A 288,358-nucleotide genomic window follows, 5' to 3' on the forward strand; every position below is an offset into this window, starting at 1 on the left:
CTCTATGTAGAAGTCCAGTCTGTTGTTTCAACCTTCAGGAGGAGTCTACTCAGAATCCTTCTTTTTGTAGTGTTGGTAGGAAGATCTCTGGGTTAGTGTGTTGTTCAGAGGTGTGTTGGAAATATTCCTTGAGGTGGAGATGTCGAAAATAGGATTCTGGGTCACCACAGAACTGTATCATGTTCGTGGGGGTAGAGGGGCAGAAGGAGAGGCCCCGAGATAGGACAGCTGCTTCTGCTGGGCTGAGAGTATAGTTGGATAGGTTAACAATATTGCTGGGTGGGTTAAGGGAACCACTGTTGTGGCCCCTTGTGGCAAAGTAGACAGTCTCTACGTAAAAGAATAAATGGACACAAATCGCACGTCAAGAATTATAACATTCAAAAACCAGTTGGAGATCACTTCAATCTCTTTGGTCACTCGACTACAGACCTAAAAGTGGCAATTCTTCAACAAAAAAAACTTCAAAAAGCAGACTCCAACAAGAGACTGCTGAATTGGAATTAATTTGCAAACTGGATACAATTAATTTAGGCTTGAATAAAGACTGGGAGTGGATGGGTCATTACACAAAGTAAAAACTATTTCTCCATGTTTATTGCCCCCCCACTACCACTGTTCCTCACACGTTCTTGTCAACTGCTGGAAATGGCCCATCTTGATTATCACTACAAAAGGTCCCCCCCCCCCCCGGCTCTCCTGCTGGTAATAGCTCACCGTAAGTGATCATCACTCTCGTTACAGTGTGTATGGTAACACCCATTGTTTCATGTTCTCCATCTATATAAATCTCCCCACTGTATTTTCCACTGAATGCATCTGATGAAGTGAGCTGTAGTTCACAAAAGCTTATGCTCAAATAAATTTGTTAGTCTCTAAGGTGCCACAAGTACTCCTTTTCTTTTTGCTATAGACAAGGTAAGTCAAACTCCTACACAAGCTTCCGAAAACATCTACCCAAACACAAACCCACAGGGCATAAGGCATCCACTAGCAAATTCTCCTATAGGAGCATGTTATTTCACAGTTGCCCGTTACGGTTGATTTTGCATGTCTCTCTGGCCACTGCCACACAGGCGAGTTGACTAGATGGATCACAGCTGTTATATGATAAACACATTCTTATGTTTCTATCATTATTTTTAAAATAAATTACTGCCTAAAATATGTAACATCGGTGAAACATTCCTTCTTCAGTTCCATCCATCCCAGCCTTAAAGGTGGCTTTAAGAACAAGGATTCCCAGCCAGTGCTTAGTTCCCATTTACACTAAATGGAAACGGTTAGCCCAAAATATTTTAAAACGATTTAGTTTTGTTCTAGTCTAGCCCAGGAAACTGTACAAGCACCTTTCTGGGAAGAGCCATATTATAAATAGTTGTGGCTAACACAGTTTTCCTCTAGCATAAATGGAACTCTAGAGAAACAAACTTGCATAATATTTCAACTATCATACACATGTTTGTATCAACAGAGGTTCAGGGAATCTGAGATGGTTTCCAATTGTCCTCATGTGGCTGAAACTCTGTGGGTCTTCAACACCATAAAGAAACCATTAGATATCTACACCTCTCCAATAAGACTACTACTCAAACTATTTGATGGCTATAATCCAACCTGTTCTACTTTATGGGAATGAAGTCGGGTTCAGTTTAAAACTAGACATAAACCCTGGTTGTCACCTAGCAAACTACCCCACCACAGTGAAATATCCAAGCCTGAGGTACACTCTCACTAGATATAGACTCAGTGACCACAGATTAGAGGTTGTAAAGAGGCAGAGATGAAGCACAATAAACCCAGAGAGGAGAGCCTATGCAGCCAATGCAAGAGAGGAATTCTGAGATAAAGAAATACTTTCTACCAGAATGAAAAAGAGAATATATTCAAAATGTCAGGCATCAGAAGACTTCTAACCAAAAAGTGACAAAGAAAAACGGTGCCTGATCTTCAAAGAAAGGAGCAAGAGATGGCAGAAATGGCATCATGCTGTTTAGCAACCTGCCACCGGATTAGGAATTAGTATTGTTCTAACTCTAAAGAGTTAAAGGTAACTCAGATCTACCAGAGACAAAAGGCTCAAAGTGACTTTCCCCAAATTGTGCTGAAAGCCTTTCAGAGAAATGTGCCAATAAATGTCTGAATAGTAATACTGGAACCCTCACCAGAGAGAACTCTCAGCAATGGACCTGGAAGGCAGGTTAAATCAGTTTTGGCAGAGGCTTATAGGTGGTGTTACTTTTTTGGGGCAAGCAGTTAGTCAATATTGGAGCCTTAAAGGTTGCTTCCACTGGGAGGAGAAATTGGCTACATCAGTAAGAACATAAGAACAGCCATATTGGGTCAGCCCAAAGGTCCATCCAGCCCAGTATCCTGTCTATGGATCGTGGCCAATGCCAGGTGCCCCAGAGGGAGTGAACCTAACAGGTAATGATCAAGTGACCTCTCTCCTGCCATCCATCTCCACCCTCCGACAAACAGAGGCTAGGCACACCATTCCTTACCGATCCTGGCTAATAGCCATTAATGGACTTAAACGAAAACTAGATAAATTCATGGAGGTTAAATCCTGTTATAGTCCTAGCCTTCACAACCTCCTCAGGCAAGGAGTTCCACAGGTTGACTGTGCGCTGATTGAAGAAGAACTTCCTTTTATTTGTTTTAAACCTGCTGCCCCTTAATTTCATTTGGTGGCCCCTAGTTCTTATATTATGGGAACAAGTAAATAACTTTTCCTTATTCACTTTCTCCACACCACTCATGATATATCTCTATCATATCCCCCCTTAGTCTCCTCTTTTCCAAGATGAAAAGTCCTAGCCTCTAATCTCTCCTCATATGGGACCCGTTTCAAACCCCTAATCATTTTAGTTGCCCTTCTCTGAACCTTTTCTAATCCCAGTATATCTTTTTTGAGATGAGGAGACCACATCTGTACGCATTATTCAAGATGTGGGCATACCAGGGGTTTATATAAGGGCAATAAGATATTCGCCATCTTATTCTCTATTCCTTTTTTAATTATTCCTAACATCCCATTTGCTTTTTTGACTGCCACTGCACACTGTGCGGACGTCTTCAGAGAACTATCCACGATGACTCCAAGATCTCTCTCCTGATTAGTTTTAGCTAAATTAGCCCCCATCATATTGTATGTATAGTTTGGGTTATTTTTTCCAATGTGCATTACTTTACATTTATCCACATGAAATTTCAGTTGCCATTTTGTTGCCCAATCACTTAGTTTTGTGAGATCTTTCTGAAGTTCTTCACAGTCTGCTTTGGTCTTAACTATCTTGAGCAGTTTAGTATCATCTGCAAACTTTGCCCCTTCACTGTTTACCCCTTTCTCCAGATCCTGTTTAACTTATTCATAAATGATTGGTGCTAGGACTGACTCTTGGGGAACACCACTACTTAACCCTCTCCATTTTGAAAATTTACAATTTATTCCTACGCTTTGTTCCCTGTCTTTTAACCAGTTCTCAATCCATAAAAGGATCTTCCCTCTTATCCCATGACAACTTAATTTATGTAAGAACCTTTGGTGAGGGACCTTGTCAAAGGCTTTCTGGAAATTTAAGTACACTATGTCCACTGGATCCCCCTTGTCCACATGTTTGTTGGTTATGGGGCAACTCTGACATCATAATGAAAAAGGCTGACAAAGGAGGTGCTGTCGTCATCATGAATAGGTCAGAATATGAACAAGAGGCTGCTAGGCAGCTCTCTAACACCACTTTCTACAAGCCATTACCCTCTGATCCCACTGAGGGTTACCAAAAGAAACTACACCATCTGCTCAAGAAACTCCCTGAAAAAGCATAAGAACAAATCTGTACAGACCCACCCCTAGAACCCCGACCAGGGGTATTCTATCTGCTACCCAAGATCCATAAACCTGGAAATCCTGGATGCCCCATCATCTCAGGCATTGGCACCCTGACAGCAGGATTGTCTGGTTATGTAGACTCCCTCCTCAGGCCCTAGGCTACCAGCACTCCCACTTCGAGACACCACTGACTTCCTGAGGAAACTACAATCCATCGGTGATCTTCCTGAAAACACCATCCTAGCCACTATGGATGTAGAAGCCCTCTACACCAACGTTCCTCAAAAAGATGGACTACAAGCCGTCAGGAACAGTATCCCCGATAATGTCACGGCAAACCTGGTGGTTAACCTTTGTGACTTTGTCCTCACCCATAACTATTTCACATTTGGGGACAATGTATACCTTCAAATCAGCGGCACTGCTATGGGTACCCACATGGCCCCACAGTATGCCAACATTTTTATGGCTGACTTAGAACAACGCTTCCTCAGCTCTCGTCCCCTAGTGCCCTTACTCTACTTGCGCTACATTGATGACATCTTCATCATCTGGCCCCACAGAAAAGAAGCCCTTGAGGAATTCCACCATGATTTCAACAATTTCCATCCCACCATCAACCTCAGCCTGCACCAGTCCACACAAGAGATCCACTTCCTGGACACTACAGTGCTAATAAGCAATGGTCACAAACACCACCCTATACCGGAAACCTACTGACCGCTATGCCTACCTACATGCCTCCAGCTTTCATCCAGACCACACCACACGATCCATTGTCTACAGCCAAGCTCTACGATACAACCACATTTGCTCCAACCCCTCAGACAGAGACAAACACCTACAAGATCTCTATCAAGCATTCTTACAACTACAGTACCCACCTGCTGAAGTGAAGAAACAGATTGGTAGAGCCAGAAGAGTACCCAGAAGTTACCTACTACAGGACAGGCCCAACAAAGAAAATAACAGAACGCCACTAGCCATCACCTTCAGCCCCCAACTAAAGCCTCCTCTCCAATGCATCATCAAGGATCTACAACCTATCCTGAAGGACGACCCATCACTCTCACAGATCTTGGCCCCCCGATGGCCACAAGGCCAGCGGCGGGCCGGCCCCCCGATGGCCGCAATTGGCCGCTATATATGTTCTAGACACCTCACTCCCTGGTATGGATTATTGCAGGAATGTATCTTACATGCATTGCTCTCTCATTCAGTTTGCTGCAAAAACAGAAATGATGTCTGAGATTGAGGGCCAGGTATTACCTTCTTCAGAACTCTTGAACATTGCATGAAATGAATTTGACTGAACTGAAAGTGATTGTGAGTTACAACTGCAAAGAGAGAAAAGCTCTTTTCAATGAGATGGTGCTCTGTATTTATTTGTATTTGCTTTGCTTTTTAAAACAAAAGGCATGGAAACTCAGCTGAGTATGATGAGACTATTAAACACTGCAGAGGAGAGGGCACTTGAACTGACTTTGTGAATTCACTATGAAAAGTAAGATGAGATAGCAATGTCTCAGACTTTTGGAGCAGGGGGAGCAGAAGGGGAAGTCAATCCCCTCTGGTTGGATTATATCATTTAATTTAGCACCAAAGAGAACTGGGCCTTATGTATGCCTATAACTTTGTTTTTAGTGGAATGTTCCATTTATTCTTTTTCCTTAACAAGCAACATATTGCTGTGTTTCTAAGAGCACCCCATATTTACCAACCATATCCTCCACAAACTATATCACAACCTGTAGAATTGTGACATGGATTAAATAAATAGGGTTACAGGCTATGGGGTGTTTTTTGTTTTTCTTTTTTGCTTGTGGAGCACGGGCAAGACAGTTTATAGTAGCTCCTTTGGACAGGAACCCGAAAATGGATATTTACAGGAGGGATGTCCATTTTATTAATTTAACTGAAGACTTTATTGAGAGAATAAATGAAACAAAATGGCAAATTTCACTCCAGTGCAAGAAATTTCATGGAAATAAGATATATTTTTTGCTTCAGGTTTTGTCAATCAAAATTCTTGCAAGCATTTAAATTTGTAAAATAAATTCTAAGTGAAGACCTAATATTTCATGTTCGTGTTAAATTATATAGTATGCACAACCAAACTTTTCCTCTTCAAGAATAATTGGACAACCTATTTGCTAACAAGGCACTAAAATTGGAATGCATTCATACAGTGCTATAGACTTTGAAGCAGTTGCGAAACTGTTTGTTTTCCTCATGTCCCATAAAAATCAGAAGGTAGTTCCCTCAGCCTTAACGTAAAACAAATGCATATTCATGTATTGTTATGCCTCTGTAAACTGCAAACTCTTCGCTCTCTCTAAAAATTCTGCCTCCTTTATTAGAAAATGGGTTTTTTATTAGGAATAGAAGAGGTATGCTATTTAATCCGTGTTGGAGAATTTAAAATCACTTGTTTGGGAGGGAAAAATAGTGGAGGTATGTTGCTTATCCCATTGGTGTATAGGCTTTTACACATAAGGAGACTGGTTTTTAAAAAAACAAATAGAAGTACAGGCTTATATTTTCAAAAGTGGCTAGTGTTTTTTGGATTCCCAATTTGAGACTCCTTTAAGGGCCTAATATTCAGAAAGCGCTGAGTACCTGTCCCCTGAAAATCAGGACCCTTTAAGTTGTCTCAAATTGAGCAACCAAAACTCATTAGTTATGTCTGAAAAATTAGGTCTCGGTGCATGAAATGTGGTTCAGATGAGATCGAAGTGTCAAACACAACAGAAGACCATATCGGGAGCATGCAATATCAGTAGGAAAATAGCAGATGAATCTGATGTTTGTATGCCCTCATGAGTTGGAACAGCAGTTTAGTAGTAAGAGAAATGTAGAAGATTTGAGATTATGGTTAGACAGCCTACCTTAATAAGGTACGCCAACACACATGAATGTTGTAACATGGGGTGCATCGACCCCTCTTTCTTAACCTAGTATGGATTTTAATTCTACACTTTTTTGCAGTTTTTTTTCATTAACTTGTTAAAAATCTGTAGTGTGTAAAATTGGACAGCCCGAACATCTCACTTTACAAAGGTACCACTCTTGCGATATCTAAATGTGCGATTTCAGTATATTACCAAAAAAAAGGGTATTTTGTTGGCTGACTTCATGTGGAAAAGCTGGTATAAATAGCATGCTTACTCCGATATGACAGGGAGGTGTCTTGACTGCTGTTAGGTACTCAAAGTGGGGTAAGGGAGGTATTACTGGAGAGAGGATTGATAAATTCAGAGACTTCAGAGGTTAGAATATATATGCCATCCTCCAGCCTTTTACATTAGCACTGCTATTGTGACTGTATAATAACGTTCAGTATCATTCAGCTGCAAAATAAAATAAGCACATTGCTTTGTGCACATTATTCTGTGCAGGAACCGTGCTTAATTTACTTTAGCTTGCCTTTGAACATTGCACGTATCTGTTGTAAAAGCTGGCCACTTACCTTTTTTAAACTCAGTTTGTTACAGAATTATGCAAACAAACCAGGAAATGAGCCAGGGAAAAATAGTACAGGTGACATGTTTAAATGCATTTCACACTTTCTACTTTGCGCTCACTTTAATTTCATAAATCAGATGGTTTTCAGAGTATGTCGATTCTTGCTAATATTTGTATATTATTTGCAAAAATAAACATAGCAGTTAGTCTGTTTTTGTGAGCTAATTGATATTTCATTGTCTAATTTTTCCGGGAGCTTTTATGATGCAAGTCCCAGTTCATCAAACCTAAATCTGTTCTCCAAATTACAGTTGCTCATCTCCCCATCATGCTGAAACAGGCAAAATTTCAGGTTGTGCTTCTATCTTCTTGCCCATTTCAGAATCAAGGACAAAGCCTTCCCTCATCATCTTCACAATATTTGTTTCTGTGGACTTGGTTGGGCCCCTCTTTGGCTCTGTTGCATCTCATTCTATATTTGTTCTTTCTGCCTCTCTGAGTCTTTCAAATATCGGACTCCTCTCTTGGTTCATCCATGTTTTGCTCCACGTGTAGTGTATACTCTCCCATGCTGTCTCCACCATTTAGAGCAGCTTCATTGTGCCTAACTGGCTTCTTACCTAGTTTCCAATTTTATCCTTCCTGGCCTATGACGCCTAACCCTCTTTCTGATAAAAAAACAATCAAATCCTTTTTCTTAGAGCGTTCTGTTTTCTCCATGCTTAATTCTGACATCTGGCTCTTGCATGCCACCGCTTTCCTGCCGTATCCTCAGAAGCCACGTGTATATGTAATTGAATTGTCTGATGATTAAGTCCATACAATGGACTCAGGTGTGATGCATTTGTATGAATGACATAAACTAAATATTTTAACTCATATTTCAAGCTTGTGATATAATATAAGACACCTTTTTATACATTTCCTATTTGCATATCCAGACAGTGGAATAATTTTGAAAATAAACTTGAGATTAAAAAAGTAAATTAGTTATGCTTTAGTGTGCAGTGTTTTTAGATTGGTTGAATTTGCATTTTATGACTGATACATTTTGAAAATAATGCTGTCTGCCCTCATGATGCAAGTTATTAATGAATTTGGACACTTGGGAGGCTTATCTGCACAAGCTGGGGACATTGCATGAAGTACTTTTCCAGGGAATAATGCTAAAAAGTAATAATAAAGCGTCTCCCTGGCTGGTACAGAGAGTGTGTACATGTGCTAGGCTATACATCAATACTGAAGTATTCCTTTAGACTAATCTAAACACTAACCTATTGGATTGTAAAGCCCCTATCTAGTCTGTACTACCGTTTGTAAACTATAGCACAGTTAGGCTTTGTCTACCAGCGGCCTACTTATCAGGGAAACTGTGTTAGCGCCTTAAGCAAGAATAATAATGAAACGCTGTTTCCCTAGGGGTATGTCTGAATGGGCATAAAAGGTGTTGACACAATCCAAAAAAACCCATTATGATTCAGGATGACTTATTTGAAGCGGTTTTAACTGGCAGTGTTGTAACCTACCCTAGAGCAATGGTTCAGATATGTTAGCTTGCACTTTAACAGAGCTTTTCAATCTTATTGAGCTAACACAATTGAAAAACGCTTTTTGCCTGACAAGGCAGGCCTAGAATAACATTGGTTCGTCAGCTACTGTAAAGAGGGTCTTAGAGTAACTATGATCAGAAACTGGTGGATTAGTTAATCAAATAATGTGTATCAGATGTGGTAGTAATGTCTTTAGCTACTGCAGTTCTCTAATGCTTTTGTGGATCAAAACATGAGGTTTTGCTTAGTTTCTCAGCACCAGTTGACACTTGTTTTAAAATTAGACTACGGGTTTGTTTCAGGGAAACTGAACTGCAAACTGCAGTATTTTTTTCTTGCTAATTCTTATGGGTATTTGCATTTTTCTTAAATGGTTAAGGAAACTTTTAATTAATTACAGTAGGACCTTTGTAATCCCACGTGAGATGACATGATAAACTCCAGCCATCGAATAGCGTGGCGGTTGCGCACTGTGCATCATGAAAGACTATTTGGCTTTACACTGTACCAGACAACTGCAAGCCACTATACTAGATGAACGCTTGTATGAGAGCAAAGAGGAAGTAACTGATGTGATGTGCGTTAAAATGAAATGTGTTCTTTGTCAAATGAAAATGACCTTTTAAAAGCACATCCATGTTTGGGACAGTGTGACCCGGGGACTGGAAGTCTAGGAGACTTGCATCTGATTTTCAGATTTATCATGGCTTGTTCTATGACTTTGGGGAGGTCCCTTCATTCTGTGCCTGAGCTTTCCTGTCCATCAAATACAGAAGATTCTTCTTCACCTTTTTGAAGTGCTTTAAGAGCTATAAATGAAAAGCTCTATATGAATGCTAAATATTAATTATTAGTGTAAGTAACTGAGTTCCCTGGTCATCCACCCCTTCCACCTCCTGCTTTCTTTGTTTTCTCTTTTAGGGTGTACTGTACTCCATTTATTACTCATTCCATTGAAAAGACTTATAAAGGATGTTGTATTTAGAGCAAACTGCTAATGCTAATATATCTTACTGATTGTTTTAAACTTACTTTTATAGAACAAATGCAAAGCAGCTCATTCAGAATGTAATTAAGAATCACTGCAATTATGAACATCAATGTAAAAATAGGTACTTAAAATATAATTTACGTTATGAGGTTTTTTATTGTTACCCTTACAATTTCTTGTCCTTTATTTAATCTGCCCTTATGTTGAATTTCCTTCTTGTGTTGAATTGCTTGCTTTACCAATAGAGTAAACTGCAGTAATGGCAGTTTTCATAACTATTGCTTTACTCCTGCCTTAATGCATTATTTAGTTGGCTTTCAAAGTGTTACTTGAAAAAATAAATACTAACTGGATTGGATACCATAGGACCATTTGACCCCAAGCTGAATACCTGTTAAAAGAGCACAAAGAAAGGTTAATGTATCAAATTGGGGGAATGTGTCCACTAGGGCTGTCAAGGTTCCTCCCCCTCTCTGAACTCTAGGGTACAGATGTGGGGACCTGCATGAAAAACCTCCTAAGCTTATCTTTACCAGCTTAGGTCAAAACTTCCCCAAGGTACAAAATATTCCACCCTTTGTCCTTGGATTGGCCGCTACCACCACCAAACAAATACTGGTTACTGGGGAAGAGCTGTTTGGACACGTCTTTCCCCCCAAAATACTTCCCAAAACCTTGCACCCCACTTCCTGGACAAGGTTTGGTAAAAAAGCCTCACCAATTTGCCTAGGTGACTACAGACCCAGACCCTTGGATCTTAAGAACAATGAACAATCCTCCCAACACTTGCACCCCCCCTTTCCAGGGAAATGTTGGATAAAAAGCCTCACCAATTTGCACAGGTGACCACAGACCCAAACCCTTGGATCTGAGAACAATGAAAAAGCATTCAGTTTTCTTACAAAAAGACTTTTAATAAAAATAGAAGTAAATAGAGATAAAGAAATCCCCCCTGTAAAATCAGGATGGTAGATACCTTACAGGGTAATTAGATTCAAAACATAGAGAACCCCTTTAGGCAAAACCTTAAGTTACAAAAAAGATACACAGACAGAAATAGTTATTCTATTCAGCACAATTCTTTTCTCAGCCATTTAAAGAAATCATAATCTAACACGTAGCTAGCTAGATTACTTACTAAAAGTTCTAAGACTCCATTCCTGGTCTATCCCCGGCAAAGACAGAATACAGACAGACACACAGACCCTTTGTTTCTCTCCCTCCTCCCAGCTTTTGAAAGTATCTTGTCTCCTCATTGGTCATTTTGGTCAGGTGCCAGCGAGGTTACCTTTAGCTTCTTAACCCTTTACAGGTGAGAGGAGATTTCCTCTGGCCAGGAGAGATTTTAAAGGGGTTTACCCTTCCCTTTATATTTATGACAAGGGCAGTGCTACTCAAAGTGGTGGTCCACGGACCGGTGCCGGTCCGTGAGCCATCGGCTGCCTGTCTGCGCGCACATTGGAAAAAAAATTGCCGGTACCCCACATCAGATAGTTGAGAAGCACTGCTCTAGGGTACCAAAGGAGCTTGTCTTAGTGTTGTCGTCATTAATTGTATGGAAGAGGGAATAAACAGCCCATTAGTGAAATCCACTATGTTGCAAACTCCATTGGGGACAGAGAAATAATATAAAGAAAAGAAGAGAAATTAAAAACATGGACAGAAAATAACATAAGGCAATTGAGCTTCAAAACATACAACTCATAAGCGTACAGGAAAGTAATTGAAAACGTACTCGATGGCAGGGACGTTTCTGGGAAACGGAAATGCTGAGTGAAACCTGTTGGTGATAGTGGAGAGCAAAGTAAACATGAGACTGCAAGACCTTATTGTAACAAAAATGTGAATGCAATTTTGGGCGGCACATATTGCGGCATCCCAGAGCCAGAGGTAATAGTTAGTCTTCATATGTCTCTCTCTCTCTCTCTCTGGCTTTGATGTAACTAAATCTGTAACAATGTGTTCGGTTTGGGGTACCTCATTACTAACAAGATATTGACAAGTTAGAGGGAGCTCAGACAAGAACACCAATAATTTAGGGGTTTGGTTGGGATTTGAGGAAAGATGAAAAGAGCTACATTTTTACTTAGCTAAGGCCTCGATCCAGCAAAGCATTTAAGAATGTATGTAGTCCCATTGACGTTGGGGCTACTCGTGTGCTTGAAATTTTACGTACTTGCTTAAGTGTTTTGCTGAATGAGGGCTTTCGCGATCGCAAATGGAGATATAAATCTACAACGGTTTGAAGGGTGGAAATGCCACCAATGGACAAAAATCAGAGTGGATGGTTATGGCTAGAACCTACAAGTGATGGCCTAAAATGAGGAAGGAGCTCTTTTGGCTTCACATCATCTGAGTGAGATATAGTAAATTGTGGAAAAATCTCCGAGAGTGGGGTAGTGGAAACCCTATCTCATAGGGCACTTAAATCTAGAGTAGGGAAGAACGCTAGAAAATATGCTGTGAAGTCATCTACCTGCCAATGCAGGATTGTTCCTTAATAGACATCTCTAACGCCAATAAATTTATGTAAAAAGTGTTGCTTTCGAAAATAGATTTGAAGTCATCCACACATTGTTCAAGGAAAGAGGTTTGAAAATGGTTTTACATTTATTTTCACCAAAGTGATTGTGCATGTTTAATCTTGAGCATCCTGGTTTACCATCTGAGAACATGGATGTGTACATGTGACTATGGTGTCACGTGTACATGCCACTAAGTTACTGGTTTACTTAAATGTTTCTCTTCACAGCGGGGTATCTTCTTGCTAATGTCACTAATGGAATTGGTAATTCTTGACATCTTAAACCAAGGGAAATTTTTTAAATTCAGATACCCAAAACACCAATTAAATATTTACCCAACCACTTTTAATTTTATTAATCATCAGCACTTGTTTCTGTATAATTAATTTTGCACTAACCTCTTTCAGCTGGATATGCCTTATGAGCAGATAGTTGCCAATCTGGATGCAATTGTTAAGGATGTCTGTACATTACAAGCCATTGAGCTATGGTAAGTAGTTTTTCCTTTAGGATCTTAATTGAAGTTAAAGCAAATTACATAAATTAAGTAATAAGGAAGCACTCTTCATCACTAACTATTGCCAAACACCCTACAAACACACATCACTTCATCTGCCTTTAGGATGGAGGCAGCTTTTCAGCCCTGATCCACCATGTTACTTAAACTTTACGCCTAGCTTTAAGCATATGAGTGGTCCCCTTGAGCACAGAAGCACTATTAATGTGTGCCTTGCCAAATCAGGAGTTTAGCATTGCTATGCACTAAAGGACAGCATAGGTCAGAAAATAAGCAACATTACCATACCCAACTGAGCTTGCAGGGAAGACTGTTACATAAGACTTAGTGGAATTTGGTCAGGTAGAGGGGGTTGCCAAGCTAGAAGTTTAGGAAAGAATAAGCAAGCAGAAAATTCTTTCCAGGCCTCTGCATCAATTCTACACCACTGGTGGATGCCTCTTGCACTGTTGTGAGCCTTTATGCGGGTTGGATGTATGGATTCCAGGGCCAGTGTTCATCGGTGGTTCTACCCGACGTGGCTGCACTTCACCAGAGGTTCTGGGGTCACACATCAGCCACCTGTGCAGAGAACTGTCACCGGCCATATTTTTGCTGTTGATATTACAAATTTGTCAGTTTATTTTCTGTTACCTTTCTAAGCAATAGGATAAGGTCACTTGTGAATAAAAATCTAGTCCACTTGTTTCCTACAGGCTTCCGAGAAGAATTGGCTGTGCTCAGTGTTTTTAATTTATAATCCCAACAATGGGTTTCAGAGTAGCAGCCGTGTTAGTCTGTATTTGCAAAAAGAAAAGGAGTACTTGTGGCACCTTAGAGACTAACCAATTTATTTGAGCATAAGCTTTCGTGAGCTACAGCTCACTTCCTGCAGCATGCTCTTTTCATTGTTGACTTCATCATAAAGTAAACTCGCAGTGAATAGTTTCTGCATGATTGGAGGAACAGGAGTGGTTAATCAGCACAATAGTTTTAGAAGAAACAGCCTGATGATTGGTTGTTTTAAATAGAACCTCCAGTACACCTCTGTCTAATGTTAAATATTGCCTTGTCTTTACTTTTAACCTTTATATTGCTTTACACAATCACAGTGATTCTTCCCACTCTACTTTTTGTAGAAAATGCTCCCCCTACCACGCAGCACTTGCGCTCACCTCTCACTGTTGTTACATGTTATCTGTGGTGCTTGAATTCCTGGCACGATTTTATTTCTTTCCTATAGAAAATAAACTTTTTTAAAGGGTTCAGTGTTTTAGAAAATATGTGGCTGATTGGATCACCCGAAGGATTAGTAATCAGCAGAAATGATAGAAGTCGGGCATCCTGACTTTCCAAGGTGTTTTGATAACTACATCAATCTAATAAAGTGGACATAAGCTGCTGGAGTGGCTCAGTGGTGAGGAAGAGTCAGTTTTGCTCTTCAGTGACTAATCCTTGCGACTTTAGTGTGTGGTGGTTACCACAAGGGGGTAAATTTATTTTAGCTTCCTAAAAGTCAAACTTTAACCTAGGTGTAACAACTGAAAGGTGATGTACAAAATCTACCATTCGAAGTAGTTGCTGCTAGTTTCCTGTTTTCCATTCCTCTCAAGCCCCCCCGTGCACAAGGTATAACAACCAAAAGTTATAGGATGTTTTCTTTACCGTATGTGCACATAACCATGTCATGGAACATGCATGCTTAGTATATAGCTCTCCTTATGAAAAATTAAAAATTTTCACCAAATTAAGATTGCAGATTCATATGTTGCAACATAAAATAATTTGGATTCATACTTCCCCCAAAGAAAACCTAATGGATTTGCTTTTCTTTGGTTCCTTTTGTAGAAAGGCTCATTCTCCATTCAATACCAGGAGTCCAGCTGGCATGGGGAAGTTGTTGGTGTTTTTCCATTAATGAATGTTTGGAATATAAATGACTAATTTATCAGTTTCTGTAGATCTGCAGATAAGTAAAATTAATTCTGCTATGTTCCATATCCCTGGAGACAAAAATATGAAATCTAAGATTATTTTTTCTTGCCTGACATACCTAATAAAAAATCAAAGAAATGCCAGCTTCCCTGCAGTCAGTGACATTGTATATTAACGTTGAGTTGCACTTAGCATGGGGGGAGAAAGATTAACTGTTCTAAATGAGAAATTTTAAATCATCCCAAACAGAGCTACACAGGAATAATGATAACAGAGATGAATATTTAATCAAAGTGGTGATTACTTTGGGACTAGAGCAATATTGTGTGTGTTTGCAGCACGCTTGAAGTTTGCATTATTACATTATTTGCCTTATTTATTATATTTCAATGAGGTATTCCATTTAAACTCCTTATTCAGTCAATTTGCAATGCTTTATTCTATTGCTTGCATTTTTTAGCACCAGCCATACATTTAGTGCTATCAAATTTTGTCATTTCCCCTTTTGATATTTCCCTCCCTGATTCCTGACCTTCCACATCAAATGGACCACTAAGCCCTTTCCTGAATCCATCTTGGCTTTTCCTTCTCCACAGCATGCACTTCCCCATGGGAGAGGATATGGGAGAGAGTGAACTGCATGTGACAAACGTTGGTCACATCACTTAATGTTCTGCTGGAGGACGCTCACATTATGGTGATGAGGGAAGCTTAAAAACCTGTATAACCCAAACAGAAGCCTGATCTCTCTCCTTTTCACAGGAGTGGGGCTTCCCAGCCCCTCAGCAAGCTCTCCATTACTATTGAACCCATTCCTTTTGTGCTTTTGAAGGGGCCTCCAGGTAGGGTCAGACTTCCCTGTCTACCCCTTTTCCCCTTTCAGGTGTGTGGCTGTGCTCACCAGGTGCTCTACCTTCCTCTCTCGCTGTCAGGTGACGTCTGTGGGGTAATGCTGACCTGGACCATATTTCTTCTGAGCGGAAATATGGACCATGCAACATCGAGGTTGATTGCAGGAGTGCTGTTCTTTATTTTCATTCTGCTCAAACGTGAAGAAGAGCTCTGTGAGATGCATATCTCTTTGGAGGTGTAACACGTTTCCTCGGTCTGATTGAGCTTTTACTCTAGAGCTCTGCCCTGTTACTCCACTCTGCCCACTTGAGTTAGTTCCCACCATCCTGGAAAATAGATGGAGCCTCTCTAACTGGTCAAAGTGGGTATTAATTAATAGGTATATAGCCTCAGTTTGAAATGAGCTTTTTTTATGATCAGGGAAAATTATGTACATTACTGTACAATTTTCAAAACTCCCTAAGTGACGTATTTAGGAACCTAAGTTACTTTTGAAAATGTTACCCTAGGATTACATGTTTGATTGCAAGAACAAGCAGTTTATAGGCTGCTAAGGCATCTGCATTATATACCGTAGTACTGTTCCAGTCAGAATAACTGAACCATAACTATATTGATTTTGAATGAATCTGTAAAATTTTTAAAACTGCAGTACTTCTCTCATAAATACACACACGTCTATAACATACTCAGATAATTAGTATGTAAGGTCCCCTGGGAAGAAAATGTAAGGGAAAAAGGAATTCAGGAGAGTTAGTAGTTTCTCAGAGTAAATATTTAAGGCAACAACAAACTATCCTAATGCAAAGAAATATAGGAAGAATCGTAAGATGGCTCGAGCAGGAGCTCTTTACGTTACCTGAAAATCAAAAAGGATTACTACAAAAAAGTGGAATCATGGGCATAGCTAGAGATCAGTATTAAAAATAGCCCAAGCAGGTCGGGACAAAATCAGGAAAACAAAGACACAGAATGAGTTGCACTGAGCAAGGGATGTAAAAGGCAATGAGAAGAGGTTCTATAAATGCTTTAGGAGCAAGAGAAAGATGAAGGAAAATGTAAGTCCACGATTTACAAGGGAAGGAGAGCTACCAGTGGACAACATGAAAGAGGCTGAAGTGTTTAATGCCTATCCTGCTTCAGTCTTCTCTTAAATAAATAATAATAAATAAAAAGTTAATGGTGACTACTAGATGCTTAACACAGTATTAACAAGGAGGGAGGCAAGAATAGGGAATGGACAGGTTAAAGAATATGTAGATAAATGAGATGTATCTAAGGCGGGGCCTGAGGAAATTCACCCTCGGAGCCATAAAGAACTAGCTAAAGCAATCTCGGAGCCATTAGTGATTATCTTTCAGAACTCCGAGGAAGGGTGAGGTCCCAGAGGACTGGAGAAGGGCAAATGGGGTACCTGTCTTTTAAAAAGATAACACAGAGGACCTAAAGAATTAGAGACCAGTCAGCCTAACTTCAGTACTTGGAAAGATACTGGAACAAATTATTAAACTACAAATTTGTAAGCACCTATTGGATAATAGGATGATAAAATAGCCTACAGGGATTTGTCACGAACAAATCATGCCAAACCAACCAAATTTTCCTTTTTGACTGGGTAATTTGGCCTAGTGGATGGAGGGGGAGAAGTAGACATGATTTATCTCCATTTTAATAAAGATTTTAGCTCAGTCCAACATGACATTCTCATAAGCAAACTAGGGAAATGTGGTCTAGATAAAATTACTATAAAGTGGGTTCACAACTGGTTGAAAGACCAGACTCAGAGTAGTTATCAATGGTTCGCGGTCCAACTGGGAGGACATACTTAGTGGGGTCTTGCACAGGTCTGTTCTGATCAGTATTTTAATTCATGACTTGGGTAATGGAGTGGAGACTGTGCTTCTAAAATTTATGGATGATACCAAGTTGGGAGGCGTTGCAAGCACTTTGGAGGACAGGATTAGAATTCAAAATGACCTTAATAAATTGGAGAATTGGTCTGAAATCAACAAGATGAAACTCAGTAAAGACAAGTGCAAAGTACTACACTTAGGAAGAAGAAATTAAATGCACAACAACAAAATGGGGAATAACTGGCTAGCCAGTAGTACCCCAGAAAAGGATGTGGGGGTTATACTAGATCACAAATCGAATAAGAGCCAGCAATGTGGTGCAGTGGCAAAAAAGGCTAATATCATTCTGGGGTAGACTAACAGGAGTGTCATATAAGACATGGGGGTGATTGTTCCACTGCTCTTGGCACTGGTGAAGCCTCAGCTGGAGTACTATGTCCAGTTTTGAGTGCAACACTTCAAGAATCTTGTGGACAAGTTGGACAGGGTCCAGAACAAACCTGATCTGTGGGGAAAGGTTAAGAAAACTGGACATGTTCAGTCTTGAGAAAAGAAGATTGGGGGGAGGGAGAAAAACCTGAGAACAGTCTTCAAATATGTTATGGGCTGTCAGAAAGAGGGCTGTGATCAGTTGGTCACCGTGTCCTCTGAAGGTCAGACAAGAAGCAATGGGCTTAATTTTCAGCAAGGGAGATTTAGGTTAGATATTGGGGAAAAATAACTTCCTAACTATAAGGGTAATTAAGCACTGGAATAGGCTTCCAAGGGAGATTGTGGGATCCCCGTTGTTGGAGGGTTTAAAGTCCAGGTTAGACAAACATCTGTCAGGGATGATCTTAGATATCCTTGGTCCTGGCTCAGCTCAGGGGGCTGGACTAGATGGCCTTTCAAGTTCCCTGCTAGCTCTGCAGATCTCTGATTCCATGTCTGTGTATAAGCATCATATCAGCACCAGTGTAAACTGACAACATTGTGGTTGAGAAATAAACAAAATGGAGATCAGGTTGTCCCCCAAGACATTCTTTAACCCCGTACGGCTTGGTGATACTGCTGGTCTTTAACAACTGATAGGAAGTAGAGGTGGATATGGCATACATCACAAGGTAAGTCAGCCTGCAGGTATCAAAAATTCTACTAGAATAATTCAGAAGTTATTTTCTGTGTTTTGTTTTTTAGGCCCATTTGTGCAGCGCTTGATTATTCGAAGTTCAACCAGTGAAGGGTTACAACTAAATCTAAAGCGTTTTCTTCCTCAAGTAGAGGAAGTGGACAAAGAAGATGTTAAAGAAGCAGAAGCTCCAAGATAGCCTGCCAGTGTATTATACTGCAAATTCTCCTAGCATTTTCTATTCAAGAATCCCCAGGAGTATTTAAAAATATGTTTTCCTATTAGTTTGTTTGTTTACTCTCAGAAATTGGTGGGGTAGCCCTGATCTCATCTTTTTTTAAAAAGTTAATAAATGTCATGTTTGAGATTTCATTTTTAATTCCTGCAGTATCAAAGGTACCTTTAGACTTTGAGCCACTTTGTTTCCTCCGTGTGCAGGTGAAAGCTTTCATCAAGTTCAGTTTGTTACACATTGTATTGTAATTTAACCAAAACTTACTTTATTATAAATTCCCATCATTATTGTATAACCTTCCAGGGCAATAGTCTCATAATTATGCATGCTTAATTCTTCATTAGTACTATTGGGAATGATGAGCCCAGTCCTTCAAGGTGCTGAGTATGTTCTATTCCAGTTGAAACCAATGGGAATAGAGTACTTGGCACTTTGCAGGATTGGGTCCTGTGTAAGCTTTAATGCACGATAGTTGAAATAGTTCATTTTGTGGGAGATGGATGTAGGTTTACTAGACAGAAATGGGTCACATTCTACTTTCTGTAACACCAGTATAAAAGTGGAATAACTCCACTGCAGCCAGTTGGTGTTACTCCTGAAATTTGCTGGAAATATCATTCTGCTCTGCACACGGGGGGAGGGGATTGCAAGGAGGTATAAGATTTTTTTTGTACTTCTGCGATACATGGGCCTTTGAATGAAGGATAGCCCCTGGGATAAGAGGTACTTATCTTTCGTTAAGATGAAGACATTCTGTTAAAGGAAGAGAGAGAGAAAGATCATGTGGATATGCATAAATATCCTGTTTGTTCAGTTCTAAAACGGTTAACGACTGGAGCTTGGGTTCTAGGACTCTGCGAGGTGGCAGGATACCAGATCTGTAGCCTGAGCTGAACATCTACACTGCAGTTAGACAGCCCCTTAGCCTGAGGCCTGTGAGCCTACGTTAACTGGCATGGGCCAGCTGCAGGTGTCTAATTGCAGTGACTAATGTCTAATAGACATACCCTGAGAAGGCTTCCCCCCCCTCCCTTGTCTTCCATCTGACACTATAGAAGACACCCCCCCACCCCCCACCTGCATGGGGGGCTGGGCACAGTGAAGCCTGTGGTGGAGTGCTGTTCCTGAGGTCATCTGTTTGCTTGCAGGGATTTCCTTGCATAAGAATGACAATAGGTAGCATTCTTACATAGATTTCCCATGCAGACTCTGTAACAGCCCTGGGGTTGTAGGACATGTGTGAGTAGGGAATGAGTAGTATCTGGGAGCTGTATTGCTATGGGCATAGTGATGGGCCAGACCTGCATATGTGCACTGCAGTTTGTAGAATTTACCTGACTACTTCAGGACATCTCTGCATCTGGCGGCCCAGAGCCCCCTGACAGAACAATGTAAAGGAAACTCAGTGACTTTCCTGTCTCTTCTGCATGCTTTACCTGCGTGACCCTTCAATTCTTGGCCAACAAAAATGATTATTAGAGTTGGCTGAAAGATGTTTAATTGAGAGATGGCTTTTTTATGTGAAAAATATGTAAAAAGAAATTGATCTGCTAAAAGTAAATGAAAAATTTATAGTTTTTGATTGATTACAAAAACTCAAAAATTGGGACTGGTTTCAAACCCCTTAAACTGCAAACAACTTTGGAATTTTTTGCAGAATTAGTGTTTAACTTTTTTGACCAGCTGTAGAGTTATGCAATCAGTTGAATCAATAACACTGAAAGCTTTTGGCACCAACTAGCAGTTACTATTAATCATTGTAATTCAAAAATTGACCATTATATTTACCTCAGAGTTGATGTGATTAATATGGTACATGTGGGCTGTAATTAAATGTCTTTTTTTCTCCCCAACATACTGCTTGAGTAAAAGCTTTGATTCTGTAGCATAAAAACATGAAATTTTAAGTAGTTGACGGAAAATAATTTTACTCCACTTTACTGTGTATAAAAACAAACAAAAACCGCTCTGCCAAAGCATTATCAACTCACTGATCATAACCAGCAGGTGGCATTCATCTTCTGTGCAGAACAGTTCAACTTAATTTGTCATTCTGTGTTTTCTCAAGTCGTCAAAGCACAGATCAAGAAAATTGAGACCAAGAACTTTACATGATTCAGAGTGGAAACTGGATATTTATATGAATATCCAGAAATCTAGAGTTTTCAATGACAAAAATATTAAACCTTGTGGTCCAGGGTCTAAAACAATCTCTCAATACTAGCGATCAGGATGAGGCCTAATGTAGGAGGCAGATAATCCCTCATCCTTCTTCTGAAGTATCTAACTACTGTCAGAGACAGGATGCTGGTCCATGTGGACCTTGTCACCTGATCCATTGGCCCCCTCAAATCAAAGGGAGTCCTTCTATTGACTCTCTTTCAGGCAGGAGGTGAATAAATACTGTCTTGGTTTGGAGCTAAAATCCAGTGCGACTTTATTGCACGATACTTTTTCCCTCAAGTAATCTTTTTTGCCACCAAAAATTTTACCAAGATATGAATATTAAGACCTGGGTTAATTTGATGTTCATGAAAGTGAGTGGCTGACATTACTAGCAAAAATAGTGTCCAATTATGTGATGTGTTTGAAGATGTAGACTCATCTGCTAGGCTGAAACATCCAACTTGCTTTAAATGTTGACTAAATTAGGAGTTGGACCAAATTCCAGAGAGTTGACAAGCTAATCCACTGTATCACCTGTCCTTATAGAAATGGCTGTATTCTAGTTTAAAGTAGTGGAAATATAGATATTAATTAAAACAATCTGTAAATATCATAGATAAAACTTTCTGCCTTTTTTTTTTTCATTTTTAGCAGAAGTTAGAATAAGTTGTAAGGTATTTCTTATAGCACTTGGGAAGCTCTGGCATATTAACCTATGAGCCACTGCTTTTGGCAACAACCAATGGATGGAAGGGGGAGAAAATTCATACATAGAATTGTTCGCCTTTTCCTGTGATTTGATTCAGTTATATCTCTGTCACCTACTGGATGCTCTCTGACCACGGGATGTGGTGTCTACTGAATTCTTCTGTATACTGTGACGGGGCAAGGCCAGATAGCTATAGAAAAGTAGTGGGAGACAGATATATTAGCTCCAGGCTAAACAAATCCCTGGTACCAGGATAAGTTAAATGGCAGCTGCTCTAGGTCAATTAAGACACCTGGGGCCAATTAAGAACTTTCCAGAAGGCAGGGAGAATGCTAGGTTGATTGGGACACCTGAAGCCAATCAGGGACTGGTTGAAACTAGTTAAAAGCCTCCCAGTTAGGTGGGGGTAGATGTCAGGAGCTGTGGGAGGAAGTTGCGCTGTTGGAGAGACTGAGCAGTATGCACCATATCAGGCACAAGGAAGGAGGCCCTGAGGTAAGGGTGAAGTGGAGCTTGAGGAAGTGGGGGGCTGCTGTGGGGAAGTAGCCCAGGGCATTGTACGTGTCATGTTTCTAAAAGATCAGCTACCATAGCTGATACTATTAGGGTCCCTGGGATGGAGCCCAGAGTAGAGGGCAGGCCCAGGCTCCCCCCTCCCCCCGATTAATCACTGAGACTGGGAGACAGAGACTGCACAAGGGAGGATAGCTTCTCACCTCCCTCGCTGGCTTATGATGAAAATCGCTCAGTAGACTTGTGACCCTTGTCTCTAGAGAGAAGGGTTACATGGAGGGTCGCAGTGAGCTTCTGAGGCGAGCAAAATTCACCAGGAAACGCGGGACCCACGAAGACAAGGACAGAGCTTTGTCACAATACTGATGCCAATATCCTAGCAACCTCAAGAGTGGGAGGCAACATTAAATATTAAGTAGAATGTATTCGGAGTGCAATATGGTTAGTCTCAAACTGAGGCACTGGAAAGGTGTAAGTATTGATGAGAATTTTATAGTAACTTTTTAGTAATACCAAAACTTGTTCCCAGAACTCCCAGGAGATTTTTATGTATAGCTTCACTAAATAATCTGTACTACAGTTAGCATCTAGAACCTCCCACTGAAATTGAAGCCCTAATGTACAAACACAGTATATGACAGTCCCTGCCCAGAAGAGGAACAGTCTGGATGGACAAGATTGAGGAAAGTTGGAAGGGGAAAGATAGGAATAGGGAAGTGAAGTGATGTGTCCAGGGTCACACAACAATCAATGACAGAGCTTGAATTGAATTTAGGTTTCTTGATTCACAGTACAGTGTCATATCCACTAGTCCATACTGACTCTAAAAGCAACAAACAACAAAGGCAATCTAACTAATTACCAGAAATATTTTGTACACTGAGCAGAAATTACTCCGTTCAGCTCTCATGTATTAGAAACTCCTGCCAGGAGCACTGGATGCCTCCAGTGACAATGGACTATGGAGCTGTTGCCTCTAATCTGCAAGTTCAAATTCAGGAAAAAAGTGACCCAAAATTACTGCTACTGGAAGGCTGCCTGGTGATCTGTGTTAAGGAATTGGTAATCTTAGGTGTGTGCATAACAAAACTCACCATCACAATTTGTCTCAATTGCTATCCTAAATTTAAGAAATGGGGTGTGTGTTTAATTCTGGAAGTGGTGATGTATGGTAGTTCTTATCTTTAGCAGGACTGAGTCAATAGTCTAGGGCAGGGATTCTCAAACTGGGAGTCATGAGGTTATTACAGGGGTGTCGTGAGCTGTCAGTCTCCATCTCAAACCCTACTTTGCCTCCAGCATTTCTAATGGTGTTAAATATATTAAAAGGTGTTTTTAATTTACAAGGAGGGGTCACACTCAGAGGCTTGCTATGTGAAAGGGGTCACCAGTACAAAAGTTTGAGAATCACTGTTCTGGTGATGAGAGAGTTCTGTCCCCTATACTCACCGATGTCTCCCTATTGGTCAGCAGTTCTATTGTTCTAATCTCATGGAAGATCATGGTCACAGAAGGAGAGGTAATTCCTTGGACAGCTAGGGTCAGTCCCTTGAAGGGATTTGAATATCTTGAACTGTCCTCTGTATTCAGTGGGAAGCCAGTGTGCAGATCAGAGCACTGAGTTAATGTGTTTGCAGCAACCTGTGGGCTGCTGTGTTTTGTACTTTTCAGGACATATGACTTCATTCCTAAGTTATATAAAACTGTATCACAACAATGAGCATGTCTGAAAGATATAACTGCAGTTTGGAAAATAGAATTTTAAGACTTTTTGTAGAAGCATCATCTGGTGAGTCCTAATTATTACAGCAAAGGAAGGTAGGCGGCACAAAATGTTTTGCCTGTGGCACCCGTACACCTGAGGCAAGTTCTGTTTATGCAGAGAAGGAGCAAGGTGGTAAAAGAGAAATGGGCAGTGGATCAGGGTGGTCTTTGGGGACAAAAAGGAATAGGAAAATGGGCCTTTCCAAGTTGTGTAGCTCAGCTGCACTTTGAATTTGGAAGCCCATCGATGAAGGCAGAGACATCTCTATTCACACGATAGAGCAGCAGTTTAATAGATAACCCTGGGAACATGCAATCTGTTATATGAGAATTAAATTTGTCCCTGTTATCTCTGTGTAGGGTTGTGCGTACATCTTCAAGGAGCTGTCCATGATTTTTCATTTTTTTACCAGTGCTGTAGAGTATGAAATGGTTTACTATTGAGAATAGTTCACTCAGACAAAGGCTATACTGTGTTCATTCCATTTCCACAAAAATGGCTTTTTTTTTTATGCCAAGTAATGTTATACAGAAGTAACTTATGAGATACTGTAATATGGAACACTTTAGGCTCGTTAATTGAAGGCAGCTAGATGTTTTTAGTGAAATTAGAAGATATTTACCATCATGAAGAATGTCTTCCAGCATCTATTGCATATGTTTTATTCCTTCCCCCTCCTCCAGCCTCTCATTCATTTAAAAGATTCCTACCCCTTTTGGAAGAGGGCAGTCAAATCTAAAATGAGTATTAAAAGATGGTCCAATTAATGAAGCACAAATATCCAGATAATTTTATACCACTACTTCTGAAACTGTAAGGCTGACCTTCACAGAGAAGTCCTTTTTTGAAACAAAACAAAACCCTGTAGAATTCAATAGTCCTGGTGCAAAAACCATGTAGTAATACTCTATCTGTTGTCAATTGTAATGTTGGGATCAAGGCCCTATTTAGTTGGGTCTGCGAATACTTAAATTGTTTGATGGTAAATGAAATTATTCTGATAAAATTGTAAAAATAACGTGTCTTTGGGTTGGAAGTTATTAGGACAAGATACAATTTTTTCCTGTATCAGCCACCTAATTTAGTACACTGAGGTAATTATTTTAAGAAGATGCGAGTTGACGGATGTGCTGATTAGATCATTAGCTATTTTCATAAAATATCAGTTTTTGCTAAGATTGGACCCCATTACTCAACACAGAAGGCGGATGCCATACATTCTGCCTTTTGCTTTTTTAGAAGGCCATCTGTTTGTGGTAAACCCAGCAAAATTTTGCAAGGCAATGATCATTCATGCTGGCACTCTCCACACAGAGATAAGGCCTAAAGACTTCCCACTGTGAGAGAATTGGGCCATGTTGTCTTGGATCCAGAATACTTGGATCACCTAATTAGCCCTGAAGCTACAAAATGGTCCATGAGGTGGAGAAAGCAGAAGATTACCCCTGTGAAAGTGAAGATCACATGGAAGAGGAGTATTCTCTCCAGAGCGGACACTGACAACATTGAAAGTGATGTTCCCCTCCCTTCCCTGAATAGGTCATCTGGAGGAAAAAGAAGTGAAAGACTCGAGTAATCAGCTATATGCCTGCCTAACCCAGTTTGTCACTGAGACTGCCCTGTGTTCTGAGCTCTGACCTTTTCCATCAACTGGTACCAGTTAACCACCACAAGAGTTAAAGATCCCAAGAAATGAAGGTTTGAACTCTTTCCTTTTATTTTAAAGGAGGGATACCTCGACACTTCAATGTCTTTCTAAGAGATCTGCTCTAGGAATTATTTTGGGAAAGTTCTCTCGCCTGTGGTATGCAGGAGGTCAAACTAGATGATCACAATTGTCCTTTCTGGCCTTGGAGAGAGAAACTGTCTGTCTGTGTGTAAATGGTGCCTTTCATGGTTTCCTAAAAGTAAAATCGACATTTCATCCAACTTGTCAGAACATTCTCTAAAGTTAAAAAGTCACTTTTGAAAGCTGCTGCTGTGTATGATTTCACCATCACCACTGTAATTAAGACTGTAGAAAGGCTTCTGTGTTATTGTGTGTGAACATAGCATGGAAGAGCAGAATTCTTGGAGGTGTAAAAGTGGAATTTCTGAGAAGCATTCTAATAGTTGTACTTTCTTAAAGCGAACCAAGATGGAATTACCACTTTAGGTCATCTCACCTGGCAAAGGTCTTAAGACCGGAATGGACATTTTATATTCTATGGCCACTCATGTCCTTCACCAGCTAGATAGAAGCACTAAGCTGGCTAGGGTCATAGATTGTGAGGAAACTGGCTCTTCCTGAAATTCTCCCAATTGCAGGATTAGCAAAAGCGATTCTTCTTGTGTCAACCTCATAATTTGATTTAATTACCCTCTGTATTGATTTATTTATTGGATAATTTGAACCTGTTGATTTATTGATTCAGTTTTAATAAGTTAATAATTTTGTTTTATTCTTACATAGCTCAGGGATATGTATGTTTAGTTTTATATTTACTTGCTTATTCTTAATAAAATCCATAAAAGTACACAAAGTTGGTTTATTCTATCAAAATTTTAACATGGGTCAAGTAACCTGAAGGGCAAAGGTCAGTAAAGTGTTTGGGAGCAACCTCTCTCTGTCCCTAAATTTCTACCTCTGTCCCACACATTACAGATTCGTCTCTAGATGAGGTTTAGGGAAGCCAAATAAAGATACTTTAATTTTTAACAGGGGTGTTGTTTTGTAAGCACATGCCAAGACCTAATTCCAGAATTTAATAAGTACCTATTTCCATTATTACTTGAGTTGCAATGGCAATAGACCCCAGCTGATATTTGCATGCCACTGTGCAAGGGGCTTTACATGCACATAGAATATCTCTGCCTTGCAGGGCTTACAGTCTAAATAGAGAGGACACATAAAGGGTGGAAGAAGGAAGCAAATTATCCCCATTTAGACATGGTGTTGAGCAAGATTAAGGGCTGATCGAGAGACAGTTTTTGTAGCACTAGAACTGTGTCTATTTAGAAACCAATAATAGCTAAAGTGATACAACTGCTAGTGTTGACACAGTTGTATTGGTGTAAAGGTGCTTATATCAGTCTAGCTTATCCCCAGACATTTATACCAGAATAACTGCATCCATACTGCTTTAACTATTATTGGTGGTATTATAGTGGTACAAAAACTGTGTGTAGACCCACTCTGAGTCACTGGCCCAAAGTCCCATGGGACATGTGGTGAGCTGGGAATTGAATCCAGATCCCCTGCGTCCCTGGCCAATGGCTTACCCAAAAGACTGTCAAATACTGATTTATGAACAAAGGGTATATCCCTTGCTCAGACCAAAGTGGAAATGATTCAGCAAGAAGGAAGAGATGGGGAACAAGAACAGGTTCCCCAAGAAGGCAAAGGCAGGGGTTGTGGGGCAGAGGAAATAACAGGCCCTCCATCTATGGTAAACCTAAAGAATACACTGCTCAAAATCCCCACAAAAGGCCTTTAGCCCATTCCACATATAACACTTGCTTTCTCTCTCCCTGCCACATTTTAACAGACTCATATTTTTAACTGTGCCTGCCCAGGCTAACCTGGATTTGGTCATTTTGATTTCATCTAAAAATATTTGTTTAAACAACCTTCCCTTCCCCCCCAAAAGTAGAATCAGGTTACAACATCTAAGGTCACAGATCCTCTTTGAAGCTAAAAATGTGTGCACTTGTTACCCATAAGATGATAAGGTTTGGGATTCTGACAAGGAATGACTTATTAATATTGGTGTCAAAAATAATGGCCCCCACTGTGCCTAATGGTAAGAATAGTGCACTTCAATAAATGTACTACTTTCAAAATGATCCATGACTCCATTTTAAGTTATCCTCTGTGAAGCTAACTATAGCTTTAAGCAAGGAGGAACAGCCCATGAAACCACAGATTTGCAATTAATAGACACGGGAAAGTGTGCCCAAATAAGAAGGAAATATAAAAAGAAGAGCACACACAAATTTAGGCAGAGTGAGTGACTTGACCTTCATGTCTAATCCAGTAACGTAAATTGGTATGTTTCTCTTTAGAAAACTCAAACTGCGTGGGTCAGACTAAGCTGACAAAGCTCTTATCAAAAACAGTGGCGTGGAAAGGAAAGCACTTAAAAAAGTGGAATATAAATGTCATGCATTCCATACCCAAAATTAAAGCTAGCGAGATTAGCCATTCCATACCAGAGAGCTGAATTTTCCAGTTTGCTAACCGTTATCACTCGTGCTGTTCAACAGCCGCCTGTTAACTACACTCAGAGCAAAATATGCAGTTCAAAATATTCACAGTAAGTGATCTGATTCTAAAGATAACTCTTATCTTCAGCCGACCGCTAAAATTATTTTATTTCCCTGGTGAAATAAAACCAGTCTTCTCTGTGTCACCAGAATTTAACCTGTTAGATATGGGCTGTGCCCAGGACTAAGTTGATCAGCTACAGGGTTAATGAGTTCTGGAACATAGCACATCAAGCTACAGTGAGCAGAGATGAACCAGATTGTTTAAAGTGACTGATGATCTCAGAATGCTGGATTTTGGGTGCCCAACTTGAGGCATCATAAAGGGTGTGAATTTCAGAAAGTGCTGCACACCTGACTGCCGAAATTGGGACCCCTTTAAGATAACGCGAGTTGAGCACCGAAAACAGAGGCATCCTAAATCACTAGTCAGTCTTGAAAATCTTGGCCAAGACTAATAGTATCTGAGTAATGGAGCCAATGCCAGAGTTCAACCTTTGAGCAGGTCCAATTCTGTTCCCATTGAAGCCAATCGTGAATTCTGCTCCCATCAAAATGAATGGGAGCTTATGCTAATGCTGAAGGAATTGAAGGTCCCACTCTGGAATATGAAAATACCATCCAAGTGTACAATTTGCCTAAGACCTCACTCCTGTCATCACCTACGCATACAAGTGATTTGGAGCCTGATTCTGCATTGGTAGTGAAGCTCCCACTGATTTCAGTGACACAGGAGCATGTGAGTTGTCCAAGTGAACTCAATGGGACAATTAACAGGCATAATGTTACTCACATGTGTAAGTGTTTTCTGGACCAGGGCTAGAACTATTTGGATGGAGTTGCCTGAAGGCGAGTGCTAACGGATTTTCTTAATTCCCTAACACAGTTCCTACAACCCCTTTTCCCCCCCCCCCCTTTACAGCCCCATTTTGGTATAACCGCTGGCAGCTTCAGTTATCTCAGTCAAGAACTGACTAGCTTTGAAGACTCCTAAACACAGATTATTGATTTAAATAAACCGCAAGCAATGGACATTTCCCAGATTAATTCCAACATCAATGACAAGAAATGATACAGGAGAAATAATCATGCCAAAGACCGAACGACCAGCTTTTTTGTTCTGTCAGCACCAAGCATAATGGAGCCCTGATCCATCACAGGGCTCCTAGTTGCCAGCACAATACAACTAATAAATCATGTAAAAGTTTGAATTCCATGTACTCCTCCAAAAAGGCTATACAGAGATGTCTGTGGTGAAAGAATTTTCACAGCTTCTGGGTCATTTTAAAGCTATAAATTACATGGCTGATATGGAAAATTGATTTGTTGGTGGTGTGTTTTTTAAGTCCCTGCTTGCACTAGAGAATGAAGGGCTCTTGTCAGTGGCAGAGGAAAGCCAGGAGTGCTGGCTAGAGAGACAAGTTGGGTGCGGTAACATCTTTTATTGGACCAACTTCCGTTGGTGAAAGAGACCAGCTTTTGAGCTTACACAGAGCTCTTCTTTGGGTCTGCCTGCGTGTTGAATATTCAGTGAACATATCCCTAAAAAAGTCAGCCAAAAATGTGACGGTTCATCCATTTATCATTATATGATTTTTTTTTTTTTTTTTTTTAGAATTTCTGGTAGGGTTGCCAATTAGGGTTGGATGTATTCCTGGAAGTTTCATCACATGACATAATATTTAATTGAATATTACTCTTTAATTCCTGGAGACTCCAGGACAATCCTGGAGGCTTGGCAACCCTAATCTCTGGTATAACCATCATACGAGTCAGTCCAGCAACTGTTTACAACTGAGGGTAGGGCATGCTACCGTGAGCGGTTCGATTGGCTTCATAGCTATTGTTAGGTGGGCATTGATTTCAAGGGGAATACTCATGGACGTTAGCTTGACCCCCTGTGGCCTGCAGTAACGAGCTTTTGAAGCCCTTCTTGCAGAATGAGGCTACACGCTGTGTGAGTTCAGGCACCAGCACCTGCCCCTTTGTGAGGAAAAATCTGTGTCAAATGCAAAAACTATAACAGGGAGTTAACAGATGCAGCTGCAAAAAGGTGCCCAGTGCTCTGCATTCCCTTCTTGCCCGAGAGACTTCAATTCTCCAATCTCACATGCTGGCAGGCTAGGAACTCTGGAGTTAAAGCTTCCCCTACGCATCGTTTCCAATAATATTAGAATGATGATAAAAAAAACAAACCAACCGCAACCAGGAGGAAACTGGGAAAAGCAAAGCTAAGATTATACTTCCCACACAAGCTGGTCAGACCAGTCTGACTATGTCCCAGGTGGTGGATAAGCTGTGTGCTGCAGACTGCTGTAGCACGTTCTGCCTCTGTTCGGTGACAATGCATCTGAAGAGGCCCAATTCTTTACGGTCCTGTAGGCACATGGCTGACAACTCAGGCGGGTGACTCTGTATCTCCAATTCGTTTGTAGCTGTCTTTGGGATAACTGTTCAATCTGCGGGGGCGTGATAATCTAGGTTAGAAATGGGGGGCCTTGTACACCCTTAGCAAACCCCACACAACTATTTTTTTAAAAGGAATTATGATGCAAAGCGTAAATGGTAGCAGTTCTTTCCTTGTCCTCTGAAGGGTAGATGTCTTTCCAGCAGGAGGAGTTGTCAAGGTTCCTTCCCCAGTCTGAACTCTAGGGTACAGATTTGGGAACCTGCATGAAAACTTCTTAAGCTTACTTTTACGAGCTTAGGTTAAAACTTCCCCAAGGTACAAACTATTTTACCCTTTGCCCTTGGACTTCCACTGCCACCACCAAATGTTTGTCTGTGTTTATTTTTATTAGGAAAGCATCATTTGGAAACGTCTTTCCCCCCCAAATCCTTCCAACCCTTGCACCCCACTTTCTGGGGAAGGTTTGGTAAAAATCCTCAACAATTTGCACGGGTGACCACAGACCCAAACCCTTGGATCTTAAGAACAATGAAAAAGCATTCAGTTTCTGAAAAGAAGGATTTTAATAGAAGTAAAAAGAATCACCTCTGTAAAATCAGGATGGTAAATACCTTACAGGGTAATTAAATTCAAAACTTAGAGAATCCCTCTAGGCAAAACCTTAAGTTACAAAAAGACACACAGACAGGAATATCCATTCTATTCAGCACAGCTTATTTTCTCAGCCATTTAAAGAAATCATAATCTAACGCATATCTAGCTAGGTTACTTACTAAGATCTAAGGCTCCATTCCTGTTCTGTCCCTGGCAAAAGTATCACACAGACAGACACAGACCCTTTGTTTTTCTCCCTGCTCCCAGCTTTTGAAAGTATCTTGTCTCGTCATTGGTCATTTTGGTCAGGTGCCAGCGAGGTTATCCTAGCTTCTTAACCCTTTACAGGTGAAAGGATTTTTCCTCTGGCCAGGAGGGATTTTAAAGGTGTTTACCCTTCCCTTTATATTTATGACAGGAGTCCTTTGACTAAGTAGTTATCAGCATGTCTTCCATGGCTCGCTCTGGCAGATCGCAAGAGAACCAGACCAGATTGAAAATGCTATGGAAGAGGCTGCATGTTATTTTAACATTGTTAATGCTAACAACAAAGGTATGAAATACAGAGAAAAGATCCCTAAAATGTCCCTTGTGTGAGGCTAGTTAAATCTTATTTCCCAGCTACTGTAAAATCCATAAACACTATGTAGCAAAATGAGCTTCAGAAATGACACGCAGACAGGTTGGCTCCCAGTAGAAGCTTTAGAAATAAGCCAAGACCTGAAATATTGGCAGTCACCTTAAATGAAATGCTGCAGTGTTAAAGAGAGGTATGTTTTCCGGGGAAGAGGGAGCGCTCAACCTAAACGAAGCTCAGGTGATTTTGTATTGGCAAAGCCAAGATTACAGGCTGGAAGAAACCGTGTGTTTAATTAAGGCCAAGATGATCTCCACTAGTTACATCAGCAAAGAAGACCTCTGCAGCTGTAGAAGGATTCAGCCAAAGGCAGCATGGCTCCTTCAAGAGCTGTACTCGGGGGCACAGGAGAGCCAGAACAAAGGCACAGAGGGTTAAACACCTAGGTAGGACAGTTTTAGCCTTTGTGTATCTGGTTCCTTTCATAGAATATAGAATCATAGAACATCAGGGTTGGAAGGGACCTCAGGAGGTCATCTAGTCCAACCCCCTGCTCAAAGCAGGACCAATCCCCAACTCAATCATCCCAGCCAGGGCTTTGTCAAGCCTGACCTTAAAAACCTCAAAAGGAAGGAGATTCCACCACCTCCCTAGGTAACTCATTCCAGTGCCTCACCACCCTCCTAGTGAAATAGTTTTTCCCAATATCCAACCTAAACCTCCCCCACTGCAACTTGAGACCATTACTCCTTGTTCTGTCATCTGCTACCACTGAGAACAGTCTAGATCCATCCTCTTTGGAACCCCCTTTCAGGTAGTTGAAAGCAGCTATCAAATCCCCCCTCATTCTTCTCTTCTGCAGACTAAACAATCCCAGTTCTCTCAGCCTCTCCTCATAAGTCATGTGTTCCAGTCCCTTAATCATTTTTGTTGTCCTCCGCTGGATGCTTTCCAATTTTTCCACATCCTTCTTGTAGTGTGGGGCCCAAAACTGGAAACGGTACTCCAGATGAGGCCTCACCAATGTCGAATAGAGGGGAATGATCATGTCCCTCGATCTGCTGGCAATGCCCCTACTTATACAGCCCAAAATGCTGTTAGCTTTCTTGGCAACAAGAGCACACTTAACTCATATCCAGCTTCTCATCCACTGTAACCCCTAGGTTCTTTTCTGCAGAACTGCTGCCTAGCCATTCGATCCCTAGTCTGTAGCGGTGCATGGGATTCTTCCGTCCTAAGTGCAGGACTCTGCACTTGTTCTTTTTGAACCTCATCAGATTTCTTTTGGCTCAATCTTCTAATTTGTCTAGGTCCCTCTGTATCCTATCCCTACCCTCCAGCGTATCTACCACTCCTCCCAGTTTAGTGTCATCTGCAAACTTGCTGAGGGTGCAATCCACACCATCCTCCAGATCATTAATGAAGACATTGAACAAAACCGGCCCCAGGACCGACCCTTGGGGCACTCCGCTTGATACCGGCTGCCAACTAGACATGGAGCCATTGATCACTACCCGTTGAGCTAGCGACGATCTAGCCAGCTTTCTATCCACCTTATCGTCCATTCATCCAGCCCATACTTCTTTAACTTGCTGGCAAGAATACTGTGGAACACTGTATCAAAATCTTTGCTAAAGTCAAGGAATAACACATCCACCGCTTTCCCCTCATCCACAGAGCCAGTTGTCTCATCATAGAAGGCAATTAGATTAGTCAGGCATGACTTGCCCTTGGTGAATCCATGCTGACTGTTCCTGATCACTTTCCTCTCCTCTAAGTGCTTCAGAATTGATTCCTTGAGGACCTGCTTCATGACTTTTCCAGGGACTGAGGTGAGGCTGACTAGCCTGTAGTTCCCAGGATCCTCCTCTTTCCCTTTTTTAAGAGATGGGCACTACATTAATCTTTTCCAGTCGTCCGGGACCTCCCCCAATCACCACGAGTTTTCAAAGATAATGGCCAATGGCTCTGCAATCACATCCGCCAACTCCTTTAGCACCCTTGGATGCAGCGCATCCGGCCCCATGGACTTGTGCTCGTCCAGCTTTTCTAAATAGTCCCAAACCACTTCTTTCTCCACAGAGGGCGGGTCACCTCCTCCCCATGCTGTGCTGCCCAGTGCAGTAGTCTGGGAGCTGACCTTGTTTGTGAAGACAGAGGCAAAAAAAGCATTGAGTACATTAGCTTTTTCCACATCCTCTGTCACTAGATTGCCTCCCTCATTCAGTAAGGGGCCCACACTTCCCTTGACTTTCTTCTTGTTGCTAACATACCTGAAGAAACCCTTCTTGTTACTCTTAACATCTCTTGCTAGCTGCAACTCCAGGTGTGTTTTGGCCTTCCTGATTTCACTCCTGCATGCCCGAGCAATATTTTTATACTCTTCCCTGGTCATATGTCCAATCTTCCACTTCTTGTAAGCTTCTTTTTTGTGCTTAAGATCAGCAAGGATTTTACTGTTAAGCCAAGCTGGTCGCCTGCCGTATTTAATATTCTTTCTACACATTGGGATGGTTTGTCCCTGTAACCTCAATAAGGATTCTTTAAAATACAGCCACCTCTCCTGGACTCCTTTCCCCCTCATGTTATTCTCCCAGGGGATCCTGCCCATCAGTTCCCTGAGGGTGTCAAAGTCTGCTTTTCTGAAGTCCAAGGTCCGTATTCTGCTGCTCTCCTTTCTTCCTTGTGTCAGGATCCTGAACTTGACCCTCTCATGGTCACTGTCTCCAAGGTTCCCATCCACTTTTGCTTCCCCTACTAATTCTTCCCGGTTTGTGAGCAGCAGGTCAAGAAGAGCTCTGCCCCTAGTTGTTTCCTCCAGCACTTGCACCAGGAAATTGTCCCCTATGCTTTCCAAAAACTTCTTGGATTGTCTGTGCACCACTGTATTGCTCTCCCAGCTGATATCAGAGTGATTGAAGTCTCCCATGAGAACCAGGGCCTGCAATCTAGTGACTTCTGTGAGTTGCCAGAAGAAAGCCTCATCCACCTCATCCCCCTGGTCCGGTGGTCTATAGCAGACTCCCACCACAACATCACCCTTGTTGCTCACACTTCTAAACTTAATCCAGAGACTCTCAGGTTTTTCTGCAGTTTCATACTGGAGCTCTGAGCAGTCATACTGCTCTCTGACATACAGTGCAACTCCCCCACCTTTTCTGCCCTGCCTGTCTTTCCTGAACAGTTTATATCCATCCATGGCAGCACTCCAGTCATGTGAGTTATCCCACCAAGTCTCTGTTGTTCCAATCACATCATAGTTCCTTGACTGTGCCAGGACTTCCAGTTCTCCCTGCTTGTTTCCCAGGCTTCTTGCATTTGTGTATAGGCACTTAAGATAACTCGCTGATTGTCCCGCTTTCTCAGTATGAGGCAGGAGCCCTCCCCTCTTGCGCTCCCCTGCTCTTCCTTCCTCCTGGTATCCCACTTCCCCGCTTACCTCAGGGCTTTGGTCTCCTTCCCCCGGTGAACCTAGTTTAAAGCCCTCCTCAGTAGGTTAGCCAGCCTGCTTGTGAAGATGCTCTTCCCTCTCTTCGTTAGGTGGAGCCCATCTCTGCCTAGCACTCCTCCTTCTTGGAACACCATCCCCTGGTCAAAGAATCCAAAGCCTTCTCTCCGACACCCCCTGCGTAGCCATTTGTTGACTTCCACGATTCGATGGTCTCTACCCAGGCCTTTTCCTTCCACAGGGAGGATGGACGAGAACACCACTTGCGCCTCAAACTCCTTTATCCTTCTTCCCAGCTCTTTCCCCCTAGATCCTAGGAATGTGCAGGCTTAGATGGTTTTGCCCAGTTCCCAGCTCCCTCCCCATTAAAGGTGAACCTCTGTGAGAGTGCTGGACTAGTGAATATAGGCGAGTTAGAGAAATGGCCCTCTTCCCCCCCCCCCCCCCCGCAAAAAAAAGTTTTTCTGTAGGGGGTTTCTATAGTGGGGCTGGAGAGAGAAGGGCTCGTCTCAAGGAGCTGCACAGTTCCAATGCCTTGAAGTGTTCTTCATTGTTTGTCAAGCCAATTTTAAATTCAGCTTCTGCCTAACAACCACTTGAGAGAGAAATCTGTTACTTACCACCTTTTCCATGGGGTGAGCTGAAAGCATTTGACAGCCATTTATTAAACCTCTTGCTACCTTTGTGAGCTGCCAATGGTTCATATGGGTATTCTATGTACAGAATGTCTATGTATAGAAAAACTGAAACAAAGCGAGATTGTTTTATTGCAAAGTGACTTGTGATCCGGGATGTTTGCTTGAGACACCTGAAAGGGGCCCCATATTCAGAAAGTGCTGAGCACTCACCCCTGGAAATCAGACCCCTTGAGGAGTCTCAGTTTGGGCACCCAAAATCACTAGCCTCTTTTAAAAACCTCGGCCTATATGTCTTCCCCAAGGCAGCACAGCCGACGTAGTGGCAGAAATAGGACACAAAGCCAGGGCAGGCTATGTTTTCTAAGCTACTGGCATGTGTTTTTAAATAATCAAGTAGTTGTAAGGAAATATGTAAAGGTACATGGAAAAAACCAGCTTTTCAAATAAGACTAAATGAAATACAATAAGAGATTTAAATGATGTAATAGGCTTTATGCTGTAGGGATGAATTTCATTCCATAGCTTTATCGCAAATCAGAATAGATGGGAGGAAGTTGTATGTTCTCTGGGAAAATAAAAACCCATGAAATGCCTTAATGCAGTGGTTCTCAAACTTTTTTACTGGTGATTCCTTTCACACAGCAAGCCTCTGAGTGCGACCCCTCCCCCCCCCTTATAAATTAAAAGCACGTTTTTATATATTTAACACCATTATACATGTTGGAGGCAAAGTGGGGTTTGGGGTGGAGGCTGACAGCTTGCAATCCCCCATGTAAAAGCCTTGTGACCCCTTGAGGGGTCCCGACCCCCAGTTTGAGAACCCCTGCCTTAATGTGTGCTGTTAATCCAAAAGGTTTCCTTTCTTTTTGTAATTACAGACATAACAAATCTCTCATCCTTCCAGGTAAAACAATACTATCTGTAAATTTAAGTATGAATGCACTAATGTTAAACCAATCATTATTAATTAAATGCCATTGTCTTAAGGATGAAGTTTAATCCATCCTCCAGAAAGAACATGCCCTTTTACACCATTGTTGTATTTACTTTTCTTATGCAAACTGTGAATTTGTTGAGGTATAGCTGCAGAGAATAGCAGCTCATCTTTAATTACTGGCCCATGCCAAGGAAAACACCCCAAGAAAAGGGTGTTTCAGAAGGAACTGCTGTTTGTTTTCCAGTTTTCCAGTTCAATAAAACGTTGTTATTAAAGCTGAATGTCTTTGCTATTGAATGTTTGTTAGGAAGTCTTAAGTGACATGTTTTGGGGTGGGGGATGGGTGAGAAGAAAAGCCCCTCCCCAAACATACTACACTATGCTTCCTCCATTGTTAGAAACAGGACTTTTGATTCTTGGTTATTTTACATATTTTTTTTTCTTTTGGGGAAGACCAACTGGTAAGTTCAGAAGATGTACAGAACTGATCCCTGTCATCACAGATCTGATCATCTGTCACTCACCGAAGGTTTGTGGTCTACTTTTCAACTCTGTTTCAGACATATTTTTATACCAGTCTCCAGGCTCTGCACTAGTCCATCAAATTAGCTTATCCCCAACAGAGTCTAGCAGAAATAGAGGTGAGTTCAGAAACAGGTTATTAATAATGAACAGTACAGAGACGGGTAGATGGGGGTGTTTCTAGCCACGCTTTCTCATAAATCAAACACAAGGAGACATTGGGATGAAATTGGAAAATGGCAAATTCAGAAGTGATCAAAAGAAACACACAATTATCGTGTGGAACAAGGGATTTGTTATGTCTGTAATTACAAAAAATGGTATTGTTGAGGCCAAGAGTGTAAGTTGGATTCAGAAAAGGATTGGACAGTTCTGTGGATAACAAGAATATCTAGAGTTATAATAGTAAGCATAAAAAAGCCGAGAGTTTGGCAGATCCTTATTCTCCCAGGCATGAGCCAACCTCTAACTACCAGGGGTTAGGAGAAAATATTCCTTGGGGACTGGTTATCCTATAATTGCCTACTGCAGGGTTTCTTGTAGCTTCCTCTGAAGCAGCTGGTGCTGGCCCCGAGCTGAGTCAGGATGCTAGAATTGATGGATCTTAAGTCTGATTCAGTTTGGCAATTCCTGTGTCAATATTGGAGTATTTTTGAACCAGGCCTGCAATATTTGTTCTAAATGCAAACCAAGACAGCTAAGAGCTTGATCTTGAAAGACACTGTAAACTCCATGGGGTATGAAGATACTCAACACTTCTCAGGATCAGGCTCCTTCTACTGTGTGTGCGTGTGTATGTAATCTTGACCCCAATTTTCAAATGTGGACATCTAAATTAGGCCACCAAATTTCTAATCTGGCCACTCAAATCAATATTTAGCTGCCTAAAATGGGTGTTTTGAGTGCCTAATTGCAAAATTGGGTGCCCTAATTTGGGCACATAAATTTGAAGATGGGGCCTCTAAGTATGTATACATGTCAAAACCATAGCTTCACATGCATAAGATTTCATAGTGGGGTGCGACAAAGCTTTTGTTCCTACAAATTTGGGATGACTCTGTTGGTCAGGAGTACTTAGACCTCTGAAACATGTGGATGTGAGGGATTTAACCTTTAGGAGATTAAGTGGTTTCCAGGTACAGAATTTGTCAATGTTTGTCAGTGTTTTGAAGATGTGCAGCATTGGAGACTGTGAACTTTCTGGGGCAGGGCCTCTCTGTTCTTTGTACAATGGGGCCCCGACCTTTACTTGGGGTCTTTGGGTACTACCCAAATAGAAATAATTAATAATAACTGTATAGGAGATATTACTTTCGTTACTTTGATCCCTCACAAGCCCATTGTAATAATGCAATCTCAAAGCTCATTTTAACCTTGGTACTCTGAGATTTACTTTGCGATTGTGTTCGAGTCCCACGTTGGGCACATGCTCCTTTTTGGGGGAAGGATAGCTCAGTGGTTTGAGCATTGGCCTGCTAAACCAAAGGTTGTGAGTTCAATCCTTGAGGGGGCCATTTAGGGATCTGGGGCAAAAATTGGGGCTTGGTCCTGCTTTGAGCAGGGGGTTGGACTAGATGACCTCCTGAGGTCCTTTCCAACCCTGATATTCTATGATTCTATGATTGAGAGAGATGTTTCCCTTTGAACATTTATTCAAAATAAAAATGAAACAATATTAAATTCCTCACCTTCCAATTCATATCATCATTAGGGATGGAAAAATGCATAGATATGTGAGCTTTATAAAGCCTATGAAAATTTCTGAAACCGTACAGAGGCCCTGGCCAAAGATTTCAGATTTATTTTTAAATCCACATTTTTTTTTCCGAAGGCAAAATATTCTTCATTTCAACCCCTGAGCTGATACGTTTCTAAAAGCTTTTAAATGATGGAATTTGAGCTTGTCTATTACTGACTTAGCAGGTTCTTTTGAACAGACTTAATTATTAACACAAGTTACTATAACAGCAGCTTCAGACTTTATAGAATTGTGACAGCCTTCGCACTGTCACTGCAAAATAACTCTCCTCCTGTTGACATTATATTTGGTGTATGGTTCTTTTGATGGGACTGGAATTGTTTTGATACTGAGAAGGGGTGTGTGTGTGTGTGTGTGAGAGAGAGAGAGAGAGAGTGTGAGATAATCAGCTTGAATCTATGCTCTAGTGCTGAATTGAGTCTGAACCTTTTATTAAGGTCTGGAATAGCTCAGTGAAGGAGGTTCCCTGTCCAAGGACTCAGATCCTCTGTATCACCCAACTAGACCTACAGCTTTTCCTGCCTGCTTACCTTTAGATTCCCATTAAGGAGTTTCCGTGGCCAACCACGACTTCTCTATTCTCCACCATAATCCTCCCTTCTTATCCCTTCTCACAAGCCCCCCTTAAAGGTAATTTGTAGGACCCAATTGTGCAAGGCCCCAATGCACAACATTTAAAGTCAAGGCACAAGGGCTATGTACAGTTAAATGTGATTCATACCAGGAGTGTACAAGTTTACATGGGATAGGCATGATCTAGGGAGGGGCTTTGGAGGATTCCTTTCATTGGAGAAAGGTTGCTTTGGCCTTGTTGGACGGGTAGGTGGGACTTCCACAGGTAGCCTAGATAAATGAGAGAGACAGTGCACAAGGAAGGGCTGGATGAACCAAAGCATGCAGGATTATTTGACCCTTCCCCCAGGCTGCTGTATTTTGTTATCACAACTTGAAAAAGAAGCCAATGCCCTTTCCAAAGGAGCTTGAATCCGGCAACAAATTTACCCTCTTCTCCCAAGTGGGCAACAGTTCAGAGTCTTGTCACTTTACAGCTGCTTAAGAGTCAGTGACCGCAAAATGTGTTGTGGACCCTGTTGGGAGAAAGATGTGAAGATGAGAGAGAGTGGTGCAGGGATGGATACACAGGGCAACACGACAGAAAAGGAGGAGAGGAAAGGAGAAATGGGATGGAAAGCAGAGAGAAAACAAAGTCTGGGATGGAAGAGAGAGAGGAAGCGAGGGAACAGAAGAGAAAAAGAAAGAAGACTGAAGCTAACAAGGAAAACAAAGCAACAGAAATAGGAAAGAACGATAAGAAAAGATAGGCAACAAAATGAAAGAGACAAAATACATACACGTATTAAAAAACCCAGGAAAACAAAAAGCAGAAGGAAAATGAGAAAAATATTAGAAATAAACGATAGAGGTAAAAGCACAAAGACAAACCCCTGGAATGCTACTGCTCTTATTGCTGTATTTTATTTTAATAGTCTTCAGACATTGTTTTCATTCCCATGTAATATAGTAATTAAGGGCCTAATCCTGCTTGTGTTGAAGTCAACAGAAGTCCATGGAATGCCACTGGGAGAAGGGGCACGTGCAGCCAAGAGGGGGGGTGGGGGGAAGAGGGGGCAGTTTTCCTTGGGTCCCCAAACCAAGCATTACAGGCAGTGACCTATTGCACGGGGTCACAGAGCCTCTCCCTGAAATTTGGCCTCTCTGTCATGATGGAGGGGAGCCACTGGGCTAAATCTGAATGGCACTGTGACCCTGCGCACCAGGTCGCAATGCCCAGAGAGCCAGGCCCGACCCACAGAACCGGAGCCGAGCTGCCGATGTGAGCTGAGTGCAGCTCAACTGTGTGGCCCATGTGAAAAATGTCTGGGAGCACCCTGAGTGGAGTCTCAAAAGTGAGCAGTGCTGGGTGGTCAGGGGGAGGGGAGTAGCACTGGGTGGTTACTGCATCCTCTTGCAGCTTCCACCACCAGGTGTCCTACAGCGGATCTGGGGATTGCAGTGGAAACTCAGGGAAGGTGGATGCAAGAGGCGCAGGGAGGACTAACCTGTGCCAGTTTCAGTGAACTGAGACTGGCGCGTTAAATGGCCACAGGAAGGGCTGGGATCACGGGAGTAATTTCCTTCTGGTTCAGCGAACCAGAGACTTCTAATAACAATGCCTTACATCTGTCCAGTGCCTTTCTTCAACAGACTATTCACTTTCTCCCCCACTGAACAGCAGTTGCCTCCCTGGTGGAACACTGCAACCAAACAGAAGGACAGATCAACACTGTGTAACAGTTTAGGGCAGGAAGCGAAGAATTCTGCATCCAGCTGAAATCACGGGGGGGGCGGGGGTGTCATTTATGTAGGTGGCAGGTAACAAACTGAGTAGAATGTGTGCGGGAGAGTTAATGCTCACAAAGTGGCAAGCACTGAGCTAGCTTCCGTAATGAGTGATTACTTTTCATCCCGCACTTGTCTCCTTCCAGGGAGAAGCGAAAGAAGCCAATGGCCCAGAAGGAGGCAACTTAACATTTCTGTTGTTATTATTGGCATTACAGTGACCTAGCTACCCCTCCTCCCCCAAGATTGGGGCCCCATTGTGCAAAGTGCTGTACACGCTCATCATGAGAGACAGTCCCTGTCCCAAAAAGTTTACAATCTAGACAGCTAAGGGGTTGGATGGGAAACAGAGAGTTGAAGCAACATGACCAAGTCATACAGCAGGGCAGTGGCAGAGCAAGGAATAGAATTCAGGTTTCCTGGCTCCCAGTCCAGTACGCCGTCCGCTAGCTCATGCTGAATCCTGAAGCTTTTCTTTTTCTTCCTTATCTGAAAGAGACTCAAAGAGGTTTCAAGAGTACTGTTCCTTCCCTCCTCCCACCTTTTGAAGAGCCTAAACGAAGAACTAGAATTTTCTGCAGCAATAATTCAAAAGAAGCCATCCATCCATTTCAGCAGGATGGTTACGTGGCAAGAAAATGCTCCTCCTTGGTCTCCTTTAAACCTTTAAAAGGATAAACCTTTGCTTATGGCCTTCGTTCCAACCAAGGCTAACGGACTATGAGGACAACAAGCAACCTGAAATTTTTCACATAGTCATTGCCCCCTTGCATGTGCGCTAGGTGTAAAAATGAAACTGTGCAGCAGAAAGTTGTGTGTCTGGGTGTTCTGAGTTTATTAAAGGGATGAATAGTGGGTTCGATCCTCTTCTGACTCACACCAGTGACTCATCACTGAGTTCAATGCAATTGTTCCTGATTTTCACTTGTGTAAGTGACAGGGAGACTTGGGGCCAACAGTTCTTTCCCTTAATTATTTCAACTAGATTTTAAATGAATGCAAAACATTTGTTTTACTGATGTTTAAATGTATGTACTGGTGGTATTCATTATTTCTCTCTCTGCTTCTATCTTTATAATTAACACCTCCCACTATTAACTAATGAGTAATAGCCTGATAAAGCAGCACAAAACTCATCATGCAAATTTGCATTGCTATTTGCAGTTTGGATCCATGCCATGCTTACATTTTTGTTTCTGCAGAAATTTTATGAATTGTAGTATGATGACTTATGGAATTCATATAGTATCAAAAGATGTTTGCTCTCCATCTCAGAGTTGGTTTCTCTCAGTAAATATCAATTTTTTAGACCAGACTGGATTATGACAATGGATGATCAGAGTTGTTGGCATGATCACATCTTATTAGTACAAAGATTTTATTTAAAGTGAGTCGGAGAAAAAGACTTCAGCAGCATGGTAGGTACAACTGAACCAATCACTATTCTCAATTCTGATACACTGGGGTGTATATGAAGTCATTCTATTGAACTGAATGCAATAGAATTACTTCACATTCACACCAGTGTACTTAAGATCGGATTCTCACTCTATTTATAATATATTGTTACACATAATATACGTGTATATGACCAAAACTGACTAGTGATTTTGGGTGCTCAACTTGAGACTCTGTAAAGGGGCCTGATTTGCAGAAAGTGCTGAGCGCCCATCCTCCGAAAAAAATTTGTCTCCTGTAGGTTGTCTCAGATTGTGTGTTCAAGGCACCCAAAATTACTAGTACCTCTTGGGGGCAGGTGGGAGGGGGAGGGAAGAGGCAGGGATCCTCTGGAAAAAACAGGATGTATGATTGTATAATTAAAGACTGTAGAATAGTGCACACACACAAAGGGGCTGAATTAAGGTTGTATCAGCAACCTTAATTCTGGCATTTCCTAACTTTTCAGTGCTTGGCTTTGCAACCTTAACATTCCTTTAATGTTACCTTTTGTATGTAATATATATATATAATACCAACAGCACAATATATTCCTTACAGTATTCTAATAACTTAAGCAGAGCCTCCCTTCACAGACAAAAACTGTAAACAATAAGCAAAGCAAGAACAAACCAAAATTATGAAGACACATAGAGTCTACCTCAGAGTGGTAAATATTTACCATTGACATTGGTTTATTAATTCCAGCCTATCATTCTTTGCTTGGCTGTCTGACTTGAATAAAACCACCAGGAAGTGAATGCCTAAATGCTCTTCATGAAGGTAGTTCCTAAACTTTCCCACACAAAAATGTGTTTACTGTAACCCTCTTAAAATAAATGATGCCAAATGGAATCTGTATTAACGAGTTAGATTGCTGGTTTGCTGGCCATTATGTGCTGACACCTTAACCAATCAGAAGCCAGTGTGGGTTATATATTGTGTATGGCAAAACTCACATTGACTTCAAGGGGAGGGGATTGAGTCCCACTGCATTTTTTACTCTGAGAAATTGTAATATGCTGCAATGTAATGGTCAGAATCGACATAGAATCATAGAATATCAGGGTTGGAAGGGACCTCAGGAGGTCATCTAGTCCAACCCCCCGCTCAAAGCAGGAACAATCCCCAACTCAATCATCCCAGCCAGGGCTTTGTCAAGCCTGACCTTAAAAACCTCAAAGGAAGGAGATTCCACCGCCTCCCTAGATAACCCATTCCAGTGCCTCACCACCCTCCTAGTGAAAAAGTTTTTCCTAATATCCAACCTAAACCTCCCCCACTGCAACTTGAGACCATTACTCCTTGTCCTGTCCTCTTCTACCACTGAGAATAGTCTAGAACCATCCTCTCTGGAACCACCTCTCAGGTAGTTGAAAGCAGCAATCAAATCCCCCCTCATTCTTCTCTTCTGCAGACTAAACAATCCCAGTTCTCTCAGCCTCTCCTCATAAGTCATGTGTTCCAGACTTCATAATTGTACATTAAAAATAACTTTTTCCCTTTCATATATATATATAGTCTCCTCGCAAAACCAACAGCATGGCTGCAAAAATACATTGTAATTAAACCAAATCCACAAAATCACATTCACTTTTAAGAGGCTATTTTCAAGGAATTAGGGAGCGGGAGAAATTCATTCCACAAAAAAATGAATGGGAAAAGCAGACAGCTTTCAGGGCTGTATTTAGGTAAGGTTCAATATTTATTAAAAATACATTTGTTATTAATGTAGTTTTGTTTTAAGCAAACTTGTTTTTGTTTCCTTTTGGGCTAGCTTTGCCCAGGAAAGGGAATAAGGGGGCGAGGGAATCAGAACACTCCTCATTTCAGTGGGACCAGTTGTGGAGCACAGTGCTACTCAACCTGAGTAAGGGGATCAGACTCTAGCCCCAAAAGATTAAATTTACATCAGTCATTTATTTGGGATAATTGAAATAAAGTCATTGGAATTCAACACTGGCACAGGATCAGCACCTCCTGCTTTGATGATAAATATCTAGAATTTGCCCTGACATTTATTTTCTGTAAGTACCAGCAGGAGACCATTATTCTGTGACAACATGCTGTTCCATTGACATTATCCCTTAAATATATTTAAAGATGAAGGTGCTGTGGATTTCTCAGGAGAGGGTGCAAAGCTAACGATTATTCTCTTCATATCAGAAGTGAAACCTCAGTTGAGGAAAAAGCTGCTTTACATTTAGGCCCTATTGCGCCAGTGAAAATGTATTACGGTTTTACTATTTACTGAGCATTGGAGAATGACCTTGGTGTTGTACAAACAGATATAAGGAGACACAGACCCTGTCCCCGGGAGTAAGTGAAAACTCCCATCTTGCAATCAGATCCATAGGGGCAGACCTTCGTGTGTGTGTGTATGAAGCCCTTCTGAATCCATGTCCTGAATGTTAAAACAAGGGGTAGTGGGTAATTAATACTACCACTAAAAGTATATGAATATATTAATATAAATATTAAGTATTTGTATTACAGCAGCACCTAGGGGCTCCAGGCAAGGCTGGGGTCTCATTGTGTCAAGCACTGTACAAACATATCCTAAGAGACAGTGTTTGTCCCAACAATTGAAATAGACAAAGGAGAGGAGGACAGAGTGAGGTAAAGAGATTGTTCAGGGTCACACAGCTAGTCAGTCTCTTGTCTCCCCTCCAGTGCCTTAGCTACTGGACTATGCTGCCCCACCATAAGAGCTCAGATTTTTTTTTTTTAATGCTAAAGTATGCTGCAGTATGTTACAAAGGACGGGGCGGCTGCTTGCTTTTAGGGCCAGATCCTGTTTTCTCGGCAGGCAGTGGCAAAACTCTCTTTGACTTCAGTGGGACCAGGATCCAGCCCATGTTACTAGTACTAAGTATTAACTTTCTCAGCGGGAGCTGCCGGATCGCAGGAGGGATCTTGCTACCTTCTCCCTTCCTGGCTGTGTGGCACTAGTTTGGACCCAGGCTCAGACAAAAGGCAAGCTTGCAAACTCCTGCGGAATGAATAAGGGGATCAGGTTGCTCGCTCTCTCACGTGACTCTCTGCCCGTTCCTTGAGTCCTGGGGTCCATTTTCACACTGAGACGGGAGGAGCGTCTCGGGCTCCTAGCTCCAGGTTCATTTGGTCATTTTCTGCAGGCACGTTGCTTTGGGCTCCCTGGAGCTCACTCGATTTCCTCCTTGCAGGTTCTTTTCCCCTTTGCAACGGCCCCTTTCCGATTCCCACCCCGCCTTTCCTTCCCGCTCCTCCAAGACCCCATTGCAGAAGGAGCTTTGCACGGATCTGCTGAGCTGGGGGGAAAAAATAAGACACTCTCAGGCAAATGTGGGGAAGGAGGGGCAACAGTGCCACCCTCACCACCAGCAGCGCTGTTTAATTCTTCTGCTTCTGTTTAGCCCCCGCCTGCACCGAGATCACCCGAAGAGCGAGCGAGGCTCACGTTTTGTGTCTTTGCAGGAGCCCGGGGCTGGGCACAGAACTGCAGCGCCGGAGAAAGTTTCCTGGGAAGGAGCCTCGCCGGGGGGATCTTATTTGCCCTCCGGGCTGCTGGTGAGTAAGGGGGCTGCGCAGCAGAGGTCCCCGCCCCCGCCCGCTTTGATTCCTGCCCCTCTGCGCAGAGCTGGGCGTAGGGCTGGTGTCAAGTGAACTTGAAAAGCTGATTTGCAGGCAAACCTGCCGCGGTGGGTTTCTTCCGCGGCGCTCGGAGATGGAAGGGGGGGGGGTCTCGGCCACGGGGAAGTTTTTGCAGCGGAATGAATCCGGATTCAACTTTGGGACCATGCTGCTGATTGGGCTCGTGTGAGCAGCTCCTGAGCTAAGGACACAGTCACTCCCTTTCCACGCGCTGGGCATGTTTGTGCTGCTGGACCCTCAAACCGCTTCGATCCTTTTAATCTAATTCAACCGAAGCAGCCAGGAGCACCGGGAACGTTTGACATTGGGCTGAGTTGTGGAGTCTGCCCCCCACCCCATCAGCACCCCCCAAAAAAGGGCGGAAGGAGGAGGTTTTGCAGGGGGCTGCGGGGGTGCCCGGCTCCAGACTCGGCTTCGCCTCTGGCAATGGATTACCTGGAAGTGTGGCTCCGGGTCGCGCTCCTCTTTGCGGGATTTGCCGTATTGCCCCAGCAGCAGGCGGAAGGTGAGTACAAAGCGCACCCCGGTTGGACGGCTATTGACTTCGTGTAGTTACAAGGCGGGTTGCACGCGTTAGGAATTCTCCCCGCTGAAGATGGCTCTGATCCGGGTTAATTCCCCCCCCCCCCCCCCCCGGTGTGCCTGTCCCCTCCGTTGGCCCAGTGGCATTAAATGGAGTCGGCTGCAGAATCCCCCGCTGCATAATTCAGCCGGCGCTCAGAGGGAAGGACGCACCGGAGCGGAGAGGTTTGCTGGAAGGGGCGCAGGGTGGTGAACTCCATAAAGGCAGGAGGGGTTGCAGCAAACCGCCCCCTCTGCAAGCAAACCCACCGCGCTGGGGCGGGAATCCGAGCTGACCTCGGAGATCAGGGGAGCTGAAAGGCGGCAAGTGGGTCTCAGGAGCGCACAGCGGGCGAGACCCCGGGGTGTGAGCGTGCCGGCGGCCCTTTGCTCCCCGCCCGGTGTTTCCTGCGGGCCGCCTGCTCTGCAGCGCGCGGAGCTTGGGGGGGCCGGGGTTGTGTGCGCGCGGCAGGGGTGGCTTTGAGCTCCGCTCCGCTCCCAGCCCTGGGGTTCGCTCCTTATTCGGCCGGCTGCGGGAGGGGAGCGCCCTCCTGGCTGCAAGCGGGGAGAACCAGACCCCGGGCCCCGCCTTCCTTGTCCTGTGCCCCCGGGCTCTTTGCGGGCCGGGGGGGGGGTCCCTGGAGCCGTCCCGGTTGCAGGCGGTGCCCGAGGCGGGACAAGGCGTGGGGCTTGGCAGCGCGCGAGCTGGGGTCCGAAGCAGCTAGGGAAACTTCTCCGCCTCGCGCCTCTTTCCCACTGGGGGGGGGGGGGAGCTTGCTGCTGTTTTCTGGCCTGTGGCACCCCCTGCCAGGCCTCTGCCGGTCTTACACACACACTGCAGGGTGTGATGCCCCCCCCAATACACGCATGTGGCCTGTCTCGCTCTCCCTCCAGCAGCAGACAGGCCAATCAAAGAATCAGTGGTTCTCAACCAGGGGGTACGTGTACCCCTGGGGGCACGCAGAGGTCTTCTGAGGGGTACACCAGCTCATCTAGATACTTGCCAAGTTTTGCAACAGGCACTAGCAGAGTCGGTACAAACTACAATTTCATAGGGACAGTGACTTGTTTATACTGCTCTGTGTACCATACACTGAAATGTAAGTACAAGACATATTCCAGTTGATTTATTTGATAATTACATGGTAAAAATGAGACAATAGGTGAATTTTCAGTGACAGGGTGCCGTGGCACTTCTGCATTTTCATGTCTGCTTTTGTCAGCAAGCACTTTTAAAGTGAGGTAAAACTTGGGGTACAAATCAGACTGAAAGGGGTACAGTAGTCTGGAAAAGTTGAGAGCCACTGCATTACTGCATCCACCCTGTGTCTCTCGCACAATAGGGGGCAGTCTTGCACTGGCAGGCAGGACTGGCGCAGCGGGGCGGGATTTTTTACAAAGCACCTCAATGGCTGGGGAGCGCATCTCCCCTGAGCGGGGTGCCTACGTAGCTGCGTCCAATCCTCCCTGACCAAACAGGGCCTTTCCATCTCTGTGACTGAGCTGGCACTTTTGTTCTCAAGCCCACTCTTCAGCCACTTCAAAACCCCAACGCTCAAATTACCCTCTGAGCTGCAATGTCTTATCCTTGCTCTTGGCCCAGGAATAAATCATAATAATTAATAAGAAGTTACAGTCCAACTTCGCAATCAGACGTGACTCTCAGCCAGCCAGTAAAACGGAGGTTTGGTTTGGGTTTTCCCCTGCTGCTGAGCACATAGTCAGTTGTTTTGCATCCCTTCAGACTTATTGGTGTCACTTTTTTATTTTGATTAAACTAGCCTTGTATATAATGTGCTACTTAATAGCCTTGCGCCTGCTCCCAGAGAAGCCCGAGTGGCTGTTTCCAATGGGGGCAGAACTGAGTCCTGAATGTGCAGTTTTCAAACCTATCATGATGCATGTTAAGGACAAGATGGAAACCCGCACAGTTTATACAAATTGCCTAAATGCCAGATGAGTTTTATTATAGGTAGATGCATATTAAAGTGTTCTGGCTTGATGACCAATTAATTAGAAGGAATACAATTTTGTGGAGGTGGCCAACTCAAGGGATTAAAAGAGGGATATGAAGAGTTCACCTCTAGGTCACTAATTCAGACTCAGGCCAGGAAGCTGTCACTTTCTGATCTTTGGCCTGTGTGAAAGGTACACAGTGCTGCGTGAGGTACAAGGAGCTAATTGTGTCTGTCCTGTGCCTAGTGCCTACCACTGGGGAGACACCAAACTGGGAGGTCAGTTTGCTGGCAGTGTCACTGGAGAAGCCAAGGAATGCGCTGGCATAGAAACTAAACTACCGTCCCCATAGGGGCAGGACCTTCCTGGTCAACTTTGAGGCCCATTGGCTCAGTGTGGGTGAAGCTTGTGGTGCTGTTGCTCATCATGTCTGTGCTCTCTGGTGCTGGGCTGTTTTGACCTCAGCTGGAAGAATGGACACAGCCAAACGAGGAGGCCTTCCTGAAGGAACAACATTGGCCCACTATTCAGTCAGAAGAAAGGCCATGAAAACCTGCTAAAATGGGGCGAGGTCAAATGTGAAAGAGTTTGAGAGAGACAAGGTGGTGTAGCCAGACAGCCAGCCCCCCCCTCTCAGACCAGCATTTCTGGGAACACACGGGAGCCAAAACAGGGCACTTAACATAAATTCCAGCACAGCCTTTGAAGCTGTGAAAAGCACAGGTGTGCTGCTACAATGTGCCTCTGGGAACATATACAACGATTAGGCTCACAGCAGGCAGAGGCGCTGTGACAGACATGGCTCTTAGCCTCTACTAAATAGCATGATGCACACACACCAACATCCTAGGTGGGAAAATATTTACCCTAATAAAAGGAATGTCCAGTAGTCAAAACTTATTGTTTCTCTCCCTTGCAAGTGTAAACTACTCTTGCGAGAGCTGGCGTCGCCCAGACAGACCATCCCCAATTTGGCATAAGAAAGGAGAAAGAGAATAAAGGAGTACAGAGGTATAAGTAGGGGACCTACAGCACCATGATTTTTGAGTGCTTTTCACTATCTATCTGCTGGTCAGATAAGTGACAGCCTCCCAAGGCTTCTGCAGCTAAGAGGGTCCCTAAGCCTTGTCCCTTATTCGTCTTTCCGCGGAATTGAGTGACCGATCCTGGCTTGGCACCGCTGGAATCGAGAGATGCAAGGAGGGTAAGAAGCACCCACACCTGATCTCCTATCTTTAGTGTACACATATTTTGAAATAGAGCTCTATACTTTGTTTTCTTTCTTTGGGATTGTGGCTTCAGTTTTGTAACTTGTTTGTGTGTGTAACATCTCTACATTTAAATAAGTAGGCACTAGCAATTTTGTAACCACATGATTAGAATCTAGTTTTAATAAATTTTGGTAACCATTTGTGCATAAGCCTGACTTGTTTCTCTGGTTTACTGTAGAGCAGCCAACACAATTAAAGAACCTCAGCCGTTTTGGCTATAAAGCCTGGCCATTAGGTGAGAGTACTAAGAGCCTAGCGTTGAGTTGTGCCGCCTCCATGGGGCAAACTCTCGGGGCGCCTGTCAGTCAATCCTGACTGCCCACTGCGAAGGAGCTCTGAGCTCTAGCAGTTAAAGTCACGGGTGTGGAGAGGCTCTTAGTGCTGCCATTGGGGCACCTGTCAGTCAGTGTTGACTGCCCGCTGCGAAGGAGCTCTGAGCTCTAGCAGTTAAAGTCACGGGTGTTTAGGACCTTGGGGCATCCGTCAGCCTAGCCCGGGCTGCCCGCCGCGAAGGGACAGTGCGTCCTAGCGGTTAAAGTCACGGATGGTATAAAACGGGCATAGCTGGCACCTCACCAAACATCCTTGGCCATCGGCTAACAGGTGGGTAAGGTAATTAACATCTTTTATTGGACTGCCTTCTGTTGGTGGAGGAGTCAAGCTTTACAGCAACAGAAGCTGGTCCAATAAAAGATATATCTTCACCTCTCCCCTCCCCTTCCGTATCTTGGGATCAACATGGCTTATAACAACACTGCAAATGATAAAAGCTTGCCAGTGGGCAGTGCCAAGCAGAGTACCTCAGACAGCACCCTATGAGAGATTGGGGGAGTCAATAGATGCCACCCAGTGGCACTCTGCTCGAATGGGTGAGATAATTGCCTCTCTCAGGCAGTACATCAGACATGACTATCCAAGGAACAGTGGCAATGGGTGGTGAGGGACTATATTTTGGATCAATGGCTCATTTATTGGCAGATAGACAACTTACTGCATCCCTGAGCCCAGTGGTTCTCCCTTGCGGTCCAAGCAGCATCCAGCTGCATCTCATGTGACAGCCTCAGGACCATACAGGTAGTATATATATTGAATAGATGTGGCCCACATAATACAGAGAGAGCTGCATATGCAGCCCTCAGGAGTAAATAGGTACCAAAAGAGCCTTCTTCATTATAACAGGTCTTATTGTGGTCACGGGCAGTTTAACTGCCATCCCTCCAGTTGTGGCTTCTTGAGTTCCCCCTCCTGCCTCCGTGGAGCTCAAGAACAAACAGCATGCCAGCTGGTTATGGCCTGCCCTCTCTATCCTCTTGATGGTGGATGGATGCGCATGATGTCTCTGGAAGCTGCTGCCATGATAAAGTGACTACATTACTTACCCGATTCTAGTTCGTTGTTTGTGCTGCCTTCTGGATTTGAAGGTGACCAATGCCAGGAGGAGGTGAACAAGGAGGTGCTAGGGCTGAATGGAGTTTTCAATGGAGTGATTGAGCAAGTGGTGGATTGATAGAGCTGCATTGTCTTAAAGCAAATAGAAAAAGGACAAACATTTGGATTCATAGTAACATTTCCTTTTCTGTATTTGGTTGCTTTTTGTCTTGGCATCCCTAAAATAAACCCTAGTGACCTTCAGGGGAATTGTGGATGCTCAAAGAATGCAAGGTCAAGTAGTTTTGAAGCACTGGTTTATGGGTGAGTCTATTGATATCAGCTTCCTTCTAATCGACTTTCTTTTTGGTCCTACAGGTGCTTGTGTCTACCAAGGCTCATTGTTTGAGGTAGGTGAACCTTAATATGTTTCATGGTTACATTGAGGTTGATAGGCTGCACTTATGACTCAACAAGTTTTGTCAGTGCCACATGACTTCCGTGGCACAAATTGTAGTGATGCTTTCATGAATATGCAATGGGGCGAAATCCTGGCCCTGCTGAAATCCATTGCAAAATTCCTGTTGACTTCAGTAGAGTCAGGATTCACCCATGGTCTTTGTCAACCCAACCAGGCTACTGTTGAGCAAGACTCCGTGCATATTGACAAATTTGGCTCCTTGTTTGTCCTGTGCATTTTTAAGCAATGGGATTCAGTAATGTGCAAAACAAGACTGGCCAGCAAGTGTTGTCTAAAATCTCCCTGTATATTCTGCATGTATTTGATGTTTTGCTATCAGTGATGATCGTTTAACACTTTTCTTCTGGAAAACTTCATATTCATTGTGTGCTGTGACTTCTCCTTTTTTAAACTAAAAGTATGACTCTTGCATTTTTTGCTGTGACAAAACCATGATTTCTTCATTTTTCACAATTGCAAATAATCCACCTTAATCATTGGGCAGATATGTGATGGAGGGAATCTCATGCAAATAGTACTTTTCCATACAATACTTGGCTGCCTCAATTTGATACTCAAACAGTAAAAAGAAATTGACAAGAACGTTGCTCCTGAAGTGCTTACACACAGGCATGCTATCACAATGAAACTACACAATGGTTTGTTGTTGTGGAATCTAAAGTAGTGTGCATCATGTTTATTTATTAGCTAGACTGGGTTTATATGTTTTATTTCCCTTAATACCCCCCTCCAGCAAAGTTACTGCAGTGTCTTTGGAATCTGTAACTATTGTATAATCTCAAGTTTTATAGGAGTTGGGTTCTTTTGCCTTCCAACCTTGACACTGACCCTTTTAAAGTTCTCCTGCACTTTAAAGGGGGAAATGAAGTGGAATTGATTTACATCACTGTGTCTTTGGTGGATGGCTTGGGGAAAAGCTGAAGCAGATTGTGTTCATTTGTTTCCATTAATAATACACTATGGAGCATCACAGTGTTTTAAAGGAGATTGAAAAGTCTGTCTACACTCCATCAACTCTAATAAATTGTGTGGCAGATCATTCTCTTCTACTCATTTTATCTCAATAAGGACTGTAATATAGTATAATAAGGGGATAGGAAATGAGATGTTCATCTGTCACTGCATGATGATGATGTGTGTGTGACATTTACAATTCTGTTTTTTTTGGCTTTGTACGCTTGTCTGGATGATGGAGTTGATGAAGATACAGAGTAAATTGAAGGTTGTTTTTTGTTTAAATTATAGAAATTAAGGGTCAGTTATGGAAACCCTTCCTCACTTTAAGTAATTCCTTACTCAGTAGGTTGATGTCAGTGGGATTACTCATGGCGTAGGATACACCACTCTGTGTGTGTAAAGGTATACGGATCTTAAAGCAGCTTTGATTAAAAAGAATGCTGCACTGGGGAAAAACATCCTATATTTTGTTTGGCTTGAGGACTGTACACATGTGTAGTTATCCTGTCGTGTGACTGTCATGGAAATGTCACTATGAAGAAGAAAAAAGTATATTAGCATTGTACCTGTGTTGGTATTTTTCAACATGTTACTACTCGAAGAAAAATACCAGGTCAAGTTATAGGGCTAGTTATAACCAGGTCAAGATGTGTGCTAACAAGACATACACTGCCTGGCAACACTGAAAGGGGAGAAAGACGAGCTGCATGCTGTTTTTTGGATTCTTTCAGAATCCCAGTTTGTTTAAAAGCAATACGATATTGTTTGTAGTAGCTCCCACAGCATGCAAGGTGCTTTCTGAACACAGCTGGAGAGAACAGCAACTTTCACATTCTGAGTGCTACTAAGGACAAAAAACTATAAGACAATAATAATAACAATTACTGAAATCCTTGCCCTGAGGAACATATAACTTAAAAAGACAAAGATACACTAAGGATGGGAGAGAAGGATGAAACGTACAAGCAACGTGATCAGGAGGAGGATGGGGACCCGACTTATTTCTTTGCTTTGTTGTTGGAGCTGGATGAACAGAAATGTGTGCCCATCCAGGCCCTCACTGATACCAGGAGCTCCTCGCAGGCACAGGGGCCCCGTTAACATCAGTGAGGCTCTGAATGGATGCAGAGCTCCACCCATTGCAGGATGGGGGTCCAAATTCCTCCTCCCTGCCTTCTTCCACACATTGCTCTCGCTTGTTTTTCTCCCACCTCAGTTTCCAAATACCATTCCAACGTCCTTATGCACTTCCCTCCCAGCACTGGTCCGTCTCCCTCCAAGCAGTTCACTCACGAAATACGTAGATGACTTAGTCAGCTAGTTTCTTGTAGGTATTGTGACTAATTGGTCTTGGAGAGACATTTAAGGAAGTGCATTAGAAAGAAATTGATTATTTTGCTGCTGCTGTACCTGTGTCCTAAGCACCGCTGGCTGTGTACAGGAGCCACTGCTGAAAAGAGAAATTCTATGCAGAGAAAGCATTTGGATAGGATTCTCCCCACCCCAGGAGGGAAATCAAGGACAAGTCTAATTACATTATTTCCTTCAGAGAGGGATTGCTCCAAACCTGCAAAATCTCATAGAAAACAGAATTTTTCAGCCATTTCCAAACGAAAAATTACGAAGTTTGAAAAAATAGCTCCGCATTAAGGATAGTGCCTAGAGAGAGGCTGCCATCTTTCATTGATTTGTACATCGACCATTCTTATTTTAAGACTTCTATCTAGAAGAGTCTCAAATGTTACAGTGTGCCTGAGACTAGCAAACACTGCTTTTTTTTTATATCCGTTGTTATACGCATTAATAAAGTGTGTCACTTGCAGCCTTCTAAAGCTACCCAGCTCTTTTCAAGCATTAACCATCTATATAACATTTCTAGGTGGGTGGGTGGGGGAAAAAAGGCATAAAGGTTAAATGGCTTTCTTGAGATGACAGTGGGAATTAGAACTCAGGAGTGCACAGTTTACAGTCCTGTGGTCAGAGACCTAGACCATACCTCTATGAAATATTCCAATTGATTTCAGTTACACCTATACAATATACTGGAACATATGAATATTTTGCACAAGTTCTGCAGCAGTAGAAAAATAGCACAAATCTTATTCTTTATTAGTTGTTATGAATTACTCAGGAGGTTTCATTTTTTTTAACTTGATGAAAACCGTTTGTATGTCAGTGAATTTACAATATTTTATTAGGCTTTCTGCATATTCAAAGCAGTACAGTTTGATAAGCAGTAACCAGAAGTAATATAGTAAAGGTACAAAGTCTGCCATTTTCTTGGCACCTTACATGTAATTACAAGCACAAATAAAAACAGATCTGGCAGCAGCAGATTATATGGGAGACCTACAACAATATATGGAATAAAAAGTATTTGCTATCTAAAAAGTGGCTCCTATTGAGAATCGTCCATCCAAGAACTTGTAGTCCGGGAAGGGGAAATTCCCAGCCAGGTGCGGTAATGAAACTTGTATTTATTTAACCCCCTCTTGCAACTGTAGAAAGCTCTATATCTGAATTGCATACAGTCAATAGACCCAGTCAGTGCTACATAAATCAACTGTCTGGTGTCCCAGTCCTGAAGATAAACATGCATATAACAAATCTGAAGGTGAAGACAAACCATTGCAATTCAGTCTGTTCATCTTTTATTAACACTCCCAAAGAATGATTGTCAGCTCTGGACAGGAATGTTTTGTGAGCCAGATTCTGAACTGTTATCCCGGTGTAAGTCCGGAGCGGCCTAACTGAAGTCAGTGGGGATGATCTTTCAGCTGAGGCATTGGATTGGATCCTCAGGAGATCTGGGTTCAGGTCTTGGCTCTGCCACAGTCTTCCTATGTGACCCTGAACCCTTTTTGCCTCAGTTTCTCTCCTTTCCCACAGATCTTCAGCCTTTACAGAAGGCCCAACTCTGCCTGTTCTCTGTACCTTGAAAATTGCTTTCCTTGGTGCTGCTGTCGGTCTCTATGATGACCACAGGCGGCATCAGTGGAACTGTGCTCACCGATGGCCCTCTCACGTGCTCTGTTGTGTGCTGGTTCTTACCCATACCACTTGGAGGTGGAGTGTGTGCAGAATCAAGAATTCATCGAACAGCAGTGCACATTTGTGCTAGCTATACAAATAACTGGCTCGGTTTAGTTAGCAGGCAGTCCACATCTGGACTGGAGCACCATTTAATGGGAATCCTGGAATTGCCTAATGGGCTTATGGGCATATGTCCTGGGTTTTTCATCCTTGTGAAACCAACATGCTTACTCTGGGACATGTGGAATATTTTCTGAGTAGGGGAAAAAATGCTGCTCCTAAGAAACCTTCCCACTCCCTTTAATTAAATTCCTGAAACTGTTTTGCAAGAGGGAGGAAGGATTATTGACAAAAGCAGGGAACAACATCAGACTAAGTCTATAACTTTTCCCATCCCCACCTTGTTGGTACTGGTTATCTTGGATTTCTACTGTGCGGTGAAAGCATCTTTGATGTTGCCTGGAATTTTACTGACTCTTTTCTTCTAATTCTGTAATCAAGATGAAGGGGCAGGTGGAACTCAAAGCACGTTTTAAGAAAAACAGAAACAGGCTGACAGTTATTTCTCTTGAAGTCAATGAGGCCTCTTGCAGATACAACAGCTGGAAAAGTGACCTTAATTACTTGAAGATGGCACAGACAGGAGGGAGACCGAGGGCTGAAGCTGATAGTAGCATAGAACAATCTGAGTGTTATGGAAGAATAGATTCAGGTTTAAAACAGGTTAGTAATTACTACATGACAACAGGAATCTAAAATATACACTTATTCTGCTTTTGTTCAGGGGAGATTAGAATGTAAATGCTAACCAGTTCATGAGGACAGACTATGATTGTATATAAGCAGTGCTTCTAGCATAAGTTATTGATTACTAATATTTCAGTAGCACCTAAAGTACTCAGCTGAGATGGGTGGCCCCTTTGGACCAGCAGTTATACAAACACATGGCAAGAGACAGTCTCTTACCTGAAGAGCTTACAGTCTAAACAGACAAAGGCTGGGGAAGAAGGAAGGATTGTTATCCCACATTTTACAGATTGGAAACTGAAGCACAGAGAAATTAAGTGACACCCCCATGGTCAGAGAGGAAGACTGAGCTGGGGATTGAACCCAGATCTCTTGAGTCCTAGCACAATTTTTTAACCACTAGATTCCTCTCTGGGGTGTATATTTGTCCCTTCAATATGTACTCTCAACTCTCAATATGTACCCCTGTTAGCATTATGGGAGTATTGTATGTGTGTTGAGGGGAAACTGTTCCTCAAACAATGAACTTTTAATTCAATTTTAATTTCTTTAGTCACTTGGATCATTTTCTGAACCAGAACTCTATAGTATTCTGAGATCAGCTAGTCATCAAATGCCAAAATCTGCATTGCTGTTTGGTGTTAATGAAACCAGGGACAGATCCGTACATCATATTGCAGCGTTTATTGAGCGTCTTCATGGTAGAACAGGGTTATCTACTGAAAACAATTACTCATCTGAAAGATCTGGTCGTTGTCATATTTCACTGCATAGCAAGCCTGTCTTTTGTATAACTTTATATGAGGCTGCGATATAGACATTAGTGTAAGTGAATATAGAATAGAGCCTGGAGGGTTAGTCAAGAGGTGGGGAAGAAAAGTATAATGAGTCTACAGCCAACAGAAATAACCAAATTCATTACTGTACAGCAACTCTGCAGTAACACAGTTTTGTACGTGATCCTTGCATAGTTGCATTCATTAAGGAAGTAAGATGTGTGACCTAGCTGTTGTGTTCCTATGTTTTATATATGATTTATTTTTACAGTGTGTGAAAAATAAAGCTAAAGCAATGAAGGATAATGGCTAAGGGGGATTGTGAACTCAGTGGGAAGAATATTAAGTGGGAAGAATAGGTGCTTCTCTGCATGCTATGAGAACAGCAGAACTTATACCAGGTACACTGTTGTGTTTGTGTTAGCAGGGGTGTCTGTGTGTGTGTGTTGACTGTCAGCAGGCTTTTCATATTTGTGTGGCATTCAAATATGGGCAGTGTTCAACCTGTATCTACAAATCTATATGTCTTTTCTTTACCATGTGCCTCATTCTGTCTACCCATTTCAGTACTGGATATAATCAGGCTGGATCCAAATAGTAAATGAGGTTGGCATTACAGGTATTTGAGAACTAAATTCTCCAGCTGGAACGGCAGAATCTGAACAGCAAGCAACTGTAGGTAGGGGCAGGAAATAAACTAGCCAACTGCCTCAGTTTCTGGATTCGAACATTCGGGGATGGTTCTCATCCTGAGAGATCTGTTGTGAGCATTGATAATTAATATAATATTGAACTTCTTATAGCACAATAAATGCCCATTGCGCTTCACAGAAATAAAGTCAACTCTGGTCCAGATTCTTGGCCACACTGTAGCTGCTTTGCAGCAGTCTGTCAGTGCAAAGCAGCCACAGGCGCCGAGCACAAGTCGGGGGGGGGGCGGGTTCTCAGCACCCACAGGGCCGGATTCATCTTTTGTGGCCCCAGCGCCCTGACCATGGCCCCTCCACTTGCGCTCCACCCTGAGCCCCCGCCCCTGGTTGGCCTCTTCCCCTTGAGACCCTGCCTGTGCTCCACCACGAGGCCCTGCCCCTGCTCGACCTCTTCCCCTGAGGTCCCGCGCATTGCTCGCACGGGGATGGGAGGGGGCGGAGAGGAGCACACACTGGCAAAACCAAAAATCAGCGCCTGTGAAAGCAGCTATGGACCTGCTCCTCTGGCCCGTGGAGGATTCCTCCAATGATATCCTGGATTCCTCCAATGACGAGGATAGAAATCCTCTGGTGTAGGGTAGTTTATAGTGGGTAGTGATCCTAGCTATTCCCCTCCCAGTTCCTGGTGTTATGTGCATGCCCTATGTCATAAATATAAAGGGAAGAGTAAACTTCAAAATCCCTCCTGGCCAGAGGAAAAACCCTTTCACCTGTAAAGGGTTAAGAAGCTAGGATAACCTTGCTGGCACCTGACCAAAATGACCAATGAGGAGACAAGATACTTTCAAAGCTGGAGTCGGGGGGGGGGGGGGGGGGAAACAAAGGGTCTGTCTGTCTGTGTGATGCTTTTGCCGGGAACAGATCAGGAACGCAGCTCAGAACCCCTGTAAAAAGTTCGTAAGCAATCTAGCTAGAAATGCGTTAGATTTTCTTTTGTTTAATGGCTGGTAAAATAGCTGTGCTGAATGGAACGTATATTCCTGTTTTCATGTCTTTTTATAACTTAAGGTTTTGCCTAGAGGGATTCTCTATGTTTTGAATCTGATTACCCTGTAAGATATTTACCATCCTGATTTTACAGAGGTGATTCTTTTTACTTTTATTAAAATTCTTCTTTTAAGAATCTGATTGCTTTTTCATTGTTCTTAAGCTCCAAGGGTTTGGGTCTGTGTTCACCTATGCAAATTGGTGAGGATTTTTATCAAGCCTTCCCCAGGAAAGGGGGTGTAAGGGTTGGGAGGATTTTGGGGGGAAAGACGTTTCCAAACGGGCTCTTTCCCAATTATATACCTGTTAGACGTTTGGTGATGGCAGCGATAAAGTCCACGGGCAAAGGGTAAAATAGTTTGTACCTTGGGGAAGTTTTAACCTAAGCTGGTAAAAGTAAGCTTAGGAGGTTTTCATGCAGGTCCCCACATCTGTACCCTAGAGTTCAGAGTGGGGAAGGAACCTTGACATCCTAGAACAGGGACAGCTCAGATGCATCCCAGAATCTGGCCCAGGGTATCTTTCTCAAAGAGCTTACAAGAAGGGAGGGAAGGGGGTTACATCAAATGTAGATGATGTGCAACAAAACCAAACAAATTGCGTGTGTCTGTGTGTCTTTTTGTTTTTTGAAAATAGGGCAGGAATTGATAGTGTTGGAGTGAAAGTCAGCTGGATGAAGATACCGTGACTGCAGAGCAGATAGTGAGCTCGAGGGGGCGGTGTAGGGTCCATGGGGGGATACCATGATTGCAGGCAGTGAGCTCTGAGTGAAGGAGCAGAGTGTGGCTGCTTGGTGAAGTGGCAGGGTAGGAGTGTGCGTCTGTGTGTAAGATGGGATATCATGAAAAAGGCACAAGGGTGCTGGTGGGGGACGAAGACAAGGAGCAGCACGGCAGAAAAGTGGGCAAAGAGTAAGGCATGAGAGGTGGGTCAGGGACACGTAGGACCTTGATAGTGGGGATGAGCAGTCTGAACTAGATGCTGAAAGACAAGAAGGCAGGGACAGGAAGGAGAAGAGATTGTGGATAAGGGGGAGGCTCAGGATTAGGACAGATGCCGCCAGCAGGTAGGAAGCAGCCGGGAAAGTGGTGAAGAGAAAATGTGTTTGAGCATGCGGGTGACAGAGGATGAAGTGAGCAGATGGAACAAGGGGAAGAGGTGCAGTTAGTGGGCGCAGATGAGATGAGCGGGGGGAGGGATGGGCAGTGATGATGAGGAGGAAGAGAGCAGGGAAATGGAAAGAAGGGAGAGGTAGCCAGAAGAACAGCAAAGATGAAACTAGCAATTAGGGCCAATGAGCTGGCAAAACAATTAAGCTGTGATGGCAATGAACCGGCAGTTGGTGTGCAGTTAAAAGCAATGAACTGGCAATTAACACTCAGCGGAAGTAGTGACCTGACAATTGATGATCAAATAATAGGCAGTACATAACCAAAGAACAGGCAGCTCATAAGCAAGCCTATAAAGTGGCCAGTAGCGAAGTAAAGAGCAAGGCAACAAAAATACTTGGTAGGGGCCCGGAGCAAGTAGGTGGCTGTTGATGTGTGTCTGGGCATCCCACAGGATAAAACTAGCTCTGAGGTAAATGTTAATGGCCCTCTTTCTGCCTTTGCAGGATTGGGGCCATAGATTGCAAAGTACTTTGAAGACAGAATGTGATATGTAAGTGTGAAGTGTAATTCAATACAGTATTATGATGTCACTCATATTTGCAGCTCTTATTTTTCAGTATTGTCTATGACTAGTGCAATAACAAATTGCATCTGGCCCAGCTAGGCTTGGCCAATACTTGGTGCATCCATTTTGCAGGTTAGGGTTACGCTGTTTCCTTCACAGCAGCACATCTCATTGAAACAGAAGACCTCGCACACATGGCTTTTAGGCTGTGACATGCTAGGTCAGCTAGGCTATGGCGTACCTCTGTCCACAGACCATTGTGTGACACACCTTTTCTACGCTGGGAGATGTGCCATGGATTAGGGAGTATGGCAGTCTCTTTGTGTCGTCTCAAATGATGTTCTGAAACAACTAAATACAATGAGGAGTAGTAATCCTGCCCAACTCTGTTTAATGGCCTGACAAGTTCACAGTATGGCTGCAGATTTTTCTAGCCTTCTTCCCCTTCCCATCATGCCACAGTGCATATGATTCTCTCTCCTTACCTGGCTAAATGGGATGGAAGGGGCCATATATGAATCCTGGACATCCTGAGTTTTAGTTGGTACTGTCTACAGGACCTTAGCTGTAGAGACTAATCAATTAAAGTGAGCTATTATTACACCGTCACCTCTCAAAGCAGAACCATGCTTTGAGAGGTGACGGTGTAATAATAGCTCACTTTAATTGATTAGTCTCGTTAGAGTTGGTATGGCAACACCCATTTTTTCATGTTCTCTCTCTCTCTCTCTCTCTCTATATCTTCCTACTATATTTTCCACTGCATGCATCCGATGAAGTGGGTTTTAGCCCACGAAAGCTTATGCCCAAATAAATGTGTTGGTCTCTAAGGTGCCACAAGTATTCTGCATTCTTTTTGCTGATACAGACTAACACGGCTACAACTCTGAAACCTGTGTAAGAATGGTGTCTGGTTCCTCACCAGACCTGCTCCCTGTTTGTATTCAGAGTCAGATGTACATACATTTTTTACTGCTTTTAACTCCTGTTAGCTCTGCTGGGTCTACAAGACTGAGGTTAAACAATAGAATCCGGCTTATCCATCAGCAGCAGAGTTGTGATCTAAATTCCAACTGCAGGTCTAGTTTCTGCCCTCGGATGCACCTCTGCCACCTCACTGAAGGTCAATGAGATGAAACAGGTATGATAAAAGGCACAGGTGTAACCAAGGACAGAATTTGGCTTGCAGACTCTCTGTTACTGGTGCTGATACATGACCAGGAAGGAGTATGGATTTCAGATTCAAGGGTGATTTTGCATGGCTCCCATTTACAAACAATGCAAACAAACAAAAAAAACCTTGTAAAATGAGCACAAATGATCTAGAAATCCCTGTGGCATGATAAACATGGAGTGCTTGCTGCCATGTGTATAGGAGTCATTCTCAGAGTGACCTACAAATTCAGCTCGGCTGTTTACTCCTGTAGCTGGATCGGATGTTGTGGACAATGCCAAGCTAAAGTTAATGGGAGTATTGCCTCTGACTTCAGTGCATGCAGGAATACTAGTTCTAGAATGCTAGGGCAGGCCTTCGGTGGGTGTCTGATGACATAGCTCCATTGACATCAATGGAACGATCCTGATGTATATCAGTTGAGAATAAGGCCATGATCTTAAAACCTGGTTCTCTCCTGGTTTGGAAGGGATGAAACATGTCCATAGAACTAAAGAAATCACTCGGATCAACCCAGACAGATTGTTAGAAATGTTTCTGTGTCTGAAATTGCAGCTAGCCATGGTTAGCTTTCTTATAGGGTTTTGTGTATATAAAAGGCTATTGCGAGCTGAACAAAAGAATATGACTTATGGCTGTTCGCTGGCTTGTCCACTGAAGCAAACCTGAGCTTTTAACTAATGTGTTTATGCTTTGACAACTTTTCAAAGCCTGAGCCTGTGATAAATTCAGTAAGGGCAAAGTCACTTGAATGTTTTGCAGCTGAACACAACAGTCCACATCTTACCTGATTTAGTTAGCAGCTCACTTAAATGTCAAGGGTCAACTTGCGTTTGTGCTTTTCTTCCGAGAAGAAAACTTCCGGGTTTGACCTTGCAGTATTTAAAAGAGGCTTGGAGTTCCCCTCTTTGTTCGCCTTTGAAAGAACTGGCAGCAGCAGACTAATGCAGCCACTTGCTTTGTTCTAAAAGTAGCAGAATTCTTCAGCTTGTTGCATTTGTTTAATAGGTGGGAGGTGGGATGTGCCAGTTGGACGGAGGGAGGACTTGAGTTGCAATGAAAATCAATAGTTTTGTGGGGAGATTCTGACAAAATCTGTTTCTAGATCTCTCTATCAGTGTCCCTGCTTATAAATAATAGTTTTCAGTCTCTTGGGGAGAGGGGGAGGCAGGAAGGAGGGGTGGTGGTGGTGAAAGACAGAAGTATGAGCTTCGGAGGCAGTCCGTTTAAGTGGAAGGTTGAGTGTGATAAATGACATTTACCTCTGATAGGCGTTCCAGATAGGGAGAGGTGAGAACAGTTGAGCTGCATGAAGTAAACCATTTGTTTCCTTTGTTCATTCAACTCGGGGTAAATTCTGCAGGAACAGCTCTTGGTAGTCTGCTATACTTCTGTGGGTGCCCTTATCAACATTCCTTTTACATTTTTTTTTTCTAGTGATGTTTGAACAATGGTGACATTTACTCCCTCCCCCTCCCCAAAAGAAGAAAACATATTTTTTGTGGGAAAAGATTTAGTTAAAATTTCAGATCTTCAGAAATACTCAAACAGCTTTTGGATATGGTTAAAAAAGTTAACAATAAATGATTTAAAAAAATTGTTGGAAAAATGTGTAAGAACTTAAACCAGCTCTGGTTTTTACCATTAACGATGTTGTACGCAAGCATCTTTCCCAACCTGGTGTGCAAACAATCCCCTTTACTATATGAAGTCCAAACTTAACTGCTTGTTGAGGTTTTAGCTATAGCAACAAACAAAACACTGAAATAACAAAGATTAGCCCACATCTCCACAGGCTTTTTTGCTCAAAGAGTTCCTCCCTCAGGATTACTCAGCCCACACTCTCGATCTTCTCTTCCAAAGACCCACTCCGCTTATACTGAAACAGGGTATGAAATCATCTGCTTCAGAGTCAGCAAAATCCACTTAACTCTTTCCCAGCTGGATCAACACCTCCTAATAGGATGGGGGTATTGCAAGCAAATATTGCCAGACTATTAAAGGCACCCACTGTATATCTCAAAAATTCAAGCTTAAAGAATTAGTTATACCTACCTAGAAACATTGTCATTTATTGCTTTGGATATTAGACCTCAGTGGTATTTGTATATAAATATTGTGTTAAACAAATACAACTAAATGCCTTGATGATGCTTTGAGGACTTTAGTTTATTATAATCTTGGTTCAAAAACATCCCTCAAAGTGAAGATGTAAAATAGGTCAGGAAATCCTATACGTAGAGGGCCTGATTCTCCATTGCCTTGTGCTTTGTGTAATCATTTGCACTTGTTCAAAGGGAATGTAAAAACCCAACCAAATCAGAATTTTCTTCTCGCACTGCTGGTAGTGCTTTACATGCCTCTTTTGCAGTGGAAAATCAGGCCCACGGTATTTATGTGAACTGCGTGCAGGTAGGGGTTATTACTAAAATAGTGATAACACTTTTCTCTTACAAAATGCCTTCCATTTGAGGGTTTCAAAGGGCTGAGATATGCTGACTGAAGCACAAAAATTTAAAGGCACAGAAATCAAAAATTTGAAGAGTTTTTTTTTGGGGAAGTATCCTTGTTTAAGGGGGGTACATGATAGCCGTCTTCAAATATTTGAAAGGCTGCCACAAAAAAAGATGGAGAAAAGTTGTTGCCCTCTGTGGCAAGAGGGAAGAATGGGTTCAAACTACACCATAGCAGATTCAGATTAAATCTCAGGAAAAACTTCCTAACTGTAAGGACAATAGGAGAATGGAACAGATGGCCTAGGGAGGTTATGGAAGCTCCTTCACTGGAGGCTTACAAAAGGCAGCTGGTTACCATCTGTCTTGGATGGTTTAGACGCAACAAATCCTGCATTTTGGCAGGGGCTTAGACTAGAAATCAGATGACCCTTGTGGTCCCTTCTAACCCTATGGTTCTATGAAAATGAATGAATGTAATTCAGAAGAGTGAGGTAGGATTTTTTTCGGTTTTGATGGTGCAAGGTAAAGGAAGCATAGGAATAAAATGAAGGTTGTTCTCAAGAGGATTTAGTATAATCTCGTCTATTAATCGGAAAAGAATTACTTATTTTTTTATGGATCAAAGCACACGTTTTAATGTCTCATAATAATTCTGTTTTCATCTTGCAAGATAGTGCATCCCAGAAGAAAGACTATTAAGTGTCACTTTTTTTTTTTTCTGTATGAACTAAGAATGTGATTGATATACAGTGTATATGTAGAAATAAACCCCTAAGATTTAGCAGGTTCAAGTGCCCTGCTGTTCCCTATCAGTGACAGGCCTAAAACCAATTCATTCATATACTACGAAGTGGAAGTAATTCCAAAAACATCAGAACTTTCGCATATTGCAATAGAATTTACATCTTAGAAACCAATGCATTATACAAGACACACTTCCTATGACCATCAGCATAGCTTGCACTGTTCAATCTATTAGTCAATTTAACTTCCACAGCTGAAGTAAATTGTGACTTTTATACTATGATTTATTGAATTTTAAACAATTGCATTGTAGAAATAGCCAGGTCGGCTAAGGTAGCATCCTTCATAAGTCAAGAGATCCCTGTGCAAAGCTTGTAATCCTACCTGCATCTATAGAAAAATGGTGACAGGGAAGAATCTTACTTTATATGATTAACTACTTGGGACCTGATGCAAGCCCCTGGAAGTTGATATGAGCCATTGATTTCTGTGAACTTTGAATCAGGACTGTTTTACTCGATTGCTTGTGAGTTACTGTTTTAATGGGTTGCTTGTCAGAAATAAACGGATGCCTGAATGAAAGGGAGAATACATGTTAACATATATAAACTACCCTGTGTTTTTACTCGCTCCCTGTAGAGCTTCAATGAAGAAACCAAAAGCAAACTCTTTGCTTGCATCTAAGGGGTCTATATTTATTTGATTAGTGAGGTTTATGCCTGTAGCTCCTCAAATACTGACATGAGGATACATTTGTGCATGGAAAAGGACAGTTAGAAACTGTGGTTGTGGTACCAGTACTTTTCCTATGCTCCCTTTCTGATTGTGATGTGAATGCATTGTTGACATATGGACGCTTATTGAAATACGCGACTTGTACAAAAAGCTATTAATGTATGAAGTGCCTTTTACACGGTGTTCTAAGTGAGGCCTATTGTGGCTCATAGAACATCAATATCACTTGCCTCTCTGTACTTTATTTTAAATTTGGGGTCTCCCTTGCAAGGCCCAGACTAGTTTCTCCCTCCTCCTTGCCTATAGACATACATCTCTCAGGTGGGTGCTACCACAATCAAGGCTGTGATGCTGGATATTAGTTACTGACTTGTCCTACACAACAAGTTAGATTCACAAAGAAACTTAAGTGTGGTTTCCAGGCCTCCTCCTGAACACCCAGTGGGTGGGCAGTAGAGGGGATTAAAGGTCACACTGAGCGTCCCCCTGCCCAGGCCTCCTTTCTGCCAAACTCTGCTGTATTGCACCCAGTGACAAGTGCCCCAAACTGACCCCAACCCACCAGCTGCTGACGCTCCCCAGTCCCTGGAGTGACCAGCTTCCCTGGCCTGAACCCCTAGTTGCCAAAATCCTCCTATTCCCCATAATCACCATTTTTGTCTGTCTTGGGTTGTGGCCTGTGGCAGGATTGCTCAGTGGTCTCTTGGACTTGGGACTGGTCATTGCTGGTCACTTGTCTCATCAACAGCAAAAAGGGGTTTGGACGTCTATGCCCCAGAGCAATGCATGAACTGGGAAAAGGCAGACATTCCTCTGCCTAACGCACCTGCGGCGGCAAATCCAGTAAGTGTGCTCAGATCTCACTTACCCCATCGGTCCCCTCCCGTATAACACTGAGCCCAATGGCTAGAGTACTCACCTGGGACGTGGGAGACCCCCAGCTTATGTCTCCCATCTGCTTGAGGGAGAAGGGATTTGAACAGTGATCTACCACTTCTTGGGTGAGTGCCTTAGCTACTGGCCTATAGGATATTCTGCTGTGGGGGTCTCAGTTTCTCCTGCCGAAGCTGTTTCACTGTGAATAAATAATGTCCCCTTAAATTCTATTGCTTTCTGTGTATGTCCAGCTGTCGCTGCTTCCATATCAGAATGCAACTGTGAGGTTTCAGCCATCAGAGGGACAGGATGCTGACGATGTTGACCTGCATATTTTAGTTGGCTCATCGTTGGGATAGAAAAAGGATCTGCATGTTTTTAAGCAGGAAAAGTGAACTAAGAGTTAATAGAGCTGCCATTTCCTTTTCTTCTGTCTCTAGGTCCCCACTGTCATTTTTATTGGACCAATTTTCCCTTTGCCCTTCCATCTACTCTGACTGCTTTTTCACAACGCTTTATAGCCAGCAGAAGTAGTCATTGCAATTCAACATTCATCATGCCTTCTTTCATATAACTTTTTAATAAGGTCACAGCATGAAGGGTTTCTTTTTTCTCCTCTAGGTCAGTTGACTTTGACTTATGGTTTTATTTCCCTTCCTTCCTAATCTTCATCAGACACCCAAAAGGTTTCAGATCTGTCTCTTTATATCTGTGGTCGCAGGTTATTAAATGTTGCAGCAACAATAACAGAAACTGGTCTTCCGGTTCAAGTGCATTCTACTAAAGCTATTTCCACTGCAAAAACCTGCCTTTGCAGATTGTGCATACCATATCGAGCAATGGGGGCAGATCCTCCGCTGGTGTAAATAGGGTCAGGTCTAGAGAGCTGCCAGTTTACACCATTTTTGGATCTGGCCCAAACTGTACAACTATTGCAGCTGAAATCCGGTTACCAAGTCAGTGTCCTTGGAGTATAGAACAAGCCTCTGGCTTGGTCACATATTAAAAAATCTGTTCTTGATTCCACAGGTACAACTGCCATTTGGCTATGCCATTAGAAACTGCCCATGGTCCTTGGTGAAATTCTAAGTTTTACAGCCATCCCACTGCCACCATCAATCAGATAATAGTATTATTTACAATGGAAAACAATAGCAGACAAGTATTCTTTTGCACTGTATAGCCAAATGCTTTTGAAAATATAAATCATGACTCAAATAATCAGTGTGGTCTAGATAGCATATACTGTATATCCCTGAGTTCGCCCAGAAATTTACATGTGACACAGTGGTGTTCAGTAGATTAAGTGTGGAACTGGGAATCAGGAGACTTGAGTCCGAACACAGAGGGGTTACATGTGTAGAACTGAATGCAGAATTTGGCCCTGTATCTTTGAACAGCTGTCAAGAGTTCAGTCAGATAGTATCAATATATTGCAGTGACATTAAGTGCTCTGCAGATGGAGTGTTGTGTCGTTAAAGTTGTGAATCATTTATATACCCAGAGCACAGCCACATTTTGCAGAAAGGATTTTTACTGCGTCCTTAAGTGAGTAAATGCTGTAGGATATGATTTTAGTTTTAAAAACCAAGCAACGTGGCCTGTTGGTTCTCATTTTTTCCCCAAAGGCAACTATGAAAAGAGGAATCTTAAAAAGATATTGTTGACCCTGGAAGGTGCTGCGAACTTGAAAATCGCAATGGTCTACTGTCTCACAGGGGAAAAAAAAACTTGTCTTTTTCCCTGTTGCACGTGATCTGATGGGCAACCAAAGTGACTGAAAAGGAAAAAAAACCTAGACACCTTTCCTTTGTGAGACATTGCAAAAAGCCCTGAGTTCTTCTTCAATGAAAACAATAGCACAATGTCTCTTCACAGCTCTGTTCTCTTTTGCCTCTTGCTTGTGCTCTCACATGGCTGAATACAAGTCAGTGCTGAGCAAGTGTGGGTTTTCTTTTCTTTTTTTTCATTTGTAACTGAAATTCCATTATAATTTCTGACCTGCCCTGCAGCAAGTGAAGTTGAAAAAGGATTTCTTTGCTTTTTAAAAATATTTTTTTTCCTAGCAGTGGTATAACTAGGATTCTGACAGTGTTTCTAATTTCCATAGTAATCTCCAATTCTCAGAGGTTTGTATCTCCGCCATAAAGTTTCTTTGGGATGGTGTTGGCACAATAACAGCTTTTGTGGGCCAGGGTTCTTCTTTAAAATAGCTGAAAAAATAATTGGCTCTTTATCCGACTGCCAAAAACGAATAGAAATTTGATGCATATTTTTGAGTTCTGATGACCCCAGGCTAGTTGAAGATACATTTTTTTAAAAGGAGTCTAAGGAAGTTAGGTGCCTGATTCCCATTGGATTTCAATGGAAACAGGGCAGCTAAGTCCCTTCGAGGATTTGAAAATCCCAGCCCAAATTTTGAAATCATTAGTATGTAACACAGAGTCATTGTGTAATGGGGAGAAGGGCAAAAGCAAAATATGCCTCTTTGTTTAGAAATCAAATGGAAAACTGATCATTAATACTGATCTAATTTATCCTCTCACCCCTGTTGTATTCACGACTTTGTCTGTCTTTGAAGAACAGATTCTGATAAATTGACACGATAATGGAGTGAGAGATGAAACAATCTGAGTTGGATGTGATTTTTACCAGATAATTCCTAGTCAGTAAGGGCCACTTGTGGTACTGTATGGTCAGACACTCTGAGCCCAATTTCAAAACGTTGGACAATTATGTTAATTTAATTGGCACATCGGTGCCAAAAATGAGTATTTTGGCAGCTAAGTGCTGAACTGGATACCCTATGTTGTGCACCAAAATATGAAATTCGGTCAGCTTTATTCGTAAAATACTAAATTTCATGATTTCAGCTATTTAAATCTAAAATTTCACAGTACTGTAGTTGTAGGGGTCCTGACCTAAAAAAGGAGTTGGGGGGGGGGCGGGATCACAAGGTTATTGTAGGGGGGGTTGCGGTACTGCTACCCTTACTTCGGAGCTGGGCAGCTGGAGAACGGCAGCTGCTGGCCGGGAGCCCAGGTCTGAAGGCAGGGCCGTCGCTCGCAGTAGCACAGAAGAGAGGATGGCATGTATGATATTGCCACCCTTATTCTGTACATCTGCCTGCAGAGCTAGGCCCTCAGTCAGCAGCCACCACTCTCCAGCTGCCCAGCTCTGACGGCAGCAGCGCAGAAGTAAGGGTGGCCTGGTATGGTGCTGCCACTCTTGCTTCTGCATTGCTGATGGCGGGGCACTGCCTTCAGAGCTGGGAGCCTGGTTAACAGCCACCGCTCTCCGGTGTCCCAGCTCTGCAGGCAGCACAGAAGTAAGGGTGGCAATACTAAGACCCCCTTAAAATAACCTTGTGACTCCCCAGCAACTCTCCTTTGGGTCAGGAGACTCAATTTGAGAAATGCTGGTCTCCCCCGTGAAATCTGTATAGTGTAGGGTAGAAGCACACACAAATTCAGATTTCACAGGGGGAGACAAGATTTCACAGTAAGTAACTCATTTGTCATGGCCGTGAATTTGGTAGGGTCCTATTCATGGGTGTATATGGCCTCCAGAAAGAGTAGCTCTCTTCCTCTATAGGGGAAATGTCTCTCTATGACCCCAATGCAGGGCGAGCCTTTAAAAGCATAACTGTGAATTGGAGTGACGACCCTTGATTGTAAGACAGAGGGATACAGTAGACTTGCTCCATTCTTCTGATGATTGAATATGATCCCTTTTGTCATGGAACAAGTTTTTGAGTACATCTTGGGCCAACAAATTGGGAATAAACTGGAGACTCCTAGACATGTAGGGTTGGAAGGGAAGTCGTGAAATCCAGTTCCCTGCACTGAGGCAGGATTAAATAAACCTCATCCTAGACCATCCCTGAGAGGTCCAACCTGTTCTTAAAAACCTCCAGTGATGGGAATCCCCCACCTCCCGTGGAAGCCTGTTCCAGAGCTTAACTCCCCTTTCGAGTTAGAAAGGTTTTCCTAATATCTAACCGAAATCTCCCTTGCTGAAGATTAAGCCCACTACCACTGGTCCTACTTTCAGTGGACACAGAACAGTTGATCCCCATCTTCATGACAGGTTTCAGAGTAGCAGGTTTCAGACGGCCCGGCCAGGCCAGCGGCGGGCCGGGCCGGGCCGGCCCCCCGACGGCCCGGCCAGGCCAGGCCAGGCCAGCGGCGGGCCGGGCCGGGCCGGCCAGGCCAGGCCAGCGGCGGGGCGGGCCGGGCCGGCCCCCCGACGGCCCGGCCAGGCCAGGCCTTGCTTACAGACAGCCCCCCAACCTGAAGCAAATACTCACCAGCAACCACATACCACACAACAAAACCACTAACCCAGGAACCTATCCTTGCAACAAAGCCCATTGCCAACGGTGTCCACATATCTATTCAGGGGACACCATCAGAGGGCCTAATCACATCAGCCACGCTATCAGAGGCTCGTTCACCTGCACATCTACCAGTGTAATATATGCCATCATGTGCCAGCAATGCCCCTCTTGCATGTACATTGGCCAAAATGGACACAGTCTCTATGTAAAAGAATAAATGGACACAAATCAGACGTTAAGAATTAGAACATTCAAAAACCAGTTGGAGAACACTTCAATCTCTTTGGTCACTCAATTACAGACCTAAAAGTGGCAATTCTTCAACAAAAAACTTCAAAAACAGACTCCATCGAGAGACTGCGAATTGGAATTAATTTGCAAACTGGACACCATTAACTTAAGCTTGAATAAAGACTGGGAGTGGATGGGTCATTACACAAAGTAAAACTATTTCTCCATGTTTGTTGTCCCCCTCACTGTTCCTCAGACGTTCTTGTCAACTGCTGGAAATGGCCCACCTTGATTGTCACTAAAAAATGTTCTCCCCCACCTGCATCCCCGCTGGTAATAGCTCACCTTACCTGATCACTCTTTTTACAGTCTGTAACAGTAACAGTGTTTCATGTTCTCTGTGTATATAAAATCTCCCCACTGTGTTTTCTACTGCATGCATCCGATGAAGTGAGCTGTAGCTCACGAAAGCTTATGCTCAGATAAATTTGTTAGTCTAAGGTGCCACAAGTCCTCCTTTTCTTCTTGTATCTCGATCGTCCAGGGGCTCCACTGGTTGTTTAGCAGGCTTCCTGCTTCTGATGTACTTAAAAAACATTTTATTACCTTTTGAGTTTTTGGCTAGCTGTTCTTCAAACTCCTTTTTGGCTTTTCTTATTACATTTTGACATTTAATGTAGTTTTATGCTCCTTTCTATTCACCTCACTAGGATTTGACTTCCACTTTTTAAAAGATACCTTTTTATCTCTTTCACTGCTTCTTTTACATGGTTGTTAAGCCACGGTGGCTCTTTTTTAGTTTTTTTACTGTGTTTTTTTAATTTAGGGTATACATTTAAGTTGGGTCTCTATTATGGTGTCTTTGAAAAGTGTCCATGCAGCTGGCAGGATTTCACTCTAGTCACTGTACCTTTTAATTTCTGTTTAATTTCAGTCAGGTATTTCTTAAGTGCAAATCCATCTATTTACAAGGAATGTACACAAAAGCCTGTTTCCCTGAACACACTAGAAACCACCACCACCACAACAAGCAGTTTCCTCACTCAGTTTGCAAGTCTGCCCCTCCAGTCATTTCTGTGCCCCATGGAGCTCTGTCTCTGTTCTTTCTCAGAGCTGTGCTCACAACTGTTTCTCACTGTCCACTGGCTTTCTCCTTTAACACACACGCAGCTTGCCAAAACAAAACCCTAGCCCCTGTGTTTGCAAGCAGGGAACTTTGGAACCCACAGGGCTGGCTTCTCTTCAGGCCTTTCCCTGTGACTTGTCACATTAGGTGGTGGCTTGTACAGTTCCCAGCTATCTTACTACCTAAAGCCACTTAATTAGTCGTTAAAACAGCCCTGAGTGACAAGTTTTGCTGGCATAAGTGCTCATGTGCACAGCACTATGTCACTTATTGAGCTGGTTTTATTATGTCAACGGGAGAGCTCTCTGCTGTCAGCGTAACACGGCTACATGAGCTCTCATACAGATGTCCCACTGTAAGCTTGTAAGTGTAGACATGGCCTTAATAAAATTCCAGTTAGGTATGTGGAATTAATTAAGTAGAATGTGTTCTAGACAAACAAACTGCAGTATCAACATAAGTAACTAAAAATTAATCTGTAGATCTACATACATAGTCTAGTTGTGGATAACACCTTTACTGAGGTAAATCATTTTCTGAATGGGTTCTGAAATTATGGCTCTCTGTTTTATTCTGCATAGCACTCCAGAACGAAACAAAGTTTCCTAGCACAACAGGTGATGTTACTTATTCTTTTGAAATTATTATTTCATGTATTGGCTTAAGTGTGTGATCAGGTTGTCCATGGCTTACAAAGGGCATAAACACCTTTCTGTGTGTAACCCTTCTGCCCATCAGAGTTGGCAGCAACAAGGGCCGGGTTCAATATCTAAGGGATCCATTCCAATAACACAATGCAAACCGGCTCGAGCCCCCACCCAGTGACCTGGGACAAATACATACCACCCCCGCTGGGCGCTTCCAAGAGGCAATACTTCCCCTCTTGCAAGCACATAGTCTGAGTGTAGCAAAAAGCCTTTTAATAACAGAGAGAAACAATGTGGCATTATGTTGGGGAAACACCACCACCAGGATTCATAACACAACCCATGAGCAAAAAACCCACCCCAAGCAAATTGGGGCATGCCCCTTTCCCATTGGTTCTTGAGTCCAGCAACCCCAAATCACCCAAAGTCCCAAAAGTCTCATGACCCAAAAGTCTCTGTCCCTGGTCAGGGCAGCCCCAGAGTTCGAAAGTTTATCTGCGGAGCTTTACCTCCCAACCTGGGTGGAGATGGGACGGGGGTAAGAGGCACCTTACATGATCTGAAGCTGACTGCCCCACAGCTCCATAGGCCTTCGCTCCGCTCTGCCAGCCGCCCCACGAACTCCTTCGCTCAGCTCCGCGGCCCACCAGCAGCTCCCGCCGTCCCACAAACTGCTCCACCAGCCGGTCCACAAACTGCTCCGCGTCCCACCAGCAGCTCCCGCCGTCCTACGAACTGCGCCACCAGCCTGTCCACAAGGCACTCCAGCCGTCCCGCAAACTGCTCCACAATATATCTTCAGGCTCCCCCACTACTTAACACAACGCTCAGTGATTTCAGCTCTTAGTCAGTTCAGCTCTTTAGTGAATTCAGCTTGTAGTAGGGGAGCCTCAGTGCTGGTGCACTATTAGCCCAAAGTGAGCTCAGCAGCCTGTAACTAGACGTCTAATGAAATCAAAATTAGCTCTGATATTCCACAGTGGAGAGAGGAGGAAGTGCAATTAACATGTAAGGCCCTCACCAAGGGGCCCATGCCACCAAGTATTAATACTTGTCCCCAGCCTCTCTCAATTCACAGAGTTTTGGAACCCATGACCCTTGCCTAGTGAGTGCTACTTAGTTGATGGTGAGTGCCTCCATCATAACAAAAGGCCAAGTACAGTTCCAAGCACAGTTCCCATAATCAGGGTAATAATTTATTCTTCCTGCCCCAATAACAGAGACACTGGGGATCCCACAGCATCCAAAGTGACCATTTGAGCAGCTATGGCCTCATTCTAGGTGGGGTGGGTGTGCCTATGCAAATGAGATCAGCCCCTGAAGTTTTTCCACAACTTGCCACACCTCACCACCAGATGTCAGGGTGGAGCTCATCCTGACACTGCTTACATGTGCTAATGGGCAGTCTGATTTAGAGACTGCTAGAGATTTGGGTTTTTGAAGCTGAAGGATGTGCCGTTTTTATTTGACACCACAAACATAGCTGATGAGCAGTCTGATGGACATGCTTTACTAGAGGTGTTATATAGTCTCCAGTGAGTATTTATGATAATACCTCATATTCTGTGTCACTTACCTGAGGATTTCATGTATAACATGTATAAATCCACTGATACACAGTCTCCTTTCTCTGGTATTCAGTAGCAATAAAGTAGTGTCCCTAGCAATCACACCTTCACATGACAACACTTGCAGAAACACATTCCAAACAAACAAGTCAAAACAGGTCCTGTAGCCTAGTGGTAATGTTTTGCACTGTCATGTGTCAGATACTTATGTTACAGTGCTGGGTGTGGTACAGATACCTAGGATCAGTAGGAGAGCTCTGTGTAGCTCAGAAGTTAGTCTTTCACAAACAGCAGTTGGTCCAATAAAAGATATTACCTCACCTCCCTTGGGTTTCTAGATCAGTAGACTATGTGGGTTGGAGTTCTATTGCCTTTCTCCCACTTCCTTAGCCAGAAAGATCTAGGGTTGCAGAGGCAGCATGCTTAATTCAAGGGGAAAGGAAAAGGCATATCATGAGACTCAATATTTCTCTCTTAGTCAATGAAGAGTGCGTTCATGGGCTCAAAAAACATTTAGTTTGAATCCTTGAACATTTGGAAGCCGCCTCATCAGTTTTGTCCTTTATAGTATAGTAGTAATATTGACAGCATGCCATGCATCACAGGTTCAGTTCCGCAACATGTTTTTTGTTACTAGGATTCCAATCCTGAAATTGGTAGGTAGGCCCCCATACCTGCATGGAGCCCCATTGAAGTTAATAGGGTTCATACAGGCACAGGGGTCAGTCTACTCACCTGAAGCTCATTGCAAGGTCAAGTCTTTAATTCTTTACCCGTTCTCTCATTTTTCTTTAAAGGCCATTATCTTTCCCCAATGAGCGTACAAAGTTCCATCACATTCAGTTTTGGTCTTGTAGTTGGATTTGAACCAGGGGTGAATGTTATTTACGTCTACTTACATTCAGTATCCAGCCTCACACATCTTTATTCATGTGATTAGTTCCATTTAAGTTAACATTGCCATCTTCATAATGTATGCTAGCTCCAAAAATATGTTATTGTCTGATGGGTCTGTCCACCAGCTTGGGGACAAAACAGTCAGCCAAGCCCAACTCTGTGTTAGCCTTCTACAGTGGCTCTTTTATTCCTCTGCCACACAAATGTAAGAAATATGAAAAAGTCCTTTACTCCCTAGTTGCTTAAGTTTTACAGTTTTTCTTTAGCCTCAGAGCAGACTAACCCTCTGTTACTACTTAAAAAAGTTCTTTCACACTCTCTGTTGGAGAGCTGGGATCTCATTTATATCTTCCAGCTGGGAATCAGAGCCAATTGCTGCTTAGCTGGATCAGCTGATTTCCAACACCTACCTGCTGGGGCTTTGTGATGGGTTGGATCACAGAAACCCCCCTGGGGCTGCCAACTGATGTGCCAAGACTACTTCTGCCCCTGCTTCCCTGCTAGCTTGGGACTCCAGAGCCATGCCTGGCTGTGCCAGACATGCTTGCTGGCCACAAACACAGACCCAGGTCTGAAGCACGTTCCACAAACTGCAAGCTAAACTGAAAGCAGTGTAAGAAGTGTTCCTCTCTCTAACACTCAGATGCCCAACTCCCAGTGGGGTCAAAACCCCAAATAAATCCATTTTACCCTGTATAAAGCTTATACAGGGTAAACTCAAATTGTTCACCCTTATAACACTGATAGAGAGATATGCACAGCTGTCTCCCCCCCCCGGTATTAATACATACTCTGGGTTTATTTAATAAAATCACTTTTTACTTATTATTTAAATATTTACTTATTTATTTAAAAATAATAGGATTTAATGGTTCCAAATAGTAACAGAACAAAGTGAATTACCAAGCAAAATAAAATAGAACACGCAAGTCTATGCCTAATACAGTAAGAAAACCGAATACAGATAAAACCTTACCCTCAGAAGAGTTCCAGTAAGCTTCCTTATACAGACTAATCTCCTTCTAGTCTGGGTCCAGGAATCATTCACACCCCCTGTGGTTACAGTCCTTTGTTCCAGTTTCTTTCGGGTATCCTTTGGGGTGGAGAGGCTATCTCCTGAGCCAGCTGAAGACAAAATAGAGTGGTCTCCCAGGGGTTTAAATAGAGTTTTGGAATCACATGGGCAAGTCACATGTCCATGCATGACTCAGTTTTTACAGGCAGCAGCCATTACCCACATGCTATCTTGAATGTGCCTGGGAAGACTTCTTATGTGGATTGGAGCCTTCCAAGAGCCATTGTTTGTTAAGTGTTTCTTGATTGGGCACTTAATTTGCACCTTCCTTTCTCAAGAAGCTGTCCAAATGCTTTACTAAGGCTACTTAAAAATCAAGCAAGTACACAGTCAATATTCATAACTTCAAATACAAAAATGATACATGCATACAAATAGGATGAATAGATTCAATAGATCATAACCTTTACAGAGATATATTACGTGACATATGTAGCATAAAACATATTTTAGTTATGTCATATATACATTCATAAGTATATTTCCATAAAGCCTTACGCGGTGCAACATCACAGGCTCTCCTTAGGCCAAGGCTTGCTGTTCACTGGTTCCACAGGCCCTTAAAGGGGCAGGCTGCCCTGCTACATATATATATATTTGTATGATAAAATAAATTGATATACATAAGTATATTAAAATAAATTATATATGTAATTTTTTGAAAACAAATTTAGTTAATCCTTAATGTAGGATTGGTGTCCTATTCTTTATGGCACATTCAACTGGAATATTAGTTGGTGAATCAGGCTATTACTGTTTTTAAAAGTTTCAGAGTAACAGCCGTGTTAGTCTGTATTCGCAAAAAGAAAAGGATGCATCCAATGAAGTGAGCTGTAGCTCACGAAAGCTTATGCTCAAATAAATTGGTTAGTCTCTAAGGTGCCACAAGTACTCCTTTTGTTTTTAAAAGTGTTTCATGATAGCATCTAACCAGTAGATGGAGCTCTTAGACTCTGTGGAAAATAATAGCTCTGGTCGGTGAAGTTACAGAAACTGCCAAAAAATTCACCTAATGAAAAATTTTTAAATGCCCAGAAGGAAGAAAGTCCAGGAAGATTAAGAAAGAAATAGCCAGAATAATTACTGTGTAATAGCTGCTCCAAAAGCCATTAATATCACCATAGGTTATTTAAATGTATCCTTTCTGGAAAAGATTCAAGAAGGAGCCTTGGGATTTGGAGGATCCTAGAGATTAGAAGCTGCAAGCAGTATAATACATGGCAGAGTGCTGGCTAGCCATCTGCTGCATGTACAATATCCAGGGATTAGATGCATCTAGAGTCCAAGGTGTTCACCAGAACCCTAAGGAAATGATGTGAACCAGGGGAAGTGGGGCAGGGTTGGAATGGCTAGGAGGCAAGCAACTCAAGGATGGGTAGCACACATGGGTGGCTACCATGGTAAGTGGTAAAGGTTTGTGGATCCAGGACCAGTTTAGTGTGAATTCACCTTTTAGCTCTTTTTAAAGAGATGGATGAATCAAATTCTATATTTTTATCAGTGATCTAGGAAAAAATTCATGAAATCATTATTGATAAAGTTTGCATGACACAAAGATTGGTGAGGCGGGAGGTAATGTTGAAGACAGGTCACTGACACAGAGAAATCTTGATCTTTAATAAACTGGGAACAAACCAGATAAGTGTGTTTTAATACAAAGGCAAGCTCATATGAATAGGAACAATGAGTGGTGAGTTATGAGATGGGTGACTTAATCCTGCAAAGAAGTGACTGTGAAAAGCGTTTAGGGATCCTTGTAGATGACCAGCTGAACATAAGAATGGCCCCACTGGGTCAGACCAAGGTCCATCTAGCCCAGTATCCTGTCTTCTGACAGTGGCCAGTGCCAGGTGCTCCAGAGAGAATGAACAAAACAGGTAATCATCAAGTGATCCATACCCTGTCACTCATTCCCAGCTTCTGGCAAACAGAGGCTAGGGACACCATCCCTGCCCAACCTGGCTAATAGCCATTGATGGACCTATCCTCCATGAATTTATCTAGTTGTTTTTTGAAACCTGTTATGGTCTTGGACTTCACAACATCCTCTGGCAAGGAGTTCCACACATTAACTGTGCATTATGTGAAGAAATACTTCCTTTTATTTGTTTTAAACCTGCTGCCTATTAATTTCATTTCATGACTCCTAGTTCTTGTGTTATGAGAAGTAGTAAACAACACTTCCTTATCTACTTTCTCTACACCAGTCATGATTTAATAGACCTCAATCATATCTCCCCTTAGGCATCTCTTTTCCAAGCTGAAAAGTCCCAGTCTTATTAATCTCTCCTCATACAGAAGCCGTTCCATACCCCTAATCATTTTTGTTGCCCTTTTCTGAACCTTTTCCAATTCCAGTGTATCTTTTTTGAGATGGGGCGACCACATCTGCACACAGTATTCAAGATGTGGGCATACCATGGATTTATACAGAGGCAACATGATATTTTCTTTACTATTATCTATCCCTTTCTTAACTATTCCCAGCATTCTGTCCCTTTTTTGACTGCTGCTGCACATTGAGTGGACGTTTTCAGAGAACTATCCACAATGACTCCAAGATCTCTTTCTTGAGTGGTAACGGCTAATTTAGACCCCATCATTTTGTATGTATAGTTGGGATTATGCTTTCCAATGTGCATTACTTTGCATTTATTAACATTAAATTTCATCTGCCATTTTGTTGCCCAGTCACCCAGTTTTGAGAGATCCTTTTGTAGCTATTCACAGTCTGTCTGGGTCTTAACTATATTCAGTAATTTTGTATGTAATTTTGAACTTGAACTCTTGATGTAATGTTGTGTTGAGAAAGACTAATGCAATCTTTAAATGTATAAACAGGGGAATATCAAACAGAATTAGGGAATTCTTTTACTTACATTTGCATTTTTATATTGCATTGATTAGACTGAAATACTGGAATACCAAGTCCAGTTTGGCTGTCAACACTTTAAGATGTAGAAAAATTAGAGAGGATTCAGAGAAGAGCTACAAGAATTATTTGAGATCGGAAAAACCTGCCTAAAAATGAGAGATTGCCTTCAATACATGTGTTGTTAAAGAGAAAAAGTTAAGAGGGGTCTTGATCATGATATATAAACACCTACACAGGGAAAAGATAGACATCTGCCACTAGGGGGCTTTTAATATACCAAACAGAGGCATAACAAGATCCAATGGATGGAAGCTGCAATTAGAAAAAATCAAATTGGAAGTTAGATGCAACTTTTTAACAATAGAGGACACCATTGGAACTGCTTATCAAAGGCTATGGTAAATTCATAACTACTTGGAACCTTTGTGTTGATTTTAGATGTCTTTCTGAAGGCAGTGCTCTATCTCAACCACAAGTTACTGTGCTTGATAGTGTTTACTTAAATAGTGGGGAAGAATAATTTCTCCACGGCAGGAATTACTAGGTTAAATGCTATGGCCTGTGCTATACCGGAGGCCAGACTGCATGATTATAGTGTTCTCTTCTGGCCCTAAAATCTAAGAATCTATAAACATCACAAATAGTTGCCCTATTTATCCATATTCATGTTCTTTGAGCATTTAACCAGCCATCCCACATCTGCGGCTGCCGGAAGTGCTGACAGACCTGAGCTAGAAGAGTTAAGCTGTACAGCTAGCTTTACAGCCTGGCCAGCAGAAACCTCAATCCCTTTCCTCCACGTCCTGCTGGAGGAGAGGACATATCCCAACTCTCCCCTCCACTGGCCTCAGGCAGAGGAAAACAAAGGTTGTCTTCAGTCAGATCTAATTCCTTATGGCTGTTGGAGGGTAAGGAAGATGTTTTCTGGTGCATCAGTTTTCTAGGGCTGTTTGGATATGTGATTCCTTAACAGCCCAAGAGAAGGAAAAGTTGACTTGTGCCAGGACACAACCTTTTCCTATAAACTTCTCTAGGATCAACCAGTGGACATGTTTCCCCTGTCCTGATTCTTTGGGGAGCCAGTCTGGTATGGCTGCTCTCCCCAGACATTAGGTTCCAGCGTTTCCTGAATGGGGACAGCCTCCCTTTCACTGAGTTCTTTTGCAGCAGGACATAGAGGTAACCTCTAGGTCTTGCAGAGGGGACCATTGTGTCTGACCTCCACCCCTTTTCTTCAGAAGTCTATATAAGGTAAAGAAATGGAGTCCAGTCCTGCAGTGGGGAGGTGGAAAGTCAGTTCAAATAATAATCATATTCAGGTGCAGGTGTTTCCAAATATCAGGACCACTAAATATGAATCTCTTTTGAAAAATGGGCTATTTGGCCACCTCCTCCATACTTGCTACTGCAGTATCTGGAATGCATGTAATAGAATCATAGAAGTGTAGGGTTGGAAGGGACCTTGAGAGGTCATCTAGTCCAGCCCCCTGTGCTGAGGCAGGACCAAGCAAATTTAGACCAGCCTGGCAGGTATTTGTCTAGCCCATTCTTAAAAACCTCCAATGATGGGAATTCCACAACCTCTCTTGGAAGTCTATTCCAATGCTTAACAAGCCTTATTGTTAGAAAGTTTTTCCAAATATCTAACCTAAATCTCTCTTGCTGCAGATTAAGCCTCATTACTTCTTATCCTAGCTTCGGTGGACACAGGGAATAATTGATCTCCATTCTCTTTATAACCACCTTTACCATATTTGAAAACCATCAGGTCCCCTCTCGGTCTTCTTTTCCTAAAACTAAATTAACATGTCCAGTTTTTTTAACCTTTCTTTGCAGGTCAGATTTTTAAAACCTTTTATCATTTTTGTTGCACCCCTCTGGCCTCTCTCTTTCTTTATCTGGATTCACTACTCCAGGTGAGGCCTCAATGCATTTATAGATTCGCTTCTTATTGCCTCTTATGTCCCAAGGTGTAGCTCATTTTGTGCCTTAACTTTTCTGATTTTGTCCCTACATTTGTATGCTACTCTTTTCTACGTATCCTTAGCAATTCATCCATGTTTCCATTTTTTGTAGCATTCTTTTTTGGTTTTTCAGGTCACTAACCAGCTCTCACAAGTCTTCCTATTTTTCTTTTGCAACAAGATAGTTTGCTGTTGTGGCTTTAATATTGTCTCTTTGAGAAACTGCCACCTCTCCTGAACTACTTTTTCCCTTATCTTTTCTTCCCATGGGTATCTTACGTACCTGTTCTCTGAGTTTGTTAATATCACTGAATATATCTCCATTTCCTGTGCTGTGTTGGAAAGAGACTTTGGTTGTACTCTCTTATCTTATTTAGCAAAGTTTCATGACAATCCCATTGGAAAAAATTATATGGAAAAGGCTAGTGAGCTAGAGAATATAGAAGGAAAAACACAGAAGGCCAAATTTCTTCCGAATTGGCCCATACACAGATTACATCAAATAATAGGTAGTTAGATTGGATTACAGCTCTGGTATCTACAACCTGCTCCAAAATGTTACAGTAAAAATATTAGAAAAGAAATTAGATAAGGGCATGGGCCACATATATCTCTATTAATTTAAAATTGATTATTGGATTTGCTGTCCTAGAGGTCCTTTGTTATTGCATGACTTCACTGAAAAAAACAAACAAGTAAATGTACAGTAAGGGCCTGATCCAACTCCCATTGACATCAGCAGGAGTTGGATTGATCTTTCTTGGAAATGAACTATATTATCAGAGTCACAATCTTTACAGCTACAGACACACAAACTTCCAGGAGTTATGTGGAAGGGCTGCAGGATCTTGGGGATTTGTTTTTTTGCAGGGGAGATTATTTGTTTTTTGTTTGTTTAAAATTATACAACCAATGTGATTCAATATACAATACATGAAGAAACATTACAACAACAAACACCTTTTATGGTGATAAAAGCAAATTGCCACTTGAAAAATCAGTGCAGAAACAATATTTATTTTCATTTACAAAATGTAAATAGTTTCTACAGCCCTTAACAATGCCATATATCAAAACAGTTATTGATATGTAATACAAATATGTAATATTGGCAGACTGGAAGTGCAAAATGTTGGCCTGTGTTTAAATCAAGACTAATCAATCAGTAACTTGGTGCTTGTTGGGCAAGGGAAACAGTTGCCACATACAACATGATTCTTCTCGCATCAGATTTCTTTCTGGGCTTGAGATTTAAACCCTTTTAAAGATTCTCTTGGCTTCAACTCCTTCATATATGTAAGTCTGAAAGAGATTAATGAAGAGGAAAAGACTTTCATCACTTACTGTTTCCATTGAGATTTATTTTACAGTTCCCATCAAGAGAGTGTTTATTGTCCATCACAGGTTTACAGCCTAAGGGCTCAGTCCAGTAACCACTACATCAGTAACCCTCACTCATGTGAGTAGTTCCATCAAAATCAAAGAGAAAGACTATAGGTCAGGACTGTGGATTTTTAAAATCTTCAGACCTAGACCCGCACTCCCTTAATTAGGCCTGGTCTACACTAAGAAATTAGCTTACCCCAGCTATGTTGCTCAGGGGTGTGAAAGATCCACAGCTTTGAGCAACATAGGTAAGCTAATTTAACTCTCAGCATAGACAGTGCTAGATTGACAGAAGAATTCTTCCATCAACGTAGCTACTGCCTCTCAGAGAGGTAAGTTACCTACACTGACAGGAGAACCCCTCCTCAGGGGCAGCAGGTTTGTATACTTTTTGGTGGTGCCCGAACGGGTCCAAGTCCCCCCGACGCACACCTGCCTTGTAAGCTGATACATATTTTTTAAAATAATGTTAAAATGTACTGGAAACAGTAAGAGTTTAACAGTTTCCCTATATTGCACAATGTGTGAGAGGGTGGGGGGATGAGAGCTGGGGGATGTGAGAGAGGGCTCAGGGCTAGGGCAGAGGGTTGGGATGTGGGGGGGATGAGGGCTCTGGGGTTTGGGGTGTGGGAGGGGCTTAGGGCTAGGGCAGAGGGTTGGGGTGCGGGGGGATTAGGGCTCTGGCTAGGGGTGAGGGCTCTGGGGTTTGGGGTGTGGGAGGAGGCTCAGGGCTAGGCCAGAGGGTTGGGATGTGGGGGGATGAGAGCTCTGGCTGGGGGTGAGGGCTCTGGGGTTTGGGGTGTGGGAGGGGCTCAGGCCTAGGGCAGAGGGTTGGGGTGCAGGGATGAGGGCTGCGGGGTGGGGCTGGGGATGAAAGGTTCACGGTGCAGGAGGGGGCTCAGGGCTGGAGTGCAGGGGCAGGTGAGGGCTCTCACTCAGGGTGCAGGTTCTGGGGTGGGGCAGGGCTGGGGATGAGGAGTTTGGGGCGCAGGCAGCCTGCCCCGGGGCTGGGGCCAGAGAGGTGGACTCCACAGGCCTCCCAGCCCTCTCCCCCCAGGCAGCACACTCACCCGACACCAGCACTGCACATGCTCCTAGGGGCTGGGCCCCTCTCAGGTCCAGGAAGCCCCCTTGCCTCCCCTGTGGTGGGTGCCAAGGGGGCGGGGAGGGCTCCCATCACATGTGCACCTCCTCCCTCTGCAGCTGCTGCCTCAGCCTGCTGCCGGTGCCACTCCCTTTTGTAGCCAGCAGTGGCTGGCAAGGGAGCACAGTGCGGAGCAGCAGGGCAGCTGCCCAGGGTGCAGGCAGGGATGCTCCAGGGGAGGTGCACAGGGGCAGCAGGTGGGGCCGGGAGATGCTCAAGGGGAGGTGCGCTGGGGCAGCAGGTGGAGCCGGGGGAGAGACCTGGCCTCAAACATTGGTGGAGCCAGGCCCCCAGGCTCTGAATTTGTTGGAGCAGGGGCACCACAGGCCCATATAACTCACTACCCATGCCCATCCTGCTGGGGTAGGTAGCGTCTACACTGACGCATTATAGTGGCACAGCTTCTGCACTGCAGGTGTGCCCCTGTAGCATTTCAAGTGTGGACAAGCCCTTAATCCAGGCGTGAAGATTAAGGCTGGATCATTAAGGGAGGATGGAAGTTTTGTGGTTATGACACAGGAGTGGATCTCAAGATACCAGATTTCAATGTGCAGCTCTGCCATAGACATCTTGTGTGATTTGGAATGTCATTTAATATGACTGTGCCTCAACTCCCCATCTCTAAAATATGTGGATAATATGCCTTTTCTACCTCACAAGGGCTTGAGAAGACATATTCATTACCAGCTGTGAGGAACTCAGATCCTATTGTGAGAATGGCCTTTGGTCAGAATAAGCATGGACTCAGCATTGGGCTCCTTTAGAGTTAGCTCAGGCTGCACTCAGATAATTGAAATGAATGCAAGTGGGTAGGAAAATAGAAAGATTAGAGTAAGTCAAAAAAGTTCAATATTTGAAATTCAATGATGTTTTGAATTTCAAAATTTCAAATTTTTAATAAAAAATAGGATTTTAAAAAAATAAATTAATGATACTTCCCAGTTTCATGCAGCTTTAAGAGAGGGCTCAGATCTTTACAGTTTGATGCTGTGCATAAAGGAAAAAAATTGACTTAACTCACCTGAATTAATTCATCTCCTAGCAGTTCTCTGAATGCTTTGAGCTCTTTCCCATTATCTTTCCGGTTGAATTTTCCCACAAGCTTATTTCCTTCCAGATTCCAAGTACCCTACAGTGTAAAAATAAAAAAATCCAAGGAATTCATGACAATGTTGATCTTGTATATGTATTCTTTGGCTGTTAAAAAAGCACCAAAGTGGTAAAGCAATGAATATCAGGTTTTCGCAAAATGGCCGGTACAGTAAAGGAGTTTTACCCCCTCCACAACAACCAAAGCACTTCTAGTTTTGATTATATATATAAAGTTTTTAAACACATACACACACACATATATATATAAGCATTCTTTTAGTTTGTCACTTTGACCATGTAACCCATCTTTGCATCCCTCCACTGACTCCCCCTTCTCCTTTATATCAAATATAGCTGCTTATCTTCACTTTCAAGGCCCTTCACAGTCAATGCCCACCCTATATATCATCTTGTATTCACCATTGAGCGGTCTGTGCTCACCTCTGATCAGCCCATGATGCCAGCCTCCACTGCCCACTTGTTAAATTTCCAGACAAACACTTGCATGCTTTCCCCCATGCTATCCTACATGCTTGGGACTTGCGCCCCATAAACCACTACAAAGCTGCTTCGTTATCCACTTTCAAATCCCTACTCAGAATTGTTTTACCATGATGCATAGATAAAGCTTGACAACGGTCAGGCTGCTCGTGTGCTCAGACCACTGCCTATCATGCAGACCAGTATTGTCTCATTGTTTTCTTGTATTCCCCCACCTCTCTGTATCCATCTGTTGTCTCTTGTATTATAGTTAGAATGTAAGCCTCTTGGGGTAGGGAACATCTTTTTGTTCTGTGTTCGTATAGCCGCTCGCACAATGGGGCCCTGGTCCAGGACTAATGCTCCTAGCTGCTACAGTAATACAAATAATAATAATAAATATTATAATATGTATTGGGTGACTACAATTCTCCTTCCCACAGACCTCAGGGTCCATACGCATAATTAAATGAATACATTAATCTGCCGCTTTCTCTGACATAGAAAGAATAGTCCCTCACAAATAACCAATCCCATTTCATTCGCTATCACACCCTACTACGGACTCTGACCCTCCCTACTTCTCAGACAAATGTCTGAGAGAGACAGTGGGTGTTTCATTGCACTCAAAGAGCCAAAAGACCCTTGCTTCACCAGACCAGCTCAGGCAATGAATTGCAGAATTAGGGGCCCTGTAAAAAGGCTCTGCCTACAAACCTATCATGTTCAAAGTTAGGGGGTGAAATTCTGGCTTAGAGTCAATGACAAAACTCTCCTTGACTTCAATGGTACCAGCATTTCTCCTAGGTCCTTTTTAGTCAATCCCTCTAACTGATTTCAGCTGCCACTGTAGTTCATGTGGCAGAAGATTGTCTCTCAGGTAGCCAGTCCGATGTCACATGGAATTTCCTACAGTAATGTCAACACTTGGACATTGCTCAGGCAAACATGAAACCAGTGCAACTGCTAAAGGGCAAGTGTAATACACTCCTGTTAGCTCACACCACATTGATATCCTTGTTCATTGTAAGGGATTTGATTTTTATATAAAGCAAGTGAATAAATGTTTCATTGCTCTGGCCTTATGCTTAAAAAGACAGATTCTGCTCTCTGCTACATGGGTTCACATTCCTAGACAGAGTAAAATTTAAAATAAAATCAGAAAGATGAATAAAACATCCCAGCAATAACTTTATTAAATACAGGCTTATCATATAAAAGTGGATTTCTTACACTGAGCTCAGTTCCATCAGCCAGGGTGTATTCAAAATGGACTCCCAGCATGAATATTATTTCTATGGTTCGAAAAGTACTTGATTCCTTGATAGTGAATTTGTTTTCGTCCTGCTTAATAGTGATTTTCAAGTTGTCATGGGCTCCTAGCTTTCTCTTCATTATATTAATACCTAGAAAAACAATTGGACATCAAGCAACTTAAATTGCAGCATCAGGTTTGTATATTTTCCAATGACCTTTTTTGGGCGAGTGAATTTAATAAACTATGGGCCTTACTGGAGCTCTTTGGTCCAGGTTCTTCACCTTCATCTTTCACTTTGTATAGCCATTTTCACCTGTGCAAAGTTGGTGCAAGACACTGCCAAGGGAATGATTGCATTTCCCACCCACTTTGCAGAGGTTTAAATGACTACACAGGGTACAAGGCAGTGGCAAATCAGCTCCTTTGTTGGACTCGTCATGCATGCAGAACTTAATCTCTATTTTTCTTTTTCTGTTTTATTTCCAGGTGCCTAATCTTTCAATATGGCGCCTTGTGTTTGTGGGTGCACTTTGACTGAACCAAACTCATTTCAAACTCATTTTCCCCATTGATGATTTAGTCCTGTGGCCGAAAAAGCAGGAAAATTCCCAATCTCCCCTTCCCCCCACCCCGAGCAATTAAACTAATCAGAAATTAATTAAATATCACAAGACATAAATGATTGCTTAGCTGTATATTGTCTTCCCTGTTTCTAAAACTGCACATGAAAATTCCTCTTCACCCTTCCAGACATTGAAGCCCATCAGCCATAATAGGGGACATTCTCAAAAGCAGCTTCTAAAATGGGATCCCCAGTTTTAGACACCTAAATTACACCTCTGTACCAGTCGGCATGTTGCCTGCAGAACTTTACATTTCAATTAATATTTCTGCAGTAATCTACCTTGCTCTCTTTCTGAACTTTATGGAAAAGTGCTATAGAATTTAATAGGGACGGAACCAAATGCAGTCTATAGGAAATAAATAGGTTCTCTAGAAATAAGTCTAAAACCTGTATATTAAGAGAGAATGATCTTTCTATGTATTTTTAAACCCACCTTATCAAATGTAATGGAAAATCATATTCATGCTATAGAATTATACACAAAGATTATCATTCTTTTAAATTCTATAGGACTTTTCCATAAGAAAAAAGAAAAAAACTTCAGTGAAGTGGGAAAATTTTTCTCAGTTATGCCAGCGTAAATCAGGAGTAGTTCCACTGGCATTAAGAGAGTTACTCCAGAGATCAGAATCTGCCCCAATATCTTGATGCTGTCTCTTTCTACAGTGGGGAAAAAAAAGATTATTCTGGAAGAAAATATGAAGTAGTCAGCAGGTGGAGAGGTCAGCAGAGAGGCAGTTAACGAGGAGAACCAAGGACAGCACTAGCATTCAGTGATTGCTCTTAGACAATAATGAGGAACTGGAAAAGTAAAAGCTTACCCATCTGCTCCATGAACTTGTCATAGTTTTCACTTCTGTCTACCTTCCAGTTGCCATCAAATGCCATTTTTCTGACTGAAGCAGGAGCTTCTTTGAGACAGCTTCTAGTCAACCTGAGATGCAGCTCAGCTTTAAAAAGGGAATTTATGATCTGTCTTATCTTTGCAGGATGATGTGGCTGGCTAAAGCTCAGCTCATCATGTGACCTCTTCAAGATCAAGTGACCGGATATTCAAGTGACCTGTCTTTTCGCCCCACCTTGTCAAACTATGAAATACTTGAATGCTCTGTCTTAAAAGATATAATAGTTACTGTGTTCATGTTACACATGGTGGTGAAAAGTAGTAATTCACTGAAGGTTTCAGAGTAACAGCCGTGTTAGTCTGTATTCACAAAAAGAAAAGGAGTACTTGTGGCACCTGAGAGACTAACCAGTTTATTTGAGCATAAGCTTTCGTGAGCTACAGCTCACTTCATTAGTCTCTAAGGTGCCACAAGTACTCCTTTTCTTAATTCACTGAAGTTACTCTACTGCTCAGGTGAATAGTGCCAGCTGGCTGAGTGGTAGCTCCAGGACTTGCTAGATTGGGCTTTGGCTGATACACTGCGTGATTGATTGCTCTCTACACATAGAATTATAACAGTGCCAGATGTCATTGCAATAGTTCGAGCTCCTCTACCTTTGCAGATTGCAAGACAGAAGGTAAGTTTTCATTAAAAGTGTAACTTCAAAATCAATTAAGATAATTCTTTAGATTGTTATGCCAGATAATGTAGAATGGCTTTTCACTCCAGCCAGTTTCAGTGTATTTATTCAGCTAACGTACCAGAGAAGCAAAATAAAGTAGCACAACTAACATGCCCCTTCTTCTACCCTAAAAAATAAAATGTGAAACACTCTGAGTAAAGAAATGCAGAGTATGGAGCAAAATTGCATAGTCCTATATATATATATATATATATATATATATATATATATATATATATATATATATATAAGGGGGGGGGGGAGCTGCCTTAACAACAACATTTAAGTCTCTATAGTAATGTCTAAATGCAGGTTAACATTACATAGCGCTTATGGAAAAGTTCCAAACAAATTTGCAAAAAGCAAACTTTGCACACTCAAAAAAAGCAGGCAATTTTTTTTTTGGTAGAAAAATAAAAGATCGTTTTGATGGTTAAAATATCAGACATTAAACATCATTTCCAGCACTGAGCACTGCATCCCTTTTGCATTAAGGGCAAAATTAAAACTGCGTCTTGCCCTGAGTAAGGTGCAGTGTGCAACCCTGGAAAGGAAGTGTGACTTAGAGAGTGACAGTTCCTTCCCTGCCCATCCTGTTTGCTTGGGTGCTGGGGGTGGGTGGTGGTGGTGGTGGGGAGGGAAGTAATCTACTGGGCCTTAGCAGATAGAGATCACTTTTCCCCATGTTGGCTCTGTTGTGCTGCCTGGAGCACTGGGGTTAGAGACTTACTGTGTGCTGTGTCTACAAGGCATAATCAGGCCCTCAGTGATGAATTACTCTTCTTTTGCAAGCAGATATAGTAATTCTCTTTTTTATTACACTGGAATTTGCCTTTGATCTCCAAAATTATCAGTCTCCGTATATGTCAGATACTATAGGTTAAGTTTATAGATGCTTTGTGTCCGATTATAGTTCATAGCAGTTTACTGATGGTTAATAAATTATTAACTTTATTTTCTTCATGGTTTTTACAGTGGTGAGTCTATTGCAGGAGCGGGCAAACTTTTTGGCCTGAGGGCTGAATCGGATTTCCAGATTTGTATGGAGGGCCAGTTAGGGGAGGCTGTGTCTCCGCAAACAGCCAGGCGTGACCCAGCCCCCGCCTCCTATCTGACCCCCCTGCTTCTCGCCCCTTGACGGCTCCCCTGGGACTCCTGCCCCATCCAACCTCCCATCCTCTGTCCCCTGACAGCCCCCCAGGACTCCTGCCCCATCCACCACCCCCTGCTCTCTGTCCCCTGACCACCCACCTCCCACCCCGACTGCCCCCTGCCACCCCATCCAACCCCCCCCATTCCTGACTGCTCCCCCCCGGAACCCCTGCCCCATCCAACCTCCCCGTTCCCCGCCCTCTGACCGCCCTGACACCTATCCACACCCCTGACTCCTGACCACAGCCCCCGAACTCCCCTGCCCTCTATTCATCACCACCCCCCGCCCCCTTATCACGCTGCCTGGAGCACTGGTGGCTGCCGGTGCTACAGCTGCACCGCCCAGAGCACTGGGTCAGGCCGCGGCTCTGCAACTATGCTGCTGGGCCGCACAGAGCATTGCGCTGGCAGCGCAGCGCACTGAGGCTGCGGGGGAGGGGGAACAGCATGGGAGGGGCCAGGGACTAGCCTCAAGGGCCAAGAGCTCAGGGGCTGGGTAGGAGGGTCCCGCGAGCCGGATGTGGCCTGCGGGCCATAGTTTGCCCACCTCTGAATCTATTGCCACTGGCCTCATGCAACTTCTGAATAATGTGTTTTTCCTATTCAATCCAATAAAATAGAAAGCCTTTGCAATGCTGCTTCTGCAACCTTAAATTCAAGTCCAACATAATACCTAGCACTCCTAACACTTTACAGCTGTAGAAAATTAGCTGCCTATGCTCCTCTGTTGTCAGCAACTAGCAAAATTGAAAATGTTCCATGGAAACAGTGGAAAGAGACCTTTGATTTACATTATTTGGAAGCATATAATGTCCAGCAAATAGGTATACTATTCGCATTTCTTTGGAGCATGCTGAGAGAGGCAACCTACTTCTTGGCTTTACCCTGCTTTGTTTGTGAAAAGCTACCCACTGATTTCACAGTGTCCCAATCTCTCAGGGAAGTGAACTATGAAGCTAAAACAAAAAAAAACTGTTTTGCCTTTTAGTGCTCCTTTGTGCTGGATAAAGATGGCCTCCTACACTTCTAAAAGGTTTTATAATACTTATTTTTTTTCACATCAGAGGTATCTGTCAAGTTCTCCCTTTTCCTTTTCTTGCTGTAAGGAGTTGCTGGTGTCTTTGGAGGACCTAAATATTGATGTCACATGAGGCTGTAACTTGAGCTGCATCTAACGGGATTTCACTTTGGCAAAAGCCTGCTCAACTCAGATCACTGAGCACTCGACAGAATTGCTCGAGGGCTACCCTACTGAATTTGCCTCAATCCCCTTTCAAAACTTCTCCTCTTTCTCAAGTAGCCGCTGGAAAAAATCTGTTTCTGGAAATACTGAGCTGAACATGATAAAGATCATGCCATTGTTCAGTTTTTGCTTAAATACATTATTACTGCTTGACCGCCCTACCTCATTATTATTAACACTGCTCACTCTGTAAAGTATCACCTTAAACTATTCCTACTGACAAAAGGACTCTGAGTAGTGTTGGGCCAGGAAGGGTTTCTCTATCCCACAATTCTTCCAAACATTTAAAGAAAATTACTTCTGTGTTCAGGGGGCTTCCAGGTGCTAATTAAAAGGAGTCCTGGATTCACCAAAACTTCTGTGCACCCAGAACTTTTGTGTAGTCTCTTCCACCCAACAGCTCCCACTCCTGGGTAAATCTTTCTTCACACACTCATCTCACAGTTGGGCTATTGTCTTTCTTCCATTCATAGGTCTTTGGTCTTTCTCCCAGGTCAAGCTGACTAGCCAGCTCAAGTCAACTTGCCACGTGGGCAGTTATCATCTGTATTCTGTACTCTCCATTACAATTTGTTGCTTTGGCTCTATCTCATTTCTCCATGCTGACCTCTCTTCCTGGGGATCTGAATCCCAAGAATGCTGCTTTAATCTGCCTCTGAAGATCTGGCAGATAAATGGGAAAATCTGCCATAGGACCTGTATTTGTGATCATAGAATATCAGGGTTGGAAGGGACCTCAGGAGGTCATCTAGTCCAACCCCCTGCTCAAAGCAGGACCAATCCCCAATTTTTGCCCCAGATCCCTAAATGGCCCCCTCAAGGATTGAACTCACAACCCTGGGTTTAGCAGGCCAGTGCTCAAACCACTGAGCTATCCTTCCCCCCTGATGTTCAGCAACATGTGGGAGAGACACAAAAGGGGGCACCAGCTAAAGGGGGGGCATGTGACCTCCCCACGTGACTCCTACCCGCCCTGAGCCCGGGGCCCCATGCTCTCCCCATCCCCGCCCTTCCCCATCCCACGTTACCTGCCGGGGTGGGGGGGCTCTGTCCCGCTGCGCTGCACCGGGCAGCATCCCCTCCCAGGCAGCGTGGCTGGAGGCTGCCCAGGAGAACGCAGCCGCTGCGCTGCACCGGGCAAGCTCTGGCCCTGCCTCTTCCCTTCTGGCTCTGGCCGTGGTGGTTGCTGGCCCCTTGCCCTCCAGCATTTGGGGAGGAGCATGGGACCCTTCTGGGCCCCCACACACGTCGCCACAGACATTCATTGTCCCTCTGAAGCCTAGTGGTCTTTTAATGATAGAACATGCTGTACTTTTCCACCTCACAATTTACCTGTGCAGTTTTAGAATATTCATACAGTAAAATCTGATCTTGATTTTCTCACAGGTAAAAATTATGCCAGCTTTATTCATCTTAAAATCTTTTCTGCCATGGCTCTTATAATAAACTCTGTTTTTCATTTGTTTGTTTGTTTTATCCCACACGAGGCCTCGACCTGGCCTTTCTAATTACGCCTGTAGTCATTTTTTCCCCGTGACTGAGGTGTTGTGCATGCTTTTGTTTCTCAGGCCTTTTTCCTCCTCTACGAGGTTGTCTGTGCAATTTTTGACACCACAGTTTTGCATTTGAAAACCGTGTCTTCAGTTTTTGAGGATACTATTGAAAAATCTGTCCCTTAGCATTGCTCATGACATGACATTGTATAGCATGCAGTCCTACCTGGTTGAATTTGAGGCTTCCGGTTGAGGCCTCCTCTCCAATCTGTATCAGTTTTAAAGTGCAGAAAATAGACTACACAACATTTTAACATTGAAGTTTGATCTGTATTGCCAGGTACTGACCTTTAATTGAGGTGGGTGGAAAGAAATAATTAACCAGCACAGCCATTTAATCATGCCATCACTGATAATCAAGAACATCTCACCTAAAGCTGACTATGGAAATTGAATGACATTCCAAAGATCAGGGGGACATGCATGTGTTTACAAGAGATGTCATTCTGCTAATCCCCCGATGGGCACGCAGCATCCCTCTCCTTCTTGCCTTGTCAGTCCTATAATTTGCCGCCATAGCAGAACCCAAGCTACACAGAGAAAGTTAAGGGTGTCAGACCAAGGTCTGCAATGCCACTTTTCTAGCAAATGGATTCTAAGAACCTATGACTGTTAGAGCTACTTGGATAAACTGATGGCTGTGGACTTGCTTGGGGATTAAACACAAGGTTCCTTCTACTGCTAACCTGGCTGGTTCTTCTGGATGTTATTCCCTTTTAGGTAGATGTTCAAGGGGAGTTGGACACGTAAGTCATTTAAGTGCTTCTGGAAAAATCTCACTTTTAATTTCAGTCTAGGAATTTATACTGAATCTTTATTTCTATGGGAGATTTGGCTATTCTTACCCAAATAGTCCGTTCCCCTGGTATCCATGTTTTGTCTGGAAGGCTCTAGGTTGCTTCTTGTCCACCTACCATCTTACTTCATGAATCAAAATTAAAATTCCTGAGATGTGTTCTTACAGCACACATACAGATTTAAGAGGTGGACACAGAAGTTGGTCACTGTGAACACAGTGAGGATAAGTTCTGAAATTAAAACCCTTTGACCCACCAGAGCATCCAGAAACTGTCACTACCTTAATCAGCACTTTGGAAGGAGAAGACTGACTGGTCAAAACTTAGCATTTCCCTTCTGTGGGCATTCTGAAATTTAAAAAAAAAAAAAAAAAAAAAAGTTCCATTTTGGAACTAAAAAGTAGAAATTTCCCACAAAGGGAAATTCCCCAAAAAATTCATTTTGAAAAAAAAAAATTCAAAATGTTTAGTTTCCAAAGGTTCAAAGTAAAATTCTGAAAAAAATTAGAAATGTCAAAAACTTAGAAGCCCTGGGACTCCCAAAGACTCCCAAATTCAGCAGACTTAAATAGGTTTCTCCTGTACAACTTTATATAGTAGCATGAGCCTACAGCCCTACGATGTACATTCTCCCAATGAAGTAAATTAAGCTCATCCTGTTGGGACATTATATCTCTGTTCATTCCCAGCAGATATTCTATACTCTTCTGTACCTATATATAACAGTCACATCTTATATTTCTTATTAGATGCCTATAAAATTTAATCTAGCCAAATATTCCATCCATAGGGCATTGTACTTGGAAGTTTGTTGGCGTACAGTTAAAACTAAACTAAACATTCAAGGTTGCACATTACTAGTTATAGATAAAGGAGGAATATCCATCCAGTACCCATAATAACCTCTTGATATTGCACCTAAGGACTGAGATTTCATGGGAGCACTTTACTGATAGCACGTTAGATAGCAAGATAGTGGTTAGATTAGCCATATGTAACATGGAGGTTTTTAAAGAAAGTGCCTTGTTTTCTTTCATATCTGTTAGGAACACACCCAACTAATCTGTTCATTGAAAAAAAAAAAACAGACTAAACTGAACACCCTGCCACCCTTCCCTCTTTTCTCCCCATCAGCAGTACACTTTCATAAGGACTGTAGAATTGGGCCTAACTGGACTGGGCAGGAGCAAACTTGCATTGCAAGAATTAGGAACAATTCTCGGTTGAGAAGAAGGATATGTTTGATGAATGTACAGGTCTTTTACATTAATAATATAGGACATATTTTCCCCTTGTGTTGAGAAGAATTTCAGTAGTTTTCAGGCTGTGACCCTATACAACGATTCTGTAAATTATCTTCTGCATGGCTATTATTCCTGCACATGGCTTATAAAAGTACTCTTCAGAGGGAAAAAGTAATGTTTTCCCTCTACTTATAGTATCAAAATAGCAAATGTGAAAGCTTTTACTTTTCAACTTCCATTGGCAGCATCAATGCTAATAAGTTATATCTGGTTTCCTAAAAACGATATTTTCTGCTTTCATAGGGTTCTTTTTTTCCAGAACCACTTCAATTTGTTTCAAATTTGGTTTGTTAAGAAGCATAACCCAGGTGAGTGGAGATAATGAGAACATCCTTCTAGCGACCATCTACTCAACCTGTTGTGATTTATTCCCTCCAATACTGTAGGTGAGCTAGACAGGAATGACCAAGAGAAGCTAATCAGAGCAGCTGATAGTGGTATCACAGGGCTTGACTCCCATCTTTTCTGTTGGTTCCGCAGCACCTGCCTCAGCAGGGCTTGGATCCTTCCCTCCCGTTTGTCGGTTCCCTTCTGCAGGGGTGGCAACTCTGGGGTCCAGCCTGGGAAGGTATAAGTATGATAAGATAGTAAGATAAAAGGCTTACTGGGGGCTCCAGGCCCCCAGAAGGGGCAGGGTCTCAGGCAGAAGGGGCGGGGCTGGGAGTCAGCCTCCCTCAGCCAGCCCTACCCATGCTATCTGGCCTGTACTGCCTGGGTCTCCAGCAGTGATTTAAAGGGCCCACGGCTCCGGCTGCTGCCCTTTTAAATCGCCGGGCTGCAGGGCAACGGCCCCTTCCCCCCCAGTTGGCAGCTCTGGCTGGGGGGTGGGCAACAACGTTAAAGTGCTGCCGTGGCAGCGCTTTAACGTGGGCTGTGTACTGGTGGCCACTTCTTACCGGTATGCCATACTGGCCCATATCGGCCCACATTCATCTCTGTATAAGTACCCTCTGCAGAAATACTCTGCCACATACTGCAGCTCCATTATTTCATTACCTTTTTTTCTGTTGTGGCCTTCCACTTTCTCCATGTATCAGGGATGACCACTTTATATGTGGCCCTTCACAGTCCACCACAGTCTCTTGCATTCCCCTTTTATTAGTTGTAATCACCTGCAGTCTTTCACCCTCCTCTTTTATTGAGGTAATCGTGTGCCTACATTCTCCACCATGTTGTGACAGGATGTGCTACTCAGTGCTAGGATGGTGTATCCTCCTGGCCGTTCTGGGGATTAGCTTCATGAGGTCAACACCCCTCCCCACAGTTGCATGCCATCTCTCCACCTCTCGCTCTCTGGGTCTGCAGCCCCTCTCTTGCTCCAGGAGCTCCTGGTTTCTCTGTCTGACTCAGCCCTCTGGCCTGGTCACTCAGCATGTTTCCCCCTTCTGGGGTATTGAGGTCCCCTCTTAATAATGAGCTCGGGCAGTTTTCCCATTCACTGCCCAGCTGGTGCCACTTCCCCAGTGCCTGGCAGGGGAACCCAGGTACACCCTCTAGTCCATGTTCCGGCTCAGGGACCCGCTAGTCAATAGCCAAAGTCTTCCCCCTTAGACCTTACTGCCTTTCCCTGAGTTCTTTCCTTACCTCCTGGCTCTCCCTCCACCCCAGGTTTTCCAGCCTCACAACTCCCTCTTCCCACAGAGTAACTGCAGCCTGTTTCCCAGCAGCCAAGAAAGGCAGAAGCTCCCTAAAAGAGTGTGTGCGGGGGGGAGAGGGCACTGGCATCCAAACCATGGCCCCACCCCCAATGCTAGCCCTTCTCTCTGAGCTCCCACCCCTGGGCTGCCCCTTCCCCTGAGGCCCAGTCCCCATGCCACCTCTTACCCTCAAGATCCCCGCCCCCCTCCATTTGCTCCTCTCCACCCCCTTCCCCATCACTTGCCCTTAAGGCTGGTAAAAAGTAGAAGGGCATAGCACTCCCACTTTAAAAAGTAATGGGGCCATGGTCCCCTGGCTCACCCTGTTCTTGCACCCCTGCCAGCAACCCCCTTCTGCTCCCAGCTCCTCGGCTTTATCCAGGCCACTTCTTTTCCTGCCCAGCTGAGCCTTTTCTCTAATTAATTCCTGCTCCCTAGCGCTTCATTCAGGTGTAGCCTGGGCAGTCAACTGGCCCACCAAGCCACCTTAACCCTTTTGGGCCTTGTGTGGGGTGGACATGCTATCACTGTGGGCTCAAGTGAAAGGGGTCTGCTAACTGAAAAGGCAAACCTTTGTGGGAAATTTCTAGTTTTGGGAAACTTCGTGATTCTTCTTCTTCTCCCCTTCTATGCACAGGTAAATTTGTGTGTAATTCTCTCTGGAGCTTGTCAACATGGCTCTTGAATGGGCTGTAAGCGTATTATGATCTGCTCCTTCTCTTCTGGCTCCCAGAGGTCAGCCTCCACAGCTCAACCGTAGGAGCAGCAGCATTGATAGTAGCACACACTGACACATACAAGGTATTTCACTTAGTCTCACATTGTGTAAATTGTAACCACTAGCTGGTAGTTGATTAGGGAAAGGAGACTCTCTCTTCTATGCCATCTGGTGGCTATAACTCACAAAAGCTTCAGTTGTTCATAACATCAGTACTGACTCAGGAGAAAAAATATTGGAACTGTTTGGAACATGGAATTTTTATCCCGCAGGAAATTTTAAAATGAGAGTCCATTCCAAAACAGAAGAGAAGTTTGATATATTAAAACATCTCAAACAATAGAAAATTCTGAAAAGTTTTGAATCAGAAATGTTGAAATGAAAAACTTTTACATCTTTGATCAAAACAAAAATGGTCATTCTGAATCCACATTTTGACATCAGATGCCAGAGTTTCCTTTTGAAAGGTCAGTTCAACAACAGCTTTTGTTTTGACATGTCTCACCAGAAGAAATTTTTCCTCAGAATTGGTATTTTCCCAATGAAAAACTTTGGCTTCAACAAAATCATGTGTTCTGGTGGGAAAACTTTCAACATGAAAAATTGTAACCATGTAATAATTGTAACTAGAAAATGTATACATATTTGGGCCTGGTTTCCAGCAAATTATTTGAGTTTTTGATTTTTAATACTGTACAGAGCCTATAGCAACTCTGATGTTGGGAAGTAACAAATGACGATATTACTAGTAAGAGTCCCCCACCTCCCCTTCTTCCTGGTTTCCCCCCTATAGAATTGCTGGACCACATGTATTTATAGTGTGACATACCAGGAAGTAAGGTAGGTGCTAAGAAAGACAATCATGCTTACATATCAGTCACTGAACATCCATAATGCTCAGCAATATTAGAGGCTGTAATATATTTAGGACCAAGTTTTCCTCAGGTTTGTGTGTGCACATATAGGTACAATTGCTTAATTTGTATGTGCAAACTGAGATGTTATAGGCATAGGGTGGTACTTTCAAAAGAACTCAGTGTTGGTCTAACTCTATACCCATTGAAATCAATAGTAAAAGTCTTGTTGAAGTCAATGGGAACAGAGTTAAGGCAACTGAGGTCTTTTGAATAGCAGATCCTAATGTTATTAATGGCTGATTCAAAGTATGGCAGAAAATGGTTAATATGTAGCACTAAACTGTTATAAAGATTATTAAAGCATGTAGAGATTTTAATAAACTGAGATGTTAAAGCACTGAACTCTACTGGATGTAACCAGAACTGCTGAGTCATACTGCTAATATTTAAAGGTGCTTCTTCTTTGGTAAGTGGCAGAGGACTCCGACTATCACTGGGACGTTCTACGTGGCCATGGTGTGTCACATAGTGATGACTGTGAAGTTCCCAAAGGTACGCTGCAGTTCAACACCTGTGGCTGGCCTGTGTCAGCTGACTCAGGCTCATAGGACTCAGGCTACAGGGCTGTAGACACTTGTGCCCTGGGACCCTCCCTCCTCATGGGGTCCCAGCGCCCGAGCATCTACACCTCAATTAAACAGCCCCGTAGCCCAAGCCTCATGAGTAAGGCTAAGTTTTTGTCACAGATATTTTTAGTAAAAGTCAGGGACAGGTTCAGGGAAATAAACAAAAATTCATGGCAGCCCATAACCTGTCCCTGACTTTCACTAAAAATATCCCTGACAAAAGGGGTAGGTGGGTTCAGCACCCACTGCTGCTGGGGCTCCCAGGTCCCCCACCAATGCGTGGGTGGGAGCTCTGGGGTCCCCCTGCCCCTGGGGCTGGGCTGCTGTGGGGTCCCCTCGACCCAGGCAGCTGGTAGCTACAGGGTTGCCCAGCCGCTGGCCATGGTTGTAGCCGAGCAGATGTGGGGGGGTCCATCGGCTGCCCACTGCAGTTGTGCAGGGTCCCCCCAACCTGCCTTTCACAGCTGGGCAGCTGCAGTTCCACCAGCCCCCCGCTGTGGCTGGCCAGCTGCAGGGTCCGCCAGCAGCAGCTGGGCAGCAGCAGGGTCCCCCCACCAGGTTGGGAGCTGGGGGCTGCGAGGGCAGGGCTGGCTGGGAGCTCCAGCCCCAGGGCAGAAAATGTCACGGAGGTCAGTGGAAGTCACAGATTCTGTGACATAATCGTAGCCTTATCCATCAGCCCAAGTCAGCTGACGTGAGCCAGCTGTGGATGTGTAGACATACCCTAAGTGGCTGTGCACTTGTTAGAATATAGTTACACGGTTTTAAAGTGCACATGCAAATGAGGGTTAGCTTAAACAAACAGGCAGTGGTGTGCCACGGTTGTGTGCAGACTCAGAAAATCTGGTACTTAATGACTCTATTTGGAGTGACTGCTGCTTGCATGCATGCTCACCCCTTTTGCCTAGAGCTGCAAAACTCCTAGAGCCAGAAATGCTGCTGCTCAAAACCTAACAAGGCAAAGAATAAGAAGTGCTGAGAAGCCTGTTGGTCTAAATCAGCAGCCAGGGTCAGCAGTCTGCACAAGATTATGCTGTCAGATCCAAGTGTATTTACCCTTTTTTTAAAAACTCACCAGATTAAACTCTTGTAACCTCTGTTATATGACTTGCCCTTTGGGGGCTAATTTTATTCACACAGCACCGTTCACAGCAGCTATATTTGCCAAGCCTACTTTTCTGAAAAATCAGACAACTTGTGACACGTCCTGGTATGTGTAATTGGAGTGATTTCTAGTGGGAAATAACAGCCAGTTTCTTTTTTCTGTGGTTTTTTGTCTGTTTGTTTTTTGAAAGGAAACACTGCCTTTGGTTTTCAGTTATGACAAACCTTATGGCTAGGAAATTTCCTGACAGTATGGCAAAAATTCTCTAATGCTCCAAAGCAGGATCTCCAGGATCAACAGAGGTTTATAAACAGATGCAGTTAATTACAATACCTAAACAATTAGAGGCAATTTCTTGGATCAGGACAATGACATTGCTTTGTAAATTTATCCACAATAAAATTAATGACCAAACAGCAAAACATAGTTGACATCTTCCTTTTTTTATTTTACAAAGCATGAAAAACAATACAAAGAAGAGAATGTGGGAATAAGTAGTTGAGTAGCAGTTTGATCATAGAATATTACCTAGCTGTAGATTCTTTCTTTTATCAACTATACAGTAACTAGGACAAACAATTCTGTTGTTGTCTAACTTAAGTGAGTTATGCTGAATAACTATGTAGTGTGGAAAATTGAAGAAGCAAGAACAAATCAACATTCAAAAAACTTTAATACTACTTAAAGCTGAACATAATATACATAATAACCTCATTAGCCTAGTACAAAAATACTGTGCCCAGAAACTATATATTTGTTAAAATATTTGAAAAGGTAGAAGAATACAAATAGACATGCTCAGTGGCAAGTGACAGTTCATTACAATTCCTTTTATTAAACTATAATAAAAATTTGTTTTTAAACTATGTACAGTGCTTTTCACACTACATTCTTTAACAGACACATGCATATGTCTATCATGTTCATACACAGAAGGCTCAAATTCTAACTTCAGTTACACCTTTGTGGTACCATTGAAGTCAATGGGGGCTGGCTGAATGAACTATAGACTGTGCAGGTGTTACTGAGGACAAGAATTTGGTCCAGGGTCTTTATAGGTGTAGGCAAGAATAAAGATAAATTTGTCCCACTCTGCAACTCTCTATGGGGCCCAGTCCAGCTTCCACTGAAGTTAATGGGAATCATTCCATTGACTTCAAGTGGGCATTTGATCAGACCCAATATCATGGAATGGACAAGCTCATGGTGTGGCAGTTAGCAGAAGCCAGCTACTGTTTAGCACACTTAATTAATATACATTTACAAATGGTGCTTAGATACGAATTTCTCCATGGAAACCAACCTTCTCTGTGGAAAACAAGCCTTTCCATGCAATTTTCATTCAACTGGCAATGCTGAACATAGAAATAGCCTGATGTCATAATTTGTTGTATCTAGTAAAATGTCACTAATATCCAGACCCGACTCAGATGATGGCTCTCATTTCTATGAGTGTCTGAACCAAAGGCTCAGACCCATCTTTTAAAGCAATGCAGGGGTCTGGAGAGTTCTTATGAGGGAGAATAGACCTCATAAGTTGTTACAGACCAGGGATATTCTAGAAATAGCAGAGTGCTTATGGAATGTAGACTGCATGTGATTACTCATACAGGGGACTATTCTACAACCCTCTCAGAGGCCAAACTCCCAGTTAAAGCTAACTACCTAATTCTACTCACAGGATCAGGCCTTTAAGAGATACTCCTTTACAGCTTCATAATTTATTATGAATCATTTGCATTTGCATGAGTCAGCACTCTCTGCTTTGATTCTGGTTCACAGCTGCGATGAGATCAAACCAAAACACTGGTTCAGCGCCCCATAAACTTTTAGGATGTAGATTTGACCTACCTGACTTCAGGCTTCTCTAATGGGCTGAACCAGAATACTGGCACCAAATGCCCCTGAAACTAAAGAATCTTAGATCTGGATTAGATTCCACACCTGGACATGGCATCTCAGAGCCATCCGCAAATGAAATACATTGGGCTGGATTTTCAAAAGCTCACTTTTGCATGCACTTGGGTTGCATGTTCAGGAGGCAAAAGCAGGCTTCTGAAAAACTGAAATTTTTGTTGTAAAGAGAGAGACAGCCCTGCCACTGTTGAATGTTTCACAGAGACAAAGAACTCACAATCAATAGCCTGTCAGCATCCCCACCATCTAAAAGCAGCATGTGGTGACCCACTTAGCTTCAGACTGCTGGGAGACATTAGAGACTGACTGGTTGACGAGATGCTATTGATTTATACTCAACAGTACAAATAGGTAGCTATTAAGAATCTACTGTGTGATTTTCCTTAGCTGCTTTTACTGTATGTGAAATAATAGGAAGCCTGTTTGTTCTACAGTTAATGTTACAGAGATGGTAACTTGCTGAATAGATAGGTCTTATTATTCCTGCTTAAGATCCTCCCTCTTTTTTTAAGGAGAAGAGCAGGACCACTCACTCTTTAGGTGAATGTTAATATATGTGATAAGATTTTTTTCTTTTGTTTTTGTTTTTGTTTTTTTTTAAGGGGAAGAAAAGAACAAAGGCCTGTATTAAAGGGCTAAATTTTGCCCTGGGATGCGAGAACACATTTTCTATTGATTTCAACGCATGTATGCATGCACATCTGAGGGCAAAATCTGGTATCACATTAGCACTGGTCTTTCTTGGTATCTTGATTCAAAGAAATATGAAGAACACAGAAGGCCCAATCCTGCTCCTAAAGATGTCAATGTCAAAATTCCTGAAGACTCCAACGGGAGTAGGATTGGGTCAACAGAGGCTTAAATTCTATCCCAATGTACATCTTGTACAATTCCCATTGAGTCCACTGGGTGCACAGGGTATACATCAGGGCAGAATTTGGCACACAGATCACTAATGCATTTAGACACAACTCCTGATGAAAATAATGATAACTGTGCAGCTAAATAAATTTGTTGGCTTTGAAAATTTCCCTGCACGTACAATGTATTTCAGGCAGAGAATCATTATTGTATCTGCATGGTCACCTATGTTGCCAAAGACAAAAAATATCTGTTATCTGCACACAAACCAACCATGCTAGAGCCTTGAAACAAAAACTGCAATCAGGCAGACTGAAATACAATATAATGCCCTGATCATGCTCTGAATTTGCCTAAAATACATAAAACATAAGGCCCTAAACCAATAGTTTTAAAGAATTTGTATGTGGTTTTTTAAAATAAATAAATAAAGATAACATGTATGTTAGGACAATATTTTGACAAAAAAATTATGTAGAATAGAATTCTACATTTGTTACAACATATACTTTCCTCTATAGGGAGAGATTTTTGTGGGGATGTATGTATACCTTAAATATATGCAAATACTATGTAACTGGGTATATTTATCAGTGGAAGTAAAAAATGATGTCTATGTGGTATTTACATGTTTGTTATGCCAAAGATGTGGCTCCAGCATTCTTCTGCATTATTTAAAAATATAAATCAGGCCATGAAAAAACTATGTTATACACACACAGAGAGTACAGCAAATAGTTGGAAAAGATACAGAATAGTTGGGTTCTTAATATTAATGCTGTATCACTAACAGTTTTATCACTATAGTTGATTTGTTGTGTCATCCCCAATTAAGTTTTGCTTTTGATCACACTAACAAGAATAAACCTATAAATATTTTATCCACACATATATTATATATAAAATAAATGGTTTAAATAAGAAAATAATTATACTTCAGTAACTGCAGTATGCAAATTCCTACAATAAAAAGGAGAATACAGGAAAAAGCACATTCTGAGGTAATCTTATTTATCTAAGGAGCAATAAGAAGTTTTTAAGGGTGATTACTGAGTTTGTGCCTATATATAAAATGTTACATACACACACCTCGTATTATGTATGCATAGATACACATAGAGTACTGCATATCATAATACTCCAAGAATTGTTCATTATTATTCATTGGACTTAGAAAAAATATTTTTTTCATAGGCAAATGTTTTCAAATTTGGCTGCAATAACAATGTACTGACATTCACAGGGGATCTTAAACTAGAGTTAAATCAGTTGCTACTAACTGGGTTGATTGAAATGCTGCAGAAAACAACAAGAACAGCCTACTCTAAATTTCCTTATTTCTAGAATCAAATAATATTTTGGAAGACTCTGGAATCAAATAATATTTTGGAAGATTCTGAAACATTTACTTAACATTTCCTCTATCTATTATTTTTCGTATTTGAGTGCCTCTGTCTCTTTTGATTCCTTCTAAGACCAGAAGCAGGAGGGAAGATAAACAGAGGCTGTTTTCACAGCTTTTTCAGATGAACTGTAAGCAGATGGTACTGAAAATCTCATGGGGAAAAAAAAGATTTCTTGCAGTTTCCAACTAAAATTGCGGGGACTTAAATGGTTCAGTCAAACTGAATGCACACTCTGAAATAGATGAGGTTTGCCCATCACTACTGCTGGTATGTAATACAAAATATTGTTGTAGATATGAAAATCATCATCATCTACACAGCCAATGTTGTATCTGCATTTCTGAGAAGTCTTATGAGCCCCTGTCTCATTTTTAATCTACTGATCATGGCTACACATGGCAATTGTGCTCCCTTTATTCTATTTTTTCGGGGTTTGTCTTGTCCATACACTTTCTTGAATTCATGCCCAGTGGTCTATTAAAAAGAATTTTTATTAGGCATTTCCTCTGTTAAAAGAATGATTTCCTCCATATCTGCTGCAAATCCACTGTCTCCGAATGCTTTTTATGCCTCATATAAAAATGTTAAGTCCCTGCAGTATTCTCACTTGCTTTTGCTTTCAGTCTTCCTTTCACTTGTTGCTTTAAGACTTCATCTGGTTAAAAACTGTACCTAATAGAAGAAGTGCTAAAAATTATTTTTTTTAATAATAGAAAACATTCTAGTTTCCAAAGTTAACATCTGCAATCTCAAGCAAGCCTTCAAAGTGGTCATGGTCATTTTTTTAGTGCTACTAGTCTAGTGAATCAGACTCACTAACAATCTCCAGAAACATCCTCTTTTCTAGATCATATTCTTGAATGAGCCAGTTTTTTCATCACATGCTTTCACAATCACATTCTCCTGTGCTTTTCCTTCTCTTGTGTCAGTTTGTTGGTTATGATGACGTTAAACTCATCTGCAGTATGAATATATTATCAGCAGCTCAATAGTGATCCTGGTTAGCTCAGTTTACTTCTCTTCACATTCATTCTCTGTTTCTCCCAGCCCTGTATCTGACAAGTTTTTCAAGACAGTCTGTTAGCTACATTGTGAGTTGTGCTGTCGTATCATCTCACTGAGCAGCTTTCACCATCTCTGTGTAATTTCTTGGCACTTCCACTGCAAATCTCATTTAGGTCCCTGATTGTTTAGTAAGTCACAGTATTTTTTTTAAATTCTCAAAAAGGTATGACCATTTTGTTGAGACATTCTTGTAAAATCATAAGGCATCGGTATAGTATATCACACAAGTCCCTGTGCTTTGTCAACTGGGGCCCAATCCTGCATTCCCATATAAATGAAGCTCTCATTGATTTCAACGAGAGTTTTGTCTGCATAACAATTGTTGGGTTAGGCCTTTAGAGTGAATTTTAATCCCCAAGCTCCTTTTTGCCTCCAGGCTTCTTGCAAGAGAACAAACAACATTGCTTATTACTTATGGTTACATAACAAAGAATAAAAGAGGAAGAAAAGTGCCATATATGGTCATCTTTAAGGTACTGGCCACTCACGAAACACTAAACAACTATGTACATCTGTAAAGTAAAAGGCTTTCAAAGGCAGTTCAGTAACTGTACTCGTCGTACCTCTGTGTAGAACTGAGCAGAGTAAACTAACTCTGCAGTTCTATTTTTCTACTTCACCTAAATGAAATACAAGAAATATACAATCATTATACATCATTCACATAAAAATGGTCATGCTATGCTTTTAATGGCAGGGGAAATATATAATTTTAAATATAATAGTGGCAAAGAATACACCAAATCCCTACAGTGTATAGCAAAATGTAGTATCCCCAGATTACTGTAATTTCTGAGTAAACTCAAACTTGTATTTGCTAAATCAGAATCTCAGTTCCGCTTGGGCTGATTGCTTGCTCCATTAATCAGATTCTTCTCCTGTTGTTCAGCTAAGGATTGCCACTTCTGCCTATTCTTTCTACAGCCATCCAGTAAAGGGTAGCAGGCTTCTGATACATGTGTCAGGGCCTGCGAGAAATAAAACAAATCAGACTGGTAATGCATAACTAAAACCACAGTTTTCCTGCTCCTTAAGATGTGCCCATTGGAGGCACTAGACTAGAATATGTTTGAAACATAGGGCTTGTTTATACTAGAAAGTGGAGCTATGTTGGAAAACTGATTTTAGGAAAGGCTCCCTCTCACTCCAATTCCAATATGAACTTAATTATTTGTCCTATGCAGACCAGGCTAATTTGGCCATCTTTATTGCTGATGCAATTACTGATTTAACAGTTACCCAAGGGACATGTGGCCCCAGTGTATTCAGCACCTGATTAAGAAAGGTCTACAGAAGAGCTGTGTTTAGTAGCCATTCTCAATTACTTTTCATCTCCTAGTGTAGACCAAGCAATAGTGAGTTACTGTATTAGGCCGACATGGACTAATAAAAGTGAAGCAGAGAACAAGTTTTGGAAAGAGAATTGGAGTCAATGTTTGGGTTAGAATAGAATGGATAAATACTAGGGAAGGTGGAGAAACTTCCACTGACACAAAATGTTGATGAAAAATGTAAAATCCATGAACATTTTTGTGATTTTTTTTTTCTTCCTCATTTGCAGTCACACGTAATGAACACATAGCCCTTTACTCCTATTAGCTTCTGGAATTCAGTGGGACAGAAGTAATGAGTGAGGGTCCTGTGGTTGGGCCCACTGTCTGTTAAACATATTAAGTGATTACTACACGAAGCACAAGGGGTGAAGTCTGAAGTTAATGAGTATGGGATGAAATCAGTCAGGATTTCACTCATGAAATTTAATTCTCATTCAAACAGTAAAAGATGGTGATGCCTGATTCTCCTTTTTCTTATGATAGTTTTACACCAGTATTACTCCACTGGGCTATATCCTGGTATAAATCAATATAGTTCCATTGCCACCAATAGAACTGGGCAACTGGCCTATTGTCTCAAATGGAATTATTACTGATTTACATTGTTGAGAGGAAAATCAGGCCCATTAGGCACAATTCACTGGAATTATACCATTTAATTTTTTTGTATACATTTAAATGGGTTTTAAAATTCTAGAACGGTTTAATCAAATGTCAGCACTAAAGTCAGTGAAGTGAGTGAAACACTTTTGCTGTTATTTATAGAGTCACAGATTTTAAGGTCTGAAAAGACTATTATGATCATCTAGTCCAGTGGTTCTCAAACTGCGGTTCAGGACCCCATTTTAATGGGGTCGCCAGTGCTGGTGTTTAGACTTCCTGGGGCCCAGGGCAAGAGCCTGAGCCCTGCGGCCTGGGACTAAAGCCTGAGCCACACCCAGCGGGGCCGAACCCCAAAGACTTCAGCCCTGGAAAGTTGGGGGCTCGGGCTTTGGCTTCAGCCCTGAGCGGCAGGGCTCAGGTTACAGGCCCCGCACCTGGGGCTGAAGCCGTTGGGCTTGGACTTTGCCCCCCTCCCCTCCCCTCCCACCCGGGGCAGCGGGGCTCTGGTGGGCTTAGGCTTCATCCCCCTTCCTGGGGTCATGTAGTAATTTCTCTTGTCAGAAGGCGGTCATGGTGCAATGAAGTTTGAGAACCCCTGATCTAGTCTGACATTCTACATAACATGGCCCATAGAATTTCACCCAGTGATTCCTGCATCAAGCCCATTCACGTGGACTTGATCGATTTTTGGTAAAATGGTAAACCAGACATTCAGTGCTGCCAGCAGCATGTGTGACAAACTCCTAGGGACAGGATGAAAGCTCACGAAAGAGCCAATGAGTGGGCAGGCCGAAGTTACAATTCTGCTTATTGTTCATTTTTACAGTGTTAGAACACTGGAGAGTGAACTGGCTCCTTGTTCTTTTCCAGGTGACATTATATGAACTGATTTGTTGTTTCATTACGTGTTATTCATTAAAAAAAGCAGGTAGAGTCCCCACCCTTCTCCAAATAGAATAAATCTACAGTGGATCTGCTCCAAACATAGCTCTTGCATGGGGCTTGCCTGCACTGTTAACTTGAATGACAACAACAAAGCATATGTCCTAGCCTAAGCTTTCTCCAAAGCTGGGCTGTTCCATGTATTTACCTGTAGGATCCTGGTGCTCTCATTTTCTCTGCTCCTTAGAGATACACCAAACCCTCTTTTAACCTGGATATAACAGGACCCACCTGGCAGCATGAATCAGCAGAAATAACTTTTCGTCCGTATGGTCCTGCATTCCTATATAGGATCCTAGAAGCTGCCACCCTGCTACAGAGTTTCAGTTCCTACCATATGAGGTTTAGTGGCTCAGTTGTGCATTTCAGGCACAGTCCTGCACTGAGCACAGCATGGAGCAGCACTGTCCCAAGGTAGCATTGTGTCTCCTTCAGGTACAACGTCTCCCAGAGCCCCTGCGAAGTGCAACATCCTCATAAAGGGTGGAGTGTGAACCCCCCTTATATCTTGATCAGTGCAGGAGATGTCGTTGCGTACATCATTTGGGTGGCGACTGCCACTAGCCAGGAGCATGCCTTGTTCTCGGGTGCTCAACAAATGCAATTTTGTTATGAGCACAGGCACAAGAAGGAAGTGCCTTGTGCTCCCCATTCCCTCGCACACCCACCCAAGGGATGGGCACAATCTGGCCCAATATATTTTGATAACTAGTTCACATGAGACCCAGTCCTCCTCTGGACATTTCAGAGTGGGAGATTTCCCTAGAATTCTTGTGTTGGGGGTTGGATTGTCTTCCCCCTTTGTAAAAGGCCAGATATTCAGCCCTGTGGACCCTGAGATCTGTATGGATCACAATGCATCTGCAGAAGTACACGTCTCTTGCACAGAGGCTCTGTAGTACACAGCCACTCAATCCCCTACAGCTGCCTACCTTCCACTAGAAGGAGCTGTCTGGGGCTCTCCAATAACAATGGCCACTATATTCCCCTGATGTTGGATTTCCAAAGCATGGAATGGGAAGCTGCACACATGACTGCTGATTCTGTCCTCAGTAACTTGATCATTTGTCCTGTGGATTTCAGAGGCATTAGAGAGCATCCAGGCCCCCAGCCCTGCCTCTTCTCAACCTGCAGATGTGCAATTCATGTAAAGTGGCTTTGAAGTGAGCACGGAGAATGAGGGATGAATGTGTGAAATCATCTTGCTCCCATTTCCAATGGATAGATTTTTGGGGTTAGGTTCCCATTTGCTCCCCAATTTTCAGATCTCAATAACTGCACCCAGAATACATGATACAACCTGAGGAGGTTTTCCTCTAGTCTCAAAGATAGGAAATTAACTAAATTTTAATATACAACATAATCTGAGCAAGTACCTGACTATGCAGCATGCGATTTGTTGCTAGAATGCAAAATGTTTCAATGGGTTCTGTCATGTTGCGTGTGTATAATCTGAAACTTGGTAAATATCCAAGTTAACATAATAATGGTTTGCGCTTGTACTGCATCTCCCACCCAATGATTTCAAAGCACTTTACAATCCTTAATTAAGCCTCACAACACTCCTACTATGAAGTAGATGGGTACTATCTTATAGATGGGTATAGTGAGGTTGTTCCAAAAGCACATGGCAACTTGGTGGCAGAGCCAGGAATAGAACCCAGGGATCCAACTCCTAGTCCCCAGGTCCAACAATGGCTCTCCACCTGGTTTTGCAATGATTACAACAAACCACTTCAATCAAATAAGTAAGCAGCTAGTGATAAATGTTGAAATAGTCTTTTGACCAGACTGAATATTGAATAATAAACAGTAAAGGATTTCTCATATATTATTCAACTACAGAACAGCAAACTTGGTTCTAACTTGAGCCTCTGCACTTGTTGCAGGCTACAGTACTCAGTTCATGTTTAGTTAATTGTACAATCCACGAAAAGAGTCCCCTCTCAAATAGAGTACCTCATAGAGCTCTAAGCAAATGGCATCTATGAATCCAACTTGCATGCTGGGAATTTTATTTTTCTTCTCTCTGTTCATTAGATCCTGAAAACACAAAAAGAAGTATTCAGTTTTCACGGCAAACACCCAAGGTGAGTCAGCTCTATATTAAAATAAGTTTTAAAAAAATCCAAGAATAGTAAGAAAAGTAGCAGCACAATATGTTGTCAAGTAGATAACTTGGCTGCATGAACTACTTCTGGAGTCTTTTTCCTGGACTGGCAGTGTGCAGATCATCTATGGAGGCTGAAGCCCACTTTAAGAGGGTGAGATGAGTTTGCACTACTCGTTAAGAATTTAGCAGCACTACCAGCTACTTTGGAGGAAAAAAACAGTTACCTACCTTTTTGTAACTATTGTTCTTTGAGATGTGTTGCTCATGTCCATTCTATTCTAGGCGTGCGTGTGCCTGCGTGCGCGGTCGTCAGAGATTTTTGCCTTAGCGGTATCTGTAGGGCTGGCAGTGGCGCCCCCTTGAGTGCCTCGCTCATGTGTTGGTATATCAGGCACTGCTGGCCCTACGCCCTCTCAGTTCCTTCTTGCTGGCAACTCCGACAGAGGGGCAGGAGGGCGGGTAATGGAATGGACATGAGCCACACATCTTGAAGAACAACAGTTATGAAAAGGCAGGTAACTTGTTTTTTCTTCTTCGAGTGCTTATTCATGTCGATTCCATTCTAGGTGACTCATAAGCAGTGTCAATGGAGTGGGCTCAGAGTTCACGGTTTTGCAGCATGCAGCACTGCTCTGCCAAAGCCAGCATTGTCCCGGGCCTGCTGAGTAAGTCCTGGGCCAAAAGTTTTTACAAATACGGCACTTGTCCTTCATGTGTGATTTCCCCTAAGCACTTGAGGCAGCTGCTATGGGAGTCACTTACAGGCATAGGCCTGTTACAGTCCATGCAGGGCTTAAACCTGGGAGACCAGGGCATGCCCTGCCTGGGTCCAAATCCCCGCTGGGACTCTAACTACTAACTACACTTAACAACTACTTAACACTAACTACTATAAACAAACTCTTTACAGGGCCCCAAGGCTTGAAGTCAGTAGAAACGAAACTGCTAGCACTTCCAATGCAAGGGAAAGGCGCTCTGACTAACCACTATCGGTGTTAAGAACTGATAGGGCGTAGGGCCGGCAGCGCCTGATATACTGACACATGAGTGCGGCACTCAAGGGGGTGCCACTGCCGACCCTATGGATACCGCTAAGGGAAAAATCTCTGACGACCGCGCATGTGGGCGCACACACACTTAGAATGGTATCGACATAAGCAAGCACTAGAAGAAGAACTTTTGCTCTTTACACTGTTGTCTGGAAGGTAAATAGTCAGTTGCAGATGTTTGGGAACAATAAAAGGAAACTAACCATCAAGTGTCAGAATGATTGGGAAAAAGCTCTTTCCATACTCTGGTACCCACCACCAAAAACAACATTTAAATAAGAAAGGGAAGTCCTGTTGGCAGTAATAATTTTGAAAAAGGTGCTACCACACATGGCTTTCCTACTTACTGTTGGTTCTGTGTTGAGTTCCTTTCTCTCTTTATCTCCTTGGTCAAAAAATTCTGTAGCTACAAGTTCAGCTATCTGTAAGAAATGTCACACGCTGTTTGTTAGTTTTAAAGGCCTGGATTTACACTTTCTACCTAGGGTCAAAACAGAAAGCGTTATTGCTGGGTGTCTGCCCTGAATGGAAAAGGAATAAGGCCCTGATTCTGAAAAGAATTCTGTAACCGTATGCCTGCATGAAGTCCCAGTTGGTTTAAATGAGCCTAAATGAAAAATCTCTAATATTGAGGTAGGCCCACTAAGCTGTCTCAGTCAAATAGCACGATGTCAAATGAAACATTTTTAGCAGTAAACAAACCTAGATTGTATATGTTTTAACTGTCTAGCACCAAGTTTTCGCTACACAAGCAGACATAGCAAACAACTAGCATTTGTTACACATCAGTTCTGAAAAAAAAAAACGAGCTTATTAGTACATGCATTTCATCTGTCTAACTCCACTGACCTGGGTGGAGTTGCATGGGTTAGAAATCAGGGCCCAATCAGACCCAGTATGTTCTAGAGGCTCTTAAGATATTACAATACATTGTACTTGTACATACCCTATTCCAAAATTTGCTCTATATATGTCAATAAGCTCAACTCACAACAATCCAGTGAGGTAAGCATTAATTTGCTGATGGGTAAAGTGAAGCACAATAATGATAAGAGACAAATCTTTAAACTAGAGGTTACACCTACGATTTTCAGAAGTGTCTAGTGATTTTGGGCACTTCTGTCGGTGGGTGTCCAACTTGAGATACCTGATCTCTGGCTTTCAGAAAGTGTTGACCATCCATCCTTTGAAAATCAGGCCCCCTTTAAAGTGTATTAAGTTGGAAACACACACAAAATTGAGAGACCCTGGGCACAAAAGTGCACTCATATTTACATGTGAATTTACCACAACAGCACACGCAAACTGGAAATAGCATCTAGCCAGCCATTTACAATTGAAATGATGATAAATACACATATAAACAAAGGTCATTTACCTTCTGAGGATTGCTCCCAAAGGCTGCGCCTTCCACCAATACCTTTGCAAAGTGGAAGGTGAGGCTTAGGAAGCAGAAGCTGTAAAGAATAGCAAACCCTTAAAAAATCTTAAATTAAGCTTATACCCGTTGTTGAATTGGCCATGGCTTTGTTATTGCTGACAAATCACAAGCAGTCATCAGCATTGCTCTGTAAAAACAAAGAAAAATTCATGATTTGTTGTAACATGAAACTCACGTAGCTATTCAGTCTAGAAGCTAATAAATACAGTATCCAATATCAAATAAAATCAAAGCCAGGCTAACTGATAAAATTACAGTAAGATGATAAAAATATCCTTTAATGCGGGACTAGATGACTGAGGAATGGTAACGAGGTACTGTGCCTGTCTCTTATGTCATCTGATCTGAGCAAATCAGTTGAATCCATTACCACAGGAAAGGCCCAGGTAAAAAAAGCTGGCCTCAGTCCATTTGTTAATGGACAGGTACCACATTATAAAAACGACTGTCATCATTGACAATAACTCGCACCTTTGCTGGCTGCTTCAGGAGGAAGGTTGAGGACTGAATGAGCCATGGACATGGACGTTAACTGAATTAGTCTGCCTATAGAGGCACTGCCTTCAAAACAGGGTGATAGCACACTGGTGAGGCAGCCTGGGAAATCTTGCAGTGCTGTTGGTGTGGCTGTTCTCTGTCCCTCTATCCTTAAATCTCTTTCCTTTCATGGGAAATGAATTTGCTTCAAAACAAGCAGCCCTCCCTGAATCTTTCAGCTACAGATTACAACAGTTCAGTGCTTTAAGACAATGCACCTACAGCAAAAGAACAACACAGCATTCTGTCAGGAGTCCTACACCCTTTAGGAACAATAGAAAAGCTAGTGGACAGGTGCCGCATTATAAAAATCACTGTCATCACTAACAATAACTAGCAATTTTGTTGACTGTTTCAGAAGGAAGGCCACAAGAAGTCATTCATGAGAGTTCATCAGACAACCCCTGCAGCTCTCTTAACAATATTCAGATCCAGGTGTTCATTAACTGACCCACTTGACTTGTGTCAGCTTGTACTGGCCCAGATTAAACATATTTATGTTGGCTCTACTGAAAGTAATAGCAGTGTGAAGTGGAAAACCTGATAGTTGGTAGTACAGTTTGTTTTTTAAACATCTGCCATTTACTTACAAAAATAGCTCCTTCTGCAGAGGATCTTCCCAGTTAAATTGCTTCTTTTGTAGAAGTTCAAAAAACTCTCCCCTTCTCCTTAAAACCAGTAAAAACAAGAGAAAGATTCACAATCAGTCTGACACAATCCAAACACCTTTCAGCAGCTGTTCAGCCAAATGCATCTCTAACTTACTTAAAGTACAGTGCTAAGTCTGTGGCAAGAATGGCTTGTTTTATCATTTTCAGCGTGGCCTTGTATTCTTCAATGGAAAGGTTGCTGAGAATCTGGTTTCCCTTTAAAAAAAAAACCGCAACAACAAAAAAGCAGTGTTAACAATAAAACTTGGAACATGTCACCAAATTATTACATCCCCTCCTAGATTCTAAATCACTGGGAGTTGTTTTCTTGTAATTGATGGTTTCTCCCTACTCTGCTTTCTCTTGCATTCTCCCACCCATGGCACCTGCATAAAAACATACTATAGTATTCTTGAATAATAGCCCAAAGCTCTGTAGCAGCAACAGAGTAAATGACTGTACATTAGAATACTATAGTATTTTTATGAGGGTATATACAAGAGACAGAGCAGTCAGGAAGCAAAGACCCTTCCAAGTCTTTATTTCATCCCAAAGAATTCATTTTCCACAAGCCACATCCTGGAGCTTCTTCTTTTTTCCTCCAGTAAAGAGACTGTAACAGACAATTATATTTCTTAGGAACTTACCAACTTACCTAACATACTGTCAACAACATATAAGACTCATTCAATTACAAAACAGCATAAAAAATAAGTCATTGCAGTCACCCACTGCAAAACCAAAGCATACTGGGGATGATGTAAGGAGATCACATCTACAGTGTATCCAAGCTTCTGTCAGGTGAATCAAGGTGAATCACTTTGTACTATTAGGTAGGCCAACATTACCACGCCACTGATATGAAATGAATAGTGTAAATGTGCTATTTCTAAATTATTGTGCATGCTGAATAGCTGGTCTTCATAATTAATAATGTAGCCGGAGATTAAGAATGCGGTCATTTTATTTACATATTTATTTCAATTCGGTTTGGATTCACTTCTGAATGTCAGTGTTTGGCTTCTGGGGCTTGGATCAGGCTCATCTCTAGCCAAAAGGTATTTAATTTATTTTTCAGAACTGTTGTGTGCATGTGTAAGCAGGGATATACCTTACAAGGCAAGCAACACTTCAAACAAGGGTTCATTAAAGGAGTGGCAACAAAGCTGCTCATTTTCTTTGGTCCAAGGAAGCAGATACTCAAAATGAGAGTAGCAAGGCTTCCCTTATCAGGAAACATTTGGAAAGGTTTGGTGACTCTCAGAAGTGGGGCTATGTATTTGCCTTCTTTACCCAAAAAGGAATAAAGATCATTTAGGAATGTATAATACTGGGAATCTATCCAGAAACTAAAAATATAAGTGAAATAGGCTAGGGCTTCCTTCAATGCACACACAGAAGCGAGGCATTTACCGGACTATTCAGGATCATCAGGCACTGATCAAAATGGTGATGCTCCATGATTGAGTGGCAATAGAGCTGAGCCAGTGGATGTTCGCTTCTGAGGAGTAAAAACATCACTTGGAGAAAATGAGAAAGCAACTTAAAGATACCAATCACTTAGCAACAGCAGCCAACACAACTTGTTCTCCTCCCCCCACCACTTCATTCCCCGTTGGTTCTCTTTTCCCCTTCTTCCATGTGACTGGGCAAACAGAATGGATGCATTTAGAGAGATGTAGAGGGGAGCACAAATGCAGAAACAATGTGATTACTTTTTCAAAATACTGAAAGCTCCAAAGTTCTGGTTTTGATTTAAACTTGTGCCTGTAGAGGTCACTAACACACAAGCAATGAGAAAATAATACAAGATTCTTAAAGTGTCAAGAGTCTAAAAATGAAAAAGAAAAGAACACATAAAACTTCAAAAGAGTCGATTTTTTTTTAGGTTTCAGAGTAACAGCCGTGTTAGTCTGTATTCGCAAAAACAAAAGGAGTACTTGTGGCACCTTAGAGACTAACCAATTTATTTGAGCATGAGCTTTCGTGAGCTGTAGCTCACGAAAGCTCATGCTCAAATAAATTGGTTAGTCTCTAAGATTTTTTTTTTAATACACCTACATTTACTTATCAGGTGACTTCTTGAATAAGCAATCTAGGGAGGTGGCTTTTCTGCAACTACTGAGCTTGTAAGTAGCAAATGGCAATAGAAACTCAACCCAAAGCCCACTAAAGTCAATGAAAAAGCTCCTAGTGAATTCTGTAGGCTTTGGATCAGGTCTTATAGGAGTCAGTGCCAGCCATACCCTTCTTAGCTTGCGACCCTAGTGACTGCACACCAGTCTTCTTTCTCATTCTGTTGCAAAATAAATGCTTTGATATATACTGAACAAGTTACTGAGCTATCATCATTTCTCCTGTGAGCAACAAAAAATCCACAGAAAAATGGCGTGTGAGTTGTGCAGCCCTTATTGTACCCCTGATAGAACAAACAGTCTGAAACTAACTGTACGGATGCAAAGGTTAATCCTATATTGTAATATAGGATATTGAGCTTATTGTGCTTACTTAATTTTGGATAAAATAGGGAAACTTCTTCTCTGAAGATTTCTCCATTTTCTCCCTCTTCTCCATTGCACAATGGTGTTGTTTGCTTTTATTACTGAGCCTGGCAAATCTCCTGTTTTTAACCATTTGACCCTCATCTCCATAGCATTGCCCTGATCCCTTCAGCTAAGGACTAGTTGGGATTCCCTCTGAAGTTTGTTCCACTGCTGACCCTGTATCAGGCACTATAGTCACCTATAACCCGATCCTGCAAATCCTTACCCATGTGAATAAGCCTTACTTAGACATACAGTCCTATGTGCCTACTTGCGTGAGGACAATTTACTCACATGAGTAACTGGAACTGCAGGATTGTGCCCCTCTTAGGAGACCGGTGCAAAGGATTATTGGGAAAAGTGCAAGAGAGTGTGTGTGCGTATCCTACGATGGCTGCCAATGCATCTAGGGTGCAATTCTGCCTGCAATGAAGTCACTGGCAAAACTCCCATTGACTTCAGTGGGGTCAGGATTTCATGATTGGAGATGCACATAACTAAGGAAATACACAAGTTACGTTTCCATCTACTGTACCAAACTGGGGCCAAGAGTGTTGCCTCCTCAGCACTTGCAGCCTCTGCTGTTCTGGGAAGAAAGATACCAGTGGTGGGAATAAACTCACGTTCCTAACATGATCGTTGCATGGCGTTTCCGTTAGGCCCACAGGCCAGGCCAAAGGACACCATTCTTTCTGAATACAGTGATTTGATGATATAACCTTCTTTCATTGCTCTTACCTTCTTTACACACACATTTGGAAAAAACTGTGTATCTGCCAAGAGATCCTAAAACTGAGTCCATTTCCTGTAATATGTGCTAGGAGGATAATTCCCTTATTTTTTTTTTAAACCTATTGCTCAAGAAAAGAATCTTGTGCCAAGTATCACTCCCCCCCTCCCCCCCCCCCAACTGAAAAAAATAATTCATCTCTGGAAAACTCTTTTACTTTTCATTTGGTTTCTACTAGCCTGAGAGATTTAAAAACAAAATCCCTGGAACTGTTATTAATGAAAAAATGTAAAGTTGTAATCGACTCTGCTTTGTGGCATGTGTGAATGTTGGGTTTCGCTGTCTATGACTTTTTCCCAGGACATTTTTGAAGAGCAGATGACGCATATCCAGATGTTTTCCAGGAAATTTATTTTTAAATAAATAAAGGAAAAACATAGCTAACTGGTTTCAATCACTGTTTGTTTGTGGGTTACTGGATTCCCCATTTGCGGGACAAAGGATTGCCATCAATTCAGCTTTTTAGCTTTTTTTTTTGGTCTCACATTACCATACTTGGAACAATTCTAAGCCCCAATATTTGAGTGTGGATCAACAGACCTGAGAGGCAGGAATTTCCTCACTTTTTACTTATTTTCCTATATTTCCCAGTCTTCCCTTTCTCACATGCATATACTTTTCCTCCTCTATGGGCTATCTTGACAACACCTTACTGTGCCCACCAAGTATAAAGTAAGCCACTTCCTCCAAAGTCAGCTTCAACACTACTCTCCAACTCCGTCAGAAAGAGATGCTGAGAAATGCATAATGTCTCTCTTCCCCAAACCTGGTCAGAACCAGACACTGCTGCGATATCACAGTAATTCTTTTATAACTATAGTGTCTAATCAAACTATTCATTTAATCAGAGCAATACATAGAGGTCTCATCTGTCTCCCATTCAACACAATGGCAAAACTCCCTTTGACTTCGGTGGTGCTGAATCAAGCCCTAAATGTTACATATCGGTGGGAAAAAAATTCAAAATCACCTAAGTCACATTGGAGCATAAGTGTCATTGACTTTCAAGGAGACTTACATTCCTAAGTGTCTAAGTCACTTTTGAAAAGTGACTCAGGCCATGTCTACACTACAGGGAATACAGTGACATAGCTACAGTGCCGTACCTACACCATCTGTAGTGTAGACAAGAGTGATGGAAGGGGGTTTTCTATTACTGAGTGACGGTAGCTATATGGACTGCATCTACACCAGGGGTTAGGTCAGCGGTGTGGAGTACCATAAGGATGGTTTATGTAAGGATGGTTTCTAATTTAGAACATAATGTCAACAATATTTTATCTGTGAAGTTTCAGATTTTGAATTCTTTACAAAATGTGTCTTTTAGGGCCAGTTTTTCAAATGTCTCCCAAATGGCATCTGCAAATGCTGAATGAATAACTAACTGAGTGCCCAAATATGTGCAAATTCAAAATATTTGACCACAGTTTAGGTGACCTATTAAAAATATGTGCTTCACTGAAGTCAATGGGAATTGTATCTTTGACTTCAATGGAGCTTCCATGGCCTTGAAAGGAGATTGGTAAATGGAGTCTTTAATATAAGGGACATCAGTTCCAATTCAGCCCAAGGTTTAATATTACACCATGACAGCAGATGCATTATGAAGATTGACTGCTTTTCTCTGAAGCAATGAGCACAGGCTACTGATATAAAACAGGATACTGGAATAGAATGACCATTGTCCATTTTGGCAGGGCAGTTCCTATGTTTGCGTGAGGTGTCTCAAGGACATGGTGAAGTAAATATTCTTTTGAATGTCGAATATTGAGAAACTGGAATCATGTACTACAGCAGAAATTTGCTAATCCGCACATAAAATAGTGGTCTCTTTGACGGGATAATGGGATTTAAGTGGTGATTGGGCCTTCTTCTGGCCAACTGCACAGGGGTGAACTTCACCCAAAGTTCTTAGTTGTGGACAGTGTACGATATTTGTGTGTGCATGGTTTGGCTATGAATTACCATTATATCTGCAAAGGCAAATTGCTATTGGACTGACATTTCTGAAATTACAGTTCTAGGTTTTCAATTTTACTGATTGAATTGTCACTGACAGTTCTATAATGATTTAAAGTTGATGGGCAAATTGATAAGGACATGAATTAAGGATCAATAGTTCCATATTGATACCAAAAGCAACATCACACAGTAGTATGGAATTAGAACGCATTTGGCACTATGAGTTAAGACTTCAATTTATCACTTCTTAATAAGTTTTAATATCCTGTGTTGAGTTCATTCATTTAAACTTCCTACATACTACTAAATGACCAGCTTTGTTTTATTTTCTGTAATTTCTTATTTAGCTTCTCTTTTTATTAATTAAACATACATTTTTATGAAGTCTTACATCTGTATTTTAGCCTAAACATCCAGTATTTTACCCAGCATTCAATGAATTCATGAGAAACATGGGTAGCTGATCAGTTAAAATTACTAGTCATGGTGTGTTTATCCTAATATTCTCAGATTTATTGATTTGCAAAACTCATTAATTCACAAAGGCTCCCCCGTCATTAGTGCACATTAGCAAGATTCTACTCTGTCTAATTTTCTGTTTTTTTTAATTAATTTCGGTGAAATAAGAAAACATATCTGTGCTCTTCCTTCCCTTCCTAACAGACTTGCTTACCTCTGTATATAAGAGTTATTCACCCCTCTGTGATCCAAATCATGGCTTAGGGCTGCTATCAGCAAAGCAAGTATCTCTAGGTCAGTCAGCTTGTTCTGTATGTAATAGGAAATACAAGAAGATGTCTGTTAGCTTTGCAATACAGATTTGCTACGAAATGTATTAGTATTGTCAATGTATACCTTCTAGAACTTTGATGGTTTTAGTCAGAATAGGACAATTAGTTTCCTCAAATGAATTAGACTTTTAAGGAATAGGTTGATGTATTAAAAGTAATAGATTAGATCCTCCTCTGGTGTGAAGCATAACAATAATACCTAGTTCTTATATAGCTCCTTTTACCTGTAGATCTCCAAGTGCTTTACAAAGGAGATTGCTATCATTATCCCCATATTTTTAATATATGGGGAAACTGAGGCATGGGGAGGGGAAGTAATTTCCCTAAGGTCACCCAGCAAGCCAGTGACAATGCTGGGAATTGAACCCTTGTCTCCTGAGTACCTTATCAACTAGATCACACTGCCTCAATGGAGCTGTACCACTTTACATCATTTGAGAAATTGGTCCCATATTTTAGTCAAAACCTCATCAAAGAATTATCTTTGGAGTTTAGACTGATCAGGCAATACAGCCAGGTCAAATGTTCTGTTGATCACTGGGCCAATAAAGGGACGGTAGTGTAAGGATCACAGAAAACAAAATTAAACACAGCCTGGCTCATTTTTAATGTATATGTTTCCAGAACCCAGAGCAGAACTGTCCTGCCAAGAAGTGGGGGAAGAGTAGAAGTCATAGCTACTCCTCCGTGGCCATTTCATAACTCCAACATAGTGAGAAACAGAAGCTGGTGAAAAACTACAGAATCACACAATATCTTCTGAACGTGAGAACACCACCACTGCACAACCACAAGGGCAGGAATTGAAAATTTTAATCTCTCTCCTTTCCAGCTGGTGGCTACATGGCTAACTGGCATATATACCATTTGAAGAACAAATTCGGTCAGTCAAATTCAGTGGGGCTGTTCCCACTTCTACAAATGATGAATTGGATCTGAAGTGCGGATAGCAAACAAATCAGTCTGGAAATATCTGGCTTTGTGATCTTAGGCAGATCTGTGTACCAGTGCTTGCTCCCCCCCGCCCCTGTTCCGTAACCAGAAAATATTGAGAGCATCTTATTTAAGGCCACTTCTGATTCCATGCCATTTCTTCTGCTTCTTGTTAATCAGGATGGAATGTATACAATGTGTACAATAATGGAGCGATTATAGACAATGCAATTGGGGCTTAGAAGGTTCCTAAAACATTTGGCCCCTAAGTCATTCGGATCATCAGAGATCTCCTGTCTGTGGAGGCTAAGCACAAAGTGAAGGTGACATGTCCAATTTTTGCTGACCATGGAGGCTTCTGTCTATGAAGAGCTTTGCCTCTACTCATTATTAGTGTTACTTTTGGCTCTAGATGGAGACACTTATTTCTCCCAACAGAAGTTGTTGTAAGATGACACAAACAAATTAGTAACAAGGGTTCCTGAATTTTAAAAAAGGTCATATTTGATATTTATGAAAAAAAAACATTGTAGTAAGGTGACTCTTTTCTCCTGCACCTTCCTGACTGGTGTAAGATATAAGCATAAAACTCAAAAATGCAATTATTGAACTTAAAAGGAAAGGACAAAATCCTGTAGATGTCTGGTATGTGCCATTTTCGTTGGAAGCATCTACAGGAACAGGCCTATAGGATTTAATTCACCATAGCTGCATACGCTGCAGCAATAATTTAACAACACAAACTTCTTTGTCAGAAGGTAGAGGAAATAACCTGTGGAAATCCATTTTAGATTTGATTCTAACAGGGAGGAACTGATTGTGAATCTGAAGGCAGTTTGAGTACAAATGATCATGAAATTATAGATTTCATGATTCAAAGGAAAGGAAAAAGTGAGAGGAGAAGAATAAGTACCATAATACAGACTTTAACGAACGTAGAGAACTGGATGGAAGATTTTCTTCCCATGGGATCTCAGAGAAAAAGGAGCTGGCTGTTTCTCAAAGAGACAATATTAAAGCCACAATAGCAAACTGTCCCGATGCAAAGGAAAGATAGGAACAATAGTAAGAGATCAATATGGCTCCATTAGGAACTCTTTAATGACCTGAAAATCAGAAAGGAATCTTATACGGAAACATGGACAAATTGCTAAAGATGAGTACAAAAGAATAGCACAAGCAAGTAGAGCTAAGGCACAAAATGAGTTGTAACTAGAAAGGGACACAAAAGACAAGAAGAGGAGGTTCAGAAGAGAGGAGAATACAATAGAAGCAAGAGAAAGATGAAGGAAAGTGTAGGTCCTCTACTTAACAAGGAGTGAGTGCTAAAAACAGATGACATCAAGAAGGCTGAGGTGTTTAATGCCTATTTTGCTTCAGTTTTCACTAAAAAGGTAAATTGTGACCAGCTACTTAACACAATTAATATTAACAAGAAGGGGGAAGGAACACAAACCAAAATAGGGAAAGAACGCATTAAAGAATATTTAGATGTATTCAAGTCGGCAGGGCCTGAGGAAATTCACCCTAGGGTTCTTAAGGAACTAGCTGAAGCAATTTCAGAACCGTTAGTAATTATCTTTGAGAACTCATGTAGGATGGGTGAGGCCCCAAATGACTGGAGATGTGCAAACACAGTACATATTTTAAAAAAGGGGAACAAATAGGACCCTGCAGAATTATAGACCAGTCAGCCTAACTTTGTAACCTGGAAAGATACTGCAACAAATTATTAAACAATCAATTTGAAGCACCCAACTGATAATAGGGTGAAAAGGAATACCAGCATGATTTTGTCAAGAACAAATAATGTCAAACCAAACTGATTTCCTTCTTTGACAGGGCTACTGCCTAGTGGATGGGGCAGGGGGGGAGAGATATAGAAGTGATATATCTTGATTTTAGTAAAGCTTTTGACACAGTCCCACGTGACGTTCTCATAAGCAAACTAAGGAAATGTGGTCTAGATGAAATTACTATAAATTGGGCCCAAAACTGGTTAAAAGACCATATTCAAAAAGTAGTTACCAATGGTTCACTGTAAAACTGGGGGACATATCTAGTAGGATCCCCAGGGGTCTGTCCTGGGTCTGGTACTATTCAATATTTTCATTGCTGACTTGGATAATAGAGTGGAGAATATGCTTATAAAATTTATGGAGGACTCCTGGATTAGCACTCAAAACAACCTTGACAAGTTGGAGAATTGGTCTGAAATCAACCAGATGAAATTCAATAAAGACAATGCAAAGTACTGCACTTAGGAAGAAAAAAAAATCAAATATACAACTACAAAATGGGGAATAACTGACTAAGCAGTAGTACCGCTAAAAGGATTTGGGGGATTAAAATGGATCACAAATTGTATATGAATCAACAAAGTGATGCAGTTGAGAAAAAGGCTAATATTCTAGTGTGTATTAACAAAAGTATCATATGTAAGACACAGGAGGTAATTGTCCCATTCTACTAGGCACTGGTGTGGCCTCACCTGGAGTACTGTGTCCAGTTCTGGACACCACACTCTAAGAAAGAAGTAGACAAATTGGAGAGAGTCCAGAAGACAGCAAAAAAACGATAAAAGTTTTAAAAAACCTGACCTATTAGGAAAGGTTAAAAAACTAGGCATATTTAGTCTCGAGAAACGAAGACTGAGGGAGGACCTGATAAAAGTCTTCAAATATGTTAGGGGCTGTTATAAAGAGGATGGTGCTCAATTGTCCACTGAAGGTAGGATAAGACATAATCAACTTAATCTACAGCAAAAGAGATTGAGGTTAGATATTAGGAAAAGCTTTCTAATTATAAGGGTAGTTAAGTTGTGGTATAAGCTTTCAAGGGAGTTTGTGGAATCCCTGTCATTGGAGACTTTTAAGAACAGGTTACACAAACGTCTGTCAGGGATGGTCTAGATATACTTGGTCCTCTCTCAGCACAAAGGACTGGACTAGATGACCTCCTAAGATCCCTTCCAGCCCTACATTTCTACGATTCTAAGGTCAGCTTCTGAAGTCTTCAGAGAAGATGCACTGACTTCAGTGGAGATATTCCAGACTGACATAGGTCTTACTGAGATCAAAACTGGGCCTGTGCAAGTGTTACAGTACTTAGTTAATTAAAAGGCTCTTAGGGTGAAATCAGTCAAACATACCTGAAGTTTACCCGATTTTAAAGCAGCAAACATACATTGGGCTGTGTTAAAGGCATGTCTCCAATTGTGATATGCAACATTTTTTCGATAATTTTTCTTCACACTCAAAATCCATCTGCAAAGAACCTTTAACAAACAGCATCATTCAGTTAAATCCAAAATACACTACAACTTTAGTCTTTTCACACACAAAAATAAAATAAAGAGAATTCTAATTATTGTAGATTTAATGCAGAAAAAATTACCTTTTCACTTGTTTTCAGTAAAATTTAATGTTGACACACTTTTATGTAAAAATATGGACAAGGAAAATCTGTGTAGTCTCTTAGTTTAACTTCCTCGCTTCCAAAACCTAGAGTTTGCTAAACAGTTTATAGGCAATTGCAGATATGTTTTATTTATTATGTGGACACCTGTATTCCTAAAGTTACCACTCCGTGACATGAACCAACAGCTAAATTATGGTTCCAGGTACACTAGTGTAGACCTAGAATTTGGAGTTATGCTGATTTAACTGAATGAAGAATTTGTTCACAGTATTTGTGTGCTCACCAGAACCTGTTTCATTTTGAATTAGAGGGAACCCTAAAGGTTGTCTGGAAAAGTGGATTGGAAAGTGAACATGAGCTCCTGCCTCACACCAGATGGAATCAAAGCATAAGAAGAGACAGATGGACCTTGTAAATCATGTAAGTATGATATAAAGGCTTTTAATGCTTATCATATTGTTTGTTGTTATTATTTATGCAGATCCCCGCTAGGTGTTTTACAGAACAAAAAGACATGGATTTTACAGTAGTTTTATGAAAGTGAAAGGTAAAAAGGCCAGATCTTCACATGGTGTAAATTGGTCTAAATCTGTTGGTTTAAATGGAGCTATGTTGATTAATGCCAGCTAAGCATCTTGATATCAGTTTGTTTAAGGGAATTTTAGTGCTCTTGCAAAAGGTGTCACATTGACAGCAATGGAAAACTAACATCATCCATTTGCAAAAAAGAGCAATGAGCAACAGGCAAGAGCAATGTAAGCTGCTACCCTGCCAATACGCTTTAACCTTACTATGGAGGGATCAGGGCTGTTGGGAAAAGATAGCTCAATTTTCCACGTCCATTAATGCCTCAGTGTTTCTGGTGAGGGTTCCAACATGGGTGCCAATTGTGGTGGTGCTTTTTTATGATGTAGACACCTGCACGTTAGGAACTGGATAGAAACCAACTCATTATAACAGATGGTAAGGACTTTGGGTCTCACTTTCACCCTGGTTCTGTCTGAACTGGAAGATATGCATTAGTCAGACACAAGTAATTGGGCTCAATTCAGAGGTAACTGGGTGAAAGTCTATAGTCTGTGATATATATAAGAGTCAGATTAGATGATCTTGTGGTCCCTTCTAATCTTAAATTCTAATAATCTTAAAATATATGAATCTATGAATTGATGATCGAGTTGAAAGGCTCTGTATTTCACTACCAATTGCCCCAGCTATCCAGTCTTTCATCCTAAAACTGGTCTTGGCAGTGTGTTGAGGAGTATATAAAACACAGACACACAGACATTTTTGAAGTGAAGTTGTCTGATGTTTTCCCTTCACATGTAAATAGCATTCTGCAGCTTCCGTACCTCATGTTTCATTTGGAAATTCTGCACCAGGTTGAGATCTGTGAACATTCGAATTGAACACAGTGTTGTCTCCATATCGGAAAGCTCGAAGTCACTGAAGTAGAAGTCAGTCAGCTTTAGAGATTGTGCAGATGGCACAACAGCCGTCTTGGGAAAAATAAAAGAGAACAAACTGAGCAGCAGCAGTTGGAAAGTCTGGAATAATCACATCTTTTTGCATCAGGAGAACAGCAGTATTCTGATAAAGTTTACCTTTGCATTGTACTGAAAGCTGGTGACTACATTGATTATCTGTCCCGATCCTTGTTTGTTCAATGTTAATCTTATTTGGTTCTTAGAATTAATTTAAATTCATCCATAAGCCAAAATTATTAAAAGAGTTACCTGGACCATCCTTCTATCACCTAAATTACCAAGGGCAATATCATGCCATTGATTTTTAAGCAGGTTTTAGCTGCAACTAAACATGCTTCTAACATGCTCCACTGAAAATGTTCAGAGGCTTGTGAATTAGGGACACAAAAGGCACTTCTCTGACCATAAGATCCTGTCAAATTTCAAGTTCCTGCTCTAAACCCTGGAAGCACTAGACCTAAACAAAGAAACAGTGGGAACTGTTTTAAAGTGGATCAAACTACCAATTTTCCTCTAACCTCATTCTCAGAAATGGCTGAAATTGTACTGCTGAAATGTTAAAAAAAAGAAAAAAAAATCACAGTGAGGCCGGCCCTTGGCATGGAAAATTTCAGCTCCACCCATTGCAACTTAACTTTCAAAATCTGGCACTACATTTAGCACTAACTATTCCAATGTCTCCAAACATTTTCAGTTTCTTTATACAGCAGTGATATTACTATATAAGCCCCTTTGCGGCATCTTCAGGGCTTTTACATTAAGGATGTTAGAAACAAATATCAAGATAAATGAAGCAGAGTGTGGCACTATGATCCAAAAGCTCATACAGTTTTTTTGTATCAAATAAAAAAAGGCAGGATTTTCCAGTGCAGTTCCCTTACAGCTGTTTCAACTATATATCTATTGATATGTTTTTTAAAAATCAGATAAAAATCAAGACAGTGAAAGATAAAAAGGAGGCCTGTGTTTTATCTTTCACCTTTATCCTTACTGAAGCCCAGGAATATTTCTATTAACTCTAGTATTGTAATCATGCTGCTCAGCTCTCTCTTGGTAGAAATGACATCCTCCTTTCACAGCCGCATTTACTTTCTTCTCACTTTTATTAGTGTGTATTACTTAAATCAGAAATGTAGAATCATGAAACTGAGGTTATGGAAACTGGCATTTAAAAAGGAATCCTACATTACTATAAACTGCTTTCCCTAATAGTTTTGTCTCTCATTTTGGTTTCACCCAGTGTCCCGCATTTGGGCCTTGGTAGGTGAAGGGGCCATGCTGCCAATATTCTCCATAGGAAATAATACAACCACTTGGGAAACCTAATGGCCACTCAAAACGTAACTCCAAATGCTACAAGTTTTTCACATTGTTTCCCAGTGCAAAAACAATGATTTAGTGAACTAGGACTACTATTTTACTTAGCCTTCCTTGAATTGCCAACCTTTTCCACTTCTAAAATGTTGATAATAAATACATTGCATCACAACATTTATTACACCTCACTCAAAATAGCTAAAGGGGGGGAAAAAGTTGTTCTGTGTGTGTCACCCTGGCACCCCTTATTCATCACGGTCATGTAATTAGGATATGTTTTGCACAAAGTATGCCTTGTGAGGTATCATTCTAAAAGTTGATCTGCCAGACATTAATTGAACTGTTGAATTGTAGGTCCTTTCGTCGTATGTGAAGTTAGGAAGTTAGGCTATGTATGTGTTACTGAAACATGTGAGGTTGAAAACACCCACAAGCAGCCTTTCAGGTACAACAGCAAAAAGGCCAAACAATGTTAATGGCTTATTGAGGAAATGCACACAAGCACAAGGACTACTCCAGGAACTGTATACAATAGAAACCTCTCAGAGATAGCACTACACAATGGGAACTGTTTGACCCAGGTCACAGCAAAAGAGCTTTCCAGTAAGTGGGAAGAATATATAAAAGGGGGAAATGTCATCATGATGGCACCTCACACTCCCTACAGCACACCTGGAAACACCTGAGGATCAAAGACTGAACTGGGGGAAGTGATGGTCGCAGGCTAAAGGGATTTCTAGCCTGTGTATGAAAACCTGGCAAACCCAAGCTGCAAAGCCAAGGCAGCTTGTGCCTTAAGAATCTGCTAGCCTGTTTATCGCTCAGGGTTAGAATTTGCTAATTCATCTAGTGTGTTAAGCTCAGTTTGCATTTTTGTTTATTTACTCAGTCATCTGCTTTGATCTGTTTGCTATCACTTATAATCACTTAAAATTTCTCTTTTGTAATAATAAACTTATTTTATGTTTTAATCCAAACAGTGTGTGTTTGACTAAGGTGTCTGGGGAAAATCTTTGCTTGGTTACCACAAGTGTGCATGGTCCTCTTCACATTGAGGGAGAGGCGGACCAGGTATTAAACCCATGTACTGGCCAGATTTGACCGGGCAGGACGATACTGCTCTGGGGTCCTAGGCTTGTGGGTAGAGAGCCTGCATGTAACTGCAGCTGGGTGTGTCCCTACCTGTGTGAATGCTGGTGAAAGTGCAAGCTTGGAGGGCTTTGCAGCTTGTCACAGCAGCACAGTGTGAGAGGGATCCCAGGCTGGTGGGTCAGAGGGCTCAGTGGTACCCCAGTTCCAGGTGGCACCCCAGGGGGAACCTGTCACACTGCGGTCAGTGTAATTTTGTGATTCTCAGTATGGGAGATTCTGTTCTTTTCCCCAATAAATTAACATCCCCTCCAGTGAGAAATTTCAACTGTTTTGAGGCATATTAAACACAGAGGATATGAGCCTGGCTGTCTTGAGGGGTGGAACTCGCAGGAGTTTAATAATGCAAAGTGCAATGGCTTGCTATATCATCACCATCCTTTTAGTGGTGTATCAACTCTCCCCCAGCTATACAAAGTGAAGCAAACACAAGGCGTTTGCAACCAGATCTTTCATGAGGTAAAAGGATGTACACAGCAGGAGCTCACCAGGACATTTTCTCATGCTTGCATTCTGACCTCTTCTATAATTTATCTCTTTCTATTCACTGATCTCCTGCCTTTGATGCCCACATGGGAAGAAAAGCAACAAACTTCTCCCCAACTGAGAGATAGAAACCACAATTTTCCAGTTATACATCAACACAACTGTGGCTTGGTTATTTCTCCTTTCGGTTCCCAGAGACAACAGAGCTCCTTCTCCTGTGTCGCTGTTTGAAAGCCATTTTAACTATTGTTCCTAGCCAGTACTTTTCTAAATGTAGTATTAACCTCCCAAACAACCACTTCTTTCATCCAACATGTTCACTTTTTCCACCTCAGTAAAATTACCAACCGGCACAGAAGAGGGAAGGAAAGAAGAGGAGCTCCCGCTACCTTTCTCTGCATAACTGTGGTGCAATGAGCTGGTCTATAATTACTGTTGCTTACTGTATGTATTTTGATCGTGTCTGGAGGTCCCAATTAGGGACTCCAATCATAATCACCTGGTGAAAATATTCTTTGAGGGGAGCTGAGTGAACTGTCAGGCTCTGCTCTCCAGTGCATATGGGTCACTCTATCCTGGCCCAATGTGGAGGAGAAGCCCCGGTGAGTGTATGACCCAAGGACCTCTTGATGCCAACTGGCAGAGGGTTCAGGGGTACATAAGGGTTTCAGAGATTCCCTGGGTCTGGTATCTACATACTAGTCTGCCAAAGAATGCCATGTAAGTTCTCTAATGAAATCCTGTGTCACACTCATCATAGTGAGATGCATGTATGGACAATATGTGAGGAGCTATGGATAGATACTACAAATTATGCTCTCTAGGTCTGTATGTTAAGGCAGGTCACCAAAGGGTGACCCATATACTCCTGTCAGGAGTGGGGGAAGAGATGTTTATCTCTCCCTGGCTGGTCATGTGAAACTGAGTATTATATGGGTCCCAAGGGATCCCCATTTACAGTCTGAGCAAAATGCTAATCAGTAGATTGTGGGGGCTTTAAGAACTAACAAGAACAGCAGGGCCTATTTAGGAGAAAAGAGAACTAACTTTTGGAACTATACCTGGGATGCAGATGAATCCCCAGTATTCCTTCAGTCTGTGACGACAAGCCACCAGCAGGCTTGATCTTATGAATCCCCAACAGTCCTTCAGTCTGTGAGGACAAGCCACCAGCAGGCTTGATCTTATGAAAGAGGGATCTCAAACAACCTGATTGAAAATACTGGGAAAAGGAGTTGGGGGTAAACTATCCTGTAGAAGTTAAGATAGGCTCTAAAAAGCATGTTATTATTTTGTTTTATATATGACCATTTGTTTCCAATATTCTTACTTTCCATCACTTGAATCTCTGTTCTTTGATGATAAACTTATTCTTGTTTTCACTATAAAAATATCTAAGTGCTGTGTGTTAAGTGGAGTGATGATTTGGAGTTAAAACTAATAAGCTGGGGTACTGTTCCTTCAGGAGTGGTGAAATCTGTCAGTCCTGTCAGCGCTCAGTGGAACAGAGGCTTGGCATTCCACCGGAACACTCGGAGGGTTCAGGGGTTGGTGTGTGCTTATTGTTTGTCTGCAGAGAGACAGCAGAGACTGTGGGGCTGAGAAGGGAGTACTTGTAGGGCCTGTGGCCGGGGTTGTCAGGGAACTGATCCATGGCAGGTACAGACAGGTCTCTTTCACACCAATGTCTCTTTCACACCACCCTGGGTACCCTTGGGACGTGTCAGAGGCGGGTGTGCACCCTCAGCTCGCCCTGGCAGTGGCATGGCTCTGCGCTCCAGCCCATTGGCTCTTGCTGTGGTGGGCTCCTCCGAATGTGGGAGGGCTACCCATCTGCCCACCTCAAGGACACAAGGAGGGGGAGTGTAGAGGAGGGGGAAAACAGTCACCAGCCCCATGTAACACCCCAAAGTGAAGATGGGATGCTGATGCCAGGGCTAAAGGGGTGAGGGACTCTGCAGGGAGTTCCTGGGGGAGCCATAAGTGCCTGGAGCAAATGAAGGATAGAAGAGGGGGTTGGTGCAGCCAGGAGGTGGTGACATTTGAGGTGATCTGTACGGTAGACGGACTTGGGTGCTGGTGGCAGCAGAAGTGCCCTGGGGGGTAAGGGGTCATGGACTGACAGGGCGCAGGAGTGAAAGGGGAGGTTGGGGGGAGCGAAGTATTATTTCGGGGATTGGGAGGTTTTAAGAGGGGAATGAGCAATGGTGGGGAGGGTATGTGGGGCTTTAGGGAATGGAGGGAGGGCTTAGGCAGGGTCATATTTCATGGGGGTGTTGCTTGAGGCGGGTTTGTGATGTGGTGAGTTTATTGGGGAGATGAGGGTTGGTGTAGTGGGAAGGCGGATGAGTGGGGCTGTGGCAGAATAATGTGGTTTGTGGAGTTTGGGTTTATGTGCGGGGCAGGAGAGGGTTGTGGTGTTTATTTGGGGATGGGGCAGCAGGGAGCTGGATGGGTTTAAGCAGTGGTTGAGGGCTAGGTCAGGTATTGGTGGATTATTTGGAGGGGCAAGGGGCTGGGAGCACAAGGAGCTCTGTGGCAGTGCCAGTGACCACAGCTGGCTGTAGCTGGGTCTGGTTTCCCTCCTCCACAGCCCCTTCCCCTCCTCTTGACAAAGCCCTAGCTGGGATGATTTAGTTGGGGATTGGTCCTGCTTTGAGCAGGGGGGTGGACTAGGTGACCTCCTGAGGTCCCTTCCAACCCTGATATTCTATTGTTCTCTCCTCCTCCTTCTGTCTCACCACTCCTCTCTCCCTCGCGGACACCAGCCCCAGCTCTGCTGGAAGGGAAGGGACAGACTCGTCACCACCATGCCAGGAATGAGGTCTGGCTCGCAGTGCACTGGACACACTCAGGACGGACTCTGCCTGCAGCTCCATGCCAGGGCCTTGTAGATCCACTCACCGCCTGCCACTGGGCTCCAGGGACTCCCCTTGCTTGTCCTGCTGCTGGGCCACTGGGTAGTGGCAACATAGCTCACATTTGGGGGCTGAGTCCCTCTAGCCCTAGCTACCTGCTGCCTATAACTCCAATGGGCTAACTGCTCAGCACATGTAAATGGGTGCAAAAATGCATGTCTTCCAGCAACTAGACTCTGCTTCAGAGAAGTAACCCTATTTAGGACAGCACTCAAGCATGTGTTAAAGTACAATTCTAAAACGGGATAGACTTATGCTTGTACTTTCCCAGATCAGGACCTTAAACAGGTTAAAAGTAAAAACAGAGCTGTTCTTTCTAGCCAAAGACAGAAATACATATTCCTAATGCAGAGTATACATTCAGATTTAGGAACAAACATTTACCCTGTATTTAAGTTAAAACTGGGCCTAGGAGCACCGACTTCCAACCAACTTAAAATGATCCATTTGATCTTGAGAGTTGTTTGACCTCCAGCCCTCCTAAAACAGCTGCCAGATGGCTCCAGAAAAATATGATAAACATGATAAATATGACAAACAGCTCAGTTTTTTGCCATTTCCAAGTGTTTTATTCTGTTGCTAAAAATGTAAACAAACTAAGAAAAATGCTTTCATGAGTGTATATCAGAAATGGGGTTTGTTGACTACAGATTTTTAAAGATTTTTTTTTTAAAGGAAGAGCAAGATCAGCTTCTTACCCTGGTTTTAGGAACAAAGAGTCTACTGACACGTCAGATAATGGGCTGTAATACTATACTGGGAACTGTCTGAAAATTACTGAATGGGTATTTGGAGATCTGCAATCATTTTAGATGAAAACATCCATCTGGCAATTGTCCTAGGTGTCAGTTTTCATTTTAGATGCATGGCAGCAATTTGCATTATAAGTGCAACTACCTTGCTCACTTGCAAACCTCAGTGAGAGTAGATGGGGTGCGGGGGGGTCACTCTTCCATGGTTTCAGTCCTCTCTGAGAGGTCTCAGAAGGTAGTCGTGGGCAGCCGTTCTTTTAAGCCTAGGATTTTCTCATGTGGTGTTTCATAGAGCTCTTATCTTGTGCCCCCTGTTGTTGAATGTGTATATTCAGTCATTGGAAGAATTAGTGATGAGGCTTGGGCTGGCAGTGTTTTCAGTATGCTGGTGACAGCCAGCTCTTTTTCTGAATTTCATCTGACTCAAATGCTGCCAAATGCCTTACCTGGGGTTTGATAGGGACATAAGCCTGAATAAGGACGAGCTGATTGAAGGTGATCTTAAATCATCTTACACAGACTCATATTGCTGGGTTTAATATGCTTCCAGACAGTATTAAGATAGAAGTGATGCTGGTGAGATGGGGTAAGCAACTGAAGGTATGGCAAAGATCTTATCTGGCCCTTTAACAGAGCGTGTGAGCCCACCATTTGTTACTCAAGTTAAAGATCTGGGGCATTACTGGATCCCTAGCTGCTGTTAGATGATCATGTAGCAGCAGTGACTGGGAGAGCTTCTTTGCCTATACACACCTGGCCAGGAGACTGAGATCATTTCTTTTGTTGTGAACCTTGCTACCAGGATCCAGGCCATTGTCTTCTTGAGATTAGACTACTGCACTGTGCTGGACAAGGGGCTGCACTCTAAATCAACTCAGAAAATGATACTAGGGCGGGAAGTGGCAGCATCTTTGGCAAATGGGCTTTCCTGCTGCATGGGGGCACCCAAACCCCTAGGCTTGAGCTAGTCCGAGTCTCTGATGGAGCCACAACATCCACCCTGCTATTTTTAGCATGCTAGCTCGAGCCCTACTAATGTGAGTCCGTCTACCCAGGATTGGGTGCTCACTCCCAGCTGCAATGTAGACATACCCTTGAAGCCTAATGTCCTGCCACTGACCCAGCACAGGTCACAATATGAAATGTTGAAATTCAAAAAACAAACTGGAAACGTTGAGAAATTATTCACAAAATGTATTTCCCCATTTTTCTCCCCAGCTACAGAACTAGTCAGAATGTTTTGAACTTTGATGAAATTTCAAAATTTGAAGGAAAAAAGATTCCAATAATTTCTCCTCTTTAGGCCAATGCCAGTTTTGATCTATAAAGATCTAAAGCGTTTGGGATCAGTTTTGGTGAGAAACCACATCTCTCAGGGTATGGCTTCCAGTGGTACAGCAGAGAGTGGAACAGCAGCACTCAAACTGGAATCCCCCCCCACCCCCCTGCGCCAACCAGCTTTAAAAAAAGGAAGCTGCTGGCAGGGCCTTCTCTGTCAGGAACCCTACACTCTGGAGTCAACCCCCATCCTTGTTCACAATAGCACAAACTGCTGGCCTTCAGCACATGCTACAAATCCGATCACTTTTCCAGGCTTTTGGAAAAGGAAGGTGAATGCGCTGTGGGCTGGAGTCTGTGGTTGGTATGACTTATGTTTTTCCATTTGTGGTTTTGGGGAGGCTGCAGTTATTTTTGTGTGCATTTCTGTGTGCATTTGATTGTATTTTTAACATATGGCAGAGGCACCAGAGCCTGGTATATAAAAACAGAACAGAAAACTCTCCCTCTTTTGTACAAATCAACATAAATAAACCAACAAACATAGTCATGCTCAGTAGTGCTCATCACATCGTGAATTATGACCAGCAGAAGGTCTATTGATTTGGCTTGGGTTCTTTCCTCTTAAAAAAATAATAGTTCCTCCAAGAAGATGTTATAGGCAATAAAAAGAGTGATTCTTTAGAATATTATTCAAACTCTGAATGATGAAATGCAAAACAGAATGCAAGTTTTCTTTTTGATGTCATCTACCACTATCATGTGCAGTTTAATTCTTCTATTCATGTAAAGGAGGCTCACTGAAAATAAAGACCTGTTTCACAAAGTAGCAAGACTGACAAAGGCCTATTGTCTCTGCAATAGGAAAGTGGAGCAGGCTAGCGACCAGAGTCCCTTCATGGTCCTACAAATCCTACAGAAGGAAAACAGTTCACTAATGATCTCTGAATCCTGAGAGAGCCACCAGATGGTTGGGAGGAAATTAGCCACTGGCAGCCTCCCCAGAAGATCTCTGGTGTAGCTTGTTAAGCCACTAACGTGTTGTTATTTTACATTCTCTAGATGCTCACATGAGAGACTATAACAGTGTAAGTGCCAAGCTCAAAGAAAGTGGAAAAAGCAAGCTCCCGATGTTAGCCTCAGTCTGAAGGCCAAATTTGCCCCTGACATTGTTTTAATAAACAAATCTAGAAAGCATTCCCACATTTAGCAAAATTTGCCTTTTGTTTGAAAACTCTTGACTTCAGTTACCACCACTGACCTCAAGCTTATCTTTGGTCTCAGAGAGAAGAGTCAGCAACGGAGTGAATCCAAACAAAAGTTTGACATGTACTGAGGTACTGAGTGGTAAACCAAGCCATAAACAAGGCAGTAGCTGAGTTGGTAGCAAAATACAGAGCACAGAAAAAGTTAGCTGAGAAGCAAACAGGAGAGTGCAGCATGTGAGCTGTTACTGTAGCAGAGTCCCTTGACACTAAGAGGTTCCAAGAAGTGAAGAGACATTCCAAAGTATGAAATACCATTTGTCATAACACTTTCGATTGGAGGCTCACAAAGCACTTTGCAGTCATTGATGAACTAAAAAGAATGGCAAATTAAGGATCAAAATCAGTCTGATGTGGGACATGCACAACAAATGAAAGAACATAAGGGATACCCATCTTGAAATGTAAACTGCCCTCTCTGATTTGGAGAAAGGATGGAGAGGCTTGAGAGGCAGATGAAGCCAAAGAGAAGAAAGTCATAAAGTAAGAAAACTGGAAAGAGACAAAAGGGATCTTCAGGAAAGATAAGGCAATTTGAGAGAATGCAGAGAATAGCAGAGGCTATGAGAAATGAAGGAAGATGGAGGACTATGGCTTCAGTGAAAACTAAAAGCTGTAAGAATAAAAGATAATGCACAAAAGAACTGTTTTAACAGTTTTGCCTGCAGTTGGTATTCTGTCCTCAGACTAAGAACCCAACAGAGATCAGCAGCCCAATCAGTGATCAAGAGGCAAGCCCTGAATGGAAGCCACTAGAAAGAAGAGGCATGTTCTCCTGGGTGGTGTATCCGTTGGGGAAAAGTGGCCCAAGAAAGTGTGGCCAATAAAGAAAACATAATTGTTGCCTCCTAGGGACTAGGACAATAGGTATCAAAACCAGGAGTCCTCTACCAGACACACAAGAGATAAGAAGGGAAAAGAGATATCTAAGGCCATCCATTTAAGTTAGAAGCATACCTAATGATAACAAACTTCAATTTTATAATGAAGAATGTGGTGCCTGAGAAATTCAGGGAAGGACAAACAGTGGGCATCAGCAATATGTCCCAGAACTGGAGAGGCATGAAACATGCCTTGACCTACTAGATGCAGTGACTCATGGGGTAGTGGATGTTAACTACTGAAGTACACAATGAGAAAAGGAGGGGAATACATTAATTATAATATCCCAGGATTAGTATTTAGGTAGAGATAGAAAAACAAAATTTCTGTCCTGTGGAAATTCTGATATTTCAACATTTGTTTTCATCCCAAAGCAGATGAAAACCTGCAATATAAAACATTTTGTGGAATGAAAAGTTATCAAAAATTTTGATCCAGAAATATCTAAAATTTTCATTCTGGGATAAGTTAAACTCTGCATCTGCCTGAGCTGCTGTGGTGTCTCATGGTAGTTGTAGGTTCAGACCCCAGTGCCCCCATTCTCCCTGTGGGCCAAGCTCCCTGGCTAGATTACATCTCCCATGATGCACTGCGGTCTTTTCATGTCCCATGATTAAGGCTGCATGTCTGTCACGGAGATCATGGATAAGACTTTCCATGATCTCTGTGACTTCTGCAGCAGCCAGCAGCAGCAGTTTGGGTGTGTGGGAGGGGGCTCAGGGCTAGGGGTTGGGGTGTGGGGCAACACTTACCTTGGGGTGGAGGGGCTCCCTGGCTCCCACTGGCATGTCCCTGCAGCTCCTAGGTGGAGGCACCAGGGGGCTCTGCGCCTGCAGGCCCTGCCCCTACAGCTCCCATTGGCTGCTGTTCCCAGGGTCTGAACCTACAACTACTACTTTTAATACCTGTGACTAAAACATAGCCTTACCCATGATACACCAAAGAAACTCAGCAACAGATATGTTTTCATTGTAACTTAGATACCTAATTAACACAGGCACTTTTGAAAATGTTACCCTGCACATTGGACCGTCCTTCGTTGCTCCATATATTAAGAATGCATTTTTTTTACTATTATTTAGAAAATGCTATTACCGCTGTTACCTGCAGCTCCCTTGTTTCCTCCTCAGCGGCTGAAGCGTGATATGAGAGGACCTATGGGATAAGGAATGAAGAAACCGAAGTACAAATAAAATCATGCACTGTAAAAGCATCTAAATCTTTTTTTTTTTAAAAAGAGAAATAAATTGAGATTATGCCTGCAATGCACTGACTTTAATGGAGCTCTGCATGGGCATAGGAATGCTCGTCATAGCAGCTTCTTGATATAGCCAGGCCAAGAAAATCTATACGTGACCAAAGAGCTCTGATTTTAAAAAAATATCACCAAAACCCCTTCTCTTGGGAAAGCTTTCATACCCCATTTCAAAGACAAATATATCACAGCACAGCTATGACTATGGGATGACATTGTTCCCAAAATAAGTCTCTTTCTTTCATGGGTTTATAACTCAGACGTTAAAGAAAATTCTGTCCTGGATAAAATTCGGAAGAAGAGGTTTCAGCCCAGGAGAAAATATTTTTGTTTTAAATTAACAAAAAAACCCACCCCATATATAATTTTTTAATTGTGAGAATAAAAGAGAGGAGAATGCTACTGCGTTGGGTTCCTTTAAACATATGTGCAACTAAGAGTCCAGCTCTGGCTTTTTTTAAAAAAAGACATTTTTTTACAGCCTCTACAGAATTTTATTTTTTAAATGATAAACCAACAGAGTCACTAATGTGAGATGTAAATAAACCACCCAATCTTATTTTTAAAAAGCACTGAAATTACTTGACAGTACAGTTATCATCTGCCCAGCTTGAAGCGACTAACTACATGTTTACATGAGAGTTGTAATGTTTCCTTTAGAAGCTATTGGGTATATAATCCACATCTTAGAAATTTTGCAAGCACTCTTATTTACATATTGGACAGATCCAAAGTCTACAAAATTTAAGTTTCAGGATTACAGTTATCTTCCAAGTAATTCAGCATATCATGTCAGAACCTCCTTTAACACCACGGTCATTAAACCTAACAGTAAACAATCCAAAGGCTAGGACCAGATGACATTTATGCTTAATATATTTTGACAGAGCTCAAGGAAGTTGCAGAAAGCCTAATCCTGCTGTTATTGCATATTCTGATTTGTCTAAAGGACTGAGCCAAAATCATCACAGAAAACCTCAGACAAGAGGACACCCCTAATCCCCCAAACCATTTCCTCTTTCTGTGCAATTGGACAAACCACCTATGTTGATCACTGTAGTCAGTGTGCAGCACGGTGTTTAGGGAAGGCAGCATTCATGTCTACCACTGGATCCCATCAGTACAGTTCAAATACAACAAATAAAATACTATGCATGCAAATACAGAAACAAGCAGCAAATAAGTATAGCTCCTGTTAACACAGTGGGCCAGATTCTGCTCACTTTATTCATCTGAGTAGTTTCAGGTTGTGAGTAGGGAAAGCAGAATTTGGACCAAAACTAGGTTATATACTGAACCAAATAAGGATTGCCTAGATTTTGAGCTCACCTCTAATGTCACCATCTGCTTGGCCATGGCTCTCTCCACAGTTTCATACATCTGTGTATTCTGGATCCCCAAGCCACAAAAGATGACAAAGGCTTCCAGAAACTGTTCATCATTTCTGTTGAAAGCCTTGATTTTGCCCAAGTTTTCTTCCATCTTATTTACAAGCTGACAAACCCCTACATCAGGTCACAGGAATGAAAAGAAGTAATACAGCAATTGCTAAAATACCACACTTATGAGAAACAAAACATAACAAGATATTAGCTCTCTGAATTCTTATAGTCTATAAAACAAATAATCAATGTATTTTTAAAGCAAATATATGCAGGACACAAATTAGAATGCTATAAAAGGACTTTACTAGAATTATTTTAATACGCCAAAGAATAAAAACTACACTACTATATGTTGGTCTGTGGATTTACAAGTATTCATTAAGATCTACAATGCAGATATGTAGCTCTGTATAGCCTGCATTATCTTGCAAAATTCTACAGGGCAGTTTTCTTCTTGACTTATTGTTAAAAGTACTTTAGATTGACTTAATCCCTAAAGACAATTTGTCCTTCAGAGGCTAATTAGATTTTTGTAATCATGCCAAAAGAACAGTTTTGAACGTCAGGATAGTGGCACATAAAGTTTGCACTTCCTTATTTGAAACAGTACCGGAAAGTTAAAAAAAAAACAAAAACAGAAAATACTTCAAGTTCAGGCTCAAAATTCAAGTGTGCTTGCTATGATCTATGGCAGTGGTGGGCACCCTGCGGCCCGTCAGGGTAATCCACTGGTGGGCTGCAAGACAGTGTTTACATTGACTGTCCACAGGCACACAGCTCCCAGTGGCCACGGTTCACCATTCCCAGCCAATGAGAGCTGCAGGAAGCAGCGCGGGGTGCAGAGATGTGGTGGCTGCCACTTCCTGTAGCTCCCATTGGCTGGGAACAGCGAACCGCGGCCACTGGGAGCTGCGGGCAGCCATGCCTGCAGACAGTCAATGTAAACACTGTCTCGCGGCCCACCAGCGGATTACCCTGATGAGCTGCAGGTGGAGATGTGGTCTCTCCAATAAAGGGCCTGATCAAAGCCCATTTAAGTCACTGGAAAGCCTCCTGTTGACTTCAGTTGGGTTTGGATCAAGCCCTAACTGCAGATGGCTTATTATTAAAAATAAACAGCTATAGATGTTATCACCAAGTTCAACTGACTTTGTTCGGTAACATACACACAGAACTTTCTGTGTATATGCCTCTAACATTTTTGACTATGAGGGCAAACACTTGCCTGATCAAATGTAAATAATTATGCCACTGGAAAGTTACAGATGAACAATTAAAAATTATAATGAGTTAGGAAATGCAAAAATTATGATCGAAGATATAGTTTTGTCATATTGCATATTCTGTGCTTTTTATGCCATACATTTAATAGTATAAACAATAATATATTAAACTATATATTTCACCAATACAACAGGAATACAAAACACTATTTTGGGGTGACACCCAACTAAAACTGCTATTGCAACTGTAACTTTTGCATTTTCTTGCTTCTGGAATTACACCACTATAAATGGGAGAAGAATTTGGATCCCTGACTTTTTGTTTCTTATAATGTGCAGCCTTAGGGTCAGAGCCTCAACAATGCCAGAGCTGCTCTCAGCTTCTGAAAAGGGGAATTGGGGTGGGGCGGGAATTATAATGGAAACTATTTTGCAACTATATCAAGAGCGGGTGTAATCAGCACCTTTTTAAGGCCTTGTCTACACTATGGAATGTTTACAGAAAATTCCCACCATTGCTAGCAATCTACACTTAAGGTCTAAAATTACTCATTGTAGATTAAGGAAAAACAACAAGAAATATCCAAGTCTTGATGTGTCTTCTCTGTAACAGTCTATAGCAACTCTGAGAACAAAATGATTGCTGCACCTATGTATGGAATGAGTTCTTTGAAACGTAAAGGTTCTGTACACAGAATAGTTTCCAATCTACTCATAGCACAGTAAGTGTCCCTTTTTTGCCAAATTATGCCCTATTATGGGAAATTCTCCCAGACCAGATCCTGCTTTCACTGAAATCAATAGAAATGTTGTAACTGAATTATAAACTCTTCGGGGCAAAATTGTCTTCTTGTGATGTAGGAGTATGGTGCCTAGCACAGTGGCTCACTGATCCTTCATTGGGATCTTTCAGCACTACAGCTATATAGATAATACACAACAACGAATAAGAATTAATTGGGAAATGGATTGGTTTCCCTCTGTGGAAGAGGAACTGATCTATCACTAGACTCTTTTGAGGGTGTGGGACAATCTCATGGATCTCACTTTCAACTCTCTGTTTAGTGCTGTTTATGACATTATAATCATTTCCATAGCAACTGTGATGTAATGAATAGGGGATTATGACTTCCAGCAGTGACTAAATCAGAAGATCAGATGAACTCTGAAAAACATAGACTTTGTTTTCATGTAAATGCCTCTATTAATAAAAACAGGGGGAGATAATTACAGTAAATATACTGCATGACATATAAGCCAAAGCATTCTCTAAATAGAATGTTTTTCAAAAGTTTTCCCACGAGGCATCAGTGGGTCCATGCATATCAGAATTAAAGGAGCCCAAATTCTTTTTGGGGGCATACTTACAAAAACCACAGAAGGTTTCTATAATGCTCTCAACATATATTTAAAGGGTATACAGGCCCAAAAGGAGACCAAACAGAAAGGTTTTCTTGCTTTGTTGAAGATGGAGAAAGCTGCTCTCCCAAAAAAATTTACTGTTCTTGTCAGAGACATTTAGCTTAAAAATAAAAATATACCTACATAATGCAGCCTGCCTGAGACTTTTAATCATGAATTTGAACAGCAAACAATAGAAAAACCTGTATGAGGAGTTAAAAGTCTGTCCTAGAGCAACAAGCACAGTGAAAAATTCCTAATTGTGCCCAAATCATTTCAATCTTCAACTCAGCTTTCTGTGGATTGTAGAGTATTCAAAACAAGAGATCATACAGTGCACTACAGTTGCATAAAAGCAGCTGGTATAAATGTAAATCCTGAGAACTAGACAAGTTAAAGATAATTCCTCTCTGAGGACCTTCTGTTTCCATCAGCTACATGGAGCTGGCGACTAAGAACAATCTGTCTCCATGAAATGAGGCCCAAAAATACATATGGAGATAGGAGCACTGACTATGAAGTATTCCCCCATTTCCCATATATAGTCATTGGAAACCCCTTTCTACAAAACAACATACACTTAGGATTCTGCAAAATTCGATGGTGTGGGTGGTTGAGAGATAGGGAAGCTGGATGGCAACTGCTGTCAGAAACGAACACAAGATAGTTCCCTCAGGAACTGTCCCCATTATATAGTCTTTGGTAACTTCTTGATTCTGGAAAAGGCACATATACATGGTTTCTAATCCTGCAAATCTACAGACCAGGGATAACATTTTCAAAGGCTCCAAAGTGACTTTAGGGTACATTCACACTTTGAGCTGGAGGTAGAATTTCCAGCTGGGGTAGCGTATGTGCACTCACTTTGGTCAAATTAGCATGCCAAAAACAGAAGTGTAGCTGTGGTGATGTGGGTGGTGGGACAAGCTAGCTGTCTACAGTATGTTCCCTATATACTTACTCGAGTGGCTAGCCCATCCTGCTACAACTACACTGTTATTTTTAGATCCCTAGTTCAATCAGAGTGAACATGTGTATGTCTACCTGAGCTGGAAATTACACCTCCAGCTCGAAGTGCAGATGCACTGTATGAACTGAAGTTCCACTTTCAAAAAAATGGCTTACATCTAGGAACTGAAATCCTGTTTGAGAGTCAACAGGCTTTAAGGTCCTTAGTCTCTTCTGAAATGGGACTTAGATACTTTTGAAAATGTTACCCTACAGGACCAATGACAGCATTGCCACTGTGCTGTCACAGAAGCCGTAGAAGCCTAGAAAGAGCAAGGAGGGGCAGACATTATGTGTCAGTGCTCTGAGAGCCGTATAAGTAATATGCAGGCTACAGGGAAAAAACTGTGAAAACATGAGCTGCCCTCGTTAATCTTAGTGTAAAAACTCATCAGGAAATAAGAAAGTGGCAGGAGACAAACGCTCATGTTTTAAATATTTTCATTTTAACTCCCAAATCAACTTTTCCTGGTGCTTGCTCCTTTACTAACACAAAGAAACATTCTGACCACCATCATGAAATGCAACAAAAATTATAAATAAAAACCCCGCATATTTTTGTTCCTATTTCAACTTTTTTAAAAAGAAAACTAACTGCTCACTTGAAGAATGGATGGTTGACCTACAGCAATAATGGAGATGCTTACACTAAATGGGAGAAACAGCAGAAAGAAGTGAGACAAAATCTGGAGCTATGAGGATCCCATGAAAGGATTATACAATTGTACTCACCAAGCAAAACACGGTAGCAACCATCTCACTTTACAATGATTGAAACCACTGATTTCTTAAAGAAATATCTCATAACTGTATGAAATATAAAACCTGGTGTAACTTTACACAAGAGCATACATTTGTTATATTCACCCACTTGCAGACATTTTTCTGTACTTTGAGGCTGATTCACTACTTACTTACAGTAAGTTACATCAGTAAGTAAAATCCAGTGATTTCAATGGAGTTTACTCTAGATTTACACAAGTGTAATAGGGGAATAGAAGTAGATTTTCTATTTACAGCTTTGTTCAAACAACAAACAAGACCTTGTAATAAAACTTGTTACAGACTATACTAAAAGATTACATCAGCAGTACATGAAAAATGTGACAAAGTGTCATTTATTACCTTGGGCCTGTTCCACTAGCTAAAGGATATAGATGCTGAATTAGTCTGACATATGGGTAACATCTAGCTGCTTGGCAGGATCTTCATGAAGTTGTACTGAGTGTGCAGCGTGACTTTTGGCACAACCTAGTCACTCGATCATTCATTAGATGCACTTTGTAGCTTTTTCTCGTTTGATTCACTTTTCTTTTTAGAAAATTTTCACACTGTAAACATATTTAAAGGCCTATGGTACGGAGACTTTAATGACTACGAATACCTAGGGTGAGTCCTCACCCAAGCTCTGAGCCCTGTACTCTGGCTAAAGGGTCTGGAGTGGTGTAAAGGGACTCCAAACACCCAGATCTGGCATGGGGAGGATTCTCCTAATGCAGGAACTGAGGAAAACAGCTGTAAGACAGTTCTCAGAGAACTCCTTTGTAAGCCTTGTAGTAGAGAGTGTGATGGGGGCGGGGCTGGGGACAGGAGGGACACATCAGGGGCAGGGTCACCACATGTAGGGCTTCAGCCCATAGGGAGGCTGTCATAACTTATATAGGCCCCCAAGGCAGTCTACATTATATCAAGACCCACACTGTGGATTAAAACCACCATAGCTTCCCACATCCCTTGGGCTGCAAGTTCGGTGCTGCCCCTCTTACAGGTGCCACCCAGAATCCCATCCGTTATTTTTCCATGATCATGTATGCTTTATTCAAGAATCTACACAAAGCCTTCCAAGTTACCTAAATCCCAATATGCATGGCCAGCTGTACTTTAACAGGTATGTTAGTCGAGATGAACCCCAGGCTACCCACTAGAGTCTACCTTGACCTGTTATAATAAATCTTTCTATGTCCACATTAAAGTTTTAAAATGTTAGTTGTTTTTAAAATACATTTTTACTCCTAGTCTAGACTAGGGCTATGTGAAATACCTATGGAGGAGCTCCTGAGGCCCTTCCCTAGTTTTGGCTCAGCCTTTACCCAAGTGAATTCCAATCAATCAGTCCAAACTCCCATTGAGACAATGGAAATTCTTGTGTGTAAGGACTTAGTAGAAATTCATGTGTGAGCCTTAGGGTTTCACTCTTGTGGTTGACTTCTGCTTCCTGCTCTGGGTGTGGGGCTTCCTCAGAACCATTTCCGGATCTGTAATCAGGCCACTCAGACCCCTGATGAGTGTTAGAGCGCACTCCAACTTGCACCACTGTTGCTGGATGGTTAATAGGTGCAGCTCCACTATGCTTGCTCCTTGTCCCCAAAATGCTCCCATGCCAGAAGAGTTGTTTGACAGGTGAAGATTTCAGCACTAGCACACTTACATCTCCTGGGCATTGCCCTCCAACAGGGGGATTTTCTGCTGAATAGTTGTGATCAGTTCTGGCCTCTTTGCACCAGCTGAGTGGCACAAACGAGCTAGATGATTAGAGAGATCATCCCATAGACTGTCCTTCCTATTCCTCAATACAATATTGATTAGAGTAGTATTTTTACATTATAATTTGTTACATTAATTGAGCATATGTAAATGTTAAAAAGTCACTATCAACATGAAATCTAAACAATAAAATATAAAAGAAGAGGTGGAAGTAGTTTCAGGTGCTTTTTCTCCCCCTTAGTCTATATGCCCGGTGTCTCAAGCTTTTATATTTTCTTATTTTTTAAAGAAAAGCTTTTTTCTTACCTAATGCGATGCAAAAGACCCATACAAAGAACAAGGAACTCTGACTGTCTACAGGGGATACCATGAAAATAATTACCAGCAGAGTGCAGGTGCACAAAGGAAATAAACAGAAAAAGTAGAAAAAAAGGTGTTATTGGTATTTTTTCATCTGTAGTAAGTAAAAAAATGACAGAAAGGAGTATGATGGTGCCCTGAATTAAAAGCATGACAACTATTTCATTGTGCTTAAGGATTTTCTCCTGTGATTTTAGATTTCATGTTGCTGAGATTTTACTCTGGAGTACAGAAATACTTCTGTAAAGCAATTATACGCAAGTATCCAAAATTATACAGAAGTATCCAGCAGTATAATATCAATACATTTTATCTCACATAAAGACAACAGTTAGATGCATGTTATGATATTTTGTTTAACGACTGGGCATGCAGTGTGCTAGCAGAAATGTAAACAAATCAAAATGGTAATACCTATCACTTTATTCTTCTTCCCATTTTTTATTGGTGTACAAAGCAAACTTTTTATGTGCTGGTTTACATTTTCTGCATTTTCATTCTGTTAAGCAAATAAAGAATAGTTAAAAACTTACAGAGAGATCTGTTCATGAGCCCTGATTGGCAGGCCATGCAAGGAAGGCAGATTATAAAACTGTAATTCTTACACTATAAACTCTTTGGGGGCAGGGACCATGTCTTCATTTGTGTTTGTGCATCATCTAGCATAATGGGTACTAGGGAATAATAAATAAATAAATGAGTAATAACAAAGTTTCAAGATGAATTTTCAGTCACTTGGGTCCACTTTTTCATTTTATGATAGTTCCTTTCATTAGAATGAAAATGACTGTATTGTACACTCGGGACAGATTTTCAACTTAGGGTAGCTGAGGAGAAATTAGTGGGGCTCTAAGATACCTTCTCCATTTCCCCAGTTGTGAGGATTCTTAAGTAATGAAAGAAAACAGACCTAATTCTGCTCTGTTACACCTAGTACTGGAATCTCATGGGGATAACTAAGAACAAAGCATGGCCCAATGTCTGATTCCATAAAAGGGAAGGAAAAAATATTAGCATGCTAATATTTCAGCTCAGAAGTTTCTTTGATTCTTGGCTGCCTGGGTTAGTTTTTCTTTAGCCTTACAGGCATGATCATTGCACAAATAAAGGAACATTTTGCCTACAGTATAGGAGAGCATATGCTTTGTAGAAAACTTTCAAAGGGATGATATAATGTGTAATGCTTTATATGACTCCAGGCACTTCTATGCAATTAAGAGCCTTGATACATGTGAAATTAACTGGAAAAAAGGAGGAACACCAGCCCCCTGAAGCCAGCCAGCTCTTCACAGACCAGAGTTTGGAATACAGTGGCCTATACTGTGTTGCTCTTGTCTGCAATGTGTTAATTTATGCTGGTAACAACTATTGTCTCCACTGTCCTCTCAGGTGCACAGACACATAGCTTCAAAGATTTGCTGCTGCACTTTATACACTTGCTCAGTAGTTAGTTACATAGATATGAGGATGTCTGTCTGAATACTCAATGCTAAGCTCAATCATTATAAATGCAACAATTTGCAACAGTTGCAGGGTGCTGATGAAAAGTGAGCTAATAATGCTTTGGGGGTTATCGAGAGTCCTAAAGCCCAAACTGGGATGGAGAGAAAAGAAACTGGTAGGGAGCCTTGATTTCATGATTCATCTCTCATCCCCATACACCAATTCTCCATCTTTGAACATCAGCAATCAACCAAAGATTTGCTTGCTTTCCTCAAAATGACACACAGACATCAGTTATTTTCTATGCCCATGTGGACCGAAGTGCGACCTTGCATGCTGCCCTTCTAAAGTGTTAGCCATGCACAAGGTTTCTACTTGGTTAGATGACAAGTTTTTCCATTAACTTGAGTCAGTGGTGAAAATTATCCTATCCACTCCATGTAGATCTGTTTTCTACTCTTATTCTTCCCTCTTCATGCATGTCCTTTCCTTCTGTCCACGGTCACTCCATTTTTCCTTCCCACTTTGTCCTCTTTTGTCCCTCCCTAATATTTCCTTCTGTTCTTGCCACTCTTCTGTTTCCTCTTCTCCTGTCTCTTCCACTGATTCCCCTATTATTTAGTGTTTAAACCATTAATCTTTTTTCCAAGCTGCAACCATTATTTGTCCCAAATGTTCCTTTGCTCCTAACTCTCCAGCAATTACAGTTGAGAGAAACTGAAGGAGGGCTTTCATGAAAGCTAGTTAAGTGCTTGGAGGAAGAGGGGAACCAATGGCCCCAAGGTAATGTTCATATGTGGCCTAATCCAAGGCCCATGGAGTCTCTCCATTGACTTGAGTGAACTTTGAAGCACCCCACAATGCACACAGCTTATAGAAAATAGACCAATGATCAATTGTTTGGAGAAATGGAGGGAGGGAGAATAGATAGGAAAGGAGTATAAGATGTGGACTCAATGTCATTGTGCTGAAAAAATAGATTATCCAGAATTCCTCTCCAGCAGTACCATTGTTTCTTCTTTGTCCATGTATGCACATGTATCTAGAAGTAAATGCATGTCAACATTTTTCTTAGGCATAATAAATCATTTAGAGTCCAGGGAACAATGCATTTCTGCATGAGCAGAAAATTCAAATTCTGCTGCCAAATCAAAGGGCTTGTCCTAAACAAACACCTGTTTGAAACTGGTCCTAAAATGTTTCTTTTAAATTTTCTGCCAAATAGTAACCTATTTCTTTGTCTACCTAATCCAGGACATCCATTTTGTACCTCCCACCCCCACGATGAGCTATTAAATGGGGCTAGTCGTGGGCTCTATCCTGCAAAGTGCAGAGCACTCAGCTCCCAGTGTGACTAAACCATGCACAGCTGAAAGTGGAAGCACTGCATAACTCTCCAGCAGCCCCTATTATCCAGTTATTGGAACAATCTTGTTGGACATTGTACCTTCTGCCTTGCCTGCTGCTTAACACCAGAAGGGAGAGAGTATAGTGGAAGCCCATCTATTGACAGTAATACACTCCCTCCCCACACCAACTCTCTCCCTCATCCACTGTCTAAGAGGCTTCCTACAAATGTATTAGCTTATAATAAACCAACCTGCTTTTGCAAAAGTGTAACAAGACGACCAGGTGACTTTCCAGGCACTGTTCTGGGAGTAAGAGGCACAGGTTTGCTTTTTGCTGATAGGGACACCAAGGCACTAGAGCTGTTGCTTGGGCATTCACTACACTGGTCTGTTTGTTACCAATTGTCCCTTCCTTCCTAAATCTCAAGTTTCTATCCAAGTGGTCACCCTGGGACACCCTGCCACAAGCTGGCTCTTCCTGGTGCTGCTCTGTGGACTGGGAAGCATGAGGTGTTGAAGAGAAGTGCAGTTGCACCTCCCTCAGAACAGCAAACAGTTCACATCTGTATCATGGCTAACCTCTCCCACACCAAAAGTGAGAGAAAGAACTTCTGAGTCTACTCCCAAATCTTACAGCAAACTGTGGTGGCCAGTCCTCAGGATTGATGTGGAAAGCCTCCATCCTGTCTTCATTCAAACCTCCCTTAGAACATACTTTCTCTTGGCCTAAGAAATGTATTCTCTAGTAAATAAGTAAAGTTAGATTTATTTTTATACTGATTTTCTTTGTGATGAATCCATCTTCTGGCCCCCCTGTCCCGCTGTGTGTCAGAACCGTATTGTCTGTAAACTTCTTGGGCCAGGCACCGTATCTTCCCCTAAGTTTAAACAGTTCTGAGCATCAGCAGTTAATAAAAACAGCAATGATAGTAGTAATAAGTGTAGCACACACAAGACTTGGTCATATATGAAAGGTACACAAAAAATCATCTGTGTCTTTTATTACTGGATTCTGAACCCAATTTCACTTTACTTACTGTCCATGGAAATCTTCTGTCTTTGCAGACATCTGGTATATTAAGAGGCTCCATGGTATTCTTGACATACTGAGCATACATATAATTTATTTTGTTTGCATCATAGTCCCTGATGGAACAGCAAGGACAGACAGATATTATTCATGGTATTCTTTATAGGACACTGGGACATGCAATAATTCTAAGCAAATGTAAAATATATCATGTGTAAATCAAAGAGAAAGGTGTGATCAATTCCCAAGCCCAGATCCACCATCATCTCCAACCCAACACATAATCGTAGGCTGTGCTACAGTTAGGTGACTCAGACAGCCCAATTTTGCATATCCACGTCTCATTTAAATTGAGCTAACAGAGATGATGATGTCCAGCCATTCCATACTGTGCACATCACTACAAAAGACCAAACAAATAACAATATTCTGAGAGTAACATTATAAGTCTTATCTCTGATGCATGTGTTTATTTTGTTTACTCAATTACAACTGAAATGCGGGAGATGTGTAGGTGTATTTAGCACTCCAGGCACGCAAGTGACTTCTATTAAAATTCATACAACTTCTCTCTACATATTTGTGGTTCTGATAAGGACTTGTCTACATGAGAAAGCTGCACAAGTATAATTCAAGTTTAAAAATTAACTGTTTTAGTGCAAACCCCTGTGCAGACATTTTGGTTTAAGTTTGGCTTATTTCAGTTTAGTTTAAACTTGTCGCTAACTGATTAAAGCTCAACTGAAATAAGCCTGATTTCAACTGAAATATAAGCATCCATACAGGGATCTGCACCAATTTAACTAAATTGGTTTAAAAACTTATTTAAGATAAACCAGTGCAACTTTCTGATGTAGATAAGCTGTAAAACGTAGTTATGTCTTGTGTAAGCATCCAGAGGAAATTATACTCTTAAATGTTAGGATAGTTAGAGATGTATTAAAAATACTAAATTTAGGAATAAATCAATGTAGTCTACAAGAATGAAGGATAAAAATGAATGACAGATGAATATATGCCATTTAGTTGTAGCCATATCAGTCCCAAGATATTAGAGACAAGATGCGTGACATTGGTCCAATAAAAGATGTTACCTCAACCAGCTGAATGTATGTTCACAGAAATAGAGCACTTCAAAAATAATATGTATCTAGAAATCTGATACATTTGAAAATCAATAATAGATGAAATTCACATATTTCTCAACTGAGAGCAGATGGCAACATTTATGAATTTTCTGCTTTCAAGTTCATGTAAAATGTGTTCTTAGAATGAATGAACAATTAATTGCATGGGGATTGCATTATTGACATAGAACATCTGTTTCTCCCAAATCAGGGCCTAAAATAACTTTACAAAATCAATCATCTCTTTTTTAATTGCTTAATGCTTATGTATTTAAATAAGACACTTTGATTCTTGTCCTAGCCCTTCCCCGACTGCCCATCTTCTATCGATATACCTGTTCCCATCAGGCTTCTCCATTTTCTCTTTGACTTGGGAGTAGGATTCTATTATTTTTCAGATGTAAATGCACATGTCCAAAGTATCCATGCACAACACTGGAGACAGGAAAGCATTCTTTTCTATGTAACAAATTCTGTTATTTAGGGACAAACCCTGCACTTCGGAAGACTGGCCTGATTTTGGGCTCAACTCAGCTCACGGATTATGTGATGAGTATCAGAGAGTACCTTTTATAATAATTTATTCTACCTAATGCATGTCACTGTGCCTTTTATGACCCCTGAAACTGTGACTTTAGAGCATCAGCCTTCAGTGGTCTGGATGGATCATAAGACAGCCCATCATAAAGGGCGGCACATAGCTGTGCTGCCCCAGGAATATTTCAGGGAAGGAATTATGACTCAGTGGACCAAAATTCCCTCCCTGCTTCCCTTGCTCTCAGCCTGAGAGAAGACTTCACTGCTGGCCTCTACAAGCAATAAACTACTCTCAGAAGCATGCGCCAGCAAGCAGGAGAGAAGTATGAATGGAAGAAGCCAAGGCCTGCCCATTTGCCACCCACCTGCTCTAGAGAGGGAGTAAGCAAGTATTCCTTCTTTACTCTCTGGTGCTGGCATGTAGCCCAAGTCCCAAAATAGACCAAAACCTTTTGCCATCTTGAGCCAGAATCTTTGGGCTGAATTTTCAAATATATGTGCGAGAATTGCATATGTGAAACAGTCAACAGCAAAAAGAGGTCAGTTGAGCACAAAATGCTCAAACTGGATGCTGTACATTGCATATCCAATAGTGTGCCCTGTGTACAACTTAATTTCATGCTTTTGAAAAGTTAGCCCTCAGTGCTTCATAAAATAACATTTTTGTAATAAATAGAAAAAGTTAGAGAATGGATGATATTCCAGCATTTTACGTACAGATTCTCTGACTGAGGTTAAATTCAGAATCTATTTAATGTGGGCACATTAATCCAGTTATTGCCTCTGACTTTTCTTTTTATCCAGATTGAATAATTAAGTGAATGGTGTCCTGGAGTTATTGCAAAAGGGGCTTGGAAGTCAGGATGCTGGATTCTAGCCCTGATTCTGCCAATCACCACCTTGTGCCTCAGTTTCCCTACCTATAAAATGGGAATAATACTTACTCACCTTTGTAAAGTACTTTGATATCCTTTGATTAAAAGTACTGCACTAATTAAATACAGATGGCTTATACTATGATTACTACAACTGAGCAAAGCTGTTTGCACTTCTAGTGAATGGTTCTCACGGGTAAATTCCAGACTAGAAGTTTGTGCCTACCTGAACTGGATTCCTGTGTTTTGTACATCTGCACAGACCTACAGGATAGTCTTTAGGTACAGCTATTTGTAGGCTGCAAGCTCTTTCTTAGACTGTGACCCTACAAAGATGTAAGTATGTATGTAACTTTAGGCACATGAGTAGTTGGCTTCAAGGGACTATTCATATGCCTAAAGTTACACACACACTTAAGTCTTTGCAGGATCAGGGCCATATTTATAAGCTTGTTGTGAAAGGGATCATATTATCTTGTGTATCTGTACAGTGCCTAGCACCTCCGTATCTTCTGGCCCAGAACAATCTCAAACCAAGATCTGTTGACACAGTGCAGCCAAGAGGATCTGAGCACCATCATTGCCAGGAGGCGTTGGAGATGGATTGGTCATGTGCTTCGGATGGAAACTGATTCCATCACCAGAGTAGCAATAAGATGGACACCTGAAGGTAAGCAAAAACAACATGGCGAAGAGCTGTGGAAGCCAAGCTGAAAAACCTGGAGCACAGATGGGGAACCATTGAAAGACTTGCCAGAAACAGACAGGAGTGGAGGAGCTTTGTCACTGCCCTAAACGCCAGAGGCGTAATAGGAACATGATGATGATGATAGCACAGTGGGGTGTAATCTTGATTGAGGTCGCTGGGTACTATTGCAATTTTTTAATAAATAATAATAATAAAATAATAGTAACAATACATGTTTAACCAGTAGGTGCCGCTGTTATACAAAGCCATGTAATCAGAATTAAGGCCTAACCGAACTCCTAGGATACTAAATTATTAAGTTTCAGAGTGGTGGCCGTGTTAGTCTGTATCAGCAAAAACAACGAGGAGTCCTTGTCGCACCTTAGAGACTAACAAAAACGATGCGGTGGAATTAAACTGATTTAATATTGGACTTTCCCCACCAATAATGAAAGTCTATATGAAAATATTTTGTTTACGTGAAGTTTTACCTGCAACATTCTAACTTTATTTTCTAGATTATTTTCAGCATTTAAAACCACGCCCCAAAATTTTAGGTTTTTCCTAAGGTTCCGATACCTGCCCTGCTTGAAATGTAAGCTAGCAAGGCATTCCACTAAGTGGCAGGGTAGAAATATTTCTGTAAAGGCTCTATAACTGGAGAATGACATTATATGCATGCAGGATAGGATGGTACGGTGTTCTCTGGCTCACATACTGCTGCTTACTACCAATGACCCTTCTGCTGGTCTCTGCAGAGCAGGACAGGACAAGTAAAAGGTGGCATGGGAAAGCCCTGTATACTCCTCTAGGTTCCCATCCCTTCTAAATCCACAGAAAAAGGCTGCATTAATGTGCCATACTTCCCATTCTGTGCTTAGAGCCACGTTTAGGGGGTTATGGGGGCCATACTCTAGGGGCCATTGAAAGTTGGTTGTGCTGGGTGATACAATTTTCTGTGTTACTTTAATTTCTCTTTCTTTCGAAGAAAATACTTGTGATGTTAAAACTGTTATCAAAATCTAAAACAATTACATTTAAAATGAAGGCTAACAGGCTTTTGGGGAGATAGTTAACAGCACAGTGTAGGAAAAAGGTATAGAGCACACCTTATCCAGGAGTATTTAACTTTGAAAACACTGCATGAAATGAAGAAAATTAAAAAAAGCTGCCCTCAGACACAACTGTGTGACCAGCTCTGCTGAGACCAATGGGAACACCGCATGCATATCTCAGGGTAAAAGCCTGCAGTAGATAATAATGCATTGCCTAATTCTATTTATTGAAGTTATTTGTCATGAAAAGTTAGTAAAAGCAAAGACTCTTCAGTCATTTCCATTTGCCTGTAATGAACAGCAATTCAGATCAAGTTATTTTACCTCTTCAGGACATCAGCTGAATCGTCTAATTCCTCAAACTCCATGTGAAACACACTAGAAAATGAATCCTATAAATACAAAAAGGATTCTTATTGGATGGAAACTAGTAATATTCGTAATCCTGATTAACAGTAACAATAGTAATAAGGAGAAAGTCAGCTGCAATTATTTACACAGAGTCTGCTTTAAGGGGGAAAGAAAGAAATCCTTGTATTTTACACTCCCTCCCCCCAACCACCCCATGGCAATTCTGGCCAGAACAGGGAAATATAACCTCCCTGTGTCACTGAAATCCCTTGCATCTCCAGGGAGCATTCACCCCAAGTGAGGGCAGGCATGTTCACAAATAGCTCTGGAGCTAACTGTTAGCAAAGAGTCTATTTTAACATTTACAATTCCAGACTAAGAGTGTATTTGCAATCAACCTCAGTCATGTCACTTTGCTTAGATGTAGAGAGTCCCAGGAGCAATAATAAGCCTTAAATGTATTGCTAGATCTCCTTATGGCTTCTTATCACTGTAGTATCTGAGCATTTTGCAAACACCAATGAATTTATCCTCACATACCCCTGTGAGGCAGGGAATTATCATTATCGCCATTGTATAGATGAGAAATTGAGGCACAGAGAGGAACTGGGCCAGACCTTGGGTTTTGGCTAAATTGCACAGAGCACAGATCAGAGAGAGTGTGTGTGAGTGCATATGCAAATGGGAGCATAGGTCACATAAATCTATCTTTTGCTTTCCTGTGATGCTAGTACTGCTCTGCAGGGCAGTTTCTCCTGAGCTTTATTCAAGGGATGCTCTAATTTATGTTGGGCTGCAATGGCCCCAAAGGGCCCAAAGTGAAGCCAAGGTCTCATTTAGAGCAGGTGGTCTTGGCCACGTCATTCTTCCTCCGGCCACTCCCCTTTTCCCTGCTACACCAGCCACAGAGCGAGTGAGTGATGTAACAGCCCATGTCAGCTCTCTATCATGGGAGAAGTATACTACCCTTGGAGGTGATCCTCTCTGGGATGGTTCAGATGACCTTAGGGACAGATTACACCACCCGGCAGTGCAAAATGGCTGCACCAAACCACACAATCTGACCCAGAGAGAGGTCATGCCTCGAAGAACTGACATCCAAACTGAAAGGATGTCGTACAAACAGAGGTGAGGAGGCATGAGAATGGGAGAAGAAAATGTTGGAGTGGATCAGAGATGGAAGGCTAGTAAAAGAAGTGTGGACAGAAGGAATCTGCTACTGTGAGCAAAAGAGTACACTGCAACCATTGTCTTTCTGTCTTCCCTCTTCTTTACAGTGGAGGCCTGATTCTCCAGTTCCTTGCACTTACATAGTAATTTAAATTGTGCAAAGTGGGTGCAAAATGTGACCAAATCAAAATGGAGGAAGGAAATAGAGAAGCTGACCCAAGGGGCCTCTAAAGAACGAGAGCACTACTCCCTTTAAACTAAGTCACACTTGATACTCACAGTGCAATCTTCATCTACTATGAAAATGGTGCACCTCTGCACCTGCATGAAGGAAATTATAGTTGCAGCTATCTTCTTCAAAATTACTTCCAAAGATTGTTGCTCTTCAAAAATCAAGCTAGCAAGATCAAGAAGCACCTAGACAAAAAGAAACCCTTTGTGAAAATTCTAATAACTATGAGTTAAATGATAATTATATTTATTACCCTCTTGGATTTTTTCCCAGTCTGATAAATTAAAATGTATTCAGGTGACCAAAGTTAAGTTTTTGCAGAGCAACAGGCTATGTGGGATGTCATTAATGGCATCCATTGTGAACACCTTTTATGAGAGAGGCAAAGAGTGTAGCTAGCTAGATACAGTATCCAACTATAGCCTGATAGACTTAGGAGATGCTGCTGGGAGAATTCTCAACCAGCCAGATATGGCCAGATTATATCACCTGCTCCCCACTCACGTGGCACAAAGGGTATGGAACCAGGTGTGAGAATCTAGCCCGACACGTTTATTGATCTGTAAACTCAAGGAACAAGTTTGAAATTTTACCCTACTGGAAAGCTTTGGAACAGTTTCTGCCCATTTGTTTCTACACGCCTTTTTTCATATTGTGTGTGGTGGATCCAGATTCTTTCCTCAATAAAAAGCAGTGGTATAAATAACTCTTTAACAAAGAGGATGGCTAAAAGATGCATAATTAGAAACACACAGAAAGAGATCAGCTCTGCTTCCCACTGTTACTGCGGATACAGTAAGTGGTTGTTTGTGAGTATAAGGGAGTCTAACAGGCTGAATGAAGATAACTTTGGCAGAAATGCTTGAGCTATACAAGCCTCACACTCTGCAATGCATGCAGCAAGACACATTCTGACTTTATGAAGAGCCCAGGTTACTGATGGGGAAGGAATTTATAGGTATTTATGCACAGCACTCCACAAGGTGCACAGAGTCCAGGAATAACTCTCTAGATGAAGTATTAAAGCAGAATGCTCCCAATTAAATTTTAAGCATTAATTTAAAAAAATCTGAAATGTACTCAATATTTTGCTGCCAGCCCAGTATCCCAGCTGGTACTAGGGTTTTAATAGAGGCACAGGAAGCCCCACAAAGAGACATATAAATAATTAACGTTTGCAAGGAACATCTACCATATGGTGAAAGTCAGAAGCTGTAGATAACAAGCACTAATTACTACCTGCCCATCACAAATGCCACATCCCAGGTTGGAATAAACCTGTTGGACATACCTGATTACGCCTGTTTTCAAGCAGTGATGTCTCATATAGCTGAGCATTGTAAAGAACAATTCCACAAAATGCCAGATAAGCAGCAAAATCCTGAAAAACAGATAATTAAATGTTTCTAACAAGGTTGTATTTTCACATCCAAAATGCCCACTGGATGTGTCTGAAGAACCAGGTTTTTATTTTCTCTTTCCAAGCTTACAGCTTCAATATTAATGTTTATTTATATCTTTTAATAAAAGTCCATCAAATCATCCTGGCTATGGCCAGAACTCTGGCAGTACAGTTTTGTGGTCAACCTGTAAATACACAGAAAGAAGAAACAATGGTCTTTGGTATGTGCCTTATTATCTGTGCAACTTATGCAGTAACCCTCCAATCATGGGCAGTGGGTGAACCCCTGCTTTGGGAAGGCTAGCCCACCGACTCCACCCCTTCTGCCCAAGGCCCCCCTCCCTCGCACAACAAAGCCCCAAACCCCCCCCCAAACAGGAGAAGCCCTGAGGGGTCCCCCGCAACTAGAGGAATCCCAACCCGCTCACCCCAGTCACACCGGGCTGAGCAACCGGCCCCCCCAACCCCAGCTGAGCCAAGCCACCAGCCCCTGAAGGCCCTCTCCTGGCTGAGCTGCTGGCCCCCACTGCAGCACAGTGATCTTCCACCTTTGTGCAGCCAGTGGCCTGTGCTCCCCAATGCCATGCTGGAGCCTCCACATTTATTTGACAAATAAAATTTGCAGAATTTTGCAGAATTTTAAAATACAGTACACAGAATTTTTATTTTATTTTTTTTTTTTGCACAGAATTTTTTTTTTTTGGTGCAGAATGCCCTCAGGAGTAATACTCCCAATTAAATTTAAGCATTTGGAAAAAAACAAAACAAAACACCCTTGAAATCTAAACAAAGATATACACACTGCAGTTTTTTTGTTTTCACTTTGTGGTAGTAATTGGTATGTTGAAGGTTATTTTTGGTGATCATACATAAAATGTTTTCTTTGGTTAGTCTTGATCTCTTATTGCCATTTCTTCAGGAATCTCCCATCTTTTTTAGAAACCAATGATTGATCTTCATGTTTTATCCTGGGAGAACTGTATTGGAATAAGAAGCAGCTTTGGGGATCCAACCCAACCAAAATCTTACCATTAAAAACTGAACACACAAAATGAGCATCTAGTATATAAGGAATTAAATATTTTTCAAAGTGGAAATCGAATCTTGCTTAAGTAGCAAAGCCAAGAGCTGTTTCTCTTCATGAAAGGGATTAATTCTGATGTCCTGCATATGTTCATTATGCATTCTATTGGTACAGGGAAGGAGTAAATTCTTACTTTGTTATTGCCAAGGCTTAAATCAACTTCTTCGGCCTGACTTAAGCCTTTCATGGTGCACCACAGTTTGCATGTTAAATCTGAGAGCATTCTGAAAGTGCCTGCAATGTGACAGTTCAGAATCTATGTGCTTTCTGCACTACTGATTATGTCAGACATGACTGTAATTTATCCAGTGCTTTATTTCTTTCTACAACTAGTGTACACAGAAATTGTTATGTAGTAATTTTAAAAGTTGCTTGGCAAGCTTTAGTTTTAATGTTAAGCTGCTACTGAGTGCCCATTGTGACATTTCTTTGAGATAAGGTGACTTCAACTACTAGCTGTTAAGCCTACACCCCTTTATAATACATTCAGTAAAGCATGGAAACGTGAATCCTAATAGAAGAGAGAAACCAAACTGACTCAGAAATTAAACTGATTCACATTGACATTTCTGCAATGCCTCAGTTTCATCAAACCATTTTTTACTTATTCAAAGATTAGTGCAGTTTGGATAACTTCAAAATTTCTAGCTGTCATAAAAGAAAACCACTGATACACACACACATTCTTTCTCTCTCTCTCTCTCCACATCCCTTATACCTTTTCATCTTGCTCTGTGAATATCCCACCAATTCCAGATTTCTTATTGATAGCTTGAGCCACGCCAACAACCTAATGCAATGAAAATAAAGAAGAGTTAGGTAACCAGGAGGAGTCTGCCTCTGCACTGTCTGGAAAGCAATATTTACAGAAGATGACAAGCTCTGATTACAGGTACTTTTTATACTCAACATTTGGCTAGTTAGAGAGTTGGGTCTATGGTTTTCATGTATTTATTTTTACAAATTACTGACTAGCTCTTTAGTATTGGATGTTCTCAACTAAAAAAAACTGTACTACTGATAGAATATTTTTACCTCCTACTGTTACTGACACCTAAGATTGCTATAATACAAAAAGGAGTGTAGACATTTTCCCCATATTTGCCAGTTTCTTTACTTTGCGCACTTGATGACATTGTCCATACTCAGTCACTCAGTTTCCCCGGTTGTTTGTATGGGTCTTTCACACAAGAGAGTGGGACCATCTTTTTATTCTGTGTTTGTACAGCACCTAGCACAATGGGGTCCTAGTCCATGACTGGGGCTCGTCTGTGCTATCACAGGACAAATGATGATAATAATAAATAATAATAAAAACATGTTTTTTTAAAAAAATGTGATTGCCACAAAAATTTGCAATAGAATTCAGAGGCAGGAACAGTACTCAAAACTACTTTTTAACTTACCTTTGAGGCTGACTGAATACTGTGTTGATGTAGATGATTTAATTGTACTAGACTAGGCCCAGTTCAACAAGATACGTTTGCACCTGCATACCTTAAATATGTGAGTAGCCCCAGTGACTTCAGTGTGACTGCTGAGGTGCTTAAAGATAGGCACATATTGTAGTACCTTGCTGAAGCATGGCCCTAGTCCCTGTGGGACAAATCCTCCCCCTCCTCCTCTGCAGCCGTGGAAGGCCTTGAATACAATGGAATCAATGCAGATCTACTACTTGGAGTTGAGATGCTGGTGGTAAATAGCCTGTGTAGGGGGTCTGCACTCTGTGCTTGGTGAGGACCCCTTATAGGTCAGCACACAAGGGGTTTGTTGAGATGAGCCAGGGATAGGTCTGAGGAAGAGGAGGAGTGTAGATCCATGATTACACACAACCAAGCTATTCCCAGGGAGTAGCAACAGCTACAGGCACTTCTGCAACCACAACCCTGTAGTAGTGGCCTTGGAGTAACTCTGCTGTTTTTGTGTGGTGAAGCCCCTGTTTCCTGGGGCTGTTGGTAGAGGCTAGGATTTTGTTCTTAGAATCTGAGTGCATTTTCTCCCAATCTGTACCCAAATAATTTGCTAAAGTGGATTTTTTCTTGTCAATGATAAACAAGGAATATAAATATAATACACGTAATATTCTTACCAGATTCACATTTATTCTTCAAACTAAGGGAATTTTTAAAAGTTAGGCTTTTCCTAAAAACATACTAAGCAGGCACCATAACAAAGGTATATTTCCTCTGTTAACACTGTGAATATTGCACTCTATCCAAGTAGCTCACCACCATAGTGTCTGCGCACCTCTCAATTAATGGATTACATTCTCATAGCGGCCATGGGAAGTACCCCATTTTGCAGATGGGGAACTGAGGCAGAGGATAGATAAGAGACAGGCCTAAGGTCACAGAGAAAGTCGGTGACTCATCTAGGAACTGAACCCAGGTCGCCTGAGTCTATGTTTGATGCCCTTATTCACTAGAGCTCTGGACATAACAAAACATCTGTAAATTAGGATATTGGTTGTCTTCTCAAAGGCATTAGAATGAACATCCAACTGGCCTCACATAACAAAGATCCCTCTACATATCATATAATCTGCATATATCATGTCACTCCCCAGATAGTAAGAACTCCTTGTTGATTTAACCAGAAAAATACTTTCTGTTGTAATCTCTGAAATGATTACAGAAATCAACAGACCAGCTGTATTTCCCGCTAGGATGAACTCTTATAAAAGCTTGTTTAACTTCAAGTTACTTTAAATTCCTAACTGAATCTTTTTTGTATACAAAACCGTTTTGGGGGAACTTCTGATTTCAAGTTTCCTGACATAACTCTCTCTCTATGGTGAGATTAAAACTTTACTTCTTAGAATACAGAAAATAATCCTCCAGAGTAGATCAATTAAGATCTGAATTTCTCATATTTTTGGGACCTACTGGAGAGAAGAAATTCAGCCAAAAAAGTGACCTTTTGATGCAGTGTGCTTATTTAGATAAAAGGTGCAGAATGAACCTGGAAGAGCAATGTGTTTGCTCAAAACATGGTGGAAATTTACTTGCTAAGTAATTCGACAAGCCACAGTGTGCCTCCTGGGGGGTGCTGAATGCTCTCACCTCCCACTGAGCACCTCCCAGGGCATGTTCAGACACTCTTTGACTAACAGCATTCTGTAGGCAGCACTAAAGCTGAAGAAAATCAAATTGATTTCTAAATGTTAATGCAATTTTTATCTATTAATACAGGTAGCAAGTGAAGACTGCATGATGTGTTTCTCACAGTATGGGTCAATGCAGGAATATCCCACTTGAACAAACTACCTCAAAGGAAGGGTAAAACAAAAGGAACAGTAGTTTAGTTTTGCAGTCATCTGCCTCTATGGGATACTTGTTGGATTAGATCCATAATCTGGCACAGCTCTCCTGTGAGCCTGAGGCTGGCAAAGGTGGAAGGATGACACCCTCTATCCCCCATCCTGAAGCCTGTGCCAGGGGAATTCTCAGAGAGAGGCTAAATTGGGTTTTTGGCTGCTTTGAAGCAACAGACTAGCAGCAAAGCAGACATTGAAGTGGCCAGGATCTGATCTATTATTTCTTACCGTGCCCAAGAGTTTGAGGGCCTAATTTTCCAATGTAGCTGCACTTCTAGGATAACAAAATTTAATCATGGAGACCTTTTACACATGCAATTGACATATCAAGGCTCAAATTTCTGTTTGGTCTTGGGCAGGAACTCCTCTCCCCCTCCCACATACACACATACTTTCGAACAGAAGATGGGGATTCAAAAGGCTGAGGGAGGGAAAATTCAAAACTGTGCATTCAAAAATTTCTGACTTAATTCCATTTACCAACCTATAAATCACTTAATGGATTAGTACCCAAAGGAAACTCAGATACAATCCCCATCTTAAAATTTAGCAATTCGCTTTGAGTTTTAATCTTCTGGCCAAGGCCCAATGCCTACCCCCAACCTAGATTTTGTAATGGCTCCCCCTCTGGTTTTATTTGCTTCTCTTTACTTGTTCCCCATTCTGTATGTATCCTCTGATCATATAAAGCTGTTTCTCAGCCACTGCAGCAAGCTGCATATGGGTTCTCTAATCCTTCCTATCCACCAAAAATCCATCTGGCCAGCAACTGGCTAAACTACTCACACAGATGAGGGTGGAAATGAGACCACTGCTTAGCACTGACTCCAGCTCTCTACTGAAGGGTGTGATTCTGCTGCCTGGGCAGAAATTAAATTGCAGGGCTGCTCTGAAGTTTGGTCCTCAATTTGTGACCAATTTAGAGCCCGGCCTTTCAGATGAAGGATATGCACATCCTTTTTAGAAACTGGGGTCTGTGACAGAAGCCAACAAAAACAAAGGATTTTAAACACAGACTTTCACTGGAGCAAATTTGAGGATAGAGAATATTTGTCCAAAGAAATTATTCACTTGGACAGTATTTATCTGTGCTCCCCTTGCAATTATTACAACTATCTGTGTGCTGACAAAGAGTGTTTCATCCCACAAACTAGCTTAGCTTCTTCTTGAACCTACACTTATTATTGTGCTTATGAGCTCATGATCTTTTGCCACATGAAAGATGTCAGTGTCATAAGTTTAACTTAGTGATTTAATGGCAGGCTCCATTAGGAAGGCAGGAAGGAAAGATGGGTTCTGAAGATAAACAGTGGAGTTCTTCCTGATTTACCCTGCAAATGAGAGGAGAATCAAGCCCAAACGTTGTTCTACTTAATGCTTCTGCCATTCCATTTAAAAAAAGTCCTTTGATTCATATTATATTTATTACTATTATGAACAATATGAATATAGATCTATGTATCTTTCCTACATCCTTTTACTCTCCCCATATTTTACATGCTACTGTAATCAATCGGTCTCTCTCATAGAGCACCTATTAGACAGATAAGGTTGGAATCTGAGTCCTTAGCTGGTTTAAGTTGGCATAGATCCACTGCCTTCAAGGCAGCTATGCCAGTTGACACCAACCAAGAATTGTGACCTAAAAGGGCTGGCAAAAGTAAAATTTGCTCTGGCCTTTTCTATACAAGAACACTTTATAACTGTAAATCAACATTGAGACAGCTCCATCAGTGAGAGCAAATTTAACAAGAGTAGAAGCTGAAGAGTAGGATAAGATCCAGGAACTTTATCACTGTCTCAGATCCTATTCAGAGACATGCTAAAAGCAGTTGGGTCACATGTGCCCTACCTGTCCATTGCTACTTACAGCGGAGCTGCACTGGCGGCAAATTATGATGATGTAACTCACCAGTGTAGAAGGAGCCCAAGTTATTTCGCATGAGAATCTGAAAAGTTACATAGTGAGAAGCACTACGGTTTATTTGAAACTGCGCTTTTAATTCAATTCAGAATTTTTGGCACATTTGCAGCAAGTCACGGCCATGCTCCAGAGAAACGGCATTATTTGTGACCCTAGCAGCATAAAGTCCAGTGAACGGTTAAAACAATGGTATTTTCCATCCTGCTTTTAGTACAGACAACATCAAAAGAACTTTGCTGTGCACGTGTCTGAATAATTGTGTTTAACTGTTATTCATTAAAGTTATAACTGTTAAGCCAGTACTTAAGGAGGATGGAAAAACAGTTTTCTCTTAATGGGAGAGAAGATAATTTAAAGTCTTTCACATGAGTCTTCCCAAAATATCAGTGTCACAGATCAGGTCATTGTTTTAAAAGATGGACCACTACCAGCTATAGACTCAAAAATGTCCATTTTAAATAAATACTTTATTGTGAGGACCATGCGGTTCAATTCTCCATACAGCAAAACTCTCATTGACTTCAATGGGAACAGGAATGTGCATATGATTTATACACGGGGTTGCCAACCCTCCAGGATTGGTCTGGAGTCTCCAGGAATTAAAAGATTAATCTTTAATTAAAGATTATGTCATGTGATGAAATCTCCAGGAATATATCCAACCAAAACTGGCAACCCTATTTATACACTATGAACGGTGCCTCTTATCCTATGAGCATTCACACTGCTGTACTGAGGTGCAGCTTTCCTTAAGTACAGCTGCAGCCTCTGAACAGTAAGTACATTGTCTAGCCCCCTCACATGCTCTTGAGGTAACCTACAGGCACACTGGCTGATGCTCAGGTCTTTATTCACACCACTGGCCTTGTATTTTTATTAGCTTTGAACCACAGGAGCTAAGACAATTTTAATGAGCTCACAGGCTCTCTGAGGCATCCGAAAGGTGAGCACTTTTATCCTGTGTAAACACCTTTCCTCTATGAAAGGAAAGCTTGTGGTGCTTAAAGAGCCATGAGGAAACAGTAAAAGGACTATGTTAGCATATACTAAAAAGACCATTTAGTCTCTCCTCATTAGCACTGCAGATTTCTTTTACCGAGAGAAAGATGCATACCAAGAGAACTTGTGCTCTTTTAGATCCCTGTAAAGCCCTTCATTAATAGGTGTTTAAAAGAAGAAAAAGGACTCAAATGGTTAGAAATTCATGGCTTTTCTTATGATGATAAAAATTCGATGTGGATGACAAACCTTAGCAATTTTTGGTTCAGTGACACTATAAATGTTTAAAGATGTTTTAGAGGTGTTTGCCATTTCTACATACAAGATAAACGGATTGTGACCTCACTGACAACAGTACAAATTCCAACAAACTGTACTGATTTCTGTGAGATTTGGCCCAGTGACAATAATGAGAAAAAAAATTCAGGTGGACAAGTTACTGAGCCAAACTATGGGAAATGTTCTTACAGGCAGGCAATTAGGAAGAGACATATAAAACTCAAGAGGAACGGTTCCAGTCTCTGGAGTAATTAGGTAATTAGGACAAATGTGCTTCACATGCCAGCACACAGGTCATGAAGATTATAGGATCTGTATTTTAGAGAGATCTAAGCTTAGTATAAAACCAAAACACCTCAAAAAATTTTCTTGCAAGCAAATCATAAATGGAAATAGGTCAGATCTTCAGCTGGTGTAATTAGGTTTAGCTCCATTGACTTCAAAAGGAGCTAGGCTAGTTTACACCTGATGGAAATCTGGCCCCAAAGTGATTGTGACAATGATACTGGATATACTGCAAAAAGATCTGCTCTAGAAATTATTTTGGAAAGTTCTATGCCACCTGTTATACAAGAGGCCAGACTAGATTATCACAATGATCCCTTCTGGACTTGAAATCTATGAACCTATGAACACAAAAATGTGGAAAGCCTGCCTGAATTGCATGTATATTGGAGGAGTGGAATCCACACTGCACCTAGCAAAGGGTCTACATATTTGGGTTCTACAGAATCCCTCTACTGCTCTCTGTAAGCCCTGAAGGATGCTGCAAACACTAACAATCCACGCACACTCAAGCACTTTTTAGCTGATGAAGACACTGCACTGGTGTTAAAGAATCAGCAACAAGAAGAAAACATGTTTTATTAGACAATGTCTTGTTCCTTAGGCCCAATATTTTACCTTCCTTAATTCTTTAATAAGCAGGTGATGTGTGAACTGGGTTGAAAGCTGAATAGTTTAGCAACAGAACCCAACTTAGCTATTTTTCGTTTTCTCATTACTCTCGTAATGTGCCCACAAAAATGTCCTGTATACTTCTTGTATTCCCAGAGCCCAAGTAGTGAGGATTTAGATGGGGTTTAGAAAGAGCGGGGATGGGGAATGACAGGCAGAAGTGGGCAGGGAAGAATTTAGGACTGCAAGCTCAGAGACACAGGGAGGGTTAAGGACTGAAATACAGGCAATCTACCTACATCAGGAGACCTCTAATTTATGACAGCCCTCTATGGTTGCCAATGGGCTGCAATGCTTAGTGTTAGTTATTCCCTTTTTCAGCCCCAGCACAGCCCTTATGCTGTAGTGGTGAGGGAGGGAAGCAGAGTACTGCATGTGCCAACCTTATGCAGCTCCTATATAAGGGGAATTGTCCCCCAGGCTATTGCATCCCCTTCACACATCACAGAGAAGTGTGTAGGAGCTAGGATCAGAATCTGGCCCAGAGAGAGAGGGAAGGGGAGTGTGAGAGGGAGTGAGCGTGTGTGTCAGGGAGGAGGGAACCTAAGGGTCTGATCCAGATATCAATGAAGTCAATGGAAATACTCCCATTGGATCACAGGCTACATGTTTTGGTAGTGTCTCTCCAGTTTATAGGAGACAACCGAACAACACAAATGCAACTTCACAACTGGCAGTAATTCAGCGGGCTCCCTTGTCACCAGTCACAGAAGGGAGACCAAGAAATAAATGGGAATAACCGCCCTTCATATTCATTTCCTCCCACCAAAGCATAGCTGACAGTGTGGGGAAGCTTCTATTGTTGCTACTTGTTCAGTAGATAGAAGGCTTTTGGCTCCAGGAATGTCAGTTATCCCCTTTCATAAGGCCTAAAGGGAAAGAGAGAAAGAGAGAGAGAGAAAGAGAGAGAGAGAGAGAGAGAATTCCTTTAATTGTCAGAGGCCACCACAGTCACTAAGTGTTTGAAATGGATTGCTGACGTCTATCTCTCCCAGTGGCAGTGCACCCCCTCAGGATTTCATGGAACACAGCAGACATTTCTTCAGTGCTGATGGCTGCGTTCTGAATTTTATTTTATCTGGATGGCTTCTTGCTGCATTTTTGTACACTCCACTCTCAGGCCTAATTCTGTGAAAGCTACTTCAAAGAGAGTCAGTGCCCTTTTTCACAGTCACTTCCTTTTCACTGACTTTAAGAACATTCTTTTGCTTCCTGAGAAGATTTAATGATTCAATAACGCCAACACCAGAAGAAAGATGATTCACTAAACCAAATAATGGTGACAGGAGGAGGAAATTCAACACTATCTGGCTTAAAAACAAGGGACTCAACTGATATGAAATTATGGCCTATGTGATTTTAGGTTTATTCTGCTTCCTCATCCCTGCAGAGGCTGAGCGTGATTCATGGCCACAAAAGTATGCAGTCCTGCTCAGATATTTATTTACAGACTCTAGCTTTTAACTAACAACACTTTCATTTCTAATGCTCTTCACCATAATGTTAGCCTTAGCTAACTGTTGGAGTGTCAAAATGTACAGGTGCTCATTAGGCAACGTCAACATCAAGGCATAAGCATAAGTCAACTATGTCTACATTGTGGGAGGGAGGTAAGAACCACCTTCCCAGGCTGACTGTCATTAATGCCCTTGGCTAAGCCTTATAAAAATAAAAGTCAGCAAGACAGCAACAAACAACAGCAACAAAAAAGCTGGTATAAAAAGCATAGCACCCCTGATTTGTAGCAAAGCGCTTCCCAGTGACAGAAGACCAGGCAAAAATAAAAAATTAAATAAATCCAACAACTGTAGTGATCTTTTCCAGAATGAAACATTCACCTAGCAGACCAGCAGGAAGTTGAATCTTACGTTCTTCTGCTCAGAGCTTGGGAGTTAATTCAGCTCTAAGCTCCCATATGGGAAAATCCTATATACAGTTAATAAGGGTGAAACCAAAGTAGGATTTTATAGAAGTTACTCTAGACAGTATATAGAATTTCATACAGAATTATCTTCTTTCCAAACCAACCATGAATTTAACTTAGAATTCTATCCACAAAATTCCACACAAAAAAATAATTTACTGTGCAGTTCTACACGATGTTTCTGTAAGGAATGGTTTTATAATGGTCATGTACAAGTCTGAAAAATTACATGGAGAAGTGCTCAGAAGTGGAGATGATGATTTACAGCAATTTCTGTAGTCCATTTTCAGATCTATGAATCCATCCAAAACCAAATGAGATTGGAACCCACTCACTTCAAGCATAAAGGTGCCTGAGGCTAAATCAGTGATGCTCCTGTGTTCTTAGGCATCCATGAGTCATTTTAGAGGACCAAAAGTGTACCTCAGGGATGGAAAAAATCTTCTGAGACTCAGTCTATGCAGTAGAGATCAAGGTTCTGAGCTGCCACCATCCCAGGGCTTCTGCTGCTGTTCTCTCTTGCTGATAAATCATGAAATCTCAGGCTACAAGGTATTTGCTTGCCTGTTCCGTGCAGTTAGTTTATGATAAGCGATACTTTGCATGTATAATACATACGGTATCTTTGATCCGAAGCTGTCAAAGCACTTTACAAATATTAATAAATTAAATAACTTACAACACCCTTCTGAAGTAAAGAAGTGTTATTATACCCATTTTACCGCTGGGGATCAAAATGGAGAAGTGACTTGGTCCAAGATCACACATGAAATGTGCATTTATCCCACACTCCCGTTCCTGGAACAGAATGCTAAGAGTCTGATTCTGCCACCCTTACTCATGTTGAGTAGTACCTTAGTCCCACTGAACTAAACTTGCAGAGAAAGATACTGCTTAAAGGTTGCTGAGCATAGAGCTGAGCATCAGGCCCTCAGTCTAACAAAGCACTTAAACACATCCTGAGCTTTCAGCACGTAAGTAATCTTACTGGCTTCAAAGTTAAGCATGTGTTTAAGTTATTTGCTGGATCATGGCTGATCTGGAACAGCACATATACAGAGGAATACACAGGGATTAAATTCAGCTGGAGCTGTCCAGACCAGAGCTCCGGTAAATATTTTCAACCCCCTGAAGTTTTTATAGCATGTTGTAGAGGGGGTAGGGGGCCCTCCAAAAAATACTCTATAAGAATTTAAGCCCTGGGAATATAGGTGTACGCTTCTCTCCTGCAATGAGGAGTACTCTTGGTGCATTAAGAATGTTGGAAGGCTGTGTTATGGCTCTCCTAACCAAAATGAATGAGCTATCTTCTCAGCAGAAGGAAGGTACTTTTAACAATCCTGCTTTCTGAAAATGCACTGTAGCACTGAACTGGTAATAATCAAGATCTACAGCTACAGTTGTGGCCAACAAATACCACAGTTTCCCCTTATAAATAAAACAAGAAATAACCATGGTAATTATATGGTAACAGTTGGCTAATAACAACTTTTTACTGGTGGTCATTGTACCTTGATGATAAGAATTCAGTCAATTTTAGAGTTGTGTGTGTTTTCTCTTACATTTCATAGTCAGTGTGGCTGATTTCATAAACTAAGAGGGTATCAGGTTATGGAGTTATCTATTGTCATTAGAGAATTGCCAGAAGAAAAAACCCAGAAGGAACAAATGGCACGTTTCAAATGGCTTAGCAGTCACTGTATGACAGTTTTAAACACAGATAAGTTTGAAATGGATTCACTCATGGCCAGTTTGTTCGTTTTTCCCTTTGTAGCATAAGAGTCAGGTTTCTCATCTTTCTTCCTTCTTGATTTTTCTAAATAGTTATAAACATCAGATGGCACATTCTGGAACGCCAAAGCAAACTATGTGGCAAAGTTTGTTGTGTAGGATGGGACAGAAGCTCTATTTAGTTACCAGAGATTGTGCAGCAGTGGCCTGCAGATATCAGAACTTGCTTCAAAACCCTTCCAGTCCTACTCAAAGCTTGTCCAGCTTGCATCTGTAATTCTTCATGTGGAAAATATGAGCTTGTCACAAACAGAGCTAGCACTGTGTAAATCTCCCATTGCTCTGAGCCTGAAGAGTACAGACAGCAGTGTTTTCCAGTCCCGGGCCTGATATGCCTAGTCTCTATTGGCTCTTTCAGCTATAATTAATAAGTAGAAAAAATGCTTTATAAAAGTTTACTTTTTGTTATTAACATATTTACTTCCATTCTTTGTGCGTCTGTGAAGTACTGAGGTTCTTGCTCTTGCATATGGTGCTTTTTGTTGATAAGACCACTACAGTTCTTCATTAGTCCTTCTCCATGGGTTCTGCTTCTTGAAGAACTTACTCCTCATCTTGTGTTATTTCTAAGAAGGCTCCTCAGCTCAGGTTCCACATGGAAGTTTAGACTAATCTGAGCCTACTTTTCATCTCTTCTGGAAAAATCTTCATTCCCCAACTGACCCAGAGGTTTGATATTCAGCCATGATATTTCTGCAGATCACATACTGACTTTTTGCTTTAAACATACCAATAATATAAAACAAACAATAAATGTATCATATGTATTTTCCGGGGGCCAAATTTCCAGGTAGAAAAGACCTGCTTCTCTTTCTAAGTATTTATTTTCAGATGTGTCTCAGAGACATATTTGGCTACATATTTGGACTGTGACTAGTGAAATTTTGCACTAAAGCAGTTTTCCTTAGCTGCTAGATACAATATCATTACAAAGGCTTGGTCTGGTTTTTGTTTTTTAGGTTGGGGAGGCATGGAGGAACCATGGTGGTTTCTTTGTTTGGGGTGGGAGATGCTTTTAATAAAAAAAAAAACAGCTGAAAGCAGATGGTAATTGAGGGGTTGATTCACTGAATTAAATCTCATTCCAGAAAAGTGTCAGCAGAGCATTACAGTGAGGGTGATGAGAACCTTCTGGTAAGAGACTTTAAAATAACAAAAGAGTCCCCTAAGAAAAATTCCAAAGTTTAGATCTTCCAGTTTACAGCATATAGAAGTAACACTTCATTTCCCCCCCTCCTCCTTTAGCCTTTGCCAATTTGTTAATCTGTCAGTTTGTTTTCTATTTTCATAATAAATAGGTGCCTGCTTTATTTCATCTAGAACTCCTGTTGTGCTTAGAAGGGGAAACCTAGCTAAGATTTTTTTCAGGATCTGCAAATTGCCAGTTACAGGTTCATTCAGCCCAACAAGTGAGTGCTGGTACATATGAGCAGAGAATACTTGTACTTAATTCTTTCTCATGTATGACCAGAGTAAGAAGTAAGAACCCATGTATTGTGGCCAGCTGAATTTTGTCATGACTTTATGATTCTAAGTTCTTGGCTTATAGCATTCTTCTGTTTTTTCCAATGCACATAAATAAAGCATGTGACCTGGACAAAACATAGACCCTCCATCTTGCATCAATCATACATCCAGCGCCACTCTCCCAGCCAGATGTCACTGCACACAACATTCTGCTTGCTCACTGATTGGTTCATGGCCAGTTGCAGCTACTGCCAATTAACATGGGGAGGCACTTTGAAGTGGGGGCAATGTCTGACTGTGAGAACAGTGATCATGTTCATGATCAGTGTGAGGTGGTGGGTTGTAAATTTGAAACACTTTCCTTACAAGACCTGGAGCAGTGAAAAAACACTTTGAAACAGAAGTCAGATGTAGGAGATCCCACATTTAATCACTGGGTCAGCCAGGATCATCAGACCCAAATGAATGAGATAACACAAGGTAAAAATGAGAATTGGGGTTAAATATGGGAGATTGGTGTCTTACGCAACAAGACTGGGAGAGTGGAAGGGTTAGAAAAAAAGGGAAAATGGTATTTTCAAATCAGCTTTTTGAGCAATTTTTAACAGTATGAACTGATTAGACACACACTGTGAACTCTTCTGAAAAAGGAAGATTTAGTGGACAGCAAATCCCTGTCTGAAAATTTCTGGGGCACTCCTTGGTTAGTCTATGCTGTGCCAACATCCTGAGAAGGATGGAGAACAGTATGAGGTTGAATCTTATTCCTTCCAGCTTCAAGAAGCTCTTTCAGTTATTGGCAATACATAAAAACACAATGAGCCTGATTTTCTGTTCACTAACACTAATTTTACACCAGTGTAATTGCATTGGCTTAATTGGAGTCACTCCTGAATTACACCAGTGTGAGAAGGAAACCAGGATCACTCTACTCAGATAGCTGATGGTGAATTTCCTCAGCATAATGTCACTCCTCACTTAACTTCTCATTTTCTAGTTTCCTCTTTTAGCTGTTGTTAGATTTTAGCTGTTGCCACCCAACAGAGACCTACTTTGTTTATGCTTTGAAGTCCATGACAAAACTCCCTTGATTCTAGTTGTAGCAGGATCAGACCTTAAAGGAGTATTGCTGTGAGAAGTGACACAGGACTGGAGGGGAGAGCTGTGCAGAGAATCTGAAGACCTGATTCTGATCGCATGCACTCCAGTGTAATCAATTAAGCGTAATGTGAGCTGTGGGTGCTCGGATTCTCTGAATCACGCCATTTTTATTTAGGTACTTAAAATGTGGATACAGGTGCCTAACTTCAGGTACATACTTTTGAAAATGTTGCCCTGGGTCTATGAAAGGGAACCCCCGCTTGATATCTTAAACTTGTGAGGTATTTGGTAGAACGTTATGGTCACCATTTTACATAGTGGTAAAAACTGAAAAGTGTCATCTAAAGATAAGATTTATATGCATTGTGAAAAGCCACAGTAAAACAACATTTGAGGAGTATCTTTGATTCAGAAAAGAGAGAAAAGGAAGATCATCCTTCATTCAATTTAAGAGAATCACAGGGTTCTACAAGGAAAAGTCCCTTCTCATGGCTTATACAATGGATGGGACAATAAGTGGGACTGTAATTAGGATTTGAAGTTATTGGGCACTACTGGCATGTATTTTAACGTTTAAAGATAGTAGCACATACATGATAAGCAGCTATAGTTTGAAAGAATCTCATTTATTTTTACCACTTCTTCCTGCATTTCTTCCACACACAAAACTCCTATTGATTTTACTGAAGTGAACTGGGAGTTTTGGTTCTATAAGGAAGCAGAAACCTTTTTGTAACTGGAAATAGAAACAACATTGTTTTAAAATAAATAATTGCGTGTAAGCTCTTCTCAGCAACTCTGTTTGGTTAACATCAGTGAAGCAGAAAAGGGAGTAAAATTCTACTCCATCGAATGATATGCAGACAGGACATTTAAAAAACAGCTTTTTTTCTACTGTGAGATAATGATTTACAGGTGAAAAGTGTTTAAACGAATTAACAGAGCTACATATACGCTATTGTATAAGATGATCAAGGTACTGCAGCTTACCTCTTCCCTGTGGTTCTTTATTGGCATACAAAGAATACTCTGAGTCTTGTATCCTGTGATTTGGTCAACTTCTGCATTGAATCGGGGATCCTGACAGGGCGGAAAAAGTTGAATTAAGTACCCACTCAAAGAATGTCTTGTTTAATTCCCCAGTTTATAGGCCCATAGAAGAATTATAGCATTTTTCTTAACTGTTACCCAGGGTCACAATGTTTCCATTATGAGACAATGACTATGTAAATATAAGTTATTACTGACTGAGTGAATTTCTAGCAATACTGTACAAAACAAACTGCTTATGAGGAATATAAACACTTGTGGATAAATACAAATGTCAGAAAATGCAGTAAGCTTAGGAAAAGCTTTTTGTCCAGGCTGGATATTCATGCATAACCATTTTTAGCACATCTTTTGTTCTGAGAGGAAATTTCCAAAACACACCAAAAGACAGGCCGGCGTGGCTAAGTAAGTTTTATTAATAGGATTAGGATTTCCATTTGGGGGTTAAAATGAGTAACACCCCATCTGAGGAAAAAAGTCAGAGAATGGGCTTTTATGGAATATACACCAAAAACATCTGAAATGTACTTTTTTTTCTTTTCAGTGTTGAAAAGTGTTTGCAGGAGGATGCTGACAAGCTCCCATGCTTTCCTAAATCTCTCTCCTATGCTCACTGAAAAGTCAAGCCCAGGAGCTTCAGAAAGCAGCTTTAATACAAAAATAACCGTTTTCTAAAAAACTCACTGTTGTTCCTGCAAGACTTATTCGTAATGTACCTAAAAATAGTCATTGACAATCAGAACAAATTCTCACCACCAATTTGAGTCATTCAGTGCAATCAGCCCAATAGGGAGCTGGCAAACTGTAAGCATTATGGAATTTGTAGGAATACATACTAGGATAGGAACTGAAAAGAAAGAGCTTTTGGTTCTGGGATCCTCTGCCACCACAACTTTGGGGTAAGCTAGTGCTTGTATAGGAAGAATGGTCTTGAGTGTGAGGCATAGGGCAGGTGTCCAGAAGAAAAAGAAACACCCCATATAAAATCTGATTTGTATTGTGTATGTATAAAATCCCTATTATTATTGCAAAAAGATGGAAACACTGAAAATGACTCCACTGGCAATATAATATTTTTGCTCTAACCAAAGTTATTGCCATCTAGGCTGGGATTTTCAAAGGATCATAAGGGAGTTAGGCAACCAAATCCCACTGAAACTCAGTGAGGTTCTTTTGAATCCCAGCCTTAATCCTAATTTCAGATTTGGTAACATAATTATGTTAAAGTGTAGACCCACTGGCATTATAGGTCTGCGACTATGTACCATGAGTAAAAAATCATACCCCTTGTATTTACATAAAATGCAATGAGAATTAGCACAGACTGTCAAAAAATTCCAAGTATAAATTGTGCAATGAGATTAAATTTCTTTTCCTTTTCATTTTGAGTTTGGTTTGGGTTTTTTTTGTTTGTTTGTTTTTTGTTTTGTTTAATGTATCATTCTGGAACACTGATTTTATTTTATCATCTCACTAAAATGCACCAAATTGTTCTTAAAAGGAAGATTATTAATTCACCAACATTTGATTTCAAGCTCAGTACAATGACCCCGATCCGGGAAAGCATTTACATACGTACTTAGCATTAAGCACGTGAATACTCCCACTGATCTCACGTGCTTAAAGCGAAATATATACTTAGGCCCAAATCCAGAAAATACTTATCAGAGTCTTCATGAACGATGACCATTAAAGCAGATTATATCACCCTTATATGTATTGCTGCTGGAAAACATTGTTTGGCAATATCACACATCCTCAAAAAATCCACTCAGGAGGATGAAGAGATGACCAACTAGAAGTGGTAATTTTCACGTCAAAATTCCAGTGTTTGTTCCACTTGGGAACCCTTCTCTTTCCTTATCCCCAACTCTGAATGCACAAAACCCGCTTTATCTATCAAGCAGCGTTGTTTCTTACAGGATATTCTGCAGGTTGTCAGTCTAGGCTTAAATCATTCAAGTATTAGGGGTTCTACCATTTCAGTTGGGAGACTTTTCCACAGCCCAATGTATCTTATTATCAGGGTTTTTTCCTGATATTCAGCCTACATTTTCCTTTGCTCAGTTTCATCCCATTATGCCCAGTTATGCAGCCTTAGGATTCATATAGAAGTACATATTCAGATATTAGCCTATATTTTTATTTTTAAAAATGCAAACAATTATTTGCCCCCATAATTTAGCCCACTTTAAAAGCCAATTACAATCAAAATCATACATTTCTAAGTGTCCTGAAATACAAATGCAAATAATTGTGGGTGGAAAAATAGAGACCTGGTTAAGGCCAGGATCAAAACTTGACCCTTACTCTCAAATGTCCATCACTTGTTTTCAAACATCCATTTCTCAAACATCATATGTAGCCAAATGTGCATATATTTTAGAGAGAGATATTTGAGGCCAGATCCTCAGTTAGTGTAAATCAATCTGGCTCCAATGAACTGCATGTATTACATTATCTGAAGATCTGGCCTCTTTTTACTTACACAAAATTTCCATATTTACCTCATATGCATTTTTGATGTTCAAAGGTTGGCCCAAAGCTGCTACATGTCCCACAATCCCCTTGTTCCATTCCAAGCGAATGCAGTTGTTTGAAGCTTCTTCCAAGGTGGAACCTTCTGCAACATCGAACAACCTGCTGACAAGAAACTTCTCATTGGAGCTATCCTCACAGACCAGGAATAGGGAATAACGATCAGCAGCTATGAGCTCATGGATGTGCAAGAAAATTTTGTGGCAAAGGGCTGTGACGTCCAAGTGAGTGGAAATATCTTTCACTAGTTCTAAGAGTCTTGAGCACTGATCCCCTGCATCAGTCCCAATCCTTGGAGATTGCAGAGGCATCTGTTCCTTTTTTCCAGAGCCAGAAAGGAAACTTACGGTTCCAACAGAGTCCTTGACAATGATGGGCCTTAGAGGCCTGTCAAATTCAGAAGCAGAGATTTTCCTTACTGGTGTCCCAGGGTTGGGGCTTTCAGCTCGGGTAGTCTGATGAGCAGGACAAGAGCAATCTTCACTGTGGTTTTTGGTTCCTTCCTTGCAGACTGGGATGGAATGAACTCTCTCAGCAAACCATGCATTGACCATTTCTCTGCAAAACAGAAGTGAAAGGTAATAAATACTATGAGTTAACAATCCCCAAGCAATCATAATTATTTAACGGGACCAACCCTTTTACACAATACTACATAAAATAGTATGGGAGCCACGATCGGCCGAACCTGCGGATGGGGCAGGTAAACAAACTGGCCCGGCTCACCAGGGCTTTCCCAGCACAAGCGACGGAACAAGTTTGGGAACCACTGATTTAGTGAAACACCTGCTTCTCTTTAACTCGATGTTGTTCATTTCCAGGAAACAATGAGACTTAAGCACTAATATCATGTGCCTTATAAAAAAAGAAATATTTCTGATCAAATAAATGACTCTGAATAAGGCAGAAAATTATTACTCATGACATAGCTTTCAGTGCATAAAAGCTGAAAATTATGACTACACTCATCTCAAATACTTCATCTTTAGTCATGTCATAGAGTTTAAGGACACAAGGACCACCAGATCATCTGATTTCCTATCACAAGCCACCACCCAGCACCCCCACACCAAACCCAGAAACTGAAATTAGACCAAAGGATTACCACCTACAGGAAACTAGACTATTATGTGCCACCGAGAGGGAATAAGAGAGACCGAGGTGTACCAATGCCCAAGGCCCCGGAAATGGCAGGGAATTAAGTGAGAGCTATCCAGATAATCCTGGCAAATGATCATCTGCAGCATCGGGGTATGTAAGGCAAACCCCCTCCCACACACAAAGTCACTGTCAATTGGACCTGAGGGGGAAATTCCTTCCCAACCCACATATGACAACCAGATAGAGCAGGGGTGGGAAAACTTTTTGGCCCAAGGGTCACATCGGGGTTGCGAAACTGTATGGAGGGCCAGGAAGGTTGTGCCTCCCCAAACAGCCTGGTTGTTGTATTGTAAAATACAAAGCAGTAAGGGGGCTGCTGAAAATGATTGGCAAAACAAAGCTAAGGAGATTGATTAGTCTCTAAAGTTTTTTATTTCAACTATACTTCTAAACAATAGATATTACAGTAAGCCATAACCTCAAAAAGAAGCATATCTGCCTTCCCTTGTGAAGGTTTGAGCACTGACATATGACTTGAAGTCCTGACTGGGACTAAGAACTACACAGATGTGGAGTTAAAAAATGATTCATTGAATGAGGATAGATTTAAAATATGGTGAGTCTATGTAGTGAATACTTGTCCAAGAAAAGGAGCAATGTGACTGCAGACTACACATCAGTAAGGATTTCAGGGTCATATATGAGAGAATATTTTTTTCCCTCAGGGGCAGTAGTTGGTTAAAATGATCTAATAGAGCTGTTGGACCAATTCCTGCTCTTAATCACACCATAACAGAAAGCAGAATCTGATCTTTATCTGGACTCCCAATTACAGTATTTTGGTCCTGATCTTACAAAGACTTACACATGTGCTTATTATTCACACACTGTGAGATAATCCTGTCAAGGTTAATGGCACTAACAGTCCATACAGTTAAGCACAATTGTAAGTCTTTTGCAGAATCAGGGCCTTAGATTGCATGCTCTTTTGGGTAGGTAACTTGGATGAAATGCTGGCCCCATTAAAGTCAATGGGAGTGTTGTCACTGAGTTCAGTGGGGACAGGATTTCATCCCATATGTTTCCAGTTCTTCTGTGAACTAGCACACTTGTGGATGAAATAATAAATAATAATAATAATTACTATTATTGTGTACATCAACATCTATTACAAAGCACCCATGAATATTAAACCAGTCTGATTACTGGAAAATGATGTCAGATAATAAAATGCAATAGAATAACCAGTAAATGATTCCACTGTTGCTGTGAAAGAGAGGGTTAATTGTTATGGTTAATTATTTAAAAAAATTATTAGGAATTAAATTCGGGGTTTATTTAATATATTAATAAGTATTCTCAATTATCTGTCTTCATTACAGTGTCATCATAGGTTTCAGAGTAACAGCCGTGTTAGTCTGTATTCGCAAAAAGAAAAGGAGTACTTGTGGCACCTTAGAGACTAACCAATTTATTTGAGCATAAGCTTTCGTGAGCTACAGCTCACTTCATCGGATGCATACTGTGGAAACTGCAGAAGACATTATATACACAGAGACCATAAAACAATACCTCCTCCCACCCCACTCTCCTGCTGGTAATAGCTTATCTAAAGTGATCACTCTCCTTACAATGTGTATGATAATCAAGTTGGGCCATTTCCAGCACAAATCCAGGTTTTCTCACCCTCCGCCCCCCCCCCACACAAACTCACTCTCCTGCTGGTAATAGCCCATCCAAAGTGACCACTCTCTTTACAATGTGTATGATAATCAAGGTGGGCCATTTCCAGCACAAATCCAGGTTTTCTCACCCCCCCCTTTTTTTCCAAAAACCACACACACAAACTCACTCTCCTGCTGGTAATAGCCCATCCAAAGTGACCACTCTCCCTACAATGTGCATGATAATCAAGGTGGGCCATTTCCAGCACAAATCCAGGTTTTCTCACCCCCCCACCCCCATACACACACAAACTCACTCTTCTGCTGGTAATAGCTCATCCAAACTGTCCACTCTCCTTACAATGTGTATGATAATCAAGGTGGGCCACTTCCAGCATAAATCCAAGTTTAACCAGAACGTTGGGGGGGGGGGGGTAGGAAAAAACAAGGGGAAATAGGCTACCTTGCATAATGACTTAGCCACTCCCAGTCTCTATTTAAGCCTAAATTAATAGTATCCAATTTGCAAATGAATTCCAATTCAGCAGTTTCTTGCTGGAGTCTGGATTTGAAGTTTTTTTGTTGTAAGATAGCGACCTTCATGTCTGTAATTGCGTGACCAGAGAGATTGAAGTGTTCTCCGACTGGTTTATGAATGTTATGATTCTTGACATCTGATTTGTGTCCATTTATTCTTTTACGTAGAGACTGTCCAGTTTGACCAATGTACATGGTAGAGGGGCATTGCTGGCACATGATGGCATATATCACATTGGTGGATGTGCAGGTGAACGAGCAAAAAGGGGGGGGGGAGGGTGAGAAAACCTGGATTTGTGCTGGAAATGGCCCAACTTGATTACCATTCACATTGTAAAGAGAGTGGTCACTTTGGATGGGCTATTACCAGCAGGAGAGTGAGTTTGTGGGGGGGGGGGGGGGACGGGGGACGGAGGGTGAGAAAACCTGGATTTGTGCTGGAAATGGCCCACCTTGATTATCATACACATTGTAAGGAGAGTGATCACTTTAGATAAGCTATTACCAGCAGGAGAGTGGGGTGGGAGGAGGTATTGTTTTATGGTCTCTGTGTATATAATGTCTTCTGCAGTTTCCACAGTATGCATCCGATGAAGTGAGCTGTAGCTCACGAAAGCTTATGCTCAAATAAATTGGTTAGTCTCTAAGGTGCCACAAGAATTCCTTTTCTTAGTGTCATCATAATTTCTCTTTGAACAGGTTTCAGAGTAACAGCCGTGTTAGTCTGTATTCGCAAAAAGAAAAGGATGAAGTGAGCTGTAGCTCACGAAAGCTCATGCTCAAATAAATTGGTTAGTTTCTAAGGTGCCACAAGTACTCCTTTTCTCTTTGAACAAGAGATCTGGTTTCACCCAAATGGCTTATGAAATGATACTTTCATATGAAAAACTACATCAATAGGAAGAATGATAATATATTATCATAACTCTGATTTTAACAAGGACTTCTTTATAGCACTTAATATGCTGAGCTCCCACAGATGATGTTAAAATGTGGGAGGGGAGACTTTGTACAAAAGAAATACATGAAATCATACTTTTCAAGAGGCATGTCAGCAAACTCACACTGCAAGCTGTTTGAGTAAGGGACATAATAAGAAGCCAACATCTAATCATTCTCTTGATCAAAGGAGGAAAGGGAAATTTTTTAGAGGGAAAAAAATTACGGAAATGGCCAAAAATATCCCCTGAGGAAATAAACAGGTGATTATTAAATAAATAGTTGTATAAGAAGACTCTGAACATCCCTGGATTAAAATCAGTGTTCCCGACTCTTGTGATTTCAGCATGAGACTTGCGATATTCGGTGTTTTTCTTTAAGCCTTAGCTCCGGAGATAAGCAATTAGCTGAAAACCTCTGCTTTCATTAACAAAAATAAGCTTCTAGCCCTTCTGGTTGCAAAGAAAGTTTGAAAATGTGATCTGAGTGCACCCTAAAGGCTCAGAAACAAGAAGGCAACTAAAAACCTATTTATTATTATGTTAAAAACTCAAGATTTTTAAGCCACTCTCAGATTGTGTGGAACCTGACTCATAAAATACTGTAAAATCAGATGTAAATGCATTTATACAAGCAAAGAACAAGATGGAATAGCCTTCCTAACCTGCTCATTAATCAGCCAAATCTACTCACATACTTATCATTTGTAAGTCTATGATATATTTGTACCCACCTGCTGAATGACCACAGTTTGTTAGAGGAAATAATAAAATGATCCGATGAAGTGAGCTGCAGCTCATGAAAGCTTATGCTCAAATACATTTGTTAGTCTCTAAGGTGCCACAAGTCCTCCTGTTCTTTTTGCGAATACAGACTAACTGCTACTCTGAAACCAGTTTATTAGAGGAGGCACACTGAGCCTGATTCTCTACTGCCTTGCATCTGTGTGATCATTTACATGTGATGAAAGGAAGAGTAAAATGCTATCATTCTGACCTGGTAGTGTTTCACACTCAATTTGCACAGGTGTAAGTGGCCGTATAAAATGTAAAGGCAGTGGAGAACCAGGTGCACAGTGTACTGGTTACAGCATGGACTTGGTTTTTCAGAGAAAAGCCCTGCCACTTTATTTGTTTGTAAAGTGTCATAGCACAGGTTTACCAATGTAATAACAACAAACAACAAAAGCCTCTAAACCCAGCTCTGACTCCATGGCCCTAGAGTGAGTCAATCTTTCCATTTCATCCTGTCCATCTATAAAGTAGGGATTTCAAAACTTATCTTCCTGCCTCACAGGGGTGGTGGGAGGATTTAGAACCTGACTGTGTAAGACTTTTCTCATGCAAGTAGTCACACTGCCTTTGAATAAGGACCTTCTCCTTATTGGAAAGAGAGTTTGCACTATTAGACTTTATGTTTGTAAAGCACTTTGCAATGGAACAAGACTATGCATTATACATTCTGTTAGCTTGACTGTAGAACTGCATAATTAGAAAAACATATCTTCCCCCCAAATGTCTCTTTGATGGTGGTCCAGTAACCTGCTAGCAGGTTAGTATGTGGGTTTTTTACGAAATTGTGTAGATTAAGACGAGAGAAAAATCCTATGTCTATAGCTCTCCTAAAATATATTCTTATACCTTAAACTGATTAGGCATTTGCAGAATTTAGGCAACAGTAAAGTTGTTTAAATTCAGCTGGAATATCAACAATTTTATTGACCTGTTCTGAGTAACACTTCTTATAAGGAAATTATTCATCTCCGTTTTCTCACACAGCTATATGCATGGGTTGAAGAACTAATATTTCATTTTGGATGAAATGCAAAACATAGTTGTTTTAATCTATTTTAAAAATCAATCAGAGGACTTGTTTTTGCTTTTTCAGTACCATTTTCCATTTAACCATGCTTGACAAGTATAACACTTATTTTCTCAGCATACGATAAGCCATATAAGTAAGGTCTATCAGTACCAGACACCTATTGAACTACAAGAGAGATTAGTGGAAATAAATGAGAAAGCACTATTTATGAGACAAATGTGATGTGAAAAGGACTAAATTAAGGGTCAGTCTTGCAAACACTCCTAATTCACACAAGTAGTCTTCAATGGGCATAGATATTTGCAGAATTTGGCCCTAAGAACCTTAGGGCCAGAAAACTGCCATGAGGGAGAAGTTGCAGCAGTGACAGTAGAGATTAGGTCTGTATAAAACAGGAACAAATACTAATATCCAGGTGCTGCAAGAAGCCTGCTCACTAGAGACCCTTTCAATACCGTAACATGCTCTCACCCCAGCGTAGCCCTTTAAACATTGCTTGGTGTGCAGCTACAGCCACACTTGCTCCTTACTGACTTCCTGAATCCTTTTCTTCCAGTGAGCCTGCACTGTGGCAACCATAATTGAGGCCAGAGTTCATGAATGGGAGTAGGTGATGACTATTTTTAAAGTCATTTGCATTTGGCACATCCACACCTCCCTCTCATTATAAGACGTTGAACGTCAGAGTATGGTGAGAACTGAATTTGCCAGGTGACATCTTCCAGCAGAAAACATTTTGAGAGGATTTTTTTTTTGGAGCAGGGGTGGGGGTGGGGTTGAGGGGGAATGAGGGTTATTACTTTTGAAAATGGAGAATAAAATATTTGGGGGGAAACATATCATTCTGTATAAGGATGTTCCCTTGTACAGAGCTACATAACCCCAGCTCTCGTTATTTATTATTTGTATTACAGCAGCACCTAGAGATCTCATCTGAAATCAGGGCCCTGTTGTGTTGTACAATAACGAGAAACAGTCCCTGTGCCAAAGAGCTTACAAGTTAAATAGACAAGGACAGAAAGTGGGTGGAAGGGGAAACAGAGGCACAGAGGAGAAGTGACTTGCCCCAGGTCACACAGCAGGCCAGGGGGAGATCTGGGAGTAGAGCTGAGCTCTCCTGACTCTGGTCAAGTATTCAATCCCACAGACAATACTGCTTCCCACTAACTGCTCTTATGCAACTAATTCACTGTGTGACCTTAAATAAGTGACTTCACCACTGTGCATTTCATTTTACCCATCTGCAAAACAGATATTATCCTTAACTACCCCCAAAAAAACCCTATGGTGATATTTATTGAGTTAAGGAGAAATTAGAATCGCCTTTCTCACATTAGCGGTGATTCTACCTGTGTCAATAAGGGTCACAAAATAATTGCCTTAACATCTGTAAAGAACTTTGAGATCTTTGGAAGAAAGGCACTCATGACTGAATTCATCTAGTATAGAATGCCAACATTCAGTTGCATTAATTCTTAGGGCCTGATCCTACTGCTGTTGAAGTCAACAGTTTTTCAAGATAGGCCCAATAATTAGTCTTTATCGATGTGCTTTTCTCAGAATAACCACTAGACGGCAACAATTTTCTTTTCAGTTTTTTGATGTAAATTAGATGTAGAAATCATTTCAAGGATCACCATCAACTTGAAATCTAGCTGATTTTTAACAAAACAGTTTAAGGTAGTTTCTGGTTCTAAACCTGCCTCGTGTTCCCTTGCCAAGAGTTGAGGTTTTCCCATTTTCATACATTTTAAAAATGTTTTCCTCTCCTCTCTTGCTTTGTGAAGACCTAAACAAATAGGAGAAATTGTATGACTACATAGTGGAAATAATGAAAAACAACAATATACAAAGTGCTGTCAAATGCACATAACTGAAATCACATAGAAAGTTATTTTGTTCTAATCCCTTGATGTGTTATTTGTAACAAGAGTAAGCAAACTTTTTTTTTTTAAGATAGAAGTTTGATTTTAAAGATTGTAGTGTCCATTTATGGGCCCAGCTCAACAAATTTCCTATGCACATGCTTAACTTTAAACATGTGAGTAGTGAATGGGACAACTCATGGTCTTCAAATTAAACATGTTCTTTGCCAAGTATAAATGTAAATTAAGAACTCTGGCTCCTGATTCAGATACAGTATTCTTGTTAGAGCTGAAATTAATGATTTTTCAGTGTTATACAATTTAAATCTTGCCTGATGCTGGTGTTTTTTTTCTTAAATAGGACATACAATTTGATTAGTTGGTTGAAGTGAGGATACCAAAAAGTGCATGTCCTTATGATAATTTATTATTCTTGGCTATTTACAAGTCAACTTTTACAACTAAACTGTAGGCCTAACTTTTTTTTTTCCCCTCAAAAACAGCAATCTGGCCCTAGAAGGGATTTTCCATTCACAATACAAAAAAGGCACAGCAAAATTACAGCGATACAAAGGTCAAGGTTTTAAATAATAAAACGGGATCTTTTATTTTTCCTGCTAATATGTTTGTTTCTTGTCCCAGCCTCAGAATAACTACAGCCCCATTCACTCTCCTATGAAGTCAATAGCAGTTTTGCCATTGATTCTAGTAGAAAAAGGTTTAAGCCCTAAAGGTGAAATTCACCCCTATGTACTACCAAAGTCCGACTTAAATTCCCAAAATAGGACTTAAGTAGAATTTAAGTGGAGCAGAGGCTTTGGGCTGGCCCTCTGTACAGCAGTGAATTCATCCTTAGCACATAAACGGGAAAATATATTTTTTTACTAAGTAAATATATTTTGTGGTTGGTGTCAGGCCTAATGTGAAATGACAACCATTGAATTACTCACAAGGGCCATTTGAACAAGGGTTTTTTCTGGCACCCTGTAAATAGAGTCTTTTGCATCTAATGCTGTTTTTTGAGCATTCATATAAATCACAAATTATTCCATGTAAATTTATTTATGTTTCTTGGACAGTAAAGAAGAGGGAGACTTACATTGTGTGACTTTGGTAATTATATTTGTCTCTGACAAAGCAAAATACCTTTTCTTTAATATAATGTTCAAAATGAAAATAGATTGTACAGTATTAGTCTGATTCAGGAAACACTGTAGGAGGCTGAGCAGCATTGTTTGCAGTACTTGACCTGGATCTTACATTCTCCACACAATTCACCTTTAGACAAACATTCAAAAACATGCAAATACACTATGAAAACATGAACTTGCACTCTTTGGCCTGAAGACATTCTGAGCAACAGTTTAAATTTCACCCCTGTTCAGAGGGCCAGCACAATGTCTATTCCCCACTTAAATCCCACTTAAGCCTCAAAATCAGACCTACGTGAGATTTAAGTAGTATATAGCCTTGTGCTAGCCTGCTGCACAGGGGGTGAACTTCATTCACGATCAGTAGCTGCAATCTGGGAGGATTCTTCAATAGAAGCCAGTAGTCAAAATTTTTGTGAATTCCTATGGCTACGAAATACTAACCCAATGGTAAAGATTCTCTGACTATCCATCACACCTTCCCACCTCTTTCAAATGGAATTTATACTCCCCTCCCCACACTTTATTTTCTTGTACCAAAAAGTTAGGGTCTAATCCTCTCGCCCTGATGCACACAAAGCTCCCAGCAAAGTCCAAGAGGAAACTGCCTGCACCTGCACTGCTTAATCATGCTCTCTCCCTCTCCCCCCTCATTTTGTATAAAAGGTGGGGGGGAGGGTAGTCTGTTGACCCTGCTTTCTCTGAATTCATAGGAAGTTTTGCAGCTGCATTGATCTTCTGCTTTTCAGACCCCTTTCTTGCAAATAAGTAGGCATAAGTTTTAGACTCATAGACTATCAGAGTTGGAAGGGACCTCAGGAGATCATCTAGTCCAACCCCCTGCTCAAAGCAGGACCAATCCCCAAATTTTTTTGCCCCAGATCCCTAAATCGCCCCCTCAAGGATTGAACTCACAACCCTGGGTTTAGGAGGCCAATGCTCAAACCACTGAGCATAAGTGTAACTTACTTGCCTATATGTGTAACTTGACTCATATGAGTAACTTTCCACACATGCCTAAGCATTTTTTGGATTTGGGTCTTAAATTTTTGCAGTGGTCTTAATGCACAGTGTATACATTTCTTTGGGGAGCTGAGGTTCCTGAGAAAAGTGTTTAAGAATGTGTGGACTACTTAGAGGAAAAGGATTTTAAGAAAACTAGTTTTAAAAAGAAACACTTTTCATGTTTTTTACAGAAAAGACCCCTATGCTCCTCCACTCCTTTCTCAGGCAAAACTCTGTAAATACATATGACGTGAACAAAATGTGCAAATGGGAAAAAATATACTATGGTCAGAATGGTGTAACATGACTAATGTCAACAAGGTTACACCAGGGATTGATTTGACTCAGTCCTGTAAAAATGTTCTATATTTTTAGGATTCATTTTTTTCACAGGGGATTACCAAAGTATTTTCAAATCTGATCATTCAAAAATAACTCTCCAAAACACATATTCAGAATCTGTTTGACAGTCTGAACTTCTGTACACTTATTATAAAAATGCATAAACTTCCTCTTATATAGAAACAAACTAAGCATAGGCATATTACTATGAATAAAACTATGAGACAATACCCAAGGTTTATAACTAACATAAGCTTACAAAGCTAAAACACCAAACAGATGGCTCAAGATGAAAGGCATTTTCCAATATCTCCCTGAACATGGAAACTGAAGACCTCGGAACTGAGAAACCAGCCCAAATGAAATACTTGGAGCTGTCATTAAGAGAAATAAACTATGTTTGCCCTTTCACATATCACTGATATATTCAACCTGTGTTACAATAACCCAAGATAGCTATAGCAAGGGGTCTTACTTCCATTAGGACAAAAGCAATGCTTAACTTAATATTTTTTATCTATCATGCCATACATTTAGGAAGCCAGAAAAAAAAACCTCTATGGAACAATGAAGTTGCCTATAGCTGGAACACAATTTTCCCCTGAGCTGAGTGAATCAGCAGTGAACAGTGAATTTGTCTGTGAGCGCGAAAGGTACTAAGAGAAAGTCACATCAGTATTTTTAAGAGGAACAATAAAGGAAACCAGAAATATTGTATACAGTATATTAGTTTCTTGAAGAGAGTTTTAAGTAAGGGTGAAGCTTGGGGGATGAAAGTGGTGTGACAAACTGCCTGGATAACATTTTTCCAAAAAAAGAAAAGGAGTACTTGTGGCACCTTAGAGACTAACCAGTTTATTTGAGCATGAGCTTTCGTGAGCTACAGCTCACTTCATCGAAGTGAGCTGTAGCTCACGAAAGCTCATGCTCAAATAAACTGGTTAGTCTCTAAGGTGCCACAAGTACTCCTTTTCTTTTTACAAATACAGACTAACACGGCTGTTACTCTGAAATTTTTCCAAAAGAAATACAAAAAGTATACCATCAGTAAACTGATACTGATAATAGACTCACCCCTAACTGTAACAGAAGTTAGTGGGTACAAGGAATGCAAGGTTAGTCCAATACAGTATACCAATCAAACTTGTACACCATTCAGTACACCATGCTTAATAACATTAGAAGAATGACTTTTAACATCAATTATAAAAAGGCTACAATAATAGTATGGGTAATCAAAAGATAGATGCTAAAACAAAGTCCATATGCTGTACCAGAATGAGAAGAATTAAATTTAATTTGAAAACCATTTCCTCCGCTTTCTGAAAAAGCCAGTCTTACAAATAAAATTTGAAAATTTTGAAAGGGGAAAAAACATCACAAAGGAAGATTAATTTTAGTAGGGGAATTCTTAAAAAAATAAATAGCTTAATTTTAGTAGGAACTAAGGAAACAGGAATGTGAAGAAGTGGTACAACAAACCAACAGATGTACAGTATGAACTATTACCACTAAAAATTTTGTATCTGAGTAAGCCAAAATTAAACAGGCTAAATAAACTGAGCCATATTTGCTCCGGTGTAACTTCATTGAGTGCCAGGGACAAATTTGAACCATCGTTCTGCATCTTGATCAGAGCTATCATAAAAATTCACATTTAATATTTATTTATACACTTCCTGTATATTTCTAGTGCCTTGTGCAAAACAAAGTAATAAAATACCTGTGGGTACTTGATACTGTAAACCATTATCAAGTGACAGGTTTCAGAGTAACAGCCGTGTTAGTCTGTTGTGTGTGTGGGGGGGGAGAGGGGGGGGAGAAAACCTGGATTTGTGCTGGAAATGGCCCAACTTGATTATCATACACATTGTAAGGAGAGTGATCACTTTAGATAAGCTATTACCAGCAGGAGAGTGGGGTGGGAGGAGGTATTTTTTCATGCTTTTTGTGTGTATATAATAAGATCTTCTATACTTTCCACAGTATGCATCCGATGAAGTGAGCTGTAGCTCACGAAAGCTTATGCTCAAATAAATTGGTTAGTCTCTAAGGTGCCACAAGTACTCCTTTTCATTATCAAGTGATTAGTCCTTATTCCCATGTAGTCAATGGAAAGGATTATGTGGGTAAAAGCTTCAAATCTGGATAAGTTTTTGTAGGATCAGGCCGAGGTTGTACATTTTCATATCAAAATATAACATATTGCATCACAATTCATTCATCCACCTAATCAGTATGAACTGTGGAACAGAAGTAATACGGCCTACACTGAGCACCTCCTGAAAAGCGCTGAGCAGCTTACTGGAGATTGCTCAGCACCTTGCAGGATTAGATCATAGCTTATAGCCATAACTGATATAAAGTTTAAACTATTGCTATACAATTAACTTTTATAAAAATGATAACAATGCTATGCAAATTTAGCACACAAGTGGTCCAGTCTTGCAGCCCATACTGACATGGGCCCAGAATACTGACTAACAAAGCTTCCATAGCTGTGTAGCTTACAAATAATTATAAATTAACTGAAATATATATTTTATTTTAAAGTGTTGCTTTCTAGGAAATGTGGTCTCTCCATAAACCATACACAGAAATCCATTAATGACAATGTGATCTATACAAAAGAGACAAATATTGCCTGATTTTACAGAATATGTATGATACTGTGGCTCTAAATTTATAAAATACTTGAGATAAAACCACCTAAACTAATCTTTTCTTTCTTTCTTTCTTTCTTCCCTCATGTGAGTACTCCTATTGAAGTCAGTGGGATTACTCTATGAGTAAGGAATTGCACAAATTAATCCATGAAGTTAGAGAGGACTATTTTGTATAATTGATTTTAATATTGCAAAGATACTTGCTCAATAAGATCCCGATCCAAAGCCCATTGAAATCAATGGAAAGAGTTACACTAACTGGGTTTTGAATCACACACTCAGTGTTTATTCTCGATTTTGATTCTTAACCTTGCAACAAACGATGGAGCTCAATTCTGTTTCTGCTCATTTGTATTCATATTTGAAAATGTAACAGAAAAGCTCTTCAGCAAAATAAAGGTAATTATACATAGCAATATGAATTCAGACTAACAGGTGATATGCCTGTTTCATGAGTTACCAAATTGATTCAAGGTGTGTGTATAGATATAGATATAAACTGATTAAACAAACTAAAAAGTGCAGAACTAAATTAGATTTTAAAAGTACAGGTTAAAAACTATCTCAGAGAAATCCCATTTACCAGACAGAACAAGTACAACGTTAAGCAATCGAAACATGAAAAGTAAACTGCAATCACCTCAGTTCAATGTAATTATTACTGTAGCACAAATTATGCAATTTAAAAAACAAACAAACATGGAATCAAGTTCAGGGTTTTCTATCAAGCCATATTCCAAAATAACTCCACAATGTAGACAATTATATCTTTTACTAAATACACTGTAATTTTCACTCCATGCATCTGAAGAAGTGGGTTTTTTTACCCACGAAAGCTTATGCCCAAATAAATCTGTTAGTCTTTAAGGTGCCACCGGACTCCTTGCTGTTTTTACTAAATACACTGATTGCTTCAAACTCTTAAAGGTTTATGAAGTGTAATTTGAGAGTATACAAAGAAAACCAGCCAGGCTACCAAATAATTGAAAACTTGCCTTTTCTTTGTTATAGATGCCTACTTATAAAGTAAGTTCAAAACCGAAAAAAGAAACAAGCTGTTACACTTAAGTCAGACTGGCAGACAGTTCTGAAAATAATGTGACATCTCCATCGCTATAAAAAAAACAACAGGATAGTTGCCAAACAAGCATTTGAAGCTGATAGTTTTCTGTAGAAATCTTATAAAAATGTAAAGGTATTTCAGTTAGTCAAAGGTACCTGATTAATTTGTATTTTGTGAACCCCTGCCTTTTCAGACCTTTACAAAAATACAACTGTTTCTGAGTGTTAAAAAAAGACCAGCCAACCTACTCCATGGGGAAAACAAATCGACATAATGGTTATTATTAATTAGCATTTGTATTTGTTCAGTGCTACTTCCAGTTTCCAATGGAAGTGTGGCAAGCTGACCTGATTAAATGCTACTTCTCAAAGCTGGTTAAAATGCTACCACCCCATTTTCCATGGATAAACAAACTATCCTTCACTCATATACCATACACAGTATTCCGTAAAAATATAAAGGTTAACCACACATGCCAGTTATCCCCATCCAGCTCTTACTTTTCTTAAAGCTATTTAACTTATTTTTAGGGTTTGGTTTTTTTAAAGATAGCATATTTTGATTGCTGTTTTCCAGAGAGATGAATCTGACAGCCTGTCTGATATGAAAGCAGCAGGAGGGGAGAAGGGACCTTGCACAGATGGTCACAGAGAAGCAGGTGACTGACCCCTGAAGCCTTCTCACTCGCTGCAAGTCAATAATTAATGGGGATCTCGCTTCTTACCGCCCCATCCCATGCAGAGAGGGGCAGCAGCAAAACTCATTCAGAACCATCCATCCCTGTTAAGTGACTTGGGAGGCAAGTAAATCAGCAGCGATAGCAGATGGTGCAAGCAGCTCAGGAACAAGAGTGAATCCGCAGAGATGGTGCGTGCACTCAAAGGACCGAATTACACAACTTACTAACCAGCCCTGCACTCCGATATGCCGTGGGAGCTGCAGACCGCCTGCACTCTGCATCCCCACGGCTTTGTTTATAGGAAAATATTCAAAATGGAAACCCGACTCCCCTTCTAAAAATAGTTGCATTTACTCCCTTTCAACCAGCAATCCCACCGCTGAGGTGTCAGTGACAATGATGAGCAGATATACCTCGTCTTATCTCCAAACGGCAGCATGACAAGCCAGAGGGCGTCAGCTCAGACGAGCGCCTCTGATCTCTACATTCAATCTTTGCAAAATAAAATAAATAAATAAATAAATAAACTCCAAGCCACCCTCCACTAACAGTTCATAGGAAAACTTCTTAGCACTGGCGCTGTCCCCAAGCTTCTTCTTGCGGTGTGCAGCGCTGCCCCCTGGCGGGGAATATCCCTGCCGAGGGCTCCCTAAGTGTCTACGCCTCACTGGGAACTTCTCTCCATCGCCTGCACCCGGCTGTGCTCCTCCAAGAGACACCCCGAATCAGTCTCCCCCCCGGACGCTTCCCCCCGCGGAGCTCGTCCACGTGGAGATACCAGCTCCGCGAAACCATCCAGCCCCCCACCGCCTTCCTTAACTGCTGCAGATCTCCCCAGCCCCTTCCATCCCCACCGCTGCCTGTGCTCACCCGGCAGAACCCCTGCTCCGGCCGCCCCCCCCCCACGAGTCTAGTCGTTGCTCCCCTCCCCAAATGCTGGGGTGCAACCCCCCTTCCTCCAGCTACACAGCGCCACTCCCTTTAGCTCCTATTCCCCCCCCCAGCAACTGCAGAAGCACCCCCAGGTCCCGTCCCCTGGCTCCCCACTCCCAGCCAGACTCCCCTCACTGGAGAGACACCCCCCCCGCCCCAGCTCGCTCCCCAAACGCAGCGCCCAGACAGCTCACGACCAGCCGTTTCAGGCGCCTCAACCCACTTGGCACTGCCACCCGCTCAGCCCCTCTCCCGCCTCGCCTTGCTGTGCGCGGCAGACACGCGGCCGCCGCCCGCTGCGGAGATGTCAACCCCGGCCCGCCGTGCGGAGCCCGGAGAGCCGCGCCTCGTGTGGCCATTAACAAGTGACACCCTCCCCCAACAAAAAAAAAAAAAAAAAAGCGAGGTTAGATGTTAGCAGGGGCCCCGGCCGATTTCTGTGGAGCGGGGGACGGGATGTCCGCGCGGCTACTCGTGCAAAGTGAACGATGTGGGTTTGCAGAGCGATCCCTAGACCCAGGTCAGGCCTCGGGTTCCCAGAACCGTCAATCTGCCCTTGCACTGCATGCCAAGTCCCCGCTGCCTCAGTGCCTCACAGCGCCCGGGGACAGCCGAGAGCCACCCAACCACACTGCAAACCCCGCACAGCCTGAAAACCACTTCGGGGGCCGCAGCCTCCCCTCCCCCCCGGCACCTAGGCGCAGCGCGGCTCGGCGGGGGGGGGCCAGGCCGGGCAGGCAGAGCCCGCTGCGGAGCAAAACCCCGGGAAGCGCTTGCCTGTGAACTTGGGTGGCAGCGGAACAGAGCGGCTGTGTGTCGGTTTCAGTTTTGGCAGCTGTTGGGAGGGGAGCGGTGGAGGGGAAGGTGCTTGTTAAAAAAAAAAGAAAAAAAAAAAAGCAGCGCCGGGGAAATCCGAGGGCTCGGGTGCGGGGAAGGGGGCTCTGCCCCCTCGCCTCGCCCCCCGCTGCTCTTACCGGGTAGCTTTCCGAACAAAGTAAGAGCGGGTGAAGTCCCAGTGATCATCCAGCCAGGCTTCTACCGCTTCCTGCTCCGGCAGGGGGTGGCAGCTGCGCTCCATGGTCCGAGCCGCTCGCGGCCGTCCCCGCGCCCTGGCCCGCCGCCTCTCGGACTGCCGCCGCCGCCGCCGCCGCGCTCGGCTTGTTGTTGTTGATTTCGCCCCGTCCCCTACGGCCTCTTGTCTAATCAGAGACAGGAGAGCTCAGGAGACCCTCCTCCTCCTCCTCTGCGCGGAGCTTGGACCCTGGCGCTCAGCCAGCGCCCCACCCAGCGCTCTGCCTCTCCCCTGCTCCCAGGTGTTTGCCCGGGGCAGGCGGCGGGCGGGCAGCCAGCCAGCTCCGCCGCCACTCCAGCTCCGGTCCCGTCCCGCAGCGCCAGCACCCCCAGGAGCTGCTGGCCGCAAAATCTCTCGCTGCGGCTGCAGGCGAGCCCCGGCTAGCGCAGCCTTTGCTGCTCCTCTACCTCCTCGGGCAGGGGAGCGGAGCGCGCTGATTGCCCTGCTTCAAACGGGGGCAAAGGCGAGAGGGACCTGGCTTTACAGCAGCACTCTGCTAGGGGAGCGCCCAGGAGCGAGCCACATGGGGCACAACGTCCCCCCAGCTGCAGCCCAGGGCAGTGCCAGGAGAGCCCTTGATTAAGTGACTGAAGGAAAAAATGAGACATTTGTTTGCGTGCCACACGCTGGAGCTGCTCCTTGTTTGGAAGGTGAAGCCTGGTGGAGCAGATGCCCCAGGAGGAGGCCCTAGAAAGAGAGAAAAGTAAGTTGAAAAAACAGAACCGCGAACCCTGAGTGTGCTTTCAGGGCCTTGGGTTTTCCACAGTATTGTTTTTTAAAGAGTAGCATGTTTCATCCCTTGTATAAAAGGTGGCAGATTGAAATCCCTTTCCAGAACATCTCACTGGAACACAGGTCTAGGCATAGAGCATTAAAGCCCCCATTTTCCATCTTGCCTTCCTCAGGTTAGGTTCCTCAGTCCATATGTGGATATCAAAACAGCAGTAGCCTGGTTTTCAAAGGTGCGGAGCACTCACAGCTCCTATTTTCTCTAACTTTAGGTGCCCAGGTTTGAAAATTGTGGGCTAAGTGCCTGACCCCTAGTATGACCCAAGCACAAGAATCACACAGCCCTTGAATCCCAGATTCTCTATTTAGCGAGCCCTCATAATATCAAAGGTTAGACCTTTGAACAGGGATAAATAAATGTGAGATTTAGGGGTTTTAAATTTGTGACAAAGACTCAGGAATGAGAAGCATCAAATATTGTAGGAGACTGGAGATGAAGCACAATTATTAACATGCGTAGTTGCCTGTCCTCCGTTTTAATTTCTGATGGCAACATCTCACATATAGCAGCAGGTTTCTATGGAAAGAGGGAAACAGGAGTTTAAAATGAGTGGCCTACTTTGTAATCAAGTAGGATTGAGAGATATTCATACAGGGTGTAAATCATCTCATTCCAGAAGGCCAATACAATATTTTCAGCTGCACATAAACTTGTGATGAAGGCTGGAAGACTGGGGGTTGAGCAGATACCCATGCACGCCTCTGCAGTTCTTGTGTGCTGTTTAGGGGGACTCCACTGCAGTTCCAAACAGGTTGATGCAGAGTTTGGGAGTGTGGGCTGAGGTAGTGGTGACTGGCCCTGCTCATAAAATAGCTTTACAATATGCAGCCTGAGGGAACAGATACTCTATACTCCTCAGGTAATGTGTGCAGAAAATCCAAATGTTTGGGCTTTGTGTATGATTCATGAATTTCACCTGTAATTATAATAAAGCAGTGCACGCAGAAAGGGAAACAATATGAACTTCCCTAATTTGTTTTATAATAGTCTCAGAAGGCATGTCTACAGCTGTGGAAAAAGGGAACTAGGAAAATCAGGAATAAGCCAATATGTCTAAATGGGAAGATTCAAGAGGCTATCTGACCTAAACAGAAATCCTTCAAAATTTGGAAATCTGACCCTAGTGAAGCCAATAAATAGGAGCATAAATTACAGCAGGCAATAAGTAGGAGGGAAATTAGAAGGGCCAGAATGGACTGAGCAAATTAATGGTGTAAAATGAACAAGTGATTCTTTACGTACATCAGAAGCAGGAAGCCTGGGACAGAAACAATAGATCTGCTTTGTTATCAGGGAGTTAAAGGAAGCAATTAAGTAAAATAAGAACATTGCTGAAAAGCTAAAAGATAACTTTGCATCAGTCTTCACTACCAAGGATGCAAGGAGAAACTTACCCAACACTTGCTTTCTTCTGATAATAAAGATGAAGTACTTTCAGAGATTCAGGTTTTGGAGGAAGAGGCACTGAAACAAATGACTAATTTAAAAGTAGTAAGTTACCAGGTCCATGTGTCATATTCCCAAGAGTTCTGAAGATGCTAAGGTATGAAGTTGCTGAGTGTTGCTAACAAAAATATGTAATCTTATTAAAAACAGCCACTAGTCCAAAGGATTGGAAGGAATCAAATAAGCAGGGACATGAAAAAAATAATAAAATAATGAACAGTATGGAAAACATAGGTCAGGAACTTCTGAGCTGTCTCTCATAACACAAGAACAATTAAAAAGTAGCAAATTCAAAACTGATAAAAGGAAATACTTTTTCACACAACTCACAATTCGACTGTGGAATTGATCACCAAAGGAAATCATTGAGGCAAAAAACATAATGTGATTCAAAAAGGGAGTAGACAGTTATACGGGTAACAAATATATCCAGAATTGTCATAGTAAACACTAACAAATTTTGGAAGGAATCTAATGCTTCTAAATTTAAGCCAATCTCTAGCTATTAGACCAGGTTGAGACCTAATGTGGGGGCAGATTATCTCACATCTGTCTACTGTGAGGTTCTTACACTTGCTTGAGAAGCATCTGGCACTGGCTACTGCCAGAGACAGAACACTGGACTAGTTTGACATTGGGTCTGGTCCGCTATGGAAAGTCCTATGTTCCTATGATATCTGCACATATGTTTCCAGTCTGTCATCTGATAAGAAATAGGAGCCTTCACTTATATTTAAGTTGTTTAAATATTTTGGATTATTGCACAGAACAAACTGAAAAATACATGAAAATATTCATATTCTTTTATCTTCTCTATATTTTTTTCCTTCAGTTTTCTTCCCACTGTACAAATAATGATTTTTAAAAATTCTTTTTCACAAATTTTGCTGATTTTAGAATCTAGGGGAAATTTCCCTCTGAACGCTACTACAGTGTCAGGTCTTCACAGTGACCTATGGTTGTTTGTTTGTTTGTTTGTTTTTTTTTTGGCTGAACCAAATCCAGGGTGATATATCAGAACATATATGATAACATGATTGTGGTGTGTTTGTATTAGCTGGTTTGCTTTATTTATATATATGTGTTTGGGTGGACTATCAAGTTAGTACTACAAAAGGAATATAGTGCCATTGTAAATAATCATAGACAACACAAACACAGAGGGAGTGTCACAGGTCTCCTATGGATGTTTCACTCTCTAATATGAAATGTTCCTTACAATCTGCCTCTAAATCAAAAGGCCTCTCAGTGTGTTGTGTACGTCAGTTGCAACACATGCTATCCCACATCTCAGATTATTATTAGTAGAAGTAGCACTGATAGTAATAACATTTATATTATAGTAGCTCCCCACAAAGGTCCCAGTTGAGAATGGGTCACCATGGTTCTGGGCACTGTGGAAATTTAGAGCTAAAGCATGGCCCAGCTTGCACAGACACACAGGAGCAATGGGGTATAAACTGGAATGATCACACTACCTACACCAGGTAGGAGAGCATACATTGCATTTTCCCATACACAAAGCAAGGAGAAATCCCGGAGGCAGATTCTGGTTCCGGCTTGTCACAAAGCTATGATTTAGCCCATAGATAAGAGACAATGTAGCTAGTACAGGAGATTATCTTCCTGCATTCACAGTGGTAAGACATTAGTGGCTGAGAAGCATGCTATCCAAACAGAGATTAGAATACCCTTTTCCACAACAAGCACAAATGGAACTGTAGGGAAGGAGATTGTCACTGTATATTTCCATGAATATACTATTTGTACTATCCTGAACATGCTATTTTCATTTTTAAGGTGACAAGTGGATATAAAAGCCAAACACAACAAAGATGTGAAGGCTAAAAGTGGAAAAAGCCTTCCAAAACTCTGGCTTGCAAAGCATACAGGAAAGAACTGTGCATCTCAGCTCACACGGAGGCTTTTCAGTTTGTTCCCAGAGCTCAGATGACAGCACTAATAGCTGTGAGCTTGGAAAGGATTCTAAGTAATGATCTATGAACAAGTAAACCCTATTCAAGTTCAAAAGCTACTTGTGGCAAAGCAGGATATTTGTGTGTTCAGTGTCACAGTTTCAGGGTAACTGCACCTATATTCATCCTTCATGGCCTACTCCAGGAGTACCCTAGTCAGGTCTTGGGACTAGGGCTGTCGCCTATCTCTGGGCAGGGGCCCATATCCCACTTCCTTCTGACCAGGGGTTTAAAGACTGCACAGCTCCCTGCCTTATACTGACCAGCAAACCAGCCTGCCAATGGCCAGTGCCTGTGTGTTGCCTTCTCTCCAAGGGCTATGAAGTGTGTATTGCCAGCAGTTACAAGTTACCATGCAGCTCTTTCTAAACAAGCGCATATTTATGCTTAAGGTAAAAGTATTACAGAAAAAACACAATAAAAATAAACAGATTTAAACACACACTAACATACCAGGAGTCACCCACCTATCAGTCTTTTGCAGTCCTAGTAGACCAAAGTCTTTCCGACCCTTCTACAATGTTTGGGAGGGTCTCCCCTTGGACAGAAGGGCCTGTCTGTTTGCTGGATCAGGAAGAAGGTCATGATTTAGTTCAAGTTTATCTTTTCATACCAAAAGCCCTTTCTTTGTTTCTTAGTCTCTGGGAAATGCATCCTGAACCAGTCTATGTAAACCACCCCAGGGGGTGAAACATCTCTGGAGTTATTTACAATCTCTAAGGTAATCACCCTCTACTGTTTTAGCTCCTAGAGGAGCTGTGGTAACCATACTCCATGGAGTAGAACACAATCATACATAAACGATTCATAAATGTAATACTATGGTCCCCAAAGGTATTACATGGGGGTTGCAATATCTGTCACATTCAGTATAAGAGCCAGAATGCTTTTCCAGCACAAAGTTATTGTACAAAAGTGTTAATGCTTGATTTCTGAAGACATAGTAGGGTTTGGGAGTACTTTGAGATGTACTGAATTCTTGCTTGGTATGCTTTGAAAACAACACAAAGCAAGGAGGCAATCAGAAGATAAGAATATGATTTTGCCTGATCTGACATATAAATTATTAGAGAGTGTGATAACACATCTTTGTCAGTAACAACAAATAGAAAAGTATATAGTTTAGAGACTGATCTATTCATGTGCTATGTTATGCATAAAGAGAGTCTATGTTTATTCATTCTCCTTTGAAATAATAAGTCATTCCTACATGTTTCCCCATAAAAGGGAATAAACATTTTCTTCTGTGTATTTTAGTCTTTCGCTTTAGCTACAGACATGGCAAGTCATCCAGTGACCTCACTTTCTGAAAATCTGCTTCTCAAAATCTGTGATTGCCACCTGAAATGTAGCACAGGCAGTTATAGGTGTTTAAGGGGTATACTGTCAGCAAACTTAGTTCTCTGTGTGTAGTGCCTGCAGGATTCTTTTCCCATTGTGGAAAATTTCCATCTAAAATCCTTGTACTGAGGTGATCTGTACACTTGTCAACGTCACTGCCAAAATGAAATTCTGCTTCCATCTATAGTACAGCATGCAGTCATTTATCAACATTTAAACAGTGTTGTTCTCTGATCTTGGCACATAAAGACCCGCTGCTAAAACACTTAGCTGCCCCTCTTCACCATTCTCCATTACTGATATTGTTCTTCCCACAGAGACATATCCTCAACCCCTAGCTAAGCCCACTTTGCATTGCTCCACTGGTGCATATTACAGACTTAAAACTACTTTAATCATGCAGAGCAGGATTGCTGCTCAGCTGTATAAAGCCAATGTAGCCCACTTTATGTCACTTATAATCTCCCTGTCCACATCAAGGGTGTTCCAGAGCAAGGAGGGGCATGTGAGGGGCACAAGGGGAGAGAGCTGGAACACAATGCATTCTGACAGTCGTGGGTGGTGGAATCCTAAGGGATTCTGCCAGTGCTGTAAGTCAGAGCAACTGTATGGCTGTTCCAGCTTGGATGGGGGGCTGATTCCCTGTCTGTCCCCAGCATCAGTGGAGAAGTAAAAGTGGCTTAGCCTGGTCTACACTGGGGGGGATGGAGGGGAATCGATCTAAGTTACGCTGCTTCAGCTACATGAATAACATAGCTGAAATCAGTGTACTTAGATCGACTTACCGTGGTGTCTTCACCGCGGTGAGTCAACTGCTGCTGCTCCCCCATCGACGCTGCCTGAGCCTCTTGCGGCACTGGAGAACCAATGGGAGGGCGCTCGGGGGTCGATTTATCACGTCTAGACTAGACACGATAAATCGATCCCCGCTGCCTCGATGGCTGCCCGCCAATCCAGCAGGTAGTGAAGACATACCCTTATTTAGTCACCTTTGCTTCCCTTCCATAATAAATGTTAGTGGGACAGAATGGGGATAAAGAAAGATCTGCAGTCTCTAGGGCTGATCATCTAGCATCTTTCAGGTGCACACGACTCACTAAAAATAATTTATTTTTTAAAAAAGCTGCAAGGAATGGAATTTAAGACTATGGAACTAAAGGCTACAGTCTCATTACATCCCACAACTGGAAAATATTAGAGCAGAACTATCATAGTTCTCATATGATAAGTCATATCAAATTGATTCTCTTAAAAATCAGGCAAGAATTAAAAACTCAGAAACGTCCTTAAGTTTTTGAGAATCTGAACTGTTCAGGCTTCATTTTTTGTGTGTTATTTTATTTTTGGTGCATCAGTCAAGTTGCTTGGACACAGACCCACATTCCTTGAATTCTGCAAGGAGTTTGTCTTCAATGAAGGACTTTTATTCTACTAACCTAAAAACTATTTAAATGTGTATGATGAAGTTTTTATTTCTAACCCAATTTCAAATGTGTAAAGGAGATGCACCTAGAAACAGATAAAACATGTAAAAGTTCATTTTGAGATGCACAAAATATTCAGCATAGTGTACCAGCAAACATGAAAGTAGCTCCCTACTGTTGAAACCCTTGATTATATATGTGTTTCTTACCCACACATATTCAAATGAAAGAGACAGAATACCAGTGCTATGAGAGAAAAGAGACTGGTTTAGAGATTGTGTCATTATTTGTGTGTTTCTGTTTATAAAGTCATAAACAGAGTTGTTTTACAGAAGTAAATCCATTTCATTGATAGCAATGGTGTTAGTGGACTCCAACCACAGATGCCCTGGAGCAGAGTTTGGCAGGGCTGGGAATTGGGGGAAGCAAGGTAGATTTTCACCACCTTTCTGCCATCTTCTGACCCGGAGGCTGGCCAGTGATTGGTTTGCTTTGACTCCCAGCACAACTAAAAGTAACCTTAGGGCTGTTCCAAACGATCAGAGGGACTGGGATGAAATGGGTGCAGCAAGCTATGCTGGCTCTACACTAGCCAGAGATTTTCCACACGTTAGAGGAGTCCCTAGCAGGCTACTTACACAAGATTTCCAGACTCTTTGCATTTCTGGAGTGATAAAAAGGGGCCAAAGTGAGGGCCAGAATCTGACTACTTGCAATTAAGGAACACGTTTTTAATTTTATAATCTCATGAGAATTTCTTGCAAGTTTATTCCTCCAACCCCTTCCTAATAATTACTGGAAAAATGCTTCCCAAATAAAACACAACTTCACGGAGCTGCTACCGCGCTACCTACACTGCTTTCTCCTTTGGGATAGCGTTGCATATATCTTACAGGAAGCCATGCAAAGTAGTAGCTTCCTCCTGTTTTGATTTGAACATAATACAGTATTTTGCTTCCATCAAAGCAGTAGCCAACATTTTTCTCACCTCAGGAAATTAGCAGCTTCTCCAATTGTTTGTAATATACAGATTATCAACTGGATCATAATTGCCTCTCCTATTTCACTGTCTGGAAAGAATAACTTAGACCAGCCATTCTCAAACTGTGGGTTAGGACCCCAAAGTGGGTCATGACCCCATTTTAATGGGGTCTCCAGGGGCCAAAGCCTAAGCCCTACAGTCTGGGGCCAAAGCCTGAGGGCTTCAGCCTCGGGCAGTGGGGCTTATATTACAGGCCCCCTGCTTGGTGCTGAAGCCCTTGGGCTTCAGCTTTCCCTCCTCCCCGGGCAGTGGGGCTTTGGCTTTGACACCCCCCACCCCCGGGGTCATGCAGCAATTTTTGTTGTCAGAAGGGAGTTGCTGTGCAATGAAGTCTGAGAACCCCTGGCTTAGACTTTGGGCTCAAAGTTTAACTTATTAGTTGATGTCTACTGTTTAGTTTTTATCTCTTCTGCTTTCCACTGAAAATCTTAGGAAAAATATTTTCTCCCATGGGAGCTGAAGATCTTGTTGTGTTGTTTAAAGCAAGATTGTAAATTCATTGGGGCATGGAACAGCTCTAATCCTCTGATCTTTGTAAACTCATGAAGGATGAGGCTAGTAAAGGAATTTCAGCAATATTTCCAACCCAGTATAGAATATGCAGTGGAAACGTGGCCAGACACAGATAAAGCATTTAAAAGTGACTTTGGGACTAAATTCAGACTTGATGTAGCTGAGCACAACTCCCTGGAAGAACTGGGGTCTGAATTAAGCTCCTTGTTTATATAGAGCTCCATGCATTTATGTTATGGGACTGTCAAAGGGCAACATACTGCCCTTGGTTCACTTGGGAGTTCTGAATGGTGTGTGTAGGGGGCAGGTTGTAGATGTAGTCCCCAGGAGGAATTCTAGCTTAGTGAGCTAGAATTCTTCTTGGGGAATGTATGCCAGAACCAGCGGGGCCTGTTGGGCTGTTGTAGAGGGGCATGGGGGAAGGACTTCCTCTTCTCACTGCCTTTGAACAAGCAGCTCCTTACAGAGGTGCCAGGAGGCAGTACTCACTGCACTCCCCAGTGAGATTCTGGCCAGCCCAAAGTTGGCACATGATGTATGTGGCTCCTTGCATCAAATTCACACAGAAGCTTAGCATGTGTGATAACAATAATATGTGGGTTTTTCTCAGAAACTTTTGTAATTACCTGATTTGCCTTGTATAATTGATTTGAAGTCATTTAATGTAGACATAACAAGGCTGTCAAACTGGTGATCAGAAATCACTCAGGAGTGCACCCACTAATGCATTGCCAACCTTTTCTCAGCTTCCTTTTTGCTGTGCAGATGCATGCTCAGCTCCATGCAATTCCCCATCATTCACATGGCTCCAACTGTGGGAGAATTCTTATTTCACACAATCAAGATGAGATCTGGCATGTTGCTGACCCCTTGGAGGACTTTTCAGGTTTTTTTTTTTTAATATAAGGCTTGACATTATGTCTGGAATAGCCCCTGACTTTGTGGCAACACTGTCATAGATTCAGTCCTTTACTCTGGGAACCCAATAAGGACTTATGCCTTCCACACTACTGAACCAGTGCAATGAGGCAAATAACCCAGCCACTCCATGATGCACAGGAGTTCTGGCAAGAGAGACTGTTCTTTATCTCCTGGTCCTAGACGTGGGTCAGAGATACAAAAGGTTAATATCCTTGTCAAAAGGCTATAGTCAGCATGCACTGACTCCCCTGGGTACTGTTGCAATTTAGATCATGTTGAATATGGAATCAGGATTGCGCTGGATATAAATAAGGGGTGAAATACTGAGTCCATTGAAATCAATGGAAAAACTCTCATGGACTCAATGAGATAGAATTTCACTCAAGATGTGTATGTGGAGGAATGGAGACATGGACTGCACACTCCTAGTTGTCACCTACCACCTCACACTGGAATCCATATGGGGTATCAAACAATTAAAACTCATACTTGATGTGGAACCACATCCTTTCCTGAACCCCATTTCTGGCATTCAAACAACCCCCAACCTCATCAAGATCATCATCAGAAGCAAGCTCCCCCCAGACCAGAACACACCAACTCAGAGTGACACCAGATCCTGCCATATGTCTGCATGATTTGCATGTTATCTCTACTGCTACCATGATCAGTATCCCCTACCACACATCTGTCAAGATCCCTGGGTGGTACAAATGCCTATCACAACATGTGGTATACTTCATCCAGTGCACTAAATGCCCCAGTAACAACTGTGTGGGTGAAATGAGACAATCACTATGTTCCTGAATGAACTGTCACAGAAAAATGATAAAAGACAAAATCCCCATATCATCCATGGATGAACACTTCTCACAAAATTATCTCGCCACATCTGACCTGTCAGTTATCATCCTCAAAGGAAACCTAAACAATACTTTCAAAAGATGAGCCTGGGAGCTTAAATTAATAACTTTGTTAGACACTAAAAATCATGGACTCAATAAACAAACTGGATTATGGCTCATTACAAAAATCTATAACCCATTAGCCTCTTTTGTCCTATGGTGTTAACTGCCCACTTCACCTTGAGTGGTCTTTACAGTATGTGTTCACGCCTTTTGCTAACCAATGGTCCATCTTGTATTTAGCTGAAACACCCTGAGGTCTGGTCTACACTTGAAAATTAGGGGTGTGAAAAATCCACATCTCTGAGCGACATAGTTAATTCGACCTAAGTCCCCATATAGACAGCACTAGGTTGGTGAAAGAATTCTTCCATCGACCTAGCTACCACCTCTCGGGGAGATGGATTACCTACACCGAGAGGAGAATCCTTCCAGTCGGTGTATGTAGTGTCTATACTAAAGTGCTATAGTGGTGCAGCTGCAGTGGCGCAGCTATGCTGCTGTAGCATTTTAAGTGTAGACATACACTGAGTGCCTTCCCCAGACCTGAAGAAGAGGGCTGCATAAGCTCAAAAGCTTATCTTCCACCAACAGAAGTTGGTCCAATAAAATATATTACCTCACCCACCTTGTCTCTCTAATATCCTGGGACCAACTTGGCTACAACAAGGATACAAAGTTTGTTTTGCAAGACCTATTTTCTATATAACCATGTTGATTGGCATTAATTATGCTACCATCCTTTAATTCTTTGTGGATTGCATCCCGTATCACCCTTCCCATCATTTTGCCAGAGACATATGTCAGTTAATCGGCTTGAAGTTACCTGAGTCGTGCCATTTACTCCTTTTTATGTACTGACATTAGCTTTTTATCCAGTCCTGTGGAACTTCTCCAGTATTCTAAGATTCTGCTCAAAGCAATGTTTCTCTGACTCTGAGCCTTCTGTTCCCTTTAATTTTTATTGTACTTAAGCTTGGGCTAATAAACAGATAATTAATCCACCCACTGGCACTTTTGGGACTTGCAACAAACTTCCAAATCTACACTTCGGTGGATTACTTGAGATGTATTTTGGTGCTACCAGGCGAGGGAAGCATTTCGAGGCTGCACTATCTCTAGCTTAAAATTAATTTGAAATCTTCATAATACGAGTAATGAGGTGCCTAAATGTTTGTATAAATTTGGTTTGGTTTCTTCCCCTCTTACCATGTGGAGTGAAGTGCTACCTAATGATTGCATTGTAAAATAAATATGTATTATAAAGCATATTGCTGTACACTCTTCAACTTGCCTGGAGGATTTGCAGATGTCATCCTACTCACAGTATTATACTGTAGTCCACCACTGATAGCTAAAACAGACACTTAGTCAGTGTCCCAGTTTTTAAACAATTCTGAATCTAAACGTATACCCTTTGACTGACTTTATTTACTTATGGCAGCATTTCTCAAACTGGGGTCCGCGGACCCTAGGGGGTCAGCTGGCCCTGCTGATCAGCTCCTCCTTCTTCCTCCCTCAACTCCTCCTCCCCCCCCAGTGCCTCCTGCACACCGAGTAACAGCTGTTCAGTGGTGTGCAGGAGGAACTGGGAGGGAGGGAGAGGAGCTGAGGGACAGAGAGGGAGGAGCTGATCAGTGGGGCCAGCGGACCCCCTGGAGTACCCTCGGTTTGCCAGCATGCAGGAGGCGCTGGGAGGGAGGGGGTGGAACGGGGATGGGGTGTGTTCAGGGAGGGCGTGGAAAGAGGTGGGGAAGAGGAGGGACGGGGTGGAGCCAGGGCTGGAAGAGGTGGGGTGAGGGTGGGGCCTTGGGGGAAGGGGGGAAGTGGGGATGGGATCTGGGGCTGAGCTGCAGGTTTGGGGGTCCACGAAAAATTTTAAAGCAAAATGGGGATCCTCAGGTTGCTAATGTTTAAGAACTGCTGACTTATGGGATTACTGTGGTACTCAGACTTGATCTTGTCCAGATTCCTAAGTAATCAATTATTGAACATTTTCTATAGCTATATCTAGAAGACAGTTTTGAATGATGAAATGTTCCCTTTACCAAACTTGCACTATTCTTAAATTTTAAAAAGGTTTCAGTTTATTTGGCTAAACCATTGGGAATATATTATACTTCAGTAAAATGACATTCAGGTTTGGTAAGGTCATTAAGTAGTGCTGCTTCAGTGTGGGTCACTGATTCTGGTAAAACAATAATTGTTATTAATTATTACAATTCTGTGTAAAGGCTCCATTCAGGGACCCATTATGCTGGAAGCTGCACCATGAAATACCTCATGCTGATCTGGGCACATTATCAAATACTCAAGCACCTTCTTAATCAAAGTGGAAAAAAACCACATGGAGCTTAAAATTAAACACACAGTATACCACACCAGTGCAATGCAGTGGAGATGGAAATGTTATCACATTAGTTTACAGCATGGAGTGACAGACTCAGATAAGTAAGTAATATACTAATTATACTAATCTGTGATTCTGAAAGGTCAGTGAAAAGGCTTCCAGCTTACCAATCCCTCAGCAACGAAAATAAAACAGTAAACAAAGTGAACAGCCAGATTACTTAATCATAATGTTATGATGGATAAATTAAAAGAATGGCTGGTTTTGAACTTAAATCTCCAATATTCTGAAGAAGTATAGGAAAAATGTTTTAGAAATTAGTTTGCAGCTAATACTAGCCACAGCACTGCTAACTGTATATATTGGGGTTGTATTTCATTTAATTATACTCAACAAAAAAATTTACAAGAACAGTTAAGATTGAAAGAGGTTGTTACCTACTAATATGTGTCTATTTCTGGATCCTATTTGATTTTTTTGGAAGGGTATGGCATACTCTGTTCAGGATCCTTACATTTTCCCCTTCAGCTTTCATGTCCCATCCCTAAAGACTTCTGTGGTGTAGACATTTGTTCAGCCAAGGGAGTCTGAATGGGACTATTCAGAGCCCACCATTGCTGTTATTAGATCAACTGCAAGCTGATGAGAGGTGTTCCCCACGGTGGCTGTGAATTCTGCCGCCTCAGTTTTTTCCCCCAGCTTTAGCTGACCTAGGGAGTGGGAATCTAGAGCCTGAATGGTTCAAGCAGAGGTTTTCAATTTTTTTTTCAGTCAAGGTCCAAATTTCTTGGTCAATGTACAGTCAAGGTTCAGACTCCAGAGAAAATAATAATAAAGTAATAACAATAATGATAATAATAAGTAAATAAAAAGATTTTTAGGTCCATTCAAAAGTGTTGGGAGGTCCATATTTGGCCCACGATCTGGCTGACTATCCCTGGTTCAGGGCATCATAGTGGGCTACAGAGCCTTTCACTATTAGGTTACTAATTAAAACCACTCCAGATGGGGCAAAAGTTGCTGGCATTTTGATTTTGGAGAGGGTTAGTGAGGTGACTCTTTGGCCCCTCCTATCAAATAATTTGGGCCACCACCAGCCTCCCTTGCTGCACCTTGCTGAGGTGCTTGTGCTGGGATCCGTGCATAGTTACTGACATTTAGAAATATTTTTCAAAGAATAATTCTCCAATTAAGGCAGAGTTTTGGGGGCAAAGGGGCTCCAGTTGTGGGGAGTTTTCTAAATATGTTTGTAATTTTAGGTCATATTCTTTGGGACAAATTCGGTAAGTGCGGAACACCTGCAGTTCCTGCTGACTTTGGCCCTCTTGAATTTTTCTGCAGTTATTTAGGTATAGAATCCAGAGGAGCTGGCAGTATTACAGTGTAAGTGCTCAAGATAGCCATCCCTTAGCCGTAACAGAGATGTACGATGTCTGCCAGGGAAATACAATAAAATAAAGACATAGAGATACATTACATTAATTTACCTAAAGGTTGTGTGTCTTTCCATGCTTAGTCTCTTCATCCATTCTTTGATTTCCTACTTACCTTCCATCTCTGACCCATTCTAGATTGTTAGCTCTTTGGGGCAGGGGCTGTTTCTTGATGTGTGTTTCTACAGTGTATAGCACAATGAGGCCCCAATCTGATTGGGGCCTTTGAATGCTGTTATAATATATATACTTTCAAATTGCAAGACAAAATGATTTTCACTGGGAGTTAGGCACCTAAATATAATTTGTGCCTATGAAAAGCTCTTATGTTAAGCATGTTTATCATAACAATATCTCTATGAGAAAGGTCAGTAAGTAGTTATTATTAGTGCTGTTTTACAGATGAGTGAATTAAAGCAGAAATGTTAAGTGATTAGACCAAGGCTACAGAAAGAATCTCTGTCAGAGGTGGAATTATAACACAGAAGTCACTTGCTGCCAGTCCTGCTTAATACCCTACACCGGAGCAGGACTGATTTCAAGTCTAGTGTAGAGCATATGTAGTGATGGTGATGCCTTTTGGCAATCTGTACCAAATGTCAGGTTACAGGATAATCCTTCTATACTATATCCTATGTCCCATCTCACTTCAATCAGAGCATTACACAAGACTTTTAAGTACACCTTTCCAGTTAACCGCAAGCACTAATACAAGGAAGAGACTGTACCAATGGCTTAATATACTTAGTCTCCATCTAAAATCTGAGTTGTCTGTATTAGATTGATGTATTCTGTAAACATTTTTATGTGAACTTCTGGTTATTTAGAGGATGAAACAGTGGTCAGCTCAAATTAGGTCAACTTGATTCAGTAGAAATCAAATTCAGACCTATGCAACTGTCAGTAGCTTGAAGAGAAACGAGAGGGGTGAGGTAATACCTTTTACTGGACCAACTTCAGAAGTTGGTCCAATAAAAATATTACCTCTCTCATTTTGTCTCTCTAATATTCTGGCACCAACATGGCTACACCACTACATATAACAATGGTAGCTTGAAGGAACAATTAACATGGACCCAATATAGAAGAAACAATTGATTATCTATAAAATGGTACGTGGGATTCAAGGGAACTTATGACCAGTGCTGCTGTTTAGGGCCTGATCTTGTCAGATGCAAAGCATGGTCAACTCCCACTGATTGCACTGGAAATTGAGAGAACTCAACACCTTTCAGAATTGTCTCTATGATACTTGGATCTATAAGAAAATAAATTAGCCATCTCTTACAATGGTGAAATTAACTAGAGATAGAGATTAACTAGAGATAGTTTTAATAGAGATAACAACAAATTTTCTTCCTAGCACATTACTAGCCGCACCTCACCTGGTGTAAATCACCATTGCTTCATTAACTACAATGAAGCTATAGTGATTTGCACCAGCTAAAAATCTGGCCCTGCTTCTTAACATTAGCATATAATATATTATTTAACATAAAACACTTCCTCACTGTGAAATATTACAACTGATTTGAAATCTGGCACAAAGATGTATTTGTTAAGTGAAATACTCTAATGGTTTATATATTATAACAACTTGTTTTATACATTGATCAGATGGGACTCTCAGGGGAGTGCTAAAAACTGAAAACATTTCCTTTTTAAATATAATTTTGTCAGTGCTGCAACTTTATCAGATGGGCACAGGTTTAACAGTCACTAGCAATAAATGGCTTAAAAGGGCACAGTTTGCATTGCTGCATTAAAGCAAACCAATAATGCCTGCAAGAAATATAGCCGAATCATGTGTAGAAAAACGTGGAGAGCTGTTATGTCAGAGTCCTGTGAAGAAGCCTTTCATTTGGGCTGAAAATGCTTTTGATGAATAGATCAGCATAGAATCTGACACAGGAAGCAATTGATAGTAAAATGTTATTTAGCATGAACAGCACACATCCACAAGAAGCAAAGCTCAGAAGGGCAAAGTCCATTCAAGAATAAAGCAGAAATGAAGTTTCCTAGAAGCTATTGTAAGAACCGGTAAGAACAAATTACATTAACAATTGATGTTTATATAGGGCCAAATCCTCAAAGGTATTTAGGCTGCTATTTCCCATTGATTTTAAATCAATGGGAATTAGACACCTAGATACCTTTGAGGACTGGGCATTAGTGTCCACAGGACGCCAAAAGACGCCCCAGATTGTGGACCAGATCCTGCCAGATGTTAAGGGCTTTCTGGGAAATACTGAGCTCCCTCAGATCCCATTCACTTCAGCGGGGGTTGAGGGCATCCAGGTCCCCAGTATACAGAAATCATTCACCAACATGCGACATGAAGTCACCTTTTACAAGAAAATGGAGCTGCCATTCTGCAGCAGAAACACGGTACAACAGGTTTTTAGGAAGGGGAGAGAAGAACTGCAGTTGGGTCTATGGGTGGAGTTTTGTGCTTTGAATCCTGCATTCCAGAAGTCGCGTTTTCATACCCTTTGCAAAATGAATATGGGGACAAGTTTTTTGAGTTTTTTTTAAGTCCCAGATCTACACAGAAGCATGTACTTGTATGTGCAGGTTGGATAAATGTGCATGGAAAGGGTTTGTTGTATGGCTAAAACAAAACAAAACAAACAAACAAAATGGACCCAGTGCATAGTCACCAAAGACTGAAAGACCATAATTCTGGTATTAATCCGGAGTAATTGCACTGAAATCAATGGATTTACCCACATGTATAAGTAGTGGAACTGTCTTTTACCATGTGCATGTACAGCGCCTAGCACACTGGGGCCCCAATCTCAGGTGGCGCCTCTAGCCACTACTGTGCTACAAATAGTAAATCATGACAGTGCTAAAGGTATGAGCTGAATCAGACCGAAGGAGAGTAAATCAGTCAGAAAGAACTGGATACACTCGGACCGTGATACGACAAGAAGCATATATTTTCGTTGAAGCTGGTGTTTTGAATCAGTTAGGAATATCAAAGAGACTCTTCAGAAGTCTGGAATTCCCCCCAGCTGAGCCAAAGATGCTGGCTATGTCAGACAATTGTTTGTAGGAAAACTCTGCAGAATTTTCTTCCCTTTTAGCCAGAAATGTGGTTGAAAAAAAAAGTATTTATTTTTTGTTTTAACTAAATCTTAAGCAAGAAGGAGGCTGAGAGTCCCTGGCAGACAGGAGTGCTTGTTGTGACTAACTTGGTCCAGTAGTTTCATGAGCAGAATGAAAAAATAAAATGTGACACACTGTGTCACAATTCACAGAATGAGCTGATGTCAGCATAGTATTTACAAACCTAAGACCCAACTAATCAGTTCTCCAGCCACTGAATAGCTGAGTAACTCACACACTGTAGTTCTCTCCACCCTTTCCTTTAGGGCAGGGGTGTCTGAGGTAGAGGGTGGGCTAAAGGGGAGGGTTTTATTTGTGGTGGTTGTGAGATTTTTTTGTGGTACTCTAAAAAATATATTAAAAAGTACCACAAAAAAAATTATTGCTCCAGATGGATATGTCTATGTGTTTAATTAAGATTTTATGGCATCTAGAGCTCCAGATAGACTCTTTACATTCATATACATTGATATAAATGAATGATTAAGAGCATATTTAGAAGAAGGGTTGGAAACATAGATTTTAGGCAAATTTACAATATATGATGGAAATGTGCAATGCCCAGGACTTTTTTGGTAACTTTCCAAAAGCTACTTAGTTTGCATTTAAGTTTATTCGTTTTTTTAAAAATAGGTTAACACCACCAAAATATTTGATTGAACTCATCTCTTTCTTGACAACTGGATATAAATCGCTTGGCAGTAAAAATCTGCAATTGGATCAGGTTTGTCCTCACATGACTACCATAAGCTGCACTATAGGCTGGCCTGGGCCACATTTCTTCCTCAGGCATTGCTTGAAGGACCCAGTGGCACTAGATAAACCAGCAAGCAGTCACTAGAGCACATTCTTTTAGTGCAATGAAAGCCTAACGTGTGGCTGAAAACTTGGCCAAACTATTTCTCTAACGTACTTTTATGGTCTCCATAACTGTATATTTGAGTGCCTAGCAAACATCCATGAATTTATCTTCTCATACTCCTGTGAGGAAATAAATATTATCCTCAGTTTATATATAGGGAAAACTGATGCACAGAGAAATCTAATTTGCTCAAGCTCATATCAGAAGTCCATAGCAGAGCCAGGAAATGTACCTGAATTTCTTGCATCTCACAGTGTGCCTTAGCACAAAACAATGCTAATCTGAACCTCTTGGCTTGGCAAAACGAGCTGAAAAATCTCACGAGAACAGAATTTTTCCCCTTACCTTTCCAGTACTTGCTACTTCCAAAAATATCATAAGAGCAGCCTGGCTGGAAGCACAAGCGCAGAAGGATCTGAAAATGAAAAATGGCAAAAGAAAAAAAAACAACAACCAGACTTTGTTGAAAGTTCTGAAAAGGAACAATCTGAATTTTTGAATGAAGCTGAAAGATGCTCTCTTATTTTAGTCAGTCCATTTTGTTGTCCATCCCTAGCTTAAATGAGTCATAAACCTTCATGTTACCTTGAGTCATGACACTTTTAAAGTGACTGAATCAAATTCTCCTCTTAGTTGCAAACCTGCAGCCCTATTGATGGCTGCAGTTAAACTAACTGAGAGTGGATAATTTATCTGAAAGGAGTATTACTATTTACACACACAAAAAGATCAGGAAATGGAATTAAAGAATATTTCAGAAACCAAAAGAAAAAGGCTGGGGGACGAGGAAAAGTAAAGAAAAAGAGCAGTTTTTTGACCTGTCAGTAAAGTTGAAGTGAAAGCTACATGAAAGCTGAACTGTCCTCACTCCTTATTTTAGAATTTGGAATGGGCACAGATATAGTTCTACTGAGCTCTCAGCTGAAATACAGTGCTGTTTTTTCTTTACTAGCAGCCCTAAATTGCTATGTCTCTGTCTGGGGGGTTAGCTGTTTCTCACTGAAAGTGGTTCAAGGCATTAGGACAGTTGGATTCCTTTCTGTCACCACAGGGAAACTTCAGATCACAGCAGCCTCTCCTACACAAAAATAAAGCTTTTATTTGAGCTTCTCGGGATTCCTGCTGCTTTTGAGGAGCTGTGCTAGTGAATGGAGCAGTACAATAATTCCTGGAAGACGCTGATACTCTAGTGAAAAGAAATAGGAGTAAAATGCTTTTTTCCATCAAGGGGAAGTTCAGTGGTTCTCTCCCTCTGCTAACACGGTTCTCAACTATTTTACACCTGCCACTCCAAAATCACTCACTTCTTTCTCTCATAGCCCCATATCTTAGAATCCAGATAGCTCACTGGCCTCCCTGTTCCCCAGCTTGGTCCCTTCCAGAAAGAAGTAGCCAAATTTTTCTTCCTGGCCAGCACTCTTATCATGTAACTCCCACCCCTCAAAGCTCTTACTAAATTAAGATTAAAGTTCTTGTCTTCCTCTTCAAGGTTTTGCACTACGCCACCCCATTACATCTCTATTGTTGCTTCACCTCACCACATCCCTTTGCTTTACCAGTGGTGCCAGCTTCAATAGCTCCTTCATTTCCTTTTCCTATTCTATTCATTTATTTACTCCTGAGACCTGAAAAAGTCTTGCGTTCCTGTATACCAGGTCCTAACTTCTCTCGTTCAAATTCCGCTTGAAAAAATACTTTTTCCATTAGTCTCACAAACACTAACATCAATATATTGCCATCAGCATCCTAATACTAATGCTAGTACTTATCACCAGTCTCTTGAACTCAGTGTGTTCTTGTCAGATATTGTAAGATCTTTGGGGCTGGGACTATGCCTTTTTGTTATATACATAGTAGTGTTTCTGTTCACTGCCTCAATGACTTGCCCTTTAAAACAAATCTCTGATTCTGCTGGAACAAATTTCGTTAACCAAGAAACAAATTTGGAGATGAATCTCTGCTATGAGCCTGCTATGAGTGGCTGGCTCATTACAGAAGCAGCCTTGCCTCTCCTGGAATTGACACCTCCTCATTTATTATTGGGAGTGGACAAAATCCACCCTCATCGAATTGGCCCTGTCGACACTGGTTCTCCACTTGTGAGGTAACTCCCTTCTCTTCACGTGTCAATATATGTATGTCTGCATCTGTAATTTTCACTCCATGCATCTGAAGAAGTGGGGTTTTTACCCACGAAAGCTTATGCTCAAATAAATCTGTTAGTCTTTAAGGTGCCACTGGGCTCCTTGTTGTTGCAATGAGCCTGAAATTCACTTTACACTTCCATTTGTGCCAACAAAATTTTGCTCACACAAATATCCATGAAAGTGAAATAAAAAAAGAGCCGCAAACTCAAATGCAAAAGGCTTAGATATAGTCACAAATAATTCTCATTATTTGCCCTTCTTTGTTGCTGTCTAAAAAGGCAATTGGGTTTCAGGTTAACCTGGACTTAGCCCAAAAATGGAAAGAAAACTATTGCTGAAGTTTTATTCCTCAGAAGGGTAGATTAATTACCAAGGTCTGTATAACAAAATGAAACAAAACAGTTTAAAGAAAACAATTCGGGAAAAGAACATCTCTAAAATAAACAATAATGTTTGCTTCTGGAAAATACATAATTGGTCATAGACAAGCTAGTTGCAGTGCAGATCATATTGCTTATACATCAGTAGCAGAGCAGAATAGAAATACTTTATCTGCATGAGTACTCCTAGATTAATACGCAGGGGTAGTTAGATAATCTGAAAAAGTGTGTGATTGTATATTCAGTACCCAAAGAAATTATTCAAAAATCAATACTTGGGGCTGTACCTGCTGTTTTGTTAATTTTCACCAGCACTGCCCTTCTATGATGGAGGAGAAATAACTCAAGCAGTATGAGCAAATATATAAAAAGAGAGGAGTGGCAAGAAAAAATGCTTTTGAATTGTGCCATGGCCTTTCTCGAATAGTATCTCCTGGATCTTCCTTCCAATTCATCCCGTCAAACAGCTGACAGGTAGTGTGTTCCTCAGACACATCAGCAGAGTCATTCATACAGCTAAGCTATCTGGAATGCAGATGCATTCACTTGCATCTGCTTTCTAGCCAGCTGCCAGAGTTTTTGAGGGACCATTATCCACAGATGTTTGACATAGAGAGATGAAATAGAAGTTCAGTTCAAAGGGATCCAGAGCTAATAAATACAGTTGTCTTGTAGTCTTCTGAATCAGACTCATGGGGACCTGGTGATAGTATCCATGTGGCTGTTAGAAAGTAATTTGTCTATTTTGCGCTCTCTGGTATAACTAGAAGACCTTTCATGAGAGACGCCAGGGCTGGAAATTGGAGACAAGAGGAAAAGCAGTAGATCAGCATCAAGCCTGCTACTTTATTTGTGTGTGAATTTTTGGTGCTTGTGAAGGGTGCTGGTTTGACAAGGCTGGAGACTGAAGCACTCTACTTACCCTCAGACCAGATACAGCAAGTTGTGTGGGTCCCTCTCCACAGTGCACTATAGTATCAGTGGGTATGTCTACACTGTAAACAAACCAACCTGCGGCAGTGAGTCTCGGCACCTGGATCAACTGATTTGGGCTCATAGAGCTTGTGCTACAGGGCTAAAAATAGAAGTGTGGACATTCTGCTTGGGCTAGTGCTCTGGTTCAGAAACCTGGAGGCGGGGAGTGGGTCTCGGAGCCCATCTACACTTTTACTTTTAGCCCCATAGCATGAGCCCCATTAGCCTGTGTTAGTTGAATCGGGCTCTGAGACTCACTGCCACAGGGATTTTTTGCAATGTAGGTGTATCCAACATGTCGCAACAAAGGCTTGGATGTACTAATTATATTAGTGAAAGGAGAGTTCAATGTCCAGGCCTATCGAAATCCTTGGTGTCCCTAAGGACTATCAACAAGTTTGCCAATTAATGACATTTATGGTAGTAGCTTTTTTATGTGGCACTTATCCACTGGAGAGTGAACAGTGATCACAAAACTTATTTCCCATATGCTACCAAATAGCCTTCAGATGGTAACAAGTTTTAATTACTATCAACCTGGATTCACGCTGAAAACACAGAGGCACCAAAGAGATGGTGCTGTTCCCACTGTTGCATGATCTCCCATGGGCCATGGACAATGGGCAACATCCATACTCTTTGTAGTGGATCATTCTATAGCATCTGATACTGCCAATCATGAGTTCCTGCTGGGGCATATCAGAGACCAAGCAGTGGGTATCAGTGACACACTAGAATTGCTGAAACCGTTCCATTCTTAATAATGCCAGTGGCTTGTAGTGGGCGACTGTACCTCCATCTCCAGAGCTCTCACCTGTGGAGTTCCACAGATTACTATCCTCTCCACCATCCTATTCAACGTTTACATGAAAGCACTAGGAGAGACACAGTGGAGTTACTTTGGATTCATGCCAGTGTGAAAGCAAAATTAAGTTCAAAGACTTTTCTGATTATTCTGAGAGACTAAACTTGACTTCTGTTGAAGTCAGTGGCAAAACTCCTATCGATCGTGCCTTAAGTGTACATTTACAGGAGGAAGAAGCAGTGGTATGCTGCAAATATTTTAAAAAGAGGATCCACATTTGTTTTCCTTTTCACCCTGTGTTACACAACATGCAGAGAGGCATGTGTGTGCTGGCAGAGGAGAGGAGGCTGGGGAATCTATTCATTGCCCCCTTTTAAACAAACACTTTCTCATAACCATAACCAAGAAAGGAAGCAAAAGTCCTCAGCAAAGTTATATTAAGTGCATTAGCTACATGTTTATACTTTGTTTCTGAAAAATATACTAGCTGTATTGATAACATGGCAGTATTCAGCTTTGCAGTTTGACACAGGAGAGGGCCTAGTGAGTATTTTTAACCTTCTATGGAAATCTAATTTTGTTTTGAAAATACCTGCCACTTGGTATGTTCCAAAGCAAAAATAGTGCTCTTCAAAGCATGAATCCTGCAGATTAATTTTATCTGGTAGGAATGGTCTAACAGTGCTGAGAGAGAGTCTGACACCTTCATAGGAAACCTTGCCTTCCATTTGGTGGTGGGACTTTAAGAAGGGGTTCTTGCAAACCCAGGGAATACACCTCTAGGAAGAAGACTTGCCATTTTACCCATAAAGGAATCTTAGGGTTATATATAAGATCCACGACTAGATACTAACCTGCTTATGTAATGCTCAGTTGCATACCATTGGTAGCTAAGATGCGATAGCTTTGCATTTTAAACATATTGGGTCAAACTGTGATCACATTTAGGTGAATGTAAATCTGCAAGTTACTCTAGCTACCCACCAGTGTAACTGTGATAAGAATCTACCCTAGTGTTTTAGTTAAATCACATGACTCAGTATTTCCAGTGCTATACACAAAGTTCTCTCACACTGGGAATTTAAACCAGATGTTCTATTGGTGTGACTGAGAATAGAATTTGGTCCTGAGAGAGCAAAAATATTTGTTGTTAGTTTACTATTTGTGTTTTATTCAGCTTGAGCATCTCATATCACAGTGCCCTTTTACTTCAAATAAACTACTTTCACTTGTTAAGAATGAATGGCAGCTTCTAGCTGCAAACTTCAAAACAAAAGGAAAAAAACATAACCAAGAGCAATATTTCTTTAAAAAAAAACAAAAACCGCTGAAAGATTTGAATGAAAGATTTTGCCTTCTATCAAGACCTCATAATCCTTATTATCACAATAATAGACCTCCCGGCCACAAAGCAGCTAAGTCACATATTGACTGCCATGCCTTGCAAAAATGTTAATGTGACATGGTTTTCTATAGGTATTAAGCAAGCCCCTTCTCTCAGGAAATGCTCCACATCTCTTGCAGAGTTGGAACATAAAATGTATTGCTTTTTAATACTATTGGCTGCCTTGTGGTAAATGAGCTCAATAGAACTGAACTGATAAAGCAAAGAACCAAAAGTCACCAAATTATGTAAATTTGTAGTGAGAAGTGACCCTCTAAAGTTTCGGAGCTTGGACTCTGATAAACACATCAGCGTCTGGGTACTTATCTGAACTATGTAAAGTCCTAAACTTCCTAGGTCTGCAAAATTGGGTTGGCAATATCACAAGAGCAAGCTTGTATATGTCAAAATTTGGTGTCCGATCTTGTTCTTATTGAAGCCAGTGGGAGTTTTGTCATTTTCAAAAATCTTAATTAGAATCCTGCTTTTAGTTGTCATTTAGGCTAGCTGTCCCACTTTGTGAACAGCACACATCATACTTAAGAATAATGGCTGGATATGATGCCTAATTTCCGTGCTATCAAATAACTTTTCTAAAGCTATTATATACCACATCCTGGATTAGGAAAAGAAATGGCATCAAAAACACCAGGACTAATTACTGCAATCAACTTTACAATCATCCTTTCAATTACTGTCCAGTGACAGCTAAAGGAACTGGACCCTGTAATCATCTGCACACAGTGGGTCAAATTCTACTCTCCGTTAACCTGGTATAAATTTGGAGTAATTGCTTTGATTTTATCAGGGTTACCCCAGAATTATACCAGTATAGCAGAACACAGAAATTGGCTCATAATGCCTATTTGACTTCATTGGGTATTCTGCACCTAAATCGTGCCAAGATCAATACCCTCAATAAGTGACAACTCTGGCTGATAATGCCACTCTTTTTATTTCACATTGAAAAATTTACTGAAATATTACTTTTGTTTTTCTTTATACAAAGATTCAGCTTTCAGAAAAAGAATTTTGTGGGCTTTGTCTACACTGGCAGGGTGCAGGACTTGTTCAGCTATTACTCTAATACCAGGGCAGCTCCACTGGCTACTAGCTCTAGTGGAAGAGCTAGTATACAAGACACGACATCCGTATCATCTTGCTCTGCCCTGACCAGGTCTAGAAGACATATTGGTTAAAAGACTGGCTGTACCCAGGGGACTTGGTCTCCTGTAACCCTCTGAAATTGCTACCATGTGTGGAGGTGCAGTACTGTTGGAAATATGTTGGGGGAGGGAGGAAGAAAAAAATTAGTGTACACCCAGTCATAGAATCATAGAATATCAGGGTTGGAAGGGACCCCAGAAGGTCATCTAGTCCAACCCCCTGCTCAAAGCAGGACCAAGTCCCAGTTAAATCATCCCAGCCAGGGCTTTGTCAAGCCTGACCTTAAAAACCTGTAAGGAAGGAGATTCTACCACCTCCCTAGGTAACGCATTCCAGTGTTTCACCACCCTCTTAGTGAAAAAGTTTTTCCTAATATCCAATCTAAACCTCCCCCATTGCAACTTGAGACCATTACTCCTCGTTCTGTCATCTGCTACCATTGAGAACAGTCTAGAGCCATCCTTTTGGAACCCCCTTTCAGGTAGTTGAAAGCAGCTATCAAATCCCCCCTCATTCTTCTCTTCTGCAGACTAAACAATCCCAGCTCCCTCAGCCTCTCCTCATAAGTCATGTGCTCTAGACCCCTAATCATTTTTGTTGCCCTTCGCTGGACTCTCTCCAATTTATCCACATCCTTCTTGTAGTGTGGGGCCCAAAACTGGACACAGTACTCCAGATGAGGCCTCACCAGTGTCGAATAGAGGGGAACGATCACGTCCCTCGATCTGCTCGCTATGCCCCTACTTATACATCCCAAAATGCCATTGGCCTTCTTGGCAACAAGGGCACACTGCTGACTCATATCCAGCTTCTCGTCCACTGTCACCCCTAGGTCCTTTTCCGCAGAACTGCTGCCTAGCCATTCGGTCCCTAGTCTGTAGCGGTGCATTGGATTCTTCCGTCCTAAGTGCAGGACCCTGCACTTATCCTTATTGAACCTCATCAGATTTCTTTTGGCCCAATCCTCCAATTTGTCTAGGTCCTTCTGTATCCTATCCCTGCCCTCCAGCGTATCTACCACTCCTCCCAGTTTAGTATCATCCGCAAATTTGCTGAGAGTGCAATCCACACCATCCTCCAGATCATTTATGAAGATATTGAACAAAACCGGCCCCAGGACCGACCCCTGGGGCACTCCACTTGACACCGGCTGCCAACTAGACATGGAGCCATTGATCACTACCCGTTGAGCCCGACAATCTAGCCAGCTTTCTACCCACCTTATAGTGCATTCATCCATCCCATACTTCCTTAACTTGCTGACAAGAATACTATGGGAGACCGTGTCAAAAGCTTTGCTAAAGTCAAGAAACAATACATCCACTGCTTTCCCTTCATCCACAGAACCAGTAATCTCATCATAAAAGGCGATTAGATTAGTCAGGCATGACCTTCCCTTGGTGAATCCATGCTGACTGTTCCTGATCACTTTCCTCTCATGTAAGTGCTTCAGGATTGATTCCTTGAGGACCTGCTCCATGATTTTTCCAGGGACTGAGGTGAGGCTGACTGGCCTGTAGTTCCCAGGATCCTCCTTCTTCCCTTTTTTAAAGATTGGCACTACATTAGCCTTTTTCCAGTCATCCGGGACTTCCCCCGTTCGCCACGAGTTTTCAAAGATAATGGCCAAGGGCTCTGCAATCACAGCCGCCAATTCCTTCAGCACTCTCGGATGCAACTCGTCCGGCCCCATGGACTTGTGCACGTCCAGCTTTTCTAAATAGTCCCTAACCACCTCTATCTCCACAGAGGGCTGGCCATCTCTTCCCCATTTTGTGGTGCCCAGCGCAGCAGTCTGGGAGCTGACCTTGTTAGTGAAAACAGAGGCAAAAAAAGCATTGAGTACATTAGCTTTTTCCACATCCTCTGTCACTAGGTTGCCTCCCTCATTCAGTAAGGGGCCCACACTTTCCTTGGCTTTCTTCTTGTTGCCAACATACCTGAAGAAACCCTTCTTGTTACTCTTGACATCTCTTGCTAGCTGCAGCTCCAGGTGCGATTTGGCCCTCCTGATATCAGGCTTCCAGTCTTTATGTATGATCAAATAAAGTACATGGATATGCTGTGGGATGGGTACATTTGTCTTGTGTTTTAAGGGCCTGATTCTGTTTACACTGATGGCTACACCAGTAACTCTTAATCCAGATTTACACTGGTGAGACAGGAGAGCCAAACCCTTTTAGTTCAAAAATAACAGATATAAAAAGGAAAACAAAAAAGGGCCTTGACAATTATTCCTTGGCAGGTTCCAACTTCCCCCTAGAAGTAAACACTTTTACAAAATTAGGCAGATGTCTCTGCACATCCATAGCCAGGGAAGTTACAGATGGACTCAAAATATGAGAGAAAAACAACAGGAAGTCACTTTAGAAAGGAAAACATTATTTTGATATTTTGTGGCTGTTACTTTTTTGTGCACACACACACTCACACAAAGTCAGATTATAGGGTGAAGGGTAGGTAACAGCTAGGAAACACTGAAAAAGCACTTCACCCTACACTATTCCAGCTGCCAGCACTCTTCTCGTAGTCAAGGTCTGTACTGAAATGTCAGTCTGAGAACACAGAAAGCAAATATCATGCACCAGCAAAGGCCATGCACGACTTGGAAGTGAAGCCAGATTTGACAATTGTTGTTCTCTGATATCCATTGTAAAAGAGTGATCATGCGTAGCCAGACCTTTGGGGTGCATGAAGACTTCATCCTCGATATGGGGGATCATTCTCACTTAGAGACCACATTCCTGTGTGTCTGAATCGTCCTGCTGATGGTAAAGAAGATTTTACATCTCACAGATCAACTTCTGGATGTGGTGCAAGGATCAGGAATATAATACTTACCAAAAGACAGGAAGCAAGAGTCAGTGCCCTGGAGCAGGAATGATATTAAGCGAGGCTAATGGCCCAAGCGAAAGCAGTATTTAACACACCCATAGACAGTTTCACACACAGGGATCTCTATACTGCAGTTCTCTCACAGCACAGAAATGGAGTTTTTAATGATGTTGCCATATGATTTGATCCCATTATTGTCTAATGTTTAAGGCAGTGGGAAGAAAGTGTGGGCTGATGACTAGAGCACATGACTAGAAGGTAGGCCTTCTGATATCTAATCTTAGCACTGCTGCTGACTTGCTGGGTGAGCTTTGTCATTCATTCGTTTTGTAATTTATTATTTGTTAAGCAACAACCATCATATAAACAAGTTATAAAAAAGATAGGCCCTGCCCTAAGGAATTGATTATTTAAAATGTACAATGGGCAAGTAATTTAACCTCTATAAGTGCCTCAGTTTAGTCAGCTGGAGAACAGGTATGCTAATATTTACCTCCCTGTTAGACTTAAATCATTAATGTTGATAAAGTGGTTTGAGATACTTGTATGAATCATGGCATATTTCGACAAACTATTATTAATAGGAAGATAGGCCCACCCTAATAAAGCATATCTATTCAGAAGCCCATGCACAGAAGTGCAATCATCACAGACTACAAATCCCAGCATGAGATTACCCTGCTTGATCTAATTTGCCTTGGCAATGAGTTACATTGTATCACCGTAGGCTGCATCCCTATGTAGGCCACACTTCACCTGCCCCCTGATCTATTGGCTGGTTTTTTATCTCCTTTCAAATATGCACGTCTCTGAGTTTTAATTACCATTAGCCCGCATGCTGATAATTAATCTATTCAGTCTATGAAATTATGTTGGTGACAGGAAATGGAGAAGGCTTTGCCAATTTATCTAAGCTTTTCTAGGAACATCCAGATAACAGCAAGCTGCCAAATGAGAGCTGTACTCCCACTTCCACAGTCTGTAACAGTGTATTGCCTGCTTTTACAATCCAGATTTGATGATTCAACAGCGGAAGGGCAGAATAAGGCTACCTTCTGCACGCAAATCACAGTGGACAAAGTTCTCTCTCTCTCTCTTTTTTTTTTTTTTGGAATGCCGTATTCTGTAAGCAACTTCAGAAAATTCTATGGTTTCATCAGTGTAAGGGAGATCAGTGAGAAAGAGACCGAGGATTCTGGTTTGAATCAGTTACAGACAATGGAGAAAGAAAGGTTATTGTTACTTCACTCCGGTCCTCCATTAGAGGCAATTAAATGTGGTCTCTGTAATGTGCCTAAAGCCAGTTTTTCCATTGAAACAGAAAAACTCACACATATATCAAAAGGCTTCATATGCTGCAAAATATTATGCAAACTTCAGGCTCCGTTTAATTCTTCAAGGATCAGACTGTCAACTCTGGTCTTGTCTGTTATTAAAAGAAAAGAATTCTAATTCTTTCCAAGAATTCCATCAGGAAGTACTTTCAGACAAAATTGTCTTCTCTGTAAACAAACAAAATAAACAAACAAACTTGGGCTAAGGAAGAAAAAAAATCTTCCTTAAAAAACTCCACTTCTACAGTCTTAACATATGATTACACAGCAGTCCTTTTATACGGATGAATGCATTTAAGTATATTCTTTTGCAAGACAAAACAGAGAAGTCATTGTTTAGCTTTGATTATATCAACTCTAGCCAAAAAAAGGCATTTTGTCAGTACTTAACAGTCTAGGGCCCTGATCAGGATTGGGAGGTTACTGGGAATTAGTTAGTGAGGTCAATTTTGCCAAGTGATGATCTCTTAAACTTAAACACTGGTCAGAGTATGGCATTCTAAAGTGTGAGGTAGTTTTCCTCCCTCTAAAGAAGGTGGTGGTGATCTCAGCTAGTAGTGGTTCCGAGGTATTCTTGACTCTTTCCCGAGCCAAGAACAGCATGTATCTGAATTGCAGGTGGTGGCTTGGTTTTCCTATAGTGTTTCTAGGATGTTGTCCTGCTGTGTGAAGGGGCTATAAGGGAAGGCACCATGTCATCAGGCCTTTATCTGTTGAATGGTTCTTGGTGACCTGAAAGGCCATCTCAGATTAAAATGATTTCCTCTGAGAAGTGGGTTGATAATTCACAGTAGGATGTCCTGGGTTCTGGAGTTGAATGGAGGCATCGGGGCTAACAATGTATTTAATGGTCCAGAATAGTTCAGTGGAGATGTTCTAGTGAGCTGCTATGGTGAAGGAGAAGAGGAATTTCTTTGCTTATTCCACAGCCAGGACATCACTGATGCTTGGGTTTTCTTCCTTTCTGCTTCTGTCACAGGTCACCAGAGAACCTGTGGAGTGATGGAGAGGGAGGGGGTTCTTGAGTCCCAGAGAGTTAATGGCTGTGGCTAATGATTAACCAAATCATTACTAAATTTACTAAATATTCTATTCCAAAGCATTTTGGAAGGGTGGAGTTATCTGCAAGGATGTTTTGAACTTCCAGCAGCAGTCCACTATGGTTGCTTCTTCTTACTTAAAGATCAGGAAGGTTTTAATTTCTGTTTAGAGGAAGTGGTGATTACTCAATCACAGGGGGCTTCTCTGGAGCCACAAGCAGTCCAGAAATCAGTTCCAGGACATGAATAGCTGTATGGGGGGGTTCACTGAGATCATCTTCAGAAAGCGTAGAGAAGAGGTTTGGGGCCATTGCATCAGAGAAGTTATCACCATGCTTCTCAGGAAAATAAGAATTGGGAACTCCATCACTATATCAGACATCTCAGTCAACTCTTCTAGGAAACCAGTGGTTTTCAGAGGTATACAGATTAGCAGCAAGCATTGTCTCTGCATTCACAGAGTAGTGAGATACTTTCAAAGGACAAACATTGAGAGGTGAGTGTGCTTAACATCTTGTGGGTTGGGACCTGTCAAGGTTCCTTCCCCACTCTGAACTCTAGGGTACAGATGTGGGGACCTGCATGAAAAACCCCCTAAGCTTATTTTTACCAGTTTAGGTTAAAAGTTCCCCAAGGTACAAACTATTTTACCTTTTGCCCCCAGACTTTATTGCTGCCACCAGCAAGTGTCTAACAAATATATAACAGGGAAAGAGCCCTTTTGGAAACATCTTTCCCCCAAAAAATCCTCCCAAACCCTACACCCCCTTTCCTGGGGAAGGCTTGATAAAAATCCTCACCAATTTGCATAGGTGAACACAGACCCAAACCCTTGGATCTTAAGAACAATGAAAAAGCAATCAGGTTCTTAAAAGAAGAATTTTAATTGAAGTAAAAGAATCACCTCTGTAAAATCAGGATGGTAGATACCTTACAGGGTAATCAGATTCAAAATATAGAGAATCCCTCTAGGCAAAACCTTAAGTTACAAAAAGACACAAAAACAGGAATATACATTCCATTCAGCACAACTTATTTTATCAGCCATTTAAACAAAACAGAATCTAACACATATCTAACTAGATTGCTTATTAGCCCTTTACAGGAGTTCTGACCTGCATTCCTGCTCTGGTCCCGGCAAAAGCAACACACAGACAGAGAGAACCCTTTGTTTCCCGCCCCCCTCCTGCTTTGAAAGTATCTTGTCTCCTCATTGGTCATTTTGGTCAGGTGCCAGCAAGGTTATCTTTAGCTTCTTAACCCTTTACAGGTGGAAGGGTTTTTTCCTCTGGCCAGGAGGATTTAAAGGTGGTTAGCCTTCCCTTTATATTTATGACAGGCCCTTTAGGAGGTTTATAGATCCTGATATGGGACATATTCTCAACTGCAGTCAAGTTATGTTTGGTACAACTAGTGTAAAGAGGGGAAGCTGGGATAAAATTACATCTGTGATCTTCCAGTCTGGGGCCTGGGTTGGGGCTGGTCTTGTTCCCATTGTCATTTAGAGCATCCTCAGCGGTTCTCTAAATTACACGCTGCTGCCTATAGTCCCGAAGGGCCATTCTAGTTGCCAGGGATTGCTGGGGCATAAGGATGGCATGGTCACCTACCCAGTCTCCTAGGAACACCCTTCCACCCATGGGTGGGGTATCTATGCCTCCCAGGTATTTCCCTTACACACACTGTATGAGAACAGTGCAAAGCAGTTGGCATAGACTCTCGGATCAGATCTATAACATCTGCATGTGTAGACTAATGAGGCTGTCTATACTACAGCTGATACAAAAGCACAGCTGCAGCTGTGCCACTATAGTACTGTAACATAGACACTTGCTACAGTGACAGAAGGTGTTTTTCCATTTCTGTAATTAATCCAGTCCTCCAAGAGGCAGTAGCTTGGTCGATGGATGAATACTTCCATCACCTTAGTGCTGTCTACACTGAGGCTTAGGTCAGCTTAACTACGTCGCTCAGGTGTGTGAATTTCCACCACAACCCCCACCCCCCACCCCACAACATAACTAGGTGTCAACCAGGCCTAGATCACAACATGGAATCCATACTATACATTTTTGGGGAATCATCACAAATCATTGTTCTGAATTGGTAAGTCTTTTACTAGCAACTTTGTCTTAAAGAAAGCATAAGTACTTTTCTGGGAGTGATAGACAGAATCTTCAAACGCTGCTTTAGTGGGAAAAGAAATTATGATCTGAGATGCAGTTAAGATTACACTGGCAGTGCACTGGTCTGAGAGTCAGGAGACACGGGTTCTGTTTCCAGCTATGCCACTGCCCCGTTGTGTGACACTTTGCCTCTTCATGCCTCTTTTTCCCCTCTTACAATTTGTCTTTCTTGTAAATTTAGACTGTTAGCTCTTCAGGGAATAGATTATCTTTTAGAACGAGTTTCACAATTCCGAGCATAATGGGACCTGGATATTGGTTGGGGGCTACTGTAATATAAATAGTAGTCCAATGAGTTTGTGAGTTTTGAAGTTGGAGTTTTAGACTGCGCTGTGGATGGAAACAGAGGTGCAGCGTTCATATGCTTGGATGATCATATTTTCATGCTTTCTAATCTTTGTCTTTTTTTTTAAGTGTAACCTTAACTTTGAATTTCCAGGAATTCCAAATATTGTGTTTTATTCCTTAAAGGAGAGAGAAAGAGAGAGAGAGTATGCATGTGTACACATGTATATAGGCAGAGGCAGACAGACTTTCCTACAAACTATACTGAAATTTATAACTTGTATAAAGAAACAGAAGATATTCCCACCCACTTATTGAGTTCATCAAACTCTAGAAACATATCTGCTTTGAATTCTAGGATCCCATGGAAACATATTTGTGACATTCTGGATTTGTCTAACCTGTTTTCCTTCTCTGCCAGTTCCCCCCTTAGATCTCAGAAGAGTTGTGTTTATTCTTTTGTTCATTTGTCTTACTTTAGCATTTTTTTCTACCACTAGTTCCTGAGTTTGATTTTCAAATTGGATGCCCTTCTGTGAGCCCTCAGTGCATCTATCACCTGAGAGCTGCCTTTGCAAAGCATAACAGAAGTTGTTTTGATTAACTTTCTTCGATGTACACTGTATCAGTGAATTTACAAATAGTTCCACTACATCAGTGGTTCCCAAACTTGTTCCGCCGCTTCTGCAGGGAAAGCCCCTGGCGGGCTGGGCCGGTTTGTTTACCTGCCGCGTCCACAGGTTTGGCTACCTGCGGACACGGCAGGTAAACAAACCAGCCCGGCCCGCCAGGGGCTTTCCCTGCACAAGTGGCGGAACAAGTTTGGGAACCACTGCTTTACATGATAGATTTTCTAGAGCATTCAAAGTAACCATTTGCTTCTTTAGAAGAGGGCACATGCTCTGCTGCTATCCATTTAATCAAGTGACTGAAGGAACAACCTTAATTGAAAGCCACAAGAAGAACAATTAAGTAGATAGACAAATTTGAAGTTGTTTAAAATTGACTATTGCCCCTACAGTGCTACACAGCACCATTTTATTTTCCAGCAAGCATTAGAAATATTAATGAGAAGTCACTATGAATTATAAACAGTGCAAAATTGCTCAATGGTCATTTCCACTTGGAAAAAACTCCAGCTTTTTAGATTAGATTTGCTAAAAAGATCCTGGGCCAGATACTTCACCTGTGTTCCAGACCCTTTGTTTCTGCACCAAAAAAGATAGAAACCTTTGTCAAGCAGAGAGCTAGTTCATGATTCTCAGAGACAATGTGCTGAAAAAAATGCTTTGAAAGATTAATAGAAATAGTTGCTGGTAAAGCAGAAGGCAATATAGCTGCACCTAGCCATTCATCTTGGGGACAGAAGCTGGCCCCCTCCCTCCCAGAAACATCCTTGTTATTGTTAAAATTAATAAAAGGAATAAGGTGATCGGTTAATAGCAAACAGGAGGAATAGAGGTACTTTTTTCCCCCCCATAGACAGTTTGGAATATGCCCCAAAGAAGTTGGTAAGTGAAAATGATGTAAAGTCTGAGAAGACAGCAGCTGTGAGAGAAGCTATTCTAATAAAAATTGTTGTGGTCAAAGGCCCTTTAATTGTAGCTGATCAATGTGTGCAGAAAGGCGAAACCCAGCAGGGTTAAATACATTTCATTTTCTCTTTGAAGCAACATTTGATGTCACTGGAGCTTCACTTGCTCCGGTCTGTAGGCATATAGTGATACAAAACCAGATTGTGCCTACAGCTACTGGGTGACGGATGTTCTCTTCCACTTGAGATTCTGCAATTGGATGTAGTGCAGTTACAGCCTAGTTCTGCAAGATGCTGGGCAGCCTCAATTCCCGTTGACATTAAGGAGAACTGAGGGATCTCAGCACACCCACATCCCAGAATGTGCACAGCACGTTGTTCTATTGGGCCTTTATTCCTTTGACTGTTTAACCCTGACCCTGAAAAGTTCTGGGAGTTGAAGGCCCCTTTCAGGATCAGCCCCCAGTGAACAGCTTTAAGGATCTGATCAAGTGCCTTCTCCTCTTTTCAGCCAATCAACCAAATACCTTGACATTTTATGCATTACATTACCTTAATAAAATAATTCTTTGACTAAATGATTAGTTTGACAGGATTATTCTAGCACATTGGTGTATACATTACACTGTACAACTCGAGGTTATATATAAAGCTAAAACAATATTTGTTTTTAAAATAAAATCTTATAAAAAATCCCCTCTGTAAGGATAAGTATTGTGTTACTAGCAAGGAAATGTCTATGCTAATGAAGTGATGTAATGTTAGTAAGGAACTGAGTTTGAAAATTGTGTTTAAACTCTAACTACTGTGTTTTAAATGCCCGCTACAAGCCAGAAGCCTTCAGAGGCTGAACAGGCTCACTCTGAGTTGAATAGAGTTTATAGGTGCTGTGCCTTGTCTCCAGTCAATCTGCCTCCTAAGCACTTACTAAACATTACTATCCCTAACAATACGGAATAGATTTTTTTTTTTCCCTTTAGGAGAGGCTCATTTTTAGCACAATGGCCAGTGATTGATTGTTAATTTGTTACTATAACTTTGCAGAGAGGGTGGCAAACATGCTGAACTCAAAACCATATTAGAAGAGCTATCTTAAGAATTGACTCAGGGGAAATATTTGCACAGTGAGGGCTCATGGAAATATAACCTTGCTGCAGAATGTTCAAATAAATTAGAGAGAATGTCAGGCACTGGAGATTACAGGCTATTTAGTATAAACAAACAATACACTTAGAGATAAATTTTCAGAAGGGTTCACTCATTTTGTTGTCCTCAGGTTTTGGGGGCCCAACTTGAGACACCTTGTATCTGATTCTCAGAGGCAGTGAAGATCTGCATCTCTGGAGGATATGAGTAGGAGCTAGGGTCTTCAGGACCACTGAGAATCAGGTATAAGATGACACAAATTGGACACGCAAAGATAGAAGCATAAAAGCCTTCTGCAAATTTTTGCCATTGTGTTTATCTGCGATCTATTGCAAAAAACTTTCCCAAGGACTTTCAAGCTCCAAGGCACATTCCAGAATGCTACAGTGAACACAATTATTATTTAAAAGTAGTGAGAGAAAAAAAGTGATCCAATGATTTCAGCATAGGCCTGCATGCCAGGAAGGCCAGAACTCTAATATGTCTCGGACACTGATTTTCTTTGTGTTTGAGGCAAGCTCCTCATGCACTCTATTTCCACTTACCCATTTGTAAAGTAGCTTCCTTACAGGAGTATTGTGAGGCTCAATTAGCATTTGCAAAGGGCTCAGTGTTATTGTGAATGAAGAGAAGCTGAAAATACTCCATCAGGTAAAGCGGGTATTTCCAGTGCCTTTGCACGATCAGATCTGCAGCATATGTAGAGATAAGGTTAGCTAGCTATCCATTTGCCTATTGTCCCCTCCTTTGAGGTGACTGTTACACAATAGTAATTCTGCTTTTTTTTTTTTCCTGGTAACAAAGTAGAGTCAGAGTTTGGGGTGTCACAGGCGTTGGTGCTGGAACAAACTGATAATTAAAAAGCAGAGACAAGGTGGGTGAGGTAGTATCTCTTATTGGACAATAAAAATATTACCTCACCCACCTTGTCTCTATCCTGGGACTGACACAGCTACAACTACACTGCATACAATAATTTAAAAGCAGTAAGTCACTGCCTGGAAGGATGTTAACAGGCCCTTCATTTTGAATGGTCCCTTGAAATATGTGTTAACTATTTATGCTTAACAATCTGTTCCACATTGTTTAGCTGTGACACCCTGAATACATTTTCCAGACCTGAAAAGAGCTCTGTGTAAGCTCGAAAGCTTGCTTCCCGCATCAACAGAAGTTGGTCCAACAAAAGATATTACCTCACCCACCTTGCCTCTAATATCCTGGGACCAAGATAACTACAACAACACTGCATACCAGCCCAGATGTCATTCACCCAGGAATTCTGAAGGAGCTCAAGTTTGAGCTGCTAACAGAAATATGCAACTGCTTATTAAAAACAGCCATTAGTTCAGCAATTTGGAGGATATTTAAGAGTTTAGGGGCATCTTACTCCAATAACTCTTACACCTGTACCTGGCAAATAGGTTGCAGCAAAAATTAGAAATATGACAATAAAACCTGGAAAATCATGAGATAATAGGGTTTAACCAGTATTGTTTCTGAAAAAGAAAAGTGTCTCTCATATTCAAAGAATTCAGTCAATAAAATAATAGATACATTATATCAACCAGTTATCCTTTATTTAGACTTCCAAAAGGCCTTTGACAACATCCCGTACAAGAGGCTACTAAAGAAGTTAAGTAGTTGTGGGCTAAGATGCAAAGTATTATCATGGATCAAAAAATGGTTAGGAGACAGAAAGCAAAATAAGATTAAATGTTCAATTTTCATCATGGCAAAAGGTCAACAGCAGAGTGTCTCAAAGTTCTGTATGAGGTCCTATGTTGATTAATATATTTATTAATCATCTTAAAAGGGAGAGTAGTGAGGTAGCAAAATGTATAGATGATGCAAAGTTTTTTAGGTTTGTCAAGACTAGACAGGACTATGAGGAATTTCTGAGAAACTTAAAGTAGCTAATAGAATCAGCAACATGATGGCAAATGAAGTTCAATGTCAACAAATACAAAGTAATGCACATGGAGGGGAAAAAATGTAAACTACTTGTACTGCTTAAAGGGCTCTAAATTAACTTTGTGAACACAGGCAAGGGAGCTGGGCATCATAGTAGAAAGCTAATGAAAACCTCTGTTCAATGTGCAGCTGCAATAAAAGAAAACTAACAAGCTGTTAGCATGCATAAGGAATGGGATGGAGAATAAGATGGAGTGTCTGCCAGGACTCTGAGGGACATGTTTTCAAATCTGGCTTCTCAGGATATATTGACACTGGAGCTGGAAAGTGTAATTTCCAGCTTGAGCAGACATACCCATAGTAGCTCTGATCCAGGTAGCATGCTAAAAATAGAAGTGTAGCTGCTGCAGCATGAGCCGTAGGAGGAGCTAGCCTCCCAAGTACATACCTAGGGTCTCAGACAGGATTGTTAACCAGTCCCACCGCTCTCACTGCTGAGGGTATACTTCTATTTTTAGCACACTGACTTGATCAGAGCTAGTGCGGGTATATCTACTTGAGCTGAATATTATGCCTCCAGATGCAGTACAGACACCCCCTTAAACTGCACTTGCGAAGTGTTTGTGGGCACAGATCGTGGTTTGTAGAGAATGAGCTACACATTCTATAACTCATAAGAGCAGTAATGGCAATTTAGATTATTGTTTTTATTTTTTAAAATCTACGATATGATTTGTTAATCAGCAAAGGGAATCCGAGAGAAGAGAAGAAAGGGAGTATATTTTGAGCTGCCATATTACATTATACATGCTTCACTGAAGCAAGAGCAAGCATATTTTAATGCAATTGCAAGTCATGTTTACATTAGTCTTTTCCTTAAATTATGCACCATGGTGGTGTCCTTGAACTATTGCATTTCTTGTTTAAATGAATGCAGTGACATCTTGTGGGTCTTTTCCCAAGATTCAGCTAGTGGCACAAATTTATTTGGTCAAAACTACCTGTGAATACATAAAACACCAAACCATCTTCCTTGAGTACAGAAAACATTGCAGTTGTTTTTGCTAGATAGTACATACAGTATTCTTGGAGCTGGGCAAAACTTCTATAGCACTCCCACAAACCAGATGAAATTCAGGGTTGTTACCATACCGAAATCTTTCAGTAAACCCAGACTGTTTCATCTAAGATTGGACTGAGCCATGGGTGAAAATGGGTTTCGTTTCAGGCACATTTACAGTTCAGAGACCTAGGTTACCAGAGAGAGATTTATTCAGTACTGAGGCTAAACAAAATTCTTGGCTATATTTGCAGCATTGTGCTCTGAGTTTATGGATTAATTCAAACCACTCACTATGCAAATAATGCAACCATTTGCTATCTATGCCTATAAAGCCTTTATACCATGATATACCATCATGTACTTTCTCAACTTAATTAGTTCTACATCACTGTGAGTTCAATGACTTACAATTTACACTAGAGTAAGAAAGAAGAAAATCAGGTTCATATATGGGTAAGATCTCCAGCTGGCGTAATTCTGTATAATTCCATCAAAGATTTTTTCTACAGGACACACCAGTTTGAATTCCTTTCATCCAATCTAATACATACAGTGAAGTCAAGGAAATATACCAGACTTAAAACACCTACTCTGTGGCCTGGCATGCAGCTGCCCTAGAACAATGAAAAAAAATATCTGCCTGTATTTTAATTATCCAGAGACACTTAATTGAAAGAAGACAGACAGGATTTGGCTAAATTGAAACTTGGTGTGATGAGTCATCCCAGAGTCTGAGGAGTTATCCCTGAGCCAGAGAGCATGATGAGTCAGAAGCAAATACCTCAGGTCTTGTAATAGGTCCCAGCCCATTCAACCAGGGTTCAGCTAATCCACAGACAAGGACCCATCCAAATGATCCCAAAGCAGGTACATAGGCTCCTAAGGGAATCAGTCTCTCTTATTGTGGTGTTTAGATGTTGCTGGTAATTATTAGAATTGGGAGCACTGGCTGTTGGGAGTCTGAAAGGACTGGAAACAGGAAGGAGGGGGGAGGAGTTGAGAGAAAGCTACAGAGGGTGCCGCAGCAGCTTGGTAAAGAGGTTTCCACTTTGAAAATAAAGTCCTGTTGAAGCTTCTTAGTACCTTGCCTGGTTGATGCAACACTTATCCACTCAACATCACTGTCTGGCTGAAAGCATTCCCATTACCTAGTAGTTCTGACCAGGGCTGGCTCCAGGCACCAGCAAAGGAAGCAGGTGCCTGGGGCGGCCAATAGAAAGGGGCAGCACTCCGTCCACTATTGGGGCAGCACGTCCGGGTCTTTGGCGGCAATTTGGCGGCGGGTCCTTCATTCCCTCCCTTCCTCTTCGGTGGCAGCTCAGTCGGGTTTTTCCCCCCCCCCCTTCACTGCTTGGGGCGGCAAAAAAGCTGGAGCCGGCCATGTTCTGACAGATTTCCCCTGCTCCCACTATAGCCGATGCTCATTTCCACATTAACTAGTCCCTGCTCCAGCTTGCATCTGCTCCTGCCTCAGCTGGCTGCCTGGCAATTCTGACACTTGAGGCCTCTGTACTAACCTTAAAGCTACAGTATCATTGGTGTAAGTCAGGAATCAACATCCAGCTCACTTTAAAAAAAAATGTTTTAATCTGACCCAGTCTGGTAAATTTACTGAATTTATTCCTAATCTTCAACCTGCTGGGGCGAAGAGTGGGTGGAGAATTTCTGTTAAAGAAGAGGATGGTGAACATAAGAATGGTCATAGTGGGTCAGACCAAAAGTCCATCTAGCCCAGTATCCTGTCTTCTGACAGGTTTGAGAGTAACAGCCGTGTTAGTCTGTATTGGCAAAAAGAAAAGGAGTACTTGTGGCACCTTAGAGACTAACACGTTTATTTGAGCATAAGCTTTTGTGAGCTACTGAATGCATCCGATGAAGTGAGCTATAGCTCACGAAAGCTTATGTTCAAATAAATGTGTTAGTCTCTAAGGAGCCACAAGTACTCCTTTCCTTTTGGTCTTCTGACAGTGACCAATGCCAGGTACCCTAGGAACTTGTGATATGCCCTCCAGGACCTCTGATAAAGAAGAAACTTCCTGATTCCCCAGAGAGCTCAAATTATTGTCACAGCATTCTCTTCCAGCATGAAGGAGGTCACACTCCACACCACATGGTACTGAAAAGTGAACAATAAATAGCACACATCCTTTCAATCTGTCCTTGGCTGGCTCCCTGTTCCCCATGAGGGCCTGCTGGGTGTCTCCTGCAGCTGTAGATTTGATAGTATTTTTTGAACTGGCTCTGTAACGCCTTTCCATCAGTAAAATCAGTTAAAGAGAAGCATCTTGCATTCTATCAGACAGAGCTCCTCTCTCAAAACTGGTATTATGTCATTCAGATTTTAGATGGGGAGGGGGAGTAATTGCTTCTTAAACTATTTTTAAAACTCTAACACAGCATTTCTCAAACTGGGGTCTGTGGACCAACTCCTCCCCTGCCCTCCCAGTGCCTCCTGCACGCTGTTCCCCTGCTTGCGGAAGGGATGGGGAGGAGCAGGGACAGGGTGCACTCAGGGGAAGGGGAGGAAAAGAAGGAGCAGGGTTGGAGCCTTAGGGGAAGGGATGGAGTGGGGGTCTGGTCTGGAGCTGAGCGGAGGCCTTAGGGGGGTCCGTGAAAATTTTTAAATCAAAATGGGGGTCCTCGAGTTGCTAAAGTTTGAGAACTGCTGCTCTAATCTATCAAAGCCAACAGATTTATATGCCTTTATAACCTTAATTACTACCCCACTTCTTTGTGCCCTGCTCCACACAGGCAAGCAGAGAACATGTAAGTCATGGATACGTCCCTTTTTTGTTTTAAAAGGTCTATTCGTACCTTTCTGTTTCTTTTTGCTGTATATCTTTGTGTGAAAAGGATGATAAATCCTTTAAATATTCACTGGTCTCCTTCAAATCCCATGTTTAGCTCCCTCTTTCATTTCTAATCATTGACATGCTGATTACAAGGCCTCACTTTTCTACTTAAGAGATTAGAACACTGGGCCTTCCTCTTTGCTCCTAGAAAGAACTTTGTTAATACAGAAGGTGCCATAATAACATTGTTGGCAAAAGGGGGGTGCCACCTTGGAGTCCAGTGTGGTAGAGCTCTGGGGTTCTACTCCATTTGGAGACAGGTGAAGCTAGCAAAACCTGAGGGTGCACCCGTGAGGGGCTGGAAGGGGATATCATGCACTGCCCTGTAATCATGTCAGGATGGTGGGAAGGGGTGTTGTAGCCTGGTGATCCAGTCTAAAGTGGGGTGAATGTAGAGTTCCACACTGGAAAGAGTTCAGGTCAAGGCCTGTCACTTGATGCCTGGTGGGGAAGAGATCACAAGAGTAGCTCCCCACTGATCCATCACCGCTCTTATACATAAAATAATATTAATCTCAGAATACAAATGCTTTGAAGTCACTAGTTGAAAAAAGAAAAGGAGTACTTGTGGCACCGTAGAGACTAACCAATTTATTTGAGCATAAGCTTTCGTGAGCTACAGCTCACTTCATCGGATGCTGTAGCTCACGAAAGCTTATGCTCAAATAAATTGGTTAGTCTCTAAGGTGCCACAAGTACTCCCTTTCTTTTTGCTAATACAGACTAACACGGCTGTTACTCTGAAACTAGTTGAAAAAGAAGAAATATGAGCCAACAAGTTTATGAAACATGCTGTAATTTTCCTTTTATTTTCAAACTTGCCATAATGTGAATGTCTCTCTAAGAAGGTTTTGCCAGATATTTTCTATATATTGGTTTAAAAAAAAAATCTATTAAAGAGTGCCTACATGAAGATCAAGGCACAATTTTATAAAATAAATACAGAAGTACAAATAGATCCAATGTCCTCAATACTCTATCCAGTCCACCAAAAGAAGACCCCCACAGTTCACTCACCCTGAGCTAGGGAAAAGAAAAACCATAATAAAATAGCCCCAAAAGTCCTTTACAGTACGCTAGAGGGTAACTTCGTCCAAATTTGGTGATCAGTCTAACATGTGAGTAAATAGTTAGTCGCCTCCCCACCCCAACGCCAATATACAGTACTTTTGGTGTCCCAGAGCTACTGAAATGTTCCAGCTAATTGTAGATTTATCATATGGTGATAGTTACAGATGCTTTTTAACTCTGACAGCAGTTAAGAAAACATGTTCAGAGTTCATTCATCCCTAGTACAGATTATTGTCTAGATTCCAAGGCCTGTTTATACTGTATCTAATCAAAATTTAAAAGAGCAAATTCTTTTGTTTTACAGCTAGAGAGAGAGAGAGAGAGAAGTCTGTTAAATTCTGACATTTAATATTAAAACTGGAATATGTAAGCATTAAAAATGTAAATTCTGACCTTAATCTTCACTATAAAATAGACATGTGGGTTTATTAATTACAATACTTTGGAAAAAAAGTGAAGTCAGCCATCCAGGAATTAGGAAAAAGACTACAGCGTGGATCTGCACTCAGCGACACTAGTGTAAATCTGCAGTAATTCCGTTAACTTTAATGGAGGGAGAGCACGTAACAGAACAGCTCTTTAACAATGAAGTACAATAATGTCTCACCTGTGCTTTGCAAACACTGCTGGCTGCCCAGTCACTTCAGAAAAGTATTTTAAAGCCCAAGTGGCAGATCCTCAGCTAGTATACATTTTTATAGCTCAATTGACATTATGGTCACTCTGAAAATTTGCACCAATAGAGGATCTGCTCAGGTTTTAATCCACAAGGTCCTTAATGTATTGAGACATGACTACCTTCCCACACACAATACCCCAAGACAACTGTGCACCATATGGATTTTGCAGCTGGATAGACCCAGGTTTCAGCTATCAGGGACTGAGAATTGAGCCTTCTAAGCTGCAGTACTCCAGCTATGCAATGTAGGTTGCCCAAAAAATCAAGCTAAGCCCAAACCAAACAGCCTTTATATCATAGTGTAGAACACTCCTTTTCTATATAGTGTCATGAAATGGGACATGGGTGGTCATAGCCAGTATCAGGCACCAAGCAGGGCTGGAGCAGACTAGGAATAAAGCAGGCACAGGAGAGATCATAGCTGCAGGAACATATATTGAGCAGCCAGAGATCAGTTTATGCTGCTTGGTTTAAGAGCAGGTTTGCTGACTTCCTCAGGTAGTCAGGTAGAGTGGTCAATTAGGTGGCCCTGCTGTGTCTCAGCTGTGCTTACAGGCTGCTCCAAGATGGGGCAGACACAGCTGCAAGGCCTTTTTCCTGACAATAGCCTTCCAAGAGAATAATAGGGTGATAACAGCCAATATGGATTTGTCAAGAACAAATCCTGCCCATCTAACCTAATCTCCTTTGACAGGATTACTTACCAAATTGACAGGGAAAAGAAATAGACTGATTTATCTTGATTTTAGTATAGTTTTTGACACTGTCCCACATGACATTCTTATAAGCAAACTAGGGAAATGTGGTCTAGATGAAATTACTGTAAAGTGGGTACACATTTGGTTGACAAAATGTACTAAAGAGTAGTTATCAATGGTCAAATTGGATGGACATATCTAAGAGGTCCCACAGGGGGCTGTTGCTATTCAATATTTTAATTAATGACTTCGCTAATGGGGTGGAGAGTATGCTTATACAATTTGCAGATGACACCCAGCTGGGAGGGGTTGCAAGCACTTTGGAGGACAGGATCACAATTCAAAATGACCTTGATAAATTGGAGAATTGGTCTGAAAGCAACAAGGTGAAATTCAATAAAGGCAAGTGCAAAGTACAACACTTACAAAGGAAAAATCAAATGTACAACTACAAACTGGGGAATAACTGGTTAGGGGGCAGTACTACTGAAGAGGTCTGGGTGTTAGATCACAAATTGAATAATGTAGTTGTAGATGTAGTTTTATAGATTTTAGATGTAGTTGTAAAACAGGCTAATATCATTCTGTGGTGAATTAATAAAGGTGTCATATCCAAGGCATGGGAGGTAATTGTTCCACTCTACTCAGCACAGGGGAGGCCTCAGCTAGAATATTGTGTCCAGTTTTGGGTTCCACACTATAAGAAAGATGTGGACAAATTAGAGTCTGGAGGAGACCAACAAAAATGTAAAAGGCTTAGAAAACCTGACCGATGAGGAAAGGACAAAAAAAAGTGGGTATGTTTGGTCTTGAGAAAAGATGGTTGAGGGGGAATATAACAATAGTCTTCCAACATGTTAAGGGCTGTTTTAAAGAGGATAGCAATAAATTGTTCTCCATGTCCACTGTTGGTAGGACAAGAAGTAATTGGCTTAATCTGCAGCAAAGGAGGTTTAGGTTAGATATGAAGAAAAACTTTTGAACTATAGGGATAATTAAGCACTAAAATAGGTGACCAAGAGATGTTGTGGAATCCCAGTCTCTTTAGGTTTTTAACCACAGATTAGACAAACACCTTTCAGGGATGGTCATACTTGGTTCTGCCTCCGCATGGGGTGGCTGGACTAGATGACCTCTAAACATGCCTACCAGCCCTACAATTCTATGATTCCCCAAGAATCACTGTGCGCTCTCTCTCTCTCTCTCAAAGCTAACAAAACAAAACAAAAACCCTACACACCATCCTAAGTATTTAGACCTAAATCAGGTCCCCTGTTTTGTACTATCCTGAAATATGAAATAGGTGGAAAGCCACCTTAACCAACTGGTTTGGGACTGCTACCTACTGGTCATGCTGTAAATGTATGCCAGAGATGATTCTGGGAGGAAAGTGGCATAAGCTGAAGTGCCACTGCACTCCAGCAATCCCTGACTGTGGAACAGCCTCTTGGAGCCTTGCAGCCAGGTATTATTTACAGCAGCCCTTAGGCTGCTCTAAATTATTCCAGAGGACAGTTTGTCCCCCCAACAAGTCCCAGAAGTGAGGGAGAGCAAAGATATCTTAAAGCTACCCTTTGCAAGCTCCTTTAACTGAAGAAAGAGAGGAAAAACACTATGTTTGTTTGGTTTGGTTTGGTTTGTTCTGGACATCTTGTAATCCAGAGCTGGGCCAAACTGTAAGCATAAATCCAGATAAGATGAGAAACAAGTGTTTGCTGAGACTTAATCAGCCTCCTAGGCCTGTAAGCTATGTTCTATTCGGGGAACCTGAAAAGGACATAGACCTAGCTGCCAGTCCAGTGGTAATCCAGCAGGTCACTAATACTAACCAGGAATCAATGGCAGTAGAAGAGAATCATGCCCAAAGCCAGGATTCATCAGGAGAAGTCAAATGAATCCAACAGGTAGGACTTGTACACATAGAAATACAACAGATAATGGTCTCATTGTTGATCAGTTTTCTTGGTAACTGTGTTCTACTGGATGTGTGATGAAGTTCATACTGTTCTACATACATATTCTACATGTTTTTTATTAATGTTGCATTTTGTATTTCAGTGATACATCTAAATACAATAATCCTTATAGATATAAATTGTAAACTCATTTTCATTCTGTGGTTCCCTGAATTTTGAAACTGAGATTTGTTGCTTAACCTATGAAACGGTGTTGTTTTTATGAATTTCCCTTTTTCTCTGGGGAACTGTTGCTTTAAAGAAGTGAATGCGTTCTCCCAACAAAGTCACATTTTCTTTTTCTTTTAAACAATGCTTTATTTTTATATAAGCAGTAAGCATGCCAGACACTTGATGAAAAATGTGATGTGCACAGCACGCTTGATTTATTTCTTAACATAAATTGAAAAAACACTGGTTTAAAGGAATTAAGCTATGACATAAAACAGAATATTTATGTCAAGAGAAGAATAAGGGAACCATTTTTCAATTAAAAACAAGGAACATGGGTATGTTACACAGACAATTTACACGAATTGTATAAACATATGAAACGGTCTAATTATGCTTTCATGACAAAGTACAGGGCATTATGATGTCAGGATAGATTACATTAAAAATATGGAACTCATGTTACATTATGAAAGAGGTAAAAATCAAAGGAAATTTTGTTCACAATGGGCCTTATCCTGAAAGTTGCTGAGTGCCTTTTATAGCATAATGGGTAATAGAAGCTGCTGAGCACCTCATGGGCAGCACTCAGAATCTTGTATGATAAATCCTACTAGGGTTGAGATTAGTTACCTTCTAATTTCAGCAGACACCAAGATAAATTTTTATATAGTGTAAAACAATGCATAGAGTTTGCTACATTGCAATACAGTTCCAAGGGAATTGTGCTGGGATAAGATCAATATCTAAGGCAATTAGTCCATAGCAGTGCATGATAGTTAAACATTACATTTTGTTTTGCCATAAATACTATTCAGACAGGTATTCTACCTGGCAGGCTTGGCAGAGCAGTCAGAGTCTACATTTTTGTGTCATTGAAACCAGAAGTTGCTTATAATGTAACTATCCAAACATTAAGATTATTATTACTGCTATACGTTCCATTCCAGGACTCTGTGTAACAAAAATACCATAATTTCCTCCAGTGGTATTTAATAAGGCTCATTCACATTGTATCAATGACAAGGCACTCAGGTTTTGGCATTTTTACATAAATGGCCTCCTGCACTACAATTTTTTTTGCCTGGACACTAGCCAGCCCCTATGTAGCTGGTTGACATTTTATGTTGTTTTCTTTTAGACAAATTTAATATAGTCATACCAAACCAAACACTCTCTGATATTTTGTCACAGCATTAACATTTTTGGCAAACTCTTTGCCCACATTTCATATCTAGGATGTCATATGCATTGCATCTTAACAGACATTTTGGACTCTACCCCATGTTAGCTTGGCATGGTTTGACCTTGCGTAAGAGTTTACTCCATTTAAGTGTTCCTTACAGTGTCTGTGAATGGAGCTGGGGGTGGGGGGTGGGAGGGGGAATTTAGCCAAAAACAAAATGGCAATGAATATTTTTGAAACATTTCACAAATTTACCCTCCTCTCCCTTTTCCAACCAGCTGTGCATATGAATTAAGAGGCACCCACCATTTCCACTGTTGGTTGATTAGGAAGGTTTCTTTCTTGAGCTTCCCTAGCAACTTTTATCATGTCTTCCACTTCAAGCTGAGCTCTGCAAATTGTTCAAAGCCACAGAGTTCATAAATGTTTGCACTGAGATTTTCCAGGCAGCGTAGGGGATTTAGCCATACATTGTCCATTAATCTGAATGGAAGTTGTGTGACAACATCTCCTGAACTGCACTGAGGTGTGATCCTGCAAGGCACTGAGCATTGTGAACCCAAGCACGGGCTTTACTTTAAGCATGTTTGAAGTCACAGGAGCTACTCTTGTGCTTAAAGTTAAGTTCGTGCTTAAGTGCTTTGCTGGATCAGGGCCAAAATGCTCAGTACTTTGCAGGCTTGAACTCTGAATCCCTTTGATCTTCACTGAAAAGTTGACCTTCCAGTAAAATGGAAATTCCACAACAAGAAGAAAAAGGAAGCAAAACTTAAGAGTGATGTCTACTTCCTGAGCAAATGCAAGAAACAAAACATCATCCTTGGAGGACTCACCATCTATAACCCTCTGAACACTACACACAACTCCAAATATGCTGAACAGCTCTGCAGAAGGACTTCAGAAAAACTAAGGAACCATTTCCTACACCTCACGTACTCCAGAAGGGGCCACCTCAAGCAAGAAATCATCCCATACTCCCACACGCTGGAAGGAAAAAAATCAGGAAACCTACCTAGAGATCACGCAAGAAACCCAAAACTATAACAAACACCTGATGATGGCCATCCAACACAAAAACAAAAAGTGGAACCACTAGAACCCACAGAACATCATCTCTGGGAGAAATCAGGGTACCAGGACCCACCTCATGATCACTACCTAACCCACTGCCTGACTCCTAGTGCTGTATCTTACCCACAAGATTGTCCCATCATAAAATTAAAAGTGTGCCATTATAGTCTGGAAGGGAGATTTTTAAACAAATTAGGGGAAAATAATATTTAAAAATATTTTTGAGAGTGCAGACAGTTGAAAAATAGTTTTAATTTAGACAAGTGTTTCTCTTATTTCAGTTTCAAATTCATCATTAACTAAAGCACTAGCAAAATTAGGACCCTGTGGGAATTTAGGGCCCAGTCGTGCAAGGTGCTGAGCACCCTCAATGACCATAGAAGCTGTCATAAATATAAAGGGAAGGGTAACCACCTTTCTGTATACAGTGCTATAAAATCCCTTCTGGCCAGAGGCGAAACCCTTTCACCTGTAAAGGGTTAAGAAGCTAAGATAACCTCGCTGGCACCTGACCCAAAATGACCAATGAGGGGACAAGATACTTTCAAATCTGGAGGTGGGGGGGAGGGTGGACAGACGGATGACAAAGGGTTTGTCTGTCTGTGTGATGCTTTTGCCGGGAACAGATCAGGAATGCAGACTTCCAACTTCTGTTAAGTTAGTAAGTAATCTAGCTAGAAATGCATTAGATTTCTTTTGTTTAATGGCTGGTAAAATAAGCTGTGCTGGATGAAATGTATATTCCTGTTTTTGTGTCTTTTTGTAACTTAAGGTTTTGCCTAGAGGGATTCTCTATGTTTGGAATCTGATTACCCTGTAAGGTATTCACTATCCTGATTTTACGGAGGTGATTCTTTTACCTTTTCTTTAATTAAAAAACTTATTTTAAGAACCGGATTGATTTTTCATTATTCTTAAGATCCAAGGGTTTGGGTCTGTGTTCACCTGTACAAATTGGTGAGGATTCTTATCAAGCCTTCCCCAGGAAAGAGGGTGTAGGGCTTGGGGGGATATTTTGGGGGAAGATGTCTCCAAGTGGGCTCTTTCCCTGTTCTTTGTTTAACACGCTTGGTGGTGGCAGCATACGGTTCAAGGACAAGGCAAAGTCTGTACCTTGGGGAAGTTTTTAACCTAAGCTGATAAGAATAAGCTTAGGGAGTCTTTCTTGCAGGTCCCCACATCTGTACCCTGGAGTTCAGAGTGGGGAAGGAACCTTGACAGAATCTGATAGAACTGAAGGGTTCTTAGCCCATTGTATACACAGGCATTGAAAGGCAATTGCTTGTTTTCAGTCCTAGGGATAGGTCTTGAGTTGGTGTAAACTGGCATAGCTCCATTGACTTCAATGGAGCTATGCTAATTTACACCACTTCATGATTTAGCCCATTGTCTCTATAATGGACACATATTCACTTTTAATTTCATCATGCTTAACTAATACCTTTCTTGCCCAAGATAGGTGTAAATTAATGGAGCCTTGCAGTGTCTACCATTTTCCATCAGATCTCACAAGCCAGTGATACCCTTTGTACTGCAAGGTGATGGAGCAGGCAGCATGCCTACTGCCACCCTTCCCTGGATGTCCTACCAGAGAAGAGCAACTTTAATCTGAAAGAGTACCTGAGCAGTACTTTAATATGGATTTGTTCTTGCCACATCCCCTCCACAACTAACTTTAAGGGTTGTGCAAGGAGTCCACATACTTCCTCTGCTTACTTCTGCAAAAACCTTCTGAATCAACTTTCCTCCACTGGGATCCCTGCACCTATGGTGGCAAACCCCAAGGCTAAATCCAGCCTGACTTTTTATTTCTAGCAATCTTTTGGTTAATTGTGTTTTGTTTAGTATGGTCAAATATCTGTGCTGCTCTATTTCAATGTTAATATAGACTCATAGATATTAAGGTCAGAAGGAACCATTATGATCATCTAGTCTGACCTCCTGCACAATGCAGGCCACAGAATCTCACCTACCCACTCCTGCGATAAACTTCTTGCCCATGTCTGAGCTATTGAAGTCCTCAAATCATGGTTTAAAGACTTCAAGGTGCAGAGAATCCTCCAGCAAGTGACCCGTGCCCCATGCTACAGAGGAAGGCGAAAAACCTCCAGGGCCTCTTCCAATCTGCTCTGGAAGAAAATTCTTTCCCAACCCCAAATATGGCGATCAGCTGAACCCTGAGCATGTGGGCAAGATTCACCAGCCAGATACCCAGGAAAGAATTCTCTGTAGTAACTCAGATCCCACCCCATCTAACATCCCATCACAGGCCATTGGGCCTATTTACCACGAATAGTTAAAAATCAATTAATTGCCAAAATCATGTTATCTCATCATACCATCTCCTCCATAAACTTATTGAGTTTAATCTTGAAGCCAGATAGGTCTTTTGCCCCCACTGCTTCCCTTGGAAGGCTATTCCAGAACTTCAGTCCTCTGATGGTTAGAAACCTTTGTCTAATTTCAAGTCTAAACTTCCCGATGGCCAGTTTATATCCATTTGTTCTTGTGTCCACATTGGTACTGAGCTTAAATAATTCCTCTCCCTCTCTGGTATCTATCCCTCTGATATATTTATAGAGAGCAATCATATCTCCCCTCAACCTTCTTTTAGTTAGGCTAAACAAGCCAAGCTCCTTGTGTCTCCTTTCATAAGACAGATTTTCCATTCCTCGGATCATCCTAGTAGCCCTTCTCTGTACCTGTTCCAGTTTGAATTCATCCTTCTTAAACATGGGAGATCAGAACTGCACACAGTATTCCAGGTGAGGTCTTACCAGTGCCTTGTATAACGGTCCTAACACCTCCTTATCTCTACTGAAAATACCTCGCCTGATGCATCCCAAGACCGCATTAGCTTTTTTCACGGCCGTATCACATTGGCTGCTCATAGTCATCCTGTGGTCAACCAATATTCCAAGGTCCTTCTCCTCCTCCGTTACTTCTAATTGATGCGTCCCCAGCTTATAACTAAAATTCTTGTTATTAATCCCTAAATGCATGACCTGACACTTCTCACAATTAAATTTCATCCTATTACTATTACTCCAGTTTACAAGGTCATCCAGATCCTCCTGTATGATATCCCAGTCCTTCTCTAAATTGGCAATACCTCCCAGCTTAGTATCATCCGCAAACTTTATCAGCACACTCCCACTTTTTGTGCCGAGGTCAATAATAAAAAGATTAAATAAGATTGGTCCCAAAACTGATCCCTGAGGAACTCCACTGGTAACCTGCCTCCAGTCTGACAGTTCACCTTTCAGTATGACCCGCTGTAGTCTCCCTTTTAACCAATTCCTTATCCACCTTTCAATTTTCATATTGATCCCCATCTTTTCCAATTTAACTAATAATTCCTCATGTGGCACCGTATCAAATGCCTTACAGAAATCGAGGTAAATTAGATCCACTGCGTTTCCTTTGTCTAAAAAATCTGTTACTTTCTCAAAGAAGGAGATCAGGTTGGTTTGGCACGATCTACCTTTTGTAAAACCATGTTGTATTTTGTCCCATTTACCATTGACCTCAATGTCCTTAACTACTTTCTCCTTCAAAATTTTTTCCAAGACCTTGCATACTACAGATGTCAAACTAACAGGCCCGTAGTTACCCGGATCACTTTTTTTTCCTTTCTTAAAAATAGGAACTATGTTAGCAATTCTCCAGTCATACAGTACAACCCCTGAGTTTACAGATTCATTAAAAATTCTTGCTAATGGGCTTGCAATTTCATGTGCCAATTCCTTTAATATTCTTGGATGAAGATTATCTGCCCCCCCCCCCCCCCCCCCGATTTAGTCCCATTAAGCTGTTCGAGTTTCACTTCTACCTCAGATATGGTAATATCTACCTCCATATCCTCATTCCCATTTGTCATGCTACCATTATCCCTAAGATCCTCATTAGCCTTATTAAAGACTGAGGCAAAGTGTTTGTTTCGATATTGGGCCATGCCTAGTTTATCCTTAACCTCCACTCCATCCTCAGTGTTTAGCGGTCCCACTTCTTCTTTCTTTCTTTTCTTCTTATTTATATGGCTATAGAACCTTTTACTATTGGTTTTAATTCCCTTTGCAAGGTCCCACTCTACTTGACTTTTAGCCTGTCTCACTTTATCCCTACATGTTCTGGACTCAATAAGGTAGCTTTTCTTGCTGATCCTTCCCATCTTCCACTCCCTGTATGCTTTCTGCTTTTTCTTAATCACCTCTCTGAGATGCTTGCTCATCCAGCTTGGTCTACAACTCCTGCCTATGAATTTTTTCCCCTTTCTTGGGATGCAGGCTTCCGATAGCTTCTGCAGCTTTGACTTGAAGTAATCCCAGGCCTCCTCTGCCTTTAGATCCATAAGTTCTTCAGTCCAATCCACTTCTCTAGTTACAAATGGAAGTTTGGTTTGATTATAATATACTCTGAGAGCCTAAGGGCCTAAAAGCATAACCCAGATATAAAAACTGAATCTTTTGAGGTTCACATATTCCTGGTTTCTGTAGGCGTAGTTTGACTTCTATATTTGGGGGGTTCAGCTCCAGTCAGGCCAGTGGGACGGCATGTGGGGGGCAAATTCCACACTTGCCCAAGGCTTGCAATTTGTGGGGGCAACCACCCCCCCCAACCCCTCCCAACTATACCCATGCATGGTTTCAGATAATGGAATATGTGTAAGGATGCACAGCTTGATATAATGAGAAATCTCATCCTTTGTTTTGGAGTTAAAAATGAGGACTGCTAATGTGGTTTCACTAAAGCAACACTGTCTAATACCAACGCAGAAATATACTAAGCCTTAGCTTCAAATCTTCTCAAGTAACAGGTCCTAAAGAAATGGGTATGTGGTCTTCAACTTTATTACCCTATTATTGCAAGTGTATTTTGAAATACATAGAATGCATGATATGAATAGAGCTGAACAAATAAACAATGAGAAGAAACATTCACAAACTTTTCAGCAAATGTGTTTGCAGCCCTTTGTGTGTGTGTATGTGTGTGTGTATAATATCTGGAGGGTAAAGCATGGGCTTGTAACAGATTCGTTCAATTATCAAATGAAATTTATTTCATGATGAAATAAAATCTATTTCAGTCAGCAATGGAAATAGTTTCTAAAGGTCATCCAATCAGGGAATAGAAACAATATCATGTGACTTAGGTGAGGCAACAGCTGAAATATAGAACTGTATAGGGTCCTCAAATACAACAAAAGTCTCACAAATACTGTACAGGTTGGTATATTGCTTTTCATACAAAAAAACTGTTGAACAACTTCATATGGTGCAAAAAATTAGTTACAATTATGTTCTGTCCAAAGACAATTCACCAACAGGAAAACAAGCTGAATTCATGGTGGGTCAAATTCTCATATACTTATTCATGTTGAATGGTTCCATACTTCACAAATAGTCCCACTGAAGTCAATTGAACTAATTACAAAATAAGGTGCTACCCTGGATAAATAAAATATCAGAATCTGGCCCTGAATATTTTTTCCCTGTGCATTGTTCGCCCAGAAGTGCAAGAAGTTCAAGAAAAAAAACTTATGTTGCCTGTTCCCCTGTTCTGTCTTGAAAAAAATCACTAGCGCCTGTCTTTTCCACCAAAAGGAATGCAGAATTCTGTCTACTTGTAAGTTTGTAATTCATGCCTTATGTCAGGGCTACCAAACCAGTAAAAATATTGGAATGTTTAAAAAAAATCGTTATGTATTTCAGGAAAACATTTTTGTCAGGAATGTTTCTGGAACAAATCTTCAACTTTAGCTATTTCAAGTTCACGTATCAGTGATGGAATGCCTACTGGCACCAGGATGTACAATGGCATTGTCCCATAAGATGATGCTTTCCTTCAGTGTTTTTAAGGTGTCTCTTTCAGATTCTTCTTGTAACAGCACATCATTTCACAGCTCATTACTTAATGGAAACTAAACAAAGCTTATTCCAAAAAAAGAAAATGTTGATATCTGTCACCCCACTGTGAACTTATTTTTTTTTAAACGCATAACTCGTTCTTGTGGAAAACGTCTTCAGTCTTGTGGAGAGTTTGTATGCCTCCAAAAAACAGTGCCTCCCCAGTTATCCATCCTGCACACCCTGTAGCTCAGAACTCTAAGAAAGAGTGTCAGTGCAAAGAGACTTTTTTTTTCTGCAGCTGTGGGATGCAGACCTATGTAGATGGTTTTCAGCAGTTTGGCTAAAAAGTGATTTCTCAGTGGATATACAGAAGATAATATTTTAGAGGTTCTGTTCACCCTTTGCAACCAAGGACAGGTGACAGCCATCAATCTTAATAATCCAGAGCTGAATGGTACATCTTGCTCTCAGGGATTTCCCTACACTCCCCCTAGGGCAGTACAGAAGCAAGGCTGGGTGCAGGGCAGGAACAGAAGAAACAAGGAATCACAGGAGCAGGCACTGTGGTGTGTATGAGCATTGAGAAGCTAGCATGGAGCTGCTGCTGCTGGCTTAAGAGCCAGCCTACTAGCCTTTGCAGCCAGTCAGGTGGTGTGGCTAATAAGGCAGCCTGCTGCAGGCCAGCTGTACTGATGAGATGGCCTGGAGATTAGCTCTGCTCCAGGCCCTGATTCGTGACAATACCCCTCTTCTTGAGGGTGCCATCTAGGGGCCTCAGAACCTGGTTTCTCAGGATAAGCATGATGAAAGGCGCTCAGGAAATCTGGGGCATTGAAGCGTTCTGGTTCCCATGAAATCTCCTCTGGGCTATATCCACCTAGTCAGTTAGATATTGCAGTTTTCCTCAGAGCTGAAGTCTAGAATCTCCTGAACCAAGTGTATTCTTCTTGGCCTTGAATGATTACAGGCAGAGGAGGGGGAGTAGTACAGAATGGGAAGGGGTTGTTGAATAATCATTAGAAGAAGACATGAAAGACTGGGTGAATCTTGAGGGACTCTGGTAGCTGTAACTGGAATATAACCTGAATATAATCTGAAAAGGCACCAGGTACTTATGGTCCAGCTTCACTGAGGGGCTAGTTGACCACAGATTCTGGGTGGACAACCACACCTTATCCCCTACCCGGAAGCCAGGTATTTGGCTGGCAGGATCAGTGGGCATACTATTTGAAGGTTGCCTTAGTGACTTCTTAACTGCCTCTGACCTTCTTGGTGTATATGCTTGAGGTGGGCTGTGAGTTCCATAACAGCGAGGATCGATGATTAGGAGGGAATCTCTGGATGAGCACAAAAATGGAAACCATAGTTAGCAAAAAAGAGAGACTGCTTAGTGGAGGTGTGTGTGACATTGTTGTAAGCAAACTCCTCATGAGGCATAGAAACAGGGGACAGCCCATCATCTTGATGATAGTTTTTTAGGAAACAATGTAAGTATTGTTCAAGGACTTGATTGATCCGCTCCGCCTGCCTGTTGGTGCTGGGGTGATAGACTGTTAGGTTAGGGCCTCAATATTCAGATGGCATAGAAATTCTTGCCAGAAGCAGGAAATAAACTGGGATCCTCGGTCAGATATCATGCCAGAAGGCAAGCCGTGGAGACAAAAGATGTTGCATAACGCTTTCAAAAGATGAGCCAGCGAGCTTAAAGCCATAACTTTGCTAGACATTAAAAATCAGAATAGAGACACTGGGTTTATGGCTTATTACTACTATCTGTAACCCACTAACAACCCTTCCCCCTCCCCCCCCAGCTGCTTCCCCCCACTCCTTCTTTCCTCCCTATGACTGGAGGGGTGTTAACAGGCCACTTCACCTTGAATGATCTCTTGAAATATGTGTTAACTACTTACCTTAAACAATCTGTTCTAACTTTGTGTTTAGCTGTGGAACTTTGAATTAGTTTTCCAGAACTGAAGAACAGCTTGCTCAAAAGCTTGTCTCTCTAAGGCCTTGTCTACATTGCCACTTTACAGCGCTGCAACTTTCTCGCTCAGGGGTGTGAACACCTCCCTCCCCCCTGAGTGCCGCAAGTTTCAGCGTTGTAAAGTGGCAGTGTAGACAGTGCACCAGTGCTGGGAGCTTCTCCCCTCGTGGGTGTGGTTTTTTGGTTTTTTTTTACAGTGTTTTTTCAAGCTCTCTCCCAGCGCTGGTGCCACGACTACACAACCACGGCAGCGCTTTAACATTGCTAGTGAAGACATACCCTAAGCAACAGAAATCGGTCCAGTAAAAGATATTACCTCCCCCACTTTGTCTCCATAAAATAAAGAAACCTTTGTATGGGAGAGGTGCTTTGATGTGGTTTCAAAACAGAGTGATCAAAGCCTAGTACAGAAGTTCTCAAACTGTGGTCCACGAGCTCCATTCAGGTGGTCCAAGGATAGTTCCCTCTAAGGTGTGCACCTGGGTGGCCACCCACGAGAGAATGAGGGCCCACCCACCTAATTAGTGGAGCCATACAGGTGTGGCTCCACTAATTAGGTGCCTGGACTCTGGAGAAGAAGCACATATAAGGTGAGGTGGTGGCCTTGGGGGGAATAGGAGGTAGATGGGAGGGGACAGTGGGGTGAGAAGAAGGGGGTGCGAGGAATTTGGGATGTGCAGGGCTGCACTGGCCAGAGAAAGAGGCGACTTTCCTCAGCTGCAGGGCTGCGGCTCCCGGGGAGGGACCCCCCTCCTTCCCAGCCCAAGCTCAGGGGCTGCCACGGCATAGGAGAGAAAGCACATACATTTTATTAGAAAGGTAAGACTACTGATATTAAAATATAAGTTGTGTGCTTTTATTTGTATAACAATTTTTTTTAAATTATTGTTTTTTTTCATATAGCGCTTTTATCCAAAGTGCTTTACAATAGTTAGCTAATGGTACAAACAACATTTGGAAAGATTATTAAGTGATCCGCCAACACCCTCAGCAATTTTTAAGTGGCCCACGAAAGAAAAGTTTGAGAACCACTAATCTAGTACATACCCTTTTGTCATTGGCTTGGTACAATCTCATGTGGCCTCATTGCTCCATTGTCCTGACTGTATCTACTTATTCCCACTAGTAGAAAGAGCTTCGATATGTGGAAAGTAAACTATTCCCAAAATCAATGAAATTCATGTTCAGCTGTTCCTGAAATTCATTTTTCCTATTTCTTCTTTCATGTAAGACCATGTGAATCAGGTATCAGAGGGGTAGCCGTGTTAGTCTGTATCCACAAAAACAATGAGGAGTCCGGTGGCACCATAAGCTTTCGTGGGTAAAAAGCCACTTCTTCAGATGCATGGAGTGAAAATTACAGATACGTTTATGCCTGTATCTGTAATTTTCACTCCATGCATCTGAAGAAGTGGGTTTTTTACCCATGAAAGCTTATGCCCAAATAAATCTGTTAGTCTTTAAGGTGCCATCGGACTCCTCGTTGTTTTAATGTAAACCAGGAGTAACTCCTGAAAGTAATGGAGTGACTGCATAAATAAAACTGAATAATTCAAGGTGTAAATGAGAACTTTCTTGCCATTAGGTTTTGTTTTTCTTTGCAGTTATTAATATTTTATTTATATATTCATTACCATCAGTGTGTAGAATATATAGGGGAATACTGCTTGATTCTGATCTTACTCATATCAGTTTCATATGCATGACTTCCTTGACTTCAAAGGAGAAACCCATGATTTATTTTAATCCCACACAGATATAAGGCACATGATCCCTACTCCAAACAACCTACACTCTGAAGTAGACAAATGAATCAATGCAGATATTTAATGCAACAGAGCCCCCAATCCAAAGGCCACTAAAGTCAATGGGAGTCCTGCACTGGTCTTTGGATCAAGCTGCAAATGACTAGATGATGTTATCTCCCTCTCTCTCTCACTTAGTTTTTCTTTAGCACCTATCTCCATAGAATTTAAGTGCTAAGTTTTGCTTGAAGGAATGTAAATAATCTATACTATTTTCTTTTATAATACTTCTTTCATTGGTTTAACATTTACAGACTTCTCATTTGGGAAACTTAAACCTTGTGAATTCATTTTAGGTAGTTCATAATTTACTAGATGAGTAGGAGGTAAACTAATGCTGTTCTTGGCCATATAGAATGATAAGCATAAAAAAAGTTACGTGAATAAAGCCCTAAGCATACAGCGCGTTCGCACACACACACAGAATTAATCATGAACTAGAAAGATCTGAGCTCTTTTCCATAAATCTGCCTGCAATATGATTTATGAAGGACTTAGTGTTGCTCATACCATGTTGTCATTGGAAAAATCCTATGAGCGAAGGGCCAGGAATAAACTGTTTAAAGCTGGATTGCTCTTTTTTTATAATTTAAACTGATGCTTCATTTTGTTTTTTAATTCATATTCCTTCCATATTTCTTCCACTGGCTTCCTTATCCCTCTTGTTGGTTCTTTGGTGCTGTTGCCAATTTGCTGCACCAAAATAAATATCTGCATTAAAGGTCTTTGCCAGCTGGACTATTTGTAAAGCACCATTGCGAGGTCACTTTTATTCTCTTCCTTAAAAAAAAATAAAAAAAAATGTCCATATCAGGAGACACTTCACTAAGTATCAAAGCCAACCTTTTTCGACTGAGCTGGAAATATATGGTAATTATAAAAAAAAAAATCTTTTCTGCTGAGAATTCTAACCTATCTGGCAACACCAAGACTATAGCCATCTGTTAAATGCAACAGAACTAAGCTGCCCACTTGTTTACTCACTCTGCTAGAACTTAACTTATTATTAACGGATTGCTTTGTTCATACCTTTCAGTAATTGAAGCCTGAAACCTTGGAAGCTGTATTGAACTAAGTGTATGTCATGGTTTGTTTGTTTTTCACCTGGCAGCTGATAAGAATTGGATTTATTATTTCATGTTAAACGCTCACTTCTCTATGCTCATTGATTTAATGTCTCAGGTATATGGAATGCTGAGACGTGAATGCACAGAAGAAAACGTCATTAGCCAGATGGCCCTTAACAAGTGTTCTATTCTGTAATTCTTTCCCAAGTTCTTCCCCTTACATAGCTGGCTTAAATTATTGTATGATGGTGGGAAATCCTAGGATAATTTATAATTTATGATATAGGAATGTCACAATGAGGTTATAAACTTTTGAGTATTATAGTAAAATATTTCTGCTTTGTCTAAACTGGGATTTAAGAATGATGATCAGCCATAAGCCACATCAGCTAATCTTTCCGTAGTCACAAAGAGATTCAGTTAGTTTTTGCAAAGTTAGATCATTAGCAAAAATCTAGTGAAAACAATCACATGACACTAATGAAATGATTTTTCCAGTCCACCTAGAGGAAGGCCATTCTTCGTGGACTTTCTGAAGATATTTTCAGACCTCTGTATTGGCTCTGTACAATTTGCTAACACCAGTTCTGTCAACCATAATAGTATAAAAATCTATTATTATAAAATATAAATATATTTATAAAAAATCATTATAAAAATCTATAGCAATAACGTGTAACACAAGACATGGACATTTCTCTACAGTGTTTTTTCTTCTGATAAATCTATTACCTTATCAACTTTTAAAGTTAGGGTGTTGAACGACCCAAGATAGCTTTGGATATTGGTGATCAAACCAATAGGAATGTGAGCTTAGAGCAAGAAATGTATTGTCCCTCAACTACTGTAGTTCAAGCCACTAAATGATTCAGCTTAGCAGGATGTGGGAAAATGCAAACTGTTTTACATGAATCTTTCTAGGGAAATAAACTATTTTAAAAAATCTAAGAAAAATGCCTATAAACCACAAAGAAGCACAAATGGTTCTTTTTGCAAACTGAGCTCACCATTTGAAGTTCAAAATCCTGCACTTACAACAACCCATTATGCTTCTCAGACAGAACACAGTGCTATTAGTATCTCATTTTTCCATCATCTGTCTAAACATTCCAGTCACTAATGCTTTTAAAATTAACAAACAATTTGCACTTCCCTAATGCACTTGCTGTTTTGTTAGTACATTGCCTAGCACCACCAAAAATGTGGCCCCTTGATCATTAAGTCTTTTGAGTGTTCTTTTAGGAATTCCACCAGGGTCCATCATCAGTCAGGTATCAAGTGAAGCATGTATAAACCAAACCTCTGTAGGTGATTATCTCTTGCTGATGGGTTCTTTTTGCTTTTCCCATCATTGACCCTGCCCCCCAATACATTTTTCTTCAGTCTTAAAGAAAATACTCATGAAGATACCTGATATGGAAATGGAAACAATGAGACACAGACACCATAATATGGTCAAATGCAGATTGTGATTCTATTTAAAACTATTATGTGACTGAAGTAACCACCCGAATCTACTCAGCAGGCTTGTTCCTGTGCAGATCTCAACTAGCACCAATGGACCCAGGGGTCTATAAACCTGAGGGTTGGTGTGAAGTCCATGCCTCCCTACATCCTCAAGCCTGTCAAGGGGCTTTGACTGAAGGCCAGAGTCCTAACCCACTTCTCTCCTCTGCACTGGAAGTAGGAGAGCTAAGATGAGGGGAGCCAAAAGCTGTAAGAGACCCAGAGGCATCTCCCCTCACCATGAATTGCTGTGCCCAGCACCAGTTCCCAGGCAGTTCACTGGATTACTGAGACATCATGTCAAACCCTTTCTAACCCATCAACCACACAGGAACCGGCCAAAGCTGTGACAGTTTGATTTTAAACCTCCCCACGCCAGATCTCCCCGATGGAAGGTGAAAAAATCCACACAGCAGTTTGTTAATTTTTCAGCGTGGGAAAGATCTCTTCCGGATTCCCAAATTGATGATCAGCCTAGCCCCTGGCATCACCAGAGATCTGGCAGCTAGATTGAGGGGGAGAAGGACTGAAATATGGAGGCCACAATGGCGACCTCCTAGGCACTGAACTGAATATATATTACATCAAAGGAGCTATGCCAGTGGTCCCCAAACTGTGAGGTGCGCTCCCCAGGGGAGCATGGAGGAATATTTGGGTTGGTGTTCAGCAGGGCCCAGTCCAGCCCCCTCAGGGGGTGGGGAGAGAGTGCCATGCTTCCAGCCCTGCTCTGCCCCAGACCAGCTCTTTCCCCAACCTTGCTCACCCCCTAGTCCTGCTCCACCTCCAGGCCTAGGTTCACCTCCAGGCCAGATCCGCCCCCAGTCCCACTCTACCCCTAACCCTGCTCTGCCTCCAGTCCCAGCTCCACTCCACCTTTTCCCTTATTCCCTCGCCGCTCGGCCTCTAGCCCCAGCTCCTCCCGCATCCCCAGTTCCGCCCCCACCTCTGCCTTCAACCCAAGCTCAGCTTCTGAGGAAGCCATGCAGTAATGGAGGCATGGGCAGATTTTGTTAATGATAAGGGGAGGAATGATTGGAAAAGTTTGCATACCACTGAGTGATGCCAATTTCTACCCTACATGACTAAACATATAATATGGGGTCCGATTCTCTACTTCCTTTGATCTTGATCAAAGTGGATATGAAATGCTACCAAATCAGAATGATTGTATTTTACACCACTTTGCATTTACTTTGCACAGGTGTCAACAATTATATAAGGTGCGAGGAACTAAAGGCTCATGATAGATAGAAATTGAATGTATCATGAATGTACCACACACCATGCATTTCATGTTAATATAAGTATACATATATCAGCACATTGATATAGGCAGATATTGAGGCAGATCCTCTGCTAGCATAAATCAGTGTAACTTCATTGACTTCAGTGGATCTGTGCTAATATTAACAGCTGATGATCTGGCTTGTGATCAATTAATATATCATAGGCCTGATTCACCACTGTGTTACTCCAGTTTGATGCTGGCATGTCACCACTGAAATCAATGGAAGTAAGCTGGTGTAGAACTGTTGGTCCTGGTGAATCAGACCCATTATGCACAATATAGAAACCTGACTGGAGCTCCCCTTCTTTAGCTTTGAACCTCCTCCTAACAATTGCTGCCAGGACTGAAAAGCCACCCCTAAGCAAAGTTAAATTACACTTCTCTCCCTGCTAAGTGCAGAGAGTTAAAGGCACAAAACCTCAGTCGCTCATGTATGCATATGTAGCTCTCAGAAGAGGTAACATATGATATAAATAATTATATATATGCAGGCCACAATGATCGTTTCTGCCACTTTGATGGAAAGAAGCGATGGGGTCAAACTATTATTATAATTGTCTCTCTTAATACTAGTCATTTTTTCCGTTGTTAATTCCTCCCAGACTTTATTAGTTTATAATTCCATTTTAGGCCACTGAAGAGATCACCAGTCAACAGCTACAACCATCCAGGCTTTCAGAAGAAGAAACTGAAGAAGTGAATGTATTTATTTTTTTATTGGAGTTGAATTTCATGCATGAATTTCACTGCTGGAATTTAGAACAGTAAGTTCAGCCAAGATGGCCTTGTGTTAGATTCATAGATATGAAGGTCAGAAGGGACCATGATGATCATCCAGTCTGACCTATTGCATAATGCAGGCCACAGAATCTCACCCACCAACTCCTGCGAAAAACCTCTCATCTATGTCTGCGCTATTGAAGTCCTCAAATCGTGGTTTAAAGACTTCAAGGAGCAGAGAATCGTCCAGCAAGTGACCCGTGCCCCATGCTACAGAGGAAGATGAAAAACCTCCAGGGCCTCTTCCAATCTGCTCTGGAGGAATATTCCTTCCTGACCCCAAATATGGCGATCTGTGACTGTTGCCCTCTAAAAAAAAATTGAATGTGGGGACAGTCCCTCTAGGGATTGTGTGTTGTGGGGAGTTAAAGTCAGGTAGTGACTTCCAGAGTTTTGTTAGCCCTTTCAATGCACAGCGTCCAAAAAGCACAGATAGTTCAGATAAGCACTGTATGACTATCCAAACGTAAAGAAACAGAACTGAATCACCAAGTTTTTTTTTTTGGTTCCCCTAATAGATTTACAAGTTGGTGCTACCTGGGAATCTTTGGGCAACATCCTATTTAGAGACAGCTTTGCTGGTATATCATATCTTCCTGCATCTCACTCTCTTCCCTTTTTATTGCTACAGGCATATGCATGAATTCAGGATTTTTCCTTCTCCTCCAGGTTATTGGCCATCTTGAGTCACAATCCTTTGTTTGTGACAAAATCACGCAGTCTCCAACAGTGTGGATTTGTACTGACAACCTACTCAAAGAACTCAGGTGGTAGGAAATTAAGTCTTTGTTACAGTAAATGCTGCAACAAGCTCTCAGTGGTGCCCTTTCGGGAGAAAAGTAAAAATATTGCTCTTTTCTGGCTGAATCCAGCTAAGAATAAGAGGTAAAACATTGTCCTCATCTCATATGCTGCCTAGCATACTGGTCTCAAATTTAGCAAAGAAATGGGACTTCATGCCTTGAAAGCCATGGCTATGTGATCAGAGAGTCTTAGAGTGCGCCATCATGCAAACATACAAACAAATCAAAGTGATTCGAATATGCATGTAGCTAATGAAAAATTAACTATGAATGCCTTTTCTTTTTTCTTTGACCACTGGATGCTGCCCTAGGCTTTAGCCCATGCATCCCACATAGCAACAATTGTGATATTCCACAAAATGGACTGGGGTTTACATTTACAGAAGGCAAACTATAACAGGAACTATGGAGGACAAATTCAGAAAATATATGGCATACAGTGTAAACAATTTTTCTTTAAATAAAATGTTTGTCCAAGTTTCTTTGAGGTGTGAGAAGCTCTTTAAAAACTAATTTCCTTTTCAAAATCATTGTTTGATTTTTCATTTTTAGCTAGTAGGTTTCATAGACCAGATCTTCACCTGATGTAAGTTGGCATAGCTCTACTGAAGTCGGCTGAGGACCTAGCCCAGTAACATCAAGTAATACAGGACTAGAGCTGTGGCTTGAGTCTCCACAGGCTAGAGCAAACTTTGATTCTGGGTTCAGTTCGTATAGATTTGCACTTTCAGGTCAAAACTGTAAATCTCTACGCAGCAACCCTTGGGAATGGGTAACTTACTACATGGTGCAAGTTTTCATGAAAGGTTTGTAACAAATCCTGAATCAAGAAAGTGTCACCTCATTTCTGGATTTGTTAGGAAAGTTCCACAGATTTGTTCCGTGAGTTCTGGATTTGTCTGCAAAGTTCTGCAGCCCCAAACCTGCTGCCGTTGGAGTCAGTGGAAAAGCTGCTGTTGATTTCAGGGATGCAAGGTAAAGCCCTGTGAGGTCTTTGAAAGCATCATTAATTCTTTCCTGTAGTCATTCTGTTTAAAGTTCTGGCTATCTGTCATCTTATCGTTAACTACTTTCTAGACACTTGTTTTAATCTTTTTGTGAAGTTAAAGTGTTTTCCATACCTGCTTTTGCTTCCTTTTTCACTTGTTTTCCAGAGGATTTGAGCGGTTAAGAGTGACCGATTAAGACTGGTTAAGAGTTACCCTAGCAACACTAAAAACACACATCTCCCTGGAAATGCATCTCTGTGGGCTAAAGCACTTAAGTCATGACCTTTTTGCTACAGCTTGTCCTGAGATTAATTAGGAAAATCATAAGAAAAACCCTTGTGAAGACAAACAAAGTTTAGCACATTCTTTGCCCCACCGAAAACTTAGCAAAAATTTCATGCTTGCATCTTCTACCTTATTTCAAGCTTCCTACACTCCTCCTGGCACTTCCTTCTTCTTTACTTAAGTTGGCCTAACTGCTGGGACTACTTCCGCCCAATTAGCCCCTTTGCTGTATCTCCACTCAGTTAATTGGCCTCTTCTGCCAACTGCCTGTCTTTCAGTCAGAGCTCAATTAATATAACCTGGTGGGGATCTGAGTGACAGGGTGCTGAGTTAGCTCCCATTTAAATTTCACAGCCTTCTTACAAATGGTCAGTCTGTCTGGGTACTGTGCTGCCATGGCCCACTTGCCATTGGATCTGAGCTCCTTACAAGTATCTGTGCATTTATCCTCCCAGCATCCCTGTGATGTAAAGAAACATAATTATCCCTGTTTTAAAGCTGGGGAACTGAGGCACAGAGAGATTTATGGCCTGATTTTCAGAGGTGCTGAACAATCCCAGTTCCCACTGAAGACAATAGGATCTGCATGCATACTGCACCTGTGAAAATTGGGCCATTTATAATTTGCCTAAAGTTACACACAAAGTCTGTGGATGAACTAGGAATTGAATCTGGATCTTCTGAGTCCCAGCCCAGTGCTTTAATCCCAAGCTTTTTCCTAGAACTATTCCATGGAAGAGAGCTACAAAAATAATGAGAAAAAATGTGAATATTTTATTTGATATTTTTTACAATTCATTTAATTTACATCTATCTACCTAGATGTGTGTGTGTGTTTGTGTGCAAAAATGAAGTATTTACCCACCTCTTTAATCTGAGTGAATAATGAAAACCCTCATTGAATAATTTATTTACATATTTTCAATTAGCTTTATCATGGGATCAATAGGACATTTAGCTCTGGTTAGTACTCTCACACAGTTCTTTGCAGAATTGTCCCCTGGGACTGAGGTCCCCCTGAATCTGAGATGCCCATTGAATAATAGTAAAATGAGGCAATCTCTCCCCCCGCCTCCCCCCCTCCCCCAGTCTTCATGATTTCACTTAACTGTTTTGGTATGTGCAGGGTCTGCTGAAAATGAAGGATAAGGTGTGACAGCAGGAAGGGGGCTTTCCAGCTGCTGAGCAGCACAATCTCTATATTGCACTTGTAAAGACTAGTTCCAAGTTCAGATCCTGCATATACCATGAGTAGAATGAGGTGGAATTGACTTCAGCAAGAGTTCTAGCTGAGTAAGGATTGAGTAAAAAGTGAATAAGGTGTTGGACCTCAGATGTGAATGTGGCCTACCCAAAACTCAAGAGCCAAACGTTCTTGAGGTATGAGAACATTCTGATTTGAATGTAGATCTGACTTGTGTATCCTGGGTCCATGACAACTGGTTAGTTTATTAGTTTATTTGTGCACTGTGGGTTCAGTACTCCAAGGCGATAAGCAACTCCTGGAGGGGCTGAATGCCAATAACTCCCATTAACATCAATAGGAATTGTTTTCACACAAGGTAGTCATGAGCCCAGGGTGATGAATTACCATGAAGGCCTGCCAGAAGTAGGAACAACTAGAAATTCTGAAAAAATGTTTATTCTTACAAAATTCCTAGATCAGTTTTAGAGGCTTAAGTGGTTTGGATATCTGGATAAAGTTTGGACAAAGGTCCAACCATGTGTGTCCTGCAGCGAGCCCAAACTTCATCATAGCCCAGAATTTCAGCTGATGTGAATCAGTGAAGTGTTAACATTAATGGAGTTACAGGGATTATATCAGATGAGGAGCTGATGCCATATCTTTTAAGTTTGCTTCTTGTAGTTTAATTTGTGAACAGTGTTCATCACACAGCAATGTGCACTTTTGATGAACTATGAAGAGCCTTCCTTTCTTCCTGAGAAACCGGACCCAATTTTTACATAACTAAATAGACTATAATTAAAATCACTGAGGACTGATTACATTGCAATGGCATGAAAGACGTTAATGTAATACAGAAGGGAACAGTTGTGCATGTTGTTACTGTAATCTTTCATTTTCAGTGCAGGGTACCCAGGTAATGTGTCAGCATAGGCTTTGTATTATGTCAGTAATAGCAAACTGGATCATCTGTTATTACTTTCGATTTGTATCTGATTCATCGGGTGAATTAGAAAGTGAAATAGCTTCTTTCTATAAAGCCTGTATAACCTTATTTGAACAATAAACAGCTGTATGAAATTGCATGTCCTTATAAATACAGTGCCAAATTTATCCCTGGTGAAAGCCCATAGAACTCAACAGAGTTGAAAGGCTCTTACCAAAAGCAGAAAACTCTCATTTCAATGCCCAAAGCTGGTTTTGCTGCTAAACTGGCTAATTCTAGGTCTGGGGCCAATTCATTATTTTATTTTGAAGAAGGCACTTAATTATTTCTTTTGCGAAAAGCTGTACTCCCCTGGCAAAAATAGCAAAATTTTGTCCTGAGTCAACTCTATAGAGACTCAGGTCAGCTTCCATTTACCATGCTTCTAAGAGTCTAAGGAAAATTTAGCCATTGTGCACAGACTTAGATATTTCAAGTATTCTTGTTAATAATTTCAGATTCCATTAATTTTATTTGCATTTAGCTTCTGTAAAGCAAAAGTCAAGTCTAAATGTATACATTTCCTACAATAGTTTCTCTGACTCCTTTAAAAATGATCAGTGAAGCTATATCTGGGGTGAATTTGACCAAGTGTTGTCTGTCTTTGAAAATTATCTACCAAGTCTATGTTAAATGTATTATCAGCACTCCTGCATTTTATCAAAAAGCCACAGGCTCCCGCCTGAAATAACTCATTTGTAATGTTGTTACCACTGAGTAGGAATTTTTGGAAAGCCAACAATCAAACAAAGATTTGTCATTTCACTCTTTTTTTTTTTTATACTGATAGCAAATGAGGTGCAGATGGACCTGTTCACACTTTCCCATCACCTCCAGAGGGTCGTTCTGTGATGTCCTCACAGAACAGCAGCTGTAGATTTCTCTGTTCTTGAGCAGAGATACAGAAATTGAAAGCATTTGTTAAATTGCCCAAAGCCTGCTTGACCAGAGCAGCAGGGAGAACATCAGGATGTTTGAAATGGAATTCAGCACTGCCTTATTGTTCATCTTTAGTCCCATCATAAGAGACACTTGTACAGGAAAAAGAATATTTATATGTCTACTGAACCACCAGGAGGTGGGGAAAAAGATCTTAGATATTGAATATTTTCATGGGTTAAATTGCAATAAGGATATTTTATTCTGATTTTTGTGGCTGAAGTACTGTTTAAGTGGAGAACATGCACTTACAGAGTGTGATAGGAGAAGTTAAATCAAACATATATCCCTAATTGTCAGTTTTATCTGTATTTCTATTGCAGTAGTGGCTAGAGACCAGGGCCCTATTGTGTTGCTAGGTATTGTACAAACATATAATGTGAGAGACAATAGATGGATACAAGAAAGAGAAGGGGGAGCACAAAGTAACAATTCTGATCAACACAATAAGCAGCAGTCACCACACACTAGGTGCCTAACAATTGTTGGGCTTTTTGTAGACATCACGGCAGAGATGAGCTTTAAGGAGATATTTGAAGGAGGACACTGTGGTTGCTTTGCAGATTTTTGCAGGGTGTTCCTTGCCATAACGTCAAGTGACTGCAATTGGAAGTATATCTTCTCAGAAAAGTCCCATCTTCCTCACAGTATAGATGGCAGAACTGTGTCTCTTTTCAACTTTGGCGTTATAGCACCTACCCAACTTATTAGATACCTATGTCTTTGGCACCCTACCACATATATAAAATGGTCAACGTTTAAGCAAGTAGATCTTGATGAGCAATACATATCAGCTAAAACAGTGGCACAAAGTGCAACATTGGACTACTTTGTCATTTCTGGGATGGCTCACATTTTAACAGTCCATTTAAAAGAAAATGTTAAGGCACATATTGTTAGGTGCTGGAAAGGTTCTGAAAATACCATAGGAGGTCACTAATTCATGCCCTTCACTAATCTGCACAACCTATCATATGCACACATGAAATGTTGGTCTTTTCTTAATTAACAGCAGTTACTGTATTGATATCTCGTATTAATAAGCCTTTACTACTTTTTACAACTGATACTACAAAACACTTACTGGAGTACAAGGAAGTAATGTAAAGAAACTACACCTGTCAAACAAAAGAACAAAGTACATTTTGTGATGCAGTACCCTGGATTTTTTAAAATTGTTGTTTGATTTACTTGCCAAGTCACAAAAATCACAATTTCACAATCATAGAATCATAGAATAACAGAGTTGGAAGGGACCTCTGGAGGCTATCTAGTCCAACCCCCTGCCCAGAGCAGGACCAATCCCAACTAAATCATCCCAGCCAGGGCTTTGTCAAGCCTGACCTTAAAAACTTCTAAGGAAGGGGATTCCACCACCTCCCTAGGTAACGCATTCCGGTGTTTCACCACCCTCCTAGTGAAAAAGTTTTTCCTAATATCCAACTTAAACCTCCCCCACTGCAACTTGAGACCATTACTCCTTGTCCTGTCATCTGCTATCACTGAGAATAGTCTAGATCCATCCTCTTTGGATCCACCTTTCAGGTAGTTAAAAGCAGCTATCAAACCCCCTCTCATTCTTCTCTTCCGTAGACTAAACAATTCTAGTTCCCTCAGCCTCTCCTCATAACTCATGTGTTCCAGTCCCCTAATCATTTTTGTTGCCCTTCGCTGGACTCTCTCCAATTTCTCCACATCCTTCTTGTAGTGTGGGGCCCAAAACTGGACACAGTACTCCAGATGAGGCCTCACCAATGTCGAATAGAGGGGAACGATCACGTCCCTCGATCTGCTGGCAATGCCCCTACTTATACACCCCAAAATGCCATTGGCCTTCTTGGCAACAAGGGCACACTGTTGACTCATATCCAGCTTCTCGTCCACCGTCACCCCTAGGTCCTTCTCTGCAGAACTGCTGCCTAGCCATTCGGTCCCTAGTCTGTAGCGGTGCATTGGATTCTTCCATCCTAAGTGCAGGACTCTGCACTTGTCCTTGTTGAACCTCATCAGATTTCTTTTGGCCCAATCCTCCAATTTGTCTAGGTCCCTCTGTATCCTATCCCTACCCTCCAGCATATCTACCACTCCTCCCAGTTTAGTGTCATCCGCAAACTTGCTGAGGGTGCAATCCACACCATCCTCCAGATCATTAATGAAGATATTGAACAAAACCGGCCCCAGGACCGACCCTTGGGGCACTCTGCTAGATACCGGCTGCCAACTAGACATGGAGCCATTGATCATTACCCGTTGAGCCTGACAATCTAGCCAACTTTCTACCCACCTTGTAGTGCATCCATCCAGCCCATACTTCTTTAACTTGCTAACAAGAATACTGTGGGAGACCGTGTCAAAAGCTTTGCTAAAGTCGAGGAATAACACGTCCACTGCTTTCCCTTCATCCACAGAACCAGTTATCTCATCATAGAAGGCAATTAGATTAGTCAGGCATGACTTTCCCTTGGTGAATTCATGCTGACTGTTCCTGATCACTTTCCTCTCGTCTAAGTGCTTCAGAATTGATTCCTTGAGGACATGCTCCATGATTTTTCCAGGGACTGAGGTGAGGATGACCGGCCTGTAGTTCCCAGGATCATCCTTCTTCCCTTTTTTAAAGATGGGCACTACATTAGCCTTTTTCCAATCTTCTGGGACTTCCCCCGATCGCCATGAGTTTTCAAAGATAATGGCCAATGGCTCTGCAATCACATCCGCCAATTCCTTGAGCACTCTCGGATGCAACACATCCGGCCCCATGGACTTGTGTACGTCCAGTTTTTCTAAATAGTCCCGAACCACTTCTTCCTTCACAGAGGGCTGGCCACCTCCTCCCCATGCTGTGCTGCCCAGTGCAGTAGTCTGGGAGCTGACCTTGTTCGTGAAGACAGAGGCAAAAAAAGCATTGAGTACGTTAGCTTTTTCCACATCCTCTGTCACTAGATTGCCTCCCTCATTTAGTAAGGGGCCCACACTTTCCTTGGCTTTCTTCTTATTGCCAACATACCTGAAGAAACCCTTCTTGTTACTCTTAACATCCCTCGCTAGCTGCAACTCCAGGTGTGATTTAGCCTTCCTGATTCCATTCCTACATGCCCGAGCAATATTTATATACTCATCCCTGGTCATTTGTCCAATCTTCCACTTCTTGTAAGCCTCTTTTTTGTGTTTAAGATCAGCAAGGATTTCACTGTTAAGCCAAGCTGGTTGCCTGCCATATTTACTATTCTTTCTACACATCGGGATGGTTTGTCCCTGTAACCTCAATAAGGATTCTTTAAAATACAGCCAGCTCTCCTGGACTCCTTTCCCCCTCATGTTATTCTCCCAGGGGATCTTGCCCATCAGTTCCCTGAGGGAGTCAAAGTCTGCTTTTCTGAAGTCCAGGGTCCGTATTCTGCTGCTTTCCTTTCTTTCTTGTGTCAGGATCCTGAACTCGACCATCTCATGGTCACTGCCTCCCAGGTTCCCATTCACTTTTGCTTCCCCTACTAATTCTTCCCGGTTTGTGAGCAGCAGGTCAAGAAGAGCTCCACCCCTAGTTGGTTCCTCCAGCACGTGCACCAGGAAATTGTCCCCTACAGTTTCCAAAAACTTCCTGGATTGTCTGTGTACCGCTGTATTGCTCTCCCAGCAGATATCAGGATGATTGAAGTCACCCATGAGAACCAGGGCATGCGATCTAGTAGCTTCTGCGACTTGCCGGAAGAAAGCCTCGTCCACCTCATCCCCCTGGTCCGGTGGTCTACAGCAGACTCCCACCACGACATCACCCTTGTTGCTCAGGCTTCTAAACTTAATCCAGAGACTCTCAGGTTTTTCTGCAGTTTCATACTTGAGCTCTGAGCAGTCATACTGCTCCCTTACATACAGTGCAACTCCCCCACCTTTTCTGGCCTCCCTATCCTTCCTGAACAGTTTATACCCAATGGTGCTCTCAGTCAGTGGTATGAATTAGTGAGCTTCTACTGCAAATAAATAACGAGGAACTTGATCTGCCACAGATAGTTGGCCAGGCCTGATCCCCATTGACGGCTTCTGTGCAAAACAGACTTCAGTTGGTTTAAGTGGCCAGTTGAAGATTCTCCCACCATGGAAGTCTTCCAATGATATAGAGCCAACATAATGCCAGCCAAGCTCTCAGCCCTGGAGGAGGCATTGTTGCCTTGGCTGCGGGGGGAGTGGGAATGGGAATGCCCAGAACAGTGCCAGGGGACAGACAACGGTGGAACAATCCTTTGATGATCATTGCAGCATGTAATTTAGAGCAGTCCTAAAGCTGATATGAGCCTGAGATAAACTGAACTGATTTCTGTAGTCATCTCCATGTGAGTGAGGTGGATCCATTCTGATATGGCTGCATTTTACACCCATTTTGCACAGATGTAAATCAATATGTAACGTGGAATGGAGGATGCATTCACAGTGGAGAATCAGGCCCTTAAGATAGGAGAAATAGGTGAAAGAAAAACCTTTGGCAGATTTTTTTTGCCAACTATTATTCTTAGGAGTTTAAGGGTTAATCCTGTAAAACACTTGTACCCAAAGCTCCCATAAACGTCAGTGAGAGCATTAGGTGCACAAACAATACAGGAATGGATGCTTCACATAGTAATTCATATAGTGGTCAACTGGTGTTAATTTTCCCTGGGCATTACCAATCTATAAACATCAGTATTAAATCACCTTGTCCCAACCACTTACACAGCATTCAAAGACCTCAGATTACTCTATTTCTGTCTGTAGCGGAGTGCACTAGTAGCTGGACTTTGAGTGGTGTCAAATATGTGGTTAGCCAGATATTAGTCCAAGGCCTTTTAAAGAACTGTATTATCACACATTTTAAATAGGGCACTGTAACAGGGTGTACTGAGTCAACTCAAATCCCCAACCATGGGCATTAATTGGGACCTGATTGAAAGGCAGTTAGCAGAGGGTACCAGTTAACTGAGTAGAGACACAACTGAGGAGCTAAGTGGGTGAAAGTAACCCCACCCCCAAGAAGCTGGGAGTATGTAAGCACACAGGAAGGCAGTGTTGGGGGGAGGGAACTGGAATGGAACCAACCAACTGGTCTGTTGAAAGGACAGAAAAAGCACGGTGGTGGTGAAGAGCACCTGGAGTTCTGGTGGTCACCACTGAAGCTGGAAAAGACTCTCGGGAAATCACCCTATGATAGGCACAACTCTGCCTTTATTTACTATTGCAAATGTTTTGTTTCTATATTAATATTTAGCAGGGAACAATAAGAGGTTTTAAAGATGTTACCAATCTGAGCTGCCATGAAATGTTGCTGAGTGCAAGCAGCCTAATCCTTTCGAGATAGCAGGCTTCCTGCTAGTCACATAATGGGCTTGCTCTTTAGGACCATGATGTGCTGCTACTATAGATACCAGTACAGTTGTTGAGAGCAGATGTATAAGTACAGATGTGCATTCAATTGTTGCCAAATTGGTCTTTTTTAAAAAAAAAAAAAAGTTGTGAGACAGAGGAAAGCATATGCATTATGGCTACATAGGGAGAAAGAGAAGTGTGGCATGTAACTTCAAGTCAGAAGTGGGAGGCTGGGGGAAGGTGATTTGGTAGGCAAGGCCAATCACAAGCTTGCTTTCCAGCACATTCTGCTTACCCTATTCCCCACTTATCTTGCATGGAACTCCCCAACAAGTATCTTCTGTCCCATATACATGACATCCTTCCCATGAATAATGACTTGCCTCAGACCCCTGTAGTTTCAAGATAGAACATTACCTTTTTTGTCAGATATTTTAAGGTCACTGAACCACACAACATTTATTTGCTGCTCTAATATTTTTCTGACTTCAGAATTACCCATTGACTTGTCTCAGTCTTGTAAGACAAGTGAATGTGGAGAACTTGCAACGAGTTTGGCAGGCTTGCTTGCTTCGTGGTTTTTTCTGATTCTATCCAATTATAGTCTAATTATATCAGTGCATGCAGATTAATACTGTCATATGAAAAGCCTGGGAGAATGGAGAAGAACTCATATAGTAGAACAAAACCAGAACGCTAACTATGACCCTGAGAATCTCCCAAAATGTAAAGAAGTGCACTTCAAACAAGTCACAGGAGGAGGTGAAAATGAAATAGGAGGGGAGCAATGACGCTATAATGCAAGGTGCACTGTAAAATGGCTGGACTAGATGACCTAAAAGGTCTCCTTGGCTCTAGGGCTAATCTCTATTATATTGGTGTAAATTAGGAGTAACAACATTGACATCAGTGACTTTGGTGAAACATGCTGGATTTACAGTGGTGTGAGTGATGTTAAAATCTGGTAGGTAAATTCTGTGGGCTCAATTCTGCTCAAAATGAGTATAGGTGGTAGAATCAGGCCTTATAGATTCATTCTTCCTTATGGGCACCTGTGAAATTCACATAGTTAAAAAGCAAACTGTAAATATCAGTTTTATAGCTGTTTAAACAGCTGATCATATACTCTGAACTATTCAACAGGGTCATTGCTGGTGTGCGGGAGGGAGTAGGTATTGTCGCAAAATGGAGAGATGTTGGGGGTTTGTAGGATATGATTTTATGAAATTATGTTCTCACCTATTAATGGTAAACAGAATTCTTCAGATTCATGGGCAGAGAATTAAGATCATTGTAAAATATGAATACATTTGTTCTTAACATTTTCCATTTATTTTCTTCCTGCACTTTAATTTTTAAAGTGACCATGCCATGCCTTCTGCAGAAATGAATATCAAGTTCCCAGAAAGTAAATGAGTGTGAATTTGTTTTTAATAATATGATGCACTTTTTAAAGATTAAATATATGCACCAGATGATAATTCAGATACAGACATACTTTCAGGTTGTTGTGGTTAGAAAGGTTTGGTTTTTCTTTTTCTGACTTACAACACACGCTAATTCCCAAGAGGCCCTCTTCCCAAATAAACATGAACTATCTTAACTTCAAGTATTCTAGGGTTTTAATTGTATCACACCACACAACCAGAAAGAAAAAACTGAGCACACTGGCTAGAAATAGGAACAGCCTGGTCCCAAGAAGTGCAAACTTCTTTCAAGAGGCATTCTGAGCCTGACCTACAACACTCCTGCATTTCCAGGAGGGATTCTCTCTTACATGCAGTCTGCCTGGCAATTATGAGAAATTGTGCTAAAATCTGTCAGGGTTTCCTCATGAGGTTGAGGCCCTTGAACTTGTTTCACTTATGAATGTTTTCATATTGTTTCTAGAATCTAGAAATTGTTTTAAAATGTGGTACTGTACATATAAGACACATGTAACCATCAGAAAACTAGATTGTAGCTTATTCGCCTCTTTGTTTTAAATCTTACCTCCTTTCGGTTTTAAAATAGTGGGAGAGGTTATTTTCAGTCACATTCTGGGGGCAGCAGAAAGATAAGGAGGCTTTTGTGGATGCTCACATACAGTGCCACAGTAAGGGTCTTGGAATAAAAACCAGCATGTAGTAGAGTAACACAGAGTAGGGTAGAAACCCTAAACCATATCTATACTCCTGTTAGGAGTAGTGAATATACTTAGCCACTAGATGGCAATGTGATGTGGCATTGTAACTGGAGATTTGGGAGTGATGTGACGAGACATTGGAGGTACTATTCGTGAGTCAGAAATGAGAAGCAGTGTTCTAATTACTTAGTACAGGGAGACATAGATAGTGAACAATCTGATGCCCAGCACCTTGGCAATGATTATAGCCATCCTTATTAAGAATCTATTTTGATGAATCTTCCCCCATGTCTGTTTCTAATCATTGACACCAACAGATGTCATGTGTAGTGTCCATTTCGAATCTGATATATCCTCTGTCAAGGAATGGTATGCTGCCTTAGCAGTGGATGGGCCCAATGGTTTAATACAGCAGCGGTATTTAAAATAAGCCAGTTGGTTTAGACAACAAGATTTGAAATGAGCTAAATCCAGTACTTGTATTCGACATACTATACGAAGTAAAAGGAAGGACATGGGAATACTCAGTAACACAGTGAAGCGCTGCCAATATCTTAACAAGGGGCTACCCCAAAATATTCCCCATTAGCCTGTTTCCAACCTAGTGAACCAGGGGTGTGAGCTCACAGAGACAAGGGATGATGAGAATTCTGTTATTTTTTTTCCTATTTAAACAATAAACCTTTCTCATAATCAAGGAGGTAGCAACATTCAGCCAGTAAGCTCATATTAAGTTGCATCATGCTGGAAATATATTGAGTGCATTTAATAATAGAGCACATCATCCTAAAGAAGGCTAGGAATTAAAATTTGTAGGAATCTCCAGAGGTTTCCTAGCACAGATTTCCCCTGCCCCCAAAAAACCTCCCTGTCGTTTAGTGCAATCGAGTCTATTCCAAAAGCAAAATATATGCTCTAGAGTCTTATGAGATCAAAGAATAAAGCATCTGTAAAAGAGCTGATTTCAACTAGAGATGGTCCTTAATCAAAGCCATGGATCTGAACACCCCTGAACTTTATCTAATGTACATGTTTCCCTCTGTAATATAGCGAAGTATTTCTAAGATACCTATCATCTTGGTATCAAAGCCCCTAAACTTGGGACGGAGATTTCAGATTCTGAATCAAGATCCAGATTTGAATTGTGCACTTGACCCCAATTTTTCTATAATGGGCCAAAGAAAAGCTCTGAATCTAAAGACCCCAGAGTTCTGACAGGTTTGAAACATGGATCAAGATCCATACGTTGTGAATCTAAGTCTCCAACGAGGCTTAGAAACGTATTAATGAAAATCCCTTTGTGAACCCATCTGGCATGTTAGATCCTTCAAATCTTTTCTTAAAAGAACTTCTAGAAGGCCTATAACTCTAGTCTTCCTTGCACAGTAACAGTATCATTAACAAAACTTAAAAAATTATGAAGCCCTCAAGATGTGTACATTACTAACCAAAGCAATTGCATGACCTCATCCTCGCCTCTTGACTCTCTGGCTGAGACAGGTTTTTGGATAACTTAGGGTTGGCCTACACTAGCAATATATGTCAATATAACTATGTTACCCAAGGGTGTCACTATACTGACCTAACTCCCGATGTAGACAGTAGGCTTCTCCTGTTGACATAGCTACTGGCTCTTGGGAAGGTGGATTACGTACGCAGAGGGGAGAAGCCTTCTCATCAGTGCAGGTAGCATCTTCACTGAAATGCTACCACAGTGCCGCTGCACCACTGCAGCTGCAGCCTTTTAAATGTAGACAAGCCCTCAGTTATTTAGTGCTGGAGTGGGAACTCCATGCTCACCTTCAGTAGTGCCTTACTATTCAGCTAGTCCCGATCAAACCAAAGGGACTGCATTCCTAGTAAAGTACTACTCCCGGTGAGCAAGGGGTTCTCAATCACGTCCTTAACAAACAACAAGAAATCATTTTAAAAAAAAAACACAGTACCGATACTGCTGCAATCTAGCCTGTAGGCTGTATATTCTGTCTCGGTCTTTCAGAGTTCCCAGTGTGTCAGAATCTGAGTCAACAGGAAATGCGGGACTGCATAGTGTCCTGCAGGCTGTATGAAAACTTACCACTGAAGCGTAATGCTTTATAACATGTATTTATATTACATCCAAAAAAGAAAAAAGTTAAAAAAAAGGTTATGGTTGCAAAGTCAAGCACTCAAAAGTTAGGGTACACCAGAATTTCAGTTGCCTGTGGCACCTGAATTTGTCCCCCTAGTTCTTATACATTATGATAGTCTTTAATTCCATGATCTCATCCTTATTTTTTCCACAGCATCTCTGCTTCATTCAGTGCATGGGATGGGTTCCTTCAACCACAGAAACCTGTACTGTGGCTCTCAATTCCTCAAAGTGCTTTCCTCCGCACACCAGCATCATCCCTGTCTTGCTCAGCTTCAGCTTCAACCAGCACTGTACATGCAGAAGAAGACAGTCCCCTCCAAAGAGGTTAAAATTCCAACAGGTAAAGAGAATAAAACAAAACAACCCTACGGGACAGGGAAACAGAGACCAGTGAAGGGCAAGGTAATAGCGAAATAATTGTATTTCATATAAGAAGCAGCAGTCATTATATACTCACTGGCTAATGTAGGTAGTGCAATGTAAACCACAATATGTTGCAAAGTAAATATATAATAATAAATGATATGATCATCTGGTTTTGTAGCTAAGATGACATCAACATTGTTCTGTTTTAACCCTGTATTACCTTCATTAGTGATAAAATAACCAATCCTGTGGAGTTCCTTCCAGTCCCAAAAGAGGTTCTTTTGGATTCTCATTAGTTATTGGAACATAAGCAAAATGTAAGATTACAAAATTTTATACACATGTCTAAAACCCAGCCATCAGGCATCTGTCTTCTCATTCAGCTATTATTTGGAACATATGTACTGAGGAGAACTGAATTTAAACACAGCATCTGGAACTCATTGAAATGCTGGTTATTTTTTTACTACCAAGTCTTCCAGCAGGGTTGATAGAGACACAAGCAGGACAAGACACTTGCACAAGATCACAGAGTGAATTTGTAGCTGAGCCCAAATTTGAGCTGCATTCTGTCATTTGCCTTTAACACTAAATGCAAGAGCTTCCAATATCCACTTTATAGTGATTTAAATAATCTGCAATTTAACTTCTAGAAATATAAAAATCTCTATTTTTTCATTGTTGAGACCCTTTTCCATTTTTAACAATGTCAGTATTTTTCACTTCTATTTATTTAATTACACTGATGCTATTGTTTAAAAATCGTTGTTCTAATCTGTTTTCTTGTTCGGGAGCACATAAAGGGAAAATGCTCATGAATTCATGGCAAGCCAGGCCAGAACTCTTCTGGTTCCTGACTCTTTGTTGTCACCGCTAGACCACTGTGCCCCCACATTGTTTAGGAACACACTGTACTCCAGTCATAGACCACAGTGCTGCGATTTATAACGTGTGGGCAGATTCCTGCATCCACAAACAGTCTCATTAACTTCAGTGGGTTTCTGCATGGATGCTGGGTGGCTTGCATGTTATAAATTGCAGGATTGGAGCACTAGATTGGAGAAGTCTGTTAAGAATACAGTGGATATGGGAAAAGGTTCACAGAAGGGCAACAAAGATGATCGGGGTATGTAATGGTTCCCATATGAGGAGAGACTAAAAAGATTAGGGCTATTCAGCTTAGAAAAGAGATGAGGAGGGATATGATAGAGGGATATATCAAGGAGGGATATGATAGAGGTCTATAAAATCATGAATGGTGTGGAAAAAGTGAAGAGATAAGTGTTACTTATCCTTTCCCACAATTCAAAAACCTGTGGGTCATAAAATTAATAGGCAGCAGCTTTAATACAAACAAAAGGAAGTATTTTTACACACAATGCACAGTTGACCTGTGGAACTCATTGCCATGTGATGAGATGGCCTATAGTATAACTGGGTTCAAAAAAGAACTAGATAAGTTCTTGGAAGATAGGTCCATGAAGGGCTATTAGCCAAGATGGTCAGGGATGTAACCCCATGCTTTGGGTGATCCCAAAACACTGACTGCCAGAAGCCGAGAAGTATGCAGAGAAGAAGAGTTCTGTGTAAGCTTGAAAGCTTCTCTCTCTCTTACCAACAGAAGTTGGTCCAGTAAAAGATATTACCTCATCCACTTTGTCTCTCTGGAAGCCAAGAGGGCAAGATGAGAGTGGATCTCTCTGAAATTACCCCGTTCCGTACACTTCCCCTAAAGCTCTGGTATTGCCCACTGTTAGAGACAGGACACTGGACTAGATGGATCATTGATGTGATCCAGCATGTCAGTTATGTTCTTAAACAGAACCTTCTGTCTATTAAAGGTAATTAATATTGACAGGCTGTTCATTATTAATTAATGCAAGTAGACTAGCAATGGAAAGACTGCAGCTGGTGACAATATCCTGTCTGTTACAGCATTTGTGTGTTGAACCTTTCACTTCCTGTGCGCCAGCTGACAAATGGTTATTCCCAGTTGAAAGGGGCTTTGCTTCTAAAACCAAAATTAAGGAACTACGGGGACTCCCAGATTCTAATAATTGTCTGCTTTATTAGTCTTTCCTTCCAATTTCCCCTCCTTCCAGGACAATATTACAATTCTTCCCATACATTTCTTATGCTCCCTTAATATCAAACTCTGCCACAGCACATAGTGTAATTGGGGGTTTGAGTGGGGAGGGGAAATAATCAAATTCTCTTTGTTTCAGGAAAAATAGGGAATTGCAAATGCAAAACTTCACGGTTACATTTCAACTGCAGACCACTGTGGTTTTTCCTAAGGAAACTTGTATTTAAGCAAGGTGCTTAATGTTAAAAAAAAAAAATCCCCTTTAGAATATGTCAACATACAATTAAAAACCCACAGCTGGCGCATGCCAGCTGACTTGGGCTCATGCTGTGAGGCTGTTTCATTGCAGTGCAGACTTCACCTGAGCCCTGGGATCCTCACACCTTGCAGGGTCCTGGAGCCTGCACTTCAGCCTGGGGGTGCTGAAAGCCAGTGGTCACTACCCCAAACTTTTTATCTCACCACCCCTTACTTCTGTCCATGTCCCCCCCCCGAGCCCCCAGAGCTGAGGCCAGCAGCAGCGCTGAGGCTGGGGGAGGGGGATGCAGACAGGGGTAGGGGGCCAAGGCTGGGACCCCGTGTGTCCTTGGTGTGGGGCCAGCAGCAGCTGGGATCTGAGCCCCCAGTGGTGGGGCCAGGAACAGAGCCCCGGGCACGGGTCCAGCAGCCATGAGTCGGGACCCCAGGTGCAGGGCCAGCAGCACCAGGATCCTGGGCACGGCATAGCAGGTGGGACCCCGCACAAAAACCAGGAATGCTTCAGCACCCCCGGTTCCCGCACTTATGACTGCAATGAGACAGCCCTGCAGTCCAAGCCCCGTGAGCCCAAGTCAGCTGGCACAGATGGGCCAGTGACAGCTTTTTAATTGCAGAATAGACATACCCTCACTTGCTTAAAAATCTGAATGTTTTCTGGCTCATGCCTGTGAGACTCTACTTGCAAAAACCAAAGCCATTTTGGTCATCTGTAGATAATATACTCTGGGATGGTATATGGCCCACCCAGCTCATTTCAGTAGGAAAGAAGTGCTTCAAGGGCAGAAAGAAAGACATTTATACTAAGGTTATTCTGAATACAATAAAACTTGTTATGAGAAATGTAAAGAGGGCTCTTGAGACAGTAAATAGCAGTATAATAAATCATACTCCGTAGGGTAACAGGTCTTTAGGTTACCTGCTCATGTACTGAATAACTCTGTATTGGATTAGCTCTCTCTGGTTAATACACTGATGATTACAGCTATATAATTGGAAAGTGGAAAAGCCTGGCAAAATTCAGGTACTGTCTGGTTCATACTTTCTCTGTAGTTTTTAATTCTGAGATATCTTCATAGAAATATACAGGTAATTCTGATTCATGTAATTTGCACCACAGACTGGAGATAGTGGGCCACCTTTCAGCTTCAAATTCTGGAAGCTTTCAGGGGCCAAATTGGCTCCCAGTGCAAGTTAGAGCGCTCTGTCTTGTGCCAGAGGATAGGGCTTCCAAGGAGTCACTCCCAGCAATTGGGATCATTGGAACACATTATATTCTGTTCTTGCTCCTGCTATACCTTGGAACTCCCCGTGCGATGCAGAGATGTGCCGTAAGTGACATAGGATTGCAGTGGCGCATCAAAGCGGGATCTAGCCCACTGATAGTTGGTGATAAACCCTGAAGGTCAGATTGTGTAAGGAATGGTGTATACTCTGTACCACCCAGAAGTAGCTGAGAGTTGCAGTTCCTCTCCTCCTTTGTCCAGGAGGGACATAGATTAACTGCAACTCTGAAATGCAGCCGATGAAGTGAGCTATAGCTCGCGAAAGCTTATGCTCAAATAAATTTGTTAGTCTCTAAGGTGCCACAAGTTCTCCTTTTCTTTTTCTGAAAAAAATGCAGTTTATTCCCTCCTCTACATCCAGCTAGCAATGTTGGCTGGTGCATGGGGGCCAGAGTCAAAATTTCACCCAGGGTGTGTGTCTACAGTACAAGCAGTACAGTGGCACGACTGCAGCTACGCCTCTGTAGCATTGTAGTGTAGACACTTACTACAGTAACAGAAGGGTTTTTTCTGTCGCTGTAGTAAATCCACCTCTTCGAGAGGTGCTAGCTGAGTCAACAGAAGAAATCTTCTGTTGACCAAGCTGCATCTACAGTGCAGATTAGTTCAACCTAAAGGTTGCACAGGGCATGAAAGCTTTTGCAGCCCTCAGCTATGGGGCCTGGTCTACACCTAAAACTTAGGTAGACCTAGCTACATTTTCCACCAACCTGTCCTCTGGAGGGAGCATCTGGTATGCAGACTCTGACCCAAGATCCTACTAGCCCTAGTGCATTTACACAGTGGGCCTTATTCCTCTTAATACCATGTGTGGCTATGTTAAGGTTAGGAGCATTGAGCTTGATATAGAAATCACTGGGTGAAATTCCATGGCCTATGTTAGGTCAGACTAGATGATCCTAATGGTCCCTTCAGGCCTTAAAATCTCTTAATCTAGCCCTGAGAGGAAAAAACAGTTCTTGTATGGTTCTTGTAGTAGATGCTTTTGAATAACTCTGAACACACACTGTAGCAGATGGCACTATATCTACATGTATCTGTACCGAAAATTGAAATATATGTACTGTTAAAAAGATATACTATGAATGTTAAAAGATGTGGATATTGGCAAATAAGGACGTGCAGATTGGACCCCTGTGTGCTGGGAGCAATGTGGCTCCTTACTCTTATTTCCTTGGTTTCATAATGGGATGGAATGGAATGTTGATATTTTATCATGTGAAGTCACCAGTTACACTAGGGGGAAAAAGGAAAATACATTCAATGCACAGTGTTCAACCTCAGATGTTTTGAAAACGGAGTCACTTGCATATGAAAAAAATGAATTTTGAAGCTATTTATAATACAGCTGCCACAAGTGACATGTCCTTCCACTCTCTCTCTCTCATCAGTCTTTCAAAATAACTACCTGATAGTGTACATCCATAGCTTTGAATCTCTACAGTACATTGTAAAAGCATTTGAAAAGTAGCTATGCTACCCCAGTAAAGTCTGTTATGTGTGCTAGCCAAATGCATGGAAGCAGTAATTGGAGCAGAAGAAATTTCTTCTATTAGTCATCTCTTCACACTTGGCTGTTTTCCAAAACTTCCCCAAAGAACAGATCATTTAGCCACTCACATGGGAAAAAGAGATATCTGAGGGTGCATGGGAAAAGGGCAGCCATACCTAAGTTCTGCCTGACCTTTAGACTCTATTGCCCTGCGTGAAAGGAATTATTTATGCTCTCAATCACTACCCCTAGCAAAGCTTGGATTGCGTGAATGATCCAAGTATCTGAGGAAGGGCCATTGAAACAGATGATAGTCTTAGGACTGGATTTTCAGAAGAGCGTAGTTCCCATTTAGGCATCAAAATAAGTGGCCAGATTTTCAGAAGGGCTCTGCATATTGGTTGCTAAGGTCTTTGAAAATCTGGCTATAAGTATCACAAAAGACGCAGCTGGAGCCTGAACACTTTTGAAAATCTGCCCGTTATTTATGTGTCTAAATGAGAGCTAAGCTCTTTGAAAATTCTAGACCTTAAAGACAGTACTCTACTTTTGTTTGATGAGTGGAATGCCCATGTATGTCAAAAGAAGTTCTGAGCAAAGATTATACTGTGGTCTTATGTCTGTAGAAAGCATGAGTTAGTTAAATGCTGCACAACTATAAATTCAAATAAAGGATTCTAATATTCTTTACTTTGGCTCTAAATGGGGGAGAGAATATGGTGTTTTCTATCGAATTCCTAAGGAGCATCTAGCACTGAGTTGCCAAAGGAGCTGTTCCTCATATAAGGTACATGTATAAATTGTACAAAAACAAAGGGATACGTGATTAGCTGCTTTCCCAGAGGTGGGTGGCTGAGATGCATTCTTTTATAATGAATGACACTCTAAAAACAAACAAAGAAAAAAAAAATCATACATACTATAAAATACTGGAAATTTTAAATTAGAATGTAACTTTTTGTAATTCACAACTTATATAATTCAGTATCATTTTTACCCCTACTGTATCACAAATATTATACATTTATATTCCCTTAAAGAGGGAAATAAAAACATAACTATGACATTCTTGTTGCTGTCTTATGGCCATATATAGTACTGCCCTATATTCATGGGCACAGCTCCCATTGTTCTCAGTAGAAGCTCCATTGGGGATCAAAAGCTGTATGTGGCTCTTAATGTGTTCTCTTTGGATAACATGCCAAAACACATACATTATATAGGTCTGTATGTAACTGTTTTAAAAGTTCTGTAACCAAATGTACATCAACAGCTAAATGCTGCAGTATGTGTCCAACAATAATACTTTGGTAGGAGTATAATGGCATTAGTATAACAGCAACAAAAAGTATAGGGGAGAAACTGCACCAATAGAAAAATGACTACTGAACTTAACTTGCTTGAATGTCTTTTTATGTTGTTCGGTAACTGGTTATTACACTGATAGTGAGATTTTTCTATCATACAACTTTAAATACCATTTTTCCAATGTTGTGTCACACTATTGTGGTTCTTGCAGGAGGAATATGGTTTTAATATTGAATAACTGAGACAGGAGTACTGAAAAGTACAGTAAATCCAGCATAATACACTTACCCCAAAATCCACATTCCAAAAAATCTGGAAAAGCGGAGCATTCTCATCTGAGTTATTTACACATGAAAACAGCTGAAAGTAATAGGTTTTCACACGACAAGAAGAAAACAGCTCACCAAATGCATAGATGAATAAGAGTAAAGTCTCATGGGCGCTTACCAATATATAACGTACCCTAAGCACTACGTATCACCTTGTATTTGGCCCACCGAGTCTGACTGCAAGGAAATCTAGGAATCCTAAGCAGCTGTACCTTGCATATGCAAGGCCCTCTTTCTTTTGTGTTTTTCTTTGAGTCCAAGGATTATGGGTGTGATTCGATTCTCAGGATGAAAAGCAATGCCTTTTGTTTAGCATAGTAATATTTATCTCTAAGTCCCAAAGCTATTCAACCAAACCAAAACAGCGATGAAACAACAGTTCAGAGATTCCATTTAGATAAGGACCAAAAAGGGCACATGCATGCCTGTCCTATTTACTGAAACCTTTTGTCTGCAAAACTAGGCTAAAAGTCTCACAAGAACATACTTTTTCCCAAAATTTCTGGTACTGCCTGTTTCTGGATAGGCTGAAAATACCACAGGAAGGAGCCTTCCTTCATAGAGTATTTTGCTTCTGGTTCCTCAAAATGCAATAGTGCATGTGAAATGAAGGAGATAAAATTAATCAAACTTTGCAAAGGTGCAGAAAAGTGGGTTCAGATATGAAGCATGGGAGAAAGATGGAGTCTGTACTTTTATTTTTATTAAATTGGTGCTCATGAAAGGTGCTGTAATGATGACTCAAGAGACTGAAGTCTTTTACCTCTATCCCCTAGTAAATAAAGCACAAAGATCAGCAGCAATGCAAGCCTCTCTACACTGCCTTGGCAATATGTTTCAGCCTGAAACAAGAAAGGACCAATGAGGATCCCATGCCCCAAAAACCCCTGGACTCTCTGCTGAGACTCTGAATGGAAACACCAATTTGTACATATTACAGTGGTGGGTTTTGTGAGATGGATGGAGAGGAGCTTATTTGATTGGACAACGTAAAGGCAATAGGCCAGAGATCGGCAACGTTTGGCATGCTGCCCGCCAGGGTAAGCCCTCTGGCTGGCCGGGCTGGTTTGTTTACCTGCCACGTTCCCAGGTTTGGCTGATTGCAGCTCCCCCTGGCTGCGGTTCACTGCTCTAGGCCAATGGGGGCTACGGGAAGCGGCGGCCAGCACATCCATCTGTCCATGCTGCTTATCAAACGCTGGCAGGTCGCATGCTAAACATTGCCGATCCCTGCAATAGGCTATATATGTATATTTCATTCAAATTCTCTCAGCCATTCAATCGCAGAAGTGTCAATTCTTATTTGATCAGAACCAGTTCATCAACAACTAACTAGTAAAAACTGTGCTTATTACATGAATTATTTCTCTTTTTTTAAAAAAAAAAAAAAAGAAGAGGAAGAAAAGAAATAATCAGGGACCTGATTCTGCCCTTCTTACTCATGATGGCAAATATCTTATTCTGTGAGAAGTCCTGCGAACTTCCATGATCTGCTTGTGTGAGTTTCTTCAGGGCATGACAGTGTTTATACAATACTTCAGCAAAGCTACTTAATGCTCCTACTAACTCCTGTTAATTAATTAACTCCTGTACAAATGTGCTCTGAGAGGAGAATGGCCCTCGACTACACTGTACTGTGGAACCAGAAGGATTTGCTGTATCGGTTTTTTTCCGTATTCATGGATTTTAAAAATCAACAAAAATTAAATCACAGTGAATATTTCCAGTTGTACTTCTCTGGTCAGCTGCCTGGGAGTGGCGTGCCAGTGTTGCACTGCATTCCAAAGCAAGTCCAGCAACAAAAGCTTCCTCAGAGGTGCTGAGTGGTTCTGCACTAAGAGGCAGCAACGATTCCCTAACAAGGATGGCTGTTAGCAGTGCTGGTTCCCAACTGGGCCAGATACTGATCCTCTTACTCACACTGAGGAGTCCCTTCCTCCTTGAATGGTTCCATTGATATCAAGGAGGAAGGGACTACTCAGCATGTGTAAAGGTAGCAAAATCTGGCACTAACAACTAACCTATGTTTAGGCAGTGGCAGTGCGCTTCCTGCACAAGGCCCTTTGTCTGTCTTGTCTATTCATACTACAGTGCAGCTGATGACACCAGCAGGCAGCTGGCAAGTAGCAGTGTGCCTCTGTCACAGCAGGGGCCAGCTGACCACTTGGAAATAATTAATTGAGAGTATTCAGCTGTCCTTTTTCTTCTCTCCAACCATGTTGATGAAACTGCAGAAAACTGTAATGAAGAATAATCTGGGCCTAAGTTATATGTATCCTAAATAAAAGCATTAGGAAATAACTGTGTGAGTAAACAGGAACAGCAGGTTTCATTAGTGGCTTGTGAAAACACTGAAAGCTGGAAGTGACGATTAACAGAAACCCACAGCTTGTTAAGTCCACGGTAAAAGGTTACAATTCATAGAGTACCATCTGGAAGGGAAAATGTGCTTAAAATGAAATCATTACTTTTACATTACATTACTAAATACTTTTATTAATAATTTTCTAATTGAACCTCACTAGCAACTACAACAGAGAAGTGAAACAACATTTCTTAAAATCTCAAACTTGAAACAATTCAAGCTTTCCCTCCCCTTGGCTTGGGGTTCCTACCAGGAAATTGTTTCATGGACTAAAGATCTTTCTCTCTCTGATTCTGCATGATAGGCTTTATCCTCGCCACTATATCCTGCCACAAACAGCAGTTCAACTCCAGCTTGACAAAGGGTAGCAAGAAGGATTAGCAGTTAGAAAATAGCTGAAGAGTTTGTTTTAGGAGATACCAGCAACTGCCGTCAAGAATCCTTGTTTACAATATCCCTGTCATTTATTGAGGACAAATCTATATGTCAGCAGTGTTTTTAGGATTGAAAAGGACTGGTCAATTTCTGAAAACGAGGTAGACAGAATGTCCAAGACTGCAGGACCAGACAACAACGGAAAACATCCAACAAAGAAGAAGGGGTGGGGAAGACAGAGTGGAGAGACTGGGGTAGGTACTCAGAAATTATATGATGAGTACAGTATAAATGCCTAGATAAAAAGATATAGACTAGTGAGGTTGGAATGAGTAGAGGGATAGGGAGAGCTAAGATCATACATGAACATTGAAGGCATGGCTATTGAAGTCCTTAGATACAGATGAGGAGTCTTTCACGACAGGAGTTATCTGTGGATATGTTTGTGCATCAGAAAGTGTGCGATGGTGATCCGAACAGACTGGAATTTCAACATGAGACACAAAAGAGGGTTTGGCATTAAGGATGAAATCAAGATTCCAGACCTGAGAGGTGAAAGTTAGGTCAAGAGTTGAGGAAAGCAATGGATAAGTATGAGTCAGATATTTAGGTGTGACTGAGGGTAGAAGGCTGGCTGTCTTGGTCACATTCAATTACAGGAAATTAAGGTGGAGGCAAATGCTGACATGTTTGTGTTGGAGAGCAAGCTGGGGGAGGATTTTAATGAGGGACAGAGTTGAGTGTCTGTTTAAAAGGTAGTTGAGACTGAAGAGTGAAAAGCAAGCATAAGAAGCCAGAAAAAGAAAGCAAAGGGGATTGAGAATAGAGTTTTGGGGACCTCTAGAGGAATGATCCCAGACAAAGAATCTATTAGAGAGAGAGAGACAAAATTAGAGACATATGGACAAAACAAGCTGAGGAGGGAGCCAAAAACATCAGCATAGCTCTTGAAATATTCAAGAAAGCCTGACTTAAAGTGGGATTTTCAAAAGCTCAGGAAGGCGAGATTTACAAAGGTATTTAAGTGCTGTGTTGGGGCTTGCTCCCATGACCTGTTAGACAAGGGGTTAAGAGCAAATTAGTGCACCTGAGATTGCCTCCAGGCCAGAACAGATGGAGGTAAGTAAGGATCATTAGGCACCTGGCTTTCTAAGTAAGCTAAGGAAATTCTGATGGGGAGACTATAGAGAAGGCAGGACTGTCTTATTAAGAGAAACCCACAGAGAGTAGGTTGGATTCTGGTAGGAGGGGAAGTGGAAGCCCTTAGATAGGGCTGAAACAGGCAGATGCCAGGTAGGAGAATGTATGGGGAATAGGTTAGGCTCCTGTGGGGCAACCGCTGAGGAAGGGTCAGTAGCTGTGCCTCAGTGAAGCCAGGGAGAGAAGAGAAGTTAGTTCAGCAGAGAGAGGTGAAGCTAGAAGCCTGAGACCCAAAGGGAGGCTATGTTAAAGGAAGACTGTGGGGAAGCAACACAAGGGGGTTTAGAGGCAGGAAGCAGCCCAGGGAAACCACAGCATGTCTGAAGGAGAAGACCTAGCTGTGGGTAGTGAGTGGGCCTGGGTTCCCCTATTAGGCCTGGAGGAAGGGGCATGCAGGCCCAGCACAAGGAATAATGAGCCCAGGGTAGGACTGAAGAGAAATTCAAAGGATGAGCTAAGAAATAGCCAAAGGAGGACTGAAGGTCCTCTTGTGTTGGGAGGCTTTGTGAACTTTTAGTTGCACCTTTTTGTTGCAATGCTCTGGAAAGGGGACTGAACTTTATGTGACTTGCTTAGAGGACTGAGGCACAGAAGACCTGGTGAGAGGCAGATGCCTGCAGGAGGTGCTGGAGGTGAGGACCCCTTGCAGCATTGCACCCTGACACAAGCGGGATGCTGTGGTGAGTACATTATCTTACAGGTGCCTAAAGATGCAGTTAAGCACCTAAGTGAGATAGGTGCCCCACTTCCACTGACTACTTTTAAAAATTCCACCAGGCACCTATTGGCATCTTTAGACATCTAAATGCCTTTGAAAATATGGAGTTCAAGTCCCCTTGACCTTTTCCAATGGGACTAGTGCTCCTAAGTCACTTAGGCTCTCTTCAAAATTCCAGCCTTAAACAATAATTAGGATTTGTCATGAAATTATCCTCTTTAAGGGACTGAGGCAGTTCTTCAAGTACTTATCAGTATAGGCCAACAACAGGTCTGACTTGCATATTTTAAATTATGCTTAAAGCACAGTGCTAGTCTGAGTAGTGACAATGTACAAATGTCACCTTCTTAGTAATTTGGGTCCTGTGTATATTCAGTCGTACGTGCTGGCTTCAGTGACAAAAATAAGATTTTAAGGTTTTTTCCACTGTTGTTCTTGTAGAGCCAACACTGGGGGAAAAGAAAAAAAAAGGGGGGGAGGAGGGGAGCTGGATTCTGTTCCATCGTGTACACCAATGGAATTATTTACTACATTCCAAGCAGTTACTGCAATGTGAACACCTAAAGCAAAGGGCCTGCACAGGTGTCACTAAGGGTATATCCACACTTCAATTAGACACCCAAGGCTGGCCCATGCCAGCTGACTCAAGCTAAGGGACTGTTTAATTGTGGTGTAGACATTCAGGCTCGGGCTGCAACTTGAGCTCTGGGAACCTCTCACTTTGCAGCGTTGTGGTGGGGTTGCATAGATGTCACTGAGGGCCTAATGGGGCCTGCAGAACCTTTAATGCTAAACTTAGCACCAGGAGTTGTGCTTAAAAATGGATAGCTTTATTCAATATTCAGGCCTTTACACAGGCTATATACAAGTGACTGAGTATTAAATTAAACTTTTGGAAGCAATTATGATAAACTTCCATAATACAGAAGAAACTAAATTGAAGCTACTAGTATTATGCAGATGGGATAACCCTGCTTATTTAGCAAGTCACAGCATTTAAATGAGATTACTGCACATGTCACTGACAAGCAGTAACATGAGGAAAAATGTAACTGCAAAAAGTAATTCTCTGTTTTAAAATCAGACTTGTTGTCAACCATTCAGTATTCATTTATTGCTATGAATTCCTGAAAAATGAGTAATGGGCTGAAGAATACAACTCAGTTGGCAAGCAGTAAGAAATAGTTGACCTAGTGCAGTGTTCGCTAAGCCAAATGACCACTGCAATGTGGAACTATATATTAATCAGCCGCTACAGAAATTTAAGACTTGCCTTGGCATGATATGTTGACACGAGTGCACACAATTCATGCTGTTATTCAGCTGGATCGTTATGTGCAGTACAAAGTTTTGCATATCCACAATACTGATTTCATATGAGAGTTAATCATTTCTATGCACAGAGTCTCCTCTGTGAAGGAACTATTGTCTGCTTGTCATTTAAAGTAAGAGATCTTTCCAACAATACAAGAGATCAAATTTTATATCGTAATTTTCCATAATCTCCATTCTTTACAATGGCTGTCTACAAAGAGGTGTCTTGAGTTGAAATTGGCACTATCAATCATACAGTCACTCATGGTGTTGGCCCTGAGTACATGTAAGATGTTGTCCTTGGGCCATTTTTTCTCTCTATTTGTCCAGCACTGTTTACAGTTAGTGCTGGACAAAAATTGCTGGACGTTCTTTTTGCAAAGCATTTCATGGAACTCTTGAGGTTTCTGAAAATTTTTGACTAGCTCTATTTTCCACCATTGAGTAGCTGACTGTGCTTTTGATGGTGGGTCTTACACTGTCGAGTTTGCTATCCCGTGAAATAACATTAAAGCTTGTTTGTGAACAATCTTTTTCAAACTTCCCTTTGCACCCTGTAGTTATTACCTTCCCTTCAAATCCTTTCATTTTCTTTTAAAAAATTATCTTCCCATATATTGATTTTTTTTTTTGGATAGGGTGGTATTTTATTCAGTATGGTAGTTACTGAAATGGCGTGTTTCTCTGTTGTAAGCAATCTCAGGTTCTTTTTATAAAAACTGACAAAATATCACACAATAATACCCTTTTCATAGGTATCTTATCCATCCCATAGAATACTATTAAATTCTACAAGAGAATGGGAAAACTATAGAAAAACTATAAACTTCTGTTGATTTCTATAGGGCTTTTCCATAAGGAAAACCTTTTTAGGGATTCAGAGATGTTTGGTTAACTTCTGTCCCTTTCCCCCCGCCCTTTTCCCTGGAGCTTTAACATTTTCTGGTTTCAGTAAGGACAGGAAATAAAACTGCCAAAATACTATGAGAGAGGCTATTCTCATGAGAGTAACAATGCAATTTAATAGAACCAAAAGGCTTGGCTAGTTCAGAAAAGCTTAAAATACGCATCTAATGTTAAGTTGCAAATGCAAATGTTAAGTTGCATGTTAAAATGAACTTCTGATCTTCTTGAGATTTGTCAGTCATTAAACACAATAGTTGTCAGATAAAACTTCTGAAATCCTATACTGTAAGTGATCAATATAATTATCTGATCCATTATAAATTAAAACTTTGTTCACATTGAAAATATTAATATCCATGCAGCTAACTTTTACTCTATGCCTGTGTAATTCCACTGAAGTCAATGGGACTGTGGAAGTGAAGCTGAGTTGGGCACATAATCTATAAAAACAACACAATCCTGTTTTTTTATTACAGAATTCACTTTTTACAATTGAATTCAATGGGACTTAGTGCACAGAGAGCCAGTTGCAAGATCAGAGCCTAAAGTGATGAAGTTTTTCACTTGATCAGAAACTCTCAATCTGCAATGAAAATAACACATTTTAAAATTTATCAAACCTCTTTAATTGCACAAATGCCTGCTGTGTCTTTGGCTGACATCCTTTGTTCTATTTAAGAATGCTTCAGCATAGTAGAAGACCAGGCTGAATACAGAATTTGGAAGGACAAATTCTCTAATGAGTCTCATGCAGTTCAGATTTGCTAAATTTGGTGACTGGGCAACAAAGGGGCAGATGAAATTCAATGTTGATAAATACAAAGTAATGCACATTGGAAAACATAATCCCAACTATACATATAAAACAGAGGTGGACAAACTACGGCCCATAGGCCACATCCGGCCCACAGGACCGTCCTGCCCGGCCCCTGAGCTCCTGGTCCCTGCTGTTTCCCCTCCCACGAAGCCACGCCACCACGTGGGCAGCGGGGCTGTGAGCTCCTGCCGCTCTGAGCGGCATGGTAAGGGGGCGGCGGCAGCACATGCGCGCGTGCGGCAGTGGGGGGGTTGGGTAGCAGGTCCCGGGGGCAGTCAGGGGACAGGGAGCAGGGGGCGGTTGGATGGGGCAGAGGTTCTGGGGCGGTCAGGGGTTGGGGAACAGGGGGGGTTGGATAAGGTGTGGGAGACCCAGAGGGGCTGTCAGGGGGCAGGGGGGTGGATAGGTTGGGGCAGTCAGGGTACAGGGAGCAGGGGGGGTTGGACAGGAGGTGGGATCCTGGAAGGGGGGTGGTTTGGGGCAGGGGGTCCCAGAAGGGGGCAGTCAGGGGACGGGAAGTGGGAGGGGGCGAATAGGGGGTGGGAGCCGGGCTGTTTGGGGGGCACAGCCTTCCCTACCCAGCCCTCCATACAGTTTCTCACCCCGATGGGGTCCTCGGGCCAAAAAGTTTGCCCACCCCGATATAAAATGATGGGGTCTAAATTAGCTGCTACCACTCAAGAAAGATTTTGGAGTCATTGTGGATAGTTCTCTGAAAACATCTGCTCTATGTGCAGCGGCAGTCAAAAAAGCGAACAGAATGTTAGGAACCATTAGGAAAGGAATAGAGAATAAGAATGAAAATATAATAATGCCCCTATATAAATCCATGGTATGCCCACACCTGGAGTACTGCATGCAGTTCTGGTCCCCATCTCAAAATAAAAAATATATTTGAATTGGAAAAGGTACAGAGAAGGGCAGGAAAATGATTAGGGATATGAAACTGCTTCCCTATCAGGAAAGATTAAAAAGACTGGGATGTTCACCTTGGAAAAGAGACAACTAGAGGGGGGATATGATAGAAGTCAATAAAATCATGAAGGGGGTGGAGAAAGTGAATAAGGAAGTGTTATTAACCCCTTCACATAATACAAGAACAAGGGTCACCCAATGAAATTAATAGGGAGCAGGTTTAAAACAAACAGAAGGAAGTTTGTTTCACACAACACACAGTCAACCTGTGGCACTCGTTGCCAAAGGATGTTGTGAAGGTCAAAAATGTAACTGGGTTCAAAAAAGAATTAGATGAGTTCATGGAGGAGAGGTCCATCAATGGTTATTAGCCAAGATGGTCAGGAATGCAACCCATGCTCTGGGTGTCCTTAAACCTCTGGGTGCAAGAAGCTGGGACTGGGCAGCTTGGTATAAATCACTCAATAATTGCCTTGTTCTGCTCATTCCCTCTGAAGCATCTGGCACTGGCCACTGTCAGAAGACAGGATACTTGGATAAAAGGACCATTGGTCTGACCCAGTGGCAAGTATGGCCATTCTTGTGTTCTTATAAGAAATCCAATGGTTAGGAATCTCATTTGCTTACTGTGCAAAATATAAAAGCTATAGAAACTTGTGTGGCATAACAGAATGTTGCTATCTGATGGTTTTCTCCATCTGTAGCCATGTTTCTCCATGAGGAAAAATACTTAAATAACTTAATTATCTTTTTCCATGTCAGAAAAAAATTTTTTTAGCAGATGCTGATTGATTCCATTCTTCTGTGCAATTGGGTTTATGATACTGTGAGTAAAAGTATAGCACTTCCAAGTTATTAAATGCTTGAGATAGAAACTGAGTGTGAATAAAGGATTTTATTACTTTCAGTAAGACATCTTGGCCCAAAATTCACTTGCTTGCTTTTGCATGGATATAAATGACTTGTTACCTAAATGTAGATATAATATCTGTCAGGTAGTATAAAACAGATCAAATAATACTTACTTTTGTCCTTCAGATATTTTTTAGACTCCATCACTGAGCTTTCCTTCTTTCTCCTTTATTGCCTTCTAAAATGCAGGCTAAAAGCACAAATCACTTTGTTTTTCTTGATGTTTTTATTGCACATGAATAAATTGAGCTGTTAGCTCTGTTTTCAAAAATGAAGGAGCAGGGTTTCTCAAAGATCTTTTATAGAGTTTAAAGGCTACCACTGAAGAATGTAAAAAGGCTCAAGGGCCAAATTCTTCTGAAGCCCTGCCTATGCTTAGAAGGGTTTGCTAGCATAGCTACAATGGTACCACTATACTGGCAAACATCCTAGTCTAGATGCAACTTAATACTGGCAAGAGTTCTTCTGCCTATATAGCTTAAATCAGTCCTCTGAATGGAATAAGCTGTACTAGCAAAAGGACTTCATCTCTGTATAACAGTATCTGCCCTAGGGCTTTTGCTGGCATGGGGCTGGGTGGCTGGGGGAGAGATAGCTGGACAGCTGACATAGCTATGGTAGCAAACATAAGTGTAGACCAAGCTTCAGTTATACTGATGTAACTTTGAAGTAATTCCCCATAGGTCTGTTCTGAAATGTGATCAATGATTTTGTCTTAAAATTCTAGGGTGTGCCTATAATCCTGTCTAGTACAATGGTTTTGTCAGATGGTATTCTGAAGTTTTTTTTCAAAAAATTGTTTTCCAAAAAATTGCTAATATTTTTATTTTTCTCGGTAGTTTTTTCCCTATTCTTATTTTTCCTTCCTTCTCCTCCCCCACCACCTGTCTTTTAAGATAATCTTCAAAAGGAAAGGGGGGGAAGGAAAATTTAAATTTTTTAAAATAACAAATTCAAAAATGAAAATGGGTCAACTTTAAACCCTGTGAATTAAAACTTTGACACTTGTCTTCAAGTATTTTCATGGAATACCTCTTTTATTTTTCCGTAAACTCTTGCAACTGATATATAATTACAAGGTAAATTCCATACATAATTCTATCTGCATTCAGATTTCTTGGTACTTGTATACTATAAATAGTACCTGATAAAATAAAAAACTACCTTCATTCAAAAGGAATAATTTGATCATGCATTTGGTGCTAGTATTTAAGTCAGAGACTCCAACCTGTGGAACCAGCAGCAAGGATTGTTGTACCTCTGAGGATGAAATAGAAGGGGGCCCACCTGGACCCATTACCCCTGGGACCCAGAACTGTGTGGGGAAGACACTCTGGAGGGCAATAGGACCCCGATAATGCCTCTGCCCCTGTGGCCCTAGGGGCAAGTTGCAGAGAAGAGCTAGCTAGATACTCCAGCCAGTAGGACCAGAAGCAGCCAAACCTGTCGAATGTCCTCAGGCAATGTCCTCAGGCTTTATCTGCCGCTGTGCTGACTGGCTGTTTGTTCCAATCCTCTTCTCTTTTCACCTCAGCTTTGCTCCATGCCTTCCCCTCTTACCTTTTTCTCCTTTCAGCTGAACCCCTCCTTAGAAACCCTCTCCCCAAAAGTGGAACTAACATGTTTGCCACCATCATTTAGTGCTCTGTTTGTGTGTTACTCCCCTTTCCCCCCACCCTGTGTCTGTCTTGTCTGTTTAGACTGTAAGATCTTTGGGGCGGGGGTAATCTAGACAGCACCTAGTGAAATGGGGTCCCACTCTTGGTTAGCCCTTAAGCACTACTGTCATAAAGATGGTTAATAATCATCCATACAAGTTCTCTTGCAGTTTCAAAGAAGTCTTAGAAAGTGCTGCTTAATACCTGGGAAGGAGATAAATAAGGTCCGGTTCCAATTATGTTAATGAAGCACACCTAGACCATAATAGTCTAATGTTACATTAAAGTTCCTCAAAAAAAAAAATTCCCATAGAGAGAAGTAGCCTTGGGGCTCCACAGAGCCTGTGGCCTTCACCCTCCTGATCTGAGGAAACTAAAAATGGAAAGGAGACTCTGACCTCTTACCATCTGTGGAATAAAGAAGTTATTATCCAAAGCTGTGTAAAACAATCTTCTGAAACCACTCTTGTGTTCAAACTTAAGTATAGTAACTTGCTGAACATTGATAAATTATTCCATAATCCTGACTCTTCTCATAATTCTGGTACATAGCATTGTATGTTGCACAATATGTTGTTTTCATCATAGATGGCTAATCTGGATGCTGTTAGGATGTTTAATATAACACAGGATGACACATGATGTGAGTAAAGGATGCATCTTATAATAACAGTTTTTGTACTGGTTCCTCACGCAATGTGCAGTTTCAACTTAAAAAAAATTTCCTAACCGCACACTTTGAGAAGATGATTTATGTGAGGCTACTTGTGGCTGTTTGTTGTATAATAGATTCCCACAGCAGTTAAAAAAGTCACTTTAAAACTCAAGGTATGCACCAAGATTTGGTTATTTCTTTAGATGAACTTCTTACCTTTTTTTAAAATTTAAAGTTAAAACTTGCACAAAACATCCTGCTTCTAATATCACACAAGATTAAAATCAAAAGAATGGGGAAAAAAGTAGCGTCCTAGAATAGGAAGGTGGCTTCTGTAATAACAATAGTTAGTATTTTGAATGACCCGCCCATCTAACTTTCTACCAGTTTGTATCACTAAAATACTGTATGATCTTCAGAGCTGGATTCTAAACAGTAAAGGAGGGAGGATACGGCATTCAAGATATTAAACAATATTATTAGGAGCTCTGGAAAAGCCTGGGCTGA

General features: G+C 41.5%; 2 protein-coding genes and 3 long non-coding RNA genes across 13 annotated transcripts; 2 read left to right on the forward strand and 3 right to left on the reverse strand.

Annotated features, from left to right (window-relative positions):
• The first annotated feature begins 15,419 nt into the window (after positions 1 to 15,419).
• LOC119566092 lies at positions 15,420 to 21,625 on the forward strand. The gene is made up of 2 exons (XR_005225118.2): positions 15,420 to 16,007; positions 18,676 to 21,625. It is a non-coding gene; the product is annotated as an uncharacterized LOC119566092 (long non-coding RNA).
• A 17,387-nt stretch (positions 21,626 to 39,012) lies between these two features.
• LOC122465500 lies at positions 39,013 to 48,153 on the reverse strand. Its single transcript, XR_006290409.1, has 3 exons — positions 46,971 to 48,153; positions 41,186 to 46,192; positions 39,013 to 40,213 (listed from the first exon to the last, which is right to left on the reverse strand). It is a non-coding gene; the product is annotated as an uncharacterized LOC122465500 (long non-coding RNA).
• LOC114018736 lies at positions 46,182 to 155,229 on the forward strand. Of its 4 annotated transcripts, none has more exons than XR_006290406.1 (5): positions 46,182 to 47,040; positions 52,070 to 52,101; positions 110,481 to 110,530; positions 124,978 to 125,089; positions 126,052 to 126,182. It is a non-coding gene; the product is annotated as an uncharacterized LOC114018736 (long non-coding RNA). The 4 variants fall into 4 exon arrangements; XR_006290407.1 differs by lacking the exon at positions 126,052 to 126,182 and adding an exon at positions 152,172 to 155,229 and having other exon boundaries at positions 46,310 to 47,040; XR_006290408.1 differs by lacking the exon at positions 126,052 to 126,182 and adding an exon at positions 137,334 to 137,641 and having other exon boundaries at positions 46,462 to 47,040.
• FABP2 (fatty acid binding protein 2) lies at positions 82,826 to 88,747 on the reverse strand. The gene is made up of 4 exons (XM_007056827.3): positions 88,573 to 88,747; positions 87,102 to 87,274; positions 85,318 to 85,425; positions 82,826 to 83,068 (listed from the first exon to the last, which is right to left on the reverse strand). The coding sequence occupies exons 1-4, from the start codon at positions 88,637 to 88,639 to the stop codon at positions 83,018 to 83,020; spliced, it is 399 nt and encodes a 132-aa protein (XP_007056889.2). The 5' UTR covers positions 88,640 to 88,747; the 3' UTR covers positions 82,826 to 83,017.
• PDE5A (phosphodiesterase 5A) lies at positions 100,737 to 192,296 on the reverse strand. Of its 6 annotated transcripts, none has more exons than XM_027819198.3 (22): positions 191,001 to 191,153; positions 190,258 to 190,336; positions 174,978 to 175,566; positions 172,411 to 172,500; positions 158,381 to 158,452; positions 156,468 to 156,557; positions 155,224 to 155,361; positions 153,748 to 153,815; positions 149,149 to 149,257; positions 145,734 to 145,818; positions 138,788 to 138,963; positions 137,299 to 137,358; positions 126,022 to 126,168; positions 124,401 to 124,526; positions 120,199 to 120,293; positions 115,644 to 115,731; positions 114,346 to 114,446; positions 114,171 to 114,248; positions 113,107 to 113,170; positions 111,950 to 112,024; positions 110,400 to 110,483; positions 100,737 to 106,529 (listed from the first exon to the last, which is right to left on the reverse strand). In XM_027819198.3, the coding sequence occupies exons 2-22, from the start codon at positions 190,281 to 190,283 to the stop codon at positions 106,392 to 106,394; spliced, it is 2,499 nt and encodes an 832-aa protein (XP_027674999.1). In that variant the 5' UTR covers positions 190,284 to 190,336; positions 191,001 to 191,153; the 3' UTR covers positions 100,737 to 106,391. The 6 variants fall into 6 exon arrangements, with proteins under 6 accessions (XP_027674999.1, XP_043401390.1, XP_037753057.1 ...); XM_043545455.1 differs by having other exon boundaries at positions 137,308 to 137,358; positions 191,001 to 191,152; XM_037897129.2 differs by lacking the exons at positions 190,258 to 190,336; positions 191,001 to 191,153 and adding an exon at positions 191,752 to 192,296 and having other exon boundaries at positions 137,308 to 137,358.
• Positions 192,297 to 288,358: the final 96,062 nt, after the last annotated feature.

This window comes from Chelonia mydas, chromosome 4, assembly GCF_015237465.2.
Source record: "Chelonia mydas isolate rCheMyd1 chromosome 4, rCheMyd1.pri.v2, whole genome shotgun sequence".
NCBI classification, from domain to species: domain Eukaryota; kingdom Metazoa; phylum Chordata; order Testudines; family Cheloniidae; genus Chelonia; species Chelonia mydas.

Coding starts and splice junctions, on each gene's coding strand:
- PDE5A (XM_037897128.2), bottom strand. CDS start 191,855: ATGGAGCGCAGCTGCCACCCCCTGCCGGAGCAGGAAGCGGTAGAAGCC. Junction 156,558..158,380: donor TCACAGAGCAAGATGAAAAG/GTATAAGGGATG, acceptor TCTGTTTTTCAG/GATTTTGCTGCTTATCTGGC. Junction 124,527..126,021: donor ATTTCCAAATGAAACATGAG/GTACGGAAGCTG, acceptor TGTTTGTTAAAG/GTTCTTTGCAGATGGATTTT.
- FABP2 (XM_007056827.3), bottom strand. CDS start 88,639: ATGGCATTTGATGGCAACTGGAAGGTAGACAGAAGTGAAAACTATGAC. Junction 87,275..88,572: donor CAAGTTCATGGAGCAGATGG/GTAAGCTTTTAC, acceptor TTGTTTTTCTAG/GTATTAATATAATGAAGAGA. Junction 83,069..85,317: donor TAGGAGATGAATTAATTCAG/GTGAGTTAAGTC, acceptor AATCTCTTTCAG/ACTTACATATATGAAGGAGT.